At 35.1% G+C, this 282500-nt stretch overlaps 7 protein-coding genes and 3 long non-coding RNA genes across 14 annotated transcripts in view; 7 read left to right on the top strand and 3 right to left on the bottom strand.

Annotated features, from left to right (window-relative positions):
• Positions 1-41048, top strand: part of LOC127879855 (streptococcal hemagglutinin-like) — a 44797-nt gene extending 3749 nt beyond the window's left edge. Inside the window, exons 2-26 of one of the 3 annotated variants that reach the window (XM_052426924.1) lie at positions 757-1004; positions 22767-22969; positions 23372-23470; positions 24760-24892; positions 26269-26398; positions 26767-26857; positions 27074-27151; positions 29241-29401; positions 29627-29676; positions 30502-30607; positions 32797-32961; positions 33154-33298; positions 33558-33674; positions 33926-33980; positions 34273-34443; positions 35410-35523; positions 35742-36988; positions 37463-37524; positions 37805-37968; positions 38361-38466; positions 38772-38788; positions 39033-39165; positions 39581-39666; positions 40343-40402; positions 40644-41048. In XM_052426924.1, the coding sequence (XP_052282884.1) occupies positions 757-1004; positions 22767-22969; positions 23372-23470; positions 24760-24892; positions 26269-26398; positions 26767-26857; positions 27074-27151; positions 29241-29401; positions 29627-29676; positions 30502-30607; positions 32797-32961; positions 33154-33298; positions 33558-33674; positions 33926-33980; positions 34273-34443; positions 35410-35523; positions 35742-36988; positions 37463-37524; positions 37805-37968; positions 38361-38466; positions 38772-38788; positions 39033-39165; positions 39581-39666; positions 40343-40398 (3937 nt within the window). In that variant the 3' untranslated portion in view covers positions 40399-40402; positions 40644-41048. Of the gene's footprint in view, positions 1-710; positions 1005-22766; positions 22970-23371; positions 23471-24759; positions 24893-26268; positions 26399-26766; positions 26858-27073; positions 27152-29240; positions 29402-29626; positions 29677-30501; positions 30608-32796; positions 32962-33153; positions 33299-33557; positions 33675-33925; positions 33981-34272; positions 34444-35409; positions 35524-35741; positions 36989-37462; positions 37525-37804; positions 37969-38360; positions 38467-38771; positions 38789-39032; positions 39166-39580; positions 39847-40342; positions 40403-40643 lie in introns of all 3 variants that reach the window. The other 2 variants (XM_052426922.1, XM_052426923.1) reach the window with 2 other exon arrangements.
• Positions 41049-86351: 45303 nt separating this feature from the next.
• Positions 86352-163308, bottom strand: LOC127878647 (uncharacterized). The gene is made up of 26 exons (XM_052425176.1): positions 163273-163308; positions 159798-159981; positions 147337-147437; positions 131951-132049; positions 130974-131106; positions 114946-115072; positions 114540-114630; positions 112771-112848; positions 109952-110112; positions 107386-107435; positions 106849-106954; positions 105949-106119; positions 105246-105393; positions 104825-104941; positions 104224-104278; positions 103370-103537; positions 98148-98261; positions 97299-97567; positions 96989-97053; positions 92180-92340; positions 91045-91150; positions 90293-90309; positions 89149-89293; positions 87871-87995; positions 86854-86924; positions 86352-86474 (listed from the first exon to the last, which is right to left on the bottom strand). The coding sequence occupies exons 1-25, from the start codon at positions 163306-163308 to the stop codon at positions 86866-86868; spliced, it is 2886 nt and encodes a 961-aa protein (XP_052281136.1). The 3' UTR covers positions 86352-86474; positions 86854-86865.
• On the top strand, positions 117486-119858 carry LOC127879865 (uncharacterized). Its single transcript, XR_008049309.1, has 2 exons — positions 117486-117662; positions 118292-119858. It is a non-coding gene; the product is annotated as an uncharacterized LOC127879865 (long non-coding RNA).
• Positions 163309-166592: 3284 nt separating the features above from the next.
• On the bottom strand, positions 166593-177137 carry LOC127879858 (uncharacterized). Its single transcript, XM_052426930.1, has 4 exons — positions 176978-177137; positions 172117-172327; positions 170637-170796; positions 166593-167685 (listed from the first exon to the last, which is right to left on the bottom strand). Exons 1-4 carry the CDS (start codon positions 177067-177069, stop codon positions 167621-167623), a joined length of 528 nt encoding a protein of 175 aa, XP_052282890.1. The 5' UTR covers positions 177070-177137; the 3' UTR covers positions 166593-167620.
• A 6636-nt stretch (positions 177138-183773) lies between these two features.
• Positions 183774-186409, top strand: LOC127878646 (uncharacterized). Its single transcript, XM_052425174.1, has 2 exons — positions 183774-185618; positions 186290-186409. The coding sequence occupies exons 1-2, from the start codon at positions 183774-183776 to the stop codon at positions 186407-186409; spliced, it is 1965 nt and encodes a 654-aa protein (XP_052281134.1).
• Positions 186410-190974: 4565 nt separating this feature from the next.
• LOC127879859 (uncharacterized) lies at positions 190975-192180 on the top strand. Its single transcript, XM_052426931.1, has 2 exons — positions 190975-191166; positions 191884-192180. Exons 1-2 carry the CDS (start codon positions 191033-191035, stop codon positions 192116-192118), a joined length of 369 nt encoding a protein of 122 aa, XP_052282891.1. The 5' UTR covers positions 190975-191032; the 3' UTR covers positions 192119-192180.
• Positions 192181-199276: 7096 nt separating this feature from the next.
• Positions 199277-216629, top strand: LOC127878645 (uncharacterized). The gene is made up of 3 exons (XM_052425173.1): positions 199277-199454; positions 199852-199958; positions 216313-216629. Exons 1-3 carry the CDS (start codon positions 199357-199359, stop codon positions 216627-216629), a joined length of 522 nt encoding a protein of 173 aa, XP_052281133.1. The 5' UTR covers positions 199277-199356.
• On the top strand, positions 206691-208723 carry LOC127879863 (uncharacterized). The gene is made up of 3 exons (XR_008049307.1): positions 206691-206830; positions 207547-207807; positions 208165-208723. It is a non-coding gene; the product is annotated as an uncharacterized LOC127879863 (long non-coding RNA).
• Positions 216630-218790: 2161 nt separating the features above from the next.
• LOC127879868 (uncharacterized) lies at positions 218791-219902 on the top strand. Its single transcript, XR_008049312.1, has 3 exons — positions 218791-218896; positions 219359-219571; positions 219797-219902. It is a non-coding gene; the product is annotated as an uncharacterized LOC127879868 (long non-coding RNA).
• Positions 219903-234857: 14955 nt separating this feature from the next.
• Positions 234858-277982, bottom strand: LOC127879856 (ankycorbin-like). Of its 3 annotated transcripts, XM_052426925.1 has the most exons (20): positions 277745-277982; positions 275841-275971; positions 268419-268507; positions 267300-267364; positions 266851-266979; positions 264229-264335; positions 263614-263708; positions 262973-263110; positions 262088-262170; positions 257771-257851; positions 254277-254363; positions 251232-251357; positions 249174-249302; positions 248810-248882; positions 248114-248220; positions 246371-246412; positions 242420-242527; positions 240913-242157; positions 238715-238780; positions 234858-238246 (listed from the first exon to the last, which is right to left on the bottom strand). In XM_052426925.1, the coding sequence occupies exons 1-20, from the start codon at positions 277811-277813 to the stop codon at positions 238172-238174; spliced, it is 3045 nt and encodes a 1014-aa protein (XP_052282885.1). In that variant the 5' UTR covers positions 277814-277982; the 3' UTR covers positions 234858-238171. The 3 variants fall into 3 exon arrangements, with proteins under 3 accessions (XP_052282885.1, XP_052282886.1, XP_052282888.1); XM_052426926.1 differs by lacking the exon at positions 246371-246412; XM_052426928.1 differs by lacking the exon at positions 257771-257851.
• Positions 277983-282500: the final 4518 nt, after the last annotated feature.

The raw sequence follows: 282500 nt of genomic DNA, 5'->3' as shown, positions 1-282500 counted from the left end.
CAAACTAGAGAGGTGACACACGCAATGGGTAAAACCAAACAAACCGCGTTCACAGGATGACACTGAACAATCGTGTCTATTGGAGAACGCTTGACCCGAACACAGAACGATTCATACACATATGAAATCTTCTAAAAACAAATCATTATCATTATAACTATTACCGAGTATGTTATACATGCATTACAAAAAAACATCAACTGTAAAATAATTTACGAAAAACTTATTTTACCATTCTTGCGAAGCGCCATGTAAAAACATATAAAAACATCAAGTTCTAAAACGTTTTCCGGTTGGATAGCTCAATAGTTCGACCCAGATGAAAGCCATGCGTGACATTCTAATTTTCATGGTGGTGTTACTACCAAATTTCACTATAAACAAGTCTTATCTTTTAGATTGTCCTCATTATTGTAAAGCCTTTGTGTAGCAAATATTGTCATCTGCGCATTCAGTCAACGCGTATAAATGTAACTTGACTATCGTTCTTACCATTTCTATGTTCTTATTCAAAATGCAGTATGATTGTTTTTAAAGTATTACCATAATTTAGACACTGCTTCTCAGGGCAGGTCCTATGGTTTCCCAGTTAAAGATACATAGAATACATGAGTTTATTGAATAAAACAATTTGTGCGTTGTTAGTTGTGTATCAGGTAATATCTCAAAGAGGAAATCATATTATTTTAAATACTATTATTCAATTTCAGACAAGACCGTGCTATAAAATAATTGAAATATTTAAAAACAATTCAGGATTGAAACGCCAGTGGGTACCCTGAATAAATATAGGCTTTACAGACAGAATCTGAGTAGCCAAAGGGAAAAAAAGAAAAACAACTGTCCGGAGTGGTTGCAAAGCAACGCGTTGGCACTAAACATCATGGCGACATTGCGACATATCTCACTGATCAACCGTTGTGCTTCTGCAGTGTTCGTTTTGTGTATGTGGCTATCATGCTTAAACGCATTGCGTCTTCCACACCTCCAGCTCACCAAACAAGGTACGTCATTTCCTATGTAGATAATGATTTAATCAAAAGATTGTGTGACTGTATATTATTTTAAGTTTTTTTCGTGCAGTGAATGTTTGGTCCATTCTATCATTAATAGCCTTTTATTCAAATTTTTCGCTATACTATTTTTTTTTATCAAGCGTTAAAAGATGGATATAATTAGAATGTTATGGTAAGTTTGTACTCACACATCTTGCTATTAATTCGATTTTTTACCAAATTTAGAGTGAATTTTGAAAATCTAGATGGTGAAATTTGTTATAATGTTCAATACTTTGGGTGTGCTAGTTTGAGTATTTTTTTACTAATGATCGAAAGTGTCAGAGGATCAAAAGAAATGCAAAGCCATGCAAAAGATTTTGACAATATTTAAATGGGTTGAAATATTTCGTTTTATTTGGATGATACAAGATAGGGAATACAAATATTAGAACATTGGGTATTCACATAATCGGTAATTAAAGGGGCCTTTTCACAGATTTTGGCATTTTTTAACTTATTCATTAAATGCTTTATATTGATAAATGTAAACATTGGATCGTAACAGCTCCAGTAAAAAATCAAGAATAAAATTTAAAAAAGGAAAAGAACATTACCCGGTCCAGGTTTCGAACCAGTGACCCCTGGAGTCCTGCCAGAGTCCTGAAGTAAAAACGCCTTAGCCTACTGAGCTATTCCGCCGAGTACACATACTTTACGTATTTTATACCTTATATAAGCAATCTTCGTAGTTTCACAAAATTTAACGACAAAAACAGAACTCTCCAAAATATTCAATCGTTTCGCGTTGCAACGCTTTATAATTTTTAGGTTTTAAAATCGTCAAAAGATGCATATAATGGCTATATTAGACCATGGTAAATGTTCAGTATTACTATTTCCTCACAAATATCATAACTAAAACGAAAATTTGCGAATCTGAAACAACTTTTTTCAATTTTGTCAATTTACCAAAGCGTGAAAAGATCCCTTTAAAGTATTCGAATACTCTATCGTATGATATTCGATATAATGAAAATCTGAAAGTATTTATTTATTATTTACATTTATGCTACAAATATATTCTGATAATCGTGAAACTGAATGCACGCAGTATATTATTTTGCATACATATATATTGAATACGGTGCGGGAGGAATTCATTACCTAAATTAATATCACAACAATACAGCAAACCCTTAAATATACCAGGACAAGATAAAATAATAGGATATTGTAGTTGAAAAAGGAACGATAGGGTTTACTTCCGATTGTCCCACATTTTGATCTTTAGGATTAAAAATCGATATCGGCAAAAACATGTTAGTAGACTGCCTGGGGCGAAAATCCAAATACAGTTAGAGTCAATTTCCAATTTGCTACACACCATCTATCTCGATCGAAAAGGGGTTTCATGCGTAGTTTCTTCTCATTTGAATGGGTTCGAAACTATCGACGGTTTATTTATGTATAACGCATGCATGTAGATAAATGAATGTTTTTAATTTTTTAGCGTTAAGATTAAATTTTATTATATAAAATGACGTTTGATTTCTTTTGATTTTTTAATCAAGCATGTATTTTTTGTGATATAAAAATAATACATAATTATCGCTTTTAACTGATCGTAATTAATCAAAATAAAGCCAACTGATGATCGTTTTAATACTTAAACTATGTTTATAACGCAAGCAGACAGACAAACAGATTTTTTATTCAAGACTTATACAAACTACATCGTCTATATATATATACAATCACACATATATATTGTCACGTGATTTTATACAAAAAATAAAAAAGCAGAAAAAATATGTTAGATACACACAAAAACCACAGAAAGCAAAACTCGTGGTTTTTAAAATAAGATTGTTACAAATGCAGTTGGTAATATATTACATACATTATAAGTATACAGGAGATGAATATATTATGACATATCATTTATCAGTCTTTATCGTATAGATAGCGCGTTTTTGACAAACAGTGACAGATTAATAAGTTCCATTTTATCCTCCGTTTTGAACAAATTCAAATATTTATAAACAGATGGTTTGATATAATAGTTGTTTTTTATGTATTTTTTTCTAAAATAATTATTCATAGGGCATACACAAACAAAATGATATTCATCCTCAATGTCATTTAAAACACAGAACATGCAGTGTCTTACAGATCTTTCCTCTACATTTCTAGCGTATCTACCCGTTTGAATTCTCATAGGGTGTACAGATAAACGTAATCTACTAACATATGCTCTTAATGATTTAGGTAAAATATTTAGATATGGTTCATATACTAGAGATGTTTTAAACTGCCTATACATATCCATCATAGAGCTTTCGTTCACATCATTGTACCATTTAAGTTTAAAAGCGTCAACAATTCTACATTTAAATACAAACAAAAATGATTTCATATCAAAAGCAAGCACATTTTCGAATACATCTGCAAAAACAAAAGCATTTAACATCTTTTTAACATTATATATCCAATTTGTGCAACCCTTTTCACAATATCTAACGGCTTCGTTGTATACATATTTTAAAATGATGTTGTCGCTTGACTGCAGCTTTAACCAATATTTCAGTATACGTACATATCTATGTATATAAAGCAGATATCTCCCAAGTTCGCCATACACCATATTATTACATGTATTAAGTCTAACTTTTAATAGACGTTTTACGAATTTTAGGTGAAGCCTTTCTAATTATTTTGACTTAGTATATCCCCAAACTTCTGCTCCATAATTGATAATAGAGCCAACAAAGGCATCAAACAATTGACAAAGAGTACTATGCTTCAAATCATAGTCCTGACATTTACAAAGTAAAACATTCATGGCCTTAAGCCCTTTACCAACTAAATATTCTTGATTAAGATTAAAACTACCAGTATAATTTAAAACAACTCCTAAATAGTTAAAATCAATAACAACTTCTATTGGCTGACTATTGTAGGTCCACTTCTCTGAGGTCAGTAATCCACCTCGCTTACGAAAAACCATAATTTTGGTCTTATTTATGTTAACCTGCAATCCCCAATTATTGCAGTAAGTGTACAAATGGTCTAAATGGTTTTGAATTTCTGTTGGATTTTTACCTATAATAGCCATGTCGTCAGCAAACAAAAGTAATAAAATCATAACATCATCTAAATTTATGCCTGCATTAATATCATCTTGGAGATAAAGTTCCAAGTCCTCAACAAAGAGAGAAAATAGCAAAGGGGACATAACCTCCCCTTGACGCAAGCCTACTGAGTATCAGAAATAATCAGAAAATGAAGAAAATGACTTAACACATTATTTAACATTGTTGTACATATCTCTAACAACTCGTAAAACTTTACCCTTAATTCCCGATTTATAGTATTTCAACCAAAGACCGTTTCTATAAATAGAATCAAAACATTTCAACATATCGACAAAAATAACATACAGACGTTTATTTTCAAACATATAGTTCTGAACTAATGACTGAAGTATAAATATTGCATCTACAGTAGAACGTCCTTTTCGAAATCCGAATTGGGCGTCCGAAATAATGTTATATTAATTGCAGACATTTTCAACTCTCTTATTAATTACTGAGGTAAACAGTTTAGAAAGACAGCTTACAAGTGTAATACCTCTGTAGTTGTTTACATCTGACTCGGAGCCCTTTTGTGTAATGGAACAATAATACCGACTGTCCACGCTTCGGGAAAAACTCCAGAGTCTATTATCTTATTGAACATATCACTCAAAGGCAAAGCTAAAATGTCAATAGATTCTATCAATAAATATAAATAGATTCTAGCATGTGGACTTGATTTTAGACCCGACCAATAACATTCCCCTTCTTACCACTCTTCACACCTATTTGTTTAATCATCGCGTATTCTTGCTGTTTAAACCACGTTGCAACACCGTCTTAAAGTTTCAAAAAATGATAAAAGATAATTGCCGAAAACCATGTTTTCATCGAATATAATTGGACTTAACACTATTTACAATAGTCCTTTATCGTTGTTTATACAATTGTAAGCGGAACGCCGTAAGATCTTAAGAAATAATAAATAAAGTAAACTGTCGCAAACACAATGCACGACGGTAAATTTATTGTGACACCTATCCTGTATACTTGAGAACCCAATGCGGCTTGTGATGTTCGCAATTAGGGGATAATAGTGATATACGCTGCTTTTAACTGAAATCCTTATGTAAAAGATATAAAATCTAACAACAAAAGAACATTCGAATAGTGTTATTTTTTCGAAAAATCTTTGCCATCCTTAACAAAAATGATAAATTTCAACTTACAACTGAATAAAGAAACGCATTCTGCTCATGATGAAAATGGATCTTTCAATCTATTAAATCTATTCCAATTAAATCTCTATGCTAGTATCCGCTACATAATAAAACTGTTCCACAGCATTAAAGGGGCCTTTTCACAGAGTTGGCATTAATTGAAGTGTGTCATTAAATGCTTTATATTGATAAATTTAAACATTTGACATAAAAATCCCCAGTAAAAAAACAAGAATACAATTTTAAAAAGCAAAAAAAGTAACCCTCAACTGGACTCGAACCACTGACCCCTTGAGTCCTGGATGTAAAAGTCACCCGCTTAGACCACTCAACCATCCGTTCTCACGCTAGGTACGCTCGTATTTTTTACTTTATATAAGCAATCATCGTAGTTTCAAATCAAAGTACTGACAGTACTGGTGTGACGATGCTTTTGAGAAGATGGATATAAAAGCATCATGTTAAGTTTATCTACATCGCCACAATCAACACAATTGTGTATGTTGGTACGAAAAAAAAATTTGGTACACAAATTTTGCGAAAAAAATTTGGGTATGAAAACAAATTTGGGTACGAAAAAATATTTGGGAACAAAAAAATTGGGACCGAAAAAATTTGGGTACGAAAAAAAATTAGGGATGAAAAAAAAATTGGGTACGAACAAAATTGGGTACGAAAGATTTTAGGTACGGAAAAAAAATTGGGGAAACGGAAAAGTAGTACCTGTGGGAAACTTGACCCACACTCGCACATTTTCGGCCCTTTCCGTCAAACATCAGATAAGCTCCTCGAAGGCAATAGTATGAATACACATTTCGGAAGCGGTAATGCGGTCCTACCTAAGCGCGTCAAAATGTAAGCGAAATATGTACACAAGTCTGTCAGGAATGATTGAATTAACGAAGAAAATCGTGTATTGATGTAAGTTTTTTTAAGAAATGTGCAGAAAATATATTAAAAAAGAGCTGTGTTTGTGAAACACAATGCCCACTGCTTCGCAGCTTTGAAGCCATATATTTTACCTTTGACCTTGAAGGATGACCTTGACCTTTCACCACTCAAAATGTGCAGCTCCATGACATACACATGCATGCCGAATATGGAATTGCTGTCTTCAATATTGCAAAATTTGACCTTTGACCTTGACCTTGAAGGATGACCTTGACCTTTCACCAATCAATATGTGCAGCTCTATGAGAAACGCATGCACACCAATATTGAAAAAGTTATGGCTAATGTTAAAGTTTTTGGACAGACAGACAGACGCTTTATATTTGACATTTGACCTTGAAGGATGACCTTCACCTTCACCTTTCACAACTGAAAATGTGCAGCTCCATGAGATGCACATGTATGCCAAATATCAAGTTGCTATGGTCAATATTAAAAAAGTTATGGCCATTAAAGTTTTCGGACGGACGGACAGAATGACACACTGACTGACTGACTGACAGTTCAACTGATATAGGCCACCCTACTGGGGGCATAAAAAGCAATGGCGATATTTTTCTCAGCCACATTATTGTTAATAGTTTGATATCACAAAATGAAAGTGAAAGTAGAACTGTCAAAAATGACAACCTGTCAACGTGTTGTTTTTGCTGGCATGAGAGGGCGATTACAATCAATGTGTTCACATTTTGACCATAGGCTTTGTCAATGACCTTTATAGTATGGGTAGCTTTGATATTATTTATTGCTATCATGTAACTGCATGATTGTGTATATGTTTACAATCACAAAGCATAAATAATGATATAAATATACTGATTGGGCTTATAATAGTCTGAGAACTATAGCCAGGTCAATTAAGGACTTAAAATACAATTTTGTGTCCTGATTTCATGAAGAAATGACCATGCATGTCCTAGATTTCAAATTCAAGGCCCTGGTGTGACACATTGGTAGCATTACCGTTAAACTGTTACCAGGCTTATGAAATAAGTTTTTATTGAACTATCTAAGAAAATCTAAATCAGGCACTGATTTTTCTTGTTTTAATACAGTCATAGATCAGTTGTGGCCTCTGGGTAATGACCAATTTTTGCTTACTTGTCACACCTTTAAAACTTTCCACAAGTCTATAATAGCAAATCTGGATTTAGGTGATCTTCAATGGTACATTTAAACTTTAGCTCTGTTACAAGAGTGCTGGTAAAGTCCAGTCACATTTTTAAATCTAGGCCATGTCAAAATCAAAGTGTCAAAGACAAATGAAAGATGCGTTCATTAATTATTGTCCAGTTGTTTACTACTGCTGTAAGTTTTTATATAATATGACTGATGGACATCATGTGAGAGAAAATTCACATTATCATTGTATATCAGGTTTAGCAGCCTTTTAGATAACAAAGTATGCTAGTTTTCAATGTCGCTTCTGGGGATCAAACCGTGAGGCTTTTAGGAAGATTCTGAAATTTTCGATCCCTCGAGAGCAACCAAACCAAAAATTAAGTCAAATATTGCCGACTCGGTTTTTTGAGTCGGTTCATGAGGGATAATGGAGCTCAATTGGACATTGTCGGCTCTGGTACTACTTATATGTACCCCGGGTACTCTTGAGTATACTTACATGTACCCTGGGTACTCTAAGTATACTTACATGTACCCCAGGTATGGTTAATAAACGTAATTGTACTCGGTCCATATTAGACTGTACCCGAGTTGTATTCGCGCCCAAAATCCGATGTCGTAAAACACGCAACCTATTATCTTAAACACACTTCTCTTCAAAAAACACTGCATCAACATGTTTTTTGAGTATGTGTTCCGATAATATAGAGGCCATTCTACAGAAAATTGACATACATGTGCAGGGCTTAACACTAAGGCACGTCCGAACGACATTCACTGCCCGTACCTTGGTCCGGGCTAGCCAATGTCCCAGGAACATGCCCGACCGGTCGTGTGTATTTTGGGCGGGATTATATGTTCTATATCTATAAACTGCGTTTTAAATAAGCTTTTCAAAGATGCAAAAATCTTAATTCAGTACGATCAGATGACAATTAAATCCCAGAGTGAGTTCGGAGACAACAAACGGATCGTATCTCGAAATAGATTCGGAACCCCCAGATTGCAATAAAAAAGAGGCCGACGATTCAGAAAATCCCCGGCGGTTTTCCTGGTAAAACACGTCAGTACCTATTTTTAAACGGAATGCCGCTAGACACGGTTTTTGATTGGTTTCCTCGAAGTGACGTGTTTTCTCAATGAAAATACGTTTGAAACTAAAAGCCGGGATCGCCCAGGATCGTCCGGAATGATGAAGGTATACAACTCGACATTAACACAAAGTAACTATAAAATTAATAGTTATTTATCAATTTTAAATAATTTTAATTTGTTGTCATTATGGAAAAGTTATTCCATCCTTTAGACGATTAATTAATCCATTTAGAGGAAGATAGAGACTTTATTTAGATAAGAAGTGTTTTGACAATATTTTTTACGCAATTCAATTAGCAAAACTAATATTAATGGTCGATCCCGTCTTTTAGTAGAGAGTTAACCCTGTACAATGGTTACAACTACCGTAACACGTTATTTTGCTAAGATTCACTTACCATTTCTTGTAAGACGGTAACCCGGCAATCTATGTAAAAAAAGGTTTTAACGTTCATGTCGTTGTTTAAGTTTGGCTTTACGGGTGGGGATGGGGGTTCCTCGGATACGAAAAGAAAAGGGAAGGAGGAAAGTAAGAGAAAGTATGAGGAAATAAAAAAACAAGAAAATTTCTCCAGAAATGGCGTGAAGATTACAAATAGATGTCTTAAATAGATGAATATTGAATTCAATAGCATTAGTAAGGCAAGCTAATAAGAATGATTTCATCATAATTGCGCATCTCCAAGCACAAGAAAATACAAGTTGAATGATAAATATAAAGGTTTTTATAATACTTGGGTCAGGGCACATGAAAGATTGGTCAGGGCTAGTAGGTTCTGCATTTACTAGCCAGAACGGGCTAGTTGAAAAAAAAGTTAGTGTTAAGCCCTGATGTGTATATATAATTATTACAAAAAAATAGTCGACAACGACGGATTTAGGGTTAAATTTCCCGGGTACATTTTAGTATATTTACCGTACCCGGGATACATGTAAGTATACTTAAGAGTACCCGGGGTACATGTACGTAGTACCCGAGCTGACAATGAACAATCGAGCGATACTGGAAGGTGCAACATCTCTCACGCCCCCTAGCATTGCCTTTAGCAGTATTCAATTCTCAACAGGAAAGTGCTGGAGTCATTGATCCCGAGGGACAAGAAAAACAATTGATTAATGTTCGAAATAAATAATTTGATTAATGACAATTCTATTATTTGAGCCAGGTCACAGGAAAAGCGCAGTCAAATCAGTATCCAATTAAATTATTTGTTATTGTCAGAAAAACGCTTTTAAGCAAACAGCTTTCAAGCGACTGCAGGCTGATCTAGATCCAAACTGGCCACAATCGCCTTAATGTCTCTTTTACTGTGACACAGTTCATTTAACTTTAAAATGATAAAAAGTACTAACACTAAGAAATAGTACAAACCAGTAAAGAGTTTGAAATCAATGTTGAATTTCAGGACAGTTGGTGATCTGCAAATCCCCGATGAAATGTTGATATCGGGTATCGTAGTCATTCAATAAGTCGCAAAATGCTCGATTACAATTTATAAAGCACAATGTGACTTATATTGATAACTAAAAATACCAGTTTGCCAGTTTTGCCGTGTCAAGCTGTTACGATCCAGAAAGTCCTTTATTCACATCGAGTATATATCCTTCGAATTCCAACTATTGTTGTCATAAGCGGAGATTTAGTGAATAAATAATTCATATATCCTAAATGACAGCTTTTAAATAGCGAAACAAGCCAATTTATGCAGTAACAAAGTTTTGAATCGAGACTCTCACGGGGGCGGCCATTGTTGAATGTTGAAACACGAACGACAACTCTGCTAGGAGAATGTTATCAATGACGAGCAATCTCCTACGCAGTGGCTAATGCAATAGGGAAGTAACTGAAAAATCGAGTTATCTCAATCGGACTGGCTCGGTCTTTTACATAGGTCGCAATTGTGAAAAAAAAATCTACGGTTATGATACCTTGGGCGATGCTGTTCGCATCGTCAAAAATATAACGACAACAACAGAACTTTCCATAGTATTCCATCGTTTTTTGATGCAACGCTTTATAATCTCCAGGTTTTCAAATCGTCAAAACATGCATATTACGATATTTAAGAGCATGGTAAATGTTCAGTATTAGTGTTTCCTAACAAATATCATTACTAAAACGAAATTTTGCGAATCTGAAACAACTTTTTTTATTTTGTCAATTTACCTAAACGTGAAAATGCCCCTATAAGTACACTTTTAAAAATATATAGACATTACCAAGAAGCTTTGGGCTGAAACTGTAGATAAGTTCTCTGTATTTCATTGCATTTGATTGTTAAATTACGCTGCACATGTAATTTAGGTAATAGTTTATTTTTTGCGTTAAATTACTCCATAAAATGACTGCTCAATACTACTACTGAGACAAAACGTTGAAGTATCGTATATTGTGTTCGTTGCACCAAGTTGTTGTTCTTCATCTTCTTTTTCTTCTTCTTCTTCTTCTTCTTCTTCTTCTTCTTCTTCTGCTTCTTCTTCTTCTTCTTCTTCTTCTTCTTCTTATTATTATATTATTATTATTATTATTATTATTATTATTATTATTACTATTATTATTGCGCTACTTTTTTCTTATTATTAGTATATAATTATTATGTTAATACTACTATTACCATTGGTCGTGTTACTAATATCAACTTAAAGCAACATTTGTTTTTAATAAATTAATGTCCAACTATTTTATCTGTGGTAATAAAGGAATCGAAATTAAATAGACTTTCAAAATATGTGTGAATTTCGATAATGTTATAACGTATGCTTATTTATTGTTTGATAAACTCTCTTCTTGAGCTTACATTGTACAAATACTAACTGAGCTGAACGATCGGTGTTTTTGCGTAAGGTCAAATAATTTCAAAGTAATAGAACAAATATGAAATGCGATTATTGACCAGGTATAAAGTTGAAACAGTTTATACCATTAAATTGTGAGTGCATTTCAAACATTAAATCGTGACCTATTAAGTTCCACCGTAATGTAATGCAAACATGTCCTGAATGAAGCCTATTCATTTATAACATATTGTATTGGTTACTTACTCATTAGGCAAACGATGAGTGTTATTAAATTTCAAAAATGGAATAGGTTTGTTTGAAATGTCATTCAGAGTTTAATTCTTTATTCTCATTTATATACATGCATAACATATTTGTAACAGTAACAAATATTCACATTGAAACATTATGTATATAACCCTTCATGGTGTTGAGCTCTATGAGATATTGTGAAAGTTTGTATAGAATTTTCTATGATATCATTCTATTATCACTATTTACAATACTAAGAGATACAAAATAAGTGCTACGCTTTCTTTAAAAAACTGCGATAAAATCAGCGTTCACTACACGACCTTTATAGGCTTAGTAAAGGAATACAATATGTCAAAGACCGTTTTTATTGAAAAACATGCTCTACTTAACGGTTTTAAGTGTCTATTATTCATGACAAAGAACCTTGTGAACTTACTACATTATTTTATAAGGTGTTAAACTTGACACTAGTATGCGCGCACACATTTTGTTTACATTTGCAACAGAAAATTTATAAGATGTAAAATCAACAATAAGAATGGAATAAAATATCATTAATTATTGGAATCTTGATAAAATTGATGTATTTTACCATTCCGAAATTCTACCATTCTTAAATCAAGCAAATTAAAAAGAAATATTTGTTTGATTGTTTTTCAAACAATTGTTTGTCTGCAAGTATAGATAGTACCAGAGGCCTCGCATTGCTCTAAACGTGCTCATAGTGTATTGTATAACAAACGCCGATTAACAAAACTGGGTCTTCTCTAACTTGTTACTTAAAAAAACACTTTTTTAACAAATTAAATATCTTTTTCTAAACGAATTTCAGAAACATATAACAATTAAGGTTTCATAAAGACCCTATAACCACAAACTACTGGCCATACCGTCTCAAAGTACTAAATAATGTATACCAGGAGTTTGAAGAAAAAATATGGACTTATTTGCCCATTATGCTTAAATACTAGGCCTCAATGCATTCCGGGAAAAGATGAATAACCGTTTTTTGCGCCGGATTAAGTTAGGTGCAACTTATAGTACACTATTTTTACCCGTCAAAAAATGCTGGATGCAAACGCACCCAACGCACAAACACCCCCTGGCTACGGGTATGAACATTTTATCTGATTAGGATAAAGCCAAAAATTATATTATCAGTTGTTTGATTATTTTGTTGGATCTATTTATTGTTAAGCCTCTGAAATATGGGATTTAAATAAATCAAAAGAGATCGAACATATTCATTAAAAATTGTGCCAGAGATTGTTAAATGTAGAAATAAACACATGTACCTGTACAGTTTATGGTTAGCTAGGCAGATATCCATTAAATGTAAATAGATATGTACGAATTGTTAAGTAGTTGTTAAAATTATTCACGGTTAATATATTATTATACAAACTGTGTATATTAAAGCATTAAATGATTGTAATAAGGGATGTAACAAGTGGGTTGCAAATTTAAAGAATTATTAAACGAGTACGGATTTCCTTTGTTTTTGAAACTGCAAATATAACTAATAGTCATGCATTTGTTTTATAATTTAAATGTATAATTATCGACACCTATCAGCAAGAATGGTTAGGTGATATGAATAGAATTTCTATTCTAGATATGTATAGAATGTTTAAAACTACTAATGAATACGAAAACTACTTAGATTTATTTGCCAAGAGTCAACGTTTATACTTTGTGCAATTAAGGGTTTCTGCCCATCCATTGAGAATTCAGACCGGAAGATACGCACGCAACAATATCCCTCGTGAAGAACGTTATTGCCTTTGTTGTAATCAACGGGACAAAGAGCACCCCAGGAAACCCGATACCTTGCGGGTCGAGTAATACCATAGGGCACAGTGCTGTGCATTTTGGCATGAACTTACATAGGGAAAGTAAATTGGAAAAAATAAATTTTTCAAAGTCCAATTTGAAACAACTGTGTATTTACATGTGTATTAACATAAAAAAGGTATTGGCCTACTAATCCTGACAAATTTTCTTAGAAAATGAGCGAAATGTGGCTCCCTGAAGTAGAAGATCGGGCAAAACGGGCCATGTTCAGGCATTTAGGGGAGAAAAAACTGCTTTAATTTGCACGCCACTACCATTATTAAAGGATTTATACAAACTTTCTCATGTCTGCCATAACCTCTCAGCAGGGCTTCTCCAGAAAACTATTTACTGTGGAGAAATTTGCGTTTTAATGACCATGTTGGGAATCATTGATACCATCTGGGAATAACCTGGAAAACATATGGAGGCAGTGGCTTTATAATTCTTTTTCGCGACAATCCCCCTTCTTTTCAGCCATTTTAATGCAATTTCTTTGCTTTGTAGAGGCCTATAGTAAGTGTATGTGGGCACATATGCATACAAATGTACTTTTAATGCTTTTTAATACATTCAATGATATTATTTGGCTTTTATCAAACATTATTTCAGAAACATGAATCCTTTGTCTTATATATAATGTGGTTATTCAATGCCCACTTTAGATATGTAAAATCACAATGCTAGTGTTGCCCCCCCACACACACATTATTATACCGCCAAAACGTCTGTGTGTGGGGGGGCTATATAGCTATATAGGAATCAGTCTGTCCCGACAGTCCCTGTCCCAGTATGTTACGATCGTCCAGATTTTTTGTCCGTTTGTCCGCCCGATTTATTTTCATTAAATAAATTTTGAACAAATGAACATACAACGTTCAAACTTCATATGTTGATGCAACCTTATTAGCTTTATGCATACACGCCACCGTCTTTTAGGTCACTAGGTCATAGGTCAAGATCACTTAAATCTCTTATAGAAAACTTTATCCTAGACTGTATAATGGAAGTCCTTCCACATACAGCCTTCAAAATTCATATATTGATGCTCCTCAATGAATTTTACAAGTCAAATCCAGTGTCAGATCACAATGTCAAATGTCAATGTCACTTCAACCTCTAATTGAAAACTTAAAAATTGTCTTCAGAACAAAAATGCTTTCATCTGCAATGCTTACATTATCACACTACATTATTTGGCCTTAAGGTCAAAGGCACTGTGTTCTCTGATAAAGAAACATTACATTGGCCCTTCCTGGGTTCTTAAAACCTCATGTATAGATGCATCAATCAATTTTGCGCAACACATACCGTTATGATCACAGGTGGAATCATTGGAATGGAATATAAATTATCAAAAATGCATACTGTAATTAAGCGAGTATAGGTAAAATGTCTTCAACATTTAAACATATTATATCAACATGAGAGCTATTGTTACTCTAAAATCTATCATTGTCATTTTACAAAATCAAAGACTGCTTGTGATTGTAAATTTGTTACAGCAACTAGCTGTAATATGAGCTTTTATTAGTCCCATTTTGGTTGGCAACTTGCATTATTACATCTGCAACTGGGATAGACAGGAAACGTTGCTTTTGCTTTTGTTCCATTTCATCCTCTTGATATATCACATGCATTTAGCAAACATGCATAGTGTTTTCTGGCGGTGTGGTATTAATAACTTATCGAATTTCTTCTCAAGAAAGTCAGATATCTATCTATCTATTTATACTGTCTAACTCCCCTTGCGGTTATTATTGACAATGTGGTGGACGAACCAGTTATCGAACACATAGGGAATTACGTAAAAATTTAAACACTTAAAATAACAAAATCATTATGTTTTAATAAATGACTTAAAGTTTAATCATTTAATAACTTATCTGTAAAGTTTTCCAGCAAATATCTTTCAAGAATTCATAACAATGATTAAACTTGTCTGTGAACAAGGTAAGTGTTATTCTTTTAATCAACTGTACTTTGTGTGGTTAAATGTATTAAATCGGTATCAACGTCATGTGTTAAAGTCTTGTTTGCGGCTATAAACTAGCAATGGCCAAATTTGTTAAAAGGGGAGTAACAAGTCAGCTCATTGAAATTAAAAGGTCAAAATCAACTATTATTTTGTTTGATAGACAATTCTTTACAAGGCCAGTCTGTGCCGATTTTAATGTTACTTAAATACGCTTAACAGTAAAATCACAGAAAACTTAAGGCAATCTAAGCAAAATTAAGCGCAAGTTTAGCGACTTCATTTCAAATGAGTTTTTCTCATTATGGCAGTTGCCGAAATAGCACCAAAAGTCTCAGAACACGGCACATAAATACTTTACATAAAAACCTCATATACACTTATTAAGACATCATTTTTATGTACCTAACCAATTAATGTTTGCGACAAAGCAGTCATGTCTTTTTTAATATTTTCCAAAATAGTGTTGGTAAAAAGAAATAAAACTCAAGAATGTTGACAAGGCACTATTGATTATATATAAGGCATTAAAAGTACATTTGAATGCATATGTGCCCATATACACTTACTGTATGCCTCTACAAAGCAAAAGCAAAGAAATTGCAACAAAATGGCTGAAAAAAAAATAAAGTCACTGCCCACATATGGTTTTCTGGTCATCCCCAGATGGTATCATTGTTTTCCCAACATGGTCATTAAAAACGCAAATTTCTCCACAATAGATAGTTTTCTGTAGAAACCCTGCTGAGAGGTTATGGTAGACATGTGAAAATTTGTCAAATACTTTAATTATTGTAGTGGCTTGCAAATTAAAGCAGTTTTTTCTCCCCTACATGCCTGAACATGACCCGTTTTGCCCGATGTTCTTCAGGGAGCCACATTTCGCTCATTTTCTAAGAAAATTTGTCAGGATTTTTTCTACATGTAGGCCAATACCTTTGTTTACAATATTAATACACAGTTGTTTCAAATTGGACTTTGAAAAATTTAATTTTTCCAATTTACTTACCCTATGTGAGTTCATGTCAAAATGCACAGCACTGTCCCCAATGGTATTACACGACCCGCAAGGTATCGGGTTACCTGGGGTTTAGTAAGATCAACATGTAAATTTGAAATAATAAACTTGTGTAAATATTTAAAGGAAGCATTAACTGTACGAAATGCTATATTAAATACTACTCCTTGAAATAATAGTTTGATGTAATACTACGGAACGCCATAGCTGTCTTACATAGTTACGTTTCTTTTTGTCTTCTTTAGAAGGCGTATTTAGACAAGTCAGCACCACACTCAGACAAGATAACACGACGGTTTCACATAATACGACTGTATTTTGACAAGACAAAAACAAATATGGACAAGATATCACGACGGTTTGACATAATAAAACCCCATCTAAAGACGACAGAAATAAACATAACAACGTAAGAAAGCTATGGCGTTCCACATAATTCCCCTAAAAGAAGTGTATGCATCACTTTGCAGTCACTGATATTATTTGAATTATTATGATATATATACCAAAGAAAATTAAAAGTTATAGTTTGTCCTTACCGCCTTTAAAATTTGTATGTGTCTCCTGTTCAAAATCTTTATTTTTCCCTGTTCTTATTTTGTTAAGAAATGTCATGTCATTGAATTTAGTTCTGAAATTTCATTCAACCTATTAACATACACACATATTTATATTGATATTGTTACCTACTATAGACAATCCCAGAAATCGATAACTCCCGTATTACCACCCCTGAATAATCGCATGCGCCGCCATGACGGTACATAATAACGATACGGGTACCTATATACTTGTATAGGTACCTGCACAATTAAATGAATTGAAGCGATTAATATATTTGAAGATTTAAATTGTTTATCTTATCGATTTGATCATCACATACTAGTTCGTATTTTTTAAATAAATATTTTTTATAAATTGTTTGGTGATTAATAGAAACAAGGTCCATCTGCGTTTTTAAGAGTCATACAACTCAGCATGAATAAGGCCTTGATTGTCATTTAACATGTTTTATTTGAAGGTGACGCGTGGTATCATATCTTAACGAGAGCGCCGATGGCGTTGAAAGTCTATTTGCAAGATACAGTGAAGTTTCTGCTGAAGTACATGTAAAAGGATTAGTTGTCTAAATGAAAATGTAAAAGGCCATCAAAAATATTTTTTATGAAGAACAAAACTATTGCCAAGCAATAAAAGTCACATACCTCGCATGAAGCAGTATTATAATATACTCCTTTTGTTTTCAAGGGACGTAACTCTTAAGTTTGCCATGTAGATGGTAATTTTCTAATAATAATAACTCGCTTTTTCCTATAACATAATTGACATGACGCCTTATCTATGATCGCTCCGCCCACTAGAATTGATCCACCAATCAGCGATCGATTAATCGGGCGCACTCGTTAGCAACGACCTGTCCGCCATTTTCTAGACAAGCCACATGTTTAGGTTCACTTTTATTCCAACGAGTTTCTTTTGTTTTCCTCTTTAAAAAAAAACGATTAAAATGGTTAAACGGTGTCAATGGGGATTATGTAACTCGGACAATCGATATACTGAAAGATTAGTTGGTGACATTTAATTTATATCGTTTCCAAAGCCGAAAAGAGATCTTGAGAAGTGTAAGAGATGTATAAATACATGCGGTCGTCACCACGAACAACTGAACGTCAACACTGTCAAAGACAATTATAATATATTTTTATCGGATATACTAGCAGATTTAAATAGTTTATGTTATCGATCTGATTATCACATAATATTTCACTTTTTTAAATAGTTTTATCAGTTACTACATGTAGGTCAGAAGCGAGGTTCATCTGCATTACTTAAAGACAAATAAAACCCAGCATGAAGCCTAATTCATGCTGTGTTTTTTTACTCTAATAGTAATGCACTTAATTAACATCATACATGTTATTTGAAGGTGACATGTGATATATTATCTTATTAACGGTATCTACACACTTCCACTCACGTGGTGTCACCAATAAACGCTTTTAATCCACACTAGGAGCTCGAATGCCTAGATCGCATTTTTAAACGAGTTTCATTTATTTTGTTCGGATTTAAAAAACGGAAATGAAATATGGCAAAAACGGTGTAAAAAGGGTTAATGCAACTCTGACATTTGATATCCAGAAAGATAAGTTAGATGAATTAAATTTATACCATTTCCAACGCGGCAATGCGGTCTTGACAAGAGCGAGTGGAAGCTTCAAGATATACCGAGATCCCCTTTATAGAACATTAATTTATTTCACAAACTTGAAATGTCATATAAGCAATAACTAAGCTTTATTAAGTATGTATTATGTCACGTGTGCATGTAAAATAATTGAGAATTTTGGTACCCAATTCGTGTAACTTTACGAAATCCCCGTTAAAAATCGCGTTTCTGTGTGTGTCAGAAACAAGTGAAAACCATTTTGTTATTATTTTAATAAAGACGTTTCGATAAATGCTATTGTAAAAGAGTTATTATTACTGATATTAGTTAACCAATAAATGCGGTAACTTCGGGGAAGTCGGTACCTGCGCGAGCGCCTGATATTGGTAGCCTTATTAACTTATAATAGCCTGACCGTATTCCATTTCGTACAACGCTAATTTTATATCAGACAATGTCCAAACTTACTGTGTTGTTTTTGCGCTTTAAATTATAGTGATTGATAAATGTCCCATAAGCAATGTTTAATATGATTAATATCACATTTTATACGCAATAACATGTGGGATTTAGGTACCCACCCGGCGTCAGAAAGCGCGTAAAACTTCGCCGAATTCCCAGTTATAAAGCGCTATTTCGTGTCAAATACATAATAATATGGCATCAGCCCCTTTACAAGTGTAATATGGTTTTAAACAAGTCCATAAAATCATCCGGAATATCGCGTAAATCTATATGCAGTCTATAGGCAAAGAAGCCATTTTGGTGTTAGCTTGTCTAGTTTTTCTTCCCGCTGAGCCACGTGATTAAGTGGGCGGAGCGATCACTGATAAGGCGTCATGTCAATTGTTTTACGAACGAAATTTGTTTTAGCTTCTAAGAACGTTTTTTCACGTAAAACGGTTTTAGAAAATTTCAGTAAAAATGGTGTAAGCAATGTTCTTGGAAGAAAATGTAAGAAAAAAAGTTTCTTATTGAAAAAGTGTAAGAATTACGAAATACTATATTAAATATCTATTTCGTCTGCCCCAAATCAGGGAAGATTTGGCAAAGGACAAATGTTTCCCTTGTAATTTTGAAAAACGGTATTACAAAAGCCTTTTGCGCTGCAGACTAAAAACGGCATTTACACATGTGAAGATGTGGTGTCAAGGACATACCAATTGACACTTTTAATCCACCCTTGGGACATCATCTCCCACTGAGGGAATGCTTTCGCGCCACGATCGCATATGGGTTTTTTTCATTACCATGTATCTTACTTTAATTTGACAATCCGTCATTAACGAAGAAAAACTCCACTTCTTTTGTTCGAGTTGTGTTTATTTTAAATTTAAACCTTTAAATGAAAATGTAATAAAGAACTAAATACATTTATGGAATGTATCGTACATTATTGGAACAATTTAAATTTACTTAAGGCTCCGTGTGCGCAATGTTGATCACTTTTATCGTAAATTCATATTTTATTAAAACAATATGATAAAGAAAGAAATCAGTACAGTTAACATTGAAAATAATACAAAACAGGTTGTTGTTGTTTTTTAACTTAAGTCTTTGAATTTACCAGTAAAATGCTATTTTGATAATAAAAATAAAAATAAAGATAAAGGCAAAACCAGATATATACCTTTAAAAAAAAAAACTGCCATGTTCTGACATCTGATACACTTTCGCTAATCAAAGATCTATTAAGAGACATTTGTTTTTATAGATCTTTGCGCCAATACCGGTAATCTATCCTGTACTCGTTCACGTAAAATAACAAAATTCACACAATTCATTTTCGGCTAGATATGTTGTGTTAGCTTGAAAGCGAATTTTGAATAAATATATTAATTAAAAACACTGAAGTTTAAGACTAAACCATTCGGCCTGAGTTCGCTTATAAATATTTCCGGACAAAATTTGTGTTAAAATTACAAACTTTAATCCGGCTAAAGATTTTTGCATTACCTTTAAAAATGAGTTTTAAATAAGAAATATTCATAACGAAATAATAAATTTTTATTTAAAAAAAATGTATTATTCATAAAAAGAAATCTGCATCGGTCTCGAATGTTATAAATCTTATTTACAATAAATCGTGTACCTCGGAAATAAATATTTCAAAGATTCGCTTAATAATATCCCGAAACTATTGACGCTAAAAATAACAAAGTTCACTTAAAACTTTAGATGCTGATGTAACCTTTAAAATTATAGTCGAATAATTACATTCAAAAAAAGAAATAATTGTGGTTTAAGCAAAGGCTTTATCAAAGGAGTACTTAAAACACCCAGCTATTTCGGCCTTAAAGGGACCGTCAACCACGACTGACAAAAAAAGAACACTTCCAAAATACCGTATTTTTTTAAAATTATTAGTTTATATTTATTGAAATATCACGACTGGTATATAAAATTAATTGAAAAAATTGTTCAGTTTTCATATTTTCATATATTCGGTAATACAATTTTACTGGGTATGTGTACCAGGTAACTACCAGTTTACTATTAATAACGCAAGTAGATTAATCATCATCGTCATGTGGTTAACCCAGGAATGCAAATTGCACATGCGTAGTGAATTGTATATATTTCATTTATAAAATGATCAATCTACTTGCTTTATTTTTAGTGTGTATATCGTTATGTCACACAACTTTTTTTGCGTTCTTTCGATTTCACATCGCGAAATTTTATTACCGAATATACTGAAAATATGAACTTTTTCAAGTTATGTAATATACCAGTCGTGATATTTTAATCAATATAAAATAATAATTGTCAAAAATACGGTATTTTAGAACTTTTCTTTTTCGTCAAGCGTGGTTGATGTGAAATATTAGATTCATTAATGTCTCCATTTTTTTTGGTTATTGTGAGATCTTTGAAAGCTGTAGTCTACCAGATTCTTCAGTACCGTCATGGCAGCGGGTAACGTGATAGCCAATATGGCGGCGGTCAATTCATCGATTCTTGGATTGTCTATAGTATTACTTTATTTGTAATTATATGCATTAAAGACGATTTACTTATGTATAAGTCTTCATAAACTGTCTCTTCTGTTCTGATAAATATTTTGTAAGCAGTTATCTTTTAAAAGCATTAAGACTCATTGAGTCATCACCATCATCATCATCATCATCATCATCATCATCATCATCATCATCATCATCATCATCATCATCATCATCATCATCATCATCATCATCATCATCATCATCATCATCATCATCATCATCACCATCATCATCGTCATCGTCACCATCATAAAAATAATTATAATAATATAAATAATAATGAACAATCAAATAAGAAGAATGCAAAATAAATCTGAAATACTAAAGTTCAATGAGTCAATCAAAATATAGGTGAATCTCGATAATAATGTATGCTTATTTTAGTTTGATAAACCCTCTTCTTAAGCTTACATTGCAAAAAAACTATCCATATCGCCCGGGTTTGTTTTTATGAATATTATACGTCGTCTGCTACCGTTTGTCCCAGTTTTTAGTATATTGTCAAGTGACAAGGTGGGCTGAGTGATCGGTGATTGGTCAATAACTCTCAAAGAAAAATTACACATCTTCAAAGGCGATGATTGACCAGGTAAACAGTTCAAACGGGTTCAAAACACATCCTGAATGACGCCTATTCTTTGATAACATATTAAATGTATATTGATTATTTATTCAGTGGGAAAATGAAGTATGTAATTGATCTTCAAATATGGAAGAAATTTATTTGAAATGTCGTTAAGCGTTCTCTACACAACCTTAATCGGCTAGGTAACGGTACGCAATCTGTCAAAGGACCATTCCTATTGAAAAACATGCTCAACTCAAGTTAATACTTCATATTATCAACGTAGTGAGCTTGATCTCGATAATGAAATCTATAGAGTTCATCGCATATTTGGGACCATAAATCCTACTGAAGCGTAAAACTACAATATTCTAGGACCCCGGTTTAAATCTTTTAGTAAGCAAAATTGGAAGATGATTTGTATTCATAACAGAGGTCTTTGACGAGTGAACATATCATATATATGAGAAGATGTAGCGCATATGAAATAAAATAATATTATGGTTTAGGATGAAAATATTTGTTTTGGCAGCAAAACGTTTGTAATTTTTTCAGTAGACAAAATCGTGATTTAACTTAATTTTATTTGGCCGGGTGATAGATAGTTCGTTTTTTTTTGAAACACCGACAATAACGCACTCCTTGCTGCAAACACACATCTTGGATTAAAACATAAATTTTTCATGGCATAATTAATTGTATTTCAGATATCGTGACAATTCAAATAAAATCAAATGATCGACATAAACGGTCGGCGGACACATTCCCGTTTGACATAGAAGCAAACTTCTCCTCATCGAATGGAATCTACAACATCAATCTACATCGGATTGATGACGTCATTGATGACGTCCCAGTAGTTCTTAATCACGCGGGAAAACTGAGGTCATATAAGGTTATTGACCCCCAGGTATGTGATAATGAATCTGTCCCACATATAGGGCATAAACATTGACATCGAAAAGCTCAGAATTCGTAGCTTTTCAGTCGCATACGACTGCCAATATATGTATTATATAACACTATGCATTCGGTAAGCATCATACAAACATATTTTAGGAATTGGTTGATTAATTTTGTTAACATATGTTCTGAAGTTAATTAAACATTACACACAGGGCGTTTTTTTAATGATAATGGATAGCATAATTAATAAAATTATTTGAAAACTGACTAAGGCATTGATATATCAAACGTGAAATTTGCTTATGTCTAAATCCCAATAATATACATGCATGGAATTATGTTCGTACATAGGTTATATAGGTATACATAAAATAAAATTTAAGCAACTGATATATTACTTTGACAGAAAGTTGCCTACTATGACGACCGCGCACAGGAGGCTGTGTTCATGGTTTGGGAGAGGCCGATGGCAGGCGATGGGAGCGGGGCGCAGTCATTCGATTTTGTAAGAATAATAATCTATATTTATTTTTTAGACTTATAGTCTATGTTTTAATTATCTCTAAACGTTATTTTCATTGCGAAATGATAATAAGGGAATGTATGTTCAATGCAAGTAAGTGGGATTGTTAAATGAGAAAATTAAAGCTACACACCTTGAAATAAAATACAAGGCATAGTAAATGTAAGTATAAATAAGAAACATATTTTATCTTTGCTAATAAGAATATATCGGGTGGTAACAAGGTAGAAATCCGTCTCTTTTGCGCTTTACAACTAAAAAATAATTGCATTTGTCGAAATGGACGTATACGTCTAGAAATCCTACTTTCGGTTTTAAAATCAGAAAAAATAATACATTTCTTGCTAACTAGGCCATAGATTTAATTACAGTTCTGCACACTTTCAAATTGCATGTATTTGTATTGATTAAAATGTACTTCATTTCAAGGTGTGTGGCTTTAATGAAACAACTACAGATCGCAATACAATGGCGTTGGTTTCAAACACGCTATATTGGCTTATGATTAACACGAACACACTGTTCTCATAAGATACACACTTTCATTTGAGCATAATGAAATGTTTTAAACTTTATAAACTTCCTTTTGCAAAGTTGTAAAGATGGAACAACTGTTAGTAAAACAGAGGTAAAATTATACGGTTTTAATACCCGATTGTGTAATTGAGTAGTTTTTATTGCAAAATTTATTACTTCGTTAATGTTTTTATATTAAAGCACGAATTTGTGCATAATTTGTCAATACACCTCTAAACAGAATGTAAATACACCGAATTAGAGCTCTTAAAGTAAATAAAAAGCAGGTTTTAAACCTTAAAAGTTACAGTCATAAACAATATTACAGAATTGTATCCGAATGTTAGCAAATAATTTGTTATCGCATATTACTAGCACAATTATACCTTTTTGTTTACATCTGAAATGCAGACCGCATGACTGACTCATGGTTTTGCAAAGCGTCTCAATGCGTGCTTAATATTTGCAACATGTCTTATGAAAATCATTCGACGTTTGTAGGTGATATAGAGCGGACTCCAAAATAAATGCTCAAACCTTTAATATTGACGTACGACATTCCCATGTACACTGTATAACTAACTCATGTCTTCTCACATTGTTTACGGGCGTACGAAAGGCGTTCCAATAATTGTCCTCGCATTTTGCGGCTTTGATATAAATCATTATGTACATTATTAATGATATCCGTGGCGATTCGATGTTTGGGTCAGATTTTTATACGCTATCGTAATAGTTTTTGATATTTTACACAGTTTGGCACGTTCGTTACGCACAAAACCCAGTTCCTCGTGCAGCCACGCGACCATGCAACCGGAAGTCACACCCTGGCGCCCGTTAAAGACGTTCTCCCAACAGAGACGGACTTCCTTGTCAACCCAACGTTCGGTATATTCCCACTTCTATGTTTCACTTTATTCAACTCAGCAATGTGAAGTTTTAAAATTTTCTTAAAATGATTTTGATACATTAGTATTTGGCTCTGTCTTTTCAATATTCGGCGTCTGGATAGGACTGTCTAACATGTTGAACTCGACTTTGTCTGTACCACATTATCTTTTTGGTGTATTCTATTTTACATTATGTATTTTATTTTTGGTTGCTTAGCACAATCTGTTCTGACTTTAAAAAGAATATTATTAAGTATTTGACTAAAACAGTATTTTAACTTAATTTGACTCTCACTTGGTATAACATTTGTTTTTCATGTATTGTGTGCTACATTCCGTTTTGACTTATCTTGGTTGTCGCCCTGTTAGATGGTGTCGAGTCCTTTAAAAAGCGAATCGTATATACATAAACCAGCTGTTGTGTTTTTTATAGCTATTTTTATGATTATTTTTTAAATAAAAATACTGTTTGGTTTGTATTTTGGCTATTTCGTAAATGTTCTTTTATATCTAATTTCACACAGCGCGAATAAATTAAAACACCTGAAGTAGAAGTTATTAATGAATATTAAACACATCTTGATGAAATATATATATACGTTAAATTGCAAAAAGAAGCTTAATAAAGATAACTTAGCAACGCAATCATATTAACCTATGAGCACCTTAACCTTTTGTCATAGAATTCATGCTTGTTGTCTTAAGAATATATCGTCACACGTCAAATACTAAACAAAAAACATTAATGGAAATAAAAACACCATTAAAGGATCGAACTTTCAAAATTTAGCCTTAATTTCTATGTGAGTAAATTTGCTTTTTAATATGTTGTATATATCGCACAAAAATGTCTTATTCGCTCGAAATATCATTACTTCAGGTAGTAATTGTGTTTATGGGAAAATGTTGTTTAATAGAGCTCTTTTACACAGTCTTTTAACATTTCTGTTGAGCATTTCCAATAAATACAGGATAAAACACACGTGCAGAACCAATTGAAATATAACTTACTTGTATGGTGAATTATCATTTAAGTTTAGTCACATGCAGAAATGTCTTAATATAAGAAACATCTGGAAAACACGAAAGAGTTGCAAACTTACTATAATTTTATATTTGATTTATCGTTTCATAATGAGACTTCTAGAATGGTTAAATATTGATACATCATGTTGTCATATTCGTAATCTGAGTGCAATAAAATACTTGACTTTCGAATATAATATTTATATGAATATTACTATCTTGAACCTAGGCAAGCATATATCTGATCAAGTGGCAAACATTCTTAGAAAGTATATGTGCAAACTAGTTATAATGTATGTAATTTTACAGAATAAGTGCAATATCTGAATATGTATATATGCACTGCAGATCGAGACTTGCTTGAGAAGACTATGTCAAATATCTCTGAAACAAGCGGCGAACATTTTCGGAACAAGCGACAGAGCACCGCGTACGAGGTGGAACTCTTCTTTGTCATCGACTTCTCCTTGTATTCATTGTACGTATATACGTTCCTTTCTCGATGGCAACGGCAGAACTAAATCTTACAAACGTAATAACAAACTTTTTTAGCAATTAAATACTCATTCAAACTTCGAAATTATCAACTTTAAAATCTCTACACGTTTCAACAAACGGAAGAAAAGCATTAAATGACGACGGTGATATTCACTTATGGATTTGTTCTGTACGCGTAAATATGAAAATAATATAATGTTAATATCTTTTATCAATCATTCATCGATAATCTGACGAAACCTATTTCTAACAAAGAGACATTGCATATGTTATTGCGTCAATTATATGTTCGCCATTAAGGCTTTATATATACCTTTGTCAGTTATATGTGTTTATGTTAAACAATAGTTGGTACAGCCAAACAACGGGGACAGAGGCTTCCAGAAAATCACAGACACTGAGTACCATCAAACAGTTCTACGCATTTGTATTAAGCTCGGTAAGATGCATGTAAACAAGAGAATACGATGTATTTTTCTCATGCAGTGTATATCGTTTATCCTTGATTGATTGAAAACATCTAAACATTAAACTAAATCGTGCTACTTTCTACGAGCTTGGGAAACGAAAATGTCCAATAAAGAGTAAGACGACCTTTGAAACCTCATGAATCCTATATTCATTTCTAATCAGTAATTTATACATTGTTCACCAGATGAACATCCGTTACGAGAGCGTCACTGGTTCCGGTTACTCCATCTCGCTGCGGTACGCCGGTATCTACATAGCAGAGGTAGGGTGGGTTTTACCACTTGGTTTTATAATATATTCCTCGGAAACGTTTAATTGTATTATTTACTTTATCTGCCGAATTGGCTAATCTATTTTGAGACCTTATAATTTCCCAATTTCGTCAATTTACCATGCAATGTTTAGGCCAGATGGATAAATGGGAGTTTCTTAGTGGTTACACAATAATTTTATGTTAAATGCAGAAATAGAAAACATGAAGTCTTCTGTTCATTTTCCAGCTTTGTCCGATTTACATATTTATTTATTTTTATCATAACGCATGTATATTGATCGCTATTGCTGTTGCATTTCCGAGGAATGCCATTGGAGAATAAATCGATTTAGAAAAACACCAACTATAATGTATTGTGCTTTTATGGTCCATTCTTCTTATTCATACCACTATTTTCTATAGGGCTGATATATAAAACATCATTCCACACATAGACATAATGTTTTGTTTTGCGCGTCCATTTATTTATTGATCTTTGTTTTGATCTCATAAGTCTTCAGTCTCGGAGTATAGATGGTAATCTACAATGGACACAGTTTTGAAAAAATATACATTTTTTCGGCGCATTTAATCTCTTTATTTTAAGTTTGAAAATGTAATGAAATCTGAATATATTTGTACGAGGATAGATTGTGATTGTTTTGAAACGTTTTAAATTATGTGTAATGCGCTTGAACATTGCTAGAAATAAGTCAACAAGAACAAGCATCAACATTGAATATCCTGTTATTTTTTAAGCTATTTTTGTATCCTTTGAGTGAAATTCATTCGATATCTTAACTGTTATAAAATAACCTTAGTGCGTTCACTCAGTATTTTAGACCGTGTGAATTACTTCTGCATGCTCTGGTATCCAACAAACGTTGTGTCCCCAGATTGGGTACGAAATAATCAAATGAATGATTAAATCAATATAAATATAAATAAATACATAAATAAATAAATAAATAAATAAGGCTTGAATGGTTGGTGAAATTAAATACTATTAAAATGGACCATTTAAGAGTCATGTTTAATTCAAACATAAAAGGTTAAGCAATCCTATTACGGAAATCCGAATATCTCGGTGAATGTGACTTATTGCAAGTAGAAGACTAGTTTGATACAAAGTCGGCAAATTAATTTCGACAGGGCTTTCTCCTTAATGCAATTGATTAAAGCACGTTTAAAATGTGTAGATCTATCTAAAGATGACGAATTAACATGAGCACAGCTGTATTCCGTGAATTTATATAATTTAAACGCGTTTTTCCCTCAACACCATTACATCCGGTTTTTGTGAATTAAATACTATCATATCTGCCAGTGTTGAGGAAAATAACAGTTTTATATCGACCATATCAGCCGCACTATGTGAAAAGGGGGTTTAATGCATGTGAGTAAAGAGTCGTCCTAGATTAGTCTATGCAGTCCGCACAAGCTAATCAAGGACGACCCTTTCCGCGTTTACTCGACTGCACAGGCCAATCTGGGACGACACTTTACGTACATGCATTAAACCGCCTTTGTTACAGAGCACGGCCCATATGTAATTCCATGTAAATTGTATTTTACAAATGCTTTTAAGCAACCGCATAAGCATTATTTGTTCTTGCGGTACAACTGGTTATGCGTGATTACTTTAACCGGCATAGTCTTGTCCGCTATTGAAATCCTAGATACATATTTCAATACATCGATAAAGACAACGGCTCCAAAATGATAGTTTTCCTTTAACACACAACTCCACATCAATTATATTTAATATAACACGTTTGAACACCAAACACAAAGTATGATAACAACGAGTAAAGTACGCATTTTTGCTAGCTTAGTTGGCCTAAGCAGGACACAAAACCCAGGAACTCTTTCGATTTATTGTTTATGTTTGTTAGACATACTTTTCTGTTAATGTCGCTCTTTTGTTGTTGGAATTTAATGTTATTGAATGTACAAAATGTACACATTGTCTCTGATAATTCATTATGACAAAAGTCACACGTTACTCTTCTTGTGCATGTTTTATGTCGAAATGATAAGAATCTATGTGGATGGGGCAACTATTTGTATGTTTTTTTTATTTTTGTCACATTTTCAGACGACAGCTGCCGCACCGTTCATCGAGGACAATTTACTGGCGTTTCAAGTTAACGGACGCAAGACATATTTAGCTTCTACCGTTCTCGGCACATTCAGGAACTGGGCAAATGTAAACCTCGCTAACAATTACAACTACGACCATGCTATCATGTTTTCGAAGTACGTATTCTTTAACGTTTAGCAAATAATTTATTAATCTGCGTATGATTTCATACCAAAACCTGGCCATGAATATAATTTTCTGTTTGGAGATTGTGGAAATATTCGAAATACAAGGTTAACCAAACGTGTTGTATCTGTTTATAGTATATCCTTGTCTGAGTCAGTAACGATGCTGTTGATATCTGGCGCTGTTGATGTTAAATGATATCTTTAAACTTTAAGTTACGAGATGGGACAGGCTCCAATCGGAACATTCGAGGAGAGTACAGCAGGCAAGTCCGCTTAAAAAGTACACTTTTCTAGAAATATTATCAACTCAAGACTTTGACCCTTCCTCAATCCGATATCTCAGTATTACTGTAAATGCTATAGAATACTTAACGTACAAAAAATTGCTGTTTAAAAACCGCAAATAGTTTTAAACTTCATTAAGTGATTTTTTATTATGGTATTAACCAAACGGAGAAAGGATGAAACAAAGCATGTTGTTTGCTTGCGACTAATATTAAATGTTAATCAAACGTATATATGAATAGTTAGACTGTTTGACTTAGTATTTTCTAAAATTAATTTCTACAGTTTGTGTTTGCACCGGTCGGTCGATCGCACCATTCGTTTCCGCGCAATATCTAGATAGATAACGTCTTAATCTGCAGCCAATCAAATGGATATGCTGGTAAATTGGAAGAAAATTACGCCAATTGAGTTTTAAAATTACATATCAATGTAAAGGTCGCAGGGCTTGCGTCAGTAAATTTATTTTAGCACGATATCTCGAGTATGCTTTGTCATTCGAAAATGCAAATTGATCAAGAGGTTACGTATGCTAATAACATGAACATTTTTTCCAATATAAAGAAGTGAAACTCAATCTGTTGCATAAGTATACCCAAACACTATTCAGAAAAAGCTAAGTGTCTTATCAATAGTTTGCTTGTTAGTATAGCCAAAAATAGAATCATAATACATTTTAAATCAGAAAGGCATATTTCCAGGTCGACTTTGCTTCACATTTGGCTAAATGTGGTGGAGATACACGTTTAACAAACGTTTATCAATGGTTAGCTTTTCTGTTCAAATCCTGTATATTCATTCAGGACTCGCATACACGCCCGGGGCATGTGAGAGTTATCGATACTCCATCGTCGAAGACAAGTTCGAGACCATCATCGCAACCGTTGCTGCCCATGAACTTGGTCACAAGTATGTTGATGGTTAGCTTATACAAAACTATATTTGTGAATATAGTATACCATTCACTACATTGGTATGTTCGGTACAGGATATTTATACCTTTAATGCCAGTGCTTGACAGGCTTTTTATTTTGGGTACACATGATAAACTAGTTTACCAATAACTGCCAACATGCCTGTGCGTATTGAGCTTTTTAAGCATGGCCTTTATCAGTTCTTAAAACACAACGCTTATCAACAGTGGTACAAGTCAAGGTCTTCCACATGTGGCCGCAATCAATATTTCATTAGAGGAAGTTCATACACACAAGTATGCAAACAAGTTTTTGCAAAGGGCTTATGAAAAATGGTGTATAACGATAATCATCAAGTGTAAGCATTAGGGTTTTTAAAAAACGGAATACGCCTGTGTGAACCTAAGAATTTTTTTAATTATTTTTTCAATGTGTATTGAACATATAATTATAAATGTTTTTGATAATAATGTGATAAACATGCGGTCACTCACCAGAAATTTGAACAAAATCAGTTTCAGCAATTGTGTTCTGAGTAATTATTATCGGGGATATTAAGCACGTATTTATCAGATTTGTTTCACTTGACATTGTATTGGTGTTTGATTGGCGCCCAGCGTTCTTTAAACTATGATTTGTGGGGTGTCGAAATTATCCTCCGATTGTATACGATGTTTGGTAATTCCGACACTCCAAATGTTTTCAAGCATTCCCGGCGTATATGGAAAGATAGATTCGTTATATAGAATTACTCTTTAAATGGTTGACGCAGCTTATTGAATATTATATTTAGCTCTCTCTATATTTTGTCAAGCAGATTATATAAAATTAGAGCTATTTAAAGATTTGAAGGTTATTGATTAATGAAATTGTATTTTTTTTAGATTAATTATATCGTTAATTGGATCACCTGTGATCACCGCGGATGCTGCTCAACCACCGTAAACACCTGTCTGCGAGGGTCATTCACGCGTTTTAAATGTACATGTACAAAAGAAAATCATATACTACATGTAGATATTATATGTATGTGCACACATATGCGTACTTAAATTTGAACAGTACATAACGTTGGAAACGTTAATCAAGCGTTGAGATGATCAATACTATTAACTCTTAATGGCAATGCCAAATATTTCGCGAGATATTTCAACTTTAGTTGAAATTCACCACGAAACTTTTAATTGAAATCAAATGATCTCATCGTTGTACACGCTAAAAACATTGTTATTAAGTAGTGCAACTATAGGATTTGCTACCAGTGGTGTAGGAAAACGGGTGTTATCCAAAGAAGAACAATTAGGATGGATAAAAATACCAACGGCGTGAGAACCTTATCCATATGGTCAAAAGGGTACAATTAGATTTAACTCGAAAAATATCGATCAGACATAAAAGTGTCAACAAATTTCACTATGAAAACAGGAATTTGCCAATGAGTCAAGTAAAACATAAATCAGATGTAGCCCAAATATCTTCTTTCTTAGAATAATTATTAACTTGCATTCATTCAACAGCGGTGCAAGTGTAAATGTAAAAAGTGGTTCTTTCTAAAGTTTTACCAACAATAGCTTTACAGTATAAGAGTAAAATATGTGGCATGTAAGCAGGCGTACAATAAGTTAGCTAATCAGCGTAAAATGTAAACATTCATGAGTCAGTAGGCAGTTTATGAAAATTGAGCAATTCAGTATAACTGTAAGCATTGTATTTCAAAAAAAAATAAAATACAATCACTAAGCTACTCGGCAAACGAGTACAAATTGAAGCAGAAGTTTAACAAACATTGTGCCAAATAACTTTGTTTAAAATTAAGCAGTTGTACACATATTGGGCCTTTTAACGTAATTATAAAAATCGTTTCCGTCAGCAATGGCAACGATACACACTTCGAAATATATTCGGTAAGCAGTTGACTCATCACAACAAGAGTTAAGATAGTGTCTGTACGAAATGGGATACAAAACCATTATACTAATATACGACTTTATTTCTAGTGGCGATACCATCGTCTGTATTAGCCTGATACAAACAATTAACACAGACAACTTGCTCATCAGCAGAATGCTACCAAAGTGCTCATCGTCAGTGGTTTCAAATCTAGCTTCTAATTACCCAGTCTTTATTAAAAAAACATCACAGGTTCGTGTTTTTTTAATAGTTATGCATTTATTTTACTTCCAGTCTGAATGCACAGCACGATGCTACAGGTAACGCGTGCGCGGATGACAAGTTCGTCATGTCACCGTCCACGTCTATTAGCGAAGATCAAACACTGACACGAAACCAGTTCCTGTTTTCGAGTTGCTCGATCAGTTACTTTACAGGATATATAGCGACACTGAACAGGTGCGCTCTCGCATTGGCAATATTCTCATTTAATAATCAATATACTATGTAAACGCAATTGATATGCTTTTGTTTTTAATCAATATTTTACCTTAATATTCATTAAAGACCTTACGGATAAGATTAAATGCACAGTGACAGTATTTTTTTATTATTTGGCGTTAAGCATGCAATTATGTTTCTATTGTTTAGCAACAACAACAACTGCCTGTCCACTCGTACCGCTAACTACGACACTTCTGACTTAGATCCATACCTTAGTCACCTTGCCGGTCAGGTGTATCCTCCGGACACTCAGTGCCAGTATATTCAGGGTGCGGGTTCTGCCCTTTACCGGGTAAATCTCCATGCATGCGGCTATAGTTTTTTATGTATCCACTGTGAAACACCTAACGCAGATATCTTCTACCTTCAAGAAAAAGTCCGACATTGCCACTTTTTATTATTGATATGAGAACGTCGCTTTAATCAGAAATGTTTCGTCTACATCTTAAAGTCAAAATTTTATGTTTTACTAGATTGTTGTATACAAACAGTACTATCTTCACAGTTGGCGTAATTAAGGTACATTTTAAGTACGGTTTGTTTTGTTTCAGGGCTATTACAACTATAATTATAGCAGCATTTGCACTTTGTTGTCGTGTATAATTCCGGACACAAGCAGTTATTCTTACCATTTGTCTTGGGACGGAACAACATGCGGAAGCGGAAAAGTAAGTTATGATTTCATGCACGCGTCGATATATATATTTGCATGTTAAATGATGTATGTGTTGCGTGATTTGATAATTATATATGTGATAAAATTCTAAAACAGTTCAACTCAGAAAAAGGTGATCCTTTTTTTCTTAATGTTGTATTGAATGCAACGAAACAATAAATAAATAAATGTGTTTGCTTTAGTTATTTTACAGATGAACGAGTTCTATAACCACTCTATCGTTATTGTCGTACTGTTTTCTAGATATGCATGGCCGGGCAATGTATTGCATCAGCATCGGGTCCGTCCATTACTGACGGTAAGATACTATACAGTGGAGATTGAAATACTTAGTAGGACGGAATTTTTAAAATAAAAAACAACTACGCATAGTTCATATCTATTGTATTAAATACAAAAATACGTACTTGAGAAAACATGAATTGATTTGGGAAGAATTCAACTTACAAAGCAATCTTACATTGACAGGTTCGTTTTATGTTGCCGAACTAATAACAATGATAGAAAATATCCCCTGTTCGGTTTTACAAGTAATACGTGAACCTATATTATAAATGCTAATGTGGTACATTACGTAACCATTTCATTAGAGAGATGCGCATTCGGAAACACCCCTGGTAACCTCCTCGGAACCCCGGTAACCACCTGTGCCGCCATCGTCGGGAGCACAGCGACCTCCTACAACTGCTACCAAGACTACTATAGGGAGCAATGCTGTGCAACATGCGAGCAGTACCGCCTTGCATATATCAATATAACAGGTATACACTCAATCCTTTTATATTAAGCTAATACTTGATTTGTACAAAACGAGTAAAGGAGAGTTGAGCTCTACATGAAAGAACCAGCATCGTCTTGTTTTCTTTTGTTTTGGCTGGATTTTCGCCGATTTCATCCGAATTTCAGTCACATCACGACGGTCAGTTTATAAACTCATAATTGTCCCGAATAAGCTGATTTTACCAGTTCTTAGTGCACATGTTTATGCGAGTACCTGACTACTGTTTTACTTTCAGAGGTATTGGTAGGCTATGCTACAAAAACATGCAATAAAAACAATACATATTATAGTCTTTATGGAAATGCTACTGCTTTACTTTCAATGAAAACTGCCTTCATTGAATGAGAGGTATTTGGTAGGCTATGCTATAAAAGCATTCAAAAACAACAATACATATAACAGTCTTTAACGCAGTTCCATGACTTGTGTTCCACCAATGACTTAAAAATAATTTTCAGTTTGAAACACTATCAACAGAGAAAGCTAATGATGAACATATCCGAACACTTTTCCTGTAGTTATAAGTAGATATATAGAAACTTTGTTATATAAGTTTGAGTTACTTTCGAAGCATGGTAATGTCCATATCTACGTGTTGATTCAAACGACCGATCCTTTTAAAAATACATACATGATTTTCAATTACAAATTTCGCATGGGAAGTAGGTTTCATAATTATCATTAGTTCATACATTTACTCAGCATTATTTAGAATTACGACTAGTACAAATACTATTCGCTGTATAGGAAATGGGCGTAAATAGTTTTTGAAATGCAGACTAACGCTCATTCTTGGTGAAATTGAAGTTATTTGCATAACTATTATTGTATGATGTAGCACAAACAGATTAAAACAACTTTAAATATCGTTTGTTATTACTATAGTAACTATAAATGATCGAGTGAAGTACAAATGGGAAAGAAAATACGAAATTGTGTTTTGTAGATTGTACCTATGGAGACAAAGCGAGCTGGTGCTCCTCACTGTCACTTAGCGGTTGCTATAGTAACGCAGGTCAGTGTTGTCAGTCATGTCCGGCTAGAGCGTTGAGTATTCCCAGTAAGTACACGTTTTTTGCCACATAAAGTTTTGGACATTTTTACCGAAATGAGATTTTTAGCACACAATGAAATGCATGTATCATAATAACGTTAAAAATGAATATATGCAGAATATATTCAAACCGGATATTATACGAATTATACAATATTCAGTTATTAATTATAATAGTATTAGTAATCAAAATTTCATCACTTCAAAACGCAACATCATTGTAGATTGCCCTTATGGAGACCGAGCATCAGGATGCGATGTAACATTATGCCCCTCCTATACCGAGAACACAAGAACTGTGGGCTGCTGTCTGACATGCGCACCTGCTACCACTACAACTGCTACTACAACTACTACAACTGCTGCCACTACAACTACAACAGCTGCTACAACTACTACAACCGCAGCCCATACCACTACAACTGCTATTCCTACCACTTCAATTGCTGCTCCTACCACTACAACTGCTGCTCCTGCCACTTCAACTGCTGCTCCTTCCACTTCAACTCCTGCTCCTACAACTACAACTGCTGCTCCTACCAATTCAACTGCAGCTCCTACCACTTCAACTGCTGCTCCTACCACTACAACTGCAGCTCCTTCCACTATACCTGCAGCTTCTACCTCTACAACTCCAGCTACCACCACTACAACTGCTGCTCAAACCACTACAACTGCTGCTCCTACCACTACATTATCTGCTCGAACAACTACAACAGCAGTTACTGCCACTTCAACTGCTGCTCCTACCACTACAACTGCTGCTAATACCACAACGGCTGTTGCTACTACCACAAAAGCTGCTACAACCACTACAACTGCTGCTACAACAACTACAACTGCTGCAACTACAACTTCTACTACTACTTCTACTACCATTGTAACAACTACCACTATCACTACAACAGCTGCTCCTACCACTACAACTGCTGCAACTACCACTGCAACTTCTACTCCTAACACTACAACTGCAGGTTCTACAACTCCAACGGCTGCTCCTATCACTACAACTGCTGCTCCTACAACAACGACAACTGCTGCTCTTACCACTACAACTGCTGCTCCTACCATTACAACTGCTGTTCCTACCACTACAACAGCTGCTCCCACAACTTCAACGGCAGTCCCTACCACTACAACTGCTTCTTCTACCGCTAAAACTGTTGCTTCTACTATTACAACTGCTGCTCCTACCACTACAGCTGCTGCTTCAACCACTACAACTGCTACTCTTACCACAAAAACTGCTGCTTCTACAACTAGAACATCTGCTCCTATATCTGCAACAGCTGCTCCTACAACTACAACTTCTGCTCCTACAACTACAACAGCTTCTCCTACAACTACAACAAATATTCCAACCCGCACTACTTGGATAACAGTACGATTCCCAGTTAATACCACCAACATTAATTTCGATGATCCATTTTCCATTTCCATCAGAAACCTGAAGATAGACCTCAGAAATCAGGTTTGCAACGCAGGCATTGCATATTTTTTAACACACAACTCACGCCTATTACATGTTTTGTATATTGCGACTTCAATTTTGTGTAGTTCAGGATTGTTTATGATGCTATTTTTAATTAACTGTTAGCACTTTTAAGAGTTACCTTCCTCACATCTACACATCGACACTATCGAATACAGCAAAATACTTAATGTATTTTGCTGTTGTACGACAGCGCGTTTAAATCGTTACGTCAATTTACTGTGTATCGCCACCAGACACTTGTACGAGCCATAATGCTATGTATTTAATTATTTAATTATACTTTTGACTGGCATGTATTGTTCATTTAATTGTTATTTGTTCGCAATTTCTCGAATTCTCTCAGTTGTACGATGTCGTTATTTTAATTGTGATATTCAATTAACGCATCAATCCACAGTAGTAATTAATTAAGTCTTTACTTACATATTAGATCATAAACGTATGTTGCAGTTGCTGCTCGTGTACCGCAACATGGGGCGAAGAGTAAGAGACATAGTCATAATTAACCTGAGGTATGACCACTTGTATGCAAATGCTTCTGCAGTTCAACTCAATAGAATAATATAGATATAAATTAAATTACGTAGTACATACAGGCATTGCGGCTTAAAAAAGAACTGTAAAGGACGTGCACATATAATGCTCAATTTATTCTACCAACGAGTGCGTGGGTGTTGAAACTTGGTTATTCATCATGCATTTCAAAAGGCGCGGTGTTGAAACTTGCTTATATCTTATGCATTTAAAAAGGCGCGGTGGTGAAACTTGCTAATTCCTCATGCATTTAAAAAGGCGCGGCAGTCTGGTGGCGACGTACGAGGTTATTTACGAGGACACACCGGAATCAGCGATAGAATTGACCCACGCTACTCTAAGAATTGTATCTGGCAACCAAACCGTCACGATTTTGAACGAGACTGTGCCTGCAACTTCCGTTCAAGTGAACGAAACCATCGGTAATTAAATTTTCCTTTCCTCATGTCCGTGAAATCATAAATACATGACAATGATTCATTGGTCATGATAGCATGTTAAGATAGATGAATGCTTTTTAGAGAGTGGGGACGACCTGAGAATTTATCTTCTCGTTTGTGTATTGAAATTCCATGTTCTCTTTTTCCACTGTTTTGCGGCTAGAGGGATCACTGGTATAATTCGGTCAATTGGCAATAACCATATTGTAAATGTAACTACTTGCAAACAGTCCGTAATAATAGCTTGTAAATAAAGCTCTCTCGTAAACTTTATAGTATATGGCAATCAGCAGTATTTTTATGTCGAACGCTTTGCTTTGATTGTTAAACTAAAATGAATTTCGTTTCTCTAACCGTTAGTTCCGAATTTTCAGTTACCAAGGAGACGTTGAGTGAGAACGTGTGTCATCTATTTGTTGCCACCAGAGGCTGTGGACAGGGGTTCCACTGTGAGAACCAAGACGGGAAACCAGTCTGTGTGTACGTTGTATATTTGTCATTGTAAATATAATAAATATAATAATAACATTCGAACAAATGCAGACTCTCTTTTAATGTGCATTAAATTGTATGACGTATTTGTAAAAAAAAAAACTGTTTTTGCTTCATGAGCTTTTTCTATTGTTTTATTTTATAGCCATACATATATATGTCGCATTTTTTAAAGTTTATTTAAAATAGAGTGTAACATTGTTATGTACAGTTTTAACTACAATCAGGTCAGCTGAAAATTCGACATTAAAATCAACCGCATAATAATCCATTATTTTTATGTTGTTTTTCAGACGAGATGAAACAAAAGGTAAAGCTGTTTGTGAGTCATTGTTAGTATCGTGTTGAACGAGAATTTAAATAGCGATAAATAGCACATATTTGAATACCTATATAGACAAATGTTGCGTAATGTATATCCCGTAGTTTATAATCATTTTATGTGAATACAAATTTGATTATATACATGTAATAGCACATTAATGTGAATATGTAAGAGCTTAATGGTAGATAATTGTTCATACTTTTTACTGGCCTTATCTGTTTGTTTGCAGATGGTTTGACCGTCGTTATAATTACTACAGTTTGCAGTGTGGTTGTACTGTTTATCATAACTATATTCGTCTGCATTGTTGCGCGCTTCTGCCGTAACAAGAAGGCTGATTCTAAAAAGTTGAGTACCTTTTGGTAAGTCGATATTTTTACTCATAACTTTGCATTCACAATGACTAAAGTGCACATTTCATTGTTTATAAGACGGAAGTTAATCTTCTAAATTTCTAAAATTAAGTGGTTGGTATTTGGTGCGTCATCCTCTTGACTGTCACATTGAAAATGTATGACAAATCGGTACTGACACGTAAAGTTCTACGAGATGGCCAACTAATATAGTTCATAATAAAGTGATATCAATAACTGAAAAAACCTTATCGCGTCTTCATTAGTATGATTAGTATGACTTTAAATGCCAACGATAATTGTTTCATGATAGTTTTAAATGCTTTTAATTGGACGAGTGTTACATCTACCATACGTAACATATTGTAGGTTAATTTAAATGTCATATTTCGGTAAAACAGATAATGATATGCCAATGTTGCAGTTCCAGTGACGAGTCGCAATGGAAGGATATTCCAAACTCTATTACGCCATATTTGGGATACTCCAACTGGCGAGATAGAGCTATAGGTAACGCCCCTTATCCCAGAAGTGCTTTTGTTCACGGAAATCGATCAAAAGGGCCCTACTCTGCTGCTGTGTATGGTGATCACTTGCCGAGTGAATACGGTCCTAATGAGAGTTCGACACGAGGGTCGGAACACCGCCCTTACGTTGTGTCGGTGGACTTTCCGGACCATTTACGCAAATGTAATTTGTGGCAATTCATTTATTCAATGTTGCTGGAGTTAAACATGTGTACTTTATCAATGTAGCAATCATTATTGTTATCGTATATGCGTTAAATCAATAACAAAAGTATGATCGAAAACTTAATCAAGCGGCCGTTAAAAAAAAAGGGTCAGTCAAGTTAGTTGAGAAACACATTTTGCGCGTGTTATAACTATTTAGTTTTGTAAAGGTTAAATAATTTCATAATTACGTTGGCAATAATTTCCAACTTGTTAAATGATCACAGGCAGCGTAAAATTTACTCAAAGCAAAGTGTAATTACCGTTATAAACTAGAAACATATACGTATATGTATATTTGTGTTTTCTTTTATTTACTTACTTTATAGATTCAAGTTAAAAAACAACAAATAGATTTTGGGCCTTAAATCTTATTTTATTAAATAAATACAATCTCGAATTCCAACCTCTTTTGTCATAGTGCAATATTAAGATGAGAATGTGTATTGTTGCAGCATATGACAACGCCGCCTTCAAATCGGAAGGGCACTTGGGCTACAGAAAACAGTGAGTGGGTAAGTAATCAAGCAATGATGTGTTGCTAAAATGTAAGTACGAACAACGTTGACCTATTGTATCCACTATTGGTAGATATATTCGTTACTTTTTGAAGGTTTTATTAATGTGCAAGCTATGTTTGCACACATATAGTCAATCGTTTTAACTCCCGAGTTAGTATATTGGTAATCTAGTGATGTCTTAGTGTACTTTGTAAAGTATCTCCACAAGGAAACATTTGTTTTTTGTTTGTTTTAGGATGTCAGACTGTCAAATCCAAGCCGAAATACCAAAGTGTTTATATAAAGACAGTGGAATCACACGATCGTAGTATCAATAACGCTTGCTGTGGAAACAAGCCCGAAGTGTAAACTCATCTAAACATGAGATTTTGGACACAACGCAAATACGGAGATGTGTTCCATTTTTTACTATTGAAACATATTTGCAATTAAGGCGGATAGACAATTTTGTTATTTTAAAGATGTATTGAAATTATATTATGTAATATTTCAGTGTGTGTTGCTTGCTTAAATATCAGAATCTGCTCAAAGGTTATGTTGGTTTAGATTAACAATTGCACTGCATAGTTAATACGGTATTTATTTGCATTTGTATGTTGTATATATGTTACACATTTGGGAATACATGTGGGTACACGTACATGTGTATTTGAGTATAATTGGGTAAGGAAACATCGTTTGTCAATATCCGTTTGCTATACATATTTTCCTATCATTGAGTTTGATTGAACAATTTTAAATAGATTTTAAAAAAGGAAACACCACACAAATGTATACCACTCGATTAACAACTAGATATTTGTCACTAGCGGCAAATTCCTCTCATTTAACTTTTGTCTAAAACATCTGATACGTAAAAAAAACGTAAAGGAATATTATTATTCAGCAATATAAGGGAAATGTAGGCATTTTGCAATCCGTTAACAATATTCCTTTGTATTTGATTTCAATGTAGGAACTTTTATCACGAAACATTTTCGAATAATGCATACGTATGTGTTCATTAAAAATAAGTAACTTACACGCTTTTTACATATACTTCACTTCAATGGACTTGGTGTCATCACAAGCACATTGAGTATTTAATTCAATGGTGCGGTACATGTTAAATGCAAAATATTACACACTCACGTTATTTTATATATTGATATATTAAATTAAGCAATAAATGAGTAAAATTCTAAATGTAACATTGTCTAAATTAAAACTTACACATTCAAATACCAAGTAAGATGCGGTCAAAAGGAAAGGTAATTCATACACAGTAAAACTAACTACTTTTCACTGTCAATCAACGCATTGAACGTTTAAGGATCAGAGTCGATTGTTAAACACCCAAAGTCAAACGCCGTATGTCACACATTCAAAGATAAGTTAAGAATTCGCAATACATGACACATTTTAAGTTGAAAACACATAGTTACCCTTTCAAAATCCAATATGGTCTAACTACCGAAGACGCGTCGAGGCGGAACTCCGTCTCAGTCCGTATTGCAAGGTGGCCAATGTTAAACTTCCGGTTGCAAGTTCGGGTGGCTACACATGGAACTTGAACGAAGGTAACAACACGTTTATACATACATACGTTTAAGTGTAAATACAAATTTGTATAAACACCAAATGAAGTGATCTCACCGCAAAGATCTCACCGTAGCAATTTATGTCTTCAATAGACATCAATGACATCTAGCAAGTAAAATAATATTAAAGTAGCACTCAATAAGTCTATATTTGTTAGGTAAATTACCCCTTACATCTGCAATACCGAATGAAATACAGATCGATTAAAGTCTCGAATGTATGTGGTGGTTCAGATATTTGTCTCTTGCTGTGTATTTTGAATTTATTGTTGGCTGCATATGGTACGAAATACAGAGATAATACTTTCTGATTTAGGGGCAGTTTCATAATCTTTGGAAATCTTTTTTCAGATTTTTTTCTTAAGTGTTTTACTTTGTGTTAGTATATCATAAAAATACACACATAAAACCTACAACAACTTGAAACAAAGTTAATCTTCTGATAGATACATATGTTATTAAAAGGCACCGATGGACCCATGTCTGGACAGACATATAAACATCTTAAAAACACATATTTTGAACAAAAGAATATAATATAATATAACATAATAAGCAATCATGATAATCTTAAAATGTATCCCGTCTTAAAAAAGGACACACAAACTTATGTTTTAGCAATATATCATGACATTCAGTGAATATGTAAAATAAATATCACGAAAACGAATATGTTTGAAGGAAACTTTATGCCAATAATTAAGCTTACATATTTACTATTTGTTTATTTTTTTGTCAGTTGCCTTATAGAACTTATTATTGAAATTACATTCATTCTAATAGTTTTCAATAGTTATATTTATATAAGTATACACATTTAACGTGCATACACATCAATAATTGTCTGCCGTATATTTAATATTGCTGAACAGAATGGAAGTCTGTTTTTAGAGAATACTCTAGTTTGCTCGGCATCTCAAAGTCGACACGGGCTATCATTAATGAATTCTATAAATGGAGACAGTAATTCATCTTTCACAAGCATAGCACGTGAAAAAGGGGTGAATTGTAATATGTTAATGTCGTAAAGATACACAACCACAGCGTCTTCATCTTCCTGGATAACATTGGATGTGATTTAGTAATACTAAAAATATTTTTCTCTGAATCACAAAGGTGTCCGATGGACATTTACTTTGCAGAACACATAAAGGTCACAAATACGGGCAAAATAAATGTAACTTTGTTTGGAGGTAGTAAAGTGGATTAATTAATAGTTGGTTCTATAATCCAAAATTAAATAATCAAACAAGACTTAAAAGTAGACTATATAGTAGTGCAAACTGTTTCAAATATCTCGGATATTAAGCGCAGTAACCGTTTTCCGATCACCAACAGAAGTTTCGCGCACCGAAACGTTCTTTAACCTCTGTATATTTCTAAATTAATAATTGTTTGATTTAAAAATGTTTGGGGAGCTGCAAAATATAAGATGGGGTCAAAGATGACTGTTCATTTCTAACTTAAACCAAGGGAACGGGTAGGATCGGTATTGATAGTACTAACTATAATAACTTTAACAAAAATTAAAGCGTTTCTTCACAAACTGACAATTTGTTTATACAACTTTGGTATATATAAGTCAATTCTATATCTTAACAAATTGGGTGAATTTTACATTTATAAATTGACCTATGGTACGTTCCTTAAAAATTGTTAAAACATGTGTCGGGCGGTATCAACATCTCTATATTTGTACAGCTTTAACATTCAAATTAAAACGAGGTCACTGTTCGTTTACATCTTACGGGAAACCCAGAATATTAAACATTCCGATTTTACAAAACACGATTTGTTTATCATTCAGATACATAATAAAAACTATCTATAACTTGCAGAAAAAGGTAACAGATGAACTGCTGAAAATATACTATTACCACCAACGTATTTACGTAGCAGACACATTTTTAAGAAAAAACTGTAATCGTTTGTTGAGATCCATGTGTGGAAAACGCAATTCAATTTGTTCGCGTATAATAGCCAAAGGCAGGTCACTATCAAACTCCAAACAATGTGGTTGATCCGCGTCTTTTGATATAACTATCTCCATTGCAACGATTCCAGCCCTAATTCAAAGTACGAGCTTTTTGTTTTCAAATGGTCTACTAAAATAAAATGTTACACTGTTTTAAATGTAACTCGAGAATTCCTTATTACCTAGTTACTGAAAAATTGCTGTTTGAAACTGATTTCAATTTGATAATCTACAATACAAAAATGAATACGTATGGTCTGTATTATGTCGCTTCGAACCGGCTTTTCGCCTTTTATTATGGATTGTAAGTTGGTTGCTCTTTTTTTCTGATTTGCATCAAGTTCCATTAATGAATGGAAAGACTTTAGTTCTAAATAATGTTTATTTCTGTTGGAATGGTAAATATTAAACCATAGACTTAATGGATTGCAATTAAATCACATTTATAATACTTTATTTACATTTAAATTGTTATGCTTTGATATGTATGTGTTTTTTTACACGTAAGGGTTTTCTGATAAAAGTATCTATGTGCTAAGGTGTGGGTTTGCAAACCAATTTTAGCATAGAAGTCTTTGCAATTATCATTCAGTGCGATGTCCACAGCTTTAATCATTTTATGTAGCATGGTGTTTTTGATGTTAAGCATATATATACTGTGTATGCAATTGTTACCTTGCCCTAAAAAACGGCGATAATATTGTAACGATTATATCTCTTCCAATAATGAATTTGGAATTGTGTTATTCAAATAGTTGAAACTCTCTGAAGTAAATTACGAGTCAACTAATTTTCAAATATATAAATAATGAATTGTATAATAACTTTGAACGTGAACCAAATACTGGCCCTTTTAAGTTGAGAAAAAAACCCGGAGTATTTCTTCTACCTAATTTAAAACAAGTAAGATCGAATATTAAATTTAGTATTTCAATTGTAAACGTAACAGATACGCATTATGAATTGAATTTACTGATTTATTTTCATTCATTTGTAAAATGTTAACTCGAATATGGAATTGAGTATCGTCATTGTCAATAAAGTGATACGTTTTGTGTAACGAACGTATCATGCAATTGACATACCTGTATGTTTGCTGGTTTACCACTAGACTGATGGTACAAGAAAGAGTGAGATTCAACAATTCACATAATTACTTACAGCATATTGTCGCATTTCGACTACGTAAGATGCAGAATAATACCTGGCTCTCCTTAAAACGAAACAACATTGGAATTTCGCTAACTAAATTCCACATAAATAAGACGTAGAACGAGGTCAATACCACAAAGTTGTTAAGGATGACAGAACATGTAAATTTTAAGCTAAATGTCGTAGAGATTGACAAATATTTGTTAATATTTGAAAATTACATATCAAAACTTGTTTTCAAAGATGGCCAAAGGTAATTAAATTTGATATGTAAATGCGAACACAAAATTAAAAAGAAATAAGTATTCATTCAAAATTATATATATATTTATTTCAATAAATGTTAATGTACGATACAACTGTATGACTATGTGCAGTGAATTTTTGTTTACTTATAATTATTATTTTAGTATTTGATAAATAATAATTATTTTAAATCTTTAAGTGATACGGTGTATCTGATAAATCAGTGAACTTTTTGCTTATTTTTAGCATAACCTAATTTTCATAATTTCTATTATTCATGCCATTACACTTGAGTTTTTTATTTATTTTGTACTCAGATAAAAAGCGAGTGTATGCCTATGAGCTATTACATATTATTGGCGTCGCACTGAAGTGCGGCGACTCGTATGAAAATCGTTTTTTTTCGCTTATGGGAGGAGAATTATTTTACGGATCAATGTATACTATTTTGTTGTCAGAACATCTTGCATAGTGGTGACTTTTTGTGTAAATTAGTGTAAATAAGTACTGCATTTGTGCCTTTTACATTTACTACAACATTTATTGCCAATAATGCAAAGCTTATTCTTTAAATTAATAACTGATCACAGGGAGTGGGCAATAATACAAGATCACAGGGACTGGGCAAATACACGAACCGGTGAAACTTTCTGGTTTTGTATAAAAACAAAACATAATCAAAATATATTTATTTTGTGTTTTTTCTAACAATAGTGCAGACTTTTGCTGTTCGAGTTTTGGTTAACGCGTATTTTCTTCAATTTTACAAGTGTAATGTTTCAGACCAGTATAGGGATGGTTAAGATATAGACGGAGTCTGTTTATATATATTTATGAACACACACTCACTCAGAAATACATGTACATACAATCCAGCGTCATACTAGAGAATGTTTACGAGCGAACCCCGGCCACGCGCCACACACGCTGCGTCTGCAACGCTGGATGCTGATTGGTGTAGGGCGGGGTTAACCGAAGGTTTGCGTAATTATGACTGACGGCTGGACATTACATCCCTTCTATCTTCAAAATAAAAATGCATTGTTCAAAATACATACAGAAAATTTAAATTCAAGAAGTAGAGTGTTGGGAGATAAGAGTGTCCTTTCCTTCCTGTGAAAAAAAAACAAATAGTTTCGAAGTGCAGTTCTCGCGCTATCAAATTGTTTATCAAAACAAGATGTTAATGAAACTAATTGAACACGTTTATAATCTTGTTGGGAAAACAGTCATTAATCCACGAGTTGGCGGCTGATCCGAGTTAGAAAGTTAATTTCATTGATGACATAGGTCAGCTTTCGGTCAGATTGTCTTGAATTTACGGGAACGGCGCTGATAAAAACAATTATCCGATGTGAAAAAAACGATTAAACACGAATTACTAACAAATGTGCGAACAGGCTTTCTGCAATAAATGTTGTTGATTTTGTCTGCCAAGGTATGAGACCAGACTTAATGGTTTATAGCAAATCTTAGGCATTTTTCAACCAATTATAAAATACAGTTGCAGCAGATCGTTGTTGGCACATTTGTTTCACAATAATATAATTATGATTTACAGGGTTTATTATTACCTGTATCACTTTAATTACACACAAATGTATAAAAGGCGTAGATTGGATCATATGAATGCAGTTATTAAACGTGTATTTATAGTACGGTCTGTATTTAAATGAGCATTATTAATAAATCCATTCATGAATAATACACTAGCGCGCACGTTATTCTCACACCTTCTCTAGTACCATGCGGCACATTTCGCGGTTTGTTAGTCATTGACGTATTTTCGCGGCGGCTTTCTTTCACGACTCGAAGGTCTGAGCAGTTGTTGTACGGGTTGATGGACGGCTATTTCCTGGCGTACGATGTCATCGTGAGACGGCGGTTAAGCCAGCACAGGCTTGAAGTGAGAGGCGTCGCGTGTTAGGATTCGATCCTTATGTCGAACCTAACCATGGAACCCTTGCGCGACACGACACTTCCCGGAACTGGCGAAAACGGTGTATCGAGTTTGTTTCGCACCTGCTGTTTGACCAGAACCTTGTCTCCTGGCCGTAACGCAGATGCTTTATTCCGTTTATCGGCGTAGTATTTGTTTTTCTGCTTGACTTTCGTGTCACGTTCCTCGACATATTTTCGGTTACGACTTGGCGGTGCCGAAAATTGCGGGAGTTTTGTTTTCATTTTTCGGTTGAACATTAGTTCAAATGGTAAAACTCCAGTGCGGGTTGCTTCTGTAGTTCATAAGAAATTGTGAAAGTTCTGATTTGTAGTTTTGTCCGGACGCAAGTGCTGTTTTCATACATTTAACTAGAGGTTTCATAAAAGCCTCTGCTGTCCGTTGGCTTTTGGGTGAAGAGGTGTTATTTTCCTGTGTTTGAACCCGAGATGAGCGGCAAATTCTGATGTATTGCTGCTGAACGGCGATCCGTTGTCGGTTTTGACAACGTTTGGTATGGAAAAAAGTCCAAAGATTCTCTCTAGCAATGGGATGACTGCTTGTGCAGCTACGCTGTTGAGTTTCTCGACCACTGGATATCTACAGTAGTCACAAATAACTACCATAAAATATTCTCCAGATGGCGTTGGGCCACCGAAATCAACCGAAATTTCATCCCACTGACGTTTAGGCAACGGGCTTGGCTTAACTGGTTATTGTACTGTTTTGTTTGATGCGGACATGCAGGGTATACACTGTTTGCATTTGTCGTCTATGAGTTTGTCCATGAATGGGAACCAACAGGTTTCACGCAGTACTGATTTACAACGGACTCGATCCTGGTGACCCTCGTGTGTCAGGTTGATGGCCTTAGCTGCAATGATTCTGGGATACACAATCGGGTGCCACGCAATAAAATATGTCCATTTGAGAGTAATACCACGGTCAGTTCTTCGCGAACATTTAGATAACGGCGATAGCTGTCTGTCTGCGAGCAATTTTGAATGTCCCAAGTGTTGTTTTAAACAGCTTGAATTACACACTGAATCACACAGTCTGTCTGGGTGGCACGCGCGACCTCTGATAGGGTTAACGATTTTGGCACTGAATTGCTCGCGATGAAATTAACGTATTCCTCTGCTATGTTGTCTGATATGAATTTTTTAATCGGATGTCTGGAGCAGTAGTCGGCGATCATTTGGTTTCCAGCACGGTACTTCACTTTGAAATTGTATGTGGTCAATCTTAAGCGCCATCGTTCAAGACGGGCTGACTGGATCTGCTTTGTGCTGTTAAAAATGGACTCCAGACACCGATGATCGCTGATCAGGGTAAATGCTTTGCCAAACAAGTATAAATGGAAATGTTGGCAACCCCAAACACAGGCGAGAGCTTCTCGTTCTAGCGCTGTTCGACTGGGGTGAGTGACCTACTTCCGTATGAAATTATCTTACTGTCCTGAATAAGTATTCCAGAAACACCGACAGGACTGGCATCTACCCCATCTACCCATAACTCTGTGTCCTTAGAAGGATCGAAGTATGTCATCACTTGATCACTTGAAAGTGCGTTTTGGAGCTGTCTGAACGCGGTCTCTTGCTTATTTGTCCACTCAAACAAGACCTTATCTTGAGTGAGGCGTCTTAACGGTTCGGATATTGTTGAGTAATCGCGGATAGACGCGAAACATAGTTTGTCATGCCGAGAAACGACCTGATTTCAGCTTGATTTTTCGGCCTGTTTATGTTCTGCATTGCCGCGACTTTTCTGGATCTGGAAAGATTCCAGAGTCGGAAAATATGTATCCGTAAAATTTGAGTTTTGATTGTCCGAATTCACACTTTCGTATATTGAGGGTGAGACCCTTCTCTTGCAATCTTTGCAGAAACGCTTGCAGATTGGTGTCGTGTTTATGTCATGTTTTGCCGTGCACGATTATGTCGTCACTGATATTTAATGTTTTCTTCAAACCTTGAAGAGCCTGTCGGATTTCGTTTTGAAATATTTCTGGCGCAACGCTTACTCCAAAGTTGAGACGTTTGTAGCGCCGTAGGCCTACATGGCTAGCAAACACTGTCATATTTCTTGATTCTTCGGAGAGTTACAGCTGGTGGAACCCCTTGTACAGATCCACTTTAGAGAACACCGTTGAGCCGTTTAATTCTGATACTATGTCGTCGATAGTTGGCGTCACATGACGTTCTCGTTTAAGTGCAAGATTAGCTTTGCGCATGTCGACAGAGGTCCGCGTAGTCACAATCTTTTACCAAATTTATGACCGAAACTATACCGAGTTCGACGGCTGTTTCATAGCTTATTAAAGTTTCTGACGTGTCTTTTATGGTATGTAACACCGCTGTCGCGAATTTCTTGTCTGACTCGATGGTGAGTGTGTATGTGTTCTGAACCGGCAGAGATATATTTTGACCGAACGCGTATGCTTTTATTTGAGCTTTTCGAGGTTTCGGACGCGGCGTCATTTTTGACAGAATTGACTCGGACACCACATTGATGCTACTTCCGGTATCTACCAGTTCACTTGTTTTAACACCTTGTATTGTAAGTTTTATGAGTGGTACCTTTTTATTGCCGATAGCGATTACAGATAATCCGTATAGGTACTCCTCTCCCGAGTTCGAGTCTCCGTCCAGGGACTCGAAATCCAGCTCTGCATTAATCTCACACACTTGTCGTTGGCCTGATTGTAGCCTTTTTCTGCACACTGCAATGAAGTGGTTATCGTTGTGACAGTAGTTACACTTAGATCCGATTGCTGGGCAGCGACCGTTCTGGTGTGGACACTGTCCACCACAATTTCTGCAAGACGATGCCCTACGTATCTGACTTGAGTTTTCTTGGCGATGTGTGGTTGTATGTGTATTTCGCTCAGACGGATTCGGCTTTGACGTCGTCTTCGGTCGTCTGTGAATTTTATCTACATGCTCACGTAATTCATGCGGGTCGCGAGACATATTTTCTGCTTGGACTTTGGCTAAATCCATCGTTCTTGCAATTTTGTCGGCTTGTCGGAAGACTCGAGACATATGATTCTCAGTTTCTGTGACAATACACCTTGGATCAATTGGCTTTTTATTTCATCATTGTTATTAGCGAAGGCACAGTTCGAACTTTTTGACGGAGACGTGTCGTGAATTGACCAAACGACTCACCTTGCTGTTGCTTCAGGTTTCGAAATTCGAATTTCTCGATTTCCGTGTTTGTGTTTGACGAAAAATGCCGTTTTAGCGCCGCTTTCGTCTCATCGTAATTTGAATCGTTGCTTTCTAAATCCAAAGTCTCGTAAATGTCATACACCTCGTCACCTGCATAATGTAGTAAAAACGCATTCTTTCGCTTTTTTAATCGATGTTCAATCCAACGAACAAGTTTTCTAATTTGTTAACATATTTGTCCCATCGTATTCCAACGGAATGGTTTTCACTATACACTGAAAATCTTTCAAAACTCGGAAGAGCCATGTTAACACATTAATCCTCGTCGCCAATGTAATGTTTCAGACCCGTATAGGGATGGTTAAGATAAAGACGGAGTTTGTTGATATATATTTATTAGCACACACACACACACACACACTCAGAAATACATGTACATACAATCCAGCGTCATACTAGAGAATGTTTACGAGCGAACCCCGGCCACGCGCCACACACGCTGCGTCTGCAACGCTGAATGCTGATTGGTGTAGGGCGGGGTTAACCGAAAGTTAGCATAATTATGACAGACGACTGGACATTACAACAAGACGGCAGCGATTACACGGTTTATTGCTTTATTGATAACCGTTACACTACAGTCACTTATTAATATCTTAGTTAGAAGGTGATTTTTTAAGTGGTTCCCTATCGTAGTGGTTACACGCTCGCTTCACATTTGAGAGGCCCAAGGTTCGAGCCCCAGTAGAATCAAATTATTTTGTGCTCTATATTAACTTTATGTTTTGATGTAGACATTTTAGTTTAAATAAATATGCTGTTTTATTGTAGTCATTTTTTGTTGTTTTTATGTTATTGTTGGGTGGGGGGTCGTGAACACATTTAAACTTTTGCAGTGTTTTCATATCAATGAGTACTCAACCCCTATCGTAAATGAGCAACGTAAGAATCCGCACAGAATCATCTCCCCTTGAAGTTGAGAAAAATATGAAATTACGCTTACAAGATGAAGCAGATTTTTTAAAACCTACACAGTTCTGTTCCATTAATGAAAACTGCACACTAATGACAGTAGAAAAAAGGAAACCAATGTAAATTAAATGAACTATGAAATATTTGGGAGTTACAACACACAATCATAGATAATGGTTATTTGGGAGTTATAACACAAAATCATAGATAATGGTTATACCAGTATCTTTTTCTATTTTGTTTAAAATAATCGGCCAATATATTAATATTTACAGTAGAAAAAATCGTTCCATGTAACTTCATTGAGTGCCTTTAACACTGAATTTCCCGACGCCCTTTGATGCTTTGCATCAATACTTATCTTTTTGTTGTTGTTTTACATACCTGAAAACTTAAATTGTTATGTTTTACCTCTTTTAAATAAATATTTTTGCAAATTTCCAGAAGCACCCTTATAATCATATAAAACCAACATGGCCGTTTCGAACCCCTCCGTTCTCAGCTTAAGAAGTCACCATTCTTAATATAATAGTGTTCACTTTGTTTATGAAATTAAAAACAAATTTAAAATTCGATTAAATATTACATTTTAATTTAAAAATCTATGTTTTAGTTTTCCTTTTACTCTTCCCTGTTATAACATAGTCATTCGAGGAATTCATTCCGCTTAACTTTGTCTAAAAATCAATAAATCACGTGTGTCGAATGTTCGCTTGGAAAATCACACTGTGTCTCTTGTGTAAACACAAACGAAAATCAGTTTTTCAGTTCCTTGTGTGGAAAAAGTTTACATACACAACATTTCTCTTCTCTGTGTACATCTTCAGAAGACTAACTATCATAGGTTTCTGGGTCACAGCCAATGTGCGAAGATTCAAGAAGTAGTTCTGGAAAAGAGCATTGGTTAGCGGTGTTGCATTTATTTCTTGTAATGTTGATTGAAGTGACCGGCGTATTTTCGGATCTTTGTTAGAACTGTGAAAAAATTCCCACATATACACCATCACGTGTTATTACTTGACATGAAACAGTTAGTTTTCGAGTCTTTGTATGTTCATTGATTAGATTTCTTCATATTAAGTACTTCTTCAGCTGTTAAATAATAATTGAAAATATATGGCTGAATGTCAGTAACCCTTTTCTATTTTTCCAAATGGCATTGTTGGCTTGAAAAAGTCAGCACTATTTACAGTTCTAAATGCCAGTCTATTCAAAAGCCGCTTTCAGAGTTTTCACTGATAACTCAGTCAGATACGAATTTGTTGTAAATTCTGCAACATAATCTCTTTAGATTTTTGACGATTAATGTTCTCTAATAAACGTTTGTTATGCATTGCTGTATATTTTATGCAGAGGTGTATAGCAGACTACAAGAAAGGTTGTAGCAAGTGTGATATATAAGCTGCAAAACAAACACAACCATGCTGTTTTTCTTTACCCATTCCAGAACAGAGACATTAATGTAAGATTTGTTGCCTTCAACTAATAAGATAATTTGCTGACAAGGATCAGATCATTGTATGTACTTTATAAAATGTGTTTGCAAAAGATGCTTGAATTAGACCAGTATTTCCTGGCCATAGTCGCATCTTATCCTGTACAAGCACCTTACCACAATGGTTCATTAATTATGTCAACCCTACACAATATTGAGGGATCTGTGTAACGATTGTGTTTAACCACCAAGTTTCCAAGTTTGTTTATTTGTGATATAGGCCTCCGGCCCCTGACACATATATATTACAATCCATGCAAAACAATGGTGTGTGCACAATTGGTTGGCATAACATGTAAGCATATAATGTAGTGGTAAACGATTCTTACAATAACATGCTAAAAGATTGTACAACATTTGTATTTAGTTGAGCGGAAATGTATATTATATATAGATATACACATACATTCACAAACATATACATATACATACATATACACACATATATATATATATATATATATATATATATATATATATATATATATATATATATTCACACATATGGCCAGTTACGGGGTCTCTGATTTAGAAATAGGTTATGGGGTTCCCACTTTAAATACATGTATCTCCATACCCTATTTTATCCGATATAAACACGAATTAAGGTATATAGGGGTACCTACTATTATTATTGTATATAAATACGTCATTTATTTAACGTCTTATACAAGGAAATATATAGCGAACTTATTTGCGAGGTATATACAATTTCAATTTCAGACCTGATTGTGGTTTTCGATTTAAGACCTTATTGTGAGATTTGATTGCATTACCTCCCCTACACCCCCCTCATAGTAATTAAAGGAGCCTAGATTGCGGGGTTGTATATAGACCCCGTTTTTTATATTGACCTCGTAAGTACAGTCTGAAAACTACAGAGACCGCGTAACTGGCACTATGTATTGGTATATATATATATATATATATATATATATATATATATATATATATATATCATACATAGAAATATATACATGTTATAAAGTAAATATACAACGTTATAGTCCCTGCATAAAACCTACCCCAATAGAAGAGACTTTCGAATAGTATTCTAAAAAATGTATAGCGGAATTAAGGTTATATGGGTAGGGCCTATAATAAATTGACACAAATGGTATAACGAGAAGTAGGCCCTATCGAAACAAAATATAGGACTTTGTCGGTATTAACTACATTTTAAACATAAGTACACTTTTACAATTATTTAACACAGAGCCAAGTCTTGTCGAAACCCACATAACTAGGTTATATCAAAGCTCAAGAATTAATGTTCGCGTTTCAAGGGCGTTAACAATGTGAGAAGCAGTTTGTTTTATTGTCTGTTCATTTTTACTTGACAACAGTATGCACACTTTGAGTATACTTGGGTTTATGCAAAAATTTTCGTTGTATATATGTTTTTCGGATGTCATGCAATACAGGGCACTTTAATATGAAATGTAATTCGTTTTCTACTTCACCAGTATTGCGAATTGGGCAGAACCGTTGTTCTCTAGTTATACCGCGATATCTGCCAGTTTCAATTTCTCTCCAATTGTGGTTGTTGCTTACCGACATGAAGTTATCGCAGGAACATACATTTTCACTTACAATGTATGGTGTGGTATATTCCACTTAACACTTTTTCGTGTTAATTGGGTTGCGATTTTTCAATAGTTTTCAACATATGAGAAATAACGATTAACGGCTCGTAGCTTCTGCCCTGAAGTTGGCTGAATCCTGTTTGTTTAATCAAGTGTTAACACACCAGAACAGAATTGTTCACTTTTGACTCAAGCAAAAAGCTCATCGTCAATACCATACCTATACACTTAACACATGCGTTTGAAGTAAATAAAAACATAAATAAGAAAGATCTTTTAAAATAAACAGGATAGAACAAATGGTTTTGTGAGATTGTCACTTGGATGATGTTAATACTTGGTGATCACACACTGTAAAGCGTAGTTTAATTATTGCAACATGTATTACATGATTATTAACCTTAGTTCTTTGTAAAAAATGTAATTATTTTATTCTACATATATGACATACTCCTTTATTTTAAAGCTTGTACACTTAATGTGGCCTATTTCCTTAACATATGTTTGTTTGAGATATTTTGTTGTTCGATCTACGTGAAGTTAACAAATGTTGACGACTTCTATAAAATGTCGCGTTTTATGTATACATAACATCAACATAATATATGCATTAAAGAATAAAGTGATATTCATATACAATGTAATTTAGGTTGCATAACACACAGGTGTGTTAATCTCTGACAATGTCCTGGTGACTTTCCTTGTCCATAGATATGTGAGCCAATAAAACGTAGCAATAATGTCCCGATGCTTGAAGACATTTCAGTTAGTGAAGCACTGATATTGTATTCTGTTTTTGAGTAACGGAATGCATAGATCAGTGTTTATATATCCTGGAAATATCTATGTCTTACATCGGTTGACCGTTTTGATAAGAATGTCTCGTACTTTCGATGATTGACGTGTGCGCTATTTTTCCGTTCTTTTTTCATGTCTGTGAAAAATAAACGATCCTGATTTATCTTGTGTATTCAAGGAGAATCGGAATAGAACCACAATTTGTTGACATTTTAACATTTAATAGTTCTTTACACAATTTACGATGAGCGTGCTCATTTTTAACGCTTCTATAAATCATCAAACCCGCAGGTTTAGTTTCAAATAGGCGATGCATATGAGCAAATATATTAAACATGATATTAAATATTTATATGCAAGTAATTTGTTACGGTCAAAATATATATATGCAAATGTGCCTAATGCGGGCATAAATGATCCACCGCTTTGAATGACAGTTAAAAGATCATTAAAATTGCTAAGAATTTCTTGTTATTGACCTTTTTATGTCCATATAAATGTCATACTAAATGACCCAAGACTGAAAGCTATAGCCACATGTTGCGCCTTAAACCATTTGTCGGCCAATGGTTCGTCCTGAGTGCGCTTCTTTTGAAGTACCGCGTTATCACTTGCTTTAGAGTCAACTTCTATTATTATGAAACCGTACGCCAAATCAATCTCTTTACATGATCCACCAATTTGCCTAAATTTTCAATTTAAATAATAGACAAGCACCAGCCATTATAGTATCTTGTTTCACAAGGCATTTACGCGATAACGAAGGTATTTTTGTGTCACTCCACACTATCAAGCTGCAGATTGCACAGGCATCCCTGTTTCTTTAACAAGCTGATAAACATATGTGAGTGCTAGATTAGAGTATGCCTTATGCGTTTACAGTCTTCTCATGGGTTATTTATGAAATGTGTTTGATACATATTAAAGAAAACGTGATCGAAAAGCAATCAGGAGAGCATTTTATGAATTGCAACATATACTGGCCTGTTTCATTTCACATCGATTTGAAATAATTTGTCACACGACTTGACCGTGGTCAGGTGACATATTGCAGCAGCTGAACTGTGTCAAATAGTTTACGAACGCAAATAATTACATGTTTTTTAAGTTTTTTGTGCAAAGTATAATATGTGAAAAAAAGCGTTAACCCAGTGATTGTTTCGTGTTCTATGTTATATCAACTTATTCCGCCTGTTTTTACGCATATTTGTCGATTGACAGTTTCGTGCGAGTGGTCAATGACTGCGTAGTTCGCAAGCGTTCATGTGCATAAAATGTAAACAAGTAAAGTGATAAAAAAGAAGCGACGTTGGGGAAGAGTTAACTCTACGATTTCTTCGGCGCATTCTGAAAATTTGCATATAAAATGATGAATTGTCAATGGATACACAATTATGAGATAAACAATAATCGGTAGATTTTAAGCATACTTAAGACGCATTAGTACGCTTTATTTCACCAGACTTTCGCATTCGGTTTGTTACTTCATGTTAATTCTTCATTCATACGGACATGAATGCAACACTTGTCCGGGGTTTTCAATGGCTAATGTAACACACGCTTTAAACCTCTGTTGGTATGTACATGCGTCGTCAAAACATTTTCAAACACAAGTAAAACAATTTATAGCAATCGAGAAGACGTGGGTGTTTTCTATAAAGTTCAATTACTACGTATTCTACGGATTTACTATGCTGACGTGTAAGAGAACGTATTGTATATTAAGACGTATTTTAATTTATTTTATGCTTTCCGGTGGTTTATAGAGAAATATCAGTGAAATAAAAATGGTATTCCACTGTTTTAAACAGTGAAAAATAACAGTGAAAAATATCGATATTTTTTACTGTTTTACTGTGAAATGATGTAATTTTTTCGACGATATGACGTCATTAATCCAGCGAAATTATCCAGTTAAACTCATTTACAATGTAAATTAACGGTTAAAAAAGCATAAAATAAAAAGAAAAAGAAAATTTGTTGGATTCGATGGAATATCGATTTTATTTCACTCGTGATAATAGAAAATGTATATTTTCACTCGTGGCGTAATTTCACTCGTGGCTTCGCCACTTGTGACAATATTGTTTTCTAAAATCAATTTTTCACCGAATCCGACAAATATCCTCTATATATTAAACAATGAAATAATTCTTATCGCTCATAGAGGTATTACATAAAAAAATAAACTTAAATCATATTATGCTTGTTATTGTTTTTCATACAATAAAGCCTGTTATAAAGTTTTGTTTAATTAAGTATGTGACATTTAATAGAATTAAAAGTATTTTGTTTCTTATAAATACTAGCCTTAACGCATGAGGTTACAATACATTTTTTCCATTTTTGGAAAAAAATAAAGTGAACTTTTCTCATATTTACTCGTGTCACATGAAATCTAAATGTAAAGAGGCATTATTGAATCACATATGTACATTGTGTTGATTAGTTATCTTCATTTGAAAAAAATACATATAGAATTTTTATTGATAAGTTATATTCATTTGAACAAAAAAAAGTTGTGTAATGGTACGAGCGTTATCTTAGCTCGAAATGTTGTTTTATTTTAAGTTTAACTAAAATTGAAAACATTTGCTTGCCAGCATAGATGCTATAGATGTTCAGTTTAAGTAACCAAGTGGAAATAATATTATGGCATACATGCTTTTATTCAATTTCAGAAGACGAAACAAGGCACAACCAGCAATGTGTGTCAGAGTGTGAAACATTAAATATCGAATGGAAAATTGTTTAAGCCAGTGGGTATCTTGAATACATTACTGTTTTAGACTTGTTCTGATTGGCCAACCAAAACGCACATTCTCACACTCACAAAACAACTATCCGCGGTGTTAAAAAGCGGTGGCACCTAACATCATGGCGACATTGCAACCAAGCTCGCTGATCAACCGCAATTCTGGATTATTCGTTTTGTGTCTTTGGATATCATATTTAAACGCATTGCATGTTCCACGCTTCGAGGTCACCAAACAAAGTATGTGTTTTTCTTGTAAGATATTCGTTAAGTGGAAGCATGTGTAGACAGTAAAGTATGGGACAGTACTTTTCTATACTTATATTTGTAAATTTCCTCATACATTATTTTGCCGTTTATGTGTTTGAGGGACATTTAATTTAATGATCGACAGGCTTTTTTTGTCATAAGTCCTTTTGTATTTGAATTTTAAAGAAAGGTAACTTAATGTTGTGATAATGTGTTCCTACATCAACAAAATATATTAAATTGTGCATGTAAACGCAACATATTTAATCGTTTTGTATGATTTTTATTTTCCCAACAATTACTCTCAAAGAAACATATCAAATATCGCTCGTCCTCAACGGCGACCGGTAAAAAAATCAATCAATTGCAACCATAAAACTTTGAATGCATTTCTAACATCAAATAGAACCCTATTAAGATTCACCCGAAATTCAATCAAACCATATTAAACCCATTTATTGATAGCATATTATATTGATTATTAAAGCTATTTTCGAAATGTCATTTTACGTTTTCTACATGACTTTAAGTCTTAGAATCGTTACTTAATCTATCAAAGGCCTTAGGTATTAAAAACCATGTTAAACCTCGTGGCAATAATCTTAGGATCTGTAATAATTAAAAAAAGAATGTATTTAAAATTGAAAACATTTGTAAGATTCCGTTTTATTGAGAGCCTTGACGTTGTGCACATTCTTGTTGTGCGGGTAATTTATTTTCCCCAGCTCATTCGAACCATAAGTACAATTGAAACCGTATAACCAATAACATTATGTAAGATTACCAAAATTAATCACGCAATGTACATTTTTTTATTTAATTAAATTTATTCGAAGCAGATATCGTAAGCTTTAAGACTTATTGTTTAATCACATCATTACTCTCAAGGAAACGACTAACTTTAACACGAAACAAAATAAACGAATGAAGTATAACTATTTTGCGTTTTAATTATTTCAAGTGTATCCTTCATTTTGTAAACTTAGTGAGCATAATCTCATTAATAAAAGATAATCGCGCATTATGGAATCGCATTAACAATCCGACTGAAGCTAACAACAACCCTACTGTAAATATAGGGCAACATTTAAATACAACCGGTTCAGATACTGAGCCACGCACAAATGGGTAGATGGTGTTGGTTTCATTATGGATGTCCGTTATAATTGAACATACGATATTGATGAGTAGATGTAGTTCATTTAAAATAAATTGATTTAATGTTATTTTGCCAAATGATAAATCATTTTTATAGAAAGACCGAAAACAACCCACTCTTTTTTGCAAATAACCCCAATTTTCGATAGCAGTATGTATTAATTGAATATTGTATTTAGATATCGTCACAATTCAAATAAAAACAAATGATCGACATAAACGTTCGGCGGACACATTGCCATTTGACATAGAAGCCAACTTCTCTACATTCAATCGAATCTTCAACATCAATCTACTCCGCATTGATGACGTCACTGATGACGTCCCGGTTGTACTTAATCACGCGGGAAAACTGAGGTCGCATAGGGTAATTGACCCCCAGGTTTGTGATTTTATATCAGTGCGACATATAAAAACTGTATTCGTTTTCAGCGGAAAAGGTTTGATTAAGGTGTATGTCATTCATGCGAACAAGATTGACAGTATATTTATTATACAAAAATAAACATTGAATACACATCCTGAAAAAATAGTGCTTCCATTTGTTGAGATTGTTTGATCACGTTTATGAACAAGTGTTCGTCAGTATTCAATAAATATAAGTAGATCTACACTTACAAATACAAATACAAGTACACTATGGGAGAATTTCTCGAATTTCTGCATATACAAAAGCAAATATTTCTATAATATGACAACTGACTAATAGGACAGAGCTAGATTAAATTGACCATGTTTATAGTCCGCACAATCCGGGCTAATCAGGGAAACACTCTCTGCCTAAACTAGATTTTTGCTAAATAGAGACTTTCTTGAAACGAAAAAAATATATAAAAGCAGAAAGCGTCGTCCATGATTAGCCTGTGTGGACTGCAAAGGCTTATATGGGACGACACTTTACACACATGCAATAAACCCCTTTTTCACAGAGAACGGCTTATATTTAGGCAATTTTGTACTTGAAACGGTTTCTATAACTAATAATAAACGCATATATTACCTTGACAGAAAGTCGCTTACTATGAAGACAGAAGCCTGGAGGCTGTATTCATGGTTTGGGTGAGGCCGGCGGCTGGTGAAGAAGGCTGGGTGCAGTCATTCGATTTTGTAAGAATAGTTATATATAGTTTTTAAATATTTCAAAACTACACCAATCGTCTATGTTTTACTCAATTTTGGAATGATGCGAACTAGAATGCAAAATTATTGTGCTGGAATGTATGTTAAATACAGTGGAGGACAATTGTAAAATGATATAATTAATGCAATACTACAGACTGAAAAAAATGAAGAAACTATATATATATATACATGATAACGTCACTAACTGTTTTATTGCAAAATGTATGATATGTTTAAAAAACGACAAGCAGCATAGTATTGTATTAGTTTCTACATTTCATGGAAGGTTACATGTTATTTCGTTTTTCATATTAATTTGTCAAATGATCTTACCATAGTCGCGTGACTTATTGCAGCAGATGAAATGTCTGATTCGTCAAGAATCTTAAATATAAAAAGTGTTTTAAAATTCCAATGATGTGGACATGTTTTGACGTCTGCACCACCGTGAAGCATGTATGACTTCTTCTTTTAAATGTACATTAATGCCGTTTGACTCATACTTTAATTACCATTGTGTATGTTTAGTCTTTGTGTTTGAGTGTAAAAAATTTAAACTTAATTCCACTTTTTGTTGACATCCGAAACATAAACGATAACTATAATTAACCAATTACTAAGTAGTGGTCAAACTCATATAGTGACTATAAGCCGTCTGAGATTTAATTAATCTAGTTAATTTATTGTATTTGAATATTCATTTAACTACATAAATTACAATCTAAATCTGCATAATGTCTTTTTTTGATGTACACTTAAAGAACTTGTTTTGAAGAGATTTGTTCCCTGATAAAAAAGCCAATGCAAACGTCTTAAATGAGATCTTGCTTAATAACCTCAAGGCTAATTTAAATTAATATGTTTTGGTGCGCTTACTTGTAGATTTTCTTTTTTATGGATTCGATATACATATTTCGATTCATTTAGACTAGTTAAAAAACAAAACACCAAACCAGTGACTTATGTTCGTGATAAAGGTTTTAACAACCATGTTTAAGTTTGTATTTCTATTGTTTCGCTTCTATTGTATTATTTACTCTAACAAGCTGAAGATAAGAGCAACCATGTTTTAAGGTACTTAAAACATAGGACAATGTATTCGAACTGAAATCTAAAGTCCCGCCGAGATTGTTTGACCTAGAGCTTGACTATGAGCAATTGTAATTGACTATGGTTTCGCGACATCATCGAAGAGACATATATTTTTTTAATCTAAGAACACTATTCAAAGGCTATTGGAGTTGAGAAACGAAAATAACAAATGAGGCTCAAACTTTTAACATTCCAGGACGACCTTGACCTTAAGTCGGAATGACTGAATATTTTTTTCTAATGTTTTCTGCAGAGCATTTCTAAGTTTTTGACATACGTGGGCAGTTTTATGAAAATCATTTTAAGAGTATAAGTGACTTGCAGCGGACAAGAAAGATGACGCTCATCATTTACATGTACGTACGACCTTCGCCTGTAGACTACAAGACTGCATTATGGGAACTGCATAACGTCTCTTGTGAAGCAAGATTCATGCACATCCAATAACGGTTTTAGGAGATAGGGAGCGAACATGAAAGTGTAATGGTCAGACAGATGTTCTGACGGACTAATCGATTGATTGAATGACGAAGGGCATTCGTGCAATGTTCCTCCCGTTTTGCGGCGATGGGTGTATCATATTGCATTATATTTATTACATTAATGGCGATGCGATGTTTGAGGTAGATTTGTTCAATCTTACCCTAATAAATAGTGATTTTCTTTACAGTTTGGCACGTTCGTTTCGGACAAAACCCAATTTCTCGTGCAGCCACCCAACCACGCAACCGGGAGTCACACCCTGGTGCCTGTTCATGAAGTACTCCCAATCGAAACGGACTTCCTTGTTAACCCGCTGTTCGGTATATTCGTATAATCATATTGAATCTTACTATTTTGTTTGAAATTTACTGTTTAAACAGTTTATTTGAATTTCTAATTCAATTGAATATAATTGTATAGTTTGAATTTTACTGTTTATTTTAATTTTTTTTGCTTCGTCAGCTTTACAATTTTGATTTTTGTTTGGAAGTCGACTATTGTTTGTATCATTGAATTTGTAATATATGCTATTTGATATTAAGTAATTTGCACTCTTTGCTCTGTACAATCTGTTCTTACATTGAAATCATTATATTCTGTATTGACTGGTACTTAATTGCATCCGGAAATTGGTAAAACTTTTTTTATATTAAAGCTCAAACGACGCAAATAAATTAAAGCAGCTCACGTGGAAATTATTGATTTGTATTTAAGATAAATATAAAAGAGCCATGCATTTATATTAAATTGAAAAAAGGTGTGACGATAGTTTCAAATAGGTGATTTAGCAAGCACCACATTCATCTTTACTTAGGAACATATTGAAAGTTCTACTTGAAATTCATGTTGTCCTTCAAATATATCGGCACACCTCACATACTAAAAACACATAATGAAAAAAGCCACACCCTTAAAATATAAAACTTTTAAAAAATAGTTGTAAGCGAATTGCTATGTTTATACCGTTCTGCTATATAGTGTTACAATGCCTTAATGCGCTCAAGATATGTGCTCAACGCAGGTTTTGCGTTTATGAAAAAAATGTGTTTTTTTAATAGACATAACTGTGCAATTGTACAAATTGTGTGGTGCTTTTATGGTAAAAATGTTTTTATGCCTCCGGATCGAATGATCGGGGGTATATTGTTTTTGGCCTGTCTGTCTGTATGTCTGTCCTTGTATGTGTCTGTCATTGTATGTGTCTGTCATTGTATGTGTCACAAAACTTTAACCTTGGTCATAACTTTTGCAATATTGATGATAGCAACTTGATATTTGGCATGCATGGATCTTCACATTTTGAGTGGTGAAAGGTGAAGGTCAAGGTCATCATTCAAGGTCAAAGGTAAAAGAAAATCAAAGCGACGCATTAGGGGGCATTGTGTTTCTGACAAACATCTCTTGTTTATAGTCAGCCATCAGCTGCTACCTTATACAATTTGTCCGAAAAGTTAAACTGAAAAGAGCGCACGCTTAGAACTAATTGAATGACTTGTATGCTTAAATCTCATATAGAATAGTGACATACATGGTTTTCTTAATTTACATAATATGTATACATCTCTAACAAATTGTTGAAAACATACATTTGTTCCATTTGATGTATAGTTTGTAAAAATAATTTAAATTGATACTTAAATATAATAACTACATGTTGATACCGCATCTTAGAAGCATTCATTATTTTTCTGAAAAAGAAAAAAACGTTTGACTGCAAATTTCAAAAAATTATCATTGTATTAATTCAACGATCAGGAATCTGGTAAGGCAAACGTGTATGTAACAAGCGACGAATATTATTGGAACATATGTGTGCAACCTATTAATAATTAATGAATGATATAAACGATGCCCACGAATTCCCGTTTATGTTTATGTTTTGGAGATCGAGACTTTCTTAATAAGACGATGTCAAATCTCGCTGGCACAAGCGGCGAACATCTCCGAAACAAGCGACAGAGCACCGCTTACGAGGTGGAGATCTTCTTCGTCATCGACTTCTCCATGTACTCATTGTACGTACACGTTTGTTTGCCAACGGCAACGTTAATTTTTTATAACAAGCTAACCATCATCTTTAGAAGTGGAATATGTATGCACTTGTTGACATTTCCCTCTGTCAAAGCATTTTAAATTATCAACCAATGGCGGAAAAGCAGAAAAGAAAGGTGTTGGTTTTAGAAGATTTTTTTTGTCTATCATTAAATTATAAAATAAATATATTGCGTTACCCAGGAATTTTTTCATTGATCCTTCGTTCATTAAAAGTATTACTTTAACGAAACCACTATATGTCTGTTTTAAATTCGTTTCATATCTTATTGCGTTAAGTAAATGTTTAGTGAAAACGCTATATCTATGTTTGTTTTCATGAGATTTGTTTATATTATAAAAAAGTTGGTACAGCCAAACGACGGGAACAGAGGCGTCCCGAAAAGCACAGACAATGAGTACCATCAAACAGTTCTACGCCTTTGTATTGAGCTCAGTAAGAGGAATTTGAATAATTGAATACGAATTAACTTAACGGTAACAACACAACTAAAATCATGATATTAAAGCACGTGTATGGCAGGTCGCAGTGGTGTAGTGGATATGGTGTCCGCCTAGCGATCGGGAGGTCACGGGTTCGACTGTGGAAGCGTCCTTTAGATTTGCCCCCATAGACACACAGTACTGGTTTTAGTCCCATAAAACGGACTCGAGAGCATTTCAAATAAGCCTTAGTTTCTATGCAATCAAGCTAAAATAAGTAGGTTTTCAGCAACAAAACGGCAAATAAACACGTGTAATGAAGTATGTCAACAGTATGATTTGGTGAACACGTGAGATTGGATGCAGCAATTTTCTCTTTCTAACTAGAATTCAAAACACATATTTTTGCAATTTATACTTCTTCCCATCCTTATCCAAACCCTCAAACCCATAATTTATGAAACATTCTAAATATATCCAAACAATTTTGCTCCAGATATGCTTCTACACCAGAAGCATTTTTGTGACATCTTGATCATACTTTGTTTTATTTCAACATACCAAGTAAAGACAGACAATCGCAAAAGGGAAGCTGTTGTTGTCTGTCTGATTCTTTGTTTAATTCATTTTAAAGCATACCTCTATACTGTATAAATGCATGTATTTCATTTGCACACAATGATTTTAATAAAGTATACAACAATATGCCCCAAATTGTTTTAGTGCCCCAAAATGTTTTAGACCTTGGTTTGTAACATTTCTATCAGTGACAACAGTATGTGTCCTGTTATCTGTAATTTATGAATTTATACGATTAAAAAAAAGAAATAAATACTAGAAAGAATATATGAAATAATAAACCAACATAAATTGAAATAGTAGATATAATTGGACAAGCATTATGAAACTTTTTGTTCCAAAATATGCAATGGATCATTATTGAGGGCTATTTCTTTCTAAATCTGGATCTCAGCTTTGCGACATCTTGTCGAATGCTTTTCTTTAGCTACTTAACTTGATGTTTCATAAACATTTGAATATAATAAATATTAAAAAAAAATAATAATTCAATTTCATTCAAACGGACTTTGCACAAGCTCTAATGTGAATTGGCGATACATCGAATAAACGACAAGAATAATTATCAGTTGAAATTGTATGATATTAATATTTTATACAATTATAAATACGTTGATACGTGAATATAACATTAAATTATTTACAGCGTTTTGCTTGAATTGCATTTCAAAAAAGACAAATATTTAGATAAATAAATCACCAGATACTTAGGTGATAATATATCGTTCATCGTTCAACAGATGAACATCCGTTACGAGAGCGTCACTGGTTCCGGTTACACAATCTCTCTTCGGTACGCCGGAATATACATAGCAGAGGTAGGTTTCTTTTACAACTTTATTTCATTTATTATATTTCGCGTACGTTCCAATTTATTATTGTAAATATGTCTACCCACGGTTTTGACCTTTGTTTATATCCAATGAAATGGTGACGGACATTTCATCAGTAAATCGTATTGAATAAATTTAATTTCGGAAGTTGTTAAATCTTCCAACTGAGATAAATAGAAACTGTATTCATGTATTCATAATTTTGCTTTGTTACGTCAGAGATGTATCTTTTAGCATGTTTATTGAAAGTTCTCTCTTTTCATTACCCAACAATATAATTTTAGGATAAATTGGTATGTAAAAGCTACAACTATGATTTATTTGTATTTCAAAGTGTATCTTCGCATTATTCTTACTGATTTGATTGAAGACAAGCACAACAACAAGTGTCAACCTGACAAATGATAATCCATGGCAACTTGTGTTATCGTGCGTAGCATCAAATTTGGCCTGTCGCCTCTTGAGGTCTACGTATGATAATTAAATCGAAGAACATATTTGACAACGAAATGCGAGAGTATAAGAGAACACTCAATTGTATGTACAATATATGTGCGACAATCAAATATACACCTGTCGCGTGGCGTATTAAGTTGTCGCTTTAAACTGCCGAGTTTCATTTCGTCCGTCGCTTTGATTATCGTGTGTCTACCTCAAAGATCCGTGTTTTTATCGCAATGTCAATTTCGACTTTAGAAGCGTTTATTCTTTGTGTAATTATTTTTAAAAAGAAATAAAATCTGAATAAATTTGTACGAGATCAGATATTGCTCGTTTTAAATTAAGTTTGATGCGCATAAGAATTGAGGGACCTAATTCAATCAATTCTTTTTGACTTCATAGATTTTCACTTATGATCTTATTTAACAAAATCAACTTCGTATATCCTTTTACATTTTAAACTTTTCTTCGTTTTTTTAAATTACATTGCTGTTTAATTTATAAAAAAAAATGCTGAAGTTCTTTATTACAAGGAAAAGAGGAGTTGTAAACAAAGCCGTCAAGTCAATTTAGACAGGGCGTTAACCGTTTCTATTCAGGAACACCTTTATCCAACTAATTAACGCAGCTTTTAAGTTATTACATCTTGCCACTAATGGTATATTAAAACGAGCCCCTCACGGTGCGTTATATTTTATACGATTTAAATGTTGTTTAACATCGTTTATTTGCTTAATAATATTACCTCATATCTGAAAGTTTTGATGACAAAGACAGGTGTTACATCGACTACAGGTATTATGTTGTTTTGAAAACCAACGTTAAATATTACAAATAAACACACGATAGCCGACTATCTATGACTAAGTTAGTCGTGTGTTGTTGTGTGCTTGGGTTATTTATGATCCGGCTTGGTCGTGTTTGCTATTGAAAATCCGGGAAGCATATGTTAAAACTCCGATAACGTTACCTTCCTCTAAATGCTGTGTTCTCTAGGAACACACAAATCCCTAACCATCAGTCCAATTTTCATCTTCCTTAGCTTTAGAAAACGAGAAGAGAATTACGGTGTGTATAAGTCATTTTGCAAATAAAATGCAAATACAATGCAAAAACAATCTGTATATAGCATGATTTAATTCAGTTGGAGAATGGTCCCACGCAACAAGTACTGTGAATGTTTTGTGTCGGAATCATATGATTCTATGCAGCTGAGGCTAAACAAAACACATGTACTAGATTTGTTTAATCTTCAGACGCCGTCTGCCGCCCCATTCATGGAGAAAAATTTATTGTCGTTCCAAGTTGACGGACGTCAAGCCTTTATAGCTGATACTGTTCTCGACGCGTTCAAGGACTGGGCAAATTCAAACCTTGCTACCATTTACAATTACGACCATGCCATGATGTTAACCTAGTACGTATTATTTTACGTTTTAGAATATAATGTTTTAGTCCTACCTTTGATTTCAGATTATACAATGCCTCTGAATACATTCTCCGTTTGGAGTTTGTTGAAATCTTCGAAATAATCGTAAATATTATTCTTCGAATTTGTCGTAGTTATTGTATATGCGGCCTTTTCTGTTTAAATAACGAAACTGTTGATCTCTGGAGCTGTTCATGATTAATGTTTAATCCATATTTTAAGTTACGAGATGGGTCGAAGCGGAAACGGATTATTTAGCGAGAGTACAGCAGGTACGTCCGCTTTGATGGAAGGACATTTTTATTGAAATTTTATCAACAACATAGTTTAATACTTGTTTTAACTTGATTGCATCCAGTTGTATACACGAACTGCTAAAGTTACATATGAAAATCTTAATTTCAAAATCACATATAATTTTAGCTCTTTAGTGTAGGCTGTTTTATTTTGGTATAAGCTTTAAATAGAGAGCATAATACAATTAAAAGTTGTTGATTCAGATAGATATATGTATTACTTAAATGTGTTCGATTGACTCTTTGTGTACTGTCTTATATTTCTTTTTAATGATGTATTTCAGCTCGTTAAATATGTAAAACGATATACATTCTGTGAATATACACTTTTCAGTTATTATGTATGTGTTCTTCATATTGCTTTTCACCCGTCGGTTGTTCGGTACGTCGTTCGTTAGGACGGTCGGACGGAGTCTTTTCCGCGCAATATATATAAAATGCTTTAATCAAAAACCATTTTATGACGGCTTCTTTACAGCAGATAAAGACCTATATCCATTGTGAGAATAACAGGCCAATGTCAGATGGAGTTGCCTAAGTAAATTTGTTTCAGCATGATATCTTGAGAGTGGCTTGTCATACGATTATGCAAATTGGTAAAGTGGTTACGCGGAAACAAGAGCAGCTGCGTATTCAGTTGGTGGTCACAGGGTTAAAGATCAAGGTTACATGTACTTGGAAGAAGAAAAGTGTGTCGGAACCATTTTAAAAAGCCTTGACGAAGATCATATATAAAATAAAAAAAGATATTATAGCACATTCGTTATATGAAATGAAGAGAAGACACATTTTGATTTTTAGGCTAATGTCACATGAGGTGTACACAGATATTGGTTTCTACATGAATCAAAAAGCAAGATTGTATATAAAACCCTCTAATAGGGTTTCTGATTAATCTGAAGGAAAGCCATAGATGAAAGGCCATGGTCACATAAGCTTGTAGCGAACAGTTCGTTCTAAGACAATATTTTCAAAATGCTCAGACCTAAAACCATGCAAATCGGTATAGTAGTTATTTGGTTAAGAGGCAAACACCATATCAGTTTAGGTTCATTAAGTCATAGGACAAGTTCACATTGACCAGTGTAACGAAAAGGGTTTCTTCACAACGCGTTTTCATATTATAATCTTAATTGGTATGCTGGTTACTTGTGAGGAACAAAATATGCCTAATGTTTTGAGGTCAAATGATCAAATATTAAGGTCTAATGGGCTAGTGACATAAAATGTGTTTCTACACATTATTCAGAACATGCTTAGGATCTAATAGATCAATATACTGGTAAGTCGTGACACATTATTATTTTTAAATCAACACAACAAGGGTTAACCTCACGAGGGCGACCTGGCTGCAACTTTTGCAATTATCTATGCATTTTAGAAATATTCAATTACTTTTATGTATTTCTGTTACAATCCGGTCTTGTCATTCAGGACTCGCATACACGCCCGGGGCATGCGAGAATCTTCGATACTCAGTCGTCGAAGACCATTTCAAGGCCATAATCGCAACTGTTGCCGCTCATGAACTTGGGCACAAGTATGTTGATGGAAAGCTTATACAAAACTACAAGTGCAACATATATTTGTGCAACGCATTGACTACATGTGTATACATTACGAAATTAAAATGATCGGTACAGGGCATATAAATGGTAAATCGCAATATTGCCTAGATAGTATATTCAATACATCAATTATGGAAAAGGTGCTTTGCATATGATACGTATGAGCCGTGAGGTTTTTATTTGGTTCTGTTTGAAACGATCGCTTATCATACAGTGTTGCAAACAAAAATCTTCATTTGTGAATCATTAAGCCTATCAGAAGAAGCTTACCTGCCTACCTGACTACTTGCCTTCCTGCCTACCTGCCTACCTACCTTCCTGCCTACCTTCCTACCCGCCTAAATGCCTACCTACCTGCCTATATACCTGCCTGTATGCCTGTCTGTCCGTCTGTCCCTCTGCCTACGTGCCTACCTGCCTGTCTGTCCGTTTGCCTACCTACCTGCCTGCCTGCCTACCTGCATACCTGCCTACCTGCCTTCATGCCTACCTGTCGAAATTCCTATATGTCTACATGCCTTCCTGCCTGTCTGCCTGTCTGTCCGTCTGTCCGTCTGTCCGTCCGTCCTTCCATCCATCCAACCATCCATCAATCCATCTATCCATCTATCCATCTATCTATCCATCTATCCCTCCCTCTCTAGGGCTAACAAAAAAGGTCGCGTATATTGCTTAACAGAAATGGAATAAGAATAGGACATAATTGGGTTTACACTTTAAAACTGTCGAAAATGCATCGGGTTAAACATTTCAGCACGAATAAGTCGAAAATTACAATTACCATATGTCGACCAAACATATTCCCTGATTTTATATTTGTAAACATAGGATAAATCTACAGCGGTGGAAACAATCAGCATATTGTAAATATTTGGTCTGTCAGCGTTTAAACAAAAATGGGCTTTTCATTTTTAAAGTAAACATTGGGTATGTCTGCAGTTATTATATTGATTGAGTTAAATGATAATATCACCTATGTGTCTTTTTAAAAATCATGATTTGTTTAAACTTCCAGTTTGAATGCACAGCATGATGATTCAGGTAACTTTTGCACGGATGCCAACTTCGTCATGTCATCATCCACGTCTGTAAGCGAAGATCAAACACTGACACGTAACCAGTTCCTGTTTTCGAGTTGCTCGATCAGTTACTTTACAGGATATATAGCGACACTGAAGAGGTGCGCTCTCGCATTAGCAATATTTATATTTAATAAACAGTATATTATGTAAACGCAATTGATATGTTTATGTGTTTAATCAATATTTTACCTTAATATTCATTAAAGACCTAACATATTAGATTTAATGCACAGTGACAGTCATTTGTTTTTTTTTATTTGGCTATGGTTAATCATGCAATCATGTTTAGCAACAACAACAACTGCCTGTCCACTCGTACCGCTAACTACAACACTTCTGACTTGGACCCATACCTTAGTCACCTTGCCGGTCAGGTGTATCCTCCGGACACTCAGTGCCAGTATATTCAGGGTGCGGGTTCTGCCCTTTACCGGGTAAATATCCATGCATGTCGGCTATAGTTTTTTATGTATCCACTGTGAAACACCTTATGCAGATATCTTCTACCTTCAAGAAAATTTCCAACATAGCCACTTTTTTAATAATTGATATGAGAAGTTCGCTTTAATCAGAAATGTTTCGTCTACATCTGAATGTAACTAAGACTGTTGTATACAAACAGTACTATCTTCACAGTTGGCGTGATTTAGGTACATGTTGTGTACGATTTGTTTTGTTTCAGGGCTATTACAACTATAATTATAGCAGCATTTGTACTTTGTTGGCCTGTATTATTCCGGGCACAGGCGGTTATTCTTACCATTTGGCTTGGGAGGGAACGACATGCGGAAGCGGAAAAGTAAGTTATGATTTCATGAACGCGTTGATGAATATATTTGCATGTTAAATGATGTATGTGTTGCGTGATTTTATAATTATATATGTGATACAATTATGAAACAGTTCAACTCAGAAAAAGATTAAACTTTTTTTTTAAAGTTGTATTGAATGCAACGAAACAATAATTAAATAAATGTGTTTGGTTTAGTTATTTTACATATATAATAGTTCTATAACCACTCAATCGTAAATGTCATACTGTTTTCTAGATATGCATAGCCGGGCAATGTATGGCATCAGCATCGGGTCCGTCCATTACTGACGGTAAGATACTTTACAGTGGAGATTAAAATAGAACGGAATTTTCGAAATAAAAAATAGCAACTACGCATAGTTCATGTCTATTGTATTAAATACAAAAATACGTAAATGAAAAAACATGAATAGATTTGGGACGAATCGAACTATAAACGCAATCTTACGTTGACAGTTTCTTTTCAAGTTGCCGAACTAATAACAATGATAGACAATATGCCCTTATCGGTTTTACAAGTAATAAGTGAACCTATATAATAAATGCTCATATGGTTCATTAACGAAATCATTTCATTAGAGTCATGCGCATTCGGCAACACTCCTGGTAACCTCCTCGGGACCCCGGTAACCACCTGTGCCGCCATTGTCGGGAGCACAACGACCTCCTACAACTGCTACCAAGACTATTATAGGGGGCAATGCTGTGCAACGTGCGAGCAGTACCGCCTCACATACATCAATATAAAAGGTATCCACGCAATCATTTTATAATATGCTTATACATGTACTCAATGTTTACAAAACGAGCAAGGAGAATGGGGTTGTACAAGAACCAGCATCGTCTTGTTTTCTTTTGTTTTGGTTGGATTTTCGCCGTTTTCATCAGAATTACAGTCACATCACGACGGTCAGCTAAGCAACTCATACTTTTCCCGAGTTAGCTGATTTTACCAGAACTGAATGCACATTGTAATGAAAACTGCCTTAATTGAATGAGAGGTATTTGTACATATGCTTTAAAAACATTCAAAGACAACAATACATATAACAGTCTTATACGCAGTTCCATTGAATTAGTTCCACCAATGAATTAAAAATCAATTTAAGTTTGAAACACTATCAAAAGAGAAAGCTAGTGATGAATATACCCGACCACTTTTCCTGTAGTTATAAGTACATATATAGAAGTTTTGTTATATTAGTTTGAGTTACTTTCGAAGCATGGTAATGTCTATATCTACGTGTTGATTCAAACGACCGATCCTTTTTAAACTACATACATGATTTTCAATTACAAATTTCGAATGGGAAGTAGTTTTCAAAATTATCATTATTTCATACATCTACTCAGTATTATTAAGTATTACGACTAGTACAAATACTATGCGCTGTATAGGAAATATGCGTATATAGTTTTTGAAATGCAGACTAACGCTCATTATTGGTGAAATTGAAGTTATTTGCATAACTATTATTGTATGATGTAGCACAAACAGATTGAAACAACCTTTAAATATCGTTTGTTATTACTATAGTTACTATAAATGATCGAGTGAAGTACAAATAGGAAAGAAAATACGAAATTGTGTTTTGTAGATTGTACCTATGGAGACAAAGCGAGCTGGTGCTCCACATTGTCACTTAGCGGTTGCTATAGTAACGCAGACCAGTGTTGTCAGTCATGTCCGGCTAGAGCGTTGAGTATTCCCAGTAAGTACACATTTTTGTCACACAAACCTTTGGTCATTTTTACCGAAATGAGATTTTTAGCACATAATGAAATAAATGTATCATAATATCGTTAAAAATTAATATATGAAGAATATATTCAAACCAGATATTATACTAATTATACAATATTCAGTTATTAATTATAATAGTATTAGAAATCGAATTTCATGACTTGAAAACGCAATATCATTGTAGATTGCCCTTATGGGGACCGAGCATCAGGATGCGATGTAACATTATGCCCCTCATATACCGAGAACACAAGAACTGTGAGCTGCTGTCTGACATGCGCACATGCTACCACTACCACTGCCACTACAACTACAACAGCTGCTACAACTACTACAACTGCAGCTTATACCACTACAAATGCTGTTCCTACCACTTCAACTGCTGCTCCTACCACTACAACTGCTGCTCCTACCACTTCAACTGCTGCTCCTACCACTACAACTTCAGCTCCCACCACTACAACAGCCGCTCTAACAAGTACAAATGATTCGCCAACTACTACTTCAGCTGCTCCTACCACTACAACTGCTGCCCTCAAAACAACAACCGAAGCTCCTACCACTATAAGGGCTGCTTCTTCCACTACACTTGCTGATCTTACCTTTTCAACTGCAACTGTTGCCACTACAACTGCAACGTCTACCCATAAATCAGCTGCTCCTATAACTACAACTGTGATTTTTTCAGCTGCAAATGCTGCCACTTCAACCACAACTGCTACAATTTCCAATGCATCTCCTACTACAACCACTATTACTGTTGCTCCTACCACTAAATTGGTAGCTATTTCATCAAAAAATGCAGCTCCAGCCACAACAACTCCAGTTTCAACCACCACAAAAGTAGCTTATACAACATCAAAATCCGCGCCAACTACCGCTTCTAGCACATTTGCAGTGTTCAGTACCCGCATCACTGTGATTATAATGCGATTTCCACTTCATCTCGTCAACATCGACTTCGGATATCCATTTTCCATTTCATACAGAAACCTCATGATTGACCTGAGATATCAGGTCTGCAACACAAGAATTGTGTATTTTTAAACATAAAATTCTCGCGTAATACACTACATGGCAGCATTGGCGCTGTATTACTTTGGATTGTCTATGATTTTGTTGTTTTTGCCTCATTAACGATTAAGTATAGCCGTTCTCACGCCCAGAGCTATGAATATTTATTTTCAGCTATTTTAGAACCAGTATTTAATTCATATTATATCTAAACATATCGCAGTAAATGTTGACGATTTTACGTATTTTCGTGAAACGGTCATAACTATAATTCTTTTTTTTCCAATTTTACAAAATACACTTGTATTGCTAATCAATTGCTAGTACTAAATATTATTCAATCTATACTTACATGTAATCTCATATAGTTATACTAACATACATTTATGTTGCAGTTGTTGATTGTTTACCAGAATACAATGAGGCGACGAGTAAGAGACATAGTCATAATTGACATGCGGTATGACAACTTTTTTTCTCAAACGTTTCAGTTAAACTGAATTTAACTTGCAGATTAAAAACTCCAGCTTTTCGAGATATATTTTGAAATAACGAATTGAAAGCAGTTATTTTCAAAACAGCTTTCCTCTAGCTTTTCAAAATATAATTTTAAATTACGTATTGAAAGCAGTTATTTTGTAAACATAGTTCAAAGGGGAAGTGTTAAGATATACTCCTAAATTGATTATTCTACTGACGGTTTCATGAGTGATGAAACTTGCTAATACCTTATGCATTTTTAAAGGCGCGGAAGCCTGGTAGCGACGTACGAGGTGGTTTACGATGACACACCGGAATCAGCGACGGAATTTACCGATGCTAATCTTAGCCTCGTATCTGGCAACCAAAATGTTACTATATTCAACGAGACGGTGTCTGCAACTTCCGTTCAAGTGAAAGACGCTATTGGTAAAACAGTTTCTTGAGTTTCATCTAAAACATTACTAGTACTAAAGAAAATAATTTGTTTTGGTTATCATAGCATGAATACACGGATATATGTGTTGTAGGCTGCGTCAAGTTTTGTAATGATTGCATTTGGCATTAAATTTCCTTGTTCTCTAAGTTTTATATCATGTCGCAGAGGAGACCACGTATATCCTATGGTCATTTGGAAAAATCTATATTGCAAAATTTGCAACTTGCGTAAACCCCATTATAACAAGTTATAAAAATGCTTCCTCGTTCCCATAATTGCATATGTTTATCTACAGTACGTTTTTGCAGAAAGTCTGTTTTGATGGTCATGTAAATAAGAGTCTCGAAAAAGAATATTTTTAATATTTAGTTACCAAGGAGACATTGAGTGAAAACGTGTGTCCTCTATTCGATGCCACCAGAGGCTGTGGACAAGGTTCCCATTGTGAGAATCAGGCAGGGAAACCAGTATGTGTGTAAGTGATGTTTTGTATATTATTTTTGAATACAATTTGTACAAAATAGTCATGTTTTATAATGCGCCCCACATTATATGATGGAATAGTTAAAATATTTGTTTCTGCTAAATAGTGGTTTTTATAGGAGCATCGTCATGTAAATATGCGTCATTTATACAGTCTAGTTAGGAGAATTAGCGGACAGTGTAACTCCCCACTAGACTTCGTGGATGAGCAGAAGCTGGTCTAGAGCTATGTATAAGGCACAGTTTCGCATGACTCGACTCATAAGGGGAACAATAAAAAATTACAATTTGTGTATTCACTGGTTCAGAAATTCTTAACGCACAAGTTTTATTTAACATATGTTTCGATGTGTACTTTGTTATTGTTTCACTTTGGTTTTTTAATTACTAGTAATACGTAGAGAAAACAGGTAACTGTTCTATCGGTGTGCTATAAATCAGGTACGGCTAAAAAAAGGACCGTGAATTTGCCGAACCGTTATTTTATTCGTGCTTAGCTTGATATATAACAAACCGATAGGCAGTAAAATGTGTTACTGTTAATCATATCTCTACGAATTTATTGTTCAAGGAACCACTTACAGAAATCGCTATGACGCTGTAATTTTAAGGGTAAACGATGATGTTTGACATGTTAAGTCATGAACACTTGCTCTTATTATTTGTAAAATATGGCTTTTTCTGTTTTGTTGTGTTTTTGTGTCTAAAATATATTACATCTCGGTATCAAATTGTTTGTTTTGTTGAATCTGACTATATTTTTTCAAATATTCTGATAATATGGTTGATTCCGATTCCGAGGAATATGCCTACCTCAAAACATTGACTGCTATAAAACATGTTTACATCATAATTTGTTATATCGTGCACATTTAAAAAAGACATTTGTACATTTGTTATGTACTTAATTTGTTTCAGTAATGAAAGATTAAAAGTTGACTCAGTTCAGTTCTCAATCTTACATTAAAGATGAACCAATAGTTATTCGTTATTTTGTGTTGCATTTCAGACGAGATGAAACAAAAGGTAAGATCGTTAGCGAATGTTATTAAAGACCAATTTAATTGTGACAATTCTTAAACAAATATTTTCATCAATATGTTAAGTTTTAATGATTGAGCAAATACTGTTTTAATTTGTAATTTAGTAAACGGTGGCTTTCACTTTGTTTTAGTCAAAATGTTGTTTTATGCAAATGCATCTGTGTTTTTGCAGTTGGTACTATCGTCATTATATTTGCTGCTGTTTGCAGTGCGGTTGTACTGTTAATCCTGATCATGATTATGTTCGTCTGCATCACTGCGTCGTCACAATTGAACAAGGTGAACGTTATACATTTTAAAACATAAAAGCGAAATTGAGATTGCACTCTCGTGTTCTATTTATAAAAGTTGTTGGGCAAGCACACACTCCACGAAATGATAGAATATGTAAATTGTGTACCCTTATAAAATTTAAGATGAGTAACATTTTGTACAAATATGTATTATATATCAGTTTTGGAACTACACCTATACCAGATATGAACAAAAATAGTATATTAACATTTTTACAATCATTGAATTAAACTAACAAAAAATCTATATTGATTGGTCTTGCACATTTCTGTCTGAATGCATTAAAACTTAGATCCTAATTTGCATATATTTATCAGAGAATGTCCCCCTCGTCTCAAAGTTTGTATTGAGTATATTAAAGCCAACAGCATAGTTTCTTTTAATAAATACCGGATTTCACATATTCACTTAAATAAGCTGAAACAAAACGAGCCTTCTCTTACATAATACATTTTTACGAAAAATTTGTATTTGTAAAAATTTCATTCAAAAAATGTTTGTATGTTTTACTTTTACTTTTTCTTGTTCTGTTTTTCAATTATTTTGTTATTTTGACTCATATGTATTTTTTTTTATTATTGTATTATTGTTTTTGAAGAAAGGCCGTATTTAGTCACAAATATATGTTTTTGTTTCTTTCTTTAAAAGACTGACTATCATTTCGTTTTCTCTAGATCGATCTATTAAGGCAAGAATGGTTGCGCTGCCAGCATGCGACTCTTGGTTTTTTACATCATTAAGTATACACAATTCCGAGAATAACATGATTCAGTGTAAACCTTAAATAAATAAATAAATAAATACGTAAATAAATAACAGAACACATTCATATATACATTTCTTAATCAAATGCTGGTGTCCATGCCTCGCTCTCACAGTAGCACCCTTGTTTACAGCCTAGGCTGATCTCAAATAGATTCACATGCAGTTTTGAAAATCACAACATGTGTACGCGAGCGTTTTTTTAATTGAATAGATGTTGTTGTGTATGTGCTGATACAGATGAGTTCGTATAACTTACTATATGATACAATTTATCAGATCAGTAATACAGCTTAATATATCAATTAAATAAGAGATTTCTGACAGATTCACCAACGATGTTTATATATTAAAGGGACCTTTTCACGTTTTGGTAAATTGACAAAATTAAACAAAATTGTTTCAGATGCGCAAATTATCGTTGTAGTTATGTTATTTACAAGACAACAGTAAAACTGAACATTTACCATGGTCAAAAATATAAATTATACAGTCGCGCTAGGAGTTCCGAATCAGTTACGATATTTACATCACCGAAGGTTATAATTTAAAGTTTTACAAAGCAAACTTTATGTTTTTAGAAGGTCACATTTTTTACTAATTTCGACTTCAGAATGCATTTCATGTTCGCCTTGGTAATAACCCGTTGGAATTAATAATTACCCGCTCATCTGAATGGTATGTTTAAACCATACGAAGGTGTTCCGAATCACATGACTCATTGGTCAATCGTTTGCAAGATGCATTCTGTGTGAAGGTCAGGGATCGTCTCAAAACATTATTTGGCTGTCAAACATCTGTCAAAAGGCAGTTCACTTGATTTCTGTTGTGCATTAAAGTGATGAAATGAAACAAGCAATAGAAACAACGATTTCAATGTTTTAATCTCGACAATAAAAGATGAGAACTAATCAATCACAGATCATTTTTGTAAAAAAGCTCCCCCACCCCTCCCCAAAAAAAGAATCAAACAATAAAATGAAGAAAAGTAAATCAACATATATAAACAAATTTACAGTTACACTAACTAGTTTTGAATGATTCTTGAAATAAGACCCTGCATTTATGTACATTTCTCCAAACAAACAATTTAATATAATATCAATCTTTGTTTGAAATTAAGTGAAGTGAAGTTTTGACCATATTAATAAAATGAACAACTGCAACACAAATTACAGTAAAGAAAAATAAGGGGAATAGTACTGTTAAATTGAGACCACTAACCAAATACATCACAGCCGATACCTTTGACATAAAACATGTACACGAAAACATTTGCAAAGTATTTGCAAAAGTTAATAAGTAACCAATAGCAGATGCATCATAAATGTATACATTTTAAACTTTAGATACATTTGAAACAGAAACTGCAATAACTTTGCATGCATAAATGTGTTTTAACACAGACAAAGCAATAACTTTGCTTAAATATGGATAACTACAAATGTGTTAATAATCTAATGGAAAACATAATAAATTAACAAAAAGAACGTACTGAACATATTAAGAAACGCAAACCAATGACTAGCACAATGTCACATTTCCAATACTGACATTACATTGTCAGCCTCCATTTTTGAAATGAAATCTCTCAAATCGTTCACAATCTCAATGTAAGAGTGTGTAGGCTTTAAAAAGTATCTGCATGGCAAAACAACACTACCCGTAATGCCTTGTTGCTCTGGCCATGGGTATGTATTTGGTACTGGTTCACCACATGTCTCAGCATACACATTTCCACCAGCATCTAAAACATTCCTTTCAATAGGTGCCAACTCTCTGGACACATGACCAACAGGCAAACCGGCAATGTCAGTCAGATGGAGCCGTCGTTAATCATCGGTTAACATACCATGCAACTCTGCATCACAACAGTTCGGCTCTGGAACCCGAACCAAACAAGCACAGTTGTCATGTATGTTTAAATGCTCTCTGACCACCAAACGTTTTTTGGGTGGGTTTGTCACCGGTGGCCTGGTTTTGTACACATGATAACCCTTAATCACATAGTTCTGCGGACATATTAAGTTTGATGAATTCAGGTCACTGTCTTTGGAACACTGAGCACTGGATTCAGTGCTTCTGTGTGATACCTGAAAAGTACACAATAACCTGTTGTTTAAACGCATTATCATCAGTATGGTGATTGAAGATTTGTTAAGATTATTAAACAAATAAAAGGTAAATAGTGCTCCTTTAAAGTGTGTGTGTGTAATTCAGAAGTTTATTAACAGGTCATTGCGGAGTCTTAACGACTACATTATATGAAAACCTGCGCATGTCATATTTCAGGGGAAAATATTTCATTTTAAAATGGTTTATGGGCATTTTTTACTGTTGAATTGAGCTTAAAAGAATTAACAGGTGAAAAGAGTTAGTTAAAATGTGGTTACTGATAAATTATCTGCAACTCATCTTGCTACCAGTTGTTTATAAAAAATATATTTTATATTCGATATTTTACATGACACACCCAGTCCTCTAAGCCGAAATGATCCGTAAAACAAAATTGAGTCTTTGTGTCGTATGAACGAATCTGCACTAAAACTAAATTTTGGTTCACATCGTACATGCATGATCAGTTGTCAAGCGAAAGTACGGTTGATAATCAAATGCATTATTTTTCTCTTTCCGGGATATTGTTTTAGTATGTTGATGCTGCATTAACAAATATAAGTGTATATGAAATGAAAGCACCAAAATTAAACAACGGTTTAAATAGACACCTATAAACTGTTAGATGCCCATAGTATCACTTTAAGCCAAAGTATTAAAATTTACCTCGGCTGCCTGGGTATTCGCAAACGAAATACATTTTATATAAAAAAAACAGTTCACGGTGGCCAATGAGACCTTTATTTGCACTGCTAGACAATTTACAGATAATTCATGTCTGGTTGCCCTGAAAAGTACAAGGTTTCTTTGCAAAGGGAGTGCTGAAAATTAAAAACAAGCGAATTCGTTGAATTGATATCCCCCGCCAAATTTCAAAATTGGGACGGACGGACGGACGGACGGACTGACGGACAACGCCAATTCTATATCCCACCACCTTAAGCGGGAGGGGGGAGTAATTAGTCTAAATGTACAAGAAATTAAGAATGGTTGGTAAACATGGGCCCAACATGTGTGCATAATTAGTATTTGGGAAAATCAAAAACTTAAAACATAACATTTTATGCATATAGTTTTGATAAATGAAATGTATTAATGCACAAACAAGTTTCATTGAAATGCACGAAAGCAGTTCAACAAATGCTTCTTGTCACAAAAGTTTTCTGGACGGACGGAAAACGCCAAAACAATCTCATCCAGATAAAAGGACGGATGGACAACGCCAAAACAATATCCTCCTCCAGCTAAAATTATGAGAGGAGGAAGGAAAGACAAGTCAGCGACTAAATGCTCGCCCTTGTTGGAGCACAAAATATCTAACCTGTAATTTCTAAGTACAAAGATGTATACATAATTCTGGAAATATTGCTGGTCAGTTTAGGAGTTTAGCGAACGACCTTACATGAAGCATTTGTGTTACCTTCACCCTTCATGTGAATTGTATGGCCTTATATGAAGTATATTGTGTGACGTTCACCTTAACCCTAGACATGAACCTTGACCTTAACCTTAGACATGAATCTTACATATGACACACAGCAAGGAAGAAGATGGAGAAGAATTATGGAAGGTTATTACAGAATCCACTGATGCATAGGAAAATAATGGCTAAATAATAAATATTTCTACAAATGTGTGACCTTACAAATGTGACCTTGACTTTGCACTGCCTGATAACTGAGAACAATTAAATAAGGACATTTTGAAAATCCATTTTAGTATGGAAGAATCCTTACCAAATAAGGCATATTTAATCAAAATGTGTGATTTTGCCCTTTGTGTGTGACTTTGACCATTACCCTAGCAACCTGGAACTTATATTTGACACTCAGGAAGATAATGGAGAACAATTGTGGACAGTTATTAAAGAATCCATTGATGCATACTAAAGGAATGACTAAATAGTAAATACTGAAAAATTCTTCAAATTTGTGACCTTTGAACCCAATGTGTGACCTTGACCTTAGCCCCTAGGATTATAGGTGTTGTATGTGAAGCACCCCAAGATAATTGAGTACAAGTATGGCAAGTGTCGTAACTCTGGCGCATGTGTTAATGGAGATAGAGCTCTAAGCTTATATAAGAAAGCTTTTTTTTCAACATACAAAGGGCCATGACCTTAGCCCCTACGATTATTGGTGTTGAATGTGAAGCATCCCCAGATGACTGAGAACAACTATGGCAAGTGTCATGGCTCTGCCTCAAGTGTTAATGGAGATAAAGCTCTAAGCTTATATTAAAAAGCATTTTTTCAAGATACAAAGGGCAATAACTCCGTTATTAAGAGATGGTGAACAATGCCATTTGGCGTGCATCATCCTCTGATACATATATATACTCATACCAAGTTTCAATGAAATCCGCAAAATCACTTCCAAGATAGGGCACCGGACACAAAAGTGCCGGACGGAAGGACGGACGGACAACCCCCAAAAAATATCCCTTTGCCAATGGCGGGAGATAAAAAGACCTCTCAGCTCCTCGAGCGCTGTGCCGCTATAATGGCCTCTCTAGACGCCACAAGCCGTCGATCCGAACCTAAGAACGGTTTCGAAAGCACGTTTATCGTACTGCATACCGCCGTCACCGACACTTCCGTTATCTTCATAGCCACCCCCCCCCGCGCCTTGAAATCCTATATAACTGCCTAAGGTCCGCCTCGTCCCTCCTCTACGCTGTCACCCCCGCTGCTCCACCCCCGCTGCTTCCGTCCCTCTTCCAGAGATGTAGTGAAACCACTATCCACCTAGGGACTATTACAATTCCGGTTGGCGATCATTCCAAGTTCTGGGAGTCAGCGAAGTCAGCGGGAGAGGACGTCCGGGTCTAGGGATGACGGTTCTCGCTTGATTAACGCAGCAGCCCGCTGAAGTTCTCCTATCTGACCCTCCTCAGACGATTACGTGAAACCACTATCCATTTGGCGATTCTTCGAAGTTTTTAGAAAAATATTATGCGGTTGACTCCCGCCCTGGACGCCACGTGCACGCTCCAGCTGCTAACCGAGCTCATTTAAAATAGGGAATTCTGTTACATGTGTAGGGTTACCTTGATTGTTTTTACAATCGCCCTTTTCTGTTACATTTTGAACTTAATTCGCAAGCTGACAGGTTCAATCGCCCATTGGCGATTTTGTTGATCGGAAAAGCTGAAATATAATATCCTAACTTTGAAATAAAGTTAGAAAAATACGTTTTAAATAATTAGATTGAACAAAAAGATTTTAAATTGTTGTTGTTTCTTGTCACTTGCTAGTCGCATATTCACCGCATGAAATGTGTGTTACTAATTGCACGTGCATTCAAACCACACGTAAATGTTCATAAATAAAAATTATACTTCGGGAGATCACATTATTTGTGTCCTCACATGGATTACTGTTTATTTATTTTTCACCATCAAAATATATGTTATTCTAAAATTTGATTAGCACGCAGTTTTCTTTCGACACATTCAAAACATATTTTCAGAGCCGTGTCATGCAAAAATGGGTCTTATGGCGCGTTGGCTAGCGTAGCTAAGCCCTGTCTGCGCAGATGCAAAGACTGGTCAGGAGCTGCGCTGTCCGCTATAAATCACGCATGGTTGCGTGGTTTCATTTGGTATCTCCTGACCTACTGCGAGATGCGCAAGCTGGACCATAGCTACATGAACTGTGATTTACTTATCATTATGAAACAATTATGAAATGGAATTTGTTTGCATATTAAAATAAAGCATTTTTCTTTTAATATTTTTTTTTGCTTTACGCAATGAAATATTGGTGTCATTGACCACTTAGTAAAATAGTATTGGATTTGTTTGTTTTTTTTCCGTTGATCTGATAAAACATAGGCTGTTATTAAGGTTGGTAGCTAATAGCCTCAACTTCGCACGTGTATGTGGATACATTCAGAGAGCATTTAAAAGTCCTGCCGTGTCTTCGCGAACGCATCTCTTGGCTTACCTGCCCCTGTTACCTTTAAAGATAACTGTGCTACAGCACTTTCAATTAAATTTAAGAATTGAATAGCATTTTACTGCATTTCGTCGGTGTATGAACTGTCGGGAAAATTACGCCTAATTTGCATAAACGCCGACGCAAACGTTTAATTGCGTTATTGTATTTTGCTACCAAATTGTGTTACCCAGTTGTAACCTTTGTAAATATCCAATATAAATTTTAGGACATTTTCTGCCCGTAGGCCCGAATTAATAAATGTAAGTGTCGTAGTTGATACAAAATATGTTAACTGAAAATATAGAAAAAATAACCCATTTATGCCTTGTGGACTCTGCCATCCTTCTAAATTGGATCAATTTATTTCCATAATTAGGGATGTCTAGTATATTTATTTCTATACTAGAGTTGCGACACCTTAAGGGTTTCGCGGGATAGAATTAGTGGGGAGATCAAATCAAATCGAAAACCGATCATTTTAAAAAAATTGGTACGAAAAAAATTAGATACGAAAAAAATTTGGGTACGATCAAATTGGTTCGAAAAATATTTGGGTACGAATAAATTTGGATACGAAAGAAAATTGGGTACGAAAAAACTGTGGGTAGGAAAAAAAACAAATTTGGGTACGAAAACAAATTAGAGTACGAAAAAATAGAGTACGATAAAATAAGGGTACGAAAAAATATTTGGGTAGAAAAACAATGGGTAAGTATATAAAATTTGGGTACGAAAAAATTTGGGTACGAAAAAAATTGGGTACGAAAAAATGGGGAAAAAAAATTTGAGTACGAAAAAGATTAATTGGGTACGAAAAAACATGTGGGTACAAAAAAAATTTGGGTACGAAAAAATGGGTACGAAAAAAAGTTTGGGTACGAACAAATTTGGGTACGAAAAACATTTGGGTACGATAAAAATGGATACGAAAAAAAATTCGGTACGAAAAATTTGGGTACGAAAACAATTTGGGTACGAAAAAAATGGGTACGAAAAAAATTTGGGTACGAAAAAAATATGAGAACGAAATATTTTGGGTACGAAATAAATTAATTAAAATCAAATTTGAATTGTCTAGCGCGTGAATTGTCTCCTGGGGTTGAATTGTCTTGGGGTTGCTATTAACGCTACATGTTCTTCCGGCCAAGCCACGTGTTTATAGCTATTGCGCAATAAAAAACACCACTTTTTCGGGATTTAATCAAAAACTGGATTATCCCAGACATAACGAATACGCCAACAGGTAGATCGCATTCTGGTCCATATACATGTCAAATTTCAGCAAACGTGTTGGGTCAGTTTTTAACACTCTCAAATCGCTGCTATACGCTGGAGCTTATCGAATTTTAGTCGCCATTATCATTCGTTCAATTGAACGTCATCAAATGATGACGTCAATATATCACTCATTCCATATTTAGAATATTTCTTACAGAAATTCTTTTAAGCAAACAGCGCAGACCCTGATGAGACGCCGCATGATGTTTTTATCATTACGCTGTTTGCCAAGCCCTTTTTCTAGACGCTAGGCATAAATGGATTAACGCTTCTATTCATTTTCCGGTTTTAGCCGATTAACATCAAAGATCTATCATAAAGCATGTTTATTGATGGCTATTTCTGTAGATTCCCGAGAAATGTTATTAGAAGATAAATCGGCTAAGAAAGCATCAACTATTATGTAGTGCTTTAATAGTGCATTCTTGCTGATTATAAATTTTCCGGCAAACAAAGCAATAAGTGTTAACAGTCAAATAAAAAACATACATGACAATATTTTCAATGTAGCAGATATGATCATGTGAAACAAATACAAAATCTTCAGCGCTGAGCGTCGTTGCAGTACTTGGAGTAACTTTAACTATATGTCTAAACATAACTTTTTTTATAAAGATCTTTCTTGAGAAGCTCTGAGTATGTATGTATGTATGTACAACAGTGCAAAAATAAATGGTGGAGCAATATTGGTATGATTACAATACAACAAATTCAATAGATAAAGACGTATAAGAACAATATAAGAATAATACGCAGGAGCACGTCAGTAAAAAAGAACGTGCTTAACACGTGTTGTTTTGAATTTAAAGTACTAATTTATGTTGGATAGGAATTAATCCATACTACATGTACATAACTTACCTCCCTTTACAAACAACATAAATAATATTATCACTCGATTTCATTTTTAAAGTAACACTATTTGTATGACGATTGATATAAATGTCATTTTATTCAACTTTATCTCCGTTTAAACATAGTATTTTGTAATTGTCGATGCCTTGGATTTTTGTCTGTTCCATATCAATACGAGTTTTCAATAATTAAGTTCGACACAGCTGAACAGTGCATATTAATTGTCATTTCATGCATAATTATAATGGTTGTAACACGATACTTGGCAATCATCCAGCAATTAGTGACGTCCATCATCGAGCAAAAACTGAACACATGTTGGTATTTCTGAAAATACAATCGAGCATGCATAAATATCGGATGAATGAGAAAGGTGTATCAAATTAATAATTCAATTTACAAAACCATTTTACCAAAAAACTTCAGTTGAAATTTTTACATTCGTGCACCATATATCGGCTTTTGCTTTGCCTTTGGCATGAGCCGTCATTACGCAATCGTGTACCTTATAGCGGCTTTCTGTTATAATGCCGTTGAAACTTAATCTGGTATTAGGTTATTTTCATGAACCATTAATGACATTGAATTTATGTTGTTTATAATTGTCCAATGCGTATAATATTCTGTATACTAATATTTAATATAACATTTAGCTTGTTACGCTGCCGTACTACGTATTACTATAATTGTTAAGTATATTACTTACGTTGCTGGAGAATTACGTTCGTCTAGAATGTCTGACGTTTCCATTTGATACAGCGACGGGATACTCGTAGGCTATACGAATACAAGATCAAAACATTACCCATGTATGCCTAGCGTCTAGAAAAAAGGCCTTGGCAAACAGCGTAGACCCAGATGAGACGCCGCATGATGAGACGTCTAATCTGGGTCTGCGCTGTTTGCTTAAAGGAATTTCTGTAAGAAATATTCTAAATATAGCAATAAATATACTAGACATCCCTAATTTTGGAATTAAATTTATCCAATTTAGAAGGATGGGAGAGTCCACTAGGCATATATGGGTTAAGCCGATCATGTTACAAGGAAACACAGACACTGTGAGTTTGGGAGGGTTTGGTTAGACTACGTTGCACCACAGATCTTGATAGACCTTTGGTTTTACCCAATCAGATTTATTTTTTCACATTGACAATGTGATAATCGTACCATTGAACAATTCCAAAGGCGGATGCCATATCTTTATTACAGTGTTATCTTGTTAAATGATAATGTATGGGACATTTGTCTTATTGTTATAATATTAACGAGCAGATGCCTTTGCTTGCCTCATTTCGTTGTATATATTTTATAAAGTACAAAGCTTGAATAAACATACCGTCTTCTGTTAATGACTACACATATATTTTGATCACAATTTCACTTATAATATGCGGTGTAATACACCTTATACACATGTCCCTTACCCATAGGGTATTGTTAACGCACATCATTTTCATTTTTTTTTATTTACGATTGTTATAAGCAATAAAGGGAACTGTCACCTTGTTAATTTCTAAATGTATTGTTCTAGATACGAAGCAGTTACAATTGTTTGTTTTTTATTATGAGTATATATGATTTAAGTTAATTTATAATATTCTATATATTGAATAAGCACCGTCAATCTGTGTAGCGAACGGATTGATTGTGTACACACAAACACGTAATTAAAATGCATCTAATACTAAGTCCAGTCTATAATCGGGGTAAAAAAGCCAACCGGGTATCGCATAAGGTCGTGCATCCGAGCGCCGAGACCTTCTAGGCTCCTGTGTCATTATGGGGTTGTCGTACACATGATAGTTTTGGGACCCATTGAATTCGTCCGTCATCTTAGATACGTGTCTGAAATAATGGATGTTATCAAACTATAAACATATTTAAACTTCGACTGCAGCGTTAATAGAGAAAGAATACTAAAATGAGAGAACTGATTATGTGGCTTGGTTTGTATTGATATTAATTTAACCCATTTATGCCTAGCGTCTAGAAAAAAAGGCCTTGGCAAACAGCGTAGACCCAGATGAGACGCCGCATGATGCGGCGTTTCATCTGGGTCTGTGCTGTTTGCTTAAAGGAATTTCTGTAAGAAATATTCTAAATATAGAAATAAATATACTAGATATACCTAAGTTTGGAAATAAATTGATCCAATTTAGAAGGATGGGAGAGTCCACTAGGCATAAATGGGTTAATATTGCACATATGGCATTCAGTAACGTACACGACTCGCTTTCCTGAGACGAACACTATCTTGATATAACAATACACCTTATAAGTTATAAGACTTCCCATAACCGCCCTAGATCACAAGGATTTAATAATTTGGAAATGCTTTGGATAATGTTGATACACGATTATCTATTTTAATGTATGATAAAAAATACTGCAGTATTTTAAAACATCATATTATGAAAAATGAGAAGTAGAGGGAAACAAATAGAAGTGTTTTTAAATTTCGTAAAAAATAAAAACAACGTATTTTATCGGACGACACACATTTGCAAGATTTCATATAAAAAAAATACCTTCAAGATACAGATGCAATTATACTTGATAAATATAAACATCTTGCTTTTCATCGATCGTTCCAAGGCTTTAAACCAACTTGAATCATGTTCGTGATATATGTATTGTCTTATATAGAATAGAGTTGCTTTCCTTGAATAAAATACATCGGACGACATACATTAGCAAGATTTCATATTGTAATAAACATTCAGGAAACATATGTGATACTTAATAAATATACAAACATCGTGCTTTGAATCAATCGTTCCAAGGCGGTAAACCAAAAGAGAATCATTTTCAGTATAATAATGATATGTATGTATGTATTGTATTGCATTGTATATAGGCACTTACCTTGAACAAAAGACTATCAGAATCAGAAGAATTTCTCTCTCTGTAATGTTCTTGAAGTTTCATTGCTCCTTTATGTATATAACTACATACAAATTCATGTAATAACATGTACACTATGTTATAAAACCCCTACCGTTCGTGATTCCTGCGTCGTTGCCCGGGTTTGCGTGCACGATTAGCATGAGCAACGCAGGCAATGATGAGGAGAATGATAACCAAGACTCCAATAGAGCACACTATGACGATGATGATGATCTTCACGTCTTCCGAAATTCCACCTTTAAATACAAACGTGTATAGCCGTATTATTTAGGACTGTGTTTTTTTTTAAATAATGTATGTAAGCTGTTCCCATTGATGCCTAGTGGACTCTCCCATTCTTCTAAATTGGATCAATTTATTTCCAAAATTAGGGATGTCTAGTATATTTATTTCTATATTTAGAATATTTCTTACAGAAATTCCTTTAAGCAAACAGCGCAGACCCAGATGAGATGATGCGGCGTCTCATCTGGCTCTACGCTGTTTGCCAAGGCCTTTTTTCTAGACGCTAGGCATAAATGGGGTAATTTTCGTGCGAAATCCGTTTTATTGTAAAAAAAACAACATTAGCATCAATTTTATTCATAGAGACATCTTTTAAAAGAAAAACATCCATAAAAGTGTAAAGCTAGTTTGCTTATTTTCCGTAATGTATAACCTATTGTATATAGTCATGAAAAGATCTTTAAGTAAAAGGTATTTCTAGTATAATGGTCAAAGTGATCTTCGAGTGAATCGTCTGATTTAATATATACTACTCAAAATTTGCTAAGGATCACTTTTTATAGTATGTGTAATTTGAAGTTCACCCCTAGCTAGATTCAGCCAGCGTCACGCATCAATGATAAATCAATACATACAAATAAAATCAAAAACACACATTCTAATATCAAAACCTGCAAAATAACAATTTAAATTAAATTTAATTGAAGATAATGTGAAAATTAAAAGTGATCCTAAGCTAATTTTTAATAGTATATTTGCTTGGGAAGAGTAAAACTATGCGCGGATTATAAATTGATACGCATTTTTACAATTATGATGTATTGTCAGAGACGTAGATCTACGTCTCTGGTATTATAAACGGATAAAACATACTTACAAAGACCGTTAAAAACGACCAATCAAACATAACGGCGTCCATGATTTACAGCATAAGAAATACGTAACTCACATTATGTTCTGCAAAGCGCACTGCACAGATAGGCGATACAACAAATGTATATTTATCTCACCTGAAGATTCATCCCGCCTGAAAAAAAGGATAGCCAATTGATTTGCGTAAAGTGTCGTCCCAGATTAGCCGGTGCAGTCCGTACAGGCTAATCAGGGACGACACTTTCCGCTTTTATGACATTTTTCGTTTAAATGAAGTCTCGCCGTAGCAAAAATCCAATTTAGGCGGAAAGCGTCGTCCCTGATTAGCCTGTGCTGACTGCACAGGCTAATCTGGGACGACTCTTTACGCACATGCAATATGCCCAGTTTTCTCAGAACGCGACTCAAAATTAGTCTGTCTGTGGGACAACCGGGCTTAATACATGCGCGTAAAGTGTCGTGCGAAAGTAGCATGGCTAATCAGTGAAGTTTCCGACTAGACTCGGTTTTTGTTTGGAAGAGACATTCTTTAAACAAAAAAATCCATAAATGCGAAAAGTTTCGTCCTTGATAAATGTGTGCGGACTGCATTTAAATCGGGGCCGACACTATACGCACATGCATTAAGGCCCGTTCGCCCAGAGCGATGCTTTTAATTTTCGCATAACTTGGTGATACATTAAAAAATTAGTGTACTTTTTCAGTTTATATTTTCCAACAATCTAATTCTTTTGAGTGTGTTTTATTCGTGTTTATGTTTCTCTATCGAAATTGAAAGCTGACACAAATAAATACGTAGTTAATTTAATAATGATTAATCAACCAAACATTTAAAGCTTGTCCTTTTAAACGAACACATGATTACAAATGTTATTGACTATTCACTTACACACAGACTGGTTTGCCTGCCTGGTTCTCACAGTGAGACCCCTGTCCACATCCTCCGCTGGTCTCGAACAGAGGACACAATTTCTCACTCAAAGTCTCCTTGGTAACTGGAAATGATACCCAATAACACAAATGTAGTGTTGTTGTTTTTAATATGTGAGCCGAGCGCGGGGTTTAATGTATTTGCGTAGTCTCGTCCCACCAAGATTATCCACAGGCTAATCATGGAAAATACTATCCGCTTTAAAAGAATTTTCGTTGAAAGGAAGTCCCTTCCAAACGACAATCCAGTGTAGGCGGAAAGTGTCGTCCCCGATTTATCTGTGCGGACTGTACAATCGAATCGGGGACAACACTATACGCATTGATACATTAAAGCCAAACACCTTGAAATGAAATACATGGCATAGTAAATTTAAGTATACATAAGAAACATATTGTATCTATGTCAATTAGAATATATCTGGTGGTTACAAGGTAGACATCCGTCTATTTTGCGCTTTAAAACTTAATAATCGCGTTTGTCGAAATGGACGTATACGTCTAGAAATCCTACTTTCGCTTTTAAAAGCGGTACCGTTTGAAAAATAATAAATTACGTGCTAACTAGGCTATAGATTTAGTTTTATAATTTTATATATGCCAATTAGAATATATCTGGTGGTTTCAAGGTAGAAATCCGTCTTTTTTGCGCTTTAAAACTTTAAAATAATCGCGTTTGTCGAAATGGACCTATACGTATAGAAATCCTACGTTCGGTTTTAAAATATAAAAAAATTAATTACTTGCTAACTAGGCTATTGATTTAATGACAACTTTGCACACCTTCAACTTTCATCTATATGTATTGATTAACATGTATTTCATTTCAAGGTGTGTGGCTTTAAGGCCCGTTTGCCGGGAGCGATGCTCATTTGTAAACACAAGGGCAACGTTCACGACCTAACGCACAAGAGATGGTAATCTTTTCCATTTGAAATTAAGCTAGATATTTGTAGCCATACGTCGTCTTTTGACAATTCATTGTCTGTTCTAAAACACCAATCGTTCGCAAAGTTACATAAATACGAGTGACATTTTTAAATCACTCTTTAATACCGCCACACAAAAAAAACCTTCTTCAATCAGAAACTTACCACTAGTGTTGCCAACTTGCACGGACAATGCCGACGCACTCTGGTTCAAAACGTTGATTTGATCGCCTGACACGAGTCCGATATTAGCTTCGGTAAACTTCATATTTGATGACTGGCTGTCGATGTAATTCACTTCGTAGCTTGCGATCAAACTTCCGGATCTGTTTTAAAATGTAATAATTATAAATCAAATTGCGTTGCAATAAATAGTACACTACTAAGTTGCACAAAAATAATACTTATTTACAAAAACAATGAGACAAGTATGTCAATATCTACGGCATATTTAAAGGGGTGAAGCTAATACGGTATGATTTTTTCTAAAGCTATGTGTTTTCAACATGTGACAATAACAAGAGCTGTCAGAGGACAGCGCGCTCGACTATTCGAGTGCTTGACAGTATAACGTAAGCCATCATGGAGAGGGGGGGTATGTGGGTGTGTGGTTATTTAATAGATGATCTTTCAAAAATAAGAAAAAAAAAGAAAAATATATATATATTTGTCAAGTGTAGACTTGATTTTCGGTAAGGAGGGACTTCATTGAAACTACAAATACAATGTAACATAATGCACACAAAACGCACATTTGGGGCATTGTTGGATTTATATAATGATCGAAATTTGTACCACATTTCATACAATCTTAAATAGGCAGCCATCTGGATCAACAAATCATAAGCCTCGGGTTATAATTACCGGACACGAATATTTGCTTACCGTATGTGTCAATCTTCGGTCATTTCCGTATGTATTCGTTAGGTGTCCGTTGCATACGTATATTTAGGTTGCAGACACGTGACTTAACAAACGGCCAATCAGAATTGTACATGTAGACACGTGACGTTACACAGCCAATCAGAATTGTGCATGTAGACACGTGACGTTACACAGCCAATCAGAATTGTACACATAACAATTATGAAAGCTTTCGTTGTTTATATCTATATTTATGGACAGTCTTACTAAAACGGCCGAACATACAAGTCGCATTATTGCTGGCTTTCGCGGGATGGGCCCATTGCGGGCTTCGCATGTATCTTGTATTTGACAAACATTTTGGAAACGTTGTGTTGTGTTAATAAGCAGAAATAAAACGCAAAGAAATCAGAAATGAACTTTGTCGGTTACTGTGTCTTTTCCACGAACGATACATAATCAACTTTCCCCCTTAATTTGATTTTTTTCTATTTTATGATTTAAAAAAATCTTTTAAAATTTTACTATTGAATTACTAATAAAATTAAAAAAACTAGATTCATATAAACACACTCAAATGATGGAAAATATGAAGATAACAATATGATTTCCTTGACAAGCATCTCTGCTGGAATAAATAACATTAGTAATTGTTATACAATTTAAATGTCAATCAAAATGTTGTGTAGAACATCATCTGTTGATCGTTGGCCATCTGTACATCTGGTGTCGTCCATGTTGTCTTGAAGTTGTAGCTCGCGGCGAATAAGATGTTTCATTGAAGTCATTGCCACCGTCATGAAGATAAGTCGATTGTAGGTTCGTCCGTGGCGATTGGAATGCGTTTGTTGATTCTGCTCTGCTTTCCGATGTTTAACTTGCGTCGTCGATTGTCGTTTCCGTTGTATTCATCGTTGTTGTTGTTTTCGTTGTCGTTTGTACTTTTGTTGATGGCTCCAGCGTCTTCATTTCTCTCGGGACATTAAGATCTTCTATTGGCCATAATGCTCACGAGGTATTAACTATAGCAGTGTTCTCCTTGATGTCTTAGGCCTCGGAAGTATCATTCCAAATGCGTTATCTACGCACGTCAAACAGTTGAACGGCTGCATCTACTCTATAGTGTTTAACGTCACAAGTATTGTGTCCAGTGTTGCGTCACTTGTTGTCCTTCGAAATCTTCTGGCGTTGGTCTTCTTTTAGCGATAGAACCAGGTATTCACTTTGAGAGTAAACGCCGTGATGTTCCATTCTAATTATGTTGTTTGTTTCTTCTATTGGTTGTGGAAGGCGTTGTCTCGCGAAGTCGCTCTTCTTCGGCGTTGTCTTCAAATCTCGATATTTTTATCTGCGTCGTGGTGATACAAGTATCAGTTGTTCAAAATCATGGCAAACATTTATAAATATCCCCTTAGTTATTGTTATATATCGTCATGACAACTTACTGTGATATCTTATTCAAAAAAATAAATTCTTTACAACGAAAAAATATTAGTCAATTCCTCAAAACAAACTTCGGATAAGTACATGACAGTTTGACATCTGACAAGCCATTTACTTAATATGACCTGTGTACCGCCTTAGGCATCATATTATTACTATTTCGACTTTTTGGTATTTTGTCATTTTACGCATGTGCAGCCAGTAAATTTTTGACAGGCGCGCGCCACTTTATTGCCCTAGAGTATTTGGTAATGACAGACGTACCTGTTCATATCATGATTTCATAAACCTCATCTTTACTACTAAAGTTTTTCCGTTGGGCATATATTTATTGACATGTTTGACCTGTGCACTTGTAAAAATGCGCAAATATGACAAGGCAGACTTTTATATATATGCATTCATATTATAAGAACACGTATCGGTATACTTCAAAATTCAGGTCTTTGCTCCTAATCGAACTACTCAAATAATTCTTATGCGACATCGCATCTTCTGTCCATAGCGTAATTTGCTTCGATGGCACAGAGATAAATTCTCTAACTCATGAGGACGCTAAGGTTATCAGAACCTCGGGCTCGGTATGTCCGAACGCTGATCAGTCAGCCGTGCTCATAAAATATAATTGTAACCCTTAAACAATTATATTAGAAATTTAATGCGTACATATCGTTATATTTTCACTGCGCTATACGCGTCAGATCGCATTAAATTCTTACTTAAAATTACTAAAGACCTTCAATATTACCGATATCCTACATATTTTTGCATCAACACAATGACGTATATACATATTTACATAATATTTTTTTGTGTGTGTCTGCCCTATTCGTATTCGCAATCAACATTATTTTTCTTATTTCCTATTTTCTTTCTTTTACAATTCGGAAAACTATTTTTAAATTTTCCAATAATTTTATTTATTCGTCCTCTTTAATTTTCTTTATCATTCTAATAAACAAAACCCGCCTTATTTTCTTTATTAAAATAATAAACAAAACTGTCTTAAATAATCTAAATTCCTAAATTCTTAAATCTGCCAATGTAAAATACTAGGTAAATTCTTTGAATATTTTTTATATTTGTTCCTTCTTCGAGTTTTTCTATTATATTAATAAATAAAATCATCCACAAATTTTATTTATTAAAATAATAAACAAAACTGTTTTAAATACTCTTATTTTTCTTCGTACATTTTAATTTAATGAAAATTGACAAACATTCCAACAATTTAAAATGTATTGGTAAGCAAAAAAAACAACAACATAAGTCCGTACATAATCCTACATTCTAACAATACCAAAAATATATAAAAATTATTTAAATACTCTCTGTGTGTACGCCTTTAATTTAATGATTTCCATAACTCATAAAAATAATGTAAAACTCAAATATCTCTTTTTATTCTCAATTCACCGTTATTTATAAAAAATGTGCCGATAAATGCAAAATTGGCATGATTTTGATATTTGTAAAATTTGTTCGTACATAATTTATTATCAACACTATTATTTTTAACATCTAACTACATTAAATTCTTTAAAACAATTCTTAAACATTTCGTTGTCATGACGCCTTTTACTTTCATTTTCTACTTTATAAATTTTGAAATTCCCTCTCCAAGTTTGCCATAATTTTGTTTAAACAACTGACCTGAATTCATGTCGCGTTGTGGTTGTGATGTTTTCATTTTTTCGGCACGGGATCGCACTTGTGATCGTACTTCGGTCGTATCAATGGTACACGGCTCCATTAAATTGTGTCACATTATGGTTAGAAATTGTAGGTAGAATATGTGGGTTTACCTCATGTAAGAAATATTGAAAATTTTATCAAAAGGGCCAGTAAACATGACGGTCACAAAGTGCACATATGTTCAAATAAGCTTATCGATGAGGGAGAGATTAAAGAATAGTATAGTTGACACAAGGCCGGGTATGTTTGTATTGGTCAGGCAAACGTGTTTATTCAGTTAAATCTCTCATCAAAAGGTTGGATAAAGCTTGTTAATATTTGGGTGGTTTGTTTATCCCGTTCCCAGGGCTTCATTGATTCAGTATCTTAAGTAATCCATCCAACCAGAAACAAGCACGTATAGAACACTGACCAATGGGATTCATAACTGAGTTTCACGGGTCAGGTGTTAGAGGGAAACAAGATAGTTAGCGTTTAGACTTGGAGACGTACGGATCGAGAAAGATACGATCATGTAGCAATCACAACGTATTTGTATAACTGAAAATATTAAGTATGTTAGACATTAAATTGGACTAGAAACTGATACATGGTGTTGTTGAATATTTTATTCTGTATTATGCAGAGAAATTAACATAAATAGAGATGGACCGACTTGTCCCATGCGCGGCTCGAGAAAATGGGAGTTAATGCAAAACTCGTCATCTTGACAATTCGCGCATGACGAGATATCGAATGATAGGCTACATACCGGTAATTTAAGAGTAATGAACATTGTTAGTAACTATGTGTCGTCCATGAACTATGAACGATTACGGGACAACAATAAAAGCGGAGAATGTCGTCCCTGATTAGCCTGTGCGGACTGTACAGACTAATCTGGGACGACACTTTACGCACATGCATTAAGCCCAGTTTTCTCAGAACGCGGCTCAAATTATTTGTATTGATCGTGTACTGGCGCATACTTACCTCATGCTAATGATTGTTATAGATTTAACGCCATCGCCCATTTTCTTCTTGTAGACACTTGTCAGCTGTAAATATATATATATAAACATGGACGGAACCAAATTACTGGATAACATAACACCATCGTCTATGATCGTTGCTACAAATACATAGGAATAATTAAACTCCGGAAATAATAACAGGAGATAGTCTCATTAACATCCGCTTGTTTTTGCTTTTATGCAAGTGACTAAAGGCCTCTATAATTCAAGAAGTACGTATTGGAACGGTCAATTCAAAACGAATAACCAAAAGCCGATCAGCAACGTACCTCTTTAGTTAAATCATTGCGCAGGTTGGTATAGGACGGGGACGTTGTGTTGCGAAAGTCAACCGCGGATGTGTTGACGGCGAACACCATGGTAACGGCCATCTTGCGAATCACGGGTGTCGTCGCTCTAGTTGTTGGTTTTGTTGTTGGCGCTGTCGTTGTTGTTGTCACGGCGCACGTCTGACAGCAATTCTTTGTTCTGTCCTCTGCTGTATACTGGGAACAGCTTCCAACATCGCAGTTGTTCGCTGGGTCTCCATACTTGCAATCTGAAGACAGTCCCAACTGTTTACGATGTGTTTTATTATTCGATGCATTTTAAATAAGATAAGTTGCGAATTAGTGTATTCATATTAATTTATGTGATTGTATTATTGAGGTACTAGAATACTTATACATTTATTGATTGGTCAACGAAAAGATGGGTTCTAAAACTAATGTTTCAGTATAGAACATAAAACAAAAATGCAGAAAATTATAATGTACACGTATATTCTGAATGCTTTCTAAAATAACAACATTTGCCAATAGTTTGATTGTATTGTTCGCTTTCATGTTGCTTCATCATTTTAACTTATGAGGAAATTAAAAGCGTTTGCCGAGACAAAACTCATTGAATACGGGACAATAAGAACAATACCAATAGAAAACCATCAATCTCAATGTTCTATTCATGTTGCGAATTGATAATAATTAAATGAAAACATTAATATTACGGATAAACAAGGCAGATGCCTTCAAAGGAACACCAACAAGATCTATCAATTGTGATCTCGGATTTGGTAAGAAAAAGAATATTGGTGTATAGAGTTTTGGAAAAGTTAGGTTTCCACATGTCCACAGGCGTACTTGGAATGGTGAGAGCTCTTCCCGGACACGACCGACAACACTGATCCTTCTCATAAGTGTAGCAAGTGCTGAGATCGAGACCGGAACAGGGTATTCTATCGCCGTAGGTGCACCCTGCAAATGTGTGCGGTACTAAAGTGAAACATCGAACACACTGTTGCAACGTACAAACGTACACTGCAAAACAACGAACGCTTACATTTATCACATAAATGTGCATATTCTACAATGTAATAAGAGTAAACATACACTTTGAGACTTTTCTAACGCAACACTTTTCAAACTTGAATATCTCAGTAATGAGTTAAGATTTTGATTTAAAATTGCACATGTGATCATTTGACTGTCTGTGCTTAATACCCGTTTACAATTTAAAAAAACTACGCTATCTTTGCAATGCAAGACGAGTGCTTTATTTTTGCGTAGTGCAGCCACGACACATATGCACTAATACAACAGTGTGACAAGCGTGAGCTAAATACATACAACTTATGGAAAACATGGATACACAATTCTTAATGTGAACAGACCGACCAGGAAAAACCAGAGACGGTGAACGCTGGAAACCTGTGCCCATGTGTCAGGTGTCAGATCACAAACTGAATGTTGGGCCTCATGCAATAAAACATTTATCTAGTCAGAAACGTTCATTTGTTGGCATGTTGAAAAGATAACAGACAATTGTTCTTTTGTGAAAAAAGGTAAATATGCATACATACAAAATACTAGTAATTATTTTCTATCAAAATCGATGTTTCCGAAGTGAGAGCGTCTGGTAGTATGACTGACTATACACAACCTAAAACGTTATCACAATGTCCTCGTGCACAAAACTGTCCAATAGAAAACATGTATATTGCTACTGTAAACTTGTAATAACGCTCAAGACAAACATTTCACGATTTACTTCGAAACGCGTGAAATTAATAATATTCTGTGCCAGATAAAGATTAATCCGTGACAATCGGTCGCTTTTGCACGTGGAGTAGGTGTGGTGTCATCTTTTTGCACGTGAAAATGGTGAAACTCGATATGATTACAATTTTATATAAATTTCTTCATTTTAGGTGGGTTGAAACACAAGGAAAACTTTAAAATAATTTAAAAATCAATATGTCTCGTATAAAATGTCAGGAGCTCAACAGAGCAATCGGCATGTTGCAGACTCCCTTCCCAACTTACTGAAGTATCCGATCGTTTAGGATGGGTGATTTTACCGTTTGCATGCATATACTGTAGTCAAATGATCACATGTACAATTTTAAATCAAAATATTTATTCATAAGTGAGATATTTAAGTTTGAAAAATGCTGCGTTCGAAAAGTCACCAAGTGTAGTAGAACGCTATATAATTCCAATTTAATTTCAATTTCATCATACTCGGTGGGTTTTTACACCAGGAAAACACAACATTAATTAGAAAAACGATATGGCTTTAATGCATATTCATGAGCGCAATGTTGCATGCCGGTCGGCCTTTAAGACGTGAAAGTTAATGCGTTTTACTTTTCACAATATAATGTTACGACGTACGATTTTGAGAATTTTACTTTTTAGTGATTTTTTTAATTTGTTATGTTTGATATTTTAATGCTAATCAATTTCAAGTAAATTTACATTAAGTATTAGATATGTGTTGAATTACTCTGAGTCCAAATTTCAACAACATCCGTTATAAAATGAGGGAGCTATATTGATTTGAATACTTGTTGCGTTAGAAAAGTCTCCACGTGTATATGGATTGAAATGTACTTTATTTTTATAGCGATCAGAAAAGCATGCTAGAATCAAACATCTTACATACACATGCTTTGTAGCTAATTTGAGCATCCAAGAAAGCAAGATGAAACTTTTAAACATCGTTATAGCAACAAACAGAAGAACAGCCCATATAGCAAATGTCTTTGTTCATGCATCGTTTAATAATGGCAGCGTTTGTTAATCTCAAAGAGAAGCAAAGCGCTGTTTTGAGTATTTTGTAATATAGAGTTAGAATATGCATACACTCAACTGGCTGAACTGAGTCGTACGCAATACTAACAAAATTGTGTAGCTTTTTATTGGTGACCTTCGTTGATTTGTAGAATGGAACACGTGTATTCGATTTCTAACAAGAATTGGGCCGTGCCCTGTGTAAAGGGGGTTTAAAGCATGTGCGTTAAGTGTCATCCAAGATTAACCCATTTATGCCTAGTGGACTCTCCCATCCTTCTAAATTGGATCAATTTCCAAAATTAGGGATGTCTAGTATATTTATTTCTATATTTAGAATATTTCTTACGGAAATTCCTTTAAGCAAACAGCGCAGACCCTGATTATACGCTGCATCATGCGGCGTCTCATCTGGGTCTACGCTGTTTGCTAAGGCCTTTTTTCTAGACGCTAGGCATAAATGGGTTAACATGTGCAGTTCGAACTGCAAAGACTAATCTGGGACGACACTTTACGCTCATGCATTAAACACCCTTTTCACAGAGCACGGCTCAATGATTTTCCGTCTACGAAAACAAAAGGTATCGATCACGATAGTCTGTTTACTAGTTAAACTGATGTATATACTGATGTCTATATTGATGTCAATGCTGATGTCTACACTGATGTCTATATTTTTCATATACTGACGTCTATACTGATGTCCATACTGATGTCTATACTGATGTCTATACTAATGTCCATACTGATGTCTATACTGGTGTCTATACTTACGTCTATACTGACGTCTATACTGATGTCTATACCGATGTCTATACTGATGTCTATACTGATATTTATACTGATGTCTATACTGATGTCTATATTGATGTCTATACTGATGTCCATATTGATGTCTATACTGATGTCTATATTGATTTCTATATTGATGTCTATACTGATGTCTATACTGATATTTATACTGATGTCTATACTGATGTCCATATTGATGTCCATACTGATGTCTATACTGATGTCCATACTGATGTTTATACTGATGTCCATACTGATGTCTATACTGATGTCTATATTGGTGTCTCTACTGATGTCTATACTGATGTCTATATTGATGTCTATACTGATGTTTATATTGATGTCTATACTGATGTCCATACTGATGTCTATACTGATGTCTATACTGATGCCTATACTGATGTCCATATTGATGTCTATACTGATGTATATACTAATGTCTATACTGATGTCTATACTGATATCTATAGTGTTGTCCATACTGATGTCTATACTGATGTCTATACTGATGTCAATAATGACGTCTATAGTGATGTCTATACTGTTGTCCATACTGATGTCTATACTGATGTCTATATTGATGTCAATGCTGATGTCTACACTGATGTCCATACTGATGTCTTTACTGTTGTCTATACTGATGTCTATACTGTTGTCTATACTGTTGTCCATATTGTTGTCTATACTGTTGTCTATACTGTTATCCATACTGTTGTCCATACTGATATATATACTGTTGTCCATACTGATGTCTATACTGATGTCTATACTGATATTTATACTGATGTCTATACTGTTGTCCATACTGATATCTATACTGTTGCCTATACTGTTGTCCATACTGATATCTATACTGTTGTCTCTACTGTTGTCCATACTGATGTATATACTGATGTCTATACTGTTGTCCATACTGATATCTATACTGTTGTCTATACTGTTGGCCATACTGATGTCTATACTGATGTCTATACTGTTGTCCATACTGATATATATACTGATGTCTATACTGTTGTCCATACTGATATCTATACTGTTGTCTATACTGATGTCCATACTGATATCTATACTGTTTTCCATACTGATATCTATACTGATGTCTATACTGATGCCCATATTGATGTTCATACTGATGGCTATACTGATATCTATACTGATGCCAATACTGATGTCTATACTGGTGTCTATACTGTTGTCCATACTGATATCTATACTGTTGTCTATACTGTTTTCCATACTGGTGTCCATACTGATATCTATATTGATGTCTATACTGTTGTCCATACTGATATCTATACTGATGTCTATACTGTTATCCATACTGATAGCTATACTGTTGTCTATACTGTTGTCCATACTGATATCTTTACTGTTGTCTATAGTGTTGTCCATACTGATATCTATACTGTTGTCTATACTGTTGTCTATACTGTTGTCCATACTGATATATATACTGTTGTCTATTCTGATGTCCATATTGATATCTATACTGTTGTCTATACTGTTGTCCATACTGATATCTATACTGATGTCTATATTGATGTCTATACTGATGTCCATATTGATGTCCATACTGATGTCTATACTGATATCTATACTGATGCCAATACTGATGTCTATTCTGATGTCTATACTGTTGTCCATACTGATATCTATACTGTTGTCTATACTGTTGTCCATACTGATGTCCATACTGATATCTATACTGATGTCTATACTGTTGTCCATACTGGTATCTATACTGATGTCTATACTGTTGTCCATACTGATATCTATACTGTTATCTATACTGTTGTCCATACAGATATCTATACTGATGCCAATACTGATGTCTATACTGATGTCTATACTGTTGTCCATACTGATATCTATACTGTTGTCTATACTGTTGTCCATACTGATATCTATACTGCTGTCTATACTGATATCTATACCGATGTCCATACTGATATCTATAATGATGTCCATACTGATGTCTATACTGATATCTATACTGATGTCCATACTGATGTCTATACTGATGTCCATACTGATGTCTATACTGTTGTCCATACTGATGTCTATACTGTTGTCCATACTGATATCTATACTGTTGTCTATACTGATATCTATATTGATGTCCATACTGATGTCTATACTGTTGCCCATACTGATATCTATACTGTTGTCTATACTGATGTCTATATTGATGTCCATACTGATGTCTATACTGATGTCCATACTGATGTCTATACTGATGTCCATATTGATGTCCATACGGATGTCTATACTGATATCTATACTGATGTCTATACTGATATCTATACTGATGTCTATACTGATGTCCATATTAATGTCTGCAAGATTGACTACTAGTATCAAGCGGCATCAAAACGTTGTTTATTTTTGTATTACCTGACCGACCTTTATTTGTGAATCCGACTGTAATATATATATTTATATTTTTAATCGTCCTATTTTTTTCAAAACTATTGACTTTTAAAAATAAAGAACTATACCGGATATTTTTATATTGTCCAAACGATGCTTCTCGCAGGTTGCGCAGCACTGTTTTCTGTCTTCATCTATGTAACAGTGATAGGACGTATCTACGGTGCCCATCTTTTGTAAGCACGTTTCAGTCGATCCGTGGAGAGAATACGGTGTATCACCGAACGGGCACATCTCTGAAAGGCAGTTATTACATATAGATGTTGAGCACTGATATGATGATGTAATTAATTGTTTCAAGATCACGTCTTTTGTCTTTTGTTCCATAACAATCGGCAATATTTATCTATTGCGGATGCAATAGTCGTTGCACTTTTGATTTCGTTGTTGACAAGACAAATGGAAATCTAGTAAAATCAGCGTGAGAACGATAAAGGTAAGAAACAAATATACATGTTTTGTCCTTGATTGTCCTTTTATATACAATATATAACTGCATAAAACCATTTCAATCGGTTTCGGATTTGGGGCGTATGCTGTATAGTATGCGATTTTTGTAAATGAACTCAACTTTTTACGATTTTGTATGTAGGCTTGTCTAATGATTTGCATGTTTGACGATGCTTTTCTGTTCTGTAATATGTTGATTATTTCCAGATATTTTAGTTTTAATTTCAAATAGGGTGAATGGGCTTACGATCACCCTATATCAAGTACTTGACTTATGAGCCAAGCAGAGTTTGAACGCAGTTTCCAACTCATGAGCAATACGTAGATATATTATAAAATAAAACTAAATTTTATTTTAATGCATGCTTCTAATTAGGTGATAATCTAGCATATAGGGAACCTCCCTCCGGGTGTTATTCGATTATCCTCGTTTTTGGATACCTCAAAAGTTATAAAAAAGATCAACAATTACCGTCTGAAAACTTTGGCGCTTTTTCCATAGACACGCACTCTCCTTTCTGACATATCTAAAAGAGAAATAAAAAATTGAATCCAAATGTTTTATACGACAAAATAATATTTATTTTCTTAGGCAATACGTAAATTATATAATTTCCATGTTTCGTTATTTATAGGTCAATGAACGAAAAAGTCGGTCTTTTAAGCATGAATTATATTAAACTACGACATTAAACGTTTGGCCTATTTGCTAAATATTGAGGCTTAAGAACAATTTTGCTGTAATATGAACAGTTCTAGGGGAAAATAAATGTTTTTGGAATTGCAAAAAGCACTTAAATGCTTGTCGAGCTGGCTTGAACGTTTTTTAATGTACATGATTTTCTTGCGTCGAACTCGTGAACTCTGTCTGTTTTAAGGGTCTTAGTATGTAATATCGTATCTATTGAGACCTTAGGACATCCTTGTTCAAAGCATAAAGATTAACAAAACAACTGCCATCATATAACTAAACTCGATGAGTAGACTGATGATGTATGTTATACTGAACATTTTGTAAAATGTATGTGTGATATTGGATAAGAATCGTGTACGAAATACACATATCACCGTACTTTCCCGCTCCCACACGTCGTCCCATCGAAGGCAATTTTTGCACTGTATTGGTTCGAGCCCGGTATAGAGCATGCCATCGTCGTACAAATGCTGCTGAAGTTGGAGCTGTAGACAGCCTGTTTAATACATGTAACGTAAAATATGTTAGTTTTTGTGTGTTCTGTTTTTAATATTTTTAAGTCTGTTACATGAACGCTCGCCATATATAGCAAAAATTGAAAAAAAAATCTGCAACGATAAATTTCTTAAAATTACAATTGCATTTTTGAAATAGGATTTTTATTATTTGTATTTGGCCGAATAAAGACAATATGGCAAATAAAAACGTAGCCGATACACTACATAAGTAACGGAATTTCAGCGGATACAATCATAGTTATATTGACTACGAAACTAATAAAAGCATTTAATTATTTATACTCGATATAAGGCTGATTTGGGACCGACTTCCATCTCGCACTGTTTGTCCGGTGGATACACTTGACCTGCAAGGTCACTGAGATAAGGGTCAAGGTCAGACGTGTTGTAGTTGGACGTCAGGTTCTTTAAGCAGTTTCCGTTGGTTTCCCTGAAGCAATATGAAAGTGTTCAAAAGGAATAACGACACATTGTTGAAACCATCGCTAGTGCAGAGATGAGTTGAGGCGCGTTCTGAGAAAATTGGGCTTAATGCATGTGCGTAAAGTGTCGATTCAGATAAGCCTTGCAGTCCGCATAGGCTTATCAGGGACGACACTTTCCGTTTTAATGGCATTTTTAGTTTCAAGGAAGTTCCTGCTTACCGAAAATCAAGTTTAGGCGGAAAGTGTGGTCCCTGATAAGCCTGTGCGGACTGCACAGGCTAATCTGGGATGACACTTTTCGCACATGCAGTAAGCCCAGCTTTCTCAGAACAAGGCTCATTTTATAAATGCGACTCATTAACCTAAATACATACTTAGTATTACTACAGCATACGTTTAATACAAATCGATTCAAAATACTCTGTATTCGCAATAATAAAGCATTTATAAAATTGATGTGATCATAGCGACAAACCTGCACATTAAAGATAATACAACTTGATGAAAACGACCGTTGTATACATTTGTATACGCTGACATGAAACAATTATTTTACTTACGTGTTTAGCTTTGTCATATAGTTGGTAAAGTAGGCGATAGAGCAATTAGAAAACCGAAACAAGCGGAGATTTACTGCAGCGTCTTTTTGGTTCACGGAGGATTCGGCTGCCATTATGTAGTTGTCATTTGGAATGCAATTGTTTCCATTGCCGTCGTGTGATGCATTCAGGCTAAACAATAAACATATAAAATATAGGTGTTTTTATTGGCATTTTCACATTGCAACGTTCGTACATTACAGCGCACGAAATCTAACATAAGTAACTGCGACCGACTTACTTACCATACCACATTTTTATAAGATTTCATTGTTTATCAGCATTTAATTTCTGCGACCTCAGCCGATCGGGAAATAGTTGGCGGTGCCTAATATGCAAGCTTACCAAGAAATAGCTTTCTGGTGAGATAAGGTTGCACAGACTTATCAGGGACAACACTTCCCGCTTTACTGGATTTTTGCTGAGAAGAGACTTTCTTTGAAATAAAATTATAAAAGCGGAATGTGTCGTCCCATATTAGCCTGTGTTAAATACACAGGCTAATCTGGGACGACACTTTACGCACATGGATTAAACCCCCTTTTCACAGAGCATGGTCCATATGCATGCTGCTTACACAAAGAGATTTCTCTGACACTGACTCGTTGCCTGAGCGCTACATTTGAAATGGACACACACGCCATGCATGTCAGACATATATAGTAAAGGGACTGTCCATACTAGAAAGTTGCGGTGTAATTTTTGAATATATTATCAACCATTAGCACAAAGTGATTTCAATATGTTAATCATTTCACATTCGAGCTAATTGAGATACAAGTATTACATGAATGACACGTCTTAGAAACAATTTCAGTTACCGAATATATGCACGTATCGGTATTTGTAACATACACCTACTTGTGGCCAAGTTCATGTGCAGCCACTGTTCCAACTATGGCGTTAAAGTGGTCTTCAACAATGGAGTAACGTTGGCTGCCGCACACCCCGGGGGTGTAAGCCAGTCCTAACATGAAATAATTTATAAAATATGCGCATTGTATTGTAAGACAAATTATCGGTTGCAATTATCGAATAATTTATATTTATCTGAGTATTCGTGTTGCATTCTTTATTTTTACTTCATGAATACAACGCTTATTGCGCTCTTGTAGTTATAAGATTCTAATCGATGACTTTAAACAACAGCAAGTAAACCTAAACAAACCGTAGTAGAAAAATAATATCTCCATATTATTGAACAACAAACATAAGTTTGTTTTCAATATTTCTTTCGAGTTTAAATGCGTCATAAATAAGATTTGTGTTTAATAACCGTATCATGACAAACAATAATGCATATTATCGCTGAGCTTAATTTTATAGATAAAATATTTTTTTCAAAGCTATATGAAAACAGATACTTATAAACCGTAGTTCATCAGGCCAGGAACTTACCAGCAACACCAGCTTCAAACGTGTTGCCATTCAGCGCACCCATGTCGTAGCTGCAAACATATTATACAATCATTTGTAAATACCACTAAGTACAAATAATGTTATTCTTTTTGGTGAAGATGAAAATGCTATAATGAAAATACAAAGGATCAAATTTGTTTTTAATTAAGAATGCATCAATAACTAAACCTCTAAGGCATGGAAATAAAAGGGCGACCACTCGACCCATGTGCCAAAATTTTGCCATAGGTGAGTAAATGTAAAAAGCTTATAGTTCACATTGACACCTTACCTTGGTAGAAAACCTAACTCTGACAATAACAATTACTCGCACATTTTCCAAAACCGAAACCCTCTGCAAAAGAGTTTTGTCAAATGAACGTTATCGATGGGTTCTCTTTAACTTGTACAGATTGTGTCATGTTTCACCCGATATGACTCGAGTTAGTCTGTTCAACAGACCTTAGCTAAACGGAGTTAATAATAATATATGAATCATTTTTCAATGACGCAGAACAAAACATATCATACAACAAAAGAAATTGGGCTTGTCAAATCAAATCAACACTAGAACAGCAAGGTTTAACTTTCGTATGGACTGAACAAGAAACCCTGACAGAAAAATCTGGACAAACCTACATATACAATCTAATAAAACCGCGATTATTCGATCATTACAAGCAATACTGGTACAGCGAGATCAATAATTCATCAAGACTAAATACATATTGCCGCATCAAGGAATCGTTTAATACAGAACAATATCTGGATATCATCACAACAACAAAAAAATAGCACTAACTCAATTACGCCTATCATCACATAGATTAGAAATAGAAAAAGGTCAATACCACAATATTCCTCGGGATAACAGGAAATGTTAATTTTGTTATCTTAATGTCATAGAAAGTGAATACCATTTCTTATTAATATGTCCAAAATACAAAGATATTAGAAAAACTTATTTAAAGGCATATTATCAAAGATGGCCAACATTAAATAAGTTTGATTTATTAATGAAAACACAAAATAAAAAAGAAATCATTAATCTTTCAAAATACATATATAATGCGAATTGTTTACGGAACAATTTAGAAACAAATTAATTTATCTATATATACAATTTTTTCCTATAATTTGATAAGTAATAATCAATATGAATGTTAAAATGGAACTAATTATGTAGAACAATGTACTTTTTGTCTCATTATTTTATTAACAACTTTTATTATCGATGTTAGAAGAACATATCCTATATTATGAATCAGTAAAATATTTGTTAACTTCCTTCATTGCATAATTTTTATAATTATTACCTAATTTCATAATAATTACAATCCATGTCGTTACACTTGTGTATTATGTATAATTGTATAATGCATTTTGCTAAAAAGCAATTATTTGCTTAAAAGCTAATAAATGTTGTTGTTGGTGGTGGTGTTGTTGTTGTTGTTTTTCAATATTATGAATCCACTGTACATTTCACAGGTATTACAAATAAACCACGCGGTAACAAGATTCACTTTAGCATTTATTATATTCAATCTTAAAATGTTCTTAATTTATTGAATAAAATATAAATTTATAACCAATATTTCCATTCTTTATTGGTTTAAGACCTAAAAAGGCGTTTTTGTTTCATTATTTTTAATAAATAATCGAGAAGATTGAGATACCGTAGCCTTATCCTTTATCCATTTCCTTCGTTATCTATAAATAGACTATTTATTTATAGATCTTTGAGCCAGGTTATCTAGAGGCTAACCCCATACCAAATGGTATGATAGTAAAACCATTGCCTGTCCGTACAGGCTAACTCCGTTAACCTAAGGCCAATCTGAACGCATCGGACAGTGGGCTACACCACACCGTCGCCGTTATGGCGGAATTGTCCGAGGAGTCCCGATTGACCTAAGGCCTGTTGAACAGACTAACTCGAGTCGTATCGGGTGCATGACATAGTGACATACACATGACCAACATTCGGATTTTGAAAGTGTGTTTTTTTTCCAATTTCATGAATGACACCTTTTAATTACCGGTAGTTCATGTTGTTAGAAATAAAGGTGTTTAGAAACATTAGTAAATACCTGTAAGAATATGAAAAGAAGAAACTTAAAAGGCAATTCCAAGACTGGGAGATGGAAAAAGGAAAACGTCCATTGCTATATAATCATACGGATACGTATGAAATATAGATACTTTATAGCATAAAACTCTGACCTGGTAGGTTCACATAAGGCTATAAATATTTTAAACGTTGTTCTTTTACATTTCGTTGGCTCTTAACGGGTGGTTGGCTATTCATCACAAAAAACTAGGAGTTCACTTTGGGAAATCGTGCAAAAACGTTAACTTCTATTCCTTGATTATTAAGGTTAAATCCTTCGTACGATTTTAACTTTGCTTAACAAAGCGAAATGTAAATACAGAATGAAATACATTATCATTACATGTCCTTAAAACTTACAGAAAATGAATAAATGGCGACAAAACGAAAAGAATATTGACGACATATGTATAACTACTGAACGATGATGGCACGATGCAAAAGCTCATTACTTACGCGGAGAACATCATGGCGTGATCATATTTGTGTTTGTTGGCCAAATTTGTGTTGGCCCAGGCTGTAAACGCAGCTAATACCGTGTCGGCGACAAATGCAGACCGGCCGTTGACCTTGTCCGTTCGTAAGTTATCTTGGACAAACGGGGCGCCGGTGGCGTTCTGGAAGAGTAGTTAAGTATAGATATGAGTCGCGTTCTGAGAAAACTGGGCATAATGCATGTGCGTAAAGTGTCGTCCGATATAAGCCTGTGTAGTCCGCACAGGCTAATCAGGGACGACACTTTCCGCTTTTATGACATTTTTCGTTTAAATGAAGTCTCTTCTTAGCATAAATCCAATATAGGCGGAAAGTGTCGTCCCTTATTAGCATGTGCGAACTGCACATGCTAATCTAAGACGACACTTTACGCTCATGCATTATGCCAAGTCTTCTCAGAACGCGACTCATATATATATATAACCCTGAACCACTCAGATACGCACGTTGACGCACGTGTACTCGCTTAGAAAATCAACTTAAATATTTAAATTCTTTCTAACTACATTCACGTTTTCAAACCTATATTTTCATCTCTAAAAGACTGAAGAATTGACGCAAACAGCATAAAACCTGAAAAGTTCTGCTTGCATGTAGCACATTTCACGTTGCTTCTGATATGGAAAGGGTAAATAATCCAAACTCTTTCACCTAAATATACTAACTCGAACTTGCAAGAACTTAAATTCTATTCATCGTTGACCGAACTTGTATGTTAATTGTTTATCAATATCATATAATCGGGCATATATTTAATTCAATGCCCATTACATCGATTAAGTGACTGATAGCTGCGTAGATCTTTCGTGAAACTTGACATGCTTGTCAAAGACGTCAATAGCAAATTTAGCGTTATAATGTTAAAATTTGAGATCCACACGTGTTGGACAGCATAATGTACCATGTTCATGAATCCTAATACAAATATATAGGAAAAATGACACATTATTTGCACCTAAACTTATCAAAACCCGCTAGAATGTATTTAAGACACGTCACCAATTGCGTATACAATAAAGGAAAATACATAAAACGCGTCATAAAACAGGCAGATGATTTAAGTTGAGGTCACGGTCTTAGAACGGTTGATGAAAATCATAAAAAGGGTTTAACCGCTTCAGTGACGCACCCACTCACTCATCTAGCTCAGAATTAATAACTAACTTCATTGTGCAGCACTTTGCAGGTTTACACAAGTCTCTGGTTCATGAGAGATCATACTCAGCAAAAACTCCTTGCGTTTACAGTTGTCTGATAACGCAAATAAGGCCACAAAGATGTTAAGCCAAGCATGGACTTAGACGTACACGTGATGCGGAAATTGCATCTTATGATTTCTTATTACTGTTACGTCGATGAAGTGCGCAAATCAGTACTTTGAAAAATATGTTCTGTTCTGTTCTCGAATATTGTAAAACAAACTTTTACAGCATGTAACTTGTGGAAGTAATATTTGTATGTTAAGCTCGGAGATTAGGATTAATTTAATTTAACCTATTTATGCATAGTTGACTCTCCCATTCTTCTAAATTGGATCAATTTATTTCCAAAAAATTAGGGATGGCTAGTACATGTATATTAATTTCTATATTCAGATTATTTCTTACAGAAATTCATTTAAACAAACAGCGAAGACCCTGATGAGACGCCGCATCAGGCGGCGTCTCATCTGGGTCTACGCTGTTTGCCAATGTCTTTTTTTCTAGACGCTAGGCATAAATGGGTTAAGATTCATTCAATTTAATATGAGAATACACAGTGTCATGAACATCGATCGATCAATAATGACTTATATAATAATGACATTTGTTGAGAGGTCAACTTATTTTAGCCTATAAACGGGGCTATAAATTATATTCCTATTGAAATACGGACAGCAAAACATAAAACGCCCATACAAAATGAATTTGCTCATTTTGATGCCATTCGGATATACATATACTTTTAGCGACAGGGGTTTTGTTAAATTTATAACATCTATTTCTGTGCATGTTTACATCATGTTTTGGTGTACTTTGGTACATTAATAGATGGATCAAATTTCAATATCGCGTCAACTTTTCATAAGTAGGACATTTCTTTATGATTACATTAAAGCGTTCAACCTTGCACAAATCGTGATAAAACTGCCATAAAAGTAACGGAATTGAAACTTACAGTCACGATTTTCATGGTTACGTTAAAACAAATTTATTTTAAAAAATAGATTGGAAAATAGGCGTTTTCTGCATTTAACACATATTTTGTCTTCACATTAACAAAATGAATTGATATAAATGCGTATGTTATTATCATGTGTGTAAAATAAACGTGAAATGAGTTAAAGAATATGCTTCTATGAACATTTAATTGTAATTATAAATCTAAAATAACGGAAACATACGTGAGATTCAAAATGTGTCATAAAAATTGCAACAAACATATTAATATTGTTTTGATCGAAGGAAATTTGTGACAAACCCATAATACCAATATTACCTAACGTTCTATTTAAGTAAATGTAATAATCGGTGGTAATCTTGTATGTATATCTATAATATCTTATTTTGATTTATGTGTCATGTTCTGGTATTTTTTTCTTTCTAAATGATACATATATTCGTGAATAGATGCTTCGTAGGCTTGTTTACGAACTTATCTTAAATTTGATTTATCGTATTTGCTATAAAATGTGTACAAAAAAACATAAATATAATATGTAATGACAAATCAGGTATACGCCTGTATTTATTACATTTTTCTAGCATGCAATACGTTTTTCTAGAATGTATTGTACGTACGTCAGCGATGTAGATGCCTGCGTACCGAAGGGAGATGGTGTATCCGGAACCAGTGACACTTTCATATCGGAGATTCATCTAAGAAATACACTCAATCTTGTGATGCACAAAATGGTTATTTAAGTTCTAAACAACTTCGAAAAAGTAGGTACAAACAATAATGACCCATGTTAGCCAACAACGATAATTGCTTTCAAATACGAACGGTTTATAAGGTATTGTTATGGAACAATAAAAACAATAAAAATAAACATTGTTTACCGATTATTCCAAGTTCAAATTACAGATGATTAAAACGTCATAACGACTTATTTTTTTGTTTCTACAATTAGTACCAATATTGTGCGGCTCTAAGATAGCCCCCCCCCCCCTCCCCTGATAAGTGCCCCCTCAAAGATTTTTCACTGGACGGATATTTGCCCCCTCACTGTTTTTTATTGGGCGGAGAACTGCCCTCCTGCTGAAAATTAGGGGGCGGAAAAGTGCCTTCATGTCAGAATTGATGACCCGGAGAAGTGCCCCCTAAATAAAGAAATTTCGCGGCGAGTTAAGTCGATATATAGAGCGAGAATTACAATGATAAACACGCATTCATGTATAGTGAATGGTGCAGATACGTACAAAGGGACTTAAATAATATTATCACGTGGCTGTAGAAAATTTGTGTTATTCAGTTCGATAAATGGAAATATACTTGTACTGAAATTAAATTTTTACCGGATAAAATGTGTGTGTGGGGGGGGGGGGGGCAGTTCTTCGCCCATACAGATTTGATTGGAGGACACCTCTCCGCCCCCTTTAAAATAAGGGGGCACTTCTCCGGGGGGGGCACTTCTCCGGGGGGAGTACCTTTCCGGAAACCACATTGTGCATTGCGGCTCAAAATACTTTATAACTGCATTATTGCAATTCATCCCGTGGGACACCTTTACAAACAAAACCAAGTGTGTATAGAGGGTACAATTCAAGCGTTTAGAGTTCAAAAGGATCAGATTAATGTTAGTGATGTTGTACTATAAATTCAATTTACAGAAAGCTTATTTTAGAGCGAATAGTCTGTATAACCAATCATGCATCACATCTCGATATACCGGTAAGGGGTTTTAACTGATCTGCAATGTTTATGAAGTGTATATAAATTGGGTAGGTACACAATCGCCAAAACATCTTGTTTTCAATAAAACAAAAAAAATGCAAATCAAATACGTTTGTTCGATTTGGGAACTTAATATTGTTTATTGACATCATTAACCCATTTATGCCTAGCGTCTAGAAAAAAGGCCTTGGCAAACAGCGTAGACCCTGATGCGACGCCGCATCAGGGTTTGCGCTGTTTGCTTAAAGGAATTTCTTTTTAAAAAAATATTCTTAACAAAGAAATAAATATACTAGACATCCCTAATTTTGGAAATAAATTGATCCAATTTAGAAGGATGGGAAAGTCCGCTAGTCATAAATGGGTTAATTAAAAGTTCTTATTAAATTATTAATAGATGCTCTTTCTGCAATGTCCTTATTTAATGTTATTTCAAATAACGATACCTAGCAAGTATTACTTTTTCATATTTGCTAAAACAGTAATTTTAGAATTGCTGGCAAGAATATCAATTATGTATTAAAGGCACTTTTTTGCGCTCACACGTCGAATATTTTATAATAGCGCTACGTGCAGTTTTGATTAAAATGCATGTTTGACTACCGAAACACTTGTATGTTCACATTATAAACAATAATATCAATTGCGTTTTAATTGTATGGTTGGTACTAACTGTGTTGAGGACGAATGCGTAGAACTGTTTGATTTTGCTCAGTGCGCTCGCTTTTCTGGCTGCACTCTCGCCCGTCGTTTGATTATACCAACTGTAAACAAGAATTTCGTGAAAAATTAGTGCGACGTTTACATTAATGCTAAGATGAAGTTATTCTCTAACATATAATACTAACTAGTATTCAGTGGTGCGGTGGTCGAGCAATATAAAAGGTGAACGCATTATTATAAAAAAGGAGATAATTATAAAAACACGACGACATTGATGATGTTTAAAGGGACCGTCAACTAGATTGACGAAAAATAGAAAAGTTGCAAGATACCGTATTTTTTTTTAAATCATTAGTTTATATTGATTGTAATATCGCTACTGGTATTGTGTATAATTTAAACATGTTTAAACATACAATGAGTACAAGCCGTAGTCGATCACGAAGAAAACCTCAACAATGTATGATGCAGGTGTGACCTGTCTCTTCGTCCGCAATTGTTCGTCTGACAGTATCTCCGTCGCTTTCTCCAACATGCTTTGATCTTGAATGGAAATTATTAACAACTTATGTATGGAAGGGAATATCCGCCAGTCCATTCATGTTGCCAAGTGACATTACATATTGCTAATTGACAATTGCATACTGCTAAATGACAATTGCATACTGCTAAATTACAATTGTATTTTGCTTTATTTATTTGTTACAAAATAATTGCGTCTTCCTTACGTCTTTACGCTTGTTTCTATCAGTTAGTGAAATATTGATTGCATACTTCTTTTTAATGTTTACTCGATGTATGTTTATCATGTATTCTCTCGAGTAAATGACAAATGAATTATTTCTGTTAAATTGTTCATGTGGCTATCTTCTTGTTGCTGAAATATTATCATTTGAATATTGCTAGAAAGTGGCATATTTTGTAAGTTCTACTAAGCGAAATGAATAAGCACAAGGCAGCAGCTCACATGAAGTAAGCCGAATGCCGAATGCATTAAGACGAATGCATTAGGTTACAATATACTAAATCTTTTTGGAGTGCATACTATACTCTCTAAAAACATGAACATCATTTATTTAAAGACACGGTTCTCTGTAGGGTCACTTGCCATGACTTTATTTGAGTATATTTCTGTGTGCATGTGGCAGGGAAAACATTGTTGTTTACTAGAAATTCACTCTTTTATCTGAAGATTGGAGACTACATAAGACTTTGACAGATGGCGGGAAACCCTCATGAACTGGATAGAAGCCGGTAAATAGATGGCCGTAAAACAGTGACTTTTGATTCGTGACGAGTTCTTTCTTACATATCGCGTGACCTATCTTTTTTATTGCTTAAATCAATTCGGCTTGGAATGCTCTTCGAGAAAAGGTATGGTTATGAGGGTCTCTATGCGCAAAAGTTTGACTTTATTTTTCGTTAAAGTTATTGCTTTTACATTGAATTTGTGTAGGAAATCTTTTACTATATTGTAACCATTAGTAATACTGAATTCATACACGACGGAGAACCAGAGTTGTCGGTCGTTTACGGTAGTTTTCGTAAAAGGTTAATATTTAGAACGGTGTTGTATTATATATCTACCAGATGAATCACTCTACCGCGTCGTTTCGAACGTATTTTCCACTGTTCTTATTCAGGTAAAGGTTACTTGTTTAGTGTACTTGTTTATTATGTTAATAGCATACGATTGTAATCCCCATTTCGAACGTTGAGTTGTCATTTGGTTTGTGATTAAGGTCTATTTGAAGTTAATGGACGTAATCTTGTTTTCATTTGTAAACACGTCAAACGTCCCATACTGCACAGTAGTATTGTTGTAACGAAAGTGGGTTACGATGATCAAAACGTCTAACTGTTGGCTTGTTAGAATTTAACTATTAATTTCATTCTGTTTTCATCGCATATCTTCGTAACACTGTCATTTATCTAATCAAATCGGTTGATACCTAGGTTGGTAAAATTGTATCTTATGTATCTTTTAATTGTTTTTTACTAGTTTATCCCCAAAACGACATGGAAATTCATACAAAGAGCTAAATAAAATGGAAAGAAATGTGAGAAAATAAGAATGCACAGTTACCTCATTTACGTACAAAATAATTATGTTTTCTGGAATTAAATGGTTTCTCTTTTTCATTTCAAATGTTTATATTTCGGATACTGTTTTATACTTTTATCAATATATGTTGACCATCTTACACCTGTGTCTGTATATTGGGTACGAGATGACTTTGGATATGTACCAGTTGACCAAAAACAGGTATAAGTTGACCAAAATGGGTTTGAGTTGATCACAATATGTGTTGAAAAGTTACCTAAAAGGTGTCTTCAAACAGACACATTTAATGATGATTTTTCTTGTATAGACTTAAATGGTAGATCGATCTTATTTTTCTTTGCATCTATAATGTGTAGCTCAGTGACCCAGTTAATGTTTACGGTTTGTAACTCAGGGGTCCTGGGTTCGATCATCACGTGCGGTGCTGATTTTTTTTCATGGGAGTTTTACTCTGGCCAGAGTGCATAGCCCTAGCCTAGTACTGGTGAAACCCAGGAAGCATAATTAAGTGAATCTTTGCCTTAATGTAGGTTAAATACACGGGCAAAAACACCATACAAACAAACACATCAAGAGGTTAGTACATGTAGGATAATGGGGGGGTTGAAGATTTCCCATAAAGATGGTACTTAGATGATCAAAGCAGATAAGATCATATTTCTGTGAAAAATGTATAGAAACTATTATCTCTTGAATCTATGATTATACTACATAATGGTGACTTTTTTTATAAATAAAAAATAATGTACATGAAAACATTTGCAGGTATTAGCCAACAGCAAAGAGCAGCTGCTCTTTTAAGGCAGGCAGCAGATTTGTTGAATGTCAACACATGTGACAGGAGTACACAATACCAGCACCTGCACCAGTAACCTCTGTAGCACCCTGTCAGTAGCACTAGTGCTGCAAAGGCAATTTTTGCACCCGACAGTAAAAGAAGGAGGCATCGACATGCAAATACAGGAACAGTGGCAGTGTCAGCACTGGACTATTACACCCAGGTGTAATCAGGAAGGCATCACTAAAGAGGCCTGTGCTAGATATTTTGGAATTACAGTCTTTACCACAGTAGTTCTTTTTTAATGTAAAGATTTCTATTGTTTCATAATATGGATGCATGCACATCTTATTTTACTGTGCAAACTTAAAGAAGTCATTTATTATTGAATACTTCCTAATTATTGTTTACAAGACCTTCCTGTACTTTCAATTTGTTCTTGAAACTCCCTATATAAATAATGATAAGGAAAAATGCTTTTAGCAGCTACCTCTAAAAAGGTTTATGGAATGAGTTCCATAGTTTAGGATATTTCAAAAACTTTTGAAATAAAAAAAAATAATTCCCAAGTGTACCCGTCCTTTTTCCAATTGGGCAAAGACATTGCTGCAAAACAGAAAATCAGATTCCACAACACGGCACTTATAAGTACTGTATACAAATTAACATGTGTATCAAGTTGAGTCATGTTCAAACTGCACAGGTTATACCGGTAACTCTGGTGGTATCAGTTATAGAATTAAAATGTTTTTTGCCCGTAAAATACAAGGTAAACAACTATAAAAAGTTATCAGTTATACAATTGCATATACTTAAAGTTTCTAAGGCCTAAGCTCTTGCATAAATCAAGCTAAATATTAAATGATTTCAATCTTAACAAGACAAATGTGTTGCATTCACTTCCCTACTGTAAATGCAGGTTCCTGGTTACAACTAATGACCACCTGTTGAAGGAGCTAGACGTTACCAGGGAGAGACACCAGCACAAATGTGAATCAGATTAACTGGAGCTACAAGCAACTTGAGAAAAACCTTCAGGGACCAGTCTAAATGTTCTGATAATGACAATAGTGTGTTATGTGTTTTATTGCTAAGAATTTTGGGTACTCTGTATCCAATATCTAAAGTGGTATTTTATTAAGATTTAGAAACTAACAAGGCCAATCTTAATAAGAAATATTCTGCTGGAACATATTGATATGTTTATTTAATCATGCAGAAATTTGTTGTTTGCCATTTGATCAATTGGCATGCTTAAACTCAACATAATATAAGAGAAATTGATTTATTTCACATTATTTTACTTATCTTGCAATGATTTTTCAAGCATCTTTTTCACACATCTTGTAGATTGGTAAGCAGATATGTTCTTGCTAGATTTCAATGGTGTAGTTTTTTAGTAAAAATGTCTTGCCTTTCTATTGTGTGGTGCTGATATTTAGACATAAGTTATAATTTTTTTGCAGTGAACAGCCTAGGTTAAGTAGACCTGGTACATGTATTCAATCAAATTGAACCGCGTTCACGGGAAATTGGCTTTATGCATGTGTGTGAAATGTTGTCCCAGATTAGCTTATGTGGTCCACACATGCTTTTCTGGGACAACACTTTCGGCCTAGACTGGATTTTCTTTTTCAAAATACTTTCTTTAAACGAAAAATCTCATAAAACCAGAAAGTGTCTTCCCTGATTAGCCTGTGCAGACCGTACAAGTTAATCTGCGACAACACTTTAGGAACATGCATTAAACCCCATTTTCCCAAAGTAAGGGTCAATTGTATTTATTTCCTTTCAGTATTTACATGCCCTTTATTTTAGGATCATACAGATTCTAAATGCCTATTTATTGTAGGCTGAATATTCAGGTATAATCAAAAAGTGTCATATTAAGATCTTTGTTAAGACAGGGCCCTGAATTCTATCATTTAATGAGGTTATGTGCTTTTCCACACTTATTGTATGTCTTTTTATAAGTAAAAGGTGAACACTAGCAACAATATAATTTGCTACCAAAAATGTTTTCCATATATATTACTTCTTTTTTATGAAAGAAGTTAACATGTGTAAACAAAAGTTTGGCAAACAAAATGATGGGTATTAATTTCTTTGTGATTCTATGCATTTATTCTACATAAATTATAAAACCATGATGAAGTGTATGTAATTAACAAATATAAATCAGTTTATTTAATGTTCATCCAGGCATATACATATAACCAGACAGTAGTGCAATCTCACATGTATATGTAGGTTTTTAACTTATATTGCACCAGTGTATAGATTGTTTTGAAAACAATTGTATGCTCATGTTAAAGTTGCATATGTCTAGTCATAAGCAGTATGTGTGGGATACACTAGCAACAGGACCAGAGTGATCATTTTGTTTTCAGATGATGTTTATTTATTGTGTGTTTCATCCTAATATTTATTGAACCAGTATGCCATGTAAAACATATATTTCCTAATAAAATTTAAAAGAAAGGTTATTCAGTATTTAGATTATGTTGACACGCTATTTCATCATGGATGGCTTCATCCACAGTCATTGCAAGACACACAGCAACAACATAATTGTGCCAAGGTCTGGGAAAATGGGTCTTAATGCATGTGTGTCAAGTGTTAATCAGGGCAAATCAGCGATGACATTTTACCTAAATGGTATTGTTCGATAAAAAAGTCTGTGGCGGAAAGTGTTGTCGCTGATAAGCCTCTGCTGACGGTACAGGCTAATCTGAGACAACATTTTGAGCACATGCATTGGGTCCAATTCTCCCCGTGCCAGACTCAAATGTTAAAGCAATGCACTATTTAAAAATATATTCAATGAAGAGCAGCAATAGTGGTTTGCAATTTATTGAAAATCTCATAATTTTTCAAATGAAAAAGATTTATTCATTTTTTACAACATGCAATCATCTTTCCAAAACAACAACACAATTGGCATTTCTTGTAAACTTGATTTCAACAAAAACAACCATAAACAACAATCCCATTTGCATCTTTTAAAAGGAACAGCTCCATGAGATACACATGCATGCCACATATCAGCTGCTATCTTCAATATTGCAAAATTTGATCTTTGACCTTGAAGGATGACATTGACCTTTCACCACTCAAAAAGTGCAGCTCCATGAGATACACATGCATGCCAACTATCAAGTTGCTATCTTCAATATTGCAAAATTTGACCTTTGACCTTGAAGGATGACCTTCACCTTTCACCACTCAAAATGTGCAGTGCCAAATATAAAGTTGCCATCTTCAATATTGAAAAAGTTATGGCCAATGTTAAAGTTTTCGGACGGACAGACAGACGCCATATATTTGAAATTTGACCTTGAAGGATGACCTTGACCTTCACCTACCTTGCCATCCTACGGGGGGCATAAAAACATATTCCACCAGAGAAATATCAACAATTATGTAAGTTATATCTAAGAAAAGGTTGTTGTTGTTTTTTACAAAATCATTACCTCAAGTTTACAAAATCTTGTATAATCTATAAAAAAAATCATTGTCAAATCATTTTTCAAATTTCTTGAATCATTCACAATTGTTTTCTAATAAATGTTCATTCATGTATTTACATGATTTTTAGTAAATGCATTTAGGAAATAATAATAGTACATAATGATGTTATTTATCATGTCTTTTGCTTGATATAATCAAGCAATTATTTAAAAATTAGAAATTGTCTAATTTTGATACAACATTTTGAATTGAAATATTAAAAACCTTCTATAAATGACTATTCTCATTCATTAAATGACGTAATTGTTTGTTGCAATATATTTTAATCAAGCTCATATTTGAATTCATTAACTTTTATTTATAAGATGAATTTTTTACTTCCAAAATCTCATCCTGGAGCTTAAGATTTTTTGTGTCGGACCGCAATTTGCATTCCGAAACCTTGTCGTAGGGATATTTTGTTTATTGCCATATTTTATTTACGGCGATTACTAAATTCTAAATACTAAATGTTCTGAAATGCTGATCTTATTTAAATGTTCCTATATAAAGCACTCATTTTACGGGACGACACTTTCCTCCTAAACTTGATATTCGGTAAGGAGAGACTTTATTGAAACTAAAGATACCATAAAAGCGGAAAGTGTCGTTCCTGATTGGCCTGTGTGGAATGCACAGGCTAATCTGGGATGGCACTTTACGCACATGCAATAAGCCCAGTTTTCTCAGAACGCGACTCTTTTTATGACACGGTGTTTGTTCATGATCTGATCATAATCTACGAAAAATCATGATAATTATAGATACATATATGTAATATTCTATTCACTATTGTGAATTGTTTCGCTTTTTGTGTAAGATTAATAAATCTAAATAAAGCCCGACTACTTCAAGCATGTTCGTTTGCATAATGTAATTTGATTGGTCGTCAGCATTCCAGAAACCGATTCCAGCGTCATCAAGCGCTTAAACCAATCGATTGGGGACATTCGTTGACAAACATGTTTAAGTTTAACTTATTGTTGTTCACCATGTACAACCCAATGCATTATTTTGATGGTAAATAATAATGTCTGTTCATTTACAAATGTTACATCTTTTTTTAATTATTTCACAACTGCAAACGGTCCGATTGACTAGGTTATGAGCAGTGTTTTCTGGACTTGTGCACCATTTAATTTTTGTTGATTAAAATAGTGTTTTGTTAAATATACGCCACAAAGACAAACTCGTTATGTAATTTAATGGGAATTTAATAACATATACATAAAGCCATATCCACAACATATACACAATCCCCGAGTAACCATATCTATACGACCTATATACCCCTATTACATTCACTTACTCCCTAAATATTGTACAAGTTGAGAACGAGCTTGTGACGTAACAACTATGTTACCTCACAACTGGTAATACAACCTGGGTTTGTCAGGTGACTACTGACTATTCCACACTGAGAGTTCCAAAGCTGGTTTAAGACGAGGAAACAATAAAGTCGTTTCTTTAATTCATTTCTTACTTATACACTACGCTCACGACTGGAACACCTCTGGGCGTTAACAATAGTGACCTAGTCCTGTTGTAATCAAACTAAATGATTGGAAACTGTGCTTGCAGTCATTTAAATTTGATATTTAATGTAAATAACTTTTCGACGCTTATAATATCAACTTTATAGTAATGCTTTATATTGCCGTTATTTGTATGTTGATGGGACGTGATATTTCTCAGTGACCAAATGACACGTGTAAACCTATTATGCTGTATATATTTCTGTTCTAGTATTGTTATCCCAATGGGAAGACAAATGATACATAGTCCCAATAATCTAATTTCTTAACTAAAGTATTGTGTAGTTCGACCTAAACAATGAACGATTTAGAACATAAACTTATTTTTAAATCAAAGTACTGACAGTACTGGTGTGACGATGTTTTTGCAGAGGATTGATATAAAAGCATCTATTTAAGTTTATCTACATCACCACAATTGTGTATGTGAGTACGAACATTTTGGGTAGGAAAAAAATGGGTACGAAAATTTTGGGTACAAAAATGATGCAAAAAAAAATTGGGTACGAAAAAGATTTGGTAACGAAAAAAAAATGGGTAGGATAAAAAAATGGGTACGAACAAAAATTTGGGTACGAGCAAAAATTTGGGTACGAAAAAAAATTGGGTACGAAAAAAATTGGGTACGAAAAATGTAGGGTACGAACAAACAATTGGGGGTACGGGGAAGTAGTACCCAAGGTGAACTTGATCCATTCAGCGAAACTGGGAGGCGGGTTACATTCTCGATCAAATATAACAAGAAATATCTTTAAAAAGATATTCGACGTGTATTTTCTGTACCACTTATCTTAAAAAAACGTTCTGTTACAGTAAAACGTTTGTGGGGTATAACATTACGTTTCAGCATATAAATTCAAAACTTGACATGCTCTTTAATTACACTATGCTCTTTAATTTCACATGTATATCATACCAAACTTTATACTTCGTTGTTTCCTTTCCTAAGTTAATGATGCTATGTGTACGGACGTGATTTCACATGCCCATGTGCATGAACATATAATTTTTCTCTGTTGATTATTGTTTTTTTTTCTAATTCAATAAGCTTAGGCATGTTTGTTCGTTAGGTAAGGCAATAATTACATGATGATTCCCGAAAGTAGGTATGAGCACATAGTCGTAAGAGCACTTGACTACGTGAGTTCGCACATGAACACATGGTAAGGTTAACCACGGACTCTAGATGAGATGTCAATATACGCTCCGTGGGTTAACTAAATCTCCGCGATATGACCTATTATGTGTTTAAAACAGCAAACAATATCCAACAAACGAATGAATTATCAAACATAGTATATGCACTTATGTGGCTCTATAATTTCTGTTTGAAAAGTTTATTAAATATGCAAAATGAGAAAGCACGCATAAGAGCGAGTTTCACAGATGTTATACGGCTATTGTGCTGTTTATATACCATAGTCGCTACAACGTTTACAAATGGAAGGTTCGAAATAATTCGTTTTCTTTACACTCATGATCGCGTTGAAAGTTAATTATACAAGTTTTAATTCGCAATTTATTTACTGAATCACGACAAATGTCAAATACAATACAGAAAATGCATAGTTGGTTCATTGATCTATAAACATATAATGGATTGAATATAACTGATTTAAAATTAACGTTTTCAAACTATCATTAAATCTTTTTCCCAGAATATGCTGTCCTATTTATAGCTGAACTTCCCTTTATCAATGATAATCAGCGAGGTATGCCGATTAGAAAAAACGAGCTATCTCAATCGGACTGGCTCGGTCTTTTACAAAGGTCGCCATTGTGAAGAATTTTTTCATGGTATGATAACTTAGACGAGCTGCTTCGCAGCATCGTCAAACGAGAGCGCCGATGGCGTTGAAAGCATAGTTGCAAAATACAGGGAAGTTGCTGCTGAAGTTAATGTTTAGGTCAAATAACTAAATAATTTCCTTATATGTTTCAATGTAAAAGCGACAAATTTGAGCGAAAATAAATACAACATTTTGCACATAGAGACCCCCATAACCATACCTTTTCTTGACGGACATTCTTAGCTGAATTGATTTAAGCAATAAAAAAGATATGTCATGTTCAAACCAAAAAAATTCGACTCAAATCAAAATCGACTGTTTTTGCACCTTCTTTTTTCGGCCGTTTTCTAGTGGATTGTAACCTTTTGCAGTACCATTTTTTACTTTAATCTCTAACTTTATCCTATTTCAGGTATTTAATAGTGAACACCTATGCTTACTCTATCAATATCAACCAACGATAAAACCAGAACAACAGTCTAATGTGTAAAACATGCCTTCGAGGAAAATATGATGATTTGTTTAGACAGGGACCTATACAGTATAGGTCCCTGGTTTAGAGAGTTCATGACTCGATTATTCATGACTCGATTATTTAGTTTATTGTAACCTTAACAATTTCTGATATCACGAGTCGCCTCCCTTGGTTGGTTCATGCTACCAAAATGTTCTATTTTTAGAAACGGGAATTCCAAATCGTGACGAATGTGAATGGTTACAAAATGACATAACTATGAAAATAAATACGAAGAATTACATTATTTCACGCATACCAGTATCCAACCATCCGTATTCTTTTCCGACTTGATACATTTACGGCATTCCATTTAATATTTTACAGACACAACACTCGTCCAGAATTTGCGCGAATCCATTAAATTAGATGCCACATTTAAACCGTTAGCTCTACTCGTAACGTTAATTTCTTGCTCAAAGTAAATCATTTTAATTTCAATTAACACATCTCTATTACTTTCAAACTCTACTTCATTAAATCCATAGAAAGGCAGGTCAGAATCCATGTCATAAATCAGAAAACATTCATCGTACTCCGCTATTTTTTTTTACACATTTACAAAGAATGAAAGTGCTTTATGCCCAACTTCCTGTTGAGAATATGTTAATTTCTATTTATAATTAACCAATGAAATTCTTCATATCCTTAAACCAGGGCCTAATGAATTTGACCTCTCCCAGAACAGTAAACAAAGGACCAGAACAGAATTGTTTTACGAACGAAATTTGTTTTAGTTTCTTAGAAGGTTTTTTCACGTAAAACGGTCTTAGAAAAATTACTAAAAACGGTGTCAGCAATATTCTTGGAAGAAAACGTTAGAAAAACGTTTCTAAATAAATAAAAAAAATGTTAGAATTACCATATACTATATTAAATAGATATTTCGTCTGATTGTTGATCAGGTAAGGCTTCATAATGGTCAACCGTTCCATGTCGGTTTTCGAAATGTAGCTCTAACATAAGCATAGTTGCGTAACCGCAACTATGCTAAAAACACCAAAGCTATAAATTCTATTTACGTTATTGGTTCGTCGATTAAATGAGATGTAGTCTTGCGCATGCACAGGCAGTGGAAAAGCGTAATGGCGGCGGTCTGATTAGCGAAGTTATAGTGCAGATTATTCTTTGGATTTATAGCTTAAAATCGCGTATTCGAGGTGTCTTATTGTGGCCATTGGCCCGAAAACTCTTTGTGTCATTTTTAGACCTGGGGTTTATGTTGACAGTGTCAGTTGTCTTTTCTACGACGATTTGTGTTTTTCTAAAAACACGTGGTTTTCAAAATGGCTGACTTTACGCAAAGTACAAAACAGACATCGACAAAAGAAACGACAAGCGGGTCAACCACTGCTACTAGTGGTAATACTTCGGTAAAACCGACACAGAAGAAGCAGACTGCGACAGCGTCGGCTTCCAGTAAGTCGGCGAAGGACATGTCTGTGTCCGACGCTGATTTACAGTAAAAAATTACTGTCAAGTTTACGGAACTTAATACTCGCGTTTCGGCTTTAGAAGAGATGCCGGTAGATTATGGCTATGAGGAGTATATGGAGGAAGGGGAATTGGCAGGAGGAGAGTTTTCCAATTGTGAAGCATCACAAACAGTAAATGCTTTCTCAGAAAAGAGATCTTGAGAGTTCTCGTTTCAGTCAAATGACTAAGCGTTTGAAAGAGCATGTGATTTTGTGCCCTTCTGTTTAAGAAGCACTAGCTTTAAATATCAATGATGTGTTTATAAACGGGCTTTAAGAGGACGAATATTCAAACATGATTAAAGAGGCCTTTCCTCGCCCTGAAAATTGTGAAGCAATACAAACAGGAAAGTGAAACAAGATTGTATGGGATTTCCTTTGAACAAATACCAAGGTGTTAGAAAAAAAGTTAGAAAACACTGAAACTTCAATCATCAAAGCAGCAATTTTAGTTGCGCAAGCAGTGGATTCAATAACAAAACAAAAGCGGAACTGCAGATTAAACATCTGGGCATAGACATTAGCAAACCTTTGGACAATTGCCAAGATGCTCTCTCGCTTTTGGGATATGCGAACAAACAAATTAACATGCCCAGGAGAGAAGCTTTAATGCCTGAAATGAAGAGACCGTACTCTTCTTTGTGTTCATCTACACAGCCATATAATGAGTTGCTATTTGGTGATATCGAGAAATCGTCCAGATAAATAGAGGACACTCAAACAATTAAATATGACTCCCGTCCAGTGAGAGGGCAACCCATGTTTCGTGGCCGTCCTTTCCGTGGCCGTCCTTTCTGTGGCCGTAGTACCTCTGGATGTAGATATCCATGATCATCCCCATCGGCCTTCGGGAAAACTGGATCGCAGTTTTAGGATACAAAAATTGGAGGAGGAGAGGCCAGAGCCCTCCTCAACAATCCGTCATGAAACAATAAATGTTTCAGAGGAAAGAACAATTTCTTGTACAGAATTTGTAGGAGGCCGTTTGCATGGAAACGTATTACTCAAGATCCAAAAATACTTGATATAGTAGAACATTGTCATTTCGATTTCTGTGAATTGTCTCCTCCACAAGAAAAGTTTTCTCAGCATTAATTTAATCACGAAGAGGAATTTTTCATCGATATTAAAATCAATAAATTACTACAACTGACGGTCATTATTGAAGTTGTTCATCATCCTCGACAATTCTTGTCCCCTTTATTTTTTGGGCTAAAAGAAAACCAGGAGAGTATCGCAAGATACTTAATTTGAAGAAATTAAATGCATATTTTCCATATGAACATTTTAAAATGGAATTTTTTGAAAATGCACTTGATTTGGTTTCTTAAGACATGTATTTTTGATTAATTGATACGTGTATTAATAATGCATATTATAGCATTCCTATAGCTGAAGACCAACAGCTTCATTATCGTTTTCAATATGTCTGTATGCCTAATGGTGTGTCACCAGGACCTAGAGTTTATACAAGGCTCATGAAACCTGTGTTTGCTAAATTACGAACAAATGGGCATTTGAGTACAGGTTCCATTGCTGACAGTTTACTTGGAGGCACATCAAAAGAAAAAAAAACTGTAAATATACAAGAAACTTCTAATCTCATGAATAGCCTGGGTTTCTTGCTAAATAGGGACAAAGGTATGTTTATCCCAACCCAAATCATTGCATATCTTGGAAATGTTATTGACCCGCTTTGAATGTTCTAAACTATACACACGTGAAACTGCTACTATTCGCACGGTAGCTCATGTCATAGGTTTGATCAATTCTTTCTGCTGTGAAACTAGGAAAATGACATTACCGTCGCTTAGAAAAAGAAAAATCTCTGGCATTAAAAGAATGCAAAGGCAATTTTGATTCAATCATGAATATTCCTCCTCCTATGAAATAAGACTTACAATGGTGGATGAATAATATTCATTCACAATTCAGGAAAAATCGCAGAGAAAACCCTTCTATAATTATTCCCTCTGGCAGTAGTAGGTCTGGCTGGGGTGCAACATTAGGTACCGAAAAGATCGGTGGCCATTGGTGAGAAAGAAAACAAAAGTATCATTTTAATGCTTTGGAAATGTTAGCAGTTCTATTTGCTCTACAGGCATTTCAGCATTTGATAAAAGGAAAATATATCAAAGTTTTCACGGATTTCACTACAACAGTTAGTTATGTTAACAATTTCGGAGGAATAAAATGTTATGATTGCAATCAAATTAGTCAAAAATTGGGCAATTTTATATTAACAATAACATGTGGATTATGTGTGCTAATTTACCAGGCACTGATAATGTGATGCAGATCAGGCATCTGGAGAATTTAAAGACAACATAAAATGGTCATTAGATGGTGAAATTGTTTGCAGTATTTGTGTAAAATATGGCATACCCTCCGTAGATTTGTTTGCTACTAGATTAAATAAAAAAGTGCAGCAATACATTTCATGGCAACCAGACCCAGAGTGCAGCTTTGTGAATGCTTTTAGCATTGATTGGGGGACATTTGATTAATGCTATTTTTTCTCCCCTTTCAGTGTTATAGGACGCAGCATTCAAAAGATCAAGGTGGATCGGGCTCGGGGCTGTGGCATTTTTCCATTATGGCCAACTTAACATTGGTGGCCGCTGGTGATGGAAACACTGATCGATTTTCCTTTGATACTCCCTCGGCAACACAGAATGCTCTCGGCAACACAGAATGCCTCACACATACAGACAAATATCATCCTTTAGAGCAACAGTTGATGCTGATCGCATGCAAGCAGTCGGCGAATCCTTTAGAAACCGAGGCTACCAGAGTGTTCATGGCGTCGTGGCGAACTTCAACAAAACGCGAGTATAAAGTGTATATTCGCAGATGGTTTCTGTTTTGTGACAAACAACAGATTGATAGATTTTAAGTGTCTATAATAAAAATCATAGACTTCCTTACTGAGGAATTTCAGCGTGGTTAAGAATATTCAGCAATGAACATTGTGTGTAGCTCTCAGTCATCGTTAGGAATTATTGTGGATAAATTTCCAGCTGGAAGTCATCCTTTAGTTACACGGGTTTTAAAGGGAGTTTATCATCTCAGACGACCATGTGCTCGATACACACGTATTTGGAATGTTGACTTGGTCTTGAAATACCTACAGAAACTTTCTCCAGTGAAACATTTGAGTCTCAAAGATTTAACATTTAAATTAGTAATGCTTATTGCTCAAGTGGACTGTGAATGCATCGCGTGTACATACTTTCCAGTTACTGACTGTTAAGGGCTACAAGAAGTTGCCATCCGAGTTCAATTTTCAGTTTGATAATTTTTTTAAACAGAACATACCTAGTTGTAATGTTTCTAGTTTGCATTTAAAGTGTTATCCGCCAGATTATGTGTATATTTTATGCTAAATGAATACTTGAAAAGAACAAAATGTTTGCGGACAAAAACAGATAAGCTGTTCATTAGTTATAGAAAACCACATGGTTCAGTTTCTCGTGATACGATTGCTAGATGGATCATTTTAAATGGTCATGGCGAAAACTGGAATTGACATTTCACAGTTTACAACACATAGTGTTATGGCAGCTGTTACTTCTAAAGCATAATTGACTGTGCCTATAGAAGAAATTATGCAGAAAGCTGGTTGGACAAACAAAAGCACTTTTGCAAAGTACTACGACAAAAACATAAAACAGAAGCGGTATTCAGAATGTAATGGTAGGGATTTACAAATTTCTCTTACATAACAAGGTTACATCTCGGCATCACCTTGCTTTAAAGTCTCATTTTTTCGACGAACCAATAACGTTGTCTAAATAGAATTTAAAAGTTAAACGAGTACTAACTTGGAAGACGAAGTTTGATTGTAATTTTATGAGACAATGTGTTGGAGGAGATAAAATGCCTCCCGCCTACCTTACATTTAGGGTTTTTTGAAAAACTATTGGTTCGGTCTTTCTCTTTTCGTTCGTGCCAAGATGTTTTTTTCTTTAAAGACTGTCTGCGCATGCGCGAGGCTACATCTCCTCAGTTTATCTCCTCCCACACAAGCTGTTAAACACTAGACTAGCCAATGTTCTACACTATTGATTACATACACACACTGCAGTGGTGAACTATAAACAGGCAGAATCGGTGGCTATCGTTCCTAGCGTAGTAGAGCAGACGATATCGTAGTTAACAGCAGACTGACTTGCAAATTTCTCTCTACATTAGTTTTGAGCTATCGCCCACAACTCATAAACGGGACATGGTAGGATTTGAATTTTAAAAAATCCCACAAAGCGCTAAATTGATTTCACAATTTAATTGCCTAGTAAATATCGTCCTGAAATGCATCATACTTACCTGTTATGTGTTTTTAGTGTTCATGTCAACCAAAAGAGATTTAGCTAATAGTCGTATTTACTTCAATTTATTGCGCCTCCGAAAGTTGCAATTCGGTTTCGCACAATGGTTTAATATCAACATATCATTTTTGAAATCTCAAACAGGCATATTAAAATGACAAATGAATGCCATATTAAATATAAATAAAATTTTAAATCCTGTTAACGTGAATGAAATTTAAAACGAACAAGTTAACGCCTTAGTGTAGATGTCTATTAAATGTAAAAAGTGTTCAAGTGTACAGAACATTATAATTTGTAATAATTAACAAATGTATATTTCACTTAGTGTAAACTTGACTAGGGACACTAGTTTGTATGCGAAGTCAAGTGTGGGTATACATACTTTTGAAATCCAACGATGCGTAAAATGACAAAGAAAGATACTGCAAATATCACAAGCCGATTACCGAACTCCGGGTCTAAACGGAAGTCCGTCTCGGTTGGGCTCACGTCTTGCACCTGCGCCAGGCTGTGACTTCCTGTTGCGCTATCGGGTGGCTGCACAAGGAACTGTGTGTTGTCCGAAACGAACGTGCCAAACTGAATAGGATGTGTATGCGGTTTTTATTTTATTTTATGATTAACATCATATGTAAGTCAATGGATATTGGACTGAATATTTGAAATGACTGAATGATTTAATTATTGAAAGCATGAATTTATCAACACGTTATTCAACCTTAATTGAATTAATTTATTGATTGGTTGGCTTGTTGGTTAATGAATGGATAGGTGGATGGGTGTTTACAATTATTGTAAATAAGTTTTAAAAGGATCTTAAAACAGATTTTGACATTTCTTGAAGTTTGCCATTAAATGATTTAAATTGTTAAATGTTACATAGGACCTAAATAACTCCGATGAAAAAAGAATGAAAAGTAAGACAGGAAAAAGTAATCGTCAACTTTGCTCAAACCACTGACCCCTGGAGTAAAAGTAAATCTCTTAGACCACTCGTCTATTTGTTTTCATACAAGGAATGATGTATTGAACTGACCTAGAACCACTCACCATTATAATAAAAGTCTAGCACTTAAACCACTCGGCCATCCGTGCTTATACAGAGTAAGCCGTTTAATTCTATATATGTAATAATCTTATGGTAAAAAAATATAACGATATTTACATAACTCGCCAAATTATTTAATCGTTTCGCGATTTTAACGCTTTATACATTTCACGTATTTAAATCGACAAAAGATGCATATAATGAATCTTTTAGAGCATGGTAAATGTTCAGTATTACTGTTTCCTCGCAAATTTCATTTAAAAAAATGCGAATCTGAAACATTTTATTTCGATTTTATCAATTAACCAAAACGTGAAATGAGGCTTCTATTAAATGAATATTTGCTTATTGGCACTACGAATCCTTTCAACTTACAAAATCGAACACTGGCTCCCCGCTACCGTTGCCTGCGTCAGGCTTCTCCCACACCATAAAGACAGCTTCCCGGCTGCGGTCTTCATAGTAGGCCACTTCCTGTCAACACAGCATGTCCAACATAAAATGTGACGATTATGAATATTTACTGCATATTTGCAATAGTACTAGAAGAGGCAGTTGTAGTAGCTGCAGTACAGCAGCGACATCAATAGTTGTAGTAGTATTAATTGTTGTTACGGAGAAGAAGAAGTAGAATATTTGTGATAGGAGTAGACGCAGTAGCTATAACAGTAGAGATAGTAACAGAAGCAACTGCAGCAACAATATGAGGCGTAACATTAGAATTACAAGTACAAAAATACGTTATAGTATTATACTTTTAAAACGCAATTATTGTAATAAAAGCACAATATCTGAGATTGCCCTACATTTTGCATCCCTGCTTGAAAGTACAATGATAAAGTTGTGGTTTCAATATTTATTTCATATTTCATGTTTTTATAGCTTAATTTAACGACCATGCTTTATATTTACTACCCAACAAGTATGTATGGAGCGTTTAAGTGACATCTTGAGATACATCATTACATTGCAAAACAACTTCACAGGCAGACTCAACCATGTCGGTAAGTGCGATCAAATCTTACCTTTATTTGAACATAAAAGAAAAAGAACACCAATTAAATGTTGAATTACATAGAAAAGGAGCTTTACACACTTAAAAAACTATTTTTTTTAATCCAAGTCGACCATTCTTTACGTGCTTTAGACATTTAAAAAATTAGATCCAGCCTACCAAAAGTTGTTTGTTTCCACAAACCTGAACGAAACTCTTTTTTTTGTGCCAACCCTTAACTTTTTTGTTATTCCAGTTTTTTTTCATTGTTGTTACATTGGAAAATATTCGCATTATTAACGTTAAAATATGCATAAACATATTTAAAATACTGTTCGAAAGGGAATCGGAAAATTACTCAGATGTTCAAATATGAAATACAATAAGTTAAAAAAGGAGCAAACGTGGTGCCGCAAGAAATATTAACCATCAATATGTAAACATCGATAAAACAAAAACATAAAATAAACCGTGATGCTGAATAAAGTTTTACATGTTATCAAAATAAATGTAATTGGTTTAGTTATAAGACGTTAAACTTAAGCTGGACGTAATTAATTTTCGAGCATCATTAGACATGGTCCGTAACGAAAACGGAGAAAAAAAGGACAGTAATTATAACATTTGCTTTCGTGAGATACATATAAACAGCGGCATCACAGTTACCATTCACTTTGATTGTGCAGTCGATCAATTCGTTAACCGATTCAAAAGATCCTTAAACATCAATCAACCATACCATTGTTGTAGAAATGTAAATGTTAGATTAAATTGTACAACGGTATCTTCACCTTACCCAACTAGTTCTGTGCCCATGGTTTGAACGAGTTTATTCATCACATGGGCACGTTTTATGTTTATGTTTAAGGCCAATACTTATATCTTTTGTCAAAGGGAATTCTTAAATTTTTATCCTCAAAAGCAAGATCACATAAAGGTAAAACACATTAAACGTTACTTATGTGTTCAATGCCAACTTTCTTCATTTTGTTTATAGTATATGTACGTGTAAGGTAATAAACAGTTTTGGAAAGACATTAAACTGACAAACAATGTTTCAGTTCAATAAATTTTGTTTTAATAGTAAACTGAGTTTTGTTTCTATTTCAAACTCATCTAATCCCCTCTTCGCATGTGATCCCGTCTAGGGCATGGATGCCGAAAAGCTTTCGAAAATTGCCGCAGATCTGGGCGAGTCCCTAACCTGTCCCCACATCCTGCCCATTTGCTTGGCATCTTCATTCATGTATTAAGGCCCGTTGTTTGTGGGCCGCCTCTCTTCCTTTTCCCCATAGGGTTCCCGATGAGAGATCGTCTCGTCGTTTTGGTTGCAGAGTTGCGACTTTATTGTGACTTATATATTCTCTGAAGGATGACTTCTTCAACAGGCTGATGTTGTGTTCTTCTCCAACTCTTCGTTGATGATCATGTCTGGTCGGCGAATCTTAAGCATGATCTGATGCAGGTAATGTTAAAGACCTGGATTTTCTTCATATAGGTTAGGTAGTTTCTCAATGTCTATGCTCTCTATGGCAGCATTGGCTTCAATATGTTATATATATATATACGTACGTGGTAGTCGATAGAGGTGGACGTGTTTTTTCGAGCTCCACAATTATGCGTTTAACTTAAATATTGCGCGGACAGAACATGTGGATATTATAAAAGAAAGAGGAACAATATGCAAAGTGTTGTGATAGTGCTAATTTTGTACGGATAAAATCAACATAAATAATAGAAAAAAAGGTACTTTTCAAACATTTTTACTACAAATCATAAAAAAGTTAGCTTGTTATCATCTGTAAATAGTCCAAAATCCACGTGCAAATAGTTCGTGAGATGTTGTTACCAACGATAGCTTAATCCGATAATTGGGCAATTATATAGACGACAGCGCACAGGCAATATTTTCATTTTCATTCGATCTAATATGGCGACCAGCATGTATGAACTTGATGATATTTCCGACGAAGGTCGCTGGGAAATTGGAAAAAAAGCGCAAGCGAAATACAGGCGAATATCCGGCACTTGATGTTAATGAGAACTCTTTGAGTAAATCACTGTCATTAATATATGATGAACTGAAATCTATAAAAGCAGATACAAGTCATACTCAAAAACCACTTGCCTCACAAATTTAGAACATCACACATATCAACAAGAAATTAAATGAGGTCACCACCGTTGTAAATACACATAGTGAACTTATGAAAACATTAGCGTATAGGTCGATAGTGAGGCCAGAAACAAAAGAAACAATCTGTTTATTTTTGGTGTTGGTGAAACGAAAAATGAAAACTGCTTTAGCGTAGTCCGTACGATATTGAGTGAATGTCTGAGTCTTGATAGTGACAATATGTACCTGGATAGAGCACATCGATGCGGAAAATTCAAACAAAATAATTCAAGGCCAATAATTGTCTGTTTTCGGGACTTTCCGGACGTGGAACTCGCAATGAGTAGTGTCTACAGATTGAAGGGTACAAGGTACTCTATTGATAGAGACTTCCCGCTAGAAATTCGTCTAGCACGAAAACGACTATGGCATGATTTCCATGATCTCAAATAAACAAATCCGAACTCTAAAGTACAAATAGTGCAACCTGCTAAGCTGGTACTTGACAAGCAGGTGATCCATGATGAATTTCCAGTCTGGTTCTCAATTCTTGGCAAAAACAGATTAATCACTATGACTAGTATTGACCCTCTTGTGAATGGAGCTCAGCAACAATCGTCAGTCCATCGGCAAAATGATCAGAGCTCAATACCAATGTTCAATTTTTCAATGTCTGACTCACGACAAAGCACACTGGAGCCAAATACACGAATCTTTCAGTTTTTAGCAGCTCAAAGTCAGTCATCACTTTCGTCCACGGTTAATGAGCGTCCAAGTACTCAATCCCTGGCGATGACGTCTTCATCTAAAGCAGCGCCTAATACCAATCAGTCAACGGGGTCACACAATGTCAGTGAACACGCGCTTTCTACTGCGAGCAAGCCAAGGTCACTAACACGTAGCGATGGCGCCCGCCAGCGAGTTCATTCATCAGTCGTTACAAGCCGAGAGCACATAGCATCAAACCGAATGGCTAGCAAGAATGCAAATCCGAGCACTACTTTAAACTTCTCGCAAAGCCAGGCTAATCGCTCGCAACGCACAAAAAGTACGAACAGCTCTCTAGCGGCGACAATTATCAATAATACCAATGCTAGGTCAGTAAAGACGCAGTCGGCTTTAAAATCAAAGTCTGGTGACGTGTCACGTTCACAAATACCCGCTACCTCCGTGGACCCGGCGAGTGTCACTCCGACAGAGGTCAAAACACCAAATGTAAGCTTGCAGGCTGAGAGTTTAGACCCAGTTGTATAGGGAACGCAGGAGAAGGTCAAATTACGTTTTTCGCTCCTAAACGTTCAGGGTTTGATAACAAAGCGTTTAAATAAACTGAAAAGTAGTGAATTACAAGCATTATTCAATAAAAGTGATATTGTTTTGCTGACAGAGACATGGTCTGAAGAATTCATTGATTACAAGGTTGACGGTTTTGACTATTTCGCGCTTCATCGAGTAAAGAATACTAATAGCAAAAGGAGCTCAGGGGGGATTATGATTTATATTAGAAATAATTTAGTAACTGATGATATAATCTTTATGCAAGACTCAGATGATCTTTTGTGGATAAGGGTTAACAAAAATCAATTAGGGATATCAGATGATTTGTTTATTGGTTTATGTTATATTGTCCCAGAATCCAGTGCGAGATACGATCTATATAAAACAAACCCATTCGATAGAATTCTCGATTCGATTGTGAAAATTAAAAGCGTCTCAAATAGTTCCCAATTAATCCTTTGTGGTGATTTTAATAGCCGTACATTTGATATGGCAGATTTTGTCACTAACGATGTTGATTCTGATTATTTACCGTTACCCGATGATTATGATATTGATATATTTTTACCTAGATTTACACAAGATAAGTGTGTTAATAACAATGGAAATTTGCTTATTGATATGTGCATACGGTCGGGCTTACGAATCTTAAATGGCAGGGTAGGAAACGATAACGGCAGGGTAGGAAACGATAACGGTATAGGAAATTGTACTTATATTGGACGCAGAGGCTCTAGTCTCATCGATTATGTTTTAGTAATGCCGGAATGTATGCATATGTTTAAAACTTTCAATGTAGAAGATCCAAATGCTCTATCGGATCACTGTGTTATACATTTTGAATATGAATGTATTTTGCATAACAATAGTATTCACAGCACAATACGCAATGAAGATTGTAACACGGTTCAATACAAGTTTGTTTGGAACAAAGACTATGAAAATGATTTTCTCGATGCAATAAGAAGTGAGGCTACACAAAATCATTTTTTAGCAATATTGAATGCACTTGACAATGTACTGAAGATAAAAATGCCTTAAACACATGCGTTAATGATTTTGTTGATATTGTTGAAGGAGTAGCAGTCCCGTATTTAAAAAATAATAATAATAATAATAACAATGATTGCCATAGCAACAACAACAACAATACATGGTACGATGATAATTGTAGAAATAAAAAGCTGCATTTCAATAATACATTAAATAAATATCGAAAATGTAATTCGAATCAGAATAGAATTGAGTAAGTAAAGGCTAGAGGTGACTACACGAAAACCTTACGTACGTGTAGACTTGAATATGACAATAAACAATCAAAACTGCTAGATACTAAACGCGTAAAAAATGCGAAAGAATATTGGAAAATGCTTAAACAAAGTGCTGGCCTGCCGACACCAAACATACCTATATCTTGTTTTGAACAATATTTTGAAAGCATAAATAATCCAAATGATCACTTCTTTAATCCAAATGAAGACGTATTATATTTTAATGAGAGGTTTGTAAAACAAGAATTTCAAGTAATGTTTGATGAGCTTGAATGGGAAATAAGTCAGGAGGAAATAAATAAAGCAATAAAACAATTAAAAGGAGGGCCTGATAAAATGATTTATGAATTTTTATGTACGGACATACAGCGTTTTCGCATTGCCTACTTTCTATATTTAATAAAGTACTATCATTAGGATTTTCCCGGAAACATGGTCAGAGGGTTTTATAGTTCAGCTTCATAACAAAGGGAGTATTAATAATTGCAATAATTATCGCGGCCTTACTTTATTAAGCTCAATGGGTAAACTGTTCACTAGAATTATAAGCAATCGAATAGATTCATGGGCCGAAAAGTATTTTGTCTATGTAGAAGCGCAAGCTAGTTTTAGAAAGAGTATGAGTACTACAGATAATATTTTTGTTTTGCATGGCCTTAAAACACATATGATTAATAATAATAAACAATTATACTGTGGTTTTGTCGATTTTAGCAAAGCATTTGATTATGTGGTCAGACCAAACCTGTGGTGTAAGCTTATTCGTCTTGGTGTAAGAGGTAAAATGCTAAATGTTATACAAAGTATGTATTATTCAATTAAATCCAAAATTAAAATTCATAACACAGTTGGAAAAGACTTTTACTGCCTTTTGGGTGTAAGACATGGTGAGTGTCTATCTCCATTACTTTTTTCTCTATTTTTAAACGATTTAGAAGAAACTTTCATCTTAAATGGGTAAGAAGGGGTCGACCTTTTGATGTTTCAAATATTTATTCTCTTATACGCTGATGACATTGTACTATTTCCGGTTACACCTCAAGCCTTACAATGTGGATTGAAAATCTTAGCAGCAACTGTCAAAAATGGCAATTAAAAGTTAATGTTAACAAAACGAAGGTAATTGTGTTCCGAAAAGCGGGACCACTTGCAAGGAACATACAATTTACATATAATAATGAAAATATTGAAATTGTTAGTAATATATCTTATCTTGGAGTCGTTTTCACGAGTGGTGGATCTTTTAACCAGACGCAAATAACCTTAGCAGGGAAAGCAAGAAAGGCCAATGAATCGACAAGAAAATTCTATCTCGCTATTCAAGTAGAAACTGGGGTCGCCTTCCTTGTGGAGCTTAATGAGTTAGCCCTCTTTCCACTTTGTATGTATTTCTTTTTCATCCTTCATATTGCTGAAAGCGGGTCAAGTAGCTTCACACTGGCTTGATGGCGCTGCGAATCTCTTCCTTCGCTGGTGCGAAGCACTTGATTGGAAGATCGCGTGTACCAAGCGATATCGCCGATGGGTTTGCATGAGATGGCCTGTTGATTGTCCTGGATTTGCTCGCTACTCATATTCTTCTTCCTTTTGACATCTTCTATCACTCGTCCATTCTTATCTCTCATTGGCCTCTTTATTAACATGTGTTTGGTTCTATTTTTATTCGCTAACTCACTCGCATCTGTTGCCATCATATCTAGGTATTTCCGCTTGTTTACTCTAATACTTCGCTTTACGTTCCTATGTGCTACTGCTTACTCTTCTGTGCTTTTTCTTATTTTTCGCTCTTGTTCTTCTATTGTTGACACCTTTTTTCCATTTCATGGTCAATTTTAAATTTAACTGACTTCTTTTTAATGGTTGTGTCAAAGCAGTGAGTGTTAAAATGTTTGATAAAAATGATTATATTTTGTCGATTGGTGTTAACGTAACTTTTCTACTCAAAATCAAAGAAAATTGCGTACAATATTTCGTAAAATAAAGCTAAACAATTAAAAATCACCGTTCCTTATGGCCATTGTCGAAATTTCAACGCCAGATGTGGTCTGGTAAAATAGATGTTTGTGGATAAAAATGCTCGTTTTTATTTTGGTTTTAACATGGTACCATTTTAGTGTTCGTGTGTCGTATCAATAGACATATTTGCAGGAAATTGACATGGATTTTATTGTGGTTACAAATGAATAAAAACGAGCATTTTGCATCTACAAAAATCTGTGTGATCATACAACATCTAGCGTTGAAATTGTGGCTTTTGCTATAAGGAACACTGATTGTTTAGGTGTTAACTTTATTTTACGAAATACTTTACGCAATTTTCGTTGACTTTGAGCGTTATAGAGACTTGAAACAATTATTTGTTTTATTTTTCACCCGCCTAATTTTCATAATCAAAAATTTCGTAATAGAAAATTTCCATATAGAAAATGTGTCTTAACTAGGATTACGCGTATCTGAGCCGGCCTAACGCAAAAATTAAATAGCAAACATGCAAACTTTAAATAAATATAACTATTTTTATTCAAACTTTACTTTTTTCTATCTGATTATGATTTGATAAACATTTGTGCAATTAAAATGAGAAATATATTTCATTGGGCTGTGTTGCGGTTCCGAACTTTAGCCTAGATGTACATTGCAAATTGTGTTATTTGCATACATACGAAGACCAGAGATAATCTTATTAGAATAATAAATGCATACCGTTGTGTCAAAAACCTTATATGCCGTCATTCTGCCCTCGTCATTTAGAACGACTGGTACATCGGAAGTGACGTCAGAGATTTTATGGAGATTTATATTCGAGACAACATTTGAATACGTAAAATTTGCTGCGATGTCGATTGGAAATCGTTCCGTAGAGCGTCTGTGTCGATATTCGGTCTTAAGCTCAATTTCCACAGTATCTATAAACAAAAAATACAGATAAGTCCAAAACATACAAGTCTACCATTATTATAATGATATTTGCAAATAAAATGTTCATTTATTTCTATTCATTTCAAATATTCATACGCGGTATTGTACAATACATATCAGCAACGTGTTCTGTCTTCTATATATGACAGTTGACACGGATTATTTTCATATGTCAATAAAATATTTAAAAGCACATGATTTTGACTTACTTCAAATAAAAGACAAAAAAATGGAATATTAAGCGCTCGAATCAAACTTATTTAAATAAAATAAAAATATTCGAAAATATATCCTCTTATAAATATTAGTGGCCAAATGTTTTAAAGAATAGCCACGTTTTTAATTAGTGGATATGTACTGCATTGATACAAATGAGATAAACACGTTTATGTTTTCTACAGATGTTTGAAATTTATTCGGAAAAGTAACAAATACTGGTAGACCGATGTTTAAATAAAATAGTGCGAGCTATTTCAACAATATTGTTACTGCATTGAATAATAAAAAAAAATTTCCAATACGTAAATTAGTTTATTCAAGAGAATAGTATTCAATCAATAATTGTTTAATGTACGTATTATTTGTTTATTTATAAACGATATCTTTATTTAGTTTATAGTATGGCTTAAAAAAAGTTAAAATGAACGAGTTACAAGTAAATTCGTTCAATTGATATCCCCCGCCAAATTAACGTTTTCATTGATATATACACACCCATGTTTCATGTTGAAATCGTGTAGCGTCGAAAAGTCACATCATACAAAAACAACAAAGGTCAATAACTCTTTGTAAAGAAAGTGCAGGGCTATGATTCTTGTGCACGGCACTTTTTTCCCATTGATTTATACACATCCATGAAGTTTTATGATGCAATGTTGTATCATATTTGAGATATAACCTTAAATAGTTCCATCATACAAAAACAACAACGGGCAATAACTCTTATTCAAGAAAGTGAAGGGTGATGGTTCTTAAGATTGGCACTTCTCCTCATAAATATCAATAAACCTATTAAGTTCCATGTTGAAATATTGCATAATATCAGAGATATAGCCCTGAAAAGAACATACAAAACAGACAATAACTCTTATTTAAAAAAGTGTAGGGTTGTGTTTTTTGTCGGCACTTCTCCTCACTGATATCTATACACATATGAAGTTTGATCTTGATATCTTGTATAGTTTCTGAGATATAGTCCTAAAATATTTTGTGACAAATGGACGGACGGACTGACCGAATGCTGGACGGACGGAAAGACGGACGGACGGACAAGCCCAATTATATATCCATCCGCCTTTAGCGGGCGATAAAAATGTGCATCGCATAAAAAAATATTAGACTAACTGACATTTACGTTTTCAAAAGCACGTATTTAGTGTATTTCAGAAGTATGTAAACCGAAGTGTATCTTTTCAGAATATGCAGTGAAACCATATACCTGAGAAAATTATGACTATGAAAGTTTTAAATCGTATATCAATATGTAATCATATAATGCATATACATATTATTATTTGAACTAAATATTCTTAAAGTACAGGTAAGTGTACAACGAAATAACGAGAACTTACCTTTTACTGCTAGATTGAACTTTGGCAACGAAAATGCGTAGACAGACGTTTTCAACGAACATGATACCGTCAGCATACAGAAGACCAGTTTTTGCTGCGTCGATATCTCCATGGCAATTAACTTTATTCCTACCACAATGTTATTGTCAAATAAAACTATGCCTATTATAAGATATTATGCCTTTACACTATCGTCAAAAGCCGCTGGAAAGTTAAATGATGCACTCTTTTTAGGAGAGGCGATTTAATTAAACTTGTAACTACAACGATATGTAAGGTCCTTGCATTAAAGCATTAAATGGCACAAATAAAAAAAGGACACCTATATTTCATACGCTCCATTTGACTTGTATAAGGAGGTTTAGTTTGTGCACCCTTTAAACACATTAAAATAAATTCTTAACTCAATAATGCTCACATTGGAATGACATTGCAAAAATTCAGGTGGTAAGTAATTTAACCCTCGCTTTGAGCACAGAGTAATTGGTTAAACTGTAAAAGTGAAAAAAAACACACAATGAAACATGTAAATTATTTATTTAGCATTTATTTCAACCTTTTTGTTTGCAATGCATATCCGCTTATAATAATATATCAAAAACATTTTTAAATATTGAATAATGTCCGTAAATTCGCACACACTTGGCCACATTTATCTTACAAGTAACACATCCATCTACCCGGAACGCGAGACCTATTTTATTATCATGAATGTTTTGGATTCGCTTTATACACAGTGGTGTGTGTATTCATGCATTACATTATAATAAACATTTATCAACTGTTCTGTTCATTTTGTAGATTTAGCGAATGTTTGTTAAAATTGGGATGGGTGCAGTTTTGTTGTCAGCCGAAACAGTTATGCAACGTTTGAGTAAAGTGTTTCATCTAGTTTTTATTACGATTCTGAAATTCTAAAAATAAATGGTAAACGATAGGATGTTGTGTCGGATTATTATTAAGCCCTTTTCTAAATATTATACATGTTAAATGTACACGGCGTATTTTCTTCACCTATCGGATTATATCTTTATTTAATACTTTTTATCGTAAACGGTGATTAGTAGCCCACACAATTAAGTCGTAATTGAAACTCTTTATGTTAAGGAAGAGCAGTTAATCGTCTCAATACAGTTACACGTTTACACCACTTGACTAACACTCAAATCACTCCTCCCTTTTCCTGAACACTGTATATCATTAAGCACAATAAACTTAAGTGCATCCAACGATGTACTTCTTTGGATACTTATAATATGTTTGTATATTAGTAGAAATTTGAATGTTGACAGGAAAGTATGTTCAATAACTTGCATTTGATGATGCTTTCCTTTCAAAGAGTCAACATCTGTGTATAAATATAATATAAACATTTAGTGAAAAATAAATATGGGTCGTTCTCTGTAAAAAAGGGGGTTTAATGCATGTGCGTAAAGTGTCGTCCACATTAGCGTTTGCAGTTCGAACAGGCTAATCAGGGACAAAACTTAAACCTAAACTAGATTATTGCTAAGAAGAGACTCTTTAAACGGGAAATATCATAAAAGCGGATTGTGTCGTCCCTGATTAGCCGATGCGGACTGCACATGCTTATCTGGGACGACTGTTTACGCACATGCATTGAACCCTCTTTTCACAGAGCGCGGCCCTTTTGTTTTAGCCCATACGAGTTTTAATGCCACGGTCGAAGGACTAATATCATAACCATGCAGCAACAAAAACATCACCATGATTTAACCCATTTATGCCGAGTGGACTCTCCCATTCTTTTAAATTGGACCAATTTATTTGCAAAATTAGGGATGTCTAGTATATCTATTTCTATATACAGAATATTTCTTACAGAAATTCCTTTAAACAAACAGCGCAGACCCTGTTGACACGCCGCATCATGCGGCGTCTCATCTGGGTCTACGCTGTTTGCCAATGCCTTTTTTTCTAGACGCTAGGCATAAATGGGTTAAATCGCTCTTAACTACTATATTTCGGTTATATTTTGTTTTTACAAATCGCCGATAATATTAAGAGATCAGGTTAATATTAGAGATTAAATTGTATTAACATATATTTTAATCTATCCTTCAATGTTTTTGTTTGTTAGTTGATCTCAATTGATAGTTGAGGTCATGGGTAATAGTAACTATCTGGAGTATTCAGCAAAGGAAAACTTTAAGGGACTATGAAGAAGTGTTTCGTTTATTTCATTTTGGTTTGTTCTACATGTTCAAATGAGCGTGCACATATAGTTATAGCAATAAAGTCATCGTTTTTAGTTTGTCACAGGTGGCCGACGACGATAAAATATGGATAATAAGACGTATAGTAGCAACGCCCGAAGCATATCTAGCTTTGTTCGATTTGTACACGTTTATCTTGATTAAATGATGCAAACACCCCTTTGCAGAAGCGGTTTATTTTGCTTTGTCGATCGCTCGGTAGGTAAGTTGGAAGGTAGGTAGGTGGGTACGTAGACCATTCGTTTTCGCACGGCATCTACAAAACGCGTTTACTTACAACCATGCACATTAGTGTGACTGTAACTTACACGAGCATGAAGACTCCTGTTGATCAATCCACCAAATGTTAAGGTCACAAGGGCTAATAAAAAGGGGCTTTTCATGCGCAACGTATTGACTTACAACAAATAGAAGTACATACAAATACATAGCATTTATATATCGCAAACATTATTTACATATTCCATCGCGCTCCACAATACAAATCAAGCATTAAGACGAATAGTTGTAAACAAAATACATTTCTGTTCAATAACTGTGCACCAATCAGAATGTACTATTCTAGCTCACAAACATTCGGAATTCATATTAATACGACTGGTTCGTTCAATGTCTTTAAAATTGTTCAAACAAATGTGTTTTCAGCGTTGATCTAAAAGCGGCTTCAGATTGACATTTCTTAAAGCACAAGGTGAGATTGTTTCACCATTTTGGACCGACAAAGGCAAGAGCCAATCTATCAGCCAATTGTAGATAGGAGTTTATCCTTTTTAAGGGAATGCCATGAATACCAAACTCGTATTGAAGAATGGGAATAAGTATTGGGATATTCATGGCGTCGAACGCTGCACTCAAGTCAAGCATGACCACGATGATGACTTTACCTTCATCAATATTTTCTAGAAGGTCATTATACATCCTTAGTATTGCCGTTTCGACTTCGTTATTTCTTCTATAGGAACTTTGGTAAGGTGGAAGGAGTTTACTAGCCTCAATATGATCATTAATTTGGTTCAATGCAACTTTCGAAAGAAATGTCAAATTTAAACCGGACGATAGTTTTGTAGTTCCAAAGGGAGACCTTTCGTCTTAAAAAATGGTTTTATCACAGCGCTTTTCCATTTGTAAGTGAAAACACCAGGCAGCAACGATATATTTAATATTTCTGTCATTATATTTTCATTTTTGAACAACCATGCACATTGGTGTGATTGTTAATATGAAGACATGGAAGACTCTTATTTGTGTGGGTCAAAAGCCAAATATAAGGTCACAATGCAGAAACCATCTTACTTGGTACTTATACTATTTACAAGTGTATTAACAATATTATAAAAGAGATCAATGAATCAATTATTTTCATTTATGAAACATGAATGTTTACTGTTTTATAACTGCGTTATTTTAAATTGTGATCGTTCATTGTGAATTTTACAATTCAAATAGAACTCAAAGCATTTTTTTTTTCAGAAATAGGCTAGATAACATGAGATGTAAAAAGAATTATGTATCAAAATACATAGTTACTTCAAACTGAGTAACGTCACAGTAAAACGCGTTTTCAGCACGTGACAAAAAGGTTCTCTATATTATTATCAACATTTTCCTCATCATTAGACATGTTAGATACCCCTCCGTTTGAATAACAGTGAAACCAATATTAGTCGTCGGACACTAACTTTGGTGTATTTTTGTTTGTGTGCTCAACCACGAAATCAAACGTCAAACGAACGCATATGTCTTAAGTCTTTTATAACATATTTAAAGAAGGTTCACGAATTGAAGATCAAACGAATATTACAAGTTTTACCTATCCACTAAATAGCATGTCTACCTCGACATAAACCAACCAAATGTGTTAATAAAAGTATACCTGGTATTTTTATTATCGACTTGTATAAAGTCAATCGTCTAAACATATGAGATGGCAATAAATAAATGTCTTATGAAATGTCTTTCACAATATGACCAGTAATATCTGAGCAAAAATGATATGTTTTAATGTCTTCTTTTCATAAAAATAAGAAATGAAATTAAACAATGTCATCGTTTAAAAAGTAAATTTATAAATAAAGGAAAATACATATAGAAATAATTTCTATGGTTAAAGGGACACGAAGAAAATACTAATCAAAACAGCATATTACGAGTTTGATATATCGTCAGTATGTATATAGAACGCCGACCCGTTGGTCGACCCGGGTCTTCTGCCATGGAATCTTCGGAGGATAAAAACAGCACCGACGACGAAAAGAGCCAGGGACACTACACTGCAGAAGGTGCCGACGGTGATAACCACGGTGTTGTCGGCTGTGTCTAAATAGCGGAAACAATTCTATACAGTTCAGTTAACCAACAACTGTTTCAGATAAATATCCATCCATTGTAATGCATTATTGTAATCGCAGAAAAACAGATGTAAACAGTTGAGTAAATGCCGATGAAAAATAACTGTATTTGTTTCTTAACGAATCAAAATAATATGCAGTATTTTGATAAAGGACCGCCCCATGTTTACTGATATTAACTCTTTCAAAATATTACCAGTGATATCTGAGCAAGAATGATATGTTTTAATGTCTTCTTTTCATAAAAATCAGGTCACAAGCCCACCACCTCTAGCCGTTGGCAGCCATGTTTAAAGAATCAACATTATATGATTCAGATGGGATATCTAAAGAATCATTTGAGTCCATATATTTTGGAAATCGGACTTTCGGGATTTGACAAGAAAGCTTTCTCCATATAATCATTAAAAATCAGCCGTGTGTTATGCAATCAAAAAATTCTTAAGCACTTGAAAGAATACGACACTTTAAAAATGTTTTTAATGTACGTTCTGTTTTTTTTTGTTTTTTTTTTGTTTTCCAGTGAGTGAAGATTTTACAAAATAAATGATAACCACGACGGAAAATCACTGAGATCATGATTACTGGGTTGTATGTTTTCAGCTGAGAATCTACAGCGTCATTAATGTCTTAACTAAGTTATTTAAAAATAAAAGATACGGAAAATGTGACTTTTGTAACGAATACGTTCACTTTATTTATTTCCCATGCCTATATTTTTAATTTTGTACTGAGGAATAAGCTACTATTTTACTGTCTAATTTTGTAATTGCATTCTTGTCTTCATTGTTAAACCGGATGTCCTCTTTTAAGTCGGTGTACATGGACTGCATAGCAGCAATAAAATTCAATATTATTTATTCAAAATTAAATTATTAAAATAGCCAATGTGCATGGATACTGTATACGCACCTTTTGATTCCGTATGTCTAAAACAGAAGATAAACAATAAGTTATGTTAAACAAAAAAAATCGCTATCAATATAGTCAAAAGCACGATCTTCTACAAACATTTACACCAACTTACACACTGGTTTCCCGTCTTGGTTCTCACAGTGGGACCCGTTTCCACAGCCTCTGTGGCCTCGAATAGACGACACACGTTCTCACTCAATGTCTCTTTGGTAACTTAAAAAAAAAACTTTATATCTGTTAACTACGTGCATATGATACGTTTACTGGGACAAGAAAAGGCGAGCAAGATTGTAATTTACTAAATAAAAAGAAAACAACAAAAGTTTCTCAAAAATTCCCAATTTGAAAATTGGTTTCATCGTTTTTGTTGTACTGACAATTTAAATAATGTTTAAGTGATACAACCGACGCTACCCATATAGTAAATGTCTTACCAGATGATCTTAAGGGCGTTGTCGGTTGTGGCGTACGTGTTGATTTATAGCTCACGAAATTTAGTCGTCATTGTAAGTCTTTATCTTAAATCAGATCAGTAAATCTTCTCAATACAGTTATACGTTTCACACTTGACTAAAACTCAAATCACTTCTCCCTTTCCTGTACGATGTATTTGACAAATGCTCAATAAAAGTAAGTGCATCCAATTATATACTTTACTGTATAATTGTAATATATTTTTATATTATTAGAAATATGTATGTTTACAAGAAAGTATGTTGAATAACGTGCCATATTTAATACTTTCCTTTCAAAGAGTCAACATTTGTGTATAAATATAATATAAACATTTATTAATAAATATGGACCGTGCTCTGTGAAAAAGGGGTTTAATACATGTGCGTAAAGTGTCGTCCCAGATTAGCCTGTGCAGTCAACACGACAGGGATGGCACTTTCAACCTAAACTAGATTTTTGTTAAGAAGTGACTTTCTTCAAACGGAAAATATCATATACGATTTTTATATGTGTTTAATTGTAATATATTGATAAAATATGTTACAATAACATAAAATGGGAAAGAAATATTATACATTAAAGCCGAATTTCATAAAATGCAGCAAAGACAAATTAGCGCCCCGAGCCGATTGTGACGTACATATTTTCCTACGATAACCGAGGCATTCGTCTTTGTATTAGGATCGGAGTTAGTGTTCGTGTGTCGTATGAATAGATATCGTTGCGGGAATTCAAATAAACCGTAAAACTAAGTTTAGATTCACATCGTACATGTATGGTATACATGCTGGCGAATTCGGCTGTACAGCCGTTTTCAATTTCAGAATTAAATATCTGGCTTATTTCGCATTTTTCGACACATGTTCTTCTTAACTTTTATTTTAATTTATATTCAAATATATATATAATACATTTTTTAGTAAAAAATGTTTTACACATTTTATATAAATTCATAAATATTTGACAAAATCGTATATACCCGCTTTAATAGTCGTATATACACTGCATAAATGTTTGTTATGAAGTTCACGTATAATTAAACTAATAATAGCGTTCGTAGATGCATATTTTACTACGCGAGATCACATCATATGTGTCCTCACAGCATATGTGTCCTCACATCATATGTGTCCTCACAGCAGATTTATGATGAATGTATTTCTTTATCATCGAAACATATGGTATTTTGATATTTTATTAAGACGCATTTTTCTTTCAACACATTCAAATAACATTGTTACATCTGCTTTACGGAAAACTTGTCTTATGGCATATGCACGTGTGCAGTCTGGTCAGAGGCTATGCTTTCCTCTATAAAAAAGCATGCAAGGTTTCATGGTATTTCCAGAGTAGCATATTCAGTGTGCATATCCTGACAAGACTGTGCCAATGCGCAGGCTAGGCTGGAGCTATGCTAGCAGCACGTTGCATTAGACTCATTTGTGCATGGCACGGGACTATACACATATCATTGCGTCTTGTAATTCGTTTATTCAGTCTCTGATTCAAGGCCACCGGCCCATAACAAAATGCATATACATAGACTTGAATATAAACATAGAGATACATACAATCATAATTGTTACCTGACATAGGGAGAACGAGAAAAAAAGCAGTTTTATATATAACTAAACAATGGTTTGAATGCAAACAAAGTGGTGAACAAAGTTGACATACAACGATAAGTGTACTATTTATTGATTATAAGTATTACTTATCTTCATTATATTATTTATCAGCTTACAAACAGCTAGAATTTCATAATTCCTTCCAGAGTTTAGCAAATTGTCTATTAACTGTAAAATTATTGGGTTGTATATTAGGCAGATAGAATGAGCGTATATCTGAGTACTTTTTACAATAAAATAAAAAATGATGCTCATCTTCAACAACATGAATATTGTGGTTCAAATAGTAAGTGCATAACCGCTCAGCTCTTGGTATACCAAAATGTCTTCCTGTTTCAATTGCAAATGTGTGACTAGAACATCGAAATTTGGCATAGCTGTTTCGAAGAGAAAAAGGCATCTCCATTAAAGGGATCTTTTCACGCTTTGGTAAATTGACAAAATTGAAAAAAGTTGTTTCAGATTCGTAAGTTTTCGTTTTAGTTATGATATTTGTGAGGAAACAGTAATACTGAACATTAACCATGCTCTAATATAGCCATTATATGCATCTTTTGACGATTTTAAAACATAAAAATTATAAAGCGTTGCAACGCGAAACGATTGAATAATTTGGAGAGTTCTTTTTTTGTCGTTAAATTTTGTGAAACTACGAAGATTGCTTATATAAGGTATAAAATACGTAAAGGATGTGTACTCGGCGGAATAGCTCAGTAGGCTAAAGCGTTTTTACTTCAGGACTCTGGCAGGACTCCAGGGGTCACTGGTTCGAAACCTGCTCCGGGCAATGTTCTTTTCCTTTTTTAATTTTTTTTCTTGATTTTTTACTGGAGCTTTTATGATCCAATGTTTACATTTATCAATATAAAGCATTTAATGAATAAGTTAAAAAAATGCCAAAATCTGTGAAAAGGCCCCTTTAATAAATATTTTTCAGTCTCTAATAAAGATTTAAAATGTTTATAGTGATCACATCTAGGTGAAGAATCAATATGATTTCTCCAGTCTTGTTTAAGGCAATCTGATACTCTAAGCCTAAAAACTATGTATAAAACTATCAATATCTCCTTTGTCTTGAGAAAGCCAAGCAAGTCCAAAACCGTACTTACAAAGGATTACTTGTTCTTCTGATGCCCATGTATGCCTACCCACTGAGTCAAGATCATATGTAAATGGAACATCAAACCACTGATACTTTGCCAACAAAATTAAAGTCACAGTGTTATTCCTAGCAATTTGGCAATTGTTGAAACTTATTCTGGCTTGCATACATCACACATGTGTTTTTAGATAATTAAATGATTTCCCTGCTATCATGGACACTATACTATTTAGGTGGTTTTGTCTCACAATACAAGACAACTGGCATTTATTGATTTGTTTTTATTGATGTCTTTCCCTAAAATTCGTGTTATTTGATATATTGAAAGCAATATAATTGTGTCTACATAATGCGTTTCTTGATTGTACATTCTGTTTTCCCCTAACAATTTACTGTCCCAGCTTTTACCCTGAAAGTTTTGGGAGGCGGAAAACTACAACGGGCGAGGCATGGTCAGGGGTGATAACCCCAAAAAAGGGTTAGGGTAAAGGTTAGGGTTAGGGGTCGGGTTAGGGTTAGGGTTGGGTTTATGCTAACCCAAACCCTAAACGACCCCTAACACTAACCCAAACCCTAACCCTAACCCTCTAACCCCCCTTGCGCAATACCATACCATGCCTCGCCCGTTGTCGTTTTCCGCCTCCCGAAAGTTTTTGGGATGAAATTAACTGGTAATGGGTGATTGTAACTGGACCAAAATGTGTCCGCGTCTTCCTACACTGAACAGTGTTACATCCTATACTTCAAAGAGGCAGTGATGTTTCCAATATTCTGGGTTACTATGCTCAAATCAGCCAATGGAATAAATGAATTTTATTCATTTGGGTGTGCTTGCATTATGTAAAATGTCATGTAAGCCACTCTTCCATAAGCCTGTCTTTATTCACGCAGATTGAGACTTTTCAAACGCAACACTTTTCAAGCTTAAATATATCGGTTATGTGTAAATGTTTTTATTTAAAATTATATATGCAATCTCACGATACAATTATATATATATATATATATATATATATATATATATATATATATATATATATATATATATATATATATATATATGAATATGGCTTATTCCGATTTTTAATTCTAATTAGCCTATGTTTGTCCAAGAACCCTCATTTAGCCATGTATGGTGAAACTTTTCCGTTACTGGTCACTTTTTGTATTATTCATTTTCAAAAATAGTTAGTAAAAAAGAAAAAAAACACACTAAATTAAATGTTAAAACACTGTTGTGTTTGATATTAACATACGGAAGGGAAAGGAAACAGTTTTATAGTACTGCAAACATATACTCTAAAATAATAAAAATAAACATCATTTATATTAGTTAAAAACGACATAAAAACTGTGAAACACGTAGTATTACGTTTGTTTGATTATTTAATTTAAGTTTGATTTTTATCACCATGATTATTTAGATTTTTGTTATTTCAGGGTACGGTATGCAATGATTGCCTAACGACCACGCTGTACCCATGTTGCAGTGTCTACCAAATGAAGCGGGAAATGGACGCCATGGGCATATAGGCCGGTCCTACAAGCCAAAAGCGATGACGTAGCACTAACATCTTTCACAAATAAAACATCATTAGCTGCAAAATAATGTATGTAATGAACTGTTCTACGTTTTGAATCTGTAATATTGTACGGTGTTATTTTCGATTAAAAATAAAAAAGAACACGGTTTTCTGTCTGAGATGAAGTTGAATAATTTATGACGGTTTGTTATTCTAGGAAAAAAATCTCTAAGCTGTTGTGTATCGACCAATACAAACGACCAATTCATATTTTCATGTGAATACATTCAATAGAGGTAAAACAAAACGCGTATAATCGCCAAATAAAAACAGATATTGTGTGAATTATTTACATTCAAGAAGAAATACGTATTTTCCTGTGATGTGCTCATAATTGACGTTTCTTAATTCAATATTAACCCATTTATGCCTAGTGGACTCTCCCATCCTTCTAAATTGGATCAATGTATTTCCAAAATTAGGGATTTCCAGTATATGTATTTCTATATTAAGAATATTTCTTACAGAAATTCCAATAAGCAAACAGCGCAGACCCTGATGAGACGCCGCCTCATGCGGCGTCCCATCTGGGTCTACACTGTTTGCCAAGTCCCTTTTTCTAGACGCTAGGTATAAATGGGTAAACGATATGCTTTTCTATTTCTATACTAGAAAATGAGCAACTTTAAAATGTGAGTTTATAATGCATATTTTGTATTCATTGAATTAATAAACTCGCTTATTTTACAAATCAATATAAGATCGCAATGTGTGTTATTGTTGTAGATATCATAGTAGATATTTAAAATAATAGTAACTCTGGTATTCAAACCAATGTACATGCACGCTAAAATACAACATATGGTATTGAAGGTTTATTTCCTGTGCAATTAAATATCGAAAAAAAACGTTATTACCGGTAATCTTAAAAAAACATGTATTTGTTTATATTTTAGGTGTTAGCAAAAACATAATCATTTTCTGCTTTAAGATCACAACAACAGATTCCCATGCAATAACGTGATACAGCCGTTTGATCTACATGAAAATATTATACAATGTATTATAAATGTTGAACATTTATACAGAAGCACTGAAAAGTTTAAACGACCTGGGATTATTTTTACTGTACTACAAGCCTACAATACACATTTAACTTTTCTAAACTGTGCTAATAATAACTTTGTAAAGGACATTTGCCTTGATTGTTCTATTGTATTGGATACATTGATTTAGTTAACGAAAATGCCATCGGACACCATGTCGAACAAGATATTTTAATAGTTCCCATGTACCAAACACGTGTGTCTGACCGGCAAAATACATGAGTGACCATGTTCTAATCAGACACGGCGTCTTACATGCTGTTAAAAGTTTCGCGGAGTATTTCACAAAGATATTTGGTCCGATTTGACTTTTAATTTAGTAAGACGTATTCTCAAAACCTTATTAGTCAATTATAAGTTAACACAGTTTTCTTTCGTTTTTCCAACGAAGAACGAAGTTCAATAAAATGTTTGTTAGCGTATGGCAGTTTCACTTGTATGGTTATAGTAACAGTTGTGAAGTTACACGTATAATCCAATCGTCATGAAACTTGGTCAGAACATTTGTTCTTATCTCTCGGCTTAGTTCGAAAAATGTACAGGTCTACCGTCTGTTGTAAAACATTGTGCCCTCGGGCAGGGGCAGTGTTTCTATACGGCTTTTGTTAATCTTTGTTAACACTCTATAAGTCACAGTTTCGTTTCATATTCATTAAACTTGTTTCGAAAATGTGTTCTTAAGATAGTAGGATTGAGTGCAACAATTGTTCTAGTCCGTTAAAATAACGTACATACAAGGGGCGGAGCATTTGTCATTACATCGCTATTTTGAAACATAGTTTACACATTTTTGCCCTATTTTAAGGAATTTTGCTCAGAATGTTTATTCTAATGATATTGCAATTAATTCAACAAAAGTGTTGGTCTGTAACAATATATGGATGCCGCATGATGTATTAGTTCAGCTTGTACGCATGATGTATTAGTTCAGCTTGTAATATTGACTTAATTAAACACCGGTTAAATGTTATTTTGTCTGAAGCATGATAGTGTGATGTTAACCCATTTATGCCTGGTGGATTCTCCCATCCTTCTAAATTGGAGCAATTTATTTCCAAAAATTAGGGATGTCTAGTACATTATTTCTTTATTTTGAATATTTCTTACAGAAATTACTTTAAGCAAACAGCGCAGACCCTGATGAGACGCCGCATCATGTGGCGTCTCATCTGGGTCTACGCTGTTTGCCAATGCCTTTATTCTAAACGCTAGGCATAAATGGGTTAACATTGTTTTTGTTGACGGGAATAATCACAATAAGGATGGCGATGTTAATGATGGTTCAAGACGATGACGATACTGATGATATTTTCAGAAACATGTACAGCAACCCAAATTTCTAATTATATAAAGGATATTTGTAGTATTTGGTGGAATATCAATTTTAATTCACGAGTGATTATAGAAAAAAATGCTATGATCACGAGTGAATTAAAATCGAAATTATACAAAATTCAACTCATTTTCGTGTTATTTTATGCTTACAAATGAAAATCTTTGTATTTTTGCTGAAAAAATGACGTCGTAACATCATTTAAACGACGTGTCAGTATAATCGTGAAAATTATCAATAATTTTCACTGTTTGAAACAGTAAATTATCAGTTTTAATTCATTAACATTTCTCTAAAAAGCACCAGAAATAAATAAATAACGTGCGTAACTCAAAATAATTATATCCATTTATTTAGATAGTATTATCTTTATGTTTGCGGAAAATAAGAGTGGTGAACATACAGGAGCAACAAACATTGTTTCATATGAATATTATTTGACCTTTTATTCACATATCATATCCTTTATCATGCTTACTCATTAAAGTGGGACTGCACGATTTTGTCAAATATTTATAAATTTATGCTAAATGTGTAAAAAATAACTTATTATGCATATATTTCAATATAAATTCAAATAAAAGTTAAAGCCACACACCTTGAAATAAAATACACGTTTATCAATACATATAGATGCAATATGAAAGTGTGCAAAATTGTCATTAAATCTATAGCCTAGTTAGCAAGTAATGTTTGTTTTTTATTTTAAAACCGAAAGTAGGCTTTCTATATGTATACGTCCATTTCGACAAACGCGAATATTTTTAAGTTACAAAGCGCAAAAAGACGGATTTCTAACTTGTTACCACCAGATATATTCTAATTGGCATAGATAAAATTAAGTCTATAGCCTAGTTAGCAAGTAATTAATTATATTTTTTAAATTTTAAAACCGAAAGTAGGATTTCTATACGTAAACGTCCATTTCGATTATTTTTAAGTTTTAAAGCAGAATAAACGGATTTCTACCTTGTAACCAGCATATATATTCTAATTGGCATAGATACATTTAAATCTATAGACTAGTTAGCAAGTAATTTATTATTATTCACACGGTACCGCTTTTAGAACCGAAAGTAGGATTTCTAGACGTATACATGTACGTCCATTTCGACAAACGCGATTATTTTTAAGTTGTAAGGCGCAAAAGAGACGGATTTCTACCTTGTTACTACCAGATATATATTCTAATTGGAATAGATAAAATATATATGTTTGTTATTTATACCTAAATTTAAATTGCCATATATTTCATATAAAGGTGTGTGGCTTTAAGAAGAACATGTGTCGAAATATGCGAAATAAGCCAGATATTTAATTCTGAAATCGACAATGTCTGTACAGTCGAATTCGCCAGCATGTATATCATGCATGTACGTTGTGAATCTAAATTTAATTTTAAGGATCATTTTAATTTCCTGCAACGATATCTATTGATACGACACACAAACACTAACTCCGATCCTAATAAACCGATGAATGATTCGGTTTTTTGTAGGAAATTATGTACGAAATATCTTTGTCAAAATCGGCTCGGGGCGCTAATTTGTTTTGCTGCATTTTATGAAATTCCTCTTCAATGTATAATTTGTCTTGCCTATTTTGTGTTATTGTAACATTTTTTATCAATATATTACAATTTAGCACATATAAAAATCGTGAAGTCTCGCTTTAATACTCAATCAACTGTGCTAGCATTTTAATAGGAAAATGGTATGGATATATGCTTTCTAAAATGGTTATATGGTGTAAAAGGCTAACAGCTAAAAGTATTTTGACTGAGCAATCAAATCAAAGACCATTGATGTCAGACCAACATCGGCGATAAGTGTATATAGACAGACCGACAGACAGACAGACAGACATTTTATTTGACTTGCACAATGTACATCGTCAACATCACATGTAGTTGGTATTGATATATGTCAACATGTATATGCGCAAAAAACAAGTGTCAACAAAGATGAATACTTACAAAACAAATATTTACAGAAGTTCAGAGGACGAACAATTTGAAAATTACGTTATACGATTAAACAAATTCAATCTAATACTCAACGATTCCTTAACAAATAAACAAAGTTTTATTAGTTTAGACCTATTTGTTGACTAAAGCAATTGTGCCTACTTAATAACAGATGGTTTATTGTAGTAATATTTGTTAATGTATTTCTTTCTTATATCAACAAATGTTGAACACATACATACAAAATTAAATTCGTTCTCGATTTCCGTGGCATGACAACAAAGACAATATCTTTCTTGTATAGCACTATTGTTTCCATTACATCTACCAGTCTGTATACGAAGAGGGTGAACAGATTATCTTAATCTGTATACATTTGTATATTAAAAGGGCCTTTTCACAGATTTTGGCATGTTTTGAAGTTTGTAATTAAATGCTTTATATTGATAAATATAACATTGGAACTAAAAAGCTCCAGTAAAAAAAATCAAGAATAAAATTAAAAAGGGGGAATAAATAGTCCGCAGCAGGGCTCGAACCAGTGACCCCCGGAGTCCTGGAGAAAAACGAATTAGACCTCTCGGCCATCCTGCCATTTCAGATGTGTCCTTTCCAATTCTTTAGGATTCGTAAAACCCCAAACTTCGGCTGAATACCATTAAATAGACCCAACGAATGCATCAAATAACTGACATAGATTTTTTGGCTATAAATCAAAATCTTGATATTTACAAAACAATTTATTCAATGCTTTAAGAGCTTTGCCAATTAAATGTTCTTGATTTAAATTAAAACTACCTGTATATTTAAAAACAACACCTCAATAATTAAAATCATTTACAGTTTCTAAAGCATGGTCATGATTGTCTTATCAATATTTACTTTCAGTCCCCATGTATTACAATAAGTCTATAAATTATCTAAATGGTTCTGGATTTCTTCTGGTGATTTACCCACAATGGCCATGTCGTCTGCAAAAGTAATAAAATTGAAACGATGTCATCTAGTTGCAAACCTAAATCAATATTATTTTGCAAAAACAACTCAAGATCTTCTACAAAGATAGAAAACAACAAAGGGGACATATCTTCTCCTTGACGCAAGCCAACAGCATAGCTAAAGTAATCTGAAAATGAAGGTAATGATTTTACACATGACTTAACTTTGTGGTACATATCTCTTACAATTCATAATAGTTTGCCTTGAATTCCACATTTAAACATTTTAACCATAAAGCATCTCTATAAATAGTATCAAAGCATTTCATCATATAGACACAAATAACATACAAAAGTTTGTTTTTAAATAAATAATAATTTATCAAAGAATATAAAATAAATATTGCGTCAGCAGTAGTATATAACAGCTTGCAACTGTTCGAGGCATACAGTTTTCTAATGCAGTCACTTAATAATATTGATGTCATTATTAAAGTGTTTTGTAACAGGTTTCACTGCTGTTTTTATTGGAAATATCATTGCTAGGTGAGTCTGAAAGATGTTCCAGTTCTTTAAAAAAGGCCCCGAGGACGGTGGCACTTTTTATTTATACGGCAAAAGCGAAACATTGTGAACACCCTATTAGTCAAATTTAAGTTCAATCTTAATGAAAGCTGCCGAGAATGTTCTTAAATATCTTGATTGAGTCGGAAAATTGTTCTGGATATTTCCATTTCGATGTTAAATCTTGATTGAGTCTGTTATCTCGGCTGCGTTTGAATATGGTTCCATTTCGATGTTAAATATGGCATCCAAAGGACCGGGCAGTTTACGTAATATGTAACTAAGTCACAGTTATTGTCCATAGTTTTATAAAAATGGGTCAGGACATGTATGTCAATGATATAATCAAATACCAAAAGTTTTTCATAATTATGCTCCTGGAAATTATTTATTTCTGTTTACAAAATATTTAATTCTTATGTCCACCTTTAAGGATAGTTAAGATTGTCTGGGCTCTGTTAAGAGCCTTTGGGCACATTGCCCTCTTGTTATAAAAATATGATGTTTTGGCTAGATTTAATGATTCCTTTCACTTCATCTTATGCGAATAGCCCGATTCGAGTGTCGATAAGGGAATTCGTTTTTAACGTAACGTACATGTTTTATCAACGACAATGCCATATTTAACAGCACGTATTTATGAATGGCCCAAATATTGTATTGTAATTGACGCAATAGCTTACATGAATAGAAAATAAAAATAATCAAAAGATATAACAAACTGCTGTTTGAAATTAAATCCAGTGGGACAAATGAAACAAAAACTAGAGCATTTAGGATGAACCGACTCACGGTGCATTTGGCAGGCAGCACAAGGGCCGCAAAAAGATGTTATCACACAGTCTTCGAAAATTGAACCATGTGAAAAATGAAAATAAATATCAAGTTTTCATGTAAAAAACACAGTTTGTTTGAAACATTTTATAAAAGCAAAATTCAAAAAATCATTAACTCGTTTTTTTTTTCACTAAAACATGGATGTGTGTTTCGGTTGTACGCGGGAGACGTTTAAACCAGACAAGGAAGTACCGATATATGGTACACACAAGCTACAAAAGTTTATCTATGACGCTAAGTGTCCTTACAGCGACAAAACAGAGAAATCTAAGCATACGGACCTGATGTTAATCTGTGTCTGTAAAATACCGCGTATAGTGGGCATTTGTCAATTTCGCGACCCGCCCATAACACTTCATTTGTGTCGTTAATAATTTTCCACTGCTTATAATATTCAATATAATATTTAATTTATTTTGTTGGTAACTAATTCGTAACGCTTCTCATAATTTACTTTGTTACGTTACAAATACCTTACCCTAATTAATTAGATTTTTTTATATTGTATGATATGAAAAATATATTAAGTTACATAAACAAATTTATAATGAATGGTCTAAAATATGATTTTAAAATGTCTAATCACAAGACATGAAAATGCACAACATAAAAGAAATAAATGCATGTAAAACATCAGAACGTGATATACTAATGTTCGAAGACAACATTTATCTATACACGATATCCATTCCACAAAATATGAGAACTGAAAACGTACATAGAATCTATGTACAGTATGATACGACTATCACAATGATATTTATGCCCCCCTTCGAAGAAGAGGGGGTATATTATTTTGCTCATGTCGGTCCGTATGTCCGTATGTCCGTACATCCGATGGTTTCCGGATGATAAGTGAAAAACGCTTAGGCCCAGGATCATGAAACTTCATAGGTACATTGATCATGACTCGCAGATGACCCCTATTGATTTTGAGGTCACTAGATCAAAGGTCAAGGTCACGGTGACCCGAAATAGTAAAATGGTTTCCGGATGATAAATGTCTCTTGGATCGGCAGGTATATCTTTCGTTAATTCACATTTTTTGGGACCCTTGAATCGAGGCAATCCGTGAAAGAAAGACGAATATTGAAGCAGTTTAAATGAAGAATAGGAATACAGTTGTTTGTCGACAATTCGAAGTGGTATCCTCCGGCTGTGCGGGCGAGACGCCTGGTGGGATTGATGGCAGCTGCGGGACATTTCGCTTGTGACGGAGTGTCCGGTTGGAAGCTGCTACTTCCGGTGAAGATTGCCGCGTCTGGACAGTTGGATGGCCTGTGGTACTCCGAGGAATTCGTCTGCTGTAATAATAGTTAAAGTATTGAATAATTTATGTGCCAAGTTAGCCGGAAGCACGTAGTTTGTCGCAATTCCAACACACAAATGTGTTGTTTTTTCAATGTGTGTCATATTCGCAGTGATTTACCTTATCGCGTTGTCTGACCGTAAAGGCATTTAATTTGGATAACGACACCCATTTTCTTAAAATATGTGCAAACATTGGACGACCTAATCTGATCTAGTTGCATAGCATTTTGTTCTTGATAGATGGGTGGATTAGAGGCTCGGTTTCCTTGCGATCTCAATTTAAATCTAGCTCTTACATTTTGTTTATTCATTGCGCTCATAACGGCTGCCGTTAGAGTTGCTTGATTTTCGCGCATTAACTTAAGTAGCAAATAATCTTGTGATACTCCGTCAATAAAATGCACAACTAATTGTCTGTCAATAATTTATAAATTTCCTTGAATATTGTCGTAAGCTTCGTTCGCTAAAAAGAGAAGTTTAAGCTTCGTTCGCTTAATTGATTTGAGTACCCTACGGAATAATGTGTATCCTGAATTTCCGCAAATCTAGACTTAAGTGCGGTTTTTAAATGCCCACGTCTTCCCTGGTTTGTCAGATAGGTATCGTCGAATGTAATCCCTTACAAGTCCCCTACTTGATTGATATGCTACTAATTTTAATTTATCTACTGGTAAATTTGATAGCGTTACGAATTTCTCTATGTTTTTAATCCATTTTTTTAATTCTTTTGGGTTCAAATCAAGTGATTGAAATACTTATGAAACACTCGGTGTACCTAGCGCGTTTGTAAAACCTCTAGTTTTATCACTTTAGCTTTGGAAAAATGCGGGATTATTTGATCTTGGTCTGCAATTATTTCGATAGCTAAGTGTTAGTAAAGATAAATATGTCACTTACCTGAATTGTTTGTTGGTGGTTGTACTCTGGTCGTTTGTGGTAGTTGTACTTCGCGTCGAATCCTAGGTCAACGGCGCATATTCAAACTGTGTCGCGTAGTTCTATACACTTATTTTATTTGTACTATCAAACACAACTAAGTCAATTCAAAAGGTTAATTTTCTCTAATATAATTTATATGAATTTCCGATCTAAATTTATCACAATTGATAATTTCAAAGTGTTATTCTAATTCTAAAGATTCTACAAAATGATCAAGACAATATTAAATAAAAAGCCTATCTAACTTCCTAACACAACTAAACAATCGTGTGTGTGAATGTCAGAGTTTATTTACAGGTCTCGCTGCGTCTTCACGGCTGCCTTATGTGCGGACCTGCCCCTGTGACCTTTCAGGGGAAAATAGTTTAATTTTGAACCAAAGTTGGTCAAATTTACCCCAACTGCTCGGGTTTTCGCCGAAGGTTTATTTTTTATTTATTATTATTAAAGTTATTTTTTTTTTTAATTCAAATACACCAGTGCACGGCGGCCAATGAGACCTTATCGTTAAAAAAAAATATAGAAAAAAAAGGAGAGTTATATTTCAATAATAAAAAACGTTAATCATAGTAGATAGTAGATCCGTTATAATATAAAATAGATAAATGATTTAGTATATCTTTCGTTAAGTGAATAAATTTTGTCCTATTATAACCATTGTTAGTATAGTTATCATCATCATAATTAACTCCAGCATCCTAATCATAGATTTACTTTATGGTTGCTACTACACTTATTTATTATTGTTATTATGTTGTAAAAAATCATGGTATGGTGGTTTTAATGTTTTATTATTATTATTCGCGTATTTATGCGTGGTTGTTGTGCTCTCCGCCCCGAGACAGGTGTTAGTGGGGTTCGAGCAGAATACAGGAAACGCCCCGATTCCAGAGGCGCCCCTGGTTCTTTTAAGTGCCCGGTGTATAGCACCGATACACTGCACCCCCTTTTAACGTCACTCGCGGAGGACATATTAGTACATGGTGTTAGTATTGGTGTACATATCATTATGCTTCCTTGTGTCATATTTTATAGTGTCTTGGTCTCTCCTTGTTGTTTTTATGAGTATTGGCTATATGGTGTTGTAAGGGTCAGACTAGATTATTGAAAGATCATGAACTTGACGATAGAAGAGAGGGGCTGTGTGTGTGTCATTGACCGAGATGACTATTTCATTGTGGGCATAGACAATTTCTAGATATTCTTTCTTCTTTTTGTTGAGTTTGTTGTCTGTGGCATTGTGGTGGTGTGAGGGCCAGACTAGTTTTGGTTGGTCATTTACTCGATGATAGAAGAGAGGGTCTGTGCTATAGAGGTTTGTTATTTGGAGAGCACGCACGTTGATGGTTCTGGTTATATTATATATGGTGACAAAGGCAGCAGCTATTGTATTTTGCCCGGCTAGTAGCGTGATTTGAGCTGGTACTTGGCATTCAATGGGCTCGATCCGGCTACAAAGGTACATTAGGAGAGACTAATACAATGGTTAGTAACAAAAGAACTGCAATTAGTTAATCTCATCAATATAAAGAGACACAAATAAAATAGTTATGTTCACTTTTTATTTTTTTGGTAATCTTTGGTGGGTCGTGTCGGAAGAGACATAGTGCGCGTGGGGGGGGGGGGGGGGGGGGGGGGGCTCACCATCCCAGTCGACACGCTCCAGCCAACATATTTTCATACAATGCATATAGAAAATACATCGTTGCAATATTTACATCTGCAGGGGTTGCACTGTAGGTTTCTCTAATGAGTTACCTGCGTGCGCACTTAATGCGGCTTCCGTCTCTGTACGGAGGTGAGGTGTCTATGTGCTATCCCCTGTACGCGTCGTCTTCGGCTGCTGCGTGCTGGGTGCAGCGGAAAAAAATAAATAAAAAGGACCAGCACAAAGGAGGGGGTCTCACGGACCCCGGATACTGTTAACCTGATTTATTATAGGTTCAAAGGGGGCATTAAAATACGTCCATATCGTTACATAGTGGTTACAGATGTCCGTTATATTTGAGAAAGCGTACCATTCCATCATTGTATCAAAGATTGTTGTTGTTGTTGTTATTTTACTAAGTTTTATTGTGCCGCAGCCATGCCCGACCCCGTCCATGGCGTCCTCACAGGGCACAGCTCAAAGGGGCCCCACGGCGTTCGTCAGAGTGGTCCGTCGGCTATGCCCTGTGAGGGGGTAACTATAGTCCGGTTGTATAGCACCGCATTGCATAGGCCAGGATAAAAGGCTAGTTTATCATTGCTAAACACGGGCCGCGAGAGGCCTCTGTCCGAACTGAACAATCATGTTTTGGGGTAGGTATTATATAGGCCCAGTTACGTCTCTATTGACAAGATACCATCTGCACTGGCCATCTGGCATCGCTCTGAGGCATGTATCCGTTTGTTCATTACGTAGCTGAGTTGCGTCTATAAATGGAAAATAAACATGTTCTGGCTATCTGGCCTTTTAGTCTTTCGGGTCTCTTAATTGCGAAACTCGGTATTAATTCAACACCGGCTGCGCTCCAAGGCATGTACCCGCCGTTCAGTACGTACATAGACGTGTTTTATCGTAAAGTTCCATCATGGTATCCAAATCTGGATGCCAATCAAAACTATCACCCGTCATCAGTGCAATCATTCGTCTGGCTATACTCTCCATGCGCCACGATTTCAGATTTTAAGCATAATGACCTGATGTTATTCTTTGTTTGTAAAATATTGCGTATAGTGGAAATTTGTCAATATCGTGACCCGCCAATAACACTGAATTTATCTTGTTTATAATTGTCCACTGCGTGCAATATTTAATATAATAATATTTAAAAAATTGAATTACTTTTTCTTGGTAATTTACTATGTTACGCTACCCATAATTTACTTCTTAACGCTTCAAGTTTTATTTTCCTGTAGTTTTCTATTGTAAACCGAATCAAAATTATTGTCCCGTCTTTCAAGCACTCGAGTTCCACTTGGTGCACTGTATGTTATTTTATCTTATCATTATTGAAACAAAAATATAACCAAATAAATGTTCAATAAAATTTAGTTTCTTTTATATATAATGGGAATCTACCAAGTTCGCCATAACCTCCGGATGTTAAGTGCGTTACTGTTAACCCGCAAAAAACCGCATTCGGAATTAAAAAAAAATTCGTTGAATTTGTAAACCATAATTTTTCACAAGATGTGAAATAACAGCGCCTATAATCGACGCACTTGAAAGTCAACTTTAAGCATTTACCAAGTTTAATGCAAGTATAATGAAGTACGCGATACACGTATATTTGGCGTGTGATATCGACATGCCGTGTTCTGGATCTGCTGTGGAAATACGTGAATATTACGTTTCATTAATATAGCTCCATTGCATGACAACAAAGATGACAGCTGCAGGTTATAGTTTATAAGACCAAGTAAGAATTTATACGCATGTATAAAGTTAAGTAAGATTAACGATTCATTGATACAAGATAAACTCCATAGATAATCTAATGTGTGATATTAATTTTTAAGCCACTGGAATTGTATGTAATTAAGTGATTTTTTTTTTACTAGTAATGCACAATTAATTTACATAAAATTATTTAAGTTAATTTTCCCGGGGCAACACATTGGTATGTACGGGTAATTTAAGCACGATATAAAAATAAAATGGTTAAAATCCACACCAGTCAAAGATAATGCAATAATTACCATAGAGACGACATTTCCCAGCTCCAATATCCGGTTAATTATCATAAGGTTGAAAATGACACTCGCAGTGAGAACGTAGGTTATGTAAACAAGTTGGTGGAAATGTTATAGGAACTTTATTGTTTACGCAAGAAGCTGAACAAGTAAAATAAATCGAGTCTCTAGAATACAAATGTGTTCAATTTCAAGCCTCGTTTCATTTTCAATTAATGATAGGAGTTTGCGTGTTACAGTAACAGCTGTTTCAATGCGTTCTTTAAAATCTTGTTAAATGCACAAATAATTTGCAATTGTCAGCATAAGCATCGACCAAAAGAAAGTCTTTATTTAGACATGCGTTATAATTAGAAACCAAAACGTTGCAATTTACCAGGTCCACAAAGGAGCGTTGTTACATTCGAATGTTTCGTTGAGCCAGACAGATAAACAATTAAATGGAGACATATTGCAGATTAACCAACATACGGCCAATGTAATTTAATGATTTACATATTAAACCTTAATGTGACGACCATAGGTACAGAGAAGAAAAATACGAAACCATTAAAACAATATGAATTCCTCTTTTTAAGAAAACATTGGATGCACGTGTATTAGTGGCATTATAAGATATACACTTAAATATCCTTAGGTATGTTCATTTATAATCACCGATCTAAAATACGTCACGGTTGTGCACGGTAACTGTTCATATGGCATGTACTTGTACAAACATTGTATGCGTAAGTACATGCAGATAATTGACAAAAGCACTGCAACATAATGTACTTCCGACAGCTAAAACAATACTTAGTATTACGATATTAGCAATGGTGTAACCTACAATGGAGGTGTTAACCTAAAACGATCAAAATAATATTATTAACCAGGTTTTCCTTAGGAAAAAACTGGTTATTAGATTGGCGAATGCGGGCGGGCTGGCTGGCTGGCTGGCGGGCTGGCGGAACAAGCTTGTCCGGGCCATAACTATGTCGTTCATTGTCAGATTTTAAAATCATTTGGCACATTTGTTCACCATCATTGGACGGTGTGTCGCGCGAAATAATTACGTCGATATCTCCAAGGTCAAGGTCACACTTTGAGTTCAAAGGTCAAAAATGGCCATAAATGAGCTTGTCCGAGCCATAACTATGTCGTTCATTGTCAGATTTTAAAATCATTTGGCACATTTGTTCACCATCATTGGGCGGTGTGTCGCGCGAAATAATTACGTCGATATCTCCAAGGTCAAGGTCACACTTAGAGTTCAAAGGTCAAAAATGGCCATAAATGTCCCTTGAGATATAACCTTCATATTTGGTATGCATGTGTATATGGACAAGGCCTTTCCATACGCACCACAATTTTGACCCCTGTGACCTTGACCTTGAAGTAGGGGTCTGCGTTAGGTTTCAAAATCTGCGTTTAGGTTTCGAAAAATGCTCTTAACTTCTATGTCCCTTGAGATATAACCTTTATATTTGGTATGCATGTGTATATGGACAACGCCTTTCCATACGCACACAAATATTGACCGTCCGTCCGTCCGTGTGTCCGTCCGAAAACTTTAACGTTGCTCATAACTTTTGCAATATTAAAGATAGCAACTTGATATTTGCCATGCATGTGTATCTTATGAAGCTGCACATTTTTAGTGGTGAAAGGTCAAGGTCATCCTTCATGGTCAAAGGTCAAAAAAAATAAATTCATGTGCATATCTCCAATGTCAAGGTCGCCACGACTAAAAATAGATTTTAAAACAAACTTACAAATGGGGTTAATTTTCTTTGTTCATTTCAAAAGTTCAGTTTGAGTTGTCTCCCTTTATCTGATTTTTTTTCACAATGAAAACCTGGTTTTGTGACAATTTTGTCCCTTGTTAAACCATAATTTATCCAAATGGCGTAAATGATTTCATTAATCTACTTCTTATAGAACATGAACAAGTGGTTTTCTATATTAAGTTCGCTTGCATTGAATACTTTATAAGGATACCGAAACAGAAGTTTTAAGCTCAATATTTATTCAATCAAAGCAAAGATATAGTAACAAAGTAACACAATAACACAATATGGTCTCGACCATAATCAATTGTTAAGATATTATAATACATAAAAAAAGGACATCCGTAAAGCTTATGGATGCTCCCCAATGATGGGTTGTCGATATAATGGTTAATTTTGTGGAGGAAAAAACGTGTGACATTTAGAAAATATATTATTAGACTCTTGTGACCTTGATCCCAGTGACGTCAAACCTCATCAAAAGGTAGAGGTCCATGCAAGGTACCTACATGCCAAATATGTAAGATCTCGGTAAAATATTGAAGAAAATATGAGAAACTAAGAAAAGTGTGACGGAAGGAAGTACGGAAGTACAAACTGGCACTATATGCTCCCCATATTGTGTAAAAGATATATATAAAAAATGGGGAGCATAAACAGTATAAATTAACCCGCTACCCGGTTTTTGTCAAATCCGGGGCGACAATCTTACAGCTAATTTATGTGCATGAGGATTGACATATTATAAGACAGCGAAAACCCGATTAACGTAAGAATGTGTTATTGCAAATAACGAAAGCGTATTTCTTTTTAATAAGCACAAATGATTAAGTGGCTAATGCGAGACTATATATTATTCATTAGAAAGGCATCTAAGTGCGCATAAAAAGTATAATTTGAAATGAATAAAGGATACATACTTGAACCATAGCCTACTGCTGTCAACAACAGCCAAAATGTCTTCAAGAAATCAGTATAACGGAATTTATATATCTGATTACATACATATAGAAACGTGTTCATAGATTATAAAGCATGCAAATCAGAAAAAATAACACATATCATAGTACACGTTCAAGAATGCGCTTCTCTTACGTAACCACGGCAGTTTGGCTTGTTGTTTACCAATATTTCTGTTTAGTCTAAGTAAACAATCGACATAATCAGTTATCATTAACAATTCCGTAAGAGATAATCGTATAACAGCAACTTTCACACAATTATGGACGCATAGTTCATCGCGAGTTTAACATCCTTCAACAAATTTATGCATGGCCTCCTTGAATTCCTCCTCGTCCACCATACGGTCACCTGCAAAAGAGGCATCACGTGATAACCAAGCAAAAATGCATGGCGTATTCCGGAGATACGTGTATCATTTAAAGTTCAATGTCGCCGTGATGTAATGGATATTGTCTCCGCGTAGCGACCGGGAGGTCACGGGTTCGATCCCTATTGTGGGAGGTGTTCTTTAGATCTACCCCGACCGGGAGGTCACGGGTTCGATCTCCATTGTGGGAGTGTTCTTTAGATCTACCCCAAGTACTGGTTCTAGTCCCAGGAAACGGACTCGATAGTGTTTCAGTTATGTAGTAAGTACTTTCTATGCAATCGAGCTTAAATAAATCGGTTTAAACAAATTTAAAATCGCCCACAGTCCAAAAGTATCTAAAAAAAATCAACTAAAACTCCTTGATGTAGGTATATTAATATTATAGAAGCTTGTGAAGAGTGAGCTCCTTTAAAGCATGCCTTCATTAGTGAAGACTTTTGAGTAAATCCGCATTGAAGTAATTGTACCAAATATATTTGTATATTTAATGCATGTGCTTTAAGTGGTGTCCCAGATTGCCTGTAGAGTCCGCACAGGCTTATCAAGGACGACACTTGCCGCCTAAACTTGATTTTCGTCAAGAATAGTCTTTTGTTAAAAGAAAATACAATTAACGCGGAAATGTCCCTGATAAACATGTGCGGACTGCACAGGCTAATCTGGGACGACACTATTCGCACACGCATTAAACCCATTTTTCACAGAGCGCGACCCAATATATAAATTGAAACTTCAGCTGCCTCAGCAGAAGATAAATATTATAATAGCATCTGGCCAAATAGCAATTGAAAACAAGAAATGTGTTTGTCAGGAACACATCTCCCCTTCTGTGCCGCTTTTTTTTACCTTTGACCTTGAAGGATGACCTTGAACTTGACCTTCACCACTCAAAATGTGCGGCTCCATGAGATACACATGCATGCCAAGTATCAAGTTGCTATCTTCAATATTGCAAAAGTATTCATAAAATTAGCGATTTTGGCCACATATATTTGACCTCTGACCTTGAAGGATGACCTTGACCTTTCACCACTCAAAATGTGCAGCTCCATGAGATACATATGCATACCAAATATCAAGTTGCTATCTTCAATATTGCAAAAGTTATTGCAAATGTTAAAGTTGGCGCAAACCAACAGACCAACCAACAGACAGGGCAAAAACAATATGTCCCCCACTATAGTGGGTGGGGGACATAAAAACAATATGTCCCCCACTATAGTGGGTGGGGGACATAAAAACAAACAATAGCCTAACAGTATGACATAAGACACATTTGATAGACGCGAAACACAAATGCATATCAGCCACACAGTCATGAAAACATCTGGGGCCACCGCTCTGAACCGGACAACTCACGGCAAATTAAACTACATAATGGTCAAACCAGAGCAACAGGCATTAACTGATTGAGGCACGATAAAATTAAACTTACAAAACGTACCAACCACATCTCGCCCTTTTATTAAAACGCTTTAGAGTCAAAACATCATTATTAAATGTTAAGATCATCTTCATGCATTTTCAGTACTAAGTACTAAGCAGCAGTAATGGTCGTAAAAGGTCTGAAAACATACGGGTATGTATACTTAATTTAAGCCATATACATGGCATTTCTTACATTTTGTTAAAGCAAACATCTTTAATTAAACTTCAATTCAATAGTAACTAGAAATGGCGCGGCAGATGCCGACGCGTATCCCCACGCCGCATGTTTGACCCAGGGGCGCCCCAGGGTTGGTAATGGGGCCATGCATAGTTGAGATGACCGTATAATACGGTAAAACAGAAGTTCAGTATCAATCAGAAGTGAATCGGTGTAGAAATGAAGAAATTATAGTAAAAGACAATTTTGTGTGGGTGTGGCCTATGTGGGTGGGGCGTCTCAGGGTTGGTAATGGGACCATGCATAGTTGAGATTGACCGTAATCAATTTGAAGTAAATCGGTGCAGAAATGAAAAAGTTAATGTAAACTAACATAACAAATGAGTGAAATTATCTGACCCCGCTCCGCCCCAACCCCCATAACTTTTGACCCAGGTCAGATCAAATAACATGTGTAAGTTTCAAGGTTCTAGTGCTTATAGTGTAGGAGGAGATAGTGGCCAGGACGGTCGGACAGATGGACGGACGGACGGCGGAGATATAACCAAAATATCCTCACGCTTTTCAGAAAGCGTGGGGATAATAAGTTAAATAACGAAATAAATTAACTAGTCGGCCATGACGTAATACAAACTCGCACTGTATTGACGCCGGACGGCGACCTGATGACGTCCTAATTTTAAAGGCTAAGATATTTAAAGATACATGTTCATCATAAAAATATATTGCTCGAATATGTCCAACAATTGTGTAACACAAAAAAAGAGATGAATTTCGAGTATGTAAAGAAAACATAAAAATAAATAAACAATACTGAAGTTAAAATTGACAATCTTCCATGTTGTGATATAGTAAATGGACTGCGGCTTTGTTATAATCGTTTGTCGAGCTTAACACTGACCAGTTAAAGGACATATAGATTGCTTTATGCAATATATGTACAGGATATATTATGGTATATCAAAATGAAAGCAGAGCTGAAATAGTGAACATGGGTGTATTATTAAATATACGTGAAATATTTCTATGCGACCGACCTGTGTAACACGTGTTACATTGTGTACGAGTGTTTACGGTGTATATTAGCCTCGCTCTGTGAAAAGGGGGTTTATTGCATGTGCGTACACTTTCCGCCTGAACAGGATTATTGCAAAGAGGAGTCTTCCTTTAAACGAAAAAAGAATTTACAAGCGGAAAGTTTCGACGCTTGTTAGTCTGTGCTTACTGGACAGGCTAATCGGAGACGAAAAGTTACGCAAATGCATTAAACCCCCTTTTCATAGAGCTACTTATGAGGTTGAATTATAAACCAGATTAACTCACCGGATTCGTCAAGTGCTTCAGCCAATTTTTGTGTTTTTTCGCCTTCTCCAAAAATCGCTTCGAACTCGACCAATGTTATCACGCCATCTCCGTTTGCATCGTAAATGTTGAAATCGCACGGGTTCGCTTGAATCATCACTTTGAAACGCTCCATCCCCCCCTGCAATGTTCAATGTTTTAACAGGTTTATATGAACACACGCACACAATTTGATTGAATGATCACTCAGTAAAGCAATATCTTTGTAAATAACAGTTTTGATTTATAAATTTTTTCCTTCGGTTAGTTACTTTTAACAACGGACTTATACAGAAATAAGTTCGAAATTATATAAAGATAAAACGCACATGTAAAATGTGTATTTCGTTATATGCGGATATATGATTGGCTTTATGAAATATTGTTTTGCACTAAGACTCATTCGTTAAACAGGAGTGCCAAACTGTCACAAGATTAGCCCGTTTTAAGGCTTTGGACAACTTGATAACTTTACAATGACCCATATTTGAACTTGACTTTCATACAGAGACACAACTTCTGACAAAGTTCTACTTCAATTAGAGAGCGGACACCATGCTAAATGCTTGAAATGCACTAAGTGACCTCGTGACCTAGTTTTAAACCTGGCATGACCCATATTTGAACTTGACCTACATGAAGATATTGTCAAGACACAAAGACATAACTTCTGACCAATAAAAAAATTGATTGAAAAGATCGGATGAAAACTACTTCAATAAGAGAGCGAACACCGTGCTAAATGCTTGAAATGGTTTAAGTGACCCTGTGACCTAGTTTTTGACCCGGCATGACCCATATTCGAACTTGACCTTGATATTGTCTAGATACAACTTCTGACCAAGTGTGGTGAAGATCTGATAAATTAGAATTTGAATTAGAGAGCGGACACTGCTGTGGACGCCGCCCGCCCCCCCCCCCCGCCCGCTCGCCGCCAATGTGAAACAATACGTCCCGTTTTTTTGTAAACGGGCGTATAAAAAAAACACAATATCATTACTATACAAATGTCTTCAATTGTACAAAATCCTTTCTTACAATATTCGACTGTGTCTGGACTTTCTTTCCGAGTCATGTCTCGCAGACACTAATTTACACAAGGCACCAAAGCTTGTTTTTACTGTTTTGACATCATTGACTAAGTCGGACCGCCTAGCTCAGTTACTAGAGCGCTTTACTACAGATCCGAGGATTGCTGGTTCGATCCCCGGCGCGAATGGTGTGATTAGTTTCACTTCTTTATAATATCCTTTCTACGGCTTATCACACCTTAACTTTATTTCAAGTTGGACAGTTGTAAGTTACTTTTATGTGTACTTTAAACTGGGAGACTAGATATCGTAGGAAAATGCGAGCATGTTATCTGATCGCTGTGATTCAACTGAAATACTGTATAAAACGGCGAAAATCCTAATTCACAAACAAACATAATTGACCAAAACATAACTTAGTCTTAACATACATCAGCGCTTCCTCTTTTCCACCAACCCCTGTGTTTGCCGACATCAAAAGCCAGCATGCCAGCATCGATAACAGTCCCAAACCAACGTCGAGAGTGATCTAGTTGTCCGATGTCCTCGTTCGTTCTGACATCCAAGCCCAAAGCATTTCTCTCACACATGACGCATGATGTAAGGGCAATCGCCAGAATCAGCACGTACAGCATCTTTGTCCTGCAAATCATTCAAATATATACACATTTACTGAATAGTATTACTTCTGCTTAGATATACGTATATGCCAGGGGATTATTCTTAAGGTCGTGTAAAGACGATTACACTCTAAGCGTTTTTATACGATGTTAGCTCATGTTATCATTCATAATGGAGTGTACTCCAGTATGTACGGCTTCATTCGGGAAAGTTTGTTTTATTTTGGTTTACGTTGGAAATGATCTTTTCTTTTTAGATTATATTGGGTAAGTATAATTAGTTTCGTTTTGAAAGCTGTCTGTTCAAAAAGTGAGATATGATACCGTTACATTAATAATATGGAAAAAAAAACGTTGGGATGCGCTTTATAAAACTCTGAACAAACCTTTAATTTTATACGTGAAACAGTATTTTTCTTTCAAATTAGACATGAGGAAGCAGGTCTGGATCTGATTGTAATCGTGTTATGATAATTACGTTCTACTTAATTGGAATATACGCACATATTGCGATAGTAATACAATTATGAAATTGTATTTTATAGTAATATTTTGTTTCGCATTGCATTATGCACAGATGCGCATGTGTACATATCCTTTGTGATCATAAGAATGTAAACATAGTAATGAACAAGAGCACTGCATAACGGGATGCCAACGCTCGGCTGCGGGTGCAGCTTTTAATAAATGAAAGCTTGTCTTAGAGGTCACAGTGACCTTGACCTTTAACCAAGTGAGCCAAAAATGGATGTGGCGACTAGAACTTATCATGAAGCATCTACATATGAAGCTTAATAGTTGTAGCTGGAAGCACTTTGATTTAAGAGCCAATGTAAAGGGTTAAGCAAGACGGACATCAAACTCTGGACGGCGGACGACAAGCTGGCTATGACAATACCTCTGGTTTTCTCCGAAAACAGCCGAGCTAATAATTGCAAATGTCAGGATGGAGAATCAAAATGCATTTCGTATCAACAAAAACATACAATTTTCTCTTTGATTCGGAAACAAATGAGGTGAAGATCGGATGAAAACTACTTCAATTAGAGAGCGGACAGCATGCTAAATGCTTCAAATGCACTAAGTAACCTCGTGACCTCGTTTTTGACCAGGCATGGCCCATATTCGAACTTATCCTACATATCATCTAGACACAACTTCTGACCAAATTAAGTTAAGATCGGATGAAAACTACTTCAAATAGAGAGCGGGCACCATGCTAAATGCTTGAAATGCACTAAGTAACCTCGTGACCTCGTTTTTGACCCGGCATGACCCATATTCGCACTTTACCTACATATCATCGTGACACAACTTCTGACCAATTTAGGTGAAGATCGGATGCAAACTACTTCAAATAGAGAGCGGGCACCATGCTAAATGCTTGAAATGCACTAAGTAACCTCATGACCTAGTTTTTGAACCGGCATGACCCATATTTGAACTTGACCTACATATCATCTAGACACAACTTCTGACCAATTTTGGTGAAGATCTGGTTAAAACTACTTCAATTAGAGAGCGGACACCATGCTTAAGCCTTAAAATGCACAAAGTGACCCCATGACCTAGTTTTTGACCCAGCATGACCCATATTCGAACTTGACCTAGATATTGTCTAGACACAACTTCTGACCAAGTTTGGTGAAGATCGGATGAAAACTATTTGAATTAGAGAGCGGACACTGCTGTGGACGCCGCCTGCCGCCCGCCAAGGGTGAAACTATAATACGTCCCGTTTTTAAAAACGGAAGTATAAAAATAATAGACCTGGCCACTGTCTAAAAATTTATGCAAGTTATATATGATATGTAAAATTAAACATTAAAACATTCCCCAAAACGATCAAATTTGTTTAAATTCAACAAGTGCATTTTCTTAGTACATAAATAAGTTCTTTAAAAAGCTCCCATATGATAACAGGTCTATGAAAAGATGTTAATCTTTTAAGACCAGTTTGTGCGACCTTTAATGTTTTCTGCGTCGGTTGCCTTTCTTTAATAATTTAATGTAACTCCTTTTAAAAGTAAAGCAATATATGTTTTGTAACAAACAAAAGCATTACGGACACTTTTTAAAATGGTCTGAAGTGGATGAGGTAATGTTAACGAATTATTCCTTATATTAGCATACATACAAAGTTTGGAACAATATGCACAACTAAAATAACATACTTTAGTGAAACCTGAACATATTCTAATTAAATCTTTAAACAAGAAATGTGTTTGCCGGAAACACTTATGTCCTCTTCTGTGCCGCTTTGAAGCTATATATTTGACCTTTGACCTTGAAGGATGACCTATCACTACTCAAAATATGCAGCTCCAAGAGATACACATGCATGCCGAATATAAAGTTGCTATCTTCAATATTGCAAAAATTATGGCAAAATGTTAAAGTTGGAGCAAACAAACGAACAAACCAACAGACAGACCAACAGACAGGGCAAACACAATATGTCCCCCACAATAGTGGTGGGGACCTATATTTTTCACCTGTAAACCTTTTTCTTCTTGGTCGTTCAAATTCCTCTTTTCCTTATTGTATTCATAAATCCACCGACACCAGCTGGAACATACACCACTGTAGAACATAGTGTTAATCGAGTATTCTTACATAGAACACACTAGATACACTGAAAAAGGATACTTTTGTAAGAAAAAGTGTTCGCAACTTGAGTTAACAAAATAGTATGACAAAAGTATGGTTGCCCAGAAAAGACAAATACAAGTTTGATTGAAACATTTTGGAAACTGTAAAACACCACTCTAACAAACACATTTATATATAGCATTATATACATTAATATACTCATACATTTTAAGGGATGTTATTTAAATATTTTCAATATTTCTGTTTATTTAATTAAAACAATTTTAAATAGTTATTTCTGGCCCACCATACTTTTACAAGTGTACTATTTTTTACTCTTAGTTGTTTACTCGTTTTTTTTTTACAAAAAGGATCATTTTTTAGTGTTTCTAGTGCGTTATAATTTATAATACTCCAACATTATCTTCTACAGTGGTGTAGGTTCCGGCTGGTGTCAGTGGATTTATGAATAAAAAGAAAATAAGGACTTAAAACCACACACCTTGAAATGAAGTACCTGTTAATACATATACATGCAAATTGAAAGTGTAAAAATTGTCGTTAAATCTATAGCCTAGTAAGTAAGTATTTTTTTTTTTTTAATTTTAAAACCGAAGGTAGGATTTCTATACGTATTCGTCCATTTCGGCAAACGCGATTATTTTTAAGTTATAAAGCGCAAAACGACGGATTTCTACCTTGCAACCACCAGATATATTTTAATTGACATAGATAAAATTAAATCTATAGCATAGTTAGCAAGTAATTTATTATTTTTCAAACGTTACGTTTTTAAAACCGAAAGTAGGATATATTTTTTTAGACGTATACGTCCATTTTCGACAAACGCGAATTTTTTTTTAAGTTTTAAAGCGCAAATGAGACGGATTTCTACCTTGTTAACAGATATATTATAATTGGCATAGATAAAATATGTTTCTTATTTATACTTAAATTTTTATGTATTTCATTTCAGGGTGTGTTGCTTTAATGGCCCAAGAAGAGAGTTGTTTATGCGGTGAAAACATGTGATTATTCATTCTTTTTGAATGATTTTATTAGAACGAGTTCATTTGTCACTGAAGTATATATTATTGTAAATGTCAATATTGTTCCTTACTTAATATAGAATGTTAATATAAGGAATTTTTTTTTAACATTTTAACATTACCCCACCCACTTCTGACCATTTTCAGGAAGTGACGTGTCCTTACACGACATGTTCTCCATACTTATTTTCTCCTTCACTTCGTTCGTCCGAAAATAAATAATTTGCTTACTAGCAAACAAGTGACAACAAACATTACAATAAACACCAAATGTAGAAGGCGGTCCGCTTTTATTGTTGCCGTTTTACCAACAGGATTTGTGTAAGTAGACAAGTACATTTACAGGTCATTCAAAACCCAGGGACAAAAAAAACATTTTTAACTATTTAAAACATGTTGTCACACAAACAAAGCATAACATTTAAAGAAACTCCAAAATACACATTATTTTTTAAACTAGGATTTATATCAAAATCAACATGACTCGCCCAGGAACAAACAGATAAAACCCCCTTTTCGAATGTCTAGAGAAAAAGCTGTGGAAACCTGTGCCAGTTTGTCAAATGTCAGCTTGCCGAGTATTGGGCCACACCAATACTATCAAATAGAAAAAATACACTGTCATAAACATGCCAATCCAACAGCATATTTCTATATAAAAAATGTACATTGAAGCCTGAAGTAATTGGGCCACACCCATACTATCAAATAGAAAAAAATACACTGTCATAAACACGCCAATCCAACAGCACAATTCTATATGAAAAATGTACATTGAAACCTGAAGTAATACTAATATTCTCAAACAAAAAATGAGTATAATAATAACTGTTACAAATATATTGAACCACAACGTGCGTTCTCTCCTGAAAGCGGACCTCGAATGTCGCTATACCCGCCAAAACTCACGAAAACCCCGTGCATTAGTAAACACACATTTTTATTGAACGAAAAGAATAGCAATTAATTCGTATTTTACAAAATTAAACGATACCATTTATAAGCAAAACAATAAAACAATCACGCTTTACCTTTGGTTTGAATACGCGTTGACGTTGGCTGTTGAATAACTTAGACCTCTCGTCGAAGCAGAAGTATCGGTGGCTGTACACCTCCTTTCCATTTCCTTCTCCAGCGTCTGAATTTATAGCAGAATGCCCGATGAAATCGAGGATTTTACCCGCGTAAACGCCAACGTAATTGCATCGGATTGGTTGGTAAGATTATCCCCAGGTACGTCAGACATATCATAAGGAAAACCTCGATTTCAGCCAATGAAATTAATTGATTTAAACGGAGAATAAGAATGTAAAAGGGTAGTTGGATAAAGGCGGTCATTTAGCACGTATCTCGACTCAACGCACGAGTAAATCATGCCCAGTTTTTCAAATACAAAAGCAAAATGACAGTATAGTTATGAAAAAAGTACAGCGATCAGAACGATGAGATGCCGGATGCATCTTAAAGAAAACACGGTTCCAGCAGTAGTGAGCTAGACATAAGCTTTAAATCTAATAACAACACTAACATACAGGAGAATAAAATAACGCAGAAAAAGAAGGGGAACCAAATTTAAATCAGAAAACGAAAGGTGAAATATTTTAAACGGACATATTTGAAACTGACTAAAAACGCACTAGCAGACAAAACTACAAAACTAGAAAACTTGTTCTCCAGAAAAGATTTAAGCTTTAATCAAACTAAGAACGAGCCTGAAATCAGTAGAAAATAGAATCGTAATTATGAAAGGAAAATAATTTGAAAATGAAATGGAAAATAACAAACTCAAAGAAAAAGTCACACTGCTAGAAAAACAAGTTGAACAAACCCGTTAACAAGCAAAAACAGATTTAATTAACATTCAAGAATATGTTCATTATCATTCTGATTAACTTTATTCCACAAAATAACACAACCGAAGAAATAATGTCCGTATATTTGGTATATCGGAAGAAGCATAATCTACACAAAGTGGTCAAACATCACGCGAATAGTCTGCAACTACAACACAGAAAGTAGTAGCACAATTAAACCAGACAATCGAAGGGCTCAATTTTCAAGTCGGCGACATTGATATATCACATCGGTTAGGCAAGGTCAAGGACGGATATACAAGGCCGATTATTGTTAAATTTGTGGCGAGAAATAAACGGAATATCTTAATGACCAAGATAAAGCAGGTTCAAGGATATAACATTTACAATAACAAAGACTGTACAAACATCAATCTAAAGGTACTGATGACAATGAAAAGGACATTGCCTGAAAATGAAGCTGTTTGGTTGTGGGACGGAAAAAAATTCAACAAATCAATGAAGAGTGTAGTCCGGCTAATTCCTACGAAGAGTACAAACATTGGATGGGAGCAGACTAGCCGAAGCTGATTTATAGGTTTTATAGCATAACATAAATAACCTTTTCTTTCATTGAACACTTTCTCACGAACGCATGCGTAAACCACGATTCCTTGTGTTTTAAACCTGTATCGACACAGTGGTATGTTAATATTTCATTTACACGCAGTTTTGTTTCGGCACATTCAATAACACTTTTAGAGCCGCGTTATGGGAAAATGGGTCTTAAGGAGTTCCGGCCAGCGTAGCTCAAGCCCAGCGTGCGCAATATCGCAATATATTTGGCCAGGCGCTACGCTGTCCGCTATAAAATCATGACAGGCTTCGTGGGTCTCATTATGTATCTTCTTCCAAACAGTGCGATGCACAGGCTGGGCTGTAGCTACGCTGGTCGCATATGGTATAAGACCGATTTTCGCATTACGCGAGTCTTAAAAAATCTAATTATGCCTTGGTAACGGAATATCTTACCACAATACTTTTCGATATATAAAAGTCAAACTGTGTTATTAATAGCAAGCTGGCAAAATTCGGTAGCTTTTTCAGGCTTTCATGAACGATTCCCAGGTAGGCTGAGCCTGTACGACAAACATTAATTTTATAGTTATATCGTTAAACGATTTCCCCTCAATCATGGCACTTTACTTTTTCGGTAGTGTTTGTTCTCTCACAATGCAAATACTTGTCATTTACCCATAAGTTTTCATTAATTTAACTAAAATTCGTGTGATTCTATATCTTGAACGCAGTACTTTGCTATCCATGTTTATCAATAATCCATTTTGTCCTTCTATGACGATTTATTGACTCAGTACTGATCCTGAAATTCTGTGAGATCGATTTGAAAGCGTAATTGTAACTTGGCCAACATTTGTGTTTAAGTGTATGAACCTGCAGACAAGAGTCCGGAACACCATATACTGAATGGAATATTCGAATGTATTCTTTCGCGTAGACTGGCGGGTAATTTCCACAATGTTTTATAGGCTGTTGGTAATCTTCATTTAAGGTGAAAAGCCACTGCAAATTTGCCGTCTCAAAAGTAACATGTTTAATTTATTAGCACCGCCGTCTGAGATGAGCCACTCATGCGAAAAGATGCCTTATGCGGCTAGGGAAGCTGATGACCAGTCTGTGCAGTTGGAAAGTCTGGTCAGATGCTACCATGTCCGCTTGAACTCAAACAATGTCAATGGTTTCATTCGTGGACATGGAAGCTCCTAAGTCTTGAACTACACTGGCAACACGTGACATTAGACCCCTTTTCACGTGACGCGGAATATATTGAAGTTCGCTAGTATCACAAATATTCTTAATATTTGAAGTTGATACGATTAAGTCATGTGGTTGTGATGAGTGTTCGCTCATGTCTTGTTCAATCTATAAACACTAGGTAATTCCCGCAATAATCGGTATTTCAATTATAAAAAAACCCAGTAAAAACTAAATATTATAATCATGACAAGATCATGTTTTAATAAGATTATATTTCATTTTGAACTCGATAGTATTAACATTTTATTTTATTCTATTTTCCTATTATTGTCAGGTATTCAACAGACCGGCGAATGAGCAAAATGAGTTAAACAAGATACCTTGATAGAATTTCACATTACTCACACACTTGGTTGACCGCTTTACTGTTGACTCAAATTAACCGCGCCTATGTTTGCTTTATTTCATTGTTTTTTTTCTCTCTGCACATCAGATAAGACGGGTTTAGGGGCCTCTTTACATTCTATTCTTCATTGTCCGTATAGAGCCACGGAACTATATCGCTGCTTTTAGTATTATGTTCTTTCATTACTTAATATGGAATCAATATGACTCAAGTTTCAACCTTTTCAATGATTATTGAATGTGTAAATTATTTTCATTACGTTGTTTCGAGCTTGTTGCTGTCACAATATATTTGAACAAACATTTATTATAACTATGTATTTGTGCGAATAGTAAATTTTAAATATTGCAAAGGAATTAACATTATCATCAGGAAAAATGCAATCGCGGTAAGAACTAGAGTTGTGTTTAACCTATCTGCCTGCAGTTACTTGTAATTTGTATCTGAGCCTCGCTCTGGGAAAACGAGGCTTATTGTGATTGCGTTAATGTGCGTAAAGTGTCGCACCAGATAAGCCTGTGCAATCTGTACAGGCAAATCAGCGACGACATTTTCTGCATACACTAGATTTTGGCTAAGAAGAGACTTATTGAAACCAAATTTACCATAGCGGAGAGTAGTAATCCAGGACGATATTTTACGCACATGCATTTAGCCCCATTTTGCCAGAGCGAGGCTGATTTGCTTTGGTTAAAATATCATATAGCAATTTGTTATGCTGTTTACCAATGATTTAAATTTCATTTAAATAAACAGCAGATAATAACACAGTAATTTGTTTACTACTAAACTGTCCTGCTGAAAAGCCAAATAAATAGATTGGGTCATGTGTGGTGCGTAAAAATTCGTTGAAAATATATCTTTTGCAATATAATTGACAATAATTCTGTCAATTTCGTTGACGCTATCTGTCTGTCTGTCTTTCTACCTGCCTGCCTGACATCTCTCTCTCTCTCTCTCTCTCTCTCTCTCTCTCTCTCTCTCTCTCTCTCTTCTCTCTCTCTCTCCTCTCTCTCTCCTGCTCTGCTTGCTATGCTCTGCTCTCTCCTCTCTCTCTTGTTCGTCTGTCTGTGTCTCTCTTCTCTCTGTATGTCTGTCTGTCTGCTCTATCTGTTTCTGTCCTCTCTCTCCTTCTCTCTCTCTCTCTCTCTCCTATCTCTCTATCTCTCTCTCTCTCTCTCTCTCTCTGTCTGTCTCTATCTCTCTCCTCTCTCTCTCTCTATCTCTACTCTCTCTCTATCTCTCCTCTCTCGCTCTCTATCTCTCTCTCTCTCTCTCTACTCTCTCTCTCTTCTCTCTACTCACTCTCTTCTCTCTCATGTGTGTCTGTCCTGTCCTGTTGTGGTCTGTCTGTCTGTCTGTCTGTTCTGTCTGTCTGTCTCTTCTCTCCTCTCTCTCTTCTCTCATCTCTCTCTCTCTCTCTCTCTCTCTCTCTCTCTTCTTCTCTCTCTCTCTCTCTCTCTCTCTCTCTCTCTCTCTCTCTCTCTCTCTCTCTCTCTCTCTTGAATTTATTTGCCGTAGCTTTCGACCTCTCGGTCTTCTTAAGCGGCATTTATTTGTGAAGTATATTCCCGAGCATATCATGTTTAGCGTAAGTGACATTATATTGTTGAACGTTACATTGCGCGGCAATTTTATTAGTCTTTTGTGTTCAGTCCATATGGTTTGAACGTCCTCAGTTTGCGCTTCCAAAGTTGCTCGATGGTCTTCCGGTACTTTCGGATCCATTAAATGTTTCTAGTCCCATGACCCGGAAGTCCGCGACGCTGTCGCCGTTTGTGCAAAATTGCTCGGCAACAGGGTCTTTGCGTCGAGTCCGTATCCGGGACAGATTAAGGAGATGTCGTTGGTACAGGGTATCTCCCGTTTCCCCTACATATACAAAGTTATATATATAATAACCATTCACCCTGTTGTTTATGTTTGTTTTAGAAAGACAGAGATTGAAGTCATCGCTTGAAGACTCTTCCACTATTGAAAACGTTTAATCCACTATACAAAGACAAGTGTAAAAGCTATTATTTAACAGAAATGAGGACATGTTCGATTACCGCAGTATTTACATGGTTAAGTTTCCTTGTCGCATTGCTGACGTCAGTTGGGATGACAGCAACAACTACAAATACTACAGGAGATCTAACAACAACTGAAATAACTGAAATGTCTACTCCAACCACAGTTTCGTCTACTGAAATATATGAGGCGTCTACACAAAGCACAGTTTCGTCTTCTGAAATAACTTCGACGTCTACTCCAATCAGAGAAATATACTCGTCATCCAAAGTTGCGTCTACTGAAATAACTGAAATGTCTACACCAACCACAGTTTCGTCTACTGAATTAACAGAAATGGCAACCCCAATCATAGAAATATTCTCGTCATTCACAGATTCATCTATTGAAAAAACTGAGACGTCCACTCCAACCACAGATTCGCTTACTGAAATAACTGAAACGTCAACCCCAATAATAGAAATAATATCATCAACTACAGTTTCGTCTACTGAAATAACTGATACGTCTACTCCAATCATAGAAATATTCTCGTCAATCACAGTTTCTTCTTCTAAAATGACTGAAACGTCTACGCCAACCACAGGTTCGTCTACTGAAACAACTGATACGTCTATGCCAACCACAGTTGCGTCTTCTAAAAAAACTGAAACATCTACTCCAGTCATAGCAATATTCTCGTCGTCCACCGTTTCGTCTACTGAAATAACGGAGTCGTCTACTCCAATCTTAGACATATTCTCGTCATCCACAGTGTCGTCTACTGAAATAACTGAAACGTATACTCCAATCATAGAACTATTCTCGTCAACCAAAGTTTCGTCTACTGATAGAACTGAGACGTCTATGCCAACCACAGTTTTGTCTACAGAAACGTCTACTCCAATCATAGAAATATTCTCGCCATCCACAGTTTTGTCTACTGAAACAACTGAAACGTCTACTACATTCATAGACATGTTCTCGTCATCCACAGTTTCATCTACTGAAATAACGGAGACGTCTACTCCAATCATAGACACATTCTCGTCAACCACAGTTTCGTCTACTGAAACAACTGAAACGTCTACGCAAACCACAGTTTTGTCTACTGAAACAACTGAAACGTCTACTCCAATCATAGAAATATTCTCGCCATCCATAGTTTCGTCTACTGAAATAACTGAATCGTTTATGCCAACCACAGTTTTTCCTACTGAATTATCTGAAACGTCTACTCCAATAATAGAAATATTCTCGTCATCCACAGTTTCATCAACTGAAGCAACTGAAACGTCTACTCCAATCATTGACATGTTTTCATCATCTACAGTTTTGTCTACTGAAACAACTGAAACTTCTACTCAAATCATAGAAACATTCTCGTCATCCACAGTTTCGTCTACTGAAATAACTGAAACGTCTACTCCAAGCATAGAAATATTCTCGCAATACATAGTTTTATCTACTCAAATAACTGAAACGTCTATGCCAACCACAGTTTTGTCTACTGAAATAACTGAAACGTCTATGCCAACCACAGTTTTGTCTACTGAAATAACTGAAACGTCTACTCCAATCATAGAAATATTCTCGTCATCCATAGTTTTGTCTACTGAAATAACGCAGACCTCTACTCAAATCATATATATGTTATCGTCATCTACAGTTTCGTCTACTGAATCAACTAATACGTTTACGCCAACCATAGTTTCGTCTTCTGAAATAACTGAAACATCTACTCCAGTCATAGCAATATTCTCGTCGTCCACCGTTTCGTCTTCTAAAATAACGCAGACGTCTACTGAAATCATAGACATATTCTCGTCAACCACAGTTTCGTCTACTGAAATAACTGATATGTCTTCTCCAATCATAGCAATATTCTCTTCAACCAAAGTTTTGTCTTCTGAAATAGCTGGAACGTCTACGCCATCTTCATTTTCGTCTACTGATATAATTGAAACGTCTACTCCAATCATAGACATATTCTCGTCATCCACAGTTTCGTCTACTGAAATAACTGATACGTCTACTCCAATCATAGAAATATTCTCTTCATCCACAGTTTCGTCTGCTGAAATAACTGAGACGACTACTACAACCAAACTTTCGTCTACTGAAATAACTTGGACGTCTACTCCAATAAAAGAAATATTCTCGTCAACAACAGTTTTGTCTACTGAAATAACTGAAACGTCTACTCCAATCATAGACATATTCACGTCATCGACAGTTTCTTCTTCTGAAATAACTGAGACGTCTACTCCAATCATAGAAATATTCTCGTCAACCACAGTCACGTCTACTGAAATAACGGAGACGTCTACTCCAATCATAGAAATATTCTCGTCATCTACAGTTTCTTCTTCTGAAGTAACTGAGACGTCTACTCCAATCATAGACATATTCTCGTCATCCACAGTCACGTCTACTAAAATAACGGAGACGTCTACTCTAATCATAGAAATATTCTCGTCATCCACAGTCACGTCTACTGAAATAACGGAGACGTCTACTCCAATCACAGAAATATTCGCGTCATCAACAGTTTCGTCTACTGAAATAACGGAGACGTCTACTCCAATCATAGACATATTCTCGTCAACCACAGTTTCTTCTTCTGAAATAACTGAGACGTCTACTCCAATCATAGAAATATTCTCGTCATCCACAGTCACGTCTACTGAAATAACGGAGACGTCTACTCCAATCATAGAAATATTCTCGTCATCCACAGTCACGTCTACTGAAATAACTGCGCCGTCTATGCCAACCACAGTTTCGTCTACTGAAATAATTGAAACGTCTTCTCCAATCATAGAAATATTAGCGACAACCACAGTTTTGTCTACTGAAAGAACTGAGACGTCTACGCAAATTATAGAAATATTCATGTCATCAACAGTTTCTTCTACTGAAATAATGGAGACGTCGACATCAACCACAGTTTCGTTTACTGAAATAACTGATACGTCTACTCCAATCATGGAATTATTCTCGTCTTATGTAACAACTGAAACGCCTACTACAACCACAGTGTCGTATACTGTAACAACTGAAACGCCTTTGCCTACCATAATATCCTCTTTTGTAACAAAAGCACCGCCTACTCCAACCACAGAAACATTTACGTTGACCATAGTTTCGCCTACTGCTATAGTTTTTACGTCTACGCCTATTCAAACAACGGAAACATCAACTCCTGCCTTTACAACTGTAGAATCTACAAGTATCACTGCAGCTCCTACAACTACAACTGCAGAACATACAACAATAACTGCAGCTTCCACCACTACAACTGCTGCTTCCACCACTACAACTGCTGCTACTACAACTACAACTGATGCTCCTACAACTGCAGCTCCTACAACTGCTGCTCCCACAACTGCAGCTCCCACAACTGCAGCTCCTACAACGACAGCTTCTACAACTGCAGCTCCTACCACTACAACTGCAGATTCTACCTCTACAACTGCTGCTCCTACCACTACAACTGCAGCTCCTACCACTACAACTGCTGCTCCTACCACTACATATGCAGCTCCTACCACTACAACTGCAGCTTCTTCAACTGCAGCTCCTACCACTACAACTGTAGCTCCTACCACCACAACTACTGCTTCTTACACTACAACTGCTGCTCCTACCACTACATCTGCTGCTCCTACCATTACAACTGCTGCTCCTACAACTACAACTGCAGCTCCTACCACTACAACTTCAGCTCCTACCACTACAACTGCTGCTCCAACCACTACAACTGCTTCTCCTACCACAACAACTGCTGCTCCTACCACTACAACTGCTGCTCCAACCACTACAACTGCAGCTCCTACCACTACAACTGCTGCTCCTACCACTACAACTGCTGCTCCTACCACTACAACCGCTGCTCCTCTCACTACAACTGCAGCTCCTACAACTGCAGCTCCTACCACTACAACTGCAACTCCTCCCACTACAACTGCAGCTCCTACCACTACAACTGCTGCTCCTACCACTACAACTGCAGCTCCTACCACTACAACTGCTGCTCCTACCAATACAACTGCAGCTCCTACCACTACAACCTGCAGCTCCTACCACTACAACTGCTGCTCCTACCACTACAACTGCTGCTCCTACCACTACAACTGCTGCTCCTACCACTACAACTGCTGCTCCTACAACTGCAGCTCCTACAACTGCAGCTCCTACCACTACAACTGCAACTCCTACCACTACAACTGCTGCTCCTACCACTACAACTGCAGCTCCCACCACTACAACTGCAGCTCCTACCACTACAACTGCTGCTCCTACCACTACAACTGCTGCTCCTACCACTACAACTGCTGCTCCTACCACTACAACTGCTGCTCCTACCACTACAGCTGCAGCTACTACAACTGCAGCTCCTACAACTGCAGCTCCTACCACTACAACTGCAACTCCTCTCACTACAACTGCAACCATTACGAATTCCACTTCAGAACCTACTACTTCAAACATAACAAGTTCAACACCTTCCACAACAAACAAAGCCGAATCTTCAACTACCTCTCCTGTATCCGTCTCGATCATTGTTGTCCTTACTTTCCCGGTCAATATGTCAGGGATAGATTTTCTGAATCAAACTTCTGATTCATACAAAAAACTGGAAAGCGATCTTCAAGCTGAGGTTAGTGTTTTAAACATTCTATTCATCCGCTTAATGATACTGCATTGCCAGATAAATAATCTCAATTCACGTCATTTTCCGATTTTTGCCGGTGTATATATCTGCTTATACATTTACAATAAATGTAATGATGTATTGAAACTAGGGATGTCAACGAATATTCGGATACTGTTTTCCGAATCGAATATTCGGAAGAAAAATTAAAAAATCGAGTAATTTCAAAGACTTTGTATTTGTAAAATTTGCTTCAAACATTGTCAAAAAAGTTGTTCCTCGTGTCATAATGTTTATTCCGGTTGGCGCGATAATGCGTCGCTATGGTGATAACAGTATACCGGTCATAAATCCCGCTAACAAAGCCAGACACTTTGTGTCAAAATTATGATAGGTGCAAATCGCGTCGGCAATCAAAACACCGACCTGCACTTGATCCAATAACTCGAATTACATTTAAAATTATCAAAGATTAAATGAGTAAAGGAATAGCCAACTTTGTGTAAAAAACAAATAAGACCGTATGGCAATTAAAACACCGACCCGTCTTGATCTAATAACTCGAATTACATTTAAAATTATGAAAGATTAAATGAGTAAAGAAAGAGCCGACTTGGTGTGAAAAACAAAACAGATCGTTTGCTTATAATCACGTTGTCCAATCAAAAAAGCTGTTAGAAAATAATTTACTCAATCTCTAATGAGTATTTGCGTATCGTATGGTCCAAAAATTAATTAATTACTCAATATTCAATCAGGTATTATACTTAAAGAAGTGTTTTTGGTATTGCACCCTCATTTAATTGAAAATATTATTTATGCTACACGCATAAAGTAAATATCTGTCCACCTACGCCTTCCGCTGCTTGGAAGTATTTCACGAAATCATCCGATAAGAAGTCACCGATCCAAGTGTCTTTTAAACGTGACAACTTTGAAAGACTGACTGTTTAGTCTGTTAAACAGGTTCAAAGTGTGTTGTGGCTATGTACATAATTCGTTTAAGTTCAGCTTTAATTATATGTAGCTGTTTTGTCATGTAATTATTTTGTCGTCATGTAATATAATGTTTCTCGTTCTATTGCTGATGTACGATATTAATAGTTTAAAAACAGTTTTTGTCATTCAATTTTAACAATAAAAAGTAATCAACAAAATCAGCTTCGAATTAGCGACGGCAACGCTGTGTCAATATTTAGTCACTTCCGGTGAACTTCCGGTAAAAACGAAAGTAGAATTCATGGAGTAATGGTACGGTTAACGAAGTTGACTTTTTTCAACAGATGTTGACCGAATATCCGAATATTCGTTCGGAAGGGTGACCGAATATTCGAATACCGAAATCGGTATTCGTTGCCATCCCTAATTGAAACACTATTGGAAGAGAGCCTTTTTAAACGAGTTAATGATAGTATTCCACAATATTAACGATTTGTACTTTTTCAGTTAAGGAATCTGTACAAACAAACTCTTGGTGATCGACTACTGGACATAATCATCATTTCTATAAGGTAGAAAACTTTTTAAAATTTTACTTGTCACATAAAATCGATTCATGGTAGTTTATCTGTTAATGTCGAAGTTTTCATAGTTTTGCAAGAAGGTTATATAAATAAACTTTTTCATTGAAATACAAATATAAGTATAGCTTTTAATAAATTAATGGTTTCATACATACCGGTATAAATTCATGGATGCTGTAGACAACGTTTCGGTTTGCAACAAAACAAACATGACATAATATTTATACATAAAAGAGCCCTACTTTAAATAGACTGTTTACTACTGTTTATAATACTCGCATATTGTTCAAACATTTTTCAGAATAAATTTATGGAGTTTCCGTCTGATTAACTATTATTACATCAGTACAAATAAAACATTGGTGTTCAGATTTGGAACCATGATTTGATTTGTTTGTTTATTTAGCTGTTTGATTGCCGTTAAACAGTATTTTCGTCATATCACGGTGGTCAATTAAGAATTCAATACTTTTCCAGACTAAGCTGATTTTCTTAGTGCTTATACTTGTTCCAGTAACAAGTAATTTGCTCTACATGGCAAAGGTAGTGTGAGAGTATTACAAAGTTCATGACCAATCCCCGGACGTTACGTGACCTAAATACATGAATGTTTGATACTGTACAGGTACTATTTAAGAATATTAAATAGATCAGAATAAGCAATACAGTGCTTAACTACTCCATTTTAAGAATGTATGAAATGGTAAATAATACTTTTGTGAGAAGGAAACATACATAGACAGTTTCTCATGAATACGGTATATCAAATCTGCAAAATTTGTCGGGAACGTAAAATGCAGAATACAAAATGCTTCATTATACTTTGTGCTACTCTTTTCCTGTATACATGTATTAACATTGTGAAATTAATTATAAAAATGATAATAGCGATTTGTTTTTGGGTGCACTTTTCTGATGTTACAAAGTCAATACAGCGTCATCAAGTCGATAAAGGCCAATATTTAACACCGCTGTTATTTTGGGTTATACTTGGCATTTTTGTAGACAACCTTTCACATAATAATGAACGGGCAGCGTTTGCGTTGCAAAGTGTCTATTATTTATACTGTTTTTTTTTATAGGAATGGAAGTATGATTGTTGAATACAAAGCAACATTCAAAGACTCCCCCGAAGCTAAGTTGAATTTCGCATCGGCCAACATTGGAATTGTCAGTGGTAACAAGACAATAACGGTCCTTAACAATACGGTCTCAGCGTCCGCTGTGCGGATCAACAACATTTCAGGTAAAATCAAATGTGTAATTTATTAAAACAATATTCAACTTCTAGACAGTGTCAAATTTAATGGAATGCCAAGTTTGATCCCAAAATCAGTTGAATATTTTTCTGGTTTAGAAGTCTCTTTGCATATTAATTAAACCTCATCGGAAGGATATGTTTAACACCTACACTAAACGATGTTTTCAGTTACCAACAGGACATTGAGTGAGAACGTATGTCCTCTATTCGAGGCCAGTGGAGGCTGTGGAAACGGGTCCCATTGTGAAAACCAGGCCGGAAAACCAGTCTGCCGTGTGACGTAATAAACTAATATACTTAACATTTAAGATTAAAATCTACTATTTACAATAATTCACGATAAGACCCGTGGTCAGTTTATAAATTTATTTATCCAAAACGATTTCCGATATACCGGTACACTTCTTAATCGTATTGAACAGTTAAGTCATGTTTAATTAGCTGAACTTCCTGTTTGATTTGCGCGTTTCAACATATGACCCACTTTCGTATGATGTTTCAAAGTAGAAAGACGCATCTTGTCTAAGTTTCGTTTACAGTAAACCTACTGTAACGTTTCAACATATGACCCACTTCCGTATGATGTTTCAAAGTAGAAAGACGTATCTTGTTTAAGTTTAGTTTACAGTAAACCTACGCCAACCGGAGATATAAGATTCGTGTTCTTGTTTCTCGGGCCCGTCATGGTCCCGTATTTATCTTGTTTTATTAAACTATTTTGTGGACTTTGAAAGCGTCAGGTTTAACCCATTTATTCCTAGCGTCTAGAAAAAAGGCCTTGGCAAACAGCGTAGACCCAGATGAGACGCCACACGATGCGGCTTCTCATGTGGGTCTGCGCTGTTTGCTTAAATGAATTTCTGTAAGAAATATTCTAAATATAGAAATAAATATACTAGACATCCCTAATTTTGGAAATAAATTGATCCAATTTAGAAGAATGGGAGAGTCCATTAAGCATAAATGGGTTAACAGCAGGATAAATCTCAAAGTAATGTTCTGCGAGTTGTGGGCGTCAGTATTCTATCGATTTTCGCATCAGATGGATTTGTTAATTGCGGTTTTTACTTTTGTGATTGACACTTTATTCATTCCCGAAAACATTAATCAATTGATGCCATGAGTTATTTTTTTTACTCCCGTCATTGGTCTAGTTTTTAAGTAGGAGATAGAATTTTTATCGACGGTATGTCGAGCGCTAGAAATGCAATTTGTATGATTTATTCCATGGAAAATCATGCTTAATTTATTAAAGTTTAAAGTGTAAGTTTACTCTAACATAAGCGCGTACACAGTTGCCGAATGCATGCCTGATTATTTGTCTTTATCAACTTTAAGTTTGTTTTACTTTCAGACAAGCTGATGGCTCTAGCGGTGAGTTACCCTCACCATTGACATTTAGTTTCAATTGATAATTATTTCTCCAACATTTTAAATGAATGGGAACTTTACATTACGTGTGTGGAAAACACATTATGAGGTGGCATGTTGTTCACTTCTTCAACAAATGCAATTTTTATTTGTTGGAAAAGTAAATAAACGACACAAATTAGCCAAAAATATAAGAAACGTTCCTGTGAATGTGTATTTTGCAAAAGCCGTTTAATTTCTTTTTGTTAATCTTTAGATTAATTAAGTAACTATTTTGCGTCAATAGCTTACAACTGTTCTAGAACCAATGAAGGTAATCATCATCATCGCTTCGGTCTGCGGGTTTCTCTTCCTGATCCTCGCTGTCGCCATCGTCGTTTTGATCGTACGAGTTTATCGCAAAAGACAGCTGTGTTCGTCGTCATCATTTTCTGATTCTATGTAAGTGACAATATCATAATTTGGAATATACCATTCATTTTTAGGACACGTGCATAATATGTTTTTGTCGTATCACGAATTATTCCTTCCAACAGCTCACATCTTGTTTCAAATTGAAACACGAAGGGAGCTTATTGTCGTTTTTTAACCCGGTATACCAAATGCTATTACTTTTTTCAGCGGCTTGTGTTTATTCCTCCGATTAAAATTAAACTGTTTGTGTGTATGTATTTGTTTGTGTTGATTTATAAAATATCATTGCTCATTTAACCCTTAAAGCGCTGGAGCCGAATTTTAAAGGCCTTTGCAAACAGTTTGGAACCAGATGAGACGCCACAGAACGTGGCGTCTCATCTGGATCCAAACTGTTTGCTATTCTGATAGTATTCTTTGAAAAAAAAATGAAGAAAATGCTTATTTTAGAAATTCAGCAGACGACATTTTAGCAGAAGACAAATTACCCAGCATGCAAAGGGTTAATCATATTTCACAATAGGAATAATGCTGAATTTGTCATTACATATGTATAAATAGTATTACACATTCTTTTAACGTAATAGTATGGTTTTAAATATACATGCAGATAAGAGGAACAATCATGTTGTATATGAATATAATATCTTTGACACAATGCCAATAACAATTAGGATACAACTGAAAATCAGTTAGGATATTTAATACTTGAAAAGTAATACATCATACACACGGTCATTGCAGTTCCGAAAAGGACATGGAGTGGAAGGATTACGGACTCGCCTTCGCCCCGTACATGGGCTATTCGGATTGGAGAGAACATGCCGTCGGCTTCGGATTCGACCACGCCCAACCAGGGTCATGGGCTGGGATACCACGTGTCAGAAACCTCGATGCGGGACTAGCTGAGCAACGTAGTATTGGACCTTGGTCAGTCGTCACGTGGGATACTGACCGTCGGTCTGAAAGAAAAACATAAGGCATTGCCTAATGTATCCGAACACTGTGAGTGCTGTTAGTCCTCTAATTTTCAAACTATTTCAAGCGTGTGTAATCTTATGGCAAAACAAACTCTTCATGCATGTGCAAAACTTGATACATTCAGAATATTCAACGTGTATCGTCCTGGGACGAAACTTTACGCACATGCATTATGCCCCTTTTTCATAGAGCGCTTCTAAAATTATAATCGCTCGGGAACGTTTATACCAACAACTTCATGTGAAAATGTACGTATTCTTCAGTAGAAACCATAATAATGTTACTCTCATGTTGGAACTTGAATCGCATCACGCCAACTGAATAAGCTATTAATATTACATGGGTGAAATAGTAAGGCAAATATGTTTGATGTGTATGCAGGAGTTCTACTTCTGCTTTGCCGGTATCACTAGAATCGATGCAGTCGACGATTTTGTGAAAACACCCTTGTGCAGGACACTTCCGATGGGACTACTGTCTCTTGTGGCGGGACCATGTTAACTGCTGGAGGATCATGCATAGGAGCTCGGGATCCGTTCGACAACAAGGGCAATACAAACTGCAAAACTCCATTTCAATCAGGCATTTTAGCGTGCTTCGTGTGCATCGACGCTTTTCTTACTTGTGCCCAAGAAGTCTTACCCAGATTGATTAGTTTGTTTTTAGTACATGTTGTATTGTTACTGCAAAGTGCGATACAAGTATTTGTCGCTTTATGTGTGATTGGTTTTGGTAAAAGATTTCGCCGCAATATACCTCATAATCATGTTTTTATTTATATTGCATTCTAAAGTACGTTTTATAACGCCAATGTATTTGTATACATTGTGAGACATACATATATTTGCACAATTTTTCTAAACGGTTTTAAAATACCAATCTAATTGTTATGATTTTGTTGAATTGTTCATAAACCCAGTGTTTATATTGATTTATATAAATGCACACGTTTCTATGTCAACACAGCAATTAACATTGTTCTCTTTTGTTTATTTAAAACTACAAAAAACAACAACAACTACATGAAGGACTAAATACTCTCTTGAACATGTTAAAGGCTGCAAACTAAAGGATCTTTATTAAAAAAAAGAAGCGTGAATGGCTGAATAATTTTTTTATAAGACGTGCGAACGTACTGGTCATTATTCATTGTTATGGGTTGGTACTTCTCAAGCCCTATGCTTCTAGTCTCGTCTAAGCAATCCCATGAAGTCAATGTCAAGGTTATTTCAGCCCAGTACTAGTATGGGCTCGTGTTTCGGGTTTACATCTTGAAAAGAAAAACAACAACACACGATATACCTGGTTGAACATTTTTACTAAAAAAATCAACTGCTGCTTTTAAGTCAGTTTGGCCCAGAAATTATGCATTTATTCGTGGGTTCTTGTTGTACGTAATTAAAAAAAAGCCCATCTCAGTGTGAATGTTGGATGACACAAATGACGTCGGCAAGCTCTGTTAGACTTTTCTTTAGCATTCATTTGCACAAAATAAGACGGTAGAGAAAGGGTAGGGACCCCGTAATCCAAAAGCATTTTCAAATAGCCGGTTCTTAGACTTGAACTGTTTGTAATACGGGCAAAAGCCCGCGAAGCGGGCGTCGACCGTTTATTTGTATCAATTTTCTGAAACACAGAGAGACATTACCTTATATGCTATCAAGTCAAATAATTCATGCCGTCATCTTTTTTCGCGATGGAAAATCAAAGACCGCTGGAGCAACATAGGCACTTCGACAAACGCTACATGACACGTAGATGCATTCCTCAAGAAATAATACGTCATGGCAGTGATTATTGTGTAGCGAATTCGTACTCTAAATTATTGTATTATATGTTTTCTCAACGCCAAATGCGAGTTTTTGTTTTTCTTCCTGTTTCCTGTTTCCCGGCCTAACGCCGTTACGGGAATAAGCCAAATACCAAAGACTGCTATACTAAATTTCGCGATCACTTTTTCCAAACATAATGTTCAGAAATATAACCCGTCTAAAATGTATTGCCTAAATCCCGACGCAATTAATCGAATAAGATTAGTCTCGAATTTATTTTATTCGTTCAATTCTGCACATTATTTTTATTATGATCATCATAAATATAAAAATATATATTTAAAAAGCCTTTTTTGTTAAAATCATTAACCCCAGCGTTGTTTAGAGGTCTTAAATTTAAAGGGAGGTCACCACTGCGAAAATAACAATACCGAAATCCAGCATCCGGTGTGTATTCCCTAATTCCGGTCGCGAGCGGTGCATTTTTGGTATTCGTCTGCAGCACATATTGAGGGAAGAACTGTCCTGTTGAGAGCTCCTGGTCTTGGTATATTTTATTTAAAAAAAAGGGTTTATTTATGAATTATAATTGAAAACTAAATAACAACAACCAACTTAAATATAAATTGGTATAATTATCCACATAATTAACAAATTTCACATAATTTCTTTATTCGAATCCACATTTGTGTTATTCAAAGTATTGGTAGTCAAGAAACTTCACGTTTTCATGTATTTATAGTATAGAAATTTCAACATTTAATTTCATATTCATGTAATTCAGTTGTATATATTATTTTTACTGGCATTTTTTCACTACTTATTAAAGACTTATTCCAATTATTATACTATTTCAAATAATTAAGCTTTTGCCCGTAAATTAGGTAGCACCTATAATCCTATTATTTTAAGTTGAGCAGTGTAGATTTCTGAACAGAGTAGGGATACACGCTGGGCACGTATTTTGGGTCATCTTTATAGCAACGAAAAGAAACCGCCTTTTAGAACAACGAGGCTGACGAATTAACGAGGTATTTTATGTGTCAACGTAAAGTGACACGCTGGTTTCAATAAAAGATGTATAATTGGCGTCGCACTGGAGAGCGGCGACTAGTGTGTAATGCATTTTTTTTCGCTTATGGAAGGAGAAGTTATTTTACGGATCAATGTATATATTTTTGTTTTAAGAATATCTTGCATAGTGGTGATTTTTTGTGTAAATTAGTATAAATAAGTACTGCATTTGTGCCTATTACATGTATTACAACATTTATTGCCAATAATGTAAAGCTAATTGTTTTAATTTATAACTGATCCACAACTGATCACTGGGGAAAGATCACAGGGACTAGGCAAATACGCGAAACTTTCTGGTTTTGTATAAAAACAAAATATTTTCAACGTCACGCATTATTGATTGTAACAATGAGTTGCGATAAAGGAAGCAGCCGCTTATCAAGGAGGAGCTGTGTCCCAGCAACCCGTTTCCCTAGAGTAAAGCACTCCTCGAAGTTTTTTTTAAGAAGCACATATAGAGCGCGAAGCGCGACACGTATTACTATCCAGGTGGTATGGGCCTTTTAGCATTATCCGACCATTACGTCCATAGTTATCTTCCTTAGAATTTGAGAAATTTTGAAATCGTTGTTCGAAGTCCAAAATTTTCATCCGATTATTCCCAAACTTGCACAGGTTTTTTTTATCAATGAGGACCCAACCCAAACTCTATATGAGCAATATCAGACCATAAGTCCAGAATTATGTCTCTTTGAATTTAAAAAATAAAAGTGAAAAACTGCTTGGTTAGGTGATGATGTCAACATTTTTCACCAGATTCTTTCCAAACTTACAGTGTCTTCATATCAATGAGCGTTTTTACCTCATTTAAAATGAGAAACATCGGGACAATAAGTCCGGATTTTTTTTCTATTAAATTTGAAAAAAATAAACAATTTCCACTTGTTTAAAAGATTTCACAACTTTCGTCTGAATCTTTCAACACTTGTTAAGTGTTTTTATATCAGTATTACTCGAACCCTATTGAAAATGATGAATATCAAAGCAATAGATATATTATGATATTTTACTGAAATTCAAAGTATTGTGAAATGCAGCTTCTTTATGCAATTAACAGTTTTCATTCATTTTTTTTTCAAACTTTTACAGTGTTTTCATATCAATGAGTACTCAACCCCTATCGTAAATGAGCAACGTTAGAATAAGTTCAGAATCATCTCCCCTTGAAGCTGGGAAAAATATGAAATTACGCTTACAAGAAGAAGCAGATTTTTTAAAACCTACACAGTTCTGTTCCATTAATGAAAACTGCACACGGATGCCAGTAAAAAAAGGAAACCAATGTAAATAAAATGAACTATGAACTATTTGGGGGTTACAACACAACATCATAAATAATGGTTATTTGGGGGTTATAACACAAAATTATATATAATGGTTATACCAGTATCTTTTTCTATTTTGTTTAAAATAATCGGCCAATATATTAATATTTACAGTAGATAGTAAAATCGTTCCATGTAACTTCATTGAGTGCCCTTTTCACTGAAATTCCCGACGCCCTTTGATGCTTTGCATCAATACTTATCTTGTAAAAGTATGCGCCAAATAATTGGGCTCGAGGATGCGATATAATCAACCTTACACGTAGAACAAATACAATTGCGTCATGAATTAAACACTCATTTCATTGATACCAATTGATGTATCTAATCTAGATCGTTTTTGTAAAGTCATCAAGCATGCATACACCATTTATCTTTAATTCGTGTCTACATCTATGCTCTAGAAATATTCACACACCTGTGAAATGACACGTTGTTCTCGTATTGAAAACACTATACTTCAATTACATGTACTATTCAAAACAGTCGGTGCGTACATCTAAACTTAATAATTTGAAATATAATTAAATAGTTATAAAAATTAATAATTATTACAATTTACCACTGTCGTTAATTCATTCATTGTAATCACGTAGTGTTTGTTGAACTTTTTTTCTAACATGACAGGTCATCGACCTGTTTAATACCGCTCGACACATTTGAGCCGCATTTTTCGAAAACTGGGCTTGATGCATGTAATTTTAGTGTCGTCCCAGATAAGCATATGCAGTCCGGTCATGCTAACCAAGGACAACACTCTTCTCAGATAAGCATATACAGTCCGGTCATGCTAACCAAGGACAACACTAGCCCATTTGATGGAATTTTTCGTTTAAAGGAAGTCTCTTTTTAACGAAAATCTAGTGTAGGCAGAAAGCGTTGTCGCTGATTGTTGTTCTGACCGCACATTCATTAAGCCAAATTTTCACAGAACACGGCCCTTTTAAGTAACGATGCCTTTTACTGAAGTATTATTGCTAAGCAACAACCTATATGATAATTTAATTTCAGTAATTCTATTCATTCCTTCCCAAAATAAACATGATATTTATTTTGGGAACTCATTGTTAAGAAATGTATATTTGTTGTAAAATAAAAATGCAGTATTCTTTATAATGGGACAGACTACCCTATACACTTATTTATATTAATCTATTACTTATAGTGTTGCGGAAAACATTTAAAATTGAGCATATACGATTTTATTGCATATATTTCATTCGTGCATTTTCAAAAACATATGAAAATGACCAAGGAATTTTATATAAATGTAATAGATAATAATTTATTTATGGTACCTTTGATCGAATATTGTTCATTCCGATAAAATGTATAACGTATAAGTTTAAATCGATTCCGAAAGTTGAACTGAAATGTTTGCAGACACAAACCTGGGTATCTTTGTCGAATGAACGAATCTGCATACCGGCAGATTAAAAGGTGTGACTTGTGTACATGAACATTTTCTGATGTACAAAAAACCCGCTGCATTTGAATAAAATCTATATTAGGGACTACAGCTTCTCAAATTTTATTCCAGTTTTTGTTATTCATCACTGTTGTATCTGTTTTCCTAAAAGCAATAACATCGTATATATTCGCTCTAATGTGTTTGTACAAAATGGTATATTTTCATTTTATTTCCAACGCGGACATTTTGAAAAAAATACACTTCAAAAAACATTCACAATAAATTTTAACCACAGATAATGAAAACAATAACACTTAATTACTTGTGCAATATTGATTAATAAGTAAGAAAGTCTTATCATAATGTGACACAGGTATTGTTTATGCGTCGCTGTCTAGAGTATAAGTATTGAGTTACTTCAAAACTATTCCAAAGTTCATGTCCATTATTTTAACATATTGAAAACAGAACAATATACACCGTTTAATTCTGAAAGGAAAACGTTCAGTATTATTGAAAAAACAAACCTTAGACAGTGTGTGAAGTTCGTAAGAATATTTAAATACGGAGTTAAAAATAAGCATATTTGCTTTCATTATATACCGATTTCCTTTTACCAAAATGAATAAAAACAACCTTCGGCTGTGTTTCTTGAACGTGTGTTTCAGTTCGTTCGCCATCCTTTGTGGTAAGTTCATTTTATTGTTGAACTTATAATGCAGTACATATATTTTCTTTTTATATGGCGTGCTGAATTCGAGCTGTTTTGGTCAATCAATGTCTAGCGTCCGCCGTCGTGCGTCGAATGTTGTCAACAATTACCGCATTTCCACCCTAGGGATCACATGTTTTGTCCAATCTGAATAAAACTTAGTCAGAATGTTTATCTTAAAGGGATCTTTTCACGGTTTGGTAAATTGACAAAATTGAAAAAAGTTGTTTCAGATTAGCAAATTTTCGTTTTAGTTATGATATTTGTGAGGAAACAATATTACTGAACATTTACCATAGTTCAATATAGCCATTGTATGTATCTTTTGACGATTTCAAAACCTAAAAATTATAAAGCGTTGCAACGCGAAACGATTGAATAATTTGGAGAATTCTGTTGTTGTTTAAATTTACGTAGCTACGAAGATTGCTTATATAAGGTATAAAATACTTCAACTGTGTATACCTGCCGGAATAGCCGAGAGGGCTGAAGTGTTTTTACTTCAGACTAACTCTAGGACTACGGGGGTCACTGGTTCGAGCCCTGATACCGGCTACTTTTTTTCCTTTTTTTTAATTTTATGCTTGATTTTTTTACTGGAGCTTTTAAGATCCAATGTTTACATTTATTAATATAAAGCATTTAATGACAAACTTCAAAATATGCCAAAATCTGTGAAAAGGCCCCTTTAAAAGTATCAGGATCAAGTTCGAACTAGGATACAGAGTGTTTTTATCTAGGTAAACATATCATGTGATATGAGTGCTTATAAAGGTCCAAAGTTGCTTGCATCAATAGATTTTGGAATAAAGTCAATTGAACTAAATGTATGAAATATACAAATCGACTTAAGGCGCGCAGTGCACGTGGCCCAGTGAGTTCCGCTCCAGCACGTGGCGCTCGAACAGACATGGCGTCCTTGCGTTTACGACCCGCAACATGACGGGATGGTCTTTCACGGTGGACGGACAGACAATTTCGACGTGGCAGTGCACGAATGGCGACCTTTTTCAGACGGAGGGGTATCTCATGATGAGGTTAGTATGACGTTGCTGTGTAAATGACGATAATACGTATTCACATCATCTTTTACACGATCGTCTATTTTAAAGGATCTGTGTATCTTTGCGTTTCTTTGTACTGTGTGATCTTACACAGTTTAGTTTGATATATTGTTTAATTAAATAACATATTTACCAAATTTCATTCGTGGCCGTTTTACTTGGCGATTGTTTTAATTATGACTTGCAGTATTGTAGACGTAGCATCGTATGTGATCATGCTGATAAATATCGCTTGTACTTTTGACCGTACATATCATAGCAAAAGTCAGTTAAAGCATATTAATATTTCACAAAAGTTACTTGTTCGATGTTTACCGTATATGTTTTTCTTTCCCATCGGCACGTACACGTTTAATATACATTATTTTAGGTCGGAAACGAATTTCACCCAGTTTGTGACGTCAACGTACTGGGCATATCTGTGCATCAGATTGGAGAAGGTTACTCTCAACTCTTATAGATACTATGTAGAAGAACGTAAGCATTTCAATTATTTATACATGTTAGACATACATACAACTTTTTAATCGAAAATAAAATCCCACCACAACAACAAAACAAACGGATTGGATCCACTTCCGTATACATGTACCGTAATTACTCTATGTTTTCGGACACTCTAAGTTTTCGGACACCCCTTTTTTTAGCAAAAATAATTATTTTTTGTGATTCTAAATTTTCGGACATACGAGTTTTCGTCCATAATTAATGTCTTTAAGTTTTCGGACGGTATATTTTACAGCGCTATTTTACAAAATTTCGGTCTTGTTTTCGATATCTTATGGCACTTAGATCACGGGGTTTAACAACCAGATTAACATCATAAAACCTGGCAGCTGCATGCTGAGGGCAACGGACCATTACATTTGCCTTATATGGGTAAATAACCTTGTAAACCGGTATTAAACAATGGTTTCGTCCGATGCACCCTTTTGCAAGTTTTACGAACAATGGAAGGTATTAGACAACAACTATCGGAAACTATTGGAAATGAACAAACAAAGAATTCATATTTTGCTTTTTTATTGAGTTAATTACAGGTTCATACTAGCGAGTATCGGTACATTCTATGCTCATCTTTGAACTCGTTGGTCAAAGTACAACCTTGTAGTAACTTTCTGTAAAATAAATTAAGAATTTAAAATTATTTAAAATGCGGTGCAAAGATATATAAATGTAATTTATACTACATGGTATGGTATTTTACAAGCACGTGCTATTACCGGTAATCGTTGATACAATTGACGCTATTTTCGGATACTTCAATTTTTGACTCTTAGTTTTCGGACACCTGTATATTGTGAATATTTTTCGGAAACGAAACAAAATAATTATTTTTAAGCGTCCGAAAACATAGAGTTATTACGGTAGTTATAGAAGAATGAAAAAGAACACTAATTATATATAATCAAAAGTAAATGTTTATGTAGCAACAATGAAACAATGAAAACTGTTGATTTAGGTACGTTTTGTTACAGATTCTTACTAATGCGTGGCGATTAATTGAGCGTCTTTCTTGTAGCTCCACAGTTTAAGATAGGAAATGAACGTTTCAAACTCTATCCAAATTCAACGTTATCATCGAAGGCTGATATTTGCCATCCTGAATACGGAGCCGTGGGCTCGGAGTACGCAGTTTTGATCAGGACCGGAAGCGAAGGTTCAGTATCCGTCAAGTGCCCATGGACGTCACTGGGACGCTATGACTACACGTATATGACGTCAGATGACCTAGTCACGTGTGAAGGGAAGGGCGATTCTTGGAACTTGTGTGTGGACGAGACGAGAATGGTGTTTAATCTAGTATCTTGTTCTACACAAATTGTTCATGGTAAGTGAAAAAGAAGAAATAGGTTTGATTGTTTGTATGAAATCGATACAGTGATTTAGACGATATATGTTATAAAAACGAAGTCAACAGATAGCCGGTTCAAACGTTATTTTGAACAAAGCTGATGAAGTCATCCACAAGGCAAGAAATACGCAATAGAATCATAGGTAAAACCAAGATGTCAAAAAATTGGTGCCAAAATTGATACATCGAACTGCAGCCTGTTGTTTTTTGTTTTTAAATTATACCTGTTCCTACCTCGTCATTGAAAGCTAAGTTGAATGAGAGTCAAAAGACAACACAAATGTTTTTGCTTAAGATTCCGGAGCGATAAGCTGCATAGACTCCGTTCAGAGCCAGAACGCTACGGAGTATTACGTCACTTTGTTCAACAATGGGGATGTCAGCCACAACATTGGCAGTCAGTTCTCCTGCTTAGTACGTTTGTATTTACAGAAATGTTACATCCACTTGATTTTTTTCTTAAGCTCGTACTAGTATAGACATAATAAAGTAATCTTTTGCTATAACATAATGTTCTGAACGGAAATTTGTATAACACATTTATTTTTATTAAAAAGGCGTTCGTCTTCATAAAATATGTTCGCCTATATATTATATTTCATAAGGCAATTTCGTCTGACACGAGTAAGGCGTCCGTAGCTCCTGGTTACTGCCGGCAGAATCAAACGGCTGCAAGTTTCCCTGTTAACGAAAAAACTGGTTTCCCCGTTAACGAAACAACAATAGACAGAATAGGATTTACGTTAACACTTAAACATAAGTCCGGTGAGTATCAGAGCAAACGTCCACACATCACCTTTGAATGCCTAACATGGTTCAACACTCAGTATGTTTTAATGGATTGAATGAGATGTTTCATGGTTAGTTCTGCATTGTATTAATATGTGTCTTGCTCTGATAAAACTGGGCATAATGCATGTTCGTAAAGTGTCGTCCCAGATTAGCCTGTGCAGTCCGCACAGGCTAATCAGGGACGACACTTTCCGCCTAAATTGGATTTTTGCTAAGAAGACACTTTATTCAAACGAAAAATGTCATAAAAGCGGAAAGTATCGTCCCTGTTTAGCCTGTGCGGACTGCACAGGCTAATCTGGGACGACACTTTACGCGCAAGCATTAAGACCATTTTTCTCAGAACAAGACACATATAGTTCAGTTTCAAGTGGCTTTGACATGCCCAAAGTCTATAAGTATGATGATGATAACTGCACTGATGGAAACTTTTACCGACTAATATAATTTATCTTTCAATCATTATTATAAACACACTTTATACATATATTGTATTTATCTGCTAACATAACGGTAAACACATGTTATTAACCATTGCAGAAACCTGCCGTAAGTATTTGCCTCCTGATCGCAAGTTTATGGGGTCGTGGTTTGTAAATTTTCGTGAATTCGCAAATCAAAATTCTATAAATGATGAATTATTAAGTATCTGCATGAAATTCCAAGATGTTTTTTCTCTAGTTATATATTGACAGATTGCAATGTAAACCTTGCTTTTCATCCCAAAATAACTTCAATATAATGGTGTAGTTTTGTATTGGTTATGTGTCTTTAAACAAACAAAACTTGAAAATTAATGTGATTGATTATATCTGTCATCATCATATGTGACTGGGAACGAGATTTTGACCCATAATTTCAATTGGCAACACGATTGTTTTATGGTTAAACGCAACGTTGTATTTCTTAACTGAAACTTGTTTTTTTCTTCTCTAAACCGGTCAAATTTCTGCGCGGAGGTTGTTAAAACTTACAGTAGCAATCATGGTCAATAATAAGAACAGACACACCTTTTAGTCAATAAAAATTAGATATAAAACAGCGTTTGTGATTAAATACATTATGTAGAAATTAAGTAAATATAAAACAACTGGTATTTAGAAATTTATTTACTAATAAGCGAAGTTTATTGCTTTTTTCTGCTGCTGTGAACAACGCTGTTAATAACCGGGACGCCATGTTAAAAACAAATAAGGTGGAAAACTGTTTAATCCATCAAGTATAATTGATTGAGTAGCCCAGCATTGTGACCCTAACAAATATAGTATTGTATGTATTATACGTGCCATCAGTAATATGTCAAGTACCACCATACGACGGAAATGTCACTGTCGTGAATAATGGTATTGCGACCACGGCGTTCTACGCATGCACACAAGACTACTCCCTGAACGGGGACGCACAACGGACTTGTCAGGAGAATAAAACGTGGTCGGGGAAGGAACCCAAATGTGGTAAGTGATCGGTATATGCCTGTTATTGCTATTTCTGAAAGTAGGTCCATGTGGATTTTGTAATTAGTACAATAGCAAAAAATAATGTGACGCATTTTTCAGAAGGAATCTGTACAAACAGTTATTCTTGGTGTATCGATAATGAAATAATAAAATTATATAAGGTATCAAAATTTTTGGATTTTTCACGTGCCTGCAACGAAAAATCGATTCATGTTTAGCCTTTATCATTGTTAATGTCGAAGTTTTCATAGTTTTGCAAGAAGGTTATATAAATAAACTTTTTCATTAAAAGCCAATGTCAGTATAGCTTTTAATAAATTAATGGTTTCATACATACCGGTATAAATTCATGGATGCTGTAGACAACTTCGGTTGCAACAAAACAAACATGACATAATATTTATACATAAAAGAGCCCTACTTTAAATAGACTGTTTACTACTGTTTATAATACTCGCATACTGTTCAAACATTTTTCAGAATAAATTTATGGAGTTTCCGTCCGATTAACTATTATTACATCAGTACAAATAAAACATTGGTGTTCAGATTTGGAACCATGATTTGATTTGTTTGTTTATTTAGCTGTTTGATTGCCGTTAAACAGTATTTTCGTCATATCACGGTGGTCAATTAAGAATTCAATACTTTTCCAGACTAAGCTGATTTTCTTAGTGCTTATACTTGTTCCAGTAACAAGTAATTTGCTCTACATGGCAAAGGTAGTGTGATAGTATTACAAAGTTCATGACCAATCCCCGGACGTTACGTGACCTAAATACATGAATGTTTGATACTGTACAGGTACTATTTAAGAATATTAAATAGATCAGAATAAGCAATACAGTGCTTAACTACTCCATTTTAAGAATGTATGAAATGGTAAATAATACTTTTGTGAGAAGGAAACATACATAGACAGTTTCTCATGAATACGGTATATCAAATCTGCAAAATTTGTCGGGAACGTAAAATGCAGAATACAAAATGCTTCATTATACTTTGTGCTACTCTTTTCCTGTATATTAACATTGTGAAATTAATTATAAAAATGATAATAGTGATTTGTTTTTGGGTGCACTTTTCTGATGTTACAAAGTCAATACAGCGTCATCAAGTCGATAAAGGCCAATATTTAACACCGCTGTTATTTTGGGTTATACTTGGCATTTTTGTAGACAACCTTTCACATAATAATGAACGGGCAGCGTTTGCGTTGCAAAGTGTCTATTATTTATACTGTTTTTTTTTATAGGAATGGAAGTATGATTGTTGAATACAAAGCAACATTCAAAGACTCCCCCGAAGCTAAGTTGAACTTCGCATCGGCCAACATTGGAATTGTCAGTGGTAACAAGACAATAACGGTCCTTAACAATACGGTCTCAGCGTCCGCTGTGCGGATCAACAACATTTCAGGTAAAATCAAATGTGTAATTTATTAAAACAATATTCAACTTCTAGACAGTGTCAAATTTAATGGAATGCCAAGTTTGATCCCAAATCAGTTGAATATTTTTCTGGTTTAGAAGTCTCTTTGCATATTAATTAAACCTCATCGGAAGGATATGTTTAACACCTACACTAAACGATGTTTTCAGTTACCAACGGGACATTGAGTGAGTACGTATGTCCTCTATTCGAGGCCAGTGGAGGCTGTGGAAACGGGTCCCATTGTGAAAACCAGGCCGGAAAACCAGTCTGCCGTGTGACGTAATAAACTAATATACTTAACATTTAAGATTAAAATCTACTATTTACAATAATTCACGATAAGACCCGTGGTCAGTTTATAAATTTATTTATCCAAAACGATTTCCGATATACCGGTACACTTCTTAATCGTATTGAAACAGTTAAGTCATGTTTAATTAGCTGAACTTCCTGTTTGATTTGCGCGTTTCAACATATGACCCACTTTCGTATGATGTTTCAAAGTAGAAAGACGCATCTTGTCTAAGTTTCGTTTACAGTAAACCTACTGTAACGTTTCAACATATGACCCACTTCCGTATGATGTTTCAAAGTAGAAAGACGTATCTTGTTTAAGTTTAGTTTACAGTAAACCTACGCCAACCGGAGATATAAGATTCGTGTTCTTGTTTCTCGGGCCCGTCATGGTCCCGTATTTATCTTGTTTTATTAAACTATTTTGTGGACTTTGAAAGCGTCAGGTTTAACCCATTTATTCCTAGCGTCTAGAAAAAAGGCCTTGGCAAACAGCGTAGACCCAGATGAGACGCCACACGATGCGGCTTCTCATGTGGGTCTGCGCTGTTTGCTTAAATGAATTTCTGTAAGAAATATTCTAAATATAGAAATAAATATACTAGACATCCCTAATTTTGGAATAAATTGATCCAATTTAGAAGAATGGGAGAGTCCATTAAGCATAAATGGGTTAACAGCAGGATAAATCTCAAAGTAATGTTCTGCGAGTTGTGGGCGTCAGTATTCTATCGATTTTCGCATCAGATGGATTTGTTAATTGCGGTTTTTACTTTTGTGATTGACACTTTATTCATTCCCGAAAACATTAATCAATTGATGCCATGAGTTATTTTTTTTACTCCCGTCATTGGTCTAGTTTTTAAGTAGGAGATAGAATTTTTATCGACGGTATGTCGAGCGCTAGAAATGCAATTTGTATGATTTATTCCATGGAAAATCATGCTTAATTTATTAAATTTCAAAGTTTAAGTTTACTCTAACATAAGCGCGTACACAGTTGCCGAATGCATGCCTGATTATTTGTCTTTATCAACTTTAAGTTTGTTTTACTTTCAGACAAGCTGATGGCTCTAGCGGTGAGTTACCCTCACCATTGACATTTAGTTTCAATTGATAATTATTTCTCCAACATTTTAAATGAATGGGAACTTTACATTACGTGTGTGGAAAACACATTATGAGGTGGCATGTTATTCACTTCTTCAACAAATGCAATTTTTATTTGTTGGAAAAGTAAATAAACGACACAAATTAGCCAAAAATATAAGAAACGTTCCTGTGAATGTGTATTTTGCAAAAGCCGTTTAATTTCTTTTTGTTAATCTTTAGATTAATTAAGTAACTATTTCGCGTCAATAGCTTACAACTGTTCTAGAACCAATGAAGGTAATCATCATCATCGCTTCGGTCTGCGGGTTTCTCTTCCTGATCCTCGCTGTCGCCATCGTCGTTTTGATCGTACGAGTTTATCGCAAAAGACAGCTGTGTTCGTCGTCATCATTTTCTGATTCTATGTAAGTGACAATATCATAATTTGGAATATACCATTCATTTTTAGGACACGTGCATAATATGTTTTTGTCGTATCACGAATTATTCCTTCCAAAAGTTCACATCTTGTTTCAAATTGAAACACGAAGGGAGCTTATTGTCGTTTTTTAACCCCGTATACCAATTGCTATTACTTTTTTCAGCGGCTTGTGTTTATTCCTCCGATTAAAATTATACTGTTTGTGTGTATGTATTTGTTTGTGTTGATTTATAAAATATCATTGCTCATTTAACCCTTAAAGCGCTGGAGCCGAATTTTAAAGGCCTTTGCAAACAGTTTGGATCCAGATGAGACGCCACAGAACGTGGCGTCTCATCTGGATCCAAACTGTTTGCTATTCTGATAGTATTCTTTGAAAAAAAATGAAGAAAATGCTTATTTTAGAAATTCAGCAGACGACATTTTAGCAGAAGACAAATTACCCAGCATGCAAAGGGTTAATCATATTTCACAATAGGAATAATGCTGAATTTGTCATTACATATGTATAAATAGTATTACACATTCTTTTAACGTAATAGTATGGTTTTAAATATACATGCAGATAAGAGAAACAATCATGTTGTATATGAATATAATATCTTTGACACAATGCCAATAACAATTAGGATACAACTGAAAATCAGTTAGGATATTTAATACTTGAAAAGTAATACATCATACACACGGTCATTGCAGTTCCGAAAAGGACATGGAGTGGAAGGATTACGGACTCGCCTTCGCCCCGTACATGGGCTATTCGGATTGGAGAGAACATGCCGTCGGCTTCGGATTCGACCACGCCCAACCAGGGTCATGGGCTGGGATACCACGTGTCAGAAACCTCGATGCGGGACTGGCTGAGCAACGTAGTATTGGACCTTGGTCAGTCGTCACGTGGGATACTGACCGTCGGTCTGAAAGAAAAACATAAGGCATTGCCTAATGTATCCGAACACTGTGCGTGCTGTTAGTCCTCTAATTTTCAAACTATTTCAAGCGTGTGTAATCTTATGGCAAAACAAACTCTTCATGCATGTGCAAAACTTGATACATTCAGAATATTCAACGTGTATCGTCCTGGGACGAAACTTTACGCACATGCATTATGCCCCTTTTTCATAGAGCGCTTCTAAAATTATAATCGCTCGGGAACGTTTATACCAACAACTTCATGTGAAAATGTACGTATTCTTCAGTAGAAACCATAATAATGTTACTCTCATGTTGGAACTTGAATCGCATCACGCCAACTGAATAAGCTATTAATATTACATGGGTGAAATAGTAAGGCAAATATGTTTGATGTGTATGCAGGAGTTCTACTTCTGCTTTGCCGGTATCACTAGAATCGATGCAGTCGACGATTTTGTGAAAACACCCTTGTGCAGGACACTTCCGATGGGACTACTGTCTCTTGTGGCGGGACCATGTTAACTGCTGGAGGATCATGCATAGGAGCTCGGGATCCGTTCGACAACAAGGGCAATACAAACTGCAAAACTCCATTTCAATCAGGCATTTTAGCGTGCTTCGTGTGCATCGACGCTTTTCTTACTTGTGCCCAAGAAGTCTTACCCAGACTGATTAGTTTGTTTTTAGTACATGTTGTATTGTTACTGCAAAGTGCGATACAAGTATTTGTCGTTTTATGTGTGATTGGTTTTGGTAAAAGATTTCGCCGCAATATACCTCATAATCATGTTTTTATTTATATTGCATTCTTAAGTACGTTTTATAACGCCAATGTATTTGTATACATTGTGAGACATACATATATTTGCACAATTTTTCTAAACGGTTTTAAAATACCAATCTAATTGTTATGATTTTGTTGAATTGTTCATAAACCCAGTGTTTATATTGATTTATATAAATGCACACGTTTCTATGTCAACACAGCAATTAACATTGTTCTCTTTTGTTTATTTAAAACTACAAAAAACAACAACAACTACATGAAGGACTAAATACTTTCTTGAACATGTTAAAGGCTGCAAACTAAAGGATCTTTATTAAAAAAAAGAAGCGTGAATGGCTGAATAATTTTTTTATAAGACGTGCGAACGTACTGGTCATTATTCATTGTTATGGGTTGGTACTTCTCAAGCCCTATGCTTCTAGTCTCGTCTTAGCAATCCCATGAAGTCAAGGTCAAGGTTATTTCAGCCCAGTACTAGTATGGGCTCGTGTTTCGGGTTTACATCTTGAAAAGAAAAACAACAACACACGATATACCTGGTTGAACATTTTTACTAAAAAAATCAACTGCTGCTTTTAAGTCAGTTTGGCCCAGAAATTATGCATTTATTCGTGGGTTCTTGTTGTACGTAATTAAAAAAAGCCCATCTCAGTGTGAATGTTGGATGACACAAATGACGTCGGCAAGCTCTGTTAGACTTTTCTTTAGCGTTCATTTGCACAAAATAAGACGGTAGAGAAAGGGTAGGGACCCCGTAATCCAAAAGCATTTTCAAATAGCCGGTTCTTAGACTTGAACTGTTTGTAATACGGGCAAAAGCCCGCGAAGCGGGCGTCGACCGTTTATTTGTATCAATTTTCTGAAACACAGAGAGACATTACCTTATATGCTATCAAGTCAAATAATTCATGCCGTCATCTTTTTCGCGATGGAAAATCAAAGACCGCTGGAGCAACATAGGCACTTCGACAAACGCTACATGACACGTAGATGCATTCCTCAAGAAATAATACGTCATGGCAGTGATTATTGTGTAGCGAATTCGTACTCTAAATTATTGTATTATATGTTTTCTCAACGCCAAATGCGAGTTTTTGTTTTTCTTCCTGTTTCCTGTTTCCCGGCCTAACGCCGTTACGGGAATAAGCCAAATACCAAAGACTGCTATACTAAATTTCGCGATCACTTTTTCCAAACATAATGTTCAGAAATATAACCCGTCTAAAATGTATTGCCTAAATCCCGACGCAATTAATCGAATAAGATTAGTCTCGAATTTATTTTATTCGTTCAATTCTGCACATTATTTTTATTATGATCATCATAAATAAAAAAATATATATTTAAAAAGCCTTTTTTGTTAAAATCATTAACCCCAGCGTTGTTTAGAGGTCTTAAATTTAAAGGGAGGTCACCACTGCGAAAATAACAATACCGAAATCCAGCATCCGGTGTGTATTCCCTAATTCCGGTCGCGAGCGGTGCATTTTTGGTATTCGTCTGCAGCACATATTGAGGGAAGAACTGTCCTGTTGAGAGCTCCTGGTCTTGGTATATTTTATTTAAAAAAAAGGGTTTATTTATGAATTATAATTGAAAACTAAATAACAACAACCAACTTAAATATAAATTGGTATAATTATCCACATAATTAACAAATTTCACATAATTTCTTTATTCGAATCCACATTTGTGTTATTCAAAGTATTGGTAGTCAAGAAACTTCACGTTTTCATGTATTTATAGTATAGAAATTTCAACATTTAATTTCATATTCATGTAATTCAGTTGTATATATTATTTTTACTGGCATTTTTTCACTACTTATTAAAGACTTATTCAAATTATTATACTATTTCAAATAATTAAGCTTTTGCCCGTAAATTAGGTAGCACCTATAATCCTATTATTTTAAGTTGAGCAGTGTAGATTTCTGAACAGAGTAGGGATACACGCTGGGCACGTATTTTGGGTCATCTTTATAGCAACGAAAAGAAACCGCCTTTTAGAACAACGAGGCTGACGAATTAACGAGGTATTTTATGTGTCAACGTAAAGTGACACGCTGGTTTCAATAAAAGATGTATAATTGGCGTCGCACTGGAGAGCGGCGACTAGTGTGTAATGCATTTTTTTTCGCTTATGGAAGGAGAAGTTATTTTACGGATCAATGTATATATTTTTGTTTTAAGAATATCTTGCATAGTGGTGATTTTTTGTGTAAATTAGTATAAATAAGTACTGCATTTGTGCCTATTACATGTATTACAACATTTATTGCCAATAATGTAAAGCTAATTGTTTTAATTTATAACTGATCCACAACTGATCACTGGGGAAAGATCACAGGGACTAGGCAAATACGCGAAACTTTCTGGTTTTGTATAAAAACAAAATATTTTCAACGTCACGCATTATTGATTGTAACAATGAGTTGCGATAAAGGAAGCAGCCGCTTATCAAGGAGGAGCTGTGTCCCAGCAACCCGTTTCCCTAGAGTAAAGCACTCCTCGAAGTTTTTTTTAAGAAGCACATATAGAGCGCGAAGCGCGACACGTATAACTATCCAGGTGGTATGGGCCTTTTAGCATTATCCGACCATTACGTCCATAGTTATCTTCCTTAGAATTTGAGAAATTTTGAAATCGTTGTTCGAAGTCCAAAATTTTCATCCGATTATTCCCAAACTTGCACAGGTTTTTTTTTATCAATGAGGACCCAACCCAAACTCTATATGAGCAATATCAGACCATAAGTCCAGAATTATGTCTCTTTGAATTTAAAAAATAAAAGTGAAAAACTGCTTGGTTAGGTGATGATGTCAACATTTTTCACCAAATTCTTTCCAAACTTACAGTGTCTTCATATCAATGAGCGTTTTTACCTCATTTAAAATGAGAAACATCGGGACAATAAGTCCGGATTTTTTTTTCTATTAAATTTGAAAAAAATAAACAATTTCCACTTGTTTAAAAGATTTCACAACTTTCGTCTGAATCTTTCAACACTTGTTAAGTGTTTTTATATCAGTATTACTCGAACCCTATTGAAAATGATGAATATCAAAGCAATAGATATATTATGATATTTTACTGAAATTCAAAGTATTGTGAAATGCAGCTTCTTTATGCAATTAACAGTTTTCATTCTCTTTTTTTTCAAACTTTTACAGTGTTTTCATATCAATGAGTACTCAACCCCTATCGTAAATGAGCAACGTTAGAATAAGTTCAGAATCATCACCCCTTGAAGCTGGGAAAAATATGAAATTACGCTTACAAGAAGAAGCAGATTTTTTAAAACCTACACAGTTCTGTTCCATTAATGAAAACTGCACACGGATGCCAGTAAAAAAAGGAAACCAATGTAAATAAAATGAACTATGAACTATTTGGGGGTTACAACACAACATCATAAATAATGGTTATTTGGGGGTTATAACACAAAATTATATATAATGGTTATACCAGTATCTTTTTCTATTTTGTTTAAAATAATCGGCCAATATATTAATATTTACAGTAGATAAAAAAATCGTTCCATGTAACTTCATTGAGTGCCTTTTTCACTGAAATTCCCGACGCCCTTTGATGCTTTGCATCAATACTTATCTTGTAAAAGTATGCGCCAAATAATTGGGCTCGAGGATGCGATATAATCAACCTTACACGTAGAACAAATACAATTGCGTCATGAATTAAACACTCATTTCATTGATACCAATTGATGTATCTAATCTAGATCGTTTTTGTAAAGTCATCAAGCATGCATACACCATTTATCTTTAATTCGTGTCTACATCTATGCTCTAGAAATATTCACACACCTGTGAAATGACACGTTGTTCTCGTATTGAAAACACTATACTTCAATTACATGTACTATTCAAAACAGTCGGTGCGTACATCTAAACTTAATAATTTGAAATATAATTAAATAGTTATAAAAATAAATAATTATTACAATTTACCACTGTCGTTAATTCATTCATTGTAATCACGTAGTGTTTGTTGAACTTTTTTTCTAACATGACAGGTCATCGACCTGTTTAATACCGCTCGACACATTTGAGCCGCATTTTTCGAAAACTGGGCTTGATGCATGTAATTTTAGTGTCGTCCCAGATAAGCATATGCAGTCCGGTCATGCTAACCAAGGACAACACTCTTCTCAGATAAGCATATACAGTCCGGTCATGCTAACCAAGGACAACACTAGCCCATTTGAGGGAATTTTTCGTTTAAAGGAAGTCTCTTTTTAACGAAAATCTAGTGTAGGCAGAAAGCGTTGTCGCTGATTGTTGTTCTGACCGCACATTCATTAAGCCAAATTTTCACAGAACACGGCCCTTTTAAGTAACGATGCCTTTTACTGAAGTATTATTGCTAAGCAACAACCTATATGATAATTTAATTTCAGTAATTCTATTCATTCCTTCCCAAAATAAACATGATATTTATTTTGGGAACTCATTGTTAAGAAATGTATATTTGTTGTAAAATAAAAATGCAGTATTCTTTAAAATGGGACAGACTACCCTATACACTTATTTATATTAATCTATTACTTATAGTGTTGCGGACAACATTTAAAATTGAGCATATACGATTTTATTGCATATATTTCATTCGTGCATTTTCAAAAACATATGAAAATGACCAAGGAATTTTATATAAATTTAATAGATAATAATTTGTTTATGGTACCTTTGATCGAATATTGTTCATTCCGATAAAATGTATAACGTATAAGTTTAAATCGATTCCGAAAGTTGAACTGAAATGTTTGCAGACACAAACCTGGGTATCTTTGTCGAATGAACGAATCTGCATACCGGCAGATTAAAAGGTGTGACTTGTGTACATGAACATTTTCTGATGTACAAAAAACCCGCTGCATTTGAATAAAATCTATATTAGGGACTACAGCTTCTCAAATTTTATTCCAGTTTTTGTTATTCATCACTGTTGTATCTGTTTTCCTAAAAGCAATAACATCGTATATATTCGCTCTAATGTGTTTGTACAAAATGGTATATTTTCATTTTATTTCCAACGCGGACATTTTGAAAAAAATACACTTCAAAAAACATTCACAATAAATTTTAACCACAGATAATGAAAACAATAACACTTAATTACTCGTGCAATATTGATTAATAAGTAAGAAAGTCTTATCATAATGTGACACAGGTATTGTTTATGCGTCGCTGTCTAGAGTATAAGTATTGAGTTACTTCAAAACTATTCCAAAGTTCATGTCCATTATTTTAACATATTGAAAACAGAACAATATACACCGTTTAATTCTGAAAGGAAAACGTTCAGTATTATTGAAAAAACAAACCTTAGACAGTGTGTGAAGTTCGTAAGAATATTTAAATACGGAGTTAAAAATAAGCATATTTGCTTTCATTATATACCGATTTCCTTTTACCAAAATGAATAAAAACAACATTCGGCTGTGTTTCTTGAACGTGTGTTTCAGTTCGTTCGCCATCCTTTGTGGTAAGTTCATTTTATTGTTGAACTTATAATGCAGTACATATATTTTCTTTTTATATGGCGTGCTGAATTCGAGCTGTTTTGGTCAATCAATGTCTAGCGTCCGCCGTCGTGCGTCGAATGTTGTCAACAATTACCGCATTTCCACCCTAGGGATCACATGTTTTGTCCAATCTGAATAAAACTTAGTCAGAATGTTTATCTTAAAGGGATCTTTTCACGGTTTGGTAAATTGACAAAATTGAAAAAAGTTGTTTCAGATTAGCAAATTTTCGTTTTAGTTATGATATTTGTGAGGAAACAATATTACTGAACATTTACCATAGTTCAATATAGCCATTGTATGTATCTTTTGACGATTTCAAAACCTAAAAATTATAAAGCGTTGCAACGCGAAACGATTGAATAATTTGGAGAATTCTGTTGTTGTTTAAATTTACGTAGCTACGAAGATTGCTTATATAAGGTATAAAATACTTCAACTGTGTATACCTGCCGGAATAGCCGAGAGGGCTGAAGTGTTTTTACTTCAGACTAACTCTAGGACTACGGGGGTCACTGGTTCGAGCCCTGATACCGGCTACTTTTTTTCCTTTTTTTTTAATTTTATGCTTGATTTTTTTACTGGAGCTTTTAAGATTCAATGTTTACATTTATTAATATAAAGCATTTAATGACAAACTTCAAAATATGCCAAAATCTGTGAAAAGGCCCCTTTAAAAGTATCAGGATCAAGTTCGAACTAGGATACAGAGTGTTCTTATCTAGGTAAACATATCATGTGATATGAGTGCTTATAAAGGTCCAAAGTTGCTTGCATCAATAGATTTTGGAATAAAGTCAATTGAACTAAATGTATGAAATATACAAATCGACTTAAGGCGCGCAGTGCACGTGGCCCAGTGAGTTCCGCTCCAGCACGTGGCGCTCGAACAGACATGGCGTCCTTGCGTTTACGACCCGCAACATGACGGGATGGTCTTTCACGGTGGACGGACAGACAATTTCGACGTGGCAGTGCACGAATGGCGACCTTTTTCAGACGGAGGGGTATCTCATGATGAGGTTAGTATGACGTTGCTGTGTAAATGACGATAATACGTATTCACATCATCTTTTACACGATCGTCTATTTTAAAGGATCTGTGTATCTTTGCGTTTCTTTGTACTGTGTGATCTTACACAGTTTAGTTTGATATGTTGTTTAATTAAATAACATATTTACCAAATTTCGTTCGTGGCCGTTTTACTTGGCGATTGTTTTAAAGTCTCTATAACGCTCATAATCAACGAAAATTTCGTTTAGTATTTCGTAAAATAAAGTTAACACCATAGCAATCAGTGTTCCTTATAGCAATAGCCAAAATTTCAACGCTAGATGTGGTATGATTACATAGATTTTTGTAGATACAAAATGCTCGTTTTTATTTATTTGTGGCCACAATTAATTCCCGCGAATATATCTATTCATACGACACAAGAACACCATTTTAGTGTTCATGTGTCGTATGAATAGATATGCAAAACAATAATAAAAACGAGCATTTTGTAATTACAAACATCTATTTTACCAGACCACATCTGACGTTGAAATTTCGGCAATTGCCATAAGGAACACTGACTTTTAATTGCTTAATTTTATTTTAAGAACGATTGTACGAAATTTTCGTTGATTTTGAATAGTAATGTTACTTTAATTATGACTTGCAGTATTGTAGACGTAGCATCGTATGTGATCATGCTGATAAATATCGCATGACTTTTGACCGTACATATCATAGCAAAATTCAGTTAAAGCATATTAATATTTCACAAAAGTTACTTGTTCGATGTTTACCGTATATGTTTTTCTTTCCCATCGGCACGTACACTTTTAATATACATTATTTTAGGTCGGAAACGAATTTCACCCAGTTTGTGACGTCAACGTACTGGGCATATCTGTGCATCAGATTGGAGAAGGTTACTCTCAACTCTTATAGATACTATGTAGAAGAACGTAAGCATTTCAATTATTTATACATGTTAGACATACATACAACTTTTTAATCGAAAATAAAATCCCACCACAACAACAAAACAAACGGATTGGATCCACTTCCGTATACATGTAGTTATAGAAGAATGAACACTAATTATATATAATCAAAAGTAAATGTTTATGTAGCAACAATGAAACGATGAAAACGGTTGATTTAGGTACGTTTTTTTACAGATTCTTACTAATGCGTGGTGATTAATTGAGCGTCTTTCTTGTAGCTCCACAGTTTAAGATAGGAAATGAACGTTTCAAACTCTATCCAAATTCAACGTTATCATCGAAGGCTGATATTTGCCATCCTGAATACGGAGCCGTGGGCTCGGAGTACGCAGTTTTGATCAGGACCGGAAGCGAAGGTTCAGTATCCATCAAGTGCCCATGGACGTCACTGGGACGCTATGACTACACGTATATGACGTCAGATGACCTAGTCACGTGTGAAGGGAAGGGCGATTCTTGGAACTTGTGTGTGGACGAGACGAGAATGGTGTTTAATCTAGTATCTTGTTCTACACAAATTGTTCATGGTAAGTGAAAAAGAAGAAATAGGTCTGATTGTTTGTATGAAATCGATACAGTGATTTAGACGATATATGTTATAAAAACGAAGTCAACAGACAGCCGGTTCAAACGTTATTTTGAACAAAGCTGATGAAGTCATCCGCAAGGCAAGAAATACGCAATAGAATCAAAGGTAAAACCAAGATGTCAAAAAATTGGTGTCAAAATTGATACATCGAACTGCAGCCTGTTGTTTTATGTTTTTAAATTATACCTGTTCCTACCTCGTCATTGAAAGCTAAGTTGAATGAGAGTTAAATGACAACACACATGTATTTTGCTTAAGATGCCGGAGCGATGAGCTGCATAGACTCCGTTCTGAGCCAGAACGCTACGGAGTATTACGTCACTTTGTTCAACAATGGGGATGTCAGCCACAGCATTGGCAGTCAGTTCTCCTGCTTAGTACGTTTTTGTATACAGAAATTTCACATCTACTTGAATTTTTTTCCTTAAGCTCGTACTATTATAGACATAATACAGTAATCTTTTGCTATAACATTATGTTCTGAACGGAAATTTATATAACACATTTATTTTTATTAAAAAGGCGTTCGTCTTCATAAAATATGTTCGCCTATATTTTATATTTCATAAGGCAATTTCATCTGACATGAGCAAGGCGTCCGCAGCTCCTGGTTACTGCCGGCAGAATCAAACGGCTGCTAGTTTCCCTGTTAACGAAACAACTGGTTTCCCCGTAAACGAAACAACAATAGACAGAATAGGATTTACGTTAACACTTAAACATAAGTCCGGTGAGTATCAGAGCTAACGTCCACACATCACCTTTGAATGCCTAACATGGTTTAACACTCAGTATGTTTTAATGGATTGAATGAGATGTTTCATGGTTACTTCTGCATTGTATTAATATGTGTCTTGTTCTGATAAAACTGGGCAAAATGCATGTTCGTAAAGTGTCGCCCCAGATTAGCCTGTTAAGTTCGCACAGGCTAATCAGGGACGACACTTTCCGCCTAAATTGGATTTTTGCTAAGAAGACACTTTATTCAAACGAAAAATGTCATAAAAGCGGAAAGTGTCGTCCCTGATTAGCCTGTGCGGACTGCACAGGCTAATCTGGGGTGACACTTTACGCACAAGCATTAAGACCATTTTTCTCAGAACAAGACACATAAAGTTCAGTTTCAAGTGGCTTTGACATGCCCAAAGTCTATAAGTATGATGATGATAACTGCATTGATGGAAACCTTTACCGACTAATATAATTTATCTTTCAATCATTATTATAAACACACTTTATACTTATATTGTATTTATCTGCTAACATTACGGTAAACACATGTTATTTACCATTGCAGAAACCTGCCGTAAGTATTTGCCTCCTGATCGCAAGTTTATGGGGTCACGGTTTGTAAATTTTCGTGAATTCGCAAATCAAAATTCTATAAATGATGAATTATTAAGTATCTGCATGAAATTCCAAGATGTTTTTTCTCTAGTTATATATTGACAGATTGCAATGAAAACCTTGCTTTTCATCCCACATAAACTTCAATATAATGGTGTAGTTTTGTATTGGTTATGTGTCTTTAAAGAAAACAAAACTTTGAGATTAATGTGATTGATTATATCTGTCATCATCATATGTGACTGGAAACGAGTTTTTGACCCATAATTTCAATTGGCAACACGATTGTTTTATGGTAAAACGCAACGTTGTATTTCTTAACCGAAACATGTTTTTTCTTCTTTTCAAAACCGGTCTAATATCTGCGCGGAGGTTGTTAAAACTTACAGTAGCAATCATGGTCAATAATTAGAACAGACACATCGTTAAGTCAATAAAAATAAGATATAAAACAGCGTTTGCGATTAAATACATTATGTGGAAATTAAGTAAATATAAAACAACTGGAATTAAGAGATTTATTTACTTATAAGCGATGTTTATTGTTTTTTTCTGCTGCTGTGAACAACGCTGTTAATAACCGGAACTCCATGTTTAAAACAAATAAGATGGAAACTGTTTAATCCATCAAGTATAATTGATTGAGTAACCCAGCATTGTGATCCTAACAAATATAGTATTGTATGTTTTATACGTTCCATCAGTAATATGTCAAGTACCACCATACGACGGAAATGTCTCTGTCGTGAATAATGGTAATGCGACCACGGCGTTCTACGCATGCGCACAAGACTACTCCCTTCACGGGGACGCACAACGGACTTGTCAGGAGAATAACACGTGGTCGGGGCAGGAACCCAAATGTGGTAAGTGATCGGTTTGCCTGTTATTACTATTTCTGAAAGTAGGTTCCATGTGGATTTTGTAATTAGTACAATAGCAAAAAATAATGTGAAGCATTTTTCGAAAAGGCTAGAGATAGCCAACAGTGAAGGGAATGTTTTACTTATAACAGTTATTCAATTTCTGTGTATATATAATGAAATAATATAATTATATATTATATCAAGATGCTTGGATTCTTCACGTGCCTGCAACGAATATTTCCATCGAACGTTTTGCCTTTCTCATTGTCAAATGCATCAATTTTTTTACACGGTTACAATACTAACACATGAGAAGATTAGGTATTTTATACAGATATATCAAAGCCACTGTCAGGTTTTTACTTAATACGTATACTCTATTATATCGAATACACTGTTCAAATATACGTAATGTAGATCTGCTTAAATGTCCACTATATCACATCATGAATATTTCATAAGTTTGCAAGTCGGGGGACACGGCGTCCTGCAATGTCAATGACTGCCATGGTTACAACACAACCGTACTGCTGCAGTGTTGCGAAACATGTTCGGAGATACTTGGATCTTTAACTACATTAACCTCGCCCACATTTACGTTTACAACTTCACGGACAGCTTCATCAGGATCTGCTACTCGTACACCACCACCGACAACGCCTTTTAGATCATCTGGTAATACATTTACTATATTGGTATCGTAGGATGTATCACATAAACATTATTTAAAATTGCAGTAACACAAACACGGTGAAAGCAATTTTCAAACTGGGAATTTTCGACAAACTTTAGATGTTTACTTTTTATTTTGTAAATTACGATCTTGCTTGGTTTCGAATTTCTTGTTCCAGTACAATTATCATGTGCGAGTAGTTATCAGATATAAGATATTTTTTACAGTTACCAAGGAGACATTAGGTGGGAACGTGTGTCCTCTATTCGAGGCCAGCGGAGGCTGTGAAAGCGGGTCCCATTGTGAGAACAAAGAGGGGAAACCAGTCTGTGTGTAAGTTGGTGTAAATGTTTGTAGAAGATCGTGCTTTCGACAATATTGATAGCGAGTTTGTTTCTTTGTTTATTCATATGTTCAAGTGTTTTACAAAACTTGTTGTTTAACTTATGTTTCAGACATACGGAATCAAAAGGTGCGTATACAGTATCTATGCACATTGGCTATTTTAATAATTTAATTTTGAATAAATATGATAGCATTGCACGGCTGCTGTGCGGCCCAGGTACACCAACGTTAAAGAGGTTATCCGGTTTAACTATGAAGACCAGAATGCAAATTCAAAATTTGAAATTAAAATGGTAGTTTATTCCTTAGTACAAAATAAAACAAGAGGCCCCAAAGGGCCCTGTGTTGCTCACCTGAGAGACTTAGATGGAAAGAAACAAAGATTAAAACTCTTCAGCAAATTCATATTTCAAATTATTGGTATGAGAAGACTGATGTTTTTCCATTGATCACGACCATTTTCAAACTCATCCAACATATCAATAAAACCAATGTTTTGACCAAGTTTCATGATGATTGGCCAAAAAAATGTGTCTTTGAGAGTGTTCACAAGCTTTTTTAGTATATAAATTTAAAGAAAATGACCCCCACCCCTGGCGGTCATGTTACTAGATGGATCAAAACCATTTTTCAACCGTCATATTTGAACTCAACCGTCGTATCCAGGAAAAAGTCTTCTGACAAAATGTCATGAAGATTGGGCCAAAAATGTGTCTTCTAGACTGTTCACATGTTTTCTTATATACATATAGAGAAAACTGCCCCACCCCCTGACGACCATGTTTTTTCACTGATCACGACTATTTTCAAACTTAACCAAGATATCCATAAAACCAATGTTTTGACCAAGTTTCATGATGATTGGACAAAAAATGTGACTTCTAGAGTATTCACAAGCTTATTTTACTATATAAATATTAGGAAAAAGACCCCCCTCCTGGCAGCCATGTTTTTTTTTACCGATCCGAACCATTTTCAAACGCAACCGTCGTATCTAGCAAACAAATGTTCTGACCAAATTTCATAAAGATTTGGCGAAAAATGTGTCGTCTAGACTGTTCACATGTTTTCACTATATACATATAGAGAAACTGCCCCATCCCCTGGCGGCCATGTTTTTCCACTGATCACGACAATTTTCGAACTCGTTGGAGATATCCACATAACCAATGATTTGACCAAGTTTCATGATGATTAGGCAAACATTGTGACTTCTAGAGTATTCACAAGCTTCTTTACTATATAAATATAAGGAAAAAGACCTCCCCCTGGCGGCCATGTTTTTTTTACCGTTTCGAACCATTTTTGAACTCAACCGTCATATCCAGGAAACACATGTTCTGACCGAATATCATGAAGATTGGGCAAAAAATGTGTCGTCTAGACTGTTCACATGTTTACACTATATACATATAGAGAAAACTGCCCCGCCCCTTGGCTTCAATGTTTTTTCACCAATTATGACCATTTTCGAACTCGTCTGAGATATTTATTAAATCGATGTCTAGACAAAATTTCATGATGATTAGGCAAAAAATGTAACTTCTAGAGTGTTCACAATCTGTTTACACTATATAAACATACGTAAAAGACCCCCCTTGGCGGCCATGTTTTTTTTACCAATCCAAACCATTTTCAAACACAACCGACGTATCCAGAAAACAAATGTTCTGACCAAATTTCATGAAGATTTGACAAAAATGTGACTTCTAGAGTGTTCACATGTTTTCACTATATACATATAGAGAAAACTGTCCCGCCCCCTGGCGGTCATGTTTTTTTACCGACCTGGACCATTTTCGAACTCTTCCGAGATATCAATGAAACCAATGTTTTGACCAAGTTTCATGATGATTGGGCAAACAATTGTGACTTCTAGAGTGTTCACAAGGTTTCTCTTTAGCCATATAAGGAATACTGCCCCACCCCCTGGCGGCCATGTTTTTCAATGGACCGAAACCATTTTTGAACTTAATCAACATATAATTAAGACAAACATTTTGACAAAGTTACATAAAGATTGGGCATTAAATGTGAATTCTACAGTGTTCACAAGGTTTTTCTTTTTTTGACCTAGAGACCTAGTTTTTGACCCAGCATGACCCAGTTTCGAATTCGGTCTAGGTATCATTGGGACAAATGTTCTGATCAAGTTTCATGAATATCGGACAATAAATGTGGCCTCTAGAGTGTTCACTAGGCAAATGTTGACGACGGACGCACGACGAACGACGGACAAAGGCGATCACAATAGCTCACCATGAGCTCGTTGTGCTCAGGTGAGCTAAAAATATAGGCACGGACAATAAATAAAGTATACGTTTTCGTTATAAGTCACCTTTTTCGTATCTTTAATTTTTAAATGACTTAGATAATACATTAATGACGCTGTACATTCTCAGCTGAAAGCATGCAGCTCACTGGTCCTCTGCTCGGCGTCCGGCGTTGTTTTTTATTTTATTTTGTAAAATCTTCACTCTTTGGAATTAAAACCAGAACGTACAGTACAAGCATTTTTAAAGTCGTTTTTTTCCCTCAATATACTTAAAACCAATTTGATTGCATAAAACACCGCTGAGTTTTCAGGTTTATATTTATAGAGAGAAAGCTTTATTGTCAAAAACCGCAAGTCCGATTTCCAAATATATTGACTCAAATGATTCTTTAGATATCCCATCTGAATCATATAGTTTTTATTCTTTAAACATTGCTGCCAACGGCTAGAGGTGGTGGGCTTGTATCCTGATTTTTTATGAAACGAATACATTAAAACAGATCATTCTTGCTCAGATATCACTGGTTATATTTTGAAAGAGTTAATATCAGTGATCATGGTGCGGTCCTTTATCAAAATATTGCATATTATTTGGATTCGTTATCAAATTTTCATCGGCATTTACTCAACTGTTAACATCTGTTTTTCCGCAAATTTGCTGCTTTAGTCACTATAATGCATTACAATGGATATTTATCTGAAACTGTTGTTGGTTAACTGAACTGTATAGAATTGTTTCTGCTATTAATACATAGCCGACAACACCGTGGCTATCACCGTCGGCACCGTCTGCAGTGTAGTGTTCCTGGCTCTTGTCGTCGTCGGTGTTGTTTTTATCCTCCGAAGATTCCATGGCAGGAGACCCGGGTCGACCAACGGGTCGGCATTCTATATAAATACTGACGATATATCAAACTCGTAATATGCTGTTTTGATTAGTATTTACTTTGAGTCCCTTAGTGCATAGAAATTATTTCTATATGTCTTTTCCATTATTTATTAATTTACTTTTCAAACGATGATAATGTTTAATTTTATTTCTTATTTTTATGGTCCTTTTACATTTCATAAGACATTTGCGTATTGCCATCTCATTTGTTGAGACGATGGCCTTTGTACAAGTCGATAATGAAAATATCAGATCTACTTTGATTAACACATTTGGTTGGTTTATGTCGAGGTAGACATGATATTTAGTGGATACGTAAAACTTGTAATATTCGTTTGATCTTTAATTTGTGAACTTTCTTAAATTGTGTTATAAGAGAATTTAGACATGATCGTTCGTTGGACGTTTGATTTTGTGGTTGAGCTGACAAAAGAAAATCCGCCAAAGTTAGTGTCCGACGACTAATATTGGTTTCACAGTTATTCAAACGGATTGGTATCTTATGATGGGGCAAATATTGATAATAATGTAGAGAACCTTATTGTCACGTGCTGAAAAACGCGTTTGTAGTATTTGTGCGCATTAGGCAATCGATCATGCGTAATCACAATCAAATCTTAATAAAATGTACTTGAATTGTATGCTCGTTTTTGCGTGTTTTCAACACTCTACTGTGACGTTACTCAATTTGAAGTAACTATGCATTTTGATACAAAAGTCAATATATTGACAAAATAAAAAATAAATCGTTGCTGTCTGGTGTTTTCACTTACACGTGAAAAAGCGCTGTGATTAAACCATTGTTAAAGACGAAAGTTCTCCCTTTGGAACTACACAACTATCGTCCGGTTTCAAATTTGACATTTCTTTCGAAAGTTCCGAAAAAAGCTGCATTGAAACAAATTAATGATCATATTGAGGCTAATAAACTCCTTCCACCTTACTAAAGTGCCTATAGAAGAAATCACGAAGTCGAAACGGCAATGCTTAACATGTAAAATGACCTTCTAGAAACCATTGATGAAGGTAAAGACATCATCGTGGTAATGCTTGACTTGAGTGCAGCGTTCGACACGATTGATATCCCAATACTTATTCGCCTTCTTCAACAAGAATTCGGTATTCATGGCTTTTCCTTAGATGGATCAACTCCTATCTCACCATCATAACAATGCAAGTCTGAACATCTGAAACTGAACAATTGCTTTTCGGTGTCCCTCAGGGTTGTTGTGCTAGGCACGTTATTGTTACCTTGTATATATCTGCCCTCAACAGAGTGGTTAAAAAAGACTGACCTTTATGGATATGCGGATGACCATAAGATTGCATTTAAAATTAAAAAAGATAATTCTGAAAATCAGTCAACTGCTTTTCGGCACCTTGATAGTTGCCTAAAAGATGTCATTAAATGGATGTAAACCTTCAAAATAGAAATGAACCAATAAAAACTGATATTATTGTATATGGGACCAGGCAACAGTTGGCGAAATTGGGTACTTCAAGCATTGCTATCGGTGGTTGCGAAGTGATTTTTGTCAACCTTGTAATAGATCTTGGTGTTATCATGACTAACAAACTTAACCTTAACAAACACATTCATAACAATTGTCAGGTTGCTTATGCACAACTATAAAATATCAAAGCTATACGTCAAGATCTTAAAAAAAAGTCGACTGCATCATTAGTACATGGATTAGTTCGTCCGCATATTGAGTTATGCAATGGTCTTTTACGGAAGTCCCTGCGTATCAAATAAATAAGCTCCAGCGAGTACAAAATCATGCTGCTAGAGAAGTTAGGAACGTTTCTTTTGAAGAACCAATCACTGATCTATAACAGCTACACTGGCTTCCAGTAAAAGCCAGGGTGATGTTTTAAGTCTTAGTTTTTGTCTTTCGGGTAATCACTGAATACTCTTATGTACCTATATAGCCGGCGTCGCCCACAGAACGTCAACTACGACGCAGGAAGTAGCTGCGCTACGGCCAAACAAAATAGTACATAGGGCTGCTGCCGGTGTCACCATAGATAATATAACTATAACGTGCGTGCTCTACTAATACCAAACTACTAAAACACAGCCCCTCTCTTCTATCATCGAGTAAATGACCTATCAAAACTAGTCTGGCCCCCACAACAACCCAGAGCGGCAGACCACCACCTCAGCAAGAAGAAAGAAAAATCTTGATGTCTTTGCCCACAATTAAACTAGTCATCTCGGTCGAATAAAGCATAGTCAGGCCCCCTCTTCTATCATCAAATAAATGATCTGGCCCTGACAACACCATACTACCAACTCTCATAAAAATAACAGTGAGAGCCCACGTCACCATGAAATATGACACAAGGCAGCATAGCGATATTTGAAACATAACTAACACCATGTACTAACATGTCCTCCGCGAGGGACGTTAAAAAGGGGTGCAGTGTACCGGTGCTATACACCGGGCACTTAAAAGAACCAGGGACGCCTCTGGAATCGGGGCGTTGCCTGTATCCCGCTCGAACCCCCACTAACACCTCTCTTGGGGCGGAGAGCACAACAACCATACACAGTCAGACAAAAACTGGTTTAATACAACATAATAATAACGTCTAACAAAGCTCAAAATACTCCTTATAACATAGTACATCACTTCACACCTAAATATAAAAACAAACACTACGTAAAAATAAATATAATTCAGGCAAATCTGATGCATGGTCTGGATGGGGGGCAGGCGGGCGAAAAAAGACGATGGTGGCTCCGAGTGGAATGAGCGCTGCTCCTTGGTCGGCCTATAGGACTGATCTACACACAACCGCATATACATAATCACCATAAGACCTAGAACTCAACTACATAACACTCATTTACTCAGCACCCCCAAACAAACTAGTACACCGAACACACCTATATAACTCCCACATACACACATCACTAACCTACCCAACACCCTAAGCAAACCAATACACCGAACACCCCTACATAACAAACAAATTCATACTACCCATGCACACAGCACTACACCTAATCATAAAATCATCACCAACAATACAGTACAGGGCACATTAAGGTCTCATTGGCCAGCGTGCACTGAACTCTACTAAAACTAAAAGTACAAACCTTTGGCAAAGCACCCGGACACCCGGGGTAAATCTGACCTACTCTGACTTAAAACAACTTTTATCTCCTGAAAGGTCACAGGGGCAGGTCGAACCTCAAAGACCTCGTGAAGAGGCCGGTAGGACCTGTAAATAAACTCTGATTAAAAAAAATAAAAAAATTCGGGTAATCCATGGTGCAGCTTCAGTATACCTTAGGGAAATGTTTGTACCTGCTCGAGGACACTTAAAATTTAGGTCACACAATGAGACAACACTCTACATCCCTAGACGACGAACACAATTGGCTGATAGATCTCTTGCCGCCGTCGGTCCAAAATGATGGAATAATCTACCGGAGTGCCTTAAGAATTATCAATCTGAAGCCACTTTTAGATTAACGCTGAAAACACATTTGTTTGGACAATTTTAAAGACCTTGAACGAGCCAGTCGAATTAACATGAATTCCGAACTTTTATAAACAAGAATAGTAAATACTTATTGTTGTACAGTTATTAAACAGAAATGAGTCGTGTTCTGAGAAAACTGGGCATAATACATATGTGTATAGTGTCGTCCAAGATTAGCCTGTGCAATCCGCACAGGCTAATCAGGGACGACACTTTTCGCTTTTATGGTATTTTTCGTTTAAAGGAAGTGTCTTCTACACGAAAATCCAGTTAAGGCGAAAAGTATCGTCCCTGATTAACCTGTGCGGATTTCACAGGCTAATCTGGGACGACACTTTACGCACATGCATTATGCCCAGTTTTCTCAGAACACGAATCAAATGTTTATTGGTTAAATGTATTCGTTGTAATACATAATTTGTATTGTGGAGCGCGATAGAATATGTAAATACTTTTTACGCTATGTAAATGCTATGTATTTGTATTAATTTGCTTTTGTTGTAAGTCAACGCGTTCTGAAGATTCCGTGCATAATCGAATGGTCTACAGACCGACCTACCTACTCCCTACTTACCTACCGAGCAATTGACAGACAGATGCCAAGCAAAATACGCCCACTTCTTCAAATTCTTAATCAATATAATCTGGCAGAGCTGTATAGTATCGTATGTAGGGTTGAGTCAGACAGCTAAAACAGCATAAGAAATTCACATTAAAATCAGAGATGTATGAACAACATTCCTAATCACCAAGCACACATTACCTTTAAATTATGTCTTTCTCCTCAAGTTACACATCTGGCAGCAATGCAAGTCTGTATATTGTTTTGTAAACTGGCTTCGATTGTTTTTTTTTTGCTTGCAGCTTTTTTTAAAGGGGCCGTCCTGCAGACTTTTGCATGTATTGAACCTTTAAATGCTTTATATTAATAAATTTAAACATTTGAACTATAAATCTCAAATAAAAAACAAGAAAACAATTTAAAAAAAGGAAAACAAGTAAACCTCAACATGGCTCGAACCACTGACCCCTGGAGTCCTGAAGTAAAAAGCCTCCGGCCTAGACCACTCGACAATCCACGCTCACATTTAGAGCGGATGTATTGTTAAGCTATATAAGCAATCCTCGTAGTTTCCCAAAATATCGAATCGCGTCGATATGACGCTTTATATGTAAGACGGCCCCTTTAAGGCAATAGTGGATTAAATTTGAATGGTTGAACATTTGTAATGATGGCAGTACCGTACTATATTAATACAGTTTTCAGAATGCATACAGTGTTTAATAATTTAAGTTCTGCTTAAGAGATCGTTAGTATGGGCATTAACGGTATTCAAACTGACAATTGTACCGATATGATTGCACGTGGCAATCATGTAATCAGGATAACCGTTTACAAATCTAACAAGCTGTGTGCTTCGGGCGTTGCTACTATAAGTATTGTTATCCATATTTTATCGTCGTCAGTCACCTGTGAATTAAACCAAAAACCGATGACTTTATTGCTATAAATATGTGTTAATGGTAATTTGAATATGCAGAACAACGAAAATCAAACTAACGAAACACTTCTTCATATCTTTAAAGGGATCTTTTCACGCTTTGGTAAATTGACAAAATTGAAAAAAGTTGTTTCAGATTCACAAATTTTCGTTTTAGTTATGATATTTGTGAGGAAACAGTAATACTGAACATTTACCATGGTCTAATATAGCCATTATATGCATCTTTTGACGATTTTAAAACCTAAAAATTATAAAGCGTTGCAACGCGAAACGATTGAATAATTTGGAGAGTTCTGTTTTTGTCGTTAAATTTTGTGAAACAACGAAGATTGCTTATATAAGGTATAAAATACGTCCAATGTGTGTACTCGGCGGAATAGCTCAGTAGGCTCAAGCGTTTTACTTTAGGACTCTGGCAGGACTCCAGGGGTCACTGGTTCGAAACCTGCTCCGTGCAATGTTCTTTTCCTTTTTTTAATTTTATTCTTGATTTTTTACTGAAGCTTTTACAATCCAATGTTTACATTTATCAATATAAAGCATTTAATGAATAAGTGAAAAAATGCCAAAATCTGTGAAAAGGCCCCTTTAATTGCTCATATTCGTTGAACGTAGTTACTTTTACCCACGACCTCAACTCTTTATTGAGCTTAACTTGCAGACAAAAATATTGAAGGAGAGATTAAAATATAAGTAAATACATTGCTTATAAAAATGGTTGTTAAAAACATGGTGATGCTTTTGTTGCTGCATGGTTACGATATTGGTCCTTGGACCGTGGCAATTAAAACTCGCCTTGGCTTAAAGCGGGTATATACGATTTTGTCAAATATTTATGAATTTATAGAAGATGTGTAAAAAAATATTAAATATATTTCAATATAAATTAAAATAAAAGTTAAGAAGAACATGTGTCGAAAAATGCGAAATAAGCCAGATATTTAATTCTTAAATTGAAAACGGCTGTACAGCCGAATTCGCCAGCATGTATACCATACATGTACGATGTGAATCTAAACTTAGTTTAACGGTTTATTTGAATCCCCGCAACGATATCTATTCATACGACACACGAACACTAACTCCGATCCTAATACTTATAGGTTATTAGACGTTTCACTGTACAATACGGAGATATATTTGGACGAGCACACAGTTTGACGTCATATTGGACGAGCCGTTAGGCGAGTCCAATATGACTTCAAACTGTGTGCGAGTCCAAATATATCACGTATTGTACAGTTTAAACGTCTAATAAGCTTTTTATTCTATATCCCTTTCTTCAGCTCTTTGTTTCATTTTAATTTTGATTTTAAAATGCTTTAATTGCATCTATGCTATTTTCAAGACAAGCGCCCGAGTCGATTATAGTACATTCGGATACTTTTTCTCGGTAACGGCTTTTATCTTTATAAAGCAATTGCTTAGTGCACTTGTACTCAACTGTCCAATATGGAAAAAATACAGACTTTTTGGCAATCTCTTGCACGACGGTCACATTACATTCAACTCTGTGTTGGGCTCAGAACGGACTATTGTTATGAAAGCGTCTCATTCATGTCATGATCATTCCAAGCGTTCATCAGTGAGGTTACAGTATACTAAACAATCTCTTGCACGACGGTTACATTGCATTAACTGCATTAAAGAAAACCATCTCATACCATGATATCTTTTATCAGTCTTAATTAATTATTATACAATTGAAATGTTTTTTTTATGTTAAGAAACCCACATACATAAATACGTCGAAGCAATGCCTAACGTCACTCAATAAAAAATATGTACAATTGTTTACATTTGTGAAGTGCGTGGAATGATTACATCTGTGTAAATGGGCAATAAAATAGTTCCAAAGAGTTGCATTAAAACTCACAAGTTTTTGCACGATTTATCGTACATTTAAAAGTCATATTTCTTAATTAAATGCATGCGATCTTAAATATCCACTCAAATATACATTGTATGCGTTTGTTCGGTTTTAGCTATTTGGTAGACAAAATGGCGTGCTGAGCCTTATGCAGAGTTGTATGTGAGAGCAAGGAACGACAACTCTGCGTGGAGATTGACTTTTTGGATCCAATACCGGAATATATTGGACGGTCACGTGGTACATATGAAGAATGCCGATTGGATGAATTTATTGGATATAGAATAAAAAGACGAATGCTTCGGTTATTGTAGGAAAATATGAACGTCACAATCGGCTCGGGGCGCTAATTTGTCTTTGCTGCATTTTATGAAATTAGGCTTTAATGTATATTTTTTCTTTCCCATTTTATGTTATTGTAACATATTTTATCAATATATTACAATTAAACACATATACAAATCGTATATACCCGCTTTAAACACTGTCATCAACTTACAAGAATATTTATGTATTATGTAGTTACAAAGTGATGTTATCTTTTGAAAAACTGTTGAATGAATTACTCATGTATCAAAATCCATTCAATGCATTATGAAAAACAAGAATAATACAGAATAGTATGCAGTTTATTCAAAACAATATGTTATACAATAAATTTTATAAATAAACAATGCTGGTTTTTTACTAGTGTATAAAATATTTATCATGGGACAAAAACAATAAACAGCAAATTTATTAATTTATGATGCTAGTTGCTACTGTTTATTATTACACTGTCTTACTAAATGATCACAACGTCTACGTATGGAATTCTTTTACCAACTTGTGGTAAAGTGTTTTATTGCAAGTTTAACATTTAGTTGTAGACACTGGTCGACATATAGGCTAAATTTGCATCCGAACAATTGCTTTTCTTCAACATTTTAATTGCCTTCAAATCGTTAATTTAACAACCCATTGACAATGTTTGCACATACGTCTTTATAATGTGACAGCTGATTTTTGTTTAAAGAGAGACAGATATAGACTCTACAAAGTTCTTTAAAAGTTCACATATGTTCCTTTGAAATCGAAGTAAATCTACAGAACCAATTAACAAGATCACCATGGCTAAAAACTTCATTTCATGGAAACTTTGATAGTTCATGAATCCTTCCTTTGTTGATTTCTGGAAACCAACACTGTCAGTTTTGCTCAATAGAATGGCTTGTGTGATGTCCAGTGCTCGGCAGAACAGCTTCTAAAAATGGAGAACCAACAGTGAGCACAAATCTTAAAATTTGATAAATGATGCAGGCATTTTTAAAAGTTTTTTGTTTAATTTTGAACAATCTGGAATGTTGTGGTACGAAAATCCGACAGTGTTAGATTTAGGGGTTTTAGGCCTAATCTGTATATAGTGATATAAAAACCTCGGCAAAGTGAGACGCAGCAAGGTGTAAACAAGTTGAAACTAAGCTAAAATACAAAACAGTTAAATCGCAATATCGATACATTTTGTAAATAAACTTGTTTCTGAAGGATTACAACCGCAACTTACCAGATTATTGCTAATGATCACATGTAAAACTCCTTTCTGAGAGCGAATGCAAATTGTGTCATGAACTGTGACATCTGAACAGCACGTACTGTAGGGTGGCGCAATTAAAATACTGCGAGAATACCGATGCCGACTATAATATTTTAAATGACATTATTTTTAAACAAGCGTTTATTGATTTATGAGGATAATAATAACAATCAGAAATCAAATATATCGAAGCAAATAGATTCAAAAGAAATCTGGATTTGTGCAATACATTTAAGACGGGTTATATTAATGAAAATATGTTTTTTTTCCCAAAGTTATCGCGTTTTGTAGTAACCATACTGTGGAATATGACTTGTTGCCCGTTACGGCTTAAGGCCGGGAAACAGGCAAACCGGAAGAAAAACAAAAAATTGCATTTTGGCGGTCAAAAACATATAATACAATAACATAGAGTACGATTCGCTACTTAATAATTACTGCCATGACGTATTATTTCATGAGGAATGCATCTACGTGTCATATAGCGTTTGTCGAAGTGTCTATGTGCTCCAGCGCTCTATGATTTTCCATCGCGAAAATAGGGGACGGCAGGAATTATTTGACTTGATAGCCTATAAGGTAATGTCTCTTTGTATTTCAGAAAAGTGATACAAATTAACGGTCAACGCCCGCTTCGCGGGCTTTTGCCCGTATTATGAACATCTTGCTTATGTCCTTTTCATAAAACAAAAAGAGATAAATAACTGTATACAGAACATTTAAAAAACTTTACGGAGTTGTTAATGGTATCCATAAAATATTTTAAATGTATGTCTTTATCAACAAAATTATACATAATACTTATTAAGCAAGTTTGTGTATATCACGTTCATTAATAATGTTTGTCAATGTGCGTTATGCATAAATTACTTATGCCGAGCCTATGAATGTTCTCGATTTTATCAAATTATATATGTTGATCAAAATGCATGGATTTGCATAATCAACATAGTTTCGAATACAATACAAATAATTGTACACACAGCGATATAGAAAAAACACAACGCTGATTAGCAAAATCAACAATGAATCATTTACACTAAGGGGTAAAGATAACATTTATTTCGATTATAATTTTTATCTACAAATACTTGTGTGGTTTTAATTATAAGAGAATTTAATAACGCGGTGGATATGCGACTTTGAACAAAGAACGAAAACAATAGCACGTTTGTTTTCAGTTTTATTATTTAAAAACGTAAATTGTCCACCTTTTTCCAAAGTCAGGATATACGCCGAATATCTTTTTAAAGATATTTATTGTTTGTTGTTCAATTGTTAGTTTGTTTTTCTAAAAATTTGCTTATATCTTGATAATGTGAAACTTAAATTAACGATAACCTGCTGTCTTTAAGCAAAACTATGATTATACTTCGCCAGTATATCAAGTCTTTAACACCGCATATCGTAAAAAGCTATTGATTATGAGCTTACAAATGCACATGCACAAGCCCCCTTGCTTTGTATATACTTCCAATAAGATTGTGTCCGTAAGTTGTTGATTGGGTAAGTGCATAACAAAATATACTGTTAAAAATCTAAGGATATAATTTAAAAAAAATATACTTACCCCTTCACTGCAGATTTCATGTTTTGTCTGCTGTTTGGTTTATCTGCTGCAAGTTTTGTTTATTGTTGTAAATGGGGGTTAACTAGTATTCGTGAAAAAATGCTATTACATTGACGTTACATAAAACGAACGAAAGTCGCCGTCTTTCAACGTTCAACGCTTCGGCTAAACGGCTAGGGCTGAAAGTTGACGTTGGATAATTAAATAAACGAACGGGGCCATTCAGTCAAATATTATTTGGGAATGCTCCTATTAAGCTTTGCATGACACGTTCATAGTTGTACTTGAATAACTGTCGAAATATAGTAAACATATCCGAAATTTAAACTTTGTTTATGCACCGCCGTTTATGTTTGGGAGATCCATTAAAAAATGAGCCAGTGCTAATTTCAAGTTGGCGCTGTGTGTAAATAGTGGTTTTCAGTACAGCTTCTGAAGAGAGCCGGATACGGAACTTCTGCGAGCGGCTCCGCGAATACCGTCATCCCCCAGCACACCTACCTAATTACCTTACTAGACTCACGAAAGTTGGGAGCAATTTTGAACATTTGCAATTTCCAGCTATTTCTAGATGCTAGGATTTTTTTTTGTTGGTGGTCTTGTTTTGAGGAATGGGGGGGGGGTCGGCGGACTTCCCGGAGGAAACCCAAACTGTCAAGTTTTGTGACCACCAACCAAACTCACCTGCTTCTGGGAACGGGATTAGAACCCCGAGTATCCTAGGAGAGGAGCGCGTATACCAACCACTGCGTTAAACGAACAGCCTTTTAGGTAACGCTAGTGACTGGATTTTTTTACGATTTCAACATGTAGTAATTAGACGGGTAGACATAACAACTGGAAAATGGTGCAATTCAGAGAGGATAAACCCATCCACAGAAACATACAAAAATAGGCACATAACGCTAGTATAAACGAGTGCACTGTCAACATAAACACTCTTCATATGGTACCTTCAAACAAATATTGTTTTCTTTAGTGAAATTTATAACAAACGAGTTAACGCCAACATGTTAAATAAAAATGTTTGTGAGCCGTTTGAACGAACCTACACGTACAATGGGGATTTTCCAACAGGTTACATGCCTGTGTACATGAAGCAGTTTCTGCTGTACGGCATAACATTATTTGCAATTTAATGAATTTTTTCTTTGGTTGAATTTCTGGTTCTATTTCTTCTGGCCGGTCATTTTACTGTTTTATATATCGACGTCTTTGCTATTTTGAAAAATGAAATACAATCGTAGCTACTCGTTTTAACCCATTTATACCAAGTGGACTCTCCCATCCTTCTAAATTGGATCAATTTATTTCCAAAATTAGGGATGTCTAGTATATTTATTTCGATATTTAGAAAATTCCTTTAAGCAAACAGCGCAGACCCTGGTGAGACGCCGCGTCATGCGGCGTCTCATCTGGTTGTACGCTGTTTGCCAAGGCCATTTTTCTAGATGCTATGCATAAATGGATTTAGTTGTACGTCATGTCTTGGTATTTGTGTTATTCTCTACCTCTCTGGATGATTAGTGTGCACATTACGATGTATGAATTCTTCTGTATCGTGTTTGTTATTGTTATTATAACAACTATATACACGACTAATCGGCCATGATTACTTATTATTATTATAGCTGCATTTACCTTACTAGTTTATTGTTCGGGCAGTTTAAGTATCTTAAGTGACATTATTTGAGTCGTTTCGATAATGGGTCATCACACTAGACCAGTGGTGTGGAAAGATAAATAAAAACGACGAAAAACCAACAATCATGTTAATTTGTGTATTCTATATATAAAAATACATGTGTATACATGAAAACCTTCAAATACCAGAAAATCGTAAAACGTAAAAATGTACGATGATAACAAATGTATGCAAATGTACAACAAAAATGGCAACGGAAGAAACATGTTTGTATAAAAAAATGAAACCATGAATGATAAAATCTGACAATAGTTATATACAAACAACTCAAACATTTAATGCGTAACTATAACGATTACAGTTCACAAACTACACAGTTCACAAGCTACCGGCTAAACAAATATAAATGGATGTTGAACGTACAATAAAACAACAAACACTGAGATAACAAAAATATGTGATATATGTATGCAAGCTGTACACATGAATATATACTCTGCAACGATTTATATATTATGCATTTAACAAATCTAAGTCCCTCTTATAGCTTAGTTAATACAGACACTCACATTTATGCAGACACATTGATACATAACTCACAATCAAACCCCCTATTAACCCTTTGCATGCTGGGATATTTGTCGTCTGCTAAATTGGTGTCTGCTGAATTGCTCAAATCATCATTTTCTTTGTTTTTTTTCAAAGACCACTATCAGAATAGCAAACAGTTTGGATCCTGATCAGACGCCACGTTTTGTGGCGTCCGATCAGGATCCAAACTGTTTGCAAATGCCTTTAAAATTCAGTTCCTGAGCTAAAAGGGTTAAGCATGTAAATAACAAGTTCAAGCATTTGCAGTATGAAGCTCTGAATAGGTTAGGAAAGGACTGTCTGAATACTAGTATTTATCAACATATTCATGCAAATTAACCAAATCTGTCTGCACATTGACATGCCTTTATTAGCTTTCTATGTAAACGAGTATAAATCCTCAGTTATTGCTCTTCCAGTAAATAATAGCAATGAATTCAATTACATAAATTAGAATTATGAATGCATATCAGCACAAATTTAATTCATTAAGACCAATATGAAGGTTAGAAGTGTTCGTGCTATGCTCATGTTCTCAGTGAATGGAACTTTGTTTAAGCTGTTTAAACAAGGGTTGTCACCAGTAGATGTCACTGATGCATGAGTTATGAACCTTGCACTCAATGTATATCCTAGCTTTTCTCTATCATTACATGATATTTTATTCGAATAAATTGAATATTTTTCTCTACATGAGAAGCAGGATAGACCGACAAACAAACAGACAATGCATTTACTTTATGCCTAAATAGCTCCATTGTGGGAGCATACAGACGTTGTATTGAAGGTACACAACTTTCCCCAGTACACCAATGGCATAACTCCTGTAGGTGAAGATACATACTACAGAGTTATCTGTCATGACACACAAGTGACAATGTTAAACAAGTGATTGTAACTATATAAACATTAATGGCTGACAATAGACCTTAATAACATAGATATCACATTTATTTGCTATAAAAATATTTTAAAATAATTAAATAATTGTCACTATAAGTTTCATAGTCATTTAAAGAGGTAACTTGTACATTTTTAGAAGCTAATTAACACACATATTTTGGTTATCATAAACGATACCTTTTTTAAACAAAATTATGTAATATCGTTTGTAAATAACTTTACTAAACTGTCGATAAGATGTCAGGCTTGGCTGGAATATCTGGATATTTTCATGCACATGCATTAAGTTTTGTCCTGTATTAGCCAGTGCAGAATGCATAGGCTTATTTGGGATAAAATTTATGTACATGCACATGCATTTAATCCATTTTTCCTAAAACAAAGCTCAAATGCTAAATGTGTCTGACATTTAAGTCAAACACTGATATGGAATCTGAACGAAGACAACAGACACATTAGAGACCAAAGTCATGTCCCAAGTCAAATGGGCTTTATGGAATCTGATTGCATATTAACAGCTAGTTCAAACATGTATCACTGGCAGCACTGGTCCTATAGTATGGAATAATACTGAAGACTTGGGTCAGGAAAAAGTCCAGTAAAAAAACAAAACAAATATGTCTCCAATACACAATCACATTTTCAAAATGACTTTAGACTTATATAAACACAATTTGTTGAATCTAAAAAAGGCAAAGTGATAGAAGTGTGAATCAGATCTATATCAAACCGCAGTCTGAATGGGCATGTCCTCACAGAAACTGTCCACACCTTGTTCAGGAACACACATTGCCACATGTCCCAAATATTGGTGTACAGAATGCAACTGAACCTTGCTCTGATAAAACAGGGCTTAATATATGTGTGCATAAAGTCTCATCCCAATGGAGCATCAACACTTTTCACCTGAACTGGATTTACGATAGGAAGAGAACTCTTCTTTGGAAAATTACCATACAACAGAAAGTGTTGTCCCTGATAGGCCTGTGGGAACTGCACATGTTAATGTGGAACGACACTTTACGCACATGCATTAAGCCCCATTTTCCCCAAGCTAGGCTCAGCTGGGTCCCAGGATGACTCAGCAGTACTGCTCATTGCTCCTCTGTTCTATGATAATGACTCAGCAGTACTGCTCATTGCTCCTCTGTTCTATGATGGTTACTCAGCAGTACTGCTCATTGCTCCTCTGTTCTATGATGGTGACTCAGCAGTACTGCTAATTGCTCCTCTGTTCTATGATGGTTACTCAGCAGTACTGCTCATTGCTCCTCTGTTCTGATGGTGACTCAGCAGTACTGCTCATTGCTCCTATGTTCTATGATGGTTACTCAGCAGTACTGCTCATTGCTCCTATGTTCTATGATGGTTACTCAGCAGTACTGCTCGTTGCTCCTCTGTTCTGATGGTGACTCAGCAGTACTGCTCATTGCTCCTCTGTTCTATGATGGTGACTCAGCAGTACTGCTCATTGCTCCTCTGTTCTGATGGTGACTCAGCAGTACTGCTCATTGCTCCTCTGTTCTGATGGTGACTCAGCAGTACTGCTCATTGCTCCTCTGTTCTGATGGTGACTCAGCAGTACTGCTCATTGCTCCTCTGTTCTGATGGTGACTCAGCAGTACTGCTCATTGCTCCTCTGTTCTATGATGGTGACTCAGCAGTACTGCTCATTGCTCCTCTGTTCTGATGGTGACTCAGCAGTACTGCTCATTGCTCCTCTGTTCTGATGGTGACTCAGCAGTACTGCTCATTGCTCCTCTGTTCTGATGGTGACTCAGCAGTACTGCTCATTGCTCCTCTGTTCTGATGGTGACTCAGCAGTACTGCTCATTGCTCCTCTGTTCTGATGGTGACTCAGCAGTACTGCTCATTGCTCCTATGTTCTATGATGGTTACTCAGCAGTACTGCTCATTTCTCCTCTGTTCTATGATGGTGATTCAGCAGTACTGCTCATTGCTCCTCTGTTCTATGATGGTGAACAATGCTTGCTTCACATCTGGATCAAGGTGGCCCTGCAAAAATGGACAGAGCAAATAATTCAGTCATTTATTAACAGACTTTAAAATTAATGTGAAGAGACACTTTTAAAAAAATCACAAAGATTTGCCACTAATTGTTTTGCATTCTGGAATTTGAGTAATTTATGCTAAACAATATATACATTGCTTAAAAGAAGGGACATCTAATGTATATGCATACATTTAAACAGGTCTATTAAATTGCATAATCTTCAATCAATCACAATTTTTCAGATAATGCTTATTTAAACATTTTGCTTTACTAAAACTCTTAATCTATTATGCTTTTTCATAAATAGTCTACTAATAAATGAAATTAACGTTATGTAAAGATTATTTTCTATTATAAATGTAAGTGCTAAATAACATTCACTATGTTTATTGTGAAACAAATGTATCTGTCCAACATTTAAATATTGCATACAAAGGATTTATACTACATCCTTGAATAGTTTAATGTACCTGTACTGCACTGAGAAGATGTGTCCGATAGGTGTTGATGACATCTTTGTAATGCTTGTCATGCGCCTGAAATGAAATACATTAACTTCTTGTTTATTTGATGCTTTTCTTGAGCAAAATTAAAAAAATATATATATCTTTTGACAAAATTTGCCATATTTGATCATCAACACATCAAAATAATGATGTAATTTCACAGATTTCAGCCTGGCTTCAATGACTTCGCATTTAATTTACTTTATTACATCAGCATCAAAACAAGCAAAGATATATCAATATTATTGTAATAACTCATCTTTTTCACACATAGGCATTTGTGTATTCTTTAATAAGTGTACGCTTTTGCAACTGCCCAACAACTAGAAGTGTATCACAGACATTGATGACCCCAAAAACACATTTTTAGACGCTATATATTGTACAGTGGACAAAAAAGACAAAGGGACATAATTAGGCCATAACTTTTGCAGTCCGTTTAGTTTAAACCTATTTATTTTAGCTCGATTGCATCGAAAGCCTTAGGCTTATATAAACACTCTCGAGTCCGTTTCCTGGGCCTAGAACCAGTACTTGGTGTCTTTGGGGGAGATATAAAGAACGCTCCCACGGTGGGGATCAAACCCGTGACCTCCCCCTCGCTAGGCGGACACCATATCCATTACACCACGGCGACCTTGAGTCCGTTTACAATCATTTACATTTTTAATGGTTATTCCTCTGTGAAAGTTTGAGCATGTTTTTTTTCATTCAACTTAAAAAGTTAAAGTGAGATCCACACCACAGGAGTTCAAAACACAAGCTTCAGGGGAGTATACAGAAACTTAAGTAGGAAAACATACAAAGGGCCATTATTCTGCAAAAACTCTTCACAGTCAAAATTACTTCGTTAGCAATCATCAGCACATTAAGGTCCTTCAACTGTGAAAGTTTGCGAGAACCAATGCCGTAGTTCAAACACAAAATCTTTGGGACGAAGTACAAACAGATGAACATATGCATGGACAGATAGGTAGACAAGTGTATTGCTGTAAGCCTGCCACTTGGTCTCCATGGTGGAATAAAAACATAATTGAAATAATACTTGAATATATATTATTAATTTGTTATCGTAATTTCAGTTTGTTTGTCAGAATTTCAAGAAATTTCATTTAGCAAGATAATTAATTGCAAAACCACATCCATCTTTAAAAATGTAATGCAAATGAATATAAACCATTATGTTTTCTCCACATCAAGTGATGAATAAGCACTGGGGAAGTGCAATGATGAACTTCGACAAACATGAGAGCTGCACCATAAAAAACACCCAATCGTTAAGACACGTAAAAATGTAAAAATCCACACTGTCTTTTCACTGCAAAATAGTAGAAGAACTCTATTTAAAAAACGCCATTGCTCTTCTCAATGCAATTTGTGCCAACACATTACAATTGTGTGCGCATTGTCCTAAACTACAAGAAAATGTCTCTTTCACAAACTAGGATGTTTAGCAAATGCTATGGTAAATGTAATTTTATCTCTAGTGTGATGATGAGTTTCTAAAACTTAATTTAAAGCTCAATAAGGTAGGTACACATGTTACCAAACATTTGCTCAACACAATTTGTGCACCCCTACCCAAGAGTCATGTAAATGCCAATACCTGAAATGTCAGTGCCTGGTTAGATTAGTAGAACTGTCTGCAAAAAATAACAACTTCACCCCTCTTAAGGCATTTGTCAATTAATGATAAAAATGTTTACAAGACAGAAAATATCTACTTATGCACCTTTCTAGATGTATAACATAATCTCAAGACCCTAAGAATATTCAACACAACAAACTCAAAATGTTCTTCATGCAAAACAAACCAGAACAACCATTGCACTCCCCGCAACATGCAAACTTATGTATGGAAATTGATACAGAAGAGAACAAAAAGAAATATATGTTAACTTTTGTACAAGTATATTTATGTCCACTATTCCGAATAAAAGTACAAAATGGACTCAATATGAGCCGAGTTTTGGGAAAAACTTGGCTTAATGCATGTGTGTAAGTGTTGTCCCAGATTAGCATGTGCGACTGCATAAGCTAATCTGGGATGACCCTTTTAACATATGCACAAAGCCCGTTTCCACATAACGAGGCTCATATATAAAAAGAAAGCATTGGTACCCAACAATAACCAATAACAGGAATCTGTATCAGAAGCTTACTGCTATTTGCTGTTGCAGTCTGGATATCTGAATCTGCAAGGAGCGGATCCTCTTGTCCTTCTCGACAAGGGCATCCACAGACACTTTCTGAGGGTCACTACTACCATCAGAATTAGTATTGCCATTCATAGTCAATGTTGCTTCAGATGGTTTCTTATTCCCTTCACTTCTCTTCTCTTTCTTCTCGCTGTCCTTATCTTTTATATCCAGAGATTCTTTCAATGATGATAATTCCTCGTTCAGTAACGCATTTGATTTTGACAACTCCTTTATTGTCATTTCTAACTGTTCCTTCTCTATGGCTAGCACTTCATTGTCTTGCTGAAGTTTGTCTCTCTCTTCGGCCACAGCTGGGTTATGATGCTCCACACTCACACTTGCAGTCTGAACTTCAAGAAACTCTTGTTCCAGCTTCTCCTTGTCTGCTAGGAGTTCAGAGTACTCCTGCTCTAGCTGATTGTAATCCTGTTGCAATCCTTCATGAGACGACTGCAGATTCTCGTACTCGTCCGTCAGGGAATCAAACTCTTGCTGAATCTGATCACGTTCATACTCTGCTCTTTGAACTGAACTTTGCAAACTCTCTACTTCTTCACAAACAATCTCATAGTTCTGTTTGAATTCATTATTTGCTACTTCCAGCTCTTGAACTGTTTCCTTAAGCTTATCTCTTTCATCTACTACCTTAGCAAAGTCACTGGCTTTAGCTCCCTGATTGGCAGTGGCAAGTTTCTTTTCTAATTCCACACAATTGTTATGTAATTTTTCATTCTCTGAGACTAAACTATGTATATCTTGATTCATGGAATTGCTGTCAGACAGCAGAATTTCATTTTCTTTAGCAAGCTGTTGTTTCAGTAATTCATTCTCAACAAAGTCTTTCTGCAGTTGTTCTTTCTCAGCTACTAATGTATCATACATATCTTGCAGATTGTCACCAGCCACAACCAGCTTGCTATACGTGTCCCTCAATGCTTGCAGTTCCTCGTTCAGTAATCCATTCTCAGTTTTTAATGACACATTCTCCTTCCTGAAAGCTTCATGCATCTCACTTAAAGCGTTATGTTCAGAATCAACACCTTTGTCAACTGCATCACTATTTATTTCAACAATAATGCTGGTCTGTTTCATGGAGATGATCTCATTGCGTAGTTGCTTCACCTCCGTAAGGAGGTGTGTATTCTCCTCCTCCAGCACTCTTAGACTCTGCAGTTGCTCTTCTGGTAACACATTGTTGTCCTGTAGCTGGAGATAAACAAAAACCATTTTCATGCTAGTGCTTATTTTTCATCCCAGATTAGTCTGTGCAGTCTTCACAGGTTAATCCATGATGACATTTTCCATTTGTATGAAAGAAGTCTCTTCAAAACAAAATCCAGTCTAGATGGAAAGTGTTGTCCCTGATTTGTCTGTGCAGATTACACAGGCTAATCTGCGACGACACTTTACCATGAACATTTAGCCCACAGCGCAGCTCAAAACATTACTAAACCTAGCAGATGAATACCTTTTTGAGCAGCAGTTTCTTTTCAATCTCCAGGTCTTCGACCTTGCGTCGCAGCCTCTCTACCTCAGACATCTCATCAAGGGAGACAAGAGAGGACACACTTCCCGACTGCAAACAACAGACAAATGGAGCTTGGTTGGTGTTGACAAAACATAATCCGTGGTACAATTAAAAACTGCTCTATCATTTATGTTGACATACAGTATCCGTGGTGCAATGTAAAACTGCTTGATAATTTATCTTGATGTAACATAGATGCAACAGTTGATAGGTATTTTAGGTTCCAAATATAAATAGATATTGAATATTTTTAGGAAATGTAGCTTATAGTCAAGTGCTTTCATTTGCTTAAGAGCCGGGGTTAATATCCAGCAAAGCAACTTTTGATGAACATATTTTAATAGACATTTGGATGACATTTGGATGACAATTATTTTAATAATTTTTAAATATTCCCTTTACACCATTCATTGATAAAATACTGTTTTTTACAACGAATGAAACTGTTAATTACAATATTTATTAAAATCAGAAATAAGTCATCAAAGATACATAGAGTCTTTTTTAAACATTTAAGTGAATATTTAATATCCAGTCAAACTGATACATGTTCTCTTCAAAGATTTAACTTCAAGCAGTTCATCCAAATGAAAATATATATCAAAACATAATTGTTTCTCAAATAGTTTGTGTCTGTTAGTCAAATATAGATACACCTACATTGGTTCATTAAGGTGTCTTATATCTAAGCCCTTGACCTACATTGGTTCATTAAGGTGTCTTATATCTAAGCCCTTGACCTACATTGGTTCATTAAGGTGTCTTATATCTAAGCCCTTGCATATAAATGACATTTGTACAGGCAGTTAGATTAAGGACACTATAATCAATTGTTGGCGTCCAAAATAGACACCTAAGAGAGGTTAAATAAGATGGTAAAGAGAAAAGACAACAATAATGAAATAAATAACAATTGCATCCAAATTAACATACTGCCATCAAAATTGTATTTTTTTAATTGAGCCATGCTCTGTGAAAAGGAAGTTTAATGCATGTGCGTCAAGTGTCATACAGGATTAGCATTACCACACTTTCCGCCTAAACTGGATATTTGCAAAGAAGAGACTGTAAATGAAAAATACCATAGAAGCGGAAAGTGTCGTCCCCAGTCCACATAGGCATATCTGGGAATTCACTTTACGCACATTCATTAAACCCCCTTTTCACAGAGCGAGGCCCATTTAAATGATAACTTAATGAACTATGATCAGTGTTCTGTGGGGACATGCATCTGCAACTGACTGTGAAGACCTGCCTAGTTCATACCTGTGTACCGAGGATTGTGCTCTATGAAAATATTTATCCCTTTACCCCTTTCTTTCTAGATTTAAGTTTTAAAGGCTCCATTTCCAACCTTTAGATACTAATGAGCAGCAAACAGCATAAAACATGAACAGAATGCAAGTGACATGTAGGCTGTTTTGGTATAACGCTGTTTGCACATTACCATTTTCTCTATTCTTTTGAGTGGGAAAGGGTTATCTAAAACAAGAGGGCTGAGTGAATGTTTATTGCTTACCTGAGTAACAAGATGCTCAGGTGAGCTATTGAAAAGTTGAGCTCATCCCTCTCTATACAGGCTAACAAAAACAAACATTCACAATACCTACACAGGGCATCCCCCTGATCCACTTCTGCGCAGCTTTAGCTAAGATAAAGCAGTACTGCTCAAAACTAATGTTTACATATTTGTTACATATTTTTTACAATATAAATGCAATATAAACAATGATTAGAACTTTTTTAGATTCACTAAACCAAGGAAAGTTGCCTGTTATTTGTTATAATTATGTAAATAAGTACATTTATGTGATTTGTATGTTAACAAATAAAAATTAAATCAATTTTGACTTTACACAATATGAACAATATTATAATAACTGCAAAGGAAGCAATTGATTACCTTTCAGAGAATATAAATTGCTTAATATCAATTTGCAAGGACTGATTTATTGACAATAAAATGATGACAGTTAGTGCCAGCTACCCCTATAGATATATACATGGATACTTGAAAGCAGAGTGCTACAATATGCTGTGATAGGTCTTGTTCATTCTGCTAAGGTCTTTGGTGTCTCTTCCATTGGAAAAAAAAATCAACAAACGCTTTTTGATGGAATACTTAATGAAACGATACTGAAGAAAACAAAGAAAACAAAATTATGTTTAAAATATACAGAAACAATATGCTTTATAACTGTTCGACAACTGATTAAGACCCCAATCAGACCTGGGTAGGCCTATCTGTACTGAGTAAGACAATCAGATAAGATATAATAATCAGACCTGAGGACACTCAGACCCAGTAAGGGCAATCAAAGCTGAGTAGGATAATAAGACTGACTAGAACAATAAGACCTGACTAGGAAAATTAGACCTGACTATAATAATAAGACATGAATAGGACAAAATAAGACCTGAGTAGGACAATCAGACATAATATGAAGGATCAGACTAGCCAAGGAAAATCTGATCTGAGAAGAAAAATCTGCCTATGAAAATTTGACCTGAGTAGGAAAATTAGACCTGGTTATGATTATCAGATCTGAGTAAGGCCATCAGGCCTGAGTAGGACAATTGGACCAGAGTAGAGCAATGAAACCTTAGCATGGCAATCAGACCTGAGAATGACATACAGACCTGAGTAGGACAATCAGACCTGAGTAGGACAATCAGACAAGACTAGGTCAATCAGACCTGGTTAGGACAATCAGACCTGAATACAACAATCAAACCTGAGGACAATCACACCTGCATAGGACAATAAAACCTGATTAGGATAATCTAAACTCAGAAGGACAATCAGACCTGAGTAGGACAATCATACCTGACAATCAAACCTGGGTTTTACAATAAGACAAAAGTAGGAAAGTCAGACCTGAGTTGGACAATGATACCTGAGTAGGAAATTCAGACCTGAGAAAGACAATCAGACCTGAGGAGGACAATCAGACTTGAGTAGGAAAAAAATTAGACCTGAGGACAATCAGACCTAAGAAGAGCAATACAAACATGAAATTGATAGGAGTAAATCATGAACTTTTACAACTGTCTTAATAAGATATAATAATTCCATGCTCAACTTCTGGATCTGTAACTATATGTAAAGCAGTGTATTATCCCATGGTCGTAAAAGATAGCTTAGCAATAAGCAATTTTAATGCACTGTTTTCTGATATCTGTTTGACCATTGCATACAACATACCCATTATATATTGCATAACTTACAAGCATAAATGACAACTGCAAACATTTTCTTCAAAACATAATGGAGCCAACTATTCATGCCCTTGCTGCAGTCTTAGAAGTCATTAAAGATCTTGAGTTTTAAGTCAAATAAATCTGCCATCTAGCGGTTAAAATAAATATCCACAAAAGGGTTAAAATGCAAACAATAACAACCTAGGAAAAACATACTGGCAAAACAGACTGTTAGGCAGCATAAAAGTTGCTTTTGCTTGCCACATGGTCTTTAAAGGCCTACTGACTGTGTTGATTTAAAGGATATAGTTTCATTAATAATTATTATTAAGTCATAAACAAGTACATTGATCGCTAATTTACAAGGAAAGGTTAATACAATTACCATGAGAGCAAAGTGCTTTAAATATATTTATAAGAAAAAAAAGAGATGTCCAAGAAATAATGGAGGCAAGTATTTATTTGGGAATCAATTAATAGATAACTGGCAAAATTACAAAGCAAACAAACTACAATATTGGGCAAAAATATGTCACTAAATGTAAGAAACTTTCAGAAATCTCTAAAAGGATGTTAAAAACATCTATAAAAAAAACTCAAAAGAAGATGCTATGGCGACATAAGAAGCAGCAACCATGGTTCTCAAACTGTTCTAGAAAAGACAATAAAGGGACGTCACTATGTACTCACTCGCCAGGCAAATACACTGTTAATTGGTGTAGTACCATTCTTCTGAAAACAACGCAGTTAGCTTCATCATTTAGAAAGGCTCTAATGGAACATGAATGTGAGATTGTTCACGATATGACCCACGTCATGAGAAAATCAGATGCCTAACCCTTTACCACTTAGATACGTATTTTCACTTATTTGTAGTCCCTTCGAAAGTTAATTTGAATTAAAGGCTTTTCTTACTAGATTCAAGTTTTAAAGGCTTCATTTCCAAACCCTTCGATACTGGTGAGCAGCAAACAGCATAAAACCTGAATAGACTGCGAGTTACTCGCAGGCTGTTCTGGTTTTATGCTGTTTGCACAGAGCAATTTTCATTTTGGAAAAGAGTTACGCCCAGCCTGTACATCTGCACAAGCTGGTGTGGAACTACTTTGTCTAGTTATGAGACAATGAAACTTGGCATGACTTTATATCTGAAAGGAAAGTCCCTGATTGGCCAGGCCGGTCTGCATATGGCACAAGAACCATTTTCGCATGACGCAAGTCTCATAGACAAGCTAAAAGGAACAGCATTGCAAGTTTGTTTTTTTTTCATTTAGGAGAGAAAACAAATAATATGACTAGGAGACTTTTCATTACTTAGAAAAAGTTACGATGAAACATGATTTTAAAATGTGTGAAGGAACTGGTTAAAGAAAACACTGGATACAAGATAAATAAAATAGAAACTAAGATCTTTAAAAGCTTTTTACATTGCATTACAGCTTATAAACTTGGAAAAATACTGTCATTTTCATGCCCACTGAGCACTTTCAAAAGTATTCAAAACAAAAAGAAACTCAAATTGTTTGTATGCTCAATATCATCATTTTTTTCAGAATCATGCCGTAAAATATATGTTGAAGTATGTTAATTGTTAGCTAATGGGGCAAGAGTTACTGCCAGTGATAAATAACACAAGTAGACATATACAGAGAATGTGCAAGACAGGATTCTGAATAAATATGGCTATGAGACAAATCTACCAAAATCAACAAAAACAGTACAAAAGAATATTGTTCAATTATACAATTATATTTCAATAATGTTAAAAACCACCAAGTGTTACTCTAGTTTGGCATTTGTATATGTTTTAGCTAAGTTAAACTGTTTATGTTTTGAACAAGGTTCCTGAAGGCAGACATTAAGTCATGATATATCCTTATTTAATTTTCCAAATGTTTGTAGTATAAAATTTTCAGCATATCAGCTGCGGTCTGGGAAAACATGGCTTAATGCAAACTAGCATGTTTAGTGTCATAATAGTCCTCACAGAATAATCTGGAACGAACCTTTCCACTTTTATGAAATATTTCTTTTTAAGGGGGTCATTTCTTGCAATCTAGTGAAGGCCAAAAGTGTTGTTTCTGATTAGCCTGACCAGACTGCACACCTTATCTGGGACAACTTTCTATGCACATGCATTAAGCCCCGTTTTCCCAGACCATGGTTCCTGTATTCGGGACAATCATAGCTTCTATCTCCACTGGCAGCATGAAAATACTGTTGTTGTTTTTTATATATTTAAAATAATTCAAGTTTTCATGTTTGTTAACAAATGTTTCACACTCAACTATGATTACTAAAGTAATTGGAAAGACTTAATTCCATTCGAATTACATGCTCCTTAAAAAGAACACATACTGACAGCGCTGAATGCTTGTTAGAAGTTGGATACAAGAGACTCAAATGTAACAAAGGGAGGTAACAAGCAAGTACCTGCAGTCTTTCCCTCAGTTGTTTATTGTCCTGCTTGAGTCGTGTTACTTCATTCTGAAGCAGCAGCAATGTCTGTGGTTTGTGGTCCACTACTTGTGGTCTTCTCACTGGGAAAAAATGAAGACAATATATGAGCCACATTCTAGGAAAACAGGACTAAATGCATGTGTGTTAAGTATTGTCCCAGATTAGCCTGTGCAGTCAACACAGGCCTCATCAAAGAAAACACTTTCTGCATAAACAGATGTTTTGCTAAGAAGAGACTTAATTCCTTTTAACAAAAAATACGATAAAAGAGGAAGGTGTAGTCCCTGATCAGCCTGTACTGACTGCAAAGGCAGATCTTATAAGACACTAGGCAAATGCATATAGCCCTGTTTTCAAAGGCAGTATAGTCCTGTTTTCAAAGGCAGATCTTATAAGACACTAGGCAAATGCATAAAGTCCTGTTTTCAAAGGGAAATCTTATAAGACACTAAGCAAATGCATATAGTCCTGTTTTCAAAGGCAGATCTTATAAGACACTAGGCAAATGCATATTGTCCTGTTTTCACAGAGCAAGTCTCATAATGAAAAATCTAATAGTAACAAAATATTTGTGTCTTTAGTATTACAGTGTTTTCCTGCAAATTCTGTTTTAAAGTGTCATATTAATAATATGTCCCATCATGTTTTTTATCATGTATTTAAACATACATGAGGATGAGTCAAAGAGTTCATCGTCACTGTCATTCCAGCTGTCACCATCTGAATCACCCCCAGTCTCACTCTGCAGAAAAAAACAAAAGTGATACATTTTACATTATTCATATGAAAGGCTTTGTTTTAGAAAAGAAATTCACCATTAATGTAGGTGCTTACAGTCTTACAGGGTACTTAGGAATAGCATTTGGGATTTTCCATTTGATTGTTGATGTATTAAGACAAAACTTTTTTTCTATATCCTAAATCAAATAACAAATATTTTCACTTTTTGTAAACATACGATATCACAAACACTATTACATAAGTAAATATTTAAAGTCACAAACTGAACATATAAAGAAAGACTACCACTTACAGAGAGGCCAAACTTTTTCTTCATCTTGTGCACCTTGTCAATGAGTCGTACATTCTTGTCCTGCTCCTCTGTCAGTTGAGCCTTCAGTGTGGTGACTTCATCCTCCAGCTCCTGAACCTCCTCCTGGTCCTAAAACACAAGGTCAAGGTCAGAGGAATGCTGAAACACAAGGTCAAGGTCAGAGGAATGCTGAAAGTCCAAAGGGATGCTGAAAGGCAAAACGTTTGCTGAAGTTCAGAAGAGTGCTGAAAGGTCAGAAAATTGCTAAAAATTCAGAAGAATGCTGAAAGACAAGAAGTTTGCTGAAGGTCAGAAGAATGCTGAGACATCAGAAGAATGCTGAAGGTCAGAACATTGATGAAAGTTCTGAGGGATTCTAAAAGGTCAGAAGTTTTCTGAAGGTCAGAAGAAGGCTGAGACATCAAAAGAGTGCTAAAAGGTCAGAAAATTGCTGAAAGTTCAGAGGCATTCTGAAAGGTCAGAAGTTTGCTGAGGGTCAGAAGAATGCTGAGACATCAGAAGAGTGCTGAAAGGTAAGACAATTGCTGAAAGTTCAGAGGAATGCTGAAAGGTCAGGAGTTTGCTGAAGGTCTGTAGAATGCTGATACATCAAAAGAGTGCAGAAGGGTCAGACAATTGCTGAAAGTTAAGAGGAATGCTTAAAGTTTAGAGGAATGCTGAAAATTCAGAAGAATGATGAAAGGTCAGAACAATCGTGAAAGGTCAGAAGAGTGCTGAAAGGTCAGAAAAATGGTGACTTGAAGATGTCTAAGCATTTTGACATCACATCTGTATATAAATGGATGAACACAATAATGGTCCCGTAACACGAGAATGTAAAACAATATCATACTAATACACAACATTCATATACAATTTTTGCTTGAAAATAAATCATACATGTCAAACTAAAGCAATTAAAGCTTTCTTTCCCATCCTGATTTCACTGCCTTACCACAGGTGGAGGGGATGGGTGTGAAGAATTTCAATGACTTACCACAGGTGGAGGGTGGAGTGTAAAGGATTTCAATGCCTTACCACAGGTGGAGGGTGGGGTGTAAAGGTTTTCATTGCCTTGCCACAGGTGGGGGTCAGGTGGGAAAGATTTCAATGCCTTACAACAATTGGAGGGTGGGGTGTGAAGGATTTCAATGTCTTAACACAGGTGGAGGGATGGGTGTAGGGATTTAAATGCCTTACCACAGGTGGAAGGATAGGTATGAAGGATTTCAATGCCTTACAACAGGTGGAGGTCAGGTATGAAGGATTTCAATGCCTTACCACAGGTGGAGGAGCTGATGTGGAGGTTTTAATGCCTTACCACAGGTGGTGGGGTGTGTGAAGGATTTCAATGCCTTACCACAGATGGAGGGACGGGTGTAAAGAATTTCAATGCCTTACCACAGGTGGGGATCAGGTGTGAAGGATTTCAATGAATTACCACAGGTGGAGGAGCTGATGTGGAGGTTTTAATGCCTTACCACACATGGTTGGCGGGTGTGAAGGATTTCAATGCCTTACCACAGATGGAGGGACGGGTGTAAAGGATTTCAATGCCTTACCACAGCTGGGGGGTCAGGTGTGAAGGATCTTAATGTCTTACCACAGGTGCAGGGGTGGTTGGGAAGAATGTCAATGCCTTACCACAGGTGGAGGGATGGGTGTGAAGGATTTCAATGTCTTACCACAGGTGGAGGGACGGGTGTGAAGGATATCAATGCCTTACCACAGGTGGAGGGATGGGTGTGAAGGATTTCAATGCCTTACCACAGGTGGAGGAATGGTGGGTGTGAAGGATTAAAATGCCTTACCACAGGTAAACAGATTGGTGTGAAGAATTTAAATGCCTTACCACAGGTGGAGGGGACAGGTGTGAAGGATTTCAATGCCTTGCAAGAAGTGGAGGGACGGGTGTGAAGAATTTCAATGCCTTACCACAGGTGAACGGACGAGTGTGAAGGATTTCAATGCCTTACCACAGGTGGAGGGGACAGGTGTGAAGGATTCAATGCCTTACCATAAGTGGAGGGACGGGTGTGAAGGATTTCAATGCCTTACCACAGGTGGAGGAGCTGGTGTAGAAAGCTGCTTCTTTAGGGTATTGTAGGCCTCCTGCAGTTTCTTGTTCTCCGAGACAAGCCGCTTCAAGTCCTCGTTCATAGACGCGTTCTCTTCCTCCAGCTCCTGTACACAATTACAAACACGTCTCCGGTAAAACCCTTGCCTGCTCAGAAGCCAAGAAAAATGGTTTTATGCAAACACCATTCACCAGAACACCCTGCAAGTAATTTGCAGTCTGTTTAGGTTTAATGCTGATTGCTGCACATCAGTATCTCAATGTTGAAAATGAATTCTTTGAATCTTGAATCTATAAAGAAAGGTCTTAAGTTTAGTTTGATTTTCTGATGGAGTAAAAATGAGTCAAAAGCATATCTGAAAGGTATAGGGTAAAGTTGATTAACTAACAATTTGTTATCACCATTTTACAGTGTAAAAGTGGTATACCATAATATTGCCTACAGCGATTTACTCTTTTAGTGATTCTGTCCTTAAAATTTAATGTTGAACACACTTCTTTGATTTGAATTCAAAAACTGTTAGTATATGCTTTACCATAAACTATATGACAAATAAGTTGAACAGTCGGAACACTTCAACTTCTCAAGTAGTAGGTTTTACTGATACGTCATTTTATTGACAGCTCATCAACTGTTACTGACATCAGAAATTTTGAAAACTAAACCAAACATCAGTCTTTATTGTCAAAATTAAATTGCAATTATTTGTTAAACTATCAAATTGTGCAAACGTTTATCTTTATGTATCTTTATGCTACTAAAAACCATGAATGAAGCACACTGCACCATACCATTATTATACAGTAACCTTTTCTCTGGGATCTTATTTAAAGGGACTTATTCATAGTTTGTCAAAATATTTTGTCACAGATTCAAAAGAAAAAGAACAGGAAGTGAATCCCAGTGATGACAAAGACTTGCAATAAAAATACAGCATAATCATCATCTTAACTTTATAGCATTAAAAAGCATTTCAATTGCAAAAGATATAATAATTTCGTATCTTTTTTAGGGTTAGGGAAGATCTATACATTGATCTTTTATGCCAAGTATGAAATGTTTGTACATACAAAACAGTCTGGATGGCCATGCGTTTAAGCAATAACTGTTTAATCCAAAAGAAAATTAATCAAGCCCAGCTGGAGACAATTTTCTTAATATATTTTTCTTTGAAATTCTATTTTATTCATTATAATAAAGCTCTACCAAATCTTAGGTTAACATCCAGCAATTAACACTTTCCCATTCTGGGGCAAAGTGAAAATGGCTATGTGCAAACCGCATAAAACCAGAACAGCCTGCGAGTAACTTGCAGTCTGTTCAGGTTTTACGCTGTTTGCTGCTCATCTGTATCTAAGGGTCAGAAATGACACCTTTCAAACTTGATCATAGAAAGAAAGGTCTTTCAAATTTCTAAGGGACTACAAATGCATCAAAATATGTTTTTAAGTGGTAAAGGGTTAAGTGCATTTCTTGACACACTTAAAAAGGCCCGATCTGTGAACAACTCCCTTTAATATCCTGGTTACGGCACCAAAATCAAGTGTAACACAATTTATACAAAACAATGTTATAATTATTTGTATGAAGCATATTGTGACACAATACAACATGGCAATTAACTTATTAAGATGCCCTACAGATTTCCATGTACCCTGTAAATGTGTGAGGTGAATGGTTGCTCCTGCAATCTTTATTAACATGATACTGTCTCTCTCCAAAAGCATATAGATAAGCATGTTACAAGCTTCACCATCAATCTGTTTATAACAAGCAAGTCACTGGTATTGTTGTTCAAACAAAATGTTATGAATTAGAGAGAATTGTGTTTAGGTTTCGCGACAATAATAATGTTCTGTTATATTAAAGGAGATAAAGGCAAACTTTGTTAATTAAAATGCTTGTCACTAGACAAAATCTTGTTAAGCGTGACAGACACAAATGATCAAAAACATATTAGATAACATGCACAACATTGACGGCAAATATAGATCATTATGTACCAAACCATAGTGTACTACCGAACTACTTCACTGTGTGAAATGTAAACCCAGTAGATCCAGTCCATCTAACCATGGAAACACAACAACAATAACTTACCTTTTGTTTCATAGCCTAGGTAGTGTGAATAAAATATGTGTTTTGATTGTTTGATATAGGCAATGTCCTTTGACTAAGTCCTTCACAATTAATGAATTACTGTACAGGTGAAGTTTCATTAACAAAATATTTTTTTTTTTTTTAATCTAACATAAAATTAAACAAACTGCAACAATAAATGAATGGGTTTAATATCAACGTGGATATGGCACAGCAGATTAAAGTTCTATGATCGCAACAACTGCACACAACTAAGCACAACAATGCGCAAACTGACGAGACTACTATTAATTGCAATCAAATCAGCTCTGGAAAAACAGGGTTTAATGAATGTGCATAAAGCATTGTCCCAGATTAGCCTGTGCAATCTATAGCCTGTTCAGTCCACACAGGCTTATCAGGGAAAATACTTTTCTCTTAAACTGGAGTTTTATTAAGAAGACTTCCTTAAATGAAAAATACCATACAAGTGGAAAGTGTTATCTCTGATTAGCCTGTGCTGACTACACAGGCTAATCAGGGACAACACTTTGGGTACATGCACTATGCCCTGCTTTCACACACAGAGGCTCAAATGTTTAAAATCTACATACAAAGAGGGTCAAGATACTCATAGCTCACCGAGCATTAACTGAGCTAAAACAATTTTCATAAACATAGAACCTTGTAAAATTGCCTTTTATTATGATTTTAAATATCATGAAAATTAGTAATTTTAACTCTTCCTTAAGATGAGAAAACTTAATTTATTGTGAAGAAAGAAATTTCAAACATCAAAACTGGTTCAGTCACAAATACTAGTAAATGAACAAAAATACTAAATATCACAAACAAATATAACTGGGTGCAGTTAAATGATCAAACACAATTACAAAAAGAAGACAGCTGGCCACGCCCCAAGGACAGGGAATACCCTCACTCATACCTTGACAGCCTCCAGGGTCCGCTGGTCTATGACCGCCTGGGGAGGGGCTGCAGCCTGCAGGGCAAGGGTCTCATCATCCATGATATCCTGTAGGCACCAAACAGGAAATACGAGTATTGCAATGGGATAATGGGGTTTTGTGCATGTGCGTCCAAGATAAGCCTGTGCAGTCCGCACAGACTAATGAGGGACAACACTTTCCACTTTTATGGTATTTTTGGTTCAAAGAAAGTCTCCTATTAGAGAAAATCCAGTTTAGGTGGAAAGTGTCGTCCATGATAAGACTGCACAGGCTTATTTGGGCCCACACTTTACGCACATGCATGAGGAATCAGAAGAACCAGCAGGGGAATCATATGGAAATATAGGACTGATGATTTGTGCTGAAAATGGGCCAATACACTTTCGATTAAAGGATCAATGTGGTCAGTACTCTGGCAAAATAGGGCTTAATGCATGTGCGTAAAGTGTTTTTCTAGATTAGCCTATAAAGTCAGCACAGAGACAACACTTTTGGCCTTGACTGGATTTTGGTTACCCCCCATTCACACATAGACGCCGCTTCTACTACGGTTAAAGCGTGGCCATAAAATGTGGCCGATCATTACAAAGCGCAGGAGAAATGTAGTGGAGTCTTCATAAGAGCAGTATGATCACGGTAGAGTCTTCATGATCGGAGAGCTCAATGCTCTCGCCACGCTTATTTTGAACATGCTCAAAACAAACGTAGTGGGATCGTGGCCAACAATATTCAGTGTATATATATAGGGGCATCGTAGCACGGTCAAAATGAAGACCATGATTTGCCAAATTGCTCAATTTAGACTCCGAGTGGCCTCGATCCGCCCTGATCCAAACCTTTTTCAGATCGTGGCTTGATCGGGATGATCCTTGTAAAGTCGCAGCTTTGTAAGAACTTAAGAAGAGGCTTTCTGTAAATGGGAAATTCAGTAAAACCAGCAAATTCGTTAAATTGATATCCCCAGCCAATATACTTCTGGACACAAAAAGTTGTCTGTACGGATGGACAACGCCAACATACATCATCCTCTTATCCATATATATACTCCTACCAAGTTTCAATGAAATCCTTCAAAGCACTACCAAGATATGGCTCCGGACACACAAAAAAGCATTTGTTCAAGCTACAAAGGGCCATAACTCTGTTATTAACAGATGTTGTACAATGCCATTAGGCGTTCATCATCCTCTTATCCATATATATACTCATACCAAGTTTCAATGAAATCCGCCAAAGCACTTCCAAGATATGGCTCCGGACACAAAAGTGCCGGACGGAAAGAAAGACAGAAGGACGGAAAGACGGACGGACGGACAACGCCAAAACAATATCCCTCCGCCTATGGCAGGGGATAACAAGTCGTGTAGGTTTATGGTTCTTGGGCAAAGCTGTTTTCCTCATTATTATCAATACACCCATACAGTTTCATGTTGAAATCTTAAATGGATTCTGAGATATAGCCTTGAAAAGTTTATGAAGTTTTATGATGATATCTTATTATAGTTTCTGAGAAATAGCCCTGAAAAGTTTGTGACAGACGGATGGACGGATGAACTGATGGACGGACTGACAGATGGATGGACGGACTGACGAACAACTCCAATTCTATATCCCTCTTATAATTCTAAGAAACCATACTTGCCTGGGTCAATACTACTAGTTATGTGGTGAACAGTACTATCTTTTTATATTAGAAGAGGGCATATGAAGATCAAATGAAAATGCTTTGCTAGAACAAAAATATAAGCTTTGAACACAATTATTACTTATGTTGTGCTTTCATATAGTTTATAGGGACATATCAGTGAATTAGTTAAATTTGTAATAAACTACACACACACTGTTTCAAACAGTGAAAAATAAAAGTTAAAACACAAATGAAGTTCATTGTTTCATTGAAACTACTTTTCCTGGTTGACAAATTAGTAAATGAAATGGATTGTCAACCATGCTGAAAAACATGTAAAATGACTCAATTATTTAATGCAAGAACATTATTATTTTAAAATTAAAACAAACTGTGGCAAGGTATATAATAAAAATAAAAATTGTTGATTGGTATTAATTTTTTTTCCACTGGAGATCATTGAAAATGTATATCTCTGATCACTAGTGCATTAAATTGATTATCTAGCAAGTTCAACAGGTATCCTAAGTATTTTTATGAAAGAAAATAAAACCTTTTTTGTCAACTTAGCAATTATCAAATAAAATAATATATTTCTAAGTTAATGTGTTAGTTTTTGCAAGCCCATGGAAATAAATTCTGTAATGCTAAACTAAATTAAATGTTATAATTGGATTGAGGAGGAATTAAAATACTATAACAAGTACATACAGAAAAAATGAAAGATATTAATTTTTGTAAGCAATTAATAGATTTTAAATAAAGACAAATATCAAGAAAATCAAGAGTTTAATGATAATACCTTCCCGACCTATTAAATTCACATCAGTTTGCTAACTTGCAAAACTACCACTGCAAAATGCAATTGCAACCCAATAAACATAACTACATGGAAGAAAGAAAGCTAAACAAATGAGTCCTTCTGCGGAAACCTGACCTAATGCATGTGCGTAAAGTGTCATCTCAGATTAGCCTGTGCAGTCTGCAAAGGATGTATTTGCTTAGCAAATACCCAGTTTAGGATAAAACTGTTATTCGAAATAAGCCTGTGAGACTGCACAGGCTAATCTGAGACAACACTTCATGCACATGCATTAAACCCTGTTTTCCCAGATTGAGGGTTACAAGTATAAGACCTACTTATGCCAGTCACTGACAACCGTTCTACTTTATTCAGATGTAGAAGGGGGAACGCCATTCATGATCAATGCCCACAGAAAAAAATGTGGCAAACCTGAGTTTCAAAACAGTGATCTACAGAATTACAGCCTAGAAATCTATCTAGAGATTCTGGCCCTGCCCAAAAATTTTGGTTAATTTTTGTTAAAGGCAACAACAATGTTCCCCTTTTTATATATGTTTTTTCATTCTGCTGTGACAAACTTCCAAGATATTCGTAAAAGGGTATCAAAACAACATTATGCAAATGTTGGTACATTTGAATCACCTTTTTAAGATTTGATTACCAGAATTTTACAAAATGTGCAATAATGGGCAAACATTTTGCATGAAATAATTTATAATGTCTTCTCTTACAAAAGTTTATGAGCTGAGTAGTTGGGAAACAAGGCTTAATGCATGTGCATAAAGTATCATCCCATATTAGCCAGTGCAGTCAGCACAGGCTAATCAGGGGCAACAATTTTTGCTTTTATGAAATTTTTTAATAAAAGGAGTTCTTTAATAAACTTAAATCCATTCTAGGCTGAACGTGTCATCCCTGATGAGCCTGTACTAACTCTACAGGCTCATCAGGCACAACGGGTAACGCATATGCATTAAGCCCAGTTTTCCCAGAGAACAGTAAATATAATACTGCTTCAAATGAGGATTATATAGCATTACCTCCACTTCTGCAGGTATTTCAATCTGTTTATGTGACAGCTCAGGTGAGGATTCAGGGTGAAACTTGGCAACCATGTTTTCCTGATAGCACGGCAAACACAATCACATTGGGATAACACACACACCCACACACACACATGCACATGCTCATTATGAATTATGCTTTCAATATTTGTATGCAAAAATTGTTTAATTTAAAATAGATTTAAATAAATTAAAAGGAAATTAAGTATTAGAAATCTGCAATCATTAGAGTGACAAAAACGTGAGAAATGAGCGTCGCTCGAGCAAATCAAGGAAGAAACTTTCTGTGCTCGAGCTAATCAAGGAAGAAACTTTCTGTGCTCAAGCAAATCAAGGAAGAAACTTTCTGTTTTTATGAAATCTTTTGTTTAAAAGTAGTCTTTTTTTAAATCAACTCTAGGGGAAAGTGTCGTCCCAGATTAACATGTGTAGACTGCACAGGCTATTCAACTCTAGGGGAAAGTGTCGTCCCAGATTAACATGTGTAGACTACACAGGCTAATCAACTCTAGGGGAAAGTGTCGTCCCAGATTAACATGTGTAGACTGCACAGGCTAATCAACTCTAGGGGAAAGTGTCGTCCCAGATTAACATGTGTAGACTGCACAGGCTATTCAACTCTAGGGGAAAGTGTCGTCCCAGATTAACATGTGTAGACTGCACAGGCTAATCAACTCTAGGGGAAAGTGTCGTCCCAGATTAACATGTGTAGACTGCACAGGCTATTCAACTCTAGGGGAAAGTGTCGTCCCAGATTAACATGTGTAGACTGCACAGGCTAATCTGGGATGACAATTGACGCACAAGCATTATGCCCAGTTTTCTCAGAACGCGACTCATATATATATATATTTGGTAATCGAACGAGATTTGAATTCTGCATGCTTATTATTACAGCTATGAAGACAATTAAAAAGTGATAACTATTAAAACTTAGGATTTTGCGATAGTTTCACAAGCATCTCCCTTTGCAAAACACTGATAGCATCACAACAAAATAAGTCTGCATAAAATGAATTTAGTTGGCATTTACATAAATCAAGTCAGTCTTTAATATAAAACAAGAAACCGTTGGAGACAGGTGATGCTCCCAAAAGGTTTTTTTGTCACAATATTGCACTATATATTCAGATAAAAGGAAACGTCTTGAGGGATAGAAGTTGGGGGAACAAGAATTTTTTTATAGAAAATTTCAAAGGGCCATAACTCTGTAAAAATCATCCGACCAGAACCCGTTGATAATATGCACTTCTCCTCTTGGTAGTGAAGCTTCCTATAAAGTTTCATTGAATTCCGGTCATTAGTTGCTGAGAAATAGCCTGGACAAGAATTGCACTATATATATATTCAATTAATGGAAAATTTCAAAGGGCCATAACTCTGTCAAAAATCATCCAACCAGAACCCGCTGATAATACGCACATCTCCTCTTGGTAGTAAAGCTTCCCATAAAGTTGCATTGAATTCCGGTCATTAGTTGCTGAGAAATAGCCCGGACAAAAATTGCACTATATGTACAGTTAATGGAAAATTTCAAAGGGCCATAACTCTATGAAAAATCATCCGACCAGAACCCGCTGATAATATGCACATCTCCTCTTGGTGGTGAAGCTTCCCGTAAAGTTTCATTGAATTCCGGTCATTAGTTGCTGAGAAATAGCCTGGACAAAAATTGTGCACGGACGGACGGACGGAAAGACGGACAGACACATGGACGGACGGACAGACAAAGCGGCGACTATATGCTCCCCCCAAAATAAATTTTGGGGGAGCATTATTATCGTTTTATGCAGACTGTGATTGTACTAGCTTATTGTGGAGCCTTTCAAAACAAAGTCAAAGAACAGTTCACTGCAAAACAAACGGTAATCCAAAGATTATAAGAGAAGACTTCATGAATGGCATATTTTGTTTATGTCATTTCAAATGATAATAAGTAAATATTTATAAGAATCAAAAAAGATATATGTATGTCAGAAACACTATATCCCCTTCTGCGCCGCTTTGACGCTATATATTTGACCTTTGACCTTGAAGGATGACCTTGACCTTTACCTTTCACCACTCAAAATTAGCAGCTCCATGAGATACACATGCATGCCAAATATCAAGTTGCTATCTTCAATATTGCAAAAGTTATGGCAAATAGTGAATGTTTGACGCAAACACTCTCACAAACACACAAACCAACAGACAGGGCAAAAACAACATGTCCCCCACTATAGTGGTGGGGGACATAAAAGTGTATGCTACTGATGGTGTTGCTTTCTTTTAAAGTGATATTATGGGCATTTTTCACTGTTGAATTGAGCTGAAAAGAATTAACAGGTCAAAAGAGTTAGTTTAAATGTGGTTACTGACCAATTATCTGCAATTCATTTTGCTACCAGTTGTTTATAAAAAAATATATATTATTTTCGATATTTTACATGACTGGTGAGTCCTCTAAGCCGAAATGATCCGTAAAACAAAATAGTGTCTTTGTGTCATATGAACCAATCTGCACTAAAACTACATGTAGATTCACATCATATATCGAATCATTTCTGTCGTCAGATGTCAAACTGAAAGTACGGTTGATATTCAAATGCATTATTTTTCTCTTTCCGGGATATTGTCTTAGTATGTTGATGCTGCATTAACAAATAAAAGTGTATATGAAGTGAAAACACCAAAAATAAACAACGGTAACGACACCTACAAACTGTTAGATGCCCATAATATCACTTTAATAAATCATACATTAAATACATAATAAACGCTGAAACTTGAGGACAGAATTTTCTGTGATTGTCCATAATGGGTCCATAATGGGTCGAGTTCCAATCAAGAAGTTTAAATAAGAAACCCAGTACAGAGTAAAAAACAAGAAACCGTCGGAGACGGGTGATGCTCCCCAAAGGTTTTTTTGTCACAATATTGCACTATATATTCAGATAAAAGGAAACGTCTTGAGGGCACAGTAGTTGGGGGGACAATAAATTTTTTTCAGAAAATTTCAAAGGGCCATAGCTCTGTGAAAAATCATCCGACCAGAACCTGCTGATAATATGCACATCTCCTCTTGTTAGTGAAGCTTCCCATAAAGTTTCATTGAATTCCGGTCATTAGTTGCTGAGAAATAGCCCGGACAAAAATTGTGCACGGACAGACGGACGGACACACGGACGAACAGACGAAGTGGCGACTATATGCTCCCCCCAAAAAAAAAAATTTGGGGGGAGCATAAAAAAAACAACACAATGTCCCATCATACCAATAATGTTAAAAGTTTATAAAAAAAAAAAAAAAAAAAAATTGCATGAAAACAAAATTGCTTCAAGTGCTGAGCAATCTAAAGAAGTAAAAACATTTAAAAAAACAAACTATTTCTAGTGTCTAAAGAAACAACGACCACAATATTACTAATTTTCTAAAAATTAAACATAAAAATGTTGTAGCATCTACTCAATTTGCCAGAATAAAAAAGCTTATCATAAAGCACCATTATATGAGAATAGTGCAAACATTCTTATTTATAACCATCCAACACTGAATCAGTTATTTATTTATTTTGTTTAAACGTTTTTTTGTTAATTGATTTGAACAGTTCATTTTAACTCGCACTTAACATGTTGTATGTTATGGTAAAAAATAATCCAAACACAACTTAATTATTTTATAATTCTTATAGTTTTTTTGAAGCCTCAAGTCTTAGTCATTTGATGGATGCAAAACAAAAATAAATGACATGAAGTAATCCTTTCTCTGAGAAAAATGAAGCTTAATGCATGTGCTTAAAGTGTCGTCCCAGATTAGCCCATGCTTTAACCCTTTCAGTGCGGGAACCGACTTTTGAAGGCCTTTGCAAACAGTTTAGATCCAGATGAGATGCCACAGAATGTGGCGTCTCATCTGGATCCAAACTGTTTGCTATTCTTATAGTATTTTTAGAAAAAAATCGAAGAAATGCTAATTGTAGAAATTCAGCAAACGACATTTTAGCAGACGTTAAATTTCCCAGCATGCAAAGTGTTAAACACATGCTAATCAGGGATGACACTTTCCACTATAACAGAATTGTTTGTTTAGGAGGTCTCTTCTCACAAAAATCCATTGTCGGCGGAAAGAGTCGTCACTGATTATCCTAAACTTTTAAGTTTGCAGTTCGGGACAACACATTAAGTTCATGCACTAAGCCCCGTTTTCACAGAGAGCGGCTCATAATGCATGTGATGCTGGTATCTGGAAGGCATAGTGCAAGGAGGACAAGCAATCAAAATCAATGACTACAGTTCCACTGCTGCCATTTACCTTGTCCACTGGATCCCCTACGGAATGATGGTCGTCTGCTTCCACTTCCACTGGGCCAGGAACCGGAGTGAAATCATCAGAATCTGCAAAGATGAACAGAGTTCAGTACAGTTAACCATTTACCCCTTAGATATTCAATTCCTGCATTTGCAGTTCCTTACAAAATCAAATTAAATTAAAGACATTAATCTTTGATTCAAGTTTTAAAGGCTTCATTTCCAACCCTAAGATATTAATGAGCAGCAAGCAGCTGAAAATCTTAAGAGCCTGTGAGTAACTCATAGGCTGTTCTGGTTTTATACTGGTTGAAAAAGCATTTTCACTTTACATCTGAAAAAAATGTTAAGTTTCTGAAAAGTAGAATTTGAAATGTGTCATGCAGCAAAAGTCTGACAGACCATTCAAAAGCTGTATGGAAAGAACTTTCTAAGCAATTTCACAAATCTTACAGATAACTGTGATGCAGACTTTACAGGAAGTGAAAGCATGCAAGTTCTTTTAATATAAATGTACTAACATTTAAGCCTGTGCTCTGGAAAAAGGCCATGCATGTGCATCATGTAACCTCTCAGATTAGCTGATAAGTCTGTGTGGACACTTTCTGCCCGCACTGAATTTTCGTTAAAAAGAACATTTCTTTTAATGGAAAATTCCAAAAAGCGGAAAGAAGACGTCACTTGACACATATGCATTAAGCCCTGAAATCTCAGAGCAGAGCTCATATCAACATTCAAAAGAAACAAGCATCTTTGTTTAGCTCTGTTCTTTGTTGGGACAATGTTATAAATTTACAATAATTGACGCAGATCTAGCTACCAAGTACAGTAACATCATGCACCAAATTTACATAATCAACAGCATATTAACAAGTGTAACTCCACTAACTTGACTTTGCCCCGTTGGCGGACTGGGCGCCCGCCGTCTCCTGTGTGACCGTCCAGGCAGCCTGCGCAGGAGCCCTCTGGAACACCTCGGTCAGCTGAGCAAATCCCGCGTCCAGTCCATATGCTAAGGCATCATTGCCTAAAAACAACACAATGACATCAGTGGAGAAAAAAAACACAATTCAAGCTTTGTCTTTGTTTAAATTCTGACTAATTTTAAAAACTTTATGTTACATATTCTTGCAAAATGCCCTATGCCATTATACATTACATGTATAATTGTGATATTGATAGTGTAAAATTGTTTTGTAATTCAAATTACTAATTGCTTATATTGAAAACTGTGAGATTAAAAAGTTTCTATAAATAGCTTTACAATGTCTCCAATAACACACATCAATATAACAGTCTTTCAGCAAAGTTATCGAATTCAACCCTTTTAAAAGTTAAACAATCAGTGGGGAATCAGAAAGATACAAAACTGTTTGTTTTTGTTGGCTACATTAAATATTGTATTTGCCTAAAAAGACACTAATTGAACCATTTTAAATGCCTAAAAGTCCACACAAAAATGGGTTGAAAAAGTTGTACCTCTTTTATCATTAAAGATTTATTTTCCTGCCAATGAATCCTTAAATTTACCTGATTTATCCTTCATTTTAGGATCAGCTCCTTTACGTAATAGAAATTCACATATTTCCACACTGCCTTTCTTTGCTGCTGCCATAAGAGGTGCACTGAAATCAACAAAAGTATCCATTTTTGAAAACTAATTATGTACTTAAACAAACCAATTATAGCAGTAATTACTGACCTAGACTTGTTACAATTCAATACTGATAAAAGGTTGAATGTTCTCACATTATTGTGATACAATCAATGAAGCAGTACTATATTTACTTGTAGGAATGTTATTACAAAATTATATGAGCTATTTCATCTACATGCAGGATTTGACATGATTGTCGTAGCATACAGTATTTAAATACACTAACTTTTCAAGTTAGAGAGCTTTTTTTGCTTTTATCACATGCCTTTAATCTATAAAATAAACTTTTCATTTAAGGAAAAAATATGCAAATTTCTTTCAATTAGTTGTAGTTCAAGTAGTCAATGAAAATGCTATAAATGTAATATTACATTGGAGAAACAAGGTATACATGTAGAAGTTGAAATGTAAAATTAGTAACTGATCTTTCACATTGATTGAACATTGATTTAATTTCCTAAAAATAAATGAAGAAGGACATATTTTACATTTGGCTTTCATCTGAAGCATTGACATTGGCCCCATGGTCAACCAGCTCTTTGCAGATTGGAAGATCTTCAGAAAACGCTGCATAGAACAGTGGTGGCTTCCCTGTCTGAAATTCAGGTCAAGGTAAACACAAAGACAACAAAGTAGAGCAAATGACCCGCCTCATGCAAAAATAGCCAAATGCAGCCAACATAGCTCCATACCTGCCTGTGCATGTACACAATCTGGTCAGTGGCTACCCTGTCCACTAATGAAAACACAAACATTAGGATCAATTAAAAGGGATAACGAAGCATCTGGCCAGACTGTGAGGATGCACAGGCTGGTCTTGACTGACACTGGCTGCATATGGAATAAGACACATCTTGGCATGACGCTGGTAAATAATATATGAGCCTTGCAGTATGCACAGGCTTATCAGGGACAACACTGTCCGCTTTTTTGATATTTTTCATTTAAAGAAAGTCTCTTCTTGGCAGAAAGTGTTGTCCCTGATTAGCCTGTGCAGACTGCATAGAAAAATATGGGACGACACTTTACGCACATGCATCAAATCCCCTTTTCACAAGGCCCTTTTCACAAGGCACGGCTAATATATATATATATATACACAATTTTATTTATAAATAAGTTCTTTTGTCTATGATTGCTCTGGGCCAAACATTAATTAAAACCGTTCTTTTTGTTTTGTTTTTATTTAATTTAAGGGACCACTAAAATGTTTTGTGTTTTTTTTATCATGATAATTCTTTTGCATGTTAAATATTTTTTTCCATAACAGAAACCTATTCTGCCATAAATTTCAACAATCATCTGTGTGTCACACTTAACAACAAATATTTCAAACTAAAATATTGTAACTTAACACTTTGATAGTCCTGAATGTTAATGGTGTTCACAACAAACCATTTGATGAACATTTATAAACCTTTTCCCAAAATAATAATTGCTACATGCAACCAGCGTAAAACCAAAACAGCCTGCAAATAACTAGCAGTCTGTGCAGGTTTTATGATATTTGCAGCTTAGCAGTTTATAAGGGTTGGTAATGAAACCGTAAAAACTTAAATCTTTTTACAAAGGTCTTTGTTTTAATCTTGTTTTCTTATGGAGTACAAACAAGTTGTCTGGTAGCTTATTGTGATTGTAGTAGATAAGCGCAATCCAGGTTAGGTATTTTAATAACGTTTTAAATGTATAACTTAAAATATATAAAAAAAATTATGATAACTAGAAATGGCGCGGCAGAGGCCGACGCGTATCCCCACGACGCATGTTTGACCCAGGGGCGCCCCACGGTTGGTAATGGGGCCATGCATAGTTGAAATTGACCGTATTTTCATAAGAGAAGTTCAGTATCAATTAGAAGTGAATCCGTGGAGAAATGAAGAAGTTAAGTAAAAAGCAATTTTGGGTGGGTTTGGCCTATGTGGGCGGGGCACCCCAGGGTTGGTAATATTGTTATGCATAGATGAGATTGACCGTATTGTCATAAGAATAGTTCAGTATCAATAAGAAGTGAATCGGTGTAGAAATGAAGAAATTATAGTAAAAGGCAATTTTGTGTGGGTGTGGCCTATTTGGGCGGGGCGCCCCAGGGCTTGTAATGGGGCCATGCATAGTTGAGATTGACCGTATTGTCATAAGAGAAGTTCAGTATCAATTAGAAGTGAATCGGTGTAGAAATAAAGAAGTTATAGTAAAAGGCAATTTTGGGTGGATGTGGCCTATGTGGGTGGGGCGCCTCAGGGTTGGTAATGGGGCCATGCATAGTTGAGATTGACCGTATTGTCATGCATAGTTGAGATTGACCGTATTGTCATAAGAGAATTTCAGTATCAATTTGAAGTGAATCGGTATAGAAATGAAGAAATTATAGTAAAAGGCAATTTTTGGTGGGTGTGGTCTATGTGGGCAGGGCGCCCCAGGGTTGGTTATGGGGCCATGCATAGTTGAGATTGACTGATTTGTTATAAGAGAGGTTTAGTATCAATTTGAAGTAAATCAGTGCAGAAATGAAGAAGTTAATGTAAAATAACATAAAAAATGAGTGAAAATCTCTGACCCGGCCCCGCTCCAACCCCCATAACTTTTGACCCAGGGGTCAGATCAAAATTCCAAATAGTGCAGGGTCGCACATATGTTCATAGTTACCATGTGTGTAAGTTTCAAGGTTCTAGTGCTTATAGTGTAGGAGGAGATAGTGGCCAGGATGGACAGACAGACGGACGGACGGCGGAGATAACCACAATATTGAAAAGCGTGGGGATAATTACGACAACTTCATATGACTATTGGTAGCAACATCGCCCAAAATTCACAACACACATCAAATGCCTATCTGAGTTGTAAAGGATTAACCCTTTCCTACTCAGAACCAAAGTGAAAATTGCCATGTGCAAACAGCATAAAACCAGAACAGCCTGCGAGTAACTCGCAGACTGTTCAGGTTTAATGCTGTTTGCTGCTCATCAGTATCTAAGGGTTGGATATGAAGCCTTTAATATTTGAGTCTAGTAAGAAAGGTCATTAATAAAAATTAATCTTCTGAGGAACAACAATTGTGTGAAAATACGTATCTAAGTGGTACAGGGTTAAACCACATCAGAGCCAATGTTTACCTTGTCTCGGCTGTTAGGGTCAGCCTTGTTTTTGAGAAGTACTTGAACACAGTGGAGTTTTCCTCGTACACAGGCATGGTGGAGAGCCGTTAGACTGAGGCCATCCTTGTGGTCGATTACCCCACCCGCCTACAATGACATCAACAAAATGTGCGTGATACGTTCAGGAACAACTGGATTTATTGCAGGTGCATAAAGTGTCATACCTTATGAGCCTGTGCAGTCTGCACATATGAGGCTATAAAGTCTGCATATGCTTATAATGGAAAACGCTTACCATATACACATGATTTTGATTTAGAAGAGACCTGATATATGCTTTGGTGCTTTATCTGCAGATATTCATTTGAACAAGTTACAGAGCCTTCTGCCATTATAGTGGTTCAACACTAATTTTATTCCATGGAAGATACACATGTATCAATAAGTTAAAATAACTGATGACATACCTGTAGAAGTTTTTCTACAACTTTTGGATGCCCATCTCTGGCAGCTATTTGGACAGAAGTATTACCTACAAAATGATAGGAATCAAATATATAAGCACAGGCTAATCAAGGGCAATACTGTCCACCCAGACTGGGTTTTAATTAAGATAAGACTTCCTTTGCATAAAAAAATCCATAAAAGCATTATGTAGTGGGACACTTAATGCACATGCATTAGGCATAGTTTTTCCAAAACACATCTTAATATATGACAATCAGAAATGGGGCCCTTACACAATTAAAATTACCCCCCCCCCTCCCCGGTATATACTTTTTTAATGTATCATGAGTGTTATAATTGTAAACGAAGCTACTTGTTTTTCTCCTCACAAAACAAGTCAGGGGTGATGTTCATCTTCTATGCATTCTATTACCAAAAAATCAAAGCACAGCAACTGAGTGAACATCAAATGGAAGTCAATGGTAGATTATTTAACTCTTACCACTTAAATACGTATTTTGACGCATTTGTGGTCCCTTAGAAAGTTAAATATATTTAAAAACTTTTCTTACTATATTCAAGTTTTAAAGGCTTCATTTCCAACCCTTAGATACTGATGAGCAGCTAACAGCATAAAACCTGAATAGACTCCCAGTTACTCGCAGGCTGTTCTGGTTTTAGCCATGTTTACTTAGGCTCTGAGTGGGAAAGTGTTCATTTGATTTATTGATATCAAATTTTTAGCAAATTTTTAAGTCTGCAATAAAATGACACTTTAAAGGAATTTTAGCAAACAAATTAAAAACTCTTAATCAAAATGTATTTAAAACTTATAGAAAGAGACACATTCAATTTAACCCTTTCCCACTCAGAAGTGAAGTGAAAATGGCTATATGCAAACAGCATAAAACCAGAACAGCCTGCGAGTAACTTACAGTATGTTCAGGTTTTTTTGCTGTTTGCTGCTCATCAGTATCTAAGGTTTGAAAATATAGCCTCTTAAACTTGAATCCAGTATGAAAGGTCTTTATTTAAATTTAATTTTCTGAGGGACTATAAATGCATCAAAATAACACGATTATTTGGCTGTCAATTGTGAAAAATGTTTTCAATGTGTGTACTTTTGACAGTTTACTGACCTTGTATGGCTAGGACGTTAACTTCAGCACCATTAGAAATAAGTAGATCTACAACCTCAAGGAAACCAAGATGGCAGGCCACATGGAATCTGTAACAGAACCAAGAAATGTACATAAATTATAACAGATTCAAAGAGTGTAAGGAATCTAAAACACAGTTATAATTTGTCTCCACCATGTACAGACACAGTCATGTACAATATACATGTAGCATAGACTCTTATGTTTAGTAATTGATTACTCCAATCAATTTATGCAGAACACAAAAATTGTGCTTTTCTTGCCAGCGAATTGATACCAGGTTCTTAACAATAACAAACTGAAGATACTCAAGGGAAAAAGAAGAACTCAGAGGTGTAGTGATGTCAAGCCTTCATGATCTGTTATAAGGTACTACAACCATTTTTGTTATCTTGAAACTTTTAAAATCTTTATAACAAACAGAAGGCATTTTTGTATGTTAAAATTTGCTATGAAGTACTTCTGTTATTGATTTTAGAACATGAAAAAAGATGAAAACATCACGAGGCAAACTGTCCGACTGAAAGCTGCCACACTGGATGCAGTGCTCCTTTGTTGAAGCAAAATACTGGGGAAAGGCTTGTGTCTTATAATGGTGGATATTTGTGTTACATTAGTTCAACATAGATCATTGTATCAATAAAGTTATGGTTTAAACAGAAAATTTTGAACAGACTGACAGACAGATAGATGCATGGGAATGAAGACAGCCAATATGACTGCTGGATGCCACCTTCTTCAAGAGGGCATAAAAACTTATAAGAGATCACCCGCATTTTACCATATTAAAAACACTCAACAATTTAACAGCAAAAATATATGCAATTTCAAAAAAAAAATGTCTCAGTCATTCATGTCATTTCTAATTAAGATCATATATCAAAGGTTACAACACACATGACACACCTAACATTATTTTACAACTTTCAGCTTATCAGATGAAAATGAAATCAGGCAAGCAGTTTATTGGTTTACAAACGCATTTCAATGTGCAGTAAATGAACTGTGAATCCTATGACAAAGACTTCAATTCTGTTGGGTTTAAAAGATTGAATGCCTCAGATTTCGAGATATGGGCTATAATTTAATATCTCTGATATATGAACAAATACTTACATTGATTTTGAATATGGATATAACTTTCAATAGGATAACATCCCTTGAGTCAATTTTGCATTTCCTCCTTTGTAGTTTGTAAATATGGGTGTAGTTTGAAATGATCTGAGACATAATAACACAATTTATATTCTTGGTACTGAAGACTTAATGTGGAAATCAAATGACATAAAATATTATTAAATGATGATATTGTGTAAGTTATAGTAGTCATAACTTCATTTGCTGATCATCAGTATCTTAGAGTTGGAAATGAAGCCTTCAAAACTTAAATCTAGTGAGAAAAGTCTTAACTTAACCCTTTGCATGCTGGGAAATTTGTCGTCTGCTAAAATGTCGTCTGCAGAATTTCTAAAATTAGCATTTTCTTCTATTTTTTTCAAAGAATACTATCAGAATAGCAAACAGTTTGGATCCTGATGAGACGCCACGTTCTGTGGCGTCTCATCTGGATCCAAACTGTTTGCAAAGGCCTTTAAAATTTGGTTCCCGCACTGAAAGGGTTAAAAGTAACTTTGTAAAGGACTACAAACACATAAAAATACGCATCTTAGTGGTAAAGGGTTAATCTGTAGATTCTTATTAATTACATAAATATTTGAACAAGCAGTAGGGGAAAAATGTCTGTTCAAAGGATTTCTAAAATGACCCCACACAAGTTATGTTACCAGGCTGGCAATTGAACCAGCCATCATCTGACTCTTAGTCAAGCACTGTACAAATTCAGTAAGAACTTCGCTCCACTAATAGCAGTAAAAATTTCATTAAAATGACTCAAGTTTAAACAGTGTTTGATTTTTAAAGTATTTTAAACAGTTTGGCTTAACTTGAATCACCAATATTCATGGGCGTTTTCGAAACCTAGAAAATTGTGTGTTACATTTGTACTAGTTTATAGAAAAATTATGAAAATGGGTGCATGCAATATGAAGCATGTGTAAATGTAGCCCCAGAGCAGACTGTGTTTAGCAGATCAGCCTGCGATATTTGCAGTCTGCGTTTATCAGACCAGCCTGCAATGTTTGCAGTCTGTGTTTATCAGATCAGCCTGCGATATTTGCAGTCTGCGTTTATCAGATCAGCCTGCGATATTTGCAGTCCAATAAGGAGCTATCCTGTTAGCTTATGAGACAAAAAACACACCTTAATTGTCACTTGATAGTGGACATGGTAGCTCCTGAACAGACTGCATGAATCCACAAGAACCAATTTCAGTGTGATAGTGGACATGGCAGCTCCTGAACAGTCTGCATGAATCCACAAGAACCAATTTCAGTGTGATAGTGGACATGGCAGCTCCTGAACAGTCTGCATGAATCCACAAGAACCAATTTCAGTGTGATAGTGGACATGGTAGCTCCTGAACAGACTGCATGAATCCACAAGAACCAAATTCAGTGTTTGATAGTGGACATGGAAGCTCCTGAACAGACTGCATGAATCCACAAGAACCAATTTCAGTGTGATAGTGGACATGGAAGCTCCTGAACAGACTGCATGAATCCACAAGAACCAATTTCAGTGTGATAGTGGACATGGAAGCTCCTGAACAGACTGCATGAATCCACAAGAACCAATTTCAGTGTTTTTTTCGATATTTTGGGAATGGGGCTGGGTCCATTTGGATTGGGAAAAAATCACTGTGTTAAATTAGTGTTGTTGTTTTTTGCAAACAATTGCTTAAAAAATGAGAATTTAAGTGTTTTAAATATTAAATTTTAACCTTAAATTCTGAATTTTTGGTTCTATTTTGAAAAAAATATATATTTTGTTTCCGTTGGAAATGGGGCCGGATACCCGACCCAATTTTGAACAAAAAAAACACACTGATTTTTGAATGAATATTTTATCAGTTGCTCTAAATCAAAAGTCAAGAGTATGTATCCCATTTTTAAAGAGGAAGCCATTTATTCTTAAGGAGAAACTGGTCAGTAAAATGGAAACTAAAACAGTACAAAGAAAGAATAAGTATCATATTAGCAAATAAGTCAATTTACATTAATGGTTTCTGTTAAACATTCTTCGAGGCATTTGCAAACAACTTATCGCAATTGTAAACAAATTGAACTTTACTGTTCAACAGTTTAGTGGATCTTATCTTACACATAGTATTGGGCCCTGAAATACTATGGGTAAATATAAGACACACTTGAGAATCACATTCCTAACGAAAATTATCATTTAAACACTGGCTTGCTGACAGATTTGTGCGATACTTTTAATATGTTAAAAACATTTTAAACACAAAACTTTGTAGCTTTACTAAAGCATATATATTTATCCCCACGTTTTTCGGAGAAAAAGTGGGGATATTGTATTGATGTGCGTCTGTCCGTCCGTCCTGGCTACCTGCTCCTCCTACACTATTAGCACTAGAACATTGAAACTTACATTCATGGTAGCTATGAGCATATGTGCAACGGTGACAGTGACGGAATTTTGATCTGACCCCTGGGTCAAAAGTTATGGGGGTTGGGCGGGACCGGGTCAGAGATTTTCACTCATTTTTTTATGTTATTTTACATTAACTTCTTCATTTCTGCACCGATTTACTTCAAATTGATACTGAGCCTCTCTTATGACACTAAGGTCAATCTCAACTATGCATGGCCCCATTACCAACCCTGGGGCGCCCCGGCCACATAGGCCACGCCCACCCAAAATTGCCTTTTACTATAATTTCTTCATTTCTACACTGATTCACTTCAAATTGAAACCGAACCTCTCTTACGACAATACGGTCAATCTCAGCTATGCATGGCCCCATTACCAACCCTAGGGCACCCCGCCCACCAAAAATTGCCTTTTACTATAATTTCTTCATTTCTAAACTGATTCACTTCAAATTGATACTGAACCTCTCTTATGACAATTCGGTCAATCTCAGCTATGCATGGCCCCATTACCAACCCTGGGGCGCGCCGCCCACATAGGCCACGCCCACCCAAAATTGCCTTTTACTATAATTTCTTCATTTCTACACCGATTCACTTCAAATTGATACTGAACCTCTCTTATGGCAATACAGTTAATCTCAACTATGCATGGCCCCATAACCAACCCTGTGGCGCCCCGCCCACATGGGCCACGCCCACCCAAAATTGCCTTTTACTATAATTTCTTCATTTCTACACCGATTCACTTCAAATTGATACTGAACCTCTTTTATGACAATACGGTCAATCTCAACTATGCATGGCGTCATTACTAACCCTGGGGCGCCCCGCCCACATAGGCCATGTCCACCCAAAATTGCCTTTTACTATTATTTCTTCATTTCTGCACCGATTTACTTCAAATTGATACTGAACTTCTCTTATGACAATACAGTCAATCTCAACTATGTAAGGCCCCATTACCAACCCTGGGGCGCCCCGCCTATAATAGGCCACACCCACACATAATTGTCTTTCACTATAATTTCTTCATTTCTACACCTATTCACTTCTAATTGATACTGAACTTCTCTTATGACAATACGGTCAATCTCAACTATGTATGGCCCCATTACCAACCCTGGGGCGCCCTGCCCATAATAGGCAACGCCCACCCAAAATTGCCTTTTACTATACTTTCTTCATTTCTACACCGATTCACTTCAAATTGATACTGAACCTCTCTAATGACAAAACAGTTAATCTCATCTATGCATGGCCCCATTACCAACCCTGGGGCGCCCCGCCCACATAGGCCACGCCCAACCAAAAGTGCCTTTTACTATATTATCTTCATTTCTACACCGATTCACTTCAAATTGATACTGATTTTCTTTTATGACAATACAGTCAATCTCAACTATGCATGGCGCCATTACCAACCCTGGGGCACCCCGCCCACATAGGACACGCCCACCCAAAATTGCCTTTTACTATAATTTCTTCATTTCTACAGCGATTTACTTCAAATTGAAACTGAACATCTCTTATGACAATAAGGTCAATCTCAACTATGTATGGCCCCTTTACCAACCCTGGGGCGCCCCGCCCATAATAGGCCACGCCCACCCAAAATTGTCGTTTACTATAATTTCTTCATTTCTACACCGATTCACTTCTAATTGATACTGAACATCTCTTATGACAATACAGTCAATCTCAACTATGCATGGACCCATTACCAAACATGGGGCGCCCCTGGGTCAAACATGCGGCGTGGGGATACGCGTCGGCCTCTGCCACGCCATTTCTAGTTTGGCATGTATTGAAGGTTAAAATTTGTAAATGTTAACAATGGAACTAAATACCTCCAGTAAAAAAAAAAGAATACAATTAAAAAAAGAAAAAAAGTAATCCTAAACTGTGCTCGAACCACTGACCACTGGAGTAAAAGTCTAGCGCTTTAACCTGCACTCTGCCAACCGTACTCATAATAGTCACAGGTGTATTATATATTTGATAAAAGTAAATCATTAAATCATTTTGCATTTTTAACAATTTATCATTTTCAGGTTTTGATATCGTAAAAAGATGCATATATTAGATATTTTGAGCATGATAAATGTTCAGTATTACTGTTTCCTCACAAAAAGCAAAACTACAACAAAAATTTGCGAATATGAAACAATTTTTTTTATTTTGTCAATTTACCAAAAAGTGAAAAGGTCCCTTAAGCGTTGAGATTGTATGTGTCTGCAAAAATGAACAAACACACCTTGTCAACATACCAGTAGTGAAAATCCATGGTATAAATCCTGTTATTAATTATTTATTTACCATGAGAAAAATGGTTTTGAAACGAGTGCATTCATGACTCACTTAAATAATATAAAAATGAAACTTGGAAATTCAGCGTTCAAAAAATGGATGATAATAAAAATAATGGTAAATATGACCCATTCAAACATAACCGAAAGTTAAGTATTTAAATACCGCATCATCTGATAATTAAAGTTGAAATTCCATGCATACATGGAAACAAAACCAATATAATGCCTCATTACAGGGCTCAGTCTACGTTCAAATTTTAAGGGAGAAGTGACTTCTCCCTCAGCTTAAATTAGGGAGAAGTGAGGCAACTTAAAGGAGAAGTGGTTTCTGTTCAGCGTTTCATCAACTCTTCACTTATTTTATTCCCTCATTTCACCAAGCCTATCATCATTATGATTAATCAGAAACTACTCACATTTGTCAGTTTTGAGGAAAACATAAGCAACCATAAACAAACACACTTAAGTGTAATCTTTGTGTTATTATTGTATTTAACTGACTTTTAATTAATATAATATCTGTGGCTCAAAGTAAAATCTCAAAAGGAGTAGAAGTCACTTCTCTTTAATGCAATTAGAGGGAGTAGTTATATCCCACGTCTTCCTCATAGCTCAGCCCTGCATTTAAAAATTTATATGAGCCACTCTCTGGGAAAATGGGACATCGTGAATGTGCCTGTATATATGAGCCACTCTCTGGGAAAATGAGACATAGTGAATGTGCCTGTATATATGAGCCACTCTCTGGGAAAATAAGACATAGTGAATGTGCCTGTATATATGAGCCACTCTCTGGGAAAATGAGACATAGTGAATGTGCCTGCATATATGAGCCACTCTCTGGGAAAATGGGACATCGTGAATGTGCCTGTATATATGAGCCACTCTCTGGGAAAATGGGACATCGTGAATGTGCCTGTATATATGAGCCACTCTCTGGGAAAATGGGACATCGTGAATGTGCCTGCATATATGAGCCACTCTCTGGGAAAATGGGACATCGTGAATGTGCCTGTATATGTGAGCCACTCTCTGATAAAATGGGACATCGTGAATGTGCCTGCATATATGAGCCACTCTCTGGGAAAATGGGGCATAGTCAATGTGCCTGTATATATGAGCCACTCTCTCGGGAAAATTTTGCTGAATGCATGTTGATAAAGTGCCCCATCTCAGATTATCAGGGAAGACCCTTTCCGCTTTAATGGAGCTTTCCATTTGCAGTCCGCACAGGCTAATCAGGGACGACACTTTCCGCCTAAACTTTATTTTTGGTAAGGAGGGACTTCCTTGAAACTTAAAATACCATAAAAGCGGAAAGTGTCGTCCCTGATTAGCCTGTGCGGACTGCACAGGCTAATCTAGGACGACACTTTACGCACATGAATTAAGCCCAGTTTTCTCAGAACACGACACATTTAATGGAAGTCTCACCTAAAACAGTTCAGTCTAAGCAGAAAGTGCTGTCCCTGATTAGCTTTTGCAGACTGCACAGGCTAATCTATGACAACTTTTGAAGCACATGCATTAAGCCCTGTTTTCCCAGAGCAAGGCTAATAAATCGTTATCCAACTACTTACACTGAGAGTCCTTTGGGCCCCAACTTTGTAGGATTGAGACTTTTCTTTCGAAGAAGCTCATCAATTTTTTGGAGATCATTGTTTTCTGTCGCTTTCATTAATTTCTCATCATTTTTGCTCCATTCTGATAGCTGTAAAAAGCAATTTGATTTTTCAAAATAGTTTTCAAGGGGGGGATCCTATTTAATTGTTAATTAAAAAAAAAAAAGTAATGGAGTTTAAGCAAACAGGGGTTTTTATCTGATTTTGGGGAAAGGGCCTGGCCTTTTTTGAGGGGAAAAAATCGCGCCAAAAGCCGGATTTTGGGGGGAAAAATGACGCGAAACGCCAGATTTTGGGGAAAATAAGGAAAATTTAAAATAATCACTTATTATTATCACAACATATTTTACTGTTTTTAAAACAAATTCAAGGCAACAGATAATTTAATGATGCAATATTTTGTATTTTCTACACTGGATCAGGTTAACTTATGTATTTAAAGGTTAAAAAAAAAAAAAAAAATTTAGGGGAAAATCATTTTATGGGGAAATATTTCTGTCAGAGGGGAAAAAAAATTCTAGGGAAAAGGGCCGAAATTAGGCGGGTCTTTTAGAAGGAAAAAACCCCTGGCAAAGCACGTAATTTTAAGTTAAATGTGCATACTTTGTAGCTCTTTAAAAAATAAGTTAATTCATAAATCATGATTCAAAAAAGGCAAGATTTAGGAGATAAATTTCAGTTTTGAATAAGAACTTCAAATGACATGTTTGCTTAAAATAAGACCCAAAACCCTGAGACACTGCTGTTATCAGTAAACCAATATATGTTGCCATTTTGCAGCAATCTGCAATAACCGCAGCACTTAATAATATTGAAGACATCCTCCTACCCCCCCTCCCACACACACACATGGGTATAAATACGAATATATATATATAACGTATATATTCTTAAATTAAGCTGTATTCACAATAGTTACTAGAATTACATTACGGTATATATTAAGGTATTAAACTTAATGACACTTGTTTTTTTGGACACAGGCCATTTATGTAAAGACCGGAATACCATTACCAAGTACAGCTCGCAAACAATGACCTAACACACTGACCTTCGTGCAAGAATATGTTTAAGTATCGTTATGAAGAATTCTTGCATTTTGTACAGGAATCATGTTAAACAAACAAAAATCATTTACTTAGGCCATCATTTAAAATCTATTCATTGGAATCAAATGACATGTTGTTTCTTTCATGCAAGTTTCTTTTACATGAAACCTTTCAATTTATACTAACTATGAATCAATGCCTGCAAATAATCTAAATAAAAAAACACATAAATATATACTGTTCAAGCTAAATACGACCCACAAATGATAATTTTGCCAAAACATGCATCTACAGGTGACTAATCCCACATTTATATTTTATTAACAGCTTGATCAAAAGGAGCTATTTATGAAATAGTGTCAATGAAAACGTATTGCCAATAAAAGTATATATGTCTTTCTTATGATGTAAAACAAATAATGGCCCAAAAAACGTAGGTCTGTGCAATTTAGTTTATTCCTATTTATTTTAGGTGGATTACTTAGAAAGCCTTAAGTCTTATTCAAAACGCTCTCAAGTCCGTTTCCTGGGACTAGAACCAGTACTTCGTGTCTATGGGGGAAATCTATAGAACGCTCCCACAATTGGGATCGAACCCATGACATCCTGGTCGCTAGGCAGACACCATATCCACTACACCACTGCGAATCGACTCTGTGCAATTTGGATGTGTCGATCGAGTTACTTCCAGTATTTTGCCAACAAACATGTTCATAGAACTCAGTTTAAATGTAGGACAAAATTCAAGATTTCACAAGAGTCAGGTTAACATCAGCAAACTATACATTAATCATAAAACCTGCTTTAACTCACATCAGTGGTGCTCTTTCGAAACTTGAAGAAATTCTTCATTTTCGACGGCTTGTGGTCCTTCTTTGACATCTTGTCTTCTAGATCAGATTGCCTGCTTCTAGATCAGTACATGTGCTCAAACAATTGATGAATGACAGGTTACAATGCACTTCAAGACATCAGCCAGGTTACAATCAACTATGAGACATAAGCCTCACATTCCGGAAGATTCTCTCAAAACATTGGTTGCATTGTCACAGGTCTGGAAAAGTGAACAGTTAATATTCTTTTTTATGTTTACTCTTTCATAAAAGCATGCATGTCATTCATGGTTATGTATAGGGAACACATAAACATTCTATCATCAACTGTTTAACACAGAGACAAAACCAGGGAGAAACAAACTGGTATATGTTAAATTCTGTAAACAACAAATTATAACAGGGCTTAAACGATAGGGGACCAAAGAGTAATTGTACTGACATTACAATTTCCTTACATCATTTATTTATATGTTAAAATAGATATTTCACGCTCCATTGACGAAATCCGCACAAAAAACATTTACCCCACCAAGTGGTGAGCATGTGAAATTTACGTCACCAATTTTAAAGTTCACTACCTATGTGAAACAGAAGCTGGTCTTGAAACAATACAGGCCACATCTGTTAAGCTGTTAGAGAACAAAGGAATTGAATCTGATCCTGACATGATCATGGAGTGTCTCCCTATTTTTTGTGTTTTTTTTGCTTGATTTAACACTTGAAACCCTCATGTAGCATCTCCAGATTGCTTTACAACAAGGGCTGGAATTTGATTTTAAAAATGCAATCAAGGTGCATATTGTGGATACTGCTTAGTTTATCCATTATCAAATACTGGCAACTGCAATAGACCTACAGGGGATTATAAACCAAGAACGTCACAATATCCTTATGGATTCAACTGTCTTTTTAAAGCATTTGCCACTGGTTGTTGGTTCATCCTAGATGCAAGTTTACAAGCCAATTTATAACAAAAGTTACCTTTTTCAAATTCTAGTTAGATTTGTAAAGATTGAAAATTCAGGAGTGCAAATTTGACATAAGGGTTTACTAATCAGGTGTAAAATCTGCATAAAATGCAGATCTGCTAAATTGCGATCCCATAGTGCTGTGATTTCAAAGGCACTACAATAACTGAACTATAATTGAACCAGAATGGTAATGTATTGATTGTTGCATTATTTACAGTTGTAAGTAGGTAAAATATTAAAAGATCATTATTTGTTTGCCTGTTCTGCTATTTTGAGAGTTGATTGAAATGCCTCTGGAAAACTTTCACAACTACAAATTTGCGCTAATTCCCAGCCCTGAGAGAATTCGTGTTTTCAGACTAAAAAGTAATGCATTTGAAAATAATTATAGTTTAATCAGTTGTCTTAATTATTGTAAACAAGTAAAATATTCTAAAATAAACGTAAATAAACTGAGTAGTATCAGCATTGAACAAGTGGTTTCTTCATAAGCGCTATTTTAAATCATTACTGAATACTCCAATGTCAGATGAAATATTTTCTTTCATAGCTTTTGCTTTGCACATCTTCTAAATACATACAACATGGTCATGCACTTAATATACATGTTTTATAGGTATGATTTATCAAATGTACATGTATTATTGTAGTAAGGTGGTGTGTGACATTCATTAGTAATGATGTTGACAGTTGGCCCTTAAAAGCTGTCAATTATAACTCGTCCAAGGGCTATAACCTGTGCAACATTCAAGTTCAGAGTAATCATGCATGTAATACATGCAATTAGGTTTTCAATCTCTTTCAGACAGCCTCATGACAGGAGTAATAATTAAGTTACAAATTACATGCAGATAGACAAGTACAGAATAGTATCAACTGGGATACTATTGAAAAACAACATTTATTAAGTAATGTACTTATTGTTTTTTTCTTTTCTGACATGGTTTAACAAAGCAACACTATATTATTTTTTTCATGATAACATCAGAATCTAAATAACAACTCCAAAGCTAAATATTAAAAATGTACACAAAATGTTGCTCATGCTAAATGGCCCTTATCCCAAATGCTGCCATAGTAGCTCCAGAATGGCCCCTTATCCCAAATGCTGCCATAGTAGCTCCAGAATGACCCTTATCCCAAATGCTGCCAGAGTAGCTCCAGACCAGCCTGCACATGCAGACTCTAGAGGTCTGTTTTCTTTGTAGAACCAGTACTTGTCTTTGGAAAATCTCAAGAACACGCCCATAGTTGGGATCCAACCCACGACCACCCAGTTACTAGAGGGACACCATATCCACTATGTTGTATCTCCAGACCAGACGACCCATGCAGAAGCTACCCTATCCGCTAGTAAGACCACTACACCTAGCTGACAGGGTAGCTCCTGATCAACTGTGTAATGAGCACACAGAGGCTGGAACCATTTTAACGGCTTGGGGAATAAAACCCATTTTAGCATGACAGGGCTCAAATTACAAAACAAGTTGCAGCCACAGAAAGCATTCTTTTAACAAATGTTCAGCTGTATAATCATTGTGGCATAATGGTGATTACAGAGTAAGCCCAGATCACTTGGTATTTAATATCTTTTCAATTTACATAAAAGGAAAATTTTGTTTGCACTACATCCTTTAAAGACACTAACTTCTTTCCATCACAGAAAGAAATAATTTAATTATATTTCACACATGATACATTGAAAAGTTGCCTGGCATGAATCCACAACGAATGGTTAAATCACATTGATTAAGTATTAGGCACTTCCAGAATGACGTTTTGCATCAATACATTTATGAAGGACAGGTTTTTAGAAATGTGTAAAGAATACTTTAAGAAGGAAAAATATCAATAGACGCAAAATAAAGTTCACCAAGTACACAATTATGTATTTTCTAGTAAATTTATAGACAGGTCCCAAATAAACAAGCAAAAAACATGTCATTTATAGAAAATTATGGATGTACTTTAATAAAATTCTGCTTATTACAATCAATGATTAAAATATATAGATTCAATAGAAATTGTATCAAAGTTGTTGTTTTTTATTTAAGTTATTATGCATTTATTTATCAATTATCATCACTTATGAGACATGTTTACAATAATGATGTAAAATTCATTTGAAAGTCATAACAGCTGTCATGATTTTTTTACTACAATTGAAATACCATCATTAAAGCTTGACAGTTATTTTTTCAAAATTCCAATATTGAAACATAAACCATACCCCATGTGTATAACAAGAACCTACTGGGTGTTCATAGATCGATGATAGTCTGTGATAAATTAAAAAAAAGAAAGAAATGTATACACATACATTTAGCATCTTTTTTTGGTACATGTATATATATGGTTTTCTCATTTTACACCTGAACACTTCTTTTCCAACATTTATCTGTCTGTCGATTTAAGATATTCAATGACATCAAAACATATAACAACTACCCGGTATGAAAATAATTGTTAAGATTAACTGTGGATATGGTTTTTCTTAACTCATTCATCATTTCAGGCCACTGTTACAAAACAGCTTATACCTGTTATTTTTTGACAAAACATAGTTTATTCCCTTAAATTTAAAATAAGTATTTAGGTCCAATTGAATTACTACATTCCACTGATATGCACAGGAATGTCATGCTTCACGTACCACAAATGTCTCTCACTATTTTCAGGTCATAATAATGACATAATAAATGTGCATACAAACAAGCACATTAGTTTAGTCAAATTGAGGAAGTTGAAAAACTTATAATTACGTTTGTTAACACCAGTAAGACGAACATTAATTATATTTTTATCATAATTTAGTTCTCATGAGTAGAAATACCTGCTCGATATTAACATGTTTAAAATACAAAAATCATAAAATTCAAACCTGAATACAGCTAACAACTATTGTAGGACTACAACATGTACAAGCCTGTCAAGCTACTTGGGCCCAATTAGTTGTACATTTAATTGTCATGTTATGCTAAGAATGTAGCCATTCAAACTGTCAAAATTTGTAAAACAACTGATTTGGAACAAACAGATTAGCTGTTCTGGTATTTAAATGGCAATGAAAGACTTTAATGCCTAAAAACTAATATTATATTTCTTAACAAGATTACCAGATAACATATGAACAACTTATCAGATCCAGAGAGAAACGGTAAGCCATTAAAAGAGTATAAATACTTTGTCCAAGTCACACGTCAGCTACTATAAATATGATTACAAATACATTAAACAAATTAAAATTCCTGTTGAATACATACTTTTTACAACATTAAACACCCTGTACCTGGTACATTTTATAAACAGCCTAAGGGTATGAATATGTGAATGAATTTGAATAATCATGTTCGTTGATATAGCAAATTGTTAGTGAGTTAATGAAGTTATTAGAAGCATACTTTGGAAATTGGTATTCCAATTCTTGAACAAAGAATAACATTCAATAAATTAAACTTTACCATTTTTTTACATGTACCTAATAAATCAACTGAATATTATAACAAAAGAAAAATGGTCATACATTTACCATCTGATATTTATTCTTTACTTTCTCTTTGTAACAGGATCAAGGAGAGTAGTAGTAAAGAAATCACCTTTTGAACTTATAAGGTATAGTTTAAAGTTTTAATAAATCCTGCATTTTTACTTATAACCCTCGGTTATTTTACAAATGAGTAATGGTATCTACACTTTTTAGCTCCTCTTCCTATTAGTTTACGTACATGTTATTAAGCTATTGTAGGAAATAAATCGAATTTT

This window comes from Dreissena polymorpha, chromosome 4 (assembly GCF_020536995.1).
Source record: "Dreissena polymorpha isolate Duluth1 chromosome 4, UMN_Dpol_1.0, whole genome shotgun sequence".
Taxonomy (NCBI): Eukaryota; Metazoa; Mollusca; class Bivalvia; order Myida; family Dreissenidae; genus Dreissena; species Dreissena polymorpha.
Note: the sequence above shows the minus strand (reverse complement) of the source record. Positions and strands in the feature narration are given on the sequence as shown.

Coding starts and splice junctions, on each gene's coding strand:
- LOC127878647 (XM_052425176.1), bottom strand. CDS start 163,308: ATGCCTCAGAGCGATGCCAGATGGCCAGTGCAGATG. Junction 131,107..131,950: donor GGGAGCCAGTGTTCGATTTT/GTAAGTTGAAAG, acceptor CATCCTATTCAG/TTTGGCACGTTCGTTTCGGA. Junction 97,568..98,147: donor AAGAGCTCTCACCATTCCAA/GTACGCCTGTGG, acceptor GACTGTCTTCAG/ATTGCAAGTATGGAGACCCA.
- LOC127879858 (XM_052426930.1), bottom strand. CDS start 177,069: ATGGAAAGGAGGTGTACAGCCACCGATACTTCTGCTTCGACGAGAGGT. Junction 170,797..172,116: donor GGAAAAGAGGAAGCGCTGAT/GTATGTTAAGAC, acceptor TGAACATTGCAG/GGGGGGATGGAGCGTTTCAA. Junction 167,686..170,636: donor TGAAGCACTTGACGAATCCG/GTGAGTTAATCT, acceptor CCTCTTTTGCAG/GTGACCGTATGGTGGACGAG.
- LOC127878646 (XM_052425174.1), top strand. CDS start 183,774: ATGTCTTCTCCAATCATAGCAATATTCTCTTCAACCAAAGTTTTGTCT. Junction 185,619..186,289: donor CTCCTACAACTACAACTGCA/GCTCCTACCACT, acceptor CTACCACTACAG/CTGCAGCTACTACAACTGCA.
- LOC127879859 (XM_052426931.1), top strand. CDS start 191,033: ATGAAGGTAATCATCATCATCGCTTCGGTCTGCGGGTTTCTCTTCCTG. Junction 191,167..191,883: donor TCATCATTTTCTGATTCTAT/GTAAGTGACAAT, acceptor CGGTCATTGCAG/TTCCGAAAAGGACATGGAGT.
- LOC127878645 (XM_052425173.1), top strand. CDS start 199,357: ATGACGGGATGGTCTTTCACGGTGGACGGACAGACAATTTCGACGTGG. Junction 199,455..199,851: donor GAGGGGTATCTCATGATGAG/GTTAGTATGACG, acceptor ACATTATTTTAG/GTCGGAAACGAATTTCACCC. Junction 199,959..216,312: donor TAGATACTATGTAGAAGAAC/GTAAGCATTTCA, acceptor TCTTTCTTGTAG/CTCCACAGTTTAAGATAGGA.
- LOC127879856 (XM_052426925.1), bottom strand. CDS start 277,813: ATGTCAAAGAAGGACCACAAGCCGTCGAAAATGAAGAATTTCTTCAAG. Junction 251,358..254,276: donor GGACCCTGGAGGCTGTCAAG/GTATGAGTGAGG, acceptor AATTGTGTACAG/GAGCTGGAGGAAGAGAACGC. Junction 238,781..240,912: donor GACTGCAACAGCAAATAGCA/GTAAGCTTCTGA, acceptor ATTTCATTTCAG/GCGCATGACAAGCATTACAA.